At 39.5% G+C, this 287,571-nt stretch overlaps 1 protein-coding gene and 2 long non-coding RNA genes across 5 annotated transcripts; 2 read left to right on the top strand and 1 right to left on the bottom strand.

The window, feature by feature from the left end:
- The first annotated feature begins 53,374 nt into the window (after positions 1-53,374).
- On the top strand, positions 53,375-71,680 carry LOC135175631 (uncharacterized). The gene is made up of 2 exons (XR_010302408.1): positions 53,375-53,439; positions 70,311-71,680. It is a non-coding gene; the product is annotated as an uncharacterized LOC135175631 (long non-coding RNA).
- Positions 71,681-160,963: 89,283 nt separating this feature from the next.
- NLGN4X (neuroligin 4 X-linked) lies at positions 160,964-283,501 on the top strand. 3 transcript variants are annotated; one of them, XM_064143025.1, is made up of 8 exons: positions 160,964-161,344; positions 190,337-190,415; positions 205,119-205,964; positions 233,502-233,561; positions 236,919-237,071; positions 270,272-270,457; positions 272,349-273,138; positions 279,632-283,501. In XM_064143025.1, exons 3-8 carry the CDS (start codon positions 205,493-205,495, stop codon positions 280,479-280,481), a joined length of 2,511 nt encoding a protein of 836 aa, XP_063999095.1. In that variant the 5' UTR covers positions 160,964-161,344; positions 190,337-190,415; positions 205,119-205,492; the 3' UTR covers positions 280,482-283,501. The 3 variants fall into 3 exon arrangements, with proteins under 3 accessions (XP_063999095.1, XP_063999094.1, XP_063999096.1); XM_064143024.1 differs by having other exon boundaries at positions 190,337-190,428; XM_064143026.1 differs by lacking the exon at positions 233,502-233,561 and having other exon boundaries at positions 190,337-190,428.
- LOC135175215 (uncharacterized) lies at positions 237,378-248,838 on the bottom strand. The gene is made up of 3 exons (XR_010302293.1): positions 248,775-248,838; positions 242,857-242,962; positions 237,378-237,795 (listed from the first exon to the last, which is right to left on the bottom strand). It is a non-coding gene; the product is annotated as an uncharacterized LOC135175215 (long non-coding RNA).
- Positions 283,502-287,571: the final 4,070 nt, after the last annotated feature.

Below are 287,571 nucleotides of genomic sequence, written 5' to 3'. Positions count from 1 at the left end.
GGGTAACTGTAAAATATAGTAGGGATCATTACATAAATAGACTCAGTTCAGCATTGGTTCCACCTTGTTATGTTTAATGTGGGCTATTCAGTAGTGAATGTTTTCTTAGATAAACTACTTATTTTGTAACCTACCCATTTTCACATAACTTTGTCATATGTGGATTGTGTATTTTATTGGATAACTGTGGAGAGATTTTTGCTAACAGGACATGAAATGATAAACATGAGCAACCCATTCTGGGAAGTGTCCTTGAGTCCATCTCAGGCTGTGCCAGGGGAAATTTAGGCTGGAGGTGAGGAGAAAGTTCTTCCCTGAGAGAGTCATTGGACACTGGAATGGGCTGCCCGGGGAGGTGGTGGAGTCGCCGTCCCTGGAGCTGTTCAAGGCAGGATTGGACGTGGCACTTGGTGCCATGGTCTAGCCTTGAGCTCTGTGGTAAAGGGTTGGACTTGATGATCTGTGAGGTCTCTTCCAACCCTAATGATACTGTGATACTGTGATCTTGGACTTAAGATACCAGGTGCTGGGTGGCACCCCCCACATGCAGCTGCAGGGGGTGGAGTGCCAGCTGCATGTGGGCAGAGTTAGCCAGCCCAAGGGGGCTGGGTTGCCCATGAACCATCATGAGAATCACTTCAGTAGATCCACATTGCTCACAGGGTCAATGATCTAAGCCATAAGTTTATGTATATTAATACACATCAGTTTGCTTAATACCCACAAGCATTCAAACAGCAGTTAAATATTAAAACATTTTGAAATATGATCTGCTCTTTCCTGTAAGTAGGAGAATAATATAGATGCCAACTGTCAAAGGACAATTCACACATCCTCTTCCTTTTATGCCATAATTTGTCAGAATCATTTTTTTGTTGTATGTAAAGTGTTTTAGATCAATACCTGGAAATCAGCTTGCATTGTATTGATTTACTGAGCAGGTTAGGCATGAAGATGAAAAGGAGTTGTGCTTGACACAGACCAGTTTCTATTTGCCTAATGGATTTATCACTTTTCAGTCAGTACTGGGAATACAAGTAGAGCATCAGAAGTATTTTCAATATTTTTACTGTGCCTTCATTTGCAATAGAAGTACAACCTGGAGATCTTAAACTAGAACCATGGCACGAGTTGGCATGAGAACATGATTTTTATTCTTTAATCACCACTTAGTAAACAATTAGTAAGCCAAATAGATGCAGAAATTGAACTTGTGACTTGCTGTTTTATTTTTGGAAGTGTGTGGCTAAAGACCAGATATAGCAATCAATCAGCAAAAAAAGAATACTATGGCAAGTGTAAGTTAAATAATGGGGAAATGAGGAGAGGCTGAGGAAGCTGGGGGTGTGCAGCCTGGAGAAGAGGAGGCTCAGGGCAGACCTCATTGCTGTCTACAACTACCTGAAGGGAGGTTGTAGCCAAGTGGGGTTGGGCTCTTCTGCCAGGCAAGCAGCAACAGAACAAGGGGACACAGTCTCAAGTTGTGCTGGGGGAAGTCTAGGCTGGATGAGGAAGAAGTTCTTCACAGAGAGAGTGATTGGCATTGGAATGGGCTGCGCAGGGAGGTGGTGAAATCACCATCCCTGGAGGTGTTGAAGCAAAGCCTGGCTGAGGCACTTAGTGCCATGGTCTGGTTGACTGGCTAGGGCTGGGTGCTAGGTTGGCCTGGATGATCTTGGAGGTCTCTTCCAACCTGATTGATTCTATGATTAGATTTAAAAATGCTTACAAGAATGTTTATAAGAATGAATTAGAAGAGACACAGGATGTCAAATCTTCTTTTCAGAATGTTCCATGGTTTCATTTTGATGGAAAATAATTTTGTTTTTCTTTTTTTGTTATTTCACAGATTTCCATTTTAATTTGTTCTATTTTTTGTTCTTACACAAAATTATCAGATAATTCAAATGTAAACGTGGAAATACTTCATGAAATTATACTCCTCTTTTATGGTTTAGTATATAAGATACATATTAAAGACAATAAAAAGGAAAAATTTACATCTGAGGAACAGAAAAATATTCTGAATATATTGTGTAATTTCTATTTATGCAGTTGGATTATCACATGGAGAGATTTTCCCAATAGCTGGGGAGAGCATCAACATCTAACTACATACACAGGGGACCAAAGGACTAAAGTAATTTATTTGCATTATGATTTCAACTTCTTTTAGGCTAATAGTGCTACTGATATCAATATTATTTATCAAAAAGAAGCTGGTTATTGTGACTAAAAATTATTTTAAAAGCCATGAGCAAGTTTTTAGTTTATTATCTAGGAGAACCAACTCCCCATCTTCCAAAACATGGATTTCATTGATGACTTTTGGCTTGTCTATCTGTAAACTAAATTACCACAGAATTGTATTGCCACAACCCTAACACTTCTTTGCTCCAATTTCCAACTTATATCTATTTGCTCAATCACATCTATGATTAGTAGACAACCCTCTACCAAGGAATGTGTCTTTTGAATTTCTTTGTGTACCATCTTAAGGATACATGATCATTGTATAATGTATACTTAAGCTAAAATAATATTAGCTTAAATAATAAAGAGTATTAGCTAAAATAATCATAGAATCAACCAGGTTGGAAGAGAGCTCCAAGATCATCCAGTCCAACCTAGCACCCAGCCCTAGCCAGTCAACTAGACCATGGCACTAAGTGCCTCAGCCAGGCTTTGCTTGAACACCTCCAGGCACAGTGACTCCACCACCTCCCTGGGCAGCCCATTCCAATGGCAACAAGAATGATTAATGTCACTGAGTTGTAGACACTCAAGGTAAGCCAGATGCCTGAGAATGAGAATCTGGCTAAGAAAGATGGAAAAAAGAAAAAATATATGTTGAACAAATTGTCCTAGAAGTTGTCGCATGTGGACAAAGTAGCAAACAGAAAAGAATTCTATCTGGGTGCTTCTGCATGAATGTTTTCATCCAGTGAACCTCTTCACGCTCCTCTTTTATGGCACTTCAGCTTCTACAACACATATTCCTGGGGAATGACAAAGGACTCCCTTTCAGATTAATCTGAACAAAGAAATCTCCTCCAGGCATGTGCCTAAACCCTAACTGCTAATGTGTAGTAACTCTACTGGATTAGCCTAAAGACAGTCTGAAGGGAAGCCTTAAAAATGCATGCAAGGTCTATGGTGAGTCTGCCACATAGACCATTATACAATGTCCTAATTTTGTTGTACAGATCTGCTATCAATATAATGTCCAAATTGTTGCACTGTGACTATAACCCTTAAGATCTAGGTCTCATAACGAAACAAACAGGCAGCTGGTGTACAGAGATGAAAGTCATAGAATTAATTTTCCATTTGTTATATTCATTGAAGGAATTTTCCCTCTTCAGTTTTTCTTCTCCTAATTTTTCTGCTCTAATTTCTTGTCAGAGAAGAATGATCACACACAAAAGCACATACAGGTATTTATAGAATCATAGAATCAAACAGGTTGGAAGAGACCTCCAAGATCATCCAGTCCAACCTAGCACCATGTATTTAACTAATTCATAGGTGGTTACTTTCTGTCTCTTAATGCAAAACAGTGTTTTAGTTCTCTATTATAAAAGCATGCATTATTGAAAGGAACTACTCTACAATGGAATGGTTGAAGATGCAGCAGGAATTGCCCATCAACATTTTGCTTCATATGGAAAAGGGATGAGTACTATGGCTAATGGCAGATTCAATTCACAATTTCTGGTGACAAATATTGGGAAAAACAGAAATAATCTCTCCTAGCAGTTTCAGTGGGAACATTTTCCCCATGTTTCCATTCATTTTAGTCTCACCCTGTATTTTCTCCCTACATCTCTCTTCCCAGCCAAGCACCTCTTGTATTACTGTGCCTGGAGATGGACAACCAGTGAGATAAAACAGCAAAGAGGGTGAATATGGCATCATTAGCATGCAAGTATTCTTAACACTTATACAGCAGACAAACTTAAAATTAAGATATAGGAGTAAGGTTTTCTGAGGTGTGGATATCATTCTCAGATCATACACACATAATTGAACAAAAAATCCTATCAGATGTTGTGATTGTTGTAAGAGTAGGATTTAATAACAGCTGTGAAGTAACTTATGGTTACAGTCCTCTTATTTCTGGAATAGATGGAATTTGCTGGTTAGTTTACTCCAATCTCTCTCATTTCAATTTTGGGTTGCTTAGGAGATTGCTTTAGTTTGATTTTTTTTCTCATTTCCTTTTTCTTTATTTGTTTTCCTTTTTTTTTTTTTTTCAGTGAGGGACTTAATTCCTTTCATGTAGCAACAAAAGTGAGATACATGTCATGAAAGGAAATTTTGCAAATCTAAAAGCAAAATTAATGGGGCAGTAAGAGTAACTAATAAAACTTATGAGACTGGAGACAGATTGAAAGATCTTGTTAGGAGTACCTAATGAAGCAAGATAGACCAATCTACAAATCCACTTAATGGAAGATGGGGGTGAATAAGCAAAGAGAAGTTACAGTATCACAGTATCACCAAGGTTGGAAGAGACCTCATAGATCATCAAGTCCAACCCTTTACCACAGAGCTCAAGGCCAGACCATGGCACCAAGTGCCACGTCCAATCCTGCCTTGAACAGCTCCAGGGACGGCGACTCCACCACCTCCCCGGGCAGCCCATTCCAGTGTCCAATGACTCTCTCAGGGAAGAACTTTCTCCTCACCTCAAGCCTAAATTTCCCCTGGCACAGCCTGAGGCTGTATCCTCTTGTTCTGGTGCTGGCCACCTGAGAGAAGAGAGCAACCTCCTCCTGGCTACAACCTCCCCTTAGGTAGGGTTCTGCTAAACAAGAGGCTCGTTAAGAAAAGGTGGAGAGAGGGGAGGGGGTAGAGATTTGTATGTGGACCAGAATCCTAAAAGAAATATTTTAACCTCGTTATTTATGCCAACAGAAGTAAAGATCAAGTTTTCTATGATGTTGGTATTGAAAAGAAATGGCAGAAATATTAAAATCTATGAAAAATGCCAGCACAGTGTAATTCTAGTTTAGAACATTTAAAGACAAAGATAAAAGTTCTATACAGATTAAACTGTGAAGACTCTTACTAAGAGTCTGAAAAGCAGAGACCTAAATATACAAGAAAGGCTTACAAGATGTAATGAAAAGGGTAAATGAAAGGGTGTAGAGTTAAGACCATAATTGCCTCACTCAGCTGAGTAATTTGCCTCTTTATGAGGCTAAAAATTCTACAATGAATAAAAGGCAAATCGTAATAATTGAGGAGGAAGAGTGAAGCACACACACACAAATAACCCATTACCAGCATAGAGTATTGAGCTTTTATTTTGATTAAAGGTGAAGTATAATGAAAGAAGTTTACCAATGCCAATGTTTTTTTCTTCCAAAAGCATTCTGGAAAATTTGGAGACAGAAGAATATATTTCTAAGGCTGAAAATATAATAACTTTTGGGGAAACCAAAGAAATAATTTTATCAAGTGCATTTTGAGATTCAATTTTAAGATTAGGCAAAATAATGCAAAGGGATATCTCTGGAACATCTGTGGAAACTCCATTATTACATGGGACAAGATTTGTAACAAATCATTCTTGTACTGGAGGTGGACTCAGTAGAGTCATACACCTATTTTCTGTTATTTCACACAGCTTTGGATAGCATTAAGATGTGGGCTTATTTTTCCTTGAGACAAGGAAACCCATTCCCTACTATAAAAGGATATATATAAAGATATATGTATGTTTGCATGTGTCATAGAATCATAGAATCAACCAGGTTGGAAGAGACCTCCAAGATCATCCAGGCCAACCTAGCACCCAGCCCTAGCCAGTCAACCAGACCATGGCACTAAGTGCCTCAGCCAGGCTTTGCTTGAACACCTCCAGGGATGGTGACTCCACCACCTCCCTGGGCAGCCCATTCCAATGCCAATCACTCTCTCTGCCAACAACTTCCTCCAGACATCCAGGCTAGACTTCCCCCTGGCACAGCTTGAGACTGTGTCCCTTTGTTCTGCTGCTGGTTGCCTGGGAGAAGAGACCAACCCCCACCGGGCTACAGCCTCCCTTCAGGTAGTTGTAGACAGCAATGAGGTCACTCCTGAGCCTCCTTTTCTCCAGGCTGCACACCCCCAGCTCCCTCAGCCTCTCCTCATAGGGTTTGTGTTCCAGGCCCCTCACCAGCTTCGTTGCCCTTCTCTGGACACCTTCCAGCACCTCAACATCTTTTTTTAATTGAGGAGCCCAGAACTGGACACAGTACTCCAGGTGTGGCCTGACCAGTGCTGAGTACTGGGGAAGAACAACCTTCCTTGTCCTCCTGACCACTCAGTATGTATGGATGGATGGATTGATGGATGTGTGTTTGTGTGCATACCTGTTTTTGTTTTCACTACACTGGCATAACCTCTATCTCTATTCTATTTTCTATTTAAGGGATATACCCATTTTTAGCCAGTGTAATGTTTCATTTCTGTCTTGAGACACAAATAAGGAACATTGATAGTACTTATTCTTACTTATTCTTCCCTTTCAAACCTTCAGTCAGTCAAGAGAACAATATTACAATTAACTATGAAGCCCTTTTCTTTAATAGCAGTGATAACCATCATGAGTTCAGTGCCTACGGGCCTCAAGGCGCCTAACCGAACACAACTAAAACAACCACAAGACAAATGATGTCATGGTTCAGTAAATTACAGAGCCCTTAAGAAAAAATGAAGGAAAAAAACCCAGAACCACCACTCTGGAGTGGCATAATCTAATTACTCAGTGAGAAAAAAAAATGTGTTTTAATCACTGGCAGTGTGTTATGATCAGTGAATTTGTTATGCTATAAATACGTTTAGAGATGGAACCTCCACTGCACCCTGAACCTACAGATTTATAACAAAGAGTCATTAATATCAACAATCCTTTTTTTCTGTGTGAGATGCTTGGACTGTGATGTGTTTTCTGAGATGTTTGATTTTGCATATGCATGGTAGCACATTTTATTTCTAATCACAACAGAAAAAAGCTCCTGTAAGAGCTGGGAATATTGTGCCACTTATTTGTTTTCCTTTCTAGGAGAACCCAGATAATTGAACTAGAATCTGGATTGCTTCTGTGTGTCTTGACCAAGATTTTTTTTGTTCCCTAAGCTTCAATTTATGACCACTTCATGCACATGATAGTGCTCCTAAAACATGCTACTTTTTTTTTATAGGTTCCTGTTGCCTTTGGATGCCCTTTCCTCCCTTCTGAATGTCAGAGAATGTTGTGCTTGAAATATCTCAGGGAAACAAGCCTAGAGTGTTTCAGAGATACAGAGGAAGTTGCTGCCTTCTGCTCTGTCCTGAACACATCTTATTACGGGGCAAATCCTAAGCTTTCACTAAAATAGATATAGATGCAGTGTAAATCCACCAAAATATTAGCTGACAGAGCTATCTTTTTCCCATTCCCCCCCTTTCCCTCTATTTTTCTTTCCCCTAGCTGCTTCTCCCACCCCTCCCCCTACTTTATTTTAAACATAGAATCAGCCCTTTCTAGTTTACTGGCTTGTGCAAAGCAGGTTATACCTAGTAGTAACAACCTACTATTCTGAGATTAATGCTGTTATTCTTGTGACACGGGGGCATCAAAAGCAGTACAAAAACATTCAGAATGACAGGTGGCATTTGCTTTGTTGCTCTGCTTTTGCACATGGCTGTGACATCTCTTCACAGAGACAGTAAGGCTTTGATTCCTCAGTGTTTTGTATTCATGTACTTTCCACAGTGCTGCTATGGATCTACAGTACGCTAGGAATTGCAGAAATTCAAAGCATGCATGTAAAGAGATAAATGATAAATTGTTGATGGGGAAAAATGGCTGTGGTCAAGCATGGGAAATAATCTATGAGATGTTTGTATTCCAGAAAGAGCATAAACTCTCATGGGAACATAAATGATCATTATTGTTTGTCCTACAATTTTCAACCATTCCAGAGAGGTTCCCTACTAATACTAATCTTAAAAATAGATGATAGCTAGCAGAGGGCACAAATGCACCCTCTCATAGCTGGGTAGTGTATTTTAATCCTGCAAGTGTCATTGTGCCACTCTCTGGTTCAGTGTTGGTTTCCCAGTTTAGTATTCAGAGAGCTAATTCATTTTGTTGCTGGCAGCAGTGCATTAATGATCAAGCTACGACAATGAACACTGTCTGCATAACAAATGCGTCTTTCTCCAACTGCAGTAAATACAAAGTGATTAACATGGAATAACTGCTCCAGCAAACTGCTTTTCTGCTTTTAAATAGATACTAATGTTTTTATTTAACCCTGAATTTTTCAAATGTGTCTTGAGTGGGCTTGTTGCATTTGTATTTTGGCTGGCTTAAAAGCGAGGCGGGGGCTTTCTACCTTGGAGCTTTATTTTAACGAGTACATTCTCCTGGAGATCTGCTGCTAGCATATTGGATGCAAATGATTATTAATTCTCTGTTCCCTGCTTCTGACATTTGCTAAGGTAGAAACATCAAATAGAACTAAATCACATCGTGCTCCTATCAGCTATCTTAATCCGATCGTCCTGTCCAAGCTAATGAAAACAAGGTCTGGGTAGGTTAATGTTGCTGTTGTTAATAACCTTTACATCTGAAAAAGAAGAAGGTGGAGTTGGTTTGCCTCCCAAGTGAGATGAGAATGTACAAAGAAGGAAGGTAGGAAATAAGAACCATGCTGAGATTGCCCTGTCCTTATAGCCCCACTCCCATTTTACCATCTTAATTTTGGCATGAGAGAAGATCTGTTTTATGGAAAGGTGGGATTCTGTTCTTGGAAGGAACAAGGCAGAGACTGCTGATTTGACAGTCAGTGTGCCTTATCCTTATTGCCACTCAGTCCCTGTTGGGGGAGCCCGTACATATAACGTAACAGTAACAAGTCAAAAGTAAAGCACCCCCCAAAAAACTCTGAGATACCCTTCTCTTGTCACCCAGACAATCCTCTAAAGCTATGCAGTTCACATTCTCACTGTCATCTCACTATAACGTGCCAGAAGTGTAGGCTTTCTACACTGCAACAGTCTTTTAGAGGCAGTTTTACTGGAAGATGTTATGTAAGGGAGCCCAAGTACTCCTTTTTTCCTCCTTTTTTGGTTTATGTAATGATTTTGTTTAATGCAATGATGTATTGTTTGTATGCATTTTTACTGGGCTAGACATTTTCCTCATGTCAATCATATGTGATGAACTTTTACAAGCAGGTTATAGAATTGGGATACTCGTATCTGTTGTGGAAGTATGCCTTTTTACTCTTCTATGAAGCTCACTTTAAAAATGTATCTCAGTGGAAAACTAGATGGCGTCACCTCAATGTGAAGCGTAGTCAAGAGGAAGAGAAAATGCCAATCTTTAAATGAGAGGTCAGTGATGAAAATACTTCAGATAATGAAAAAAAATGTTTTGATGAAATATAACACCATATCATGAAAGCAAAGCAAGAATATTGGCTCAGACTCACATCTCTTAAGTTACTTCAGCCAGTTTAAATAGATTGAGCAATTCAACAATATAAATGACTCCCTGACAGAATGAACAAACCAAAATACATATTAAATAATAGAAGAGGAGGCTCAAGGGTGACCTCGTTGCTGTCTACAATTACCTGAAGGGAGGTTGTAGCCAGGTGGGGGTTGGTCTCTTCTCCCAGAGAGATGCTGAGGTGCTGGAACATGTCCAGAGAAGGGCAATGAAGATGGTGAGAGGCCTGGAACACAGACCTTATGAGGAGAGGCTAAGAGAGCTGGGGGTGTTTAGCCTGGAGAAGAGGAGGCTCAGGGGGGACCTCATTGATGTCTACAACTACCTGAAGGGAGGTTGTAGCCAGATGGGTGTTGGCCTCTTCTCCCAGACCACCAGCAATAGAACAAGGGGACACAGCCTCAAGTTGTGCTGGGGAAGTCTAGGCTGGATGTTAGGAGGAAGTTGTTGGCAGAGAGAGTGATTGGCATTGGAATGGGCTGCCCAGGGAGGTGGTGGAGGCACCATCACTGGAGATGTTCAAGCAAACCCTGGCTGAGGCACTTAGTGCTATGGTCTCATTGACTGGCTAGGGCTGGGTGCTAGGTTGGCCTGGCTGATGTTGGAGGTCTCTTCCAACCTGGTTGATTCTATGATTGCCACACACTGATGGTAAGATGAACATAACAAGCCAATGCCAGCTTTTACAAAAAGTTATTTAACTGACAATAAATTATTATGGGACCAACAATCATGGTTTCTGGTGCTTTTTATTGCAAAAACTCCAGAAGTTCCCATCAAATCAGTGTCCTTTCTTGAACATCATGGATGAAACCATAAGTAATAGAAAGTATCTAACAGCTTTATGCAGTCTAGTTAAATTGTATGTTGATAAGGTAACCTTTATTCTTTGCCTCAACTATTTTGGCAGTTTGGTGTATGATTGAAAATAAATAGCCTGTGATGTCTCTTGCACTGAGAAATAACTTTGAAACCCTATGTAAAACTACATGTAGGTTCTGCCACCAGGGCTGTATCCTACAAGCTTGTTCATAAGATCATGAACAAAATGATCACATTGATGGTATTTTTTAAGAGAATTTTTTTTGACAAGTATCCATTTCAAATGTTTTCTCTGCTCTGGCTTTTCACTGGATCAATGTTAACCCATAAAAGCCTTGCTCATCATATGTTTTATGGCTTTTTTAGCAGGGAAAACAGCTGTGTACTGGAGCTGAGGTAAAGACTTCACTTAGAATTTTACTTCTGGGTTCTGATCTCTTTCTTTTCTAACTTACTCTATTTATGTAGTTCTTTCTTTACTCATTTTCCCTTCTTTTTCACTTGTTCACAGAAGACATTCAGTGCAAAGAAAAAACCCTCAAATAGATCAGTTTAGTAAATAGTGTTGGCAGTAATAACATACTTTCACCAACCACTTCATCTTACAGTTTAATGTAAACATTTTTCTAATCCATGTTCTGCCTTCTGCAGCAACCCTCCTACGTTATTTACGTTATTAGCTCAAATCTTCCCACTTTTGATCCATCAATACATGTTTTGTGGTTTTGTTCACCTTTACTGTCTGTCTGTTGCTAGTTAACCTGCTGTTTACATTATTTGCCACTGAAAAGTGGTTTAGGTTAAGACCTAAATTGTATGATGTGTAAAATTACATTGTGTTCTCTTAAAGAATTATGCTGACTGAATGCCAAATTATGCTTTACTTTACACAGTCTCCACTGGAGTTCTGCAGTGGAGACCCACGATATGCAAGTGGAACAGATTTTTTGAACAGCTTTTGGCAACTGCTCTGAAACATTGATAAGAGGCATTAAGAAAGAAAAGAGGAATAGAACACCACATGGCGTTTGCATTAGGAGAGTTGTGATAAATCGACAGTTTACTGCTTGCTCTTTTATTCATGCGCTGTCACTAGGGAGCATCAGGCTGCTGAAGTAAACATCATGGGTAGGAGAAGCACACTGCACTGCTGCAAGAAAGGAAGGAGTTGGGAATTTATCAGCATAATCTTAGAGATGATTCTATACCATCCCTGGAGGTGTTCAAGAAAAGCCTGGCTGAGGCGCTTGGTGCCGTGGTCTAGTTGATTGGCTAGGGCTGGGTGCTAGGTTGGACTGGATGATCTTGGAGGTCTCTTCCAACCTGGTTGATTCTATGATTCTATGATTTTGTCTTCCTCAATGCCAGGCAAAAATTTCTGCCCAAACACTGTTGTGAGTTAATTATCTTGCTTATATTTCTGAAGAGTTCCTACACTAAAAATGAGGAAACTCACACTAATGTTATATCATTGCTAGTATGGAGCTACAGTGTTAAGAAAGGTTATCATACCACATGAGGCATCAATTACAGAGCATCTTATGGCAAAAGATTCATTCAGTCTAGTAGTTCATAGAAATGTTAAGGACTGAAGTTATACAGATGAGAATGTATGAAGATTGTGTTCCAAATGTCCATATTTTACCATCTTCTATGCTAAATTGTATATAGATAAAGGTATCTATTTATTAGAAATAGAAATTTTAAGGACAGAAGTTATACAGATGAGAATGTATGAAGATGGTTGTGTTCTAAATGTCCATATTTTGCCATCTTCTATGCTAAATTGTATATAGATAAAGGTATCTATTTATTAGAAATAGAAATTTTAAGGACAGAAGTTATACAGATGAGAATGTATGAAGATGATTGTCTTCTAAATGTCCATATTTTGCCATCTTCTATGCTAAATTGTACATAGATAAAGGTATCTACTTATTAGAAATAGAAATTTTAAGGACAGAAGTTATTCAGGTGAGAATGTATGAAGATAATTATGTTCTAAATGTCCATATTTTGCCATCTTCTATAGTAAAGTGTGTATAGATAAAGGTATCTATTTATTAGAAATAGAAATGTTAAGGACAGAAGTTATTCAGATGAGAATGTATGAAGATGGTTGTGTTCTAAATGTCCATATTTTGCCATCTTCTATGGTAAATTGTACATAGATAAAGGTATCTACTTATTAGAAATAGAAATTTTAAGGACAGAAGTTATTCAGGTGAGAATGTATGAAGATAATTATGTTCTAAATGTCCATATTTTGCCATCTTCTATAGTAAATTGTATATAGATAAAGGTATCTACTTATTAGAAAGAGAAATGTTAAGGACAGAAGTTATACAGATGAGAATGTATGAAGATGGTTGTGTTCTAAATGTCCATATTTTGCCATCTTCTATGGTAAATTGTACATAGATAAAGGTATCTATTTATTTCAGTAGCCAAAGACACATTTATAGGAAATTCTGAACAGAAAAAAAAAGTTTACAGTTGGCCTATAAAAGTGGTCTTTGAGCAGTAAATCTATGCTGAAATTGTCTAATTTTCTGGTTTTCTAGTTTTCTCCTAGATAGAGTATAAAAGTGAGTAATGTTACTGACAGTCATAAGCAGAAAGAATATGTAGGAGATAAATTCCCTCTCTCTAGTAAAACCTTCCCTGGTTGTTTTTGAGTTTACTTTGTTGGAATTTTACTCTTCCTTTCTATTCATAGAAGATGGAAGGAAAAGAGATGCCTGACAACCTGTTTTGATGCTGCTTAATACTGAAGTGATGAAGAGCTGTTGGATTCCCACTGGTTACCTCTGTGGATTAATGAAGGGTGAAGCAGAAATCTGCAGAGCTGCCATGCAGAATGACCTTACAAGATCAGACTGTTCTGCCTTCACTGGAGTAGGTGAGAAGGGCAGGCTGTATGTATCAAGCTGTTTTTTCTGTGCTTTAATGAGAAAAATTGACCTGTTTATCCACCAGCTGTCTTCTTCGGGTTTGATTCAGGCTATTTTTTGGAAAACCTTTTCTGTTCTGAAAACCTGAATTCAAATAGAATCCTTGAGAGCAAGGTTCGTTGTCAGCAAAATCTAATGAATTGTCACAAACTATGGAAAACCACCTGCCAATAGGTGCATTTGTAAGACAATGATGTTCACAGACTGCCTCAAGACTCATATTGTTACTGTCTCAAATTAAATAAGACACAAAGCAGCATATGAATGAACTTCTTTCTTCCACCCATTCAACCGTTTCCATTGTCTTCTATGCTCCTTTTCTATAGCTCTTCTAGTGTGGGTTTTTTGGGGGAGTTGTTGTTTGGTTGGTTTTTTTCTCTCTTTTTTTTTTTTTCCTATTGTATCTTCAGGACATATTTTGGTGAAAAAGTGAATTATGACAATCTCTGAATTACAGCTTTTTTTTCGTGTAGAAATGGGACACTGATAGCATCATTTTCCTTGGCTTTGATTTCATGATAACAAAAAAAGTATTTTCTAACACATGCAAAAGGAAACAATCTCTGCCGCCTGACAGACTGCATGAAACAAAGAAAGTATCTTTTAACATTACTGAATCAAACACTGAAAAAAAAGGAAATGCAAAAGCAAAAGTGGAATAAGCAATGAAGTTAGAATTAAGGTAGAATGAACAATTTCATAGTATTTTTCCAGTTTTTACACTCCCTGAATCTAGCTTCTTTGTACAGCTCAAGTTTCTTCCTGGATGCTCATCTGACTGATTTAAGTAACTCTGCTTCTACCCATAGGTTGCTTATTGATTGTACTCTGAGCATATTGCTTTTAGTAGTAGCTTATGATTCACTGATCTTCATGTAGCAGCACGTAACTCCCATCTAGTCTGGTGTTCTAGTACTTGGCAGAAATCAATCTTGACAGCTCACTCAGACTTGGACAGTATGCAGCCATCAGCATTCACAAGACAATTACACTGAGTTAGCAGATAGAAATATGTATTAGTGTCACCATACTTGCACCCAGCCTCCCTGGAGGTGTTCAAGCAAAGCCTGGATGAGGCACTTGGTGCCATGGTCTAGTTGACTAGACAGGGCTGGGTGCTAGGTTGGACTGGATGATCTTGGAGGTCTCTTCCAACCTGCTTGATTCTATGATTCTGACAGAATTTCACTTAACCTTTCTGTTTGCACTATAGCTTGTCAACAAGTAGGAGGTTTTCCCTTATTCAGTAGACACTACAATAAATTACTGTTTTTCTCTTTGTCTTATGGATGTGAAACCTAGAAACGTGGCTTATTTTTGCAGAGATGAATACAGAGATAATTACCTACTAATTTCCTATGAATCAGTTATTAGGTAGAGGTCCTTAGCAATGTGAAAAGGAATTTCACATAAAAGAAGATGTTTTACCATGTCCTTTTATTACTCAAATAGAGAAAATACATTTTTCTCCTTTTGTGCTGTCATTAGTATAAAAACCAGCTCCTTGTTTTTTTCCAGCCTGTGGCATTACAAAATTCCATATTAAGGTTTTTTTTCTTTATTATCTAAAATGATTTATTTCAGTTAAATCTTTGTAACACTTTTGTAAGGTATTTAAGTGTGATACTTTCACTGGTAATTTAACACAGAGTGGGTGTCATGCTGTTATCCAGCACAATAAAAAGTACCATCTTCCACATGTAATTTAATATTGTCCTGTGGCTTCATTAAGAAGAAAGTAAGTCTACAAAAATGCTCTGTCTTTTCCAGCTGGCTTTATATGCAACATTTGTAGTGCTGCTAATGAAGTAAATAAAAGGAAAACAAATCCCTGATGCACCTAGTCTGCTCACTGATATGAAAGGTCTCATTAAAGAAATGGCTGTTTTATACAAGTATTCCACAACATTTTGGATATTAACATTAAAATAAAGAGTGCAGTTGTGTGCATATACATTTCCCAGCCTCACTCTACTGCCAGAATTATCTTGCTCTGAAACGAAATTGGAAACATTTAATTAAATACAATCTAAATTAAATACACTTTAATTAAATATTATTTCATTAAATACAATTCCTGCCTTTCCATAGCAGATTTGTATTTAATAATTAAACATTTGTTTCAAGTAAACAATGAAATCGTTGTTATTTAATATCTGATCAGAAATTGTTTTGCAAACCATTTAATTGGTTTTGTTTTTTTTTCCTCTCAGCAATTATGTACTCTGGGCACCTTGCATATCATCTAAAAGCTTCTGAAAATCTTATTTTCTTATTTTAAAACCAAGAGGAACATAGATAGCAACTCAGAATCATAATCAATCAGGTTGGAAGAGACCTCCAAGATCATCCAGGCCAACCTAGCACCCAGCCCTGTCCAATCAACCAGACCATGGCACTGAGTGCCTCACCAGCCCTCTTTTGAACACCTCCAGGGACAGTGCCTCCACCACCTCCCTGGGCAGCCCATTCCAATGCCAATCACTCTCTCTGCCAACAACCTCCTCCTAACATCCAGCCTAGACTTCCCCCGGCACAGCTTGAGGCTGTGTCCCCTTGTATTGCTGGCTGCCTGGCAGAAGAGACCAACCCCCTCCTGGCTACAACCTCCCTTCAGGTAGTTGTAGACAGCAATGAGCTCTGCCCTGAGCCTCCTCTTCTCCAGGCTAAACACCCCCAGCTCCCTCAGCCTCTCCTCTTAGGGTTTGTGTTCCAGACCTTTCACCAGCTTCTCCTACCAAGTGTAAATATATATACTGCAGAAATATCCTTTCTATTAAAGGACTAAAAATACAAATAAAGTAATGATATTTGTACATTTATCAATGTTATTAAAATATAGATGCTCACCAGCACAGCAGGGAATCATTATGACTTTTTCTAGATCATTTTTTCCAAGAAGTTGCATAATGGTTAGGAACCAATTTTTATACAGTAGTCATTGAGTGTATTAACTCTTTAATTTCAAAGTGAGGAAGATGAAAACAGATAATATTTGACTTTTATAAAACAACAACTGGTCCTACATAGGTAGCCTTTATCTATAGAAGAATGACTTGGAAAGTTCTAAAATGGGGAAAAAATTGGAGTGAGAACCCATGCAAGTAATTATCCTTGAGAAGCACTATAACTGCAGCAGGCAGTTGTCCTTCCTAAAGCTAGCATACACTCTAGCAGTGCCTTTCAGCACAGTCTTTCAGCCCTACCTCCCTTCTGCAGAACAGAATTACTTTCCCCTTTGAAACAAACTTCAATCCAGCAGCCAATATTCTGTGCAGACCAACTATATCTGCACTGTCAGGGAAAAAGGACTTCAAACTGAGAAGTAAAACTACCCTTCCCCTTACATGGGTGATGAATTTTACAGCCTGATGTTGTGCTGAGCCTGTAGCAGGTCCTACTCTTCCTGTTCATGATTTATGTAGTGTAAACCAGACTGACTGTGAGATATACAGCTCTGATTTATCCATTTGTTCTACTTCTGATCAAGATCCTGTGAGTTTTAGTTTTGTTTCTTTGCAGTCATGGCTTTACTTCAATGCCTTCAACTTCTCAAATTAAACTGTAGTGAGCATTTGGAAAAGATCTTTAGGTCATATAATTGCAAATTAATTCCACATAGCTAATCTGCCATTAAAATTAAGCTCCAAAATTCTCAGTCTATTAAAAGTAGCTTCTTCTGCCAAAGGTTGTTTAGTTCAGACTACTTGTGGATTAATCTTACCCCTCATGTGAGGACTCTGCTCTTGTCCCTGTTTGTTGACTGGCTAGGGCTGGGTGCTAGGTTGGACTGGATGATCTTGGAGGTCTCTTCCAACCTGATTGATTCTATGATTCTATGATTTGCTGCATGAGAAAGGTAACATGCTCAAATTCTGATCTCTGGACAGGATCCTGAAGAAGCTTGGAAAATTAGCTGTGCAAAAAGAAATGATGTCATCAGCTTAGTGTGAATTATTTTTTTCCAGGGAATTTTAATCAGGCAGGTAGAGAGGACATACTGACATTCTCCGGCGACTTGCTTGTATTAGCAAGAAAGTTAAATGCCAAAAATTGTGGAAATGGTGTGCAGACACTTGCACATTCTATTATTCCAGGGAAAAAAATCAGGTATCTGATCCATCTAAGACTATTAAATGCAGATTAATCTGTGCAAGCAAACCCCTACCTATGTACACAGATGCAAAGTAGTCTATGTCTGCTTACTTCTGTCTGCTCGCTTGCATAATGTGTGTACCAGTTAACATGTGGTAATCTTTCTGGTGACATGTTGCAGGCCACGCTGCTGCTATCTCTGCTTGCTGCAGGCTGCAGCAAACAAGCTCATAGGCCAGTGTGGTGTTGGGCCAGCCACGAGGGTCTCCAGATGATTCAGTGTGAATTATGCAGAAGCCAATTTTATTGATGTACAGCCCAAATATACACACCCAGCCAGTAGAGCACACACCTACACATTGGCATAATTAGTCAGGGACAACCCACCACATCTGCATGCATACATGCCTTGTTACTCTCGTTAGCGATGTCCATTACCTACCCCTTCTGAGATACGGTGGCCAGCTGCATGTGAGACCCAAGCTCTCTTATTACAAGGATCTGCCTGTTGTCACTTCTCTTCACTCTGTTCCCACAGCTCTCACAGTATCACAGTATCACCAAGGTTGGAAGAGACCTCACAGATCATCAAGTCCAACCCTTTAGCACAGAGCTCAAGGCTAGACCATGGCACCAATCCTGCCTTGAACAGCTCCAGGGACGGTGACTCCACCACCTCCCCGGGCAGCCCATTCCAGTGTCCAATGACTCTCTCAGTGAAGAACTTTCTCCTCACCTCCAGCCTAAATTTCCCCTGGCACAGTTTGAGGCTCTGGTGCTGGCCATCTGAGAGAAGAGAGCAACCTCCTCCTGGCTACAACCTCCCCTCAGATAGTTGTAGACAGCAATGAGGTCTCCCCTGAGCCTCCTCTTCTCCAGGCTAACCAATCCCAGCTCCCTCAGCCTCTCCTCGTAGGGCTGTGCTCAAGGCCTCTCCCCAGCCTCGTCGCCCTTCTCTGGACACGCTCAAGCATCTCAATGTCCCTCCTAAACTGGGGGGCCCAGAACTGAACACAGTACTCAAGGTATGGTCTGACCAGTGCAGAGTACAGGGGCAGAATGACCTCCCTGCTCCTGCTGACCACACCATTCCTGATGCAGGCCAGGATGCCTGCACCTGCACCCAACAACTCTTCTGCATTCTGCATTTCCACAGACATGTGCATGATACAAAGCAAAGGAAGGTGAAGAAAGGAAAACTGCTAATGATTTGCATTGGCTTTAACCTTCCTAAGCGACACAAAGACATCTATCCGTGCAACAGAATTTTTGCCACATGTTCTCCTCTATGTAAAGATTTTTTAATTTTATTTTTAATTAAATTAATTACATTTAACTAATAAAAATCATAAGGCTGCGTGTTGGAACATGTTGGGGTCACCATTTGCCACAGGCTGAATACATAGCTTTTCTTAACCGAGCTATATTATCTAGTGCTTCAAAGAATATCTCCACTTAATCCTAAGGAGACAGCTATGGTGTCTAGGTAAGAAAACACAGGCATCGAGCTGTAAAACCATAAAGCAATTAGATAAAGCTTGAGGCCTCCTTCTTTTACACATTGCACATTCCTTTCAGAGGCACTTTGACCCTACACTTTCACCCAGCTCAGTGGTCTGCTTACAGGCCCATGGCTTGTGTTTCAGCATACCAAATTCAGACATTTCCACAGAATCACTGCATCCAACATTATCCAACAGTTGAAGAGCAAGCTGCTTCCTGAATAAATTCATAACTAACACAAGGCAGAGCTTGAGGAGATAATTACAAAAACATGACCAGAGACAGAATATTTTCTCAATCTCGTGATACATTTATTTAGAAGAAGAAGAAGAAGAAGAAGAAGAAGAAGAAAATGACAAAGAAGACGATGATGAAGAAGACGACGATGATGAAGAAGAGGAAGAAGAGGAAGAAGAGGAAGAGGAGGAAGAGGAAGAAGAAGAAGAAGAAGAGGAAGAAGAAGATGGAGAAGAAGGAGAAGAAGGAGAAGAAGGAGAAGAAGGAGGAGAAGGAGGAGAAGGAGGAGAAGGAGGAGAAGGAGGAGAAGGAGGAGAAGGAGAAGGAGAAGGAGAAGGAGAAGGAGAAGGAGAAGGAGAAGGAGAAGGAGAAGGAGAAGGAGAAGGAGAAGGAGAAGAAGATCTTTAAAAGCAAGAAGAATTACAATGAGTTTCTGGTGGCATTTGGGGGTTTTTTGATGAATCAAATTAGTTATGGCTGTGTAAAGACCTAAGAAATGCTGAAGAATGATTTTCCAGGAAATGCAGAAGAAAATACCAAATCAGATACTGCATTTGAGGAGTGAGGAATATGCAAGAATTGCAAAACATGCCATGATACTTTATGTGCTATGACTGTATCCATAAAACTGTAAAATTCTCTAACAGTCAAGAATTTAAGCCTCAGGCAGTGTATGAACAGTAAACATTTAACAAAAGCAACTCCCATCTCATTTTTCCTCCTCTTGCTGTGTGCAGTTTAATTCATTTTATTGTTTCATATTTCAGCTGATCTCACACTACCTTTTTCCCTCCCCACAGCACTAGTCAAGAAAGTGTATGATAATTAGATAGCATGCCTCTGGCACATGTTATTCACTGCAGAGGAGTCAGAAAGAATTTCTTCCAGTGCAGAGTTTGGAGTTGCATTACAGGATAATTTAATTTCAAACTCTTATGCCTTCTCAGTGGTGAAAGAGAGAAAAAAAAGGAAAAAAAAAAAAAAGAAACACATTAAATGAGTAAATATGAAACAGAAGAAAAGAAGGAAATCAAGGGTTTGGTGTTTTTTCACTTAAAATATCCAGAATTAGGTATGGCTGAAGACACATTTGACCAAATGAGGCTCTCTCCTGCCTTTGCTGCTGGATTTAGAGTAAACCCTCCATTTTATTTCCACTGCATACAGGTTTTTATCTGCCCACTTAAATTCTTACAGCTCTAGCACTCTTTCCCAGATGAATACATCTGTTTTTCCAAGCAAAGTCCCACAACTAATCTTCACAGATTCTTCCCATTGGAGCGAATGTCTGGATTTTCTCCTACACATCTTTTAAAATAGGCAGCACATGTTGCTCAGGAGCCTTTGGGCAACAGTGCTAACTAACTGTTCAGGACAGTGGTCTTAAAAATACTTAGCATAAAGAAAGATTCTTCTGGAAGGTTTGCAAATGTGTTCATGTAGAGAAAGGCAGCAGGAATAAAAGAGAAGATTGGGTAAATACCAGCTCTGTGTCTGTACAAAACAATCTGAGTCACAAAAGAAAATGAAGTTCTATCCTACCTACCTCAAGCCCCAACAGGGAATACAGCAAAATCTTTACTTTGTCCTTACAAAGTGTAGATAGCCTCCCAGCAGGTCCAGCAGATATTTTTAGTGTCTGAGTTTCTTATTTCTCAGCATGTTTGCTGGAGAGGGTGTTGGTGATGCCCTATGGAAAACTGGTAAGCTTCAGGTTTTCAGGAGCAACTCCGGTGCATAAATTAGTCACTTTAGCACAAAGATACAATTAAACCAACTGCAGGGCAAAATGAACTTTGGAGTATATTTTTTTGTTGGTATTTTTTAGAAATGTAAGCTAACTTTTGCTTTTCTTCCTCGATGGTGGACTTCTTATGTAAGCCAGGCTGCATACTGCTCTGCAGAGTTGGGTGGCCAGAGTTGATACATGAGCAGCTCTTGGCAAAGAAGGACTAAATTTACCTACAAGTGGCATGTGTCATCCACAGTATGTGCATGACATGTCCAGATTAGGTCTGCTGTGTGTGCCCATAAATTCACTAAATCGTGGCTTTGATATGATACAGTTCCATAAAGGTTTCATTGATCTGTTCCTACCTCTTTGCGTTACTCTAAGGTTGTGCAACTATTTAGATTAGAAAGGACCTCTTGAAGTCAAGGTTAATTCAATTCCAACAAGTTTTAAATATCTGAGGAGGTAGATTCCATAACCTCTTGAGACAGTCCACTGCAGTGCTTAAAAACTTATTGCTGGTTAGAATTTCTAGTTTTGCAACCTGATTTTCATTTCCATCTGAAAATAGTTTTGTTCTGTAATCACCCATTAGACAATGGAAAACAGAAATTAAGTTTCATTTTACCCACCCCCCCTTTTTTTTTCCTCAAGGCTGAGCTCTCCACCAGGTCTCTCCAGTTAGTCCAAATCTTTCTTGCATCAGGGATCCCATAAGTGGTGTAATATTCAAGATGAAGAGGACTAACAAGTGGTAAGAAAGAAAAATAATTTCCTCCAACCTGCTGGCTGCAATCCTAATAGTGCAGTCCAGTAGTCAATTAGTCTTTATCTCTGCAAAATGTGCTGCTGATGCAGCCAGTGGAGTCTTTTCCTGCAGAGCTCCATAGCTAGCCAATCCTCAGGCTGTGTAGAGCTATACTGTAAGTAGGCATGTGTCCAGCTGCGTCCAGCTGTTTCTGAACTGTCATTTTTCTTTCCTAGCATGACTTTGGACCCAGCTCACTACCTCAACTTCTGTGATGATGTCTGGTGGTCCTTGAAAGACCCTGTACAATTATTATCTCTGTTCTGCCCACCCTGCTCAGGCTGTGCCCCGTTGTAGCAATGCAGCATCCTTCTTTTGTCAGGCTGACCCAGTGTTGGGTCAACTGTTGGGAATGGGAGGACTTTTAGTGCTGTGCAGCTGCTTGATCTTGACACACTGGAACATAAGCCATGGGTCGGAATGTCTAAGTGGAAAAGTACTGAGTTAAGTAAAATAGAGGGTCGAAATGACCTTAGAGGATGTTGCCACAGATGAAACAATGTAAAGCAGGAACTTGTGGGTTTTGTTAATCCCTGCTTATCTAGTTGCTAAGGTATGAGGTCTGTCTTGAGGTCTGTCTTGATGATCAATTAGGATCTGACACGATCTTCAGCTTATATGTTAAGAGTATATAACCAAGTGCTGGAAGTACAATAAAAGGAACTTAGCTTGCATCAAGCTGCTCCCCATCTATTCACTGTGGCAGTCAACCACAGCTCCTGACTCAGTTTCACTGTTGAGAAGGTCTGCTCTAGCTGCTCCTTTAAATGGAGTCTCAGGACAGGACTTCCTTCCACTTGAGCAAGTCATATTCTGTTCTGCTAAAGTCTGGGATCTTCAGTCTGCCACTGCTCTTCCTCAATTTCCTCAGGCTCTTAAATTTTACTATCTCATGGTCACTTCAATCAAGGCTGCCATCAGCCGATCAGTTCTTCATTATTGCTGTATCCATAGGGGATCCTCCAAAGCACTTCCTGTTGCTGCCCTTTTCATTATCAGCATTTAAAAACTGTGCCCAGAATACTCCAGAAATCTCTCTGTCAGCAGGGGGTGAAATTTCATCGTCTCCCACAGTAAAAAAGCCATGTGATCATGAGGCTTTCCTTAGCATTTTTGCTCGGGGAGGCACAGGGCACACAGGAGACGGGAAGCATGGGCAGCTGTGCCAGAAGGTCTCAGTGTGATGGTGTGCAGCAGAGAGAATATGTATATCCAGCTCAGGATGTTTTTCCTAGAGTTTTTTTGTCTGCACTGTGTACTGCTATACTGCCTACAGTTACACATCAAAATAGCAGCTACCAAGACTTCAGAAATGCATCGTTTTGGCACTACACTGTTCTTCAAAGTGTAATATGACTGTGATATTCTGCTGTAACTCCTCACTAGGAAAATCTGCATGGGTGGGCAGCCTGGGTTTCACACAATGCTGGTAATGGGGTGAGATTTGCAAGGGAAGTGAGACATCCTATCTCTCTAAGCCACCACATCAGTGGTAGGCAGGCCCCATTATAGCAGGCAAACATCTAAACTCTGGTTATTAATTTATGTGCATAAGGAAAGCTCTGGTTCTGTTAATCATTTGAGTTAACTCAAATTATGACTGAAGACTAAAAGGTAATACAGAGGAACAGAAAAAAACAATGCAAATGGCAGCATATTAGTATATTCTACTATTAATTTCTTACACAATAAGCTGAATAATGCATCAATTCTTGCCTTTATTTCCTTTCATGTTTCTGAAACTTCTTTTATGTTCCTGAATCTTCATTTCTGCATTCTGTTTTCATCCTGTGTTTCAATACTTGTGAATGAAACTACAAGCCTTCTGACAAGAAAACTAAGATGGATATGATATATATTCCTGATAAAAATATTGAAGGAAAATGCAGCAAAGTAGAATTTAAGCAACACTTTTTAAATTAAATGAAATCTATCAGGCAGCTTTTCATTTTCTTGATTAGTTTAGGTAGCTTATGAGGGGAAGTCCTATTTTCAGAGCTTCATGTCACAACGCTGAATTTTGCTGTTCTTAACACAAATACTGCAGTGCGGTAGAACGAACCAGAAAGCCCTGAGAGTATCATTGTCCTTTTCTGATAGCTCAAAAAAGGATGTATACATGGAATGTAGGCTGTTGTTGTGTGATACCTCAGGCAAGATACTGGCATGGAGGAAAAGTGTGAGTTCAAATCACCTAACTTCCTTATCTACCAAAACACCTACCTAAGCTACTTTTATAGGCAATGGGAGGTATGTTGAAAATACTAGAATATGATTCATTCATCCCATTTTAGAGTCTTATTTGAGGATGATATGAACCACAATCTATAAACAACTATTTTTTTTCTGCTAGTTTAAAAGGGAGAATACCTTAGAATAAGGGGGGACAGTCTCAAGTTGTGCCAGGGTAGGTATAGGCTGGATATTAGGAAGAAGTTCTTCACAGAGAGAGTGATTGCCCATTGGAATGGGCTGCCCAGGGAGGTGGTGGAGGCACCGTCCCTGGAGGTCTTCAAGCAAAGCCTGGATAAGGCACTTAGTGCCATGGTCTAGTTGATTGGATAGGGCAGGGTGATAGGTTGGACTGGATGATCTTGGAGGTCTCTTCCAACCTGGTTGATTCTATGATTCTATGATTCTATGATTCTATGTCTTTCAATCAAATGAGGTACAATCAAAACCTTAGTTTCTTATTCTATTAACTTTGACAGAATATGTAACAGTAAAAGTGCTACTGATTTCTTTTGTGTTTTTCTATGAATATTTCTGCATAACTTGACCTGAGTTTCGTTATATTGTACTAAACAGGATGAGACATGGCCCTGGTCTCTCTGTGTTGATGTGACTGGTTTTGAGAGACAAGACACAAATCATTCACGTTTCCACAAAGGAAAGCACTGTAGTCAAATTTCCCATAGCTACACAAAAGATTGCAGAGCTTCTCATGAGTTGTACTTATTGATTATGCTATACTAGTTGTACAGGGTTAACACTCCAGGGGGAGTAACCTTGAACCTGACCCTAGGTGGTCTTGACCCCTCCCCAGGGGTGGGTCTGAACACTACCAGGTGACGGGTAGCTCACTCCCCCTTCCTGTCCAAAGACCCATAAAAGCAGGGGGACTGCCTGTGTCACTCTTTCTGTGCTCCCTGCCTCCCTGCTTACCAGCATCACCATCTTGTTTCTGGTTCTGTTTTTACCACGTGGCCATCACCCACGAGGTGGACAAAGCCATCACAATCAGGTTGTATCTACACATTTTGTATTTGTTTTCTCTTCCCTATGCCTTAGTAACTACCCTACCTCAGATACCTTTTTAATTTGTTGTTAAACTTTTCCTTTTTAACTTCCAAATCGAGTGAGATTTATTTATTTGGGTGTTCTTAGCTTTTCTTCTCTCCACATCTAATTCCTTTCTTTTGGGAAAGAAAGAGGAAGAGGGAAGGGTACTCTATCAATTGTTATTTGGATCTATCAAATATATTTGAGTCTCTGGAAATTTAAATTAGAAGTGAGACACTAGTAAACTGAATATTGTCAGGGAATGTTCCTGTGTGCTGAAACACAACCATGCTCTTATGTTGTTAGATTTCTCTCTGGCATGATTTGTGCCATGGACCACAAAAAAAGAAAGGATTCTCACAGGATCCATCCTCTGGGCTAATTGTAGGAGGCAGCTGAGACAAAGGATAATGCTCGGTATAGAATCTGAATACAAGTGTACTTTTTGGGGACTGAAGAAACTTTAGCCATTCAGATGCAGGCCACTACCTGCCAATGAATCCTAATGAGATACAATTGTAATCTGGAAATTTGTTTTTCTATTACAGAATAAATTTAGCACCCTAGCCACCTAAGTGGAGGAGTTAATTTCTCTCATTAGTGCCATGGTCTAGTTGATTGGATAGGGGTGGGGGATAGGTTGGACTGGATGATCTTGGAGGTCTCTTCCAACCTGATTGATTCTATGATTCTATCTTGGAGGTCACTTCCAACCTGGTTGATTCTATGATTCTATCTTGGAGGTCACTTCCAACCTGGTTGATTCTATGATTCTATCTTGGATGTCCCTTCCAACCTGATTGACTCTATGATTCTATCTTGGAGGCCTCTTCCAACCTGGTTGATTCTATTATTCTATGATTTCTGCCCAATTTTAACTGGATAGAATCTTCCTCTGTATTCTCCTCTTCCTCCACAGTTCCCAAGTACTTTACATTGCAGCAAGATGACTGATCATAATGGAGGAGGCTGTAATGTCAAAACCACTTGATTTTATTATCACTGAATAAAACAACTGGGAAAATATAGTATGTGTTAACACTCCAGCTTCAAAACTGTCAATAGAGACAGAACCTTTAGTAAATCTTTCAAGTGAATGCTACAGTTGCTGTCTATTTCCACATTAAATCACTGAAAAATAATATTGTAGGCACAGATTATTGGGATTTAGGCATGCTTAACCTTAAAGTTAGAAGTTCAAAATAATCTTCTGTACTAGTGGCATGGCATTTTGGGGACATTTTTCCATTCTTTTATGCTCATTTTTCTTTCATTCAGATTGAATTGCTTGTGTAAAATAACTCCTGGCAAATGTGTGATGCGTTCTTAAAGAAAAAGATTTATCAGATATTATATGAGATATATATATTATATATATAAAAAATAAAATTCTATGACAAATACACCTGAGATTAATAAAATGGTATTCTACTTCAGGCTACAGCTGCACTTTAAGCCAATATTGTCTACAATTAAAGGAGTAACAACACTAAATAAAAAAGCATGGTCTAGTTGAGGTGCTAGGTAGGACTGGATGACCTTGGAGGTCTCTTCCCACCTGGTTGAGATATTGCTTAAAAATTCTGCCTTCATATTTAGTAAGGTCATTTATAACACTTTTAATAAGATTTATTGAAACAACATTGACCTGATTTTGTATGCAATGTTTTGGAAAATTCTAAGTATTTCTATAGCACAACATAATTATTAAATATTTAACCATTTGATGATGTGTTCATAAGAGCTATCTTGAGCCTCAGAAGGAGGAATCATAGAATCAACCAGGTTGGTAGAGACCTCCATGATCATCCAGGCCAACCTATGTAAACCCAGAAATGGCCCTTTGTGGTCACCATCCAGTTAGAGTTTTCACTGACGAAATGCATACATGTGGTATATTTAGACCAAGTAAGAATTACCTTCTAAAATCTTTTGGATACACATCATGGCATTCCTTAGTCCTAAAAGATTGGGTTGCCCAGGGAGGTGGTGGAGTCACCATCCCTGGAGGTGTTCAGGAAAAGCCTGGCTGAGGCACTTAGTGCCATGGTCTAGTTGACTGGCTAGGGCTGGGTGCTAGGTTGGCCTGGATGATCTCAGAGGTCTCTTCCAACCTGGTTGGTTCTATATTGTAGGGAATTCTATATTCTAACACTTTCTGTTCTGTGCTTAGAAACTGGCATGGCTGAGAGAGGTAATGCAGCTTTCATCTATGTTTTATTTTCACTATTATCTCTCTATAGCTACCTAAAAAGAGGTAGGAATGAGGTTAGTATTGGCCTCTTTTCCCAAGTAATTAACAACAGGACAAGAGGAAATGGAGGTGTTTAAGAGGGGGCTGGATGAGGCACTTAGTGCCAAGGATTTGTTAATTAGAAGGGTTAGGTGATAGGTTGGACTTGATGATCATAGAGGTCTTTTCCAACCTGGTTAATTCTGTGATTCTGTGATCAATCTCCAATTCAGCTTTACTGGGTCTTTGAGAAACTAGCAGCAAAGCAATTTTTTTTTAACTCAAGATATATGTGTAAAATGCAACTGAGAACTCACTGCTTGTGTTGAAAATGGTTTAGTCTAAAGTTACATACTGAGATTTAATTTGCTCTGCAGCACTTTCAGAAAACAGTCTCATCAAACTGTGCACTCTATGGTCAAGCTAAATTCTAGGGGAATGCCCCTAGCCAGATTGTTCTTGTTCATAGAGAGGCAGAAGAGATTGGAGTGTCCTTTTCCCAAGAGCCTTCCCTACAGAATGAAGAGTATTGGAAATATCTTAACAGATATTCTTTGTACCTTAATTTCCAATTAAGGATTGTTTCTTTTGCATGCTCAGTTTCTTGGCTTTCTGTTTTGTAAAAGGTTAACTATAATATAGCTACACAATTAGATGCTCACACAAGACCTTAATAATGTGCAAGACTCAAAAAAAGATTATTTCAGGAACTCATGGGAATAAAAATTGTCCTTCCAAAAATATTTAATCAGGATTTCCTCAGATATTTAATACAACATATTCATCTCTTAAGCATAGGGCAGGTGCTTTTTGCATATATTTATCTCTCATTTCTTGGATGAAGACCTTCATAAACTGACTTGATATATTTCTCTTTCTCTGGATGTGTGGCCATAGTAGCAGTTTATTGTCCTTTTCTTTCCTTACTTTGTTTTTTAATATCTACCTTCAAAGGCTAGCAATATGTATCTTAAAAGCCAGCTTTATTTGTCTGGGTTTGTGATTTTACTTTATACTTTCCTTTCTCATCAGTATTTCCTGGCAATCTGCTTATTAAATCAACACAGAATGTGTAGCATCCTCACTAAAAAAATGAAGTTAATGAATTTTCCTATAAAAGGTTTTTCTAGAGCCCTTTTTTATTTTATCCTATTATTTCATCCCAAGGTCTAAATCATTTCGTTTTCTCCCTTGTCTTTCTGTTAAAAAGTAAATGTATTTTTCTTTCCCTTTCCCATGTTCTGCCCAGGGAGGTGGTGGAGTGACTGTCCCTGGAGGTGTTCAAGAAAACACTGGATGAGGCATTTAGTGCCGTGGTCTAGCTGATTGGATAGGGCTGGGTGCTAGGTTGGCCTGGATGATCTTGGAGGTCTCTTCCAACCCGCTTGATTCTGTGATTCGCAGTTCATTTTCAGTGTGAATAAAAACCATCTAAAGAGTTTTTAATAGCCTGAACATGTCTTTTGGTAATTGCTACAACTAGTTAAAATTTATTCTGATGTCTTTACTTAAAAATTATGGTTAGAATATTCAAGTACAATCATAGAATTGTTTAGGTTCTTATATATTATATATTTAGGTACTTATATATTAAAAATAGCTTACAAATTTAATTCTTAGTATAAAACTTCAGCCAGTGAAATGCTCACAGGAAGAGGAGAAAAGATGTATTTTATACTCCACTAGAAAGCTGCAGGGTTCACTTCATTGCACTTCCAGAGACAGCAGTCAATAAAGGCACTCTTGTTTAGGGGTAATAGTGTTAACTATTACTTTCAGATGTAAATATTCTCTCTAAACATAATTTCTGGGTAAGATCAGTTGTTTACTTAGTGTCTTTATACCAGGATTGCTTGTGGTGACCATATCTCAGCTAACAAATTTGGAACAGAGTGCCGCCTTCTCATTAAGGTAAAACTGAAATTCGTTGCCATTGCAGTGAATGCAAAAGGTCTGCATAGCTGAGAGGCTGTATCATCACACAACTCTCTATCTACAGGCATCATTAGGAGATTGTGTTCATCATAAAGATTACCATCCAAAGACACTATGGAATTCAAAGAACATTACCCATGAGATTTTGGGGTTGGCAGCAATCCCTCAAAAGCCATGATTCTGTCATGGTTGCTCTATTGCCTAGAACCTGGATTTTCAAGGCTACAGACTACTGAAGTTTGACCTTTGGTGAACTGACATACTCTAATTTCTATAGGAGGAGTTTGAAGAGACGACCAAACACTCCTACCTGTGTCTCTCACATAGTTAACTTCAATAAATACAACATTCTTTAATCCTACACATTTTTCTCTGTGATCAAACTCTGTTCAGCCAGGCGGAAAAGTATTTTCTGCAATCTTCCCAACCATTTCTAAAGTTTCTGTAGAGTTTAGCAAACCAAATCATTCCTTTCTAAGTAGGTAAATTAGTGCCAACAGTTAGATCTGCAGGGTTCTAGTGTCTAAAGTTGTGATCTACTGACTAATTTGATTAATACTGCACAGTATTTTTTTCTGTGATAGTTGATGTAGGACATCTACGTTTTCATTCACAAAGTTTCTCTTTTTTTCTGACATATAATCCTGCATCACCATAAATCTTTTCAATTTATCAGAGGCTATCCTCAAAATGGTCTCAGTAAAGCCCTAAGCCTTTTCAGTTTTGGATTATAGAATTTACACATGATCTAAATTCTTCTTATCTTTCCAAGCAGTTCCATAGAACAGCTTAGCACATGTCCAAACATCTGTAGTGCTGAGTATCTTTTCCTCTTTCTTTCATTTCTGTCTTGAAAAGTAATATTCTGTATGTACAGGTTACACTTCTTTTAATATGGCTTGGAAAAAAAGAAAGTGGATAAATTAATATGAAGCATTTGCTTGAACAGTTGCCTTGGAAGGTAAGCATAACAGGTGGCATGATTTTGAATTGATAAAGTTTAGCTAATAATGAAGGCTGACATTAAGGAGTATCATTAAGCTAATGTCAAATTAAAACACAAACAGACAAAACCAAACGAAAACAAAACAAAACACTTTGTTCTTCTTGCAAAAAACAATGAACACCTTAATAATGTTTCCAGATACAACTTATATGTTGGAACATAAAGAATTAGTTCCATTTTCATTGCAGTTGCTTTACTAGTCACGTAGAGCAAATACCACAGTTGTGTTTAGTTCACACTGTCTTTCATCTCTGCCAGAGTACAGTTTTTAAGCTGTGATGATGAAGAAGTTCTTCACAGAGAGAGTGATTGGCATTGGAACGGGCTGCTCAGGGAGGTGGTGGAGGCACTGTCCTTGGAGGTGTTCAAGCAAAGCCTGGCTGAGGCACTTAGTGCCATGGTCTAGTTGACTGTCTAGGGCTGGGTGCTAGGCTGGACTGGATGAGCTTGGAGGTCTCTTCCAACCTGCTTGATTCTATGAAAATACTCCTGCAGTCACAACCCTCCTCTACAGATCTCACGATGGTATCATGCCTGCAGTCTTGTAGTGCACAAGCTCCACTTTTATCTTCCTCTTCTATCTGCTTATAATACTTAAGTCAGATGGTTGTGTCAAATTAGTAAGTTGTGTTTGTGATGTTACATGCTAATGATCAGGCCTTTGAGCAGAAGGTGCATTATACATTGTTGTTTCCAGAGACAAAAGCACTTCCATAGTTTTATTCCTCTCAGACCTACAGACCACACTGGCCTTTTCAGACTCCTTAGATCTGCCTCTGCCACAAACTACTTCTTATCTGACCAAGCCAGAAGCAGCTGCTATTAGAAAGCTCACATATTTTCTCATCTTGACAAATCCCACTATTCTCTCAGGTGCCAAAGTTGCTCACTGCATTTACCAGTAGTATTGAGCTTGAGCTTTTGGCCATATGGCCAATTTTGAACTACTTCTGCACGCAGAAAGACTTCATGCTTCACAAAAACACGTTAGAGTGTGACTTCTTTTCACATTCTGGAATGGGAAATTAAATTGGTATCTTAGGTTTTAATAAACACATTACAAATTAGAAGAGTTGATCAAGGCAGCTGAAATTTTTCAAGTTTGAAATACTTAAGTTTTGACCTTTCTTAGTAGCCACCTGGGCACACTGCTTCCTCATCTTCAGCTACTATCTATCAGTACCCCCAGGTCCCTTTCTTCCTGGCTGCTCTCCAGCCACTCTGTCCCCAGCCTGTAGTGCTGCTTGGGGTTGTTGTGGCCAAAGTGCAGAACCCTACACTTGGCCTTGTTCAATCTCACCCCACTGGCCTCTGCCCACCCATCCAGCTTTGTTTCATTTAGTTCTATGACATTTATTAGTAAAAGCTAGGGTCCTAGCTGATGTCAGTTGCCATAAGTTTCTGTTAGCAGATCTAAAAAGATGAATAAATAATAAATGCATATAGGTGTTAAAGGAAACTTGATGCAATTGATTTACAGGGAAGTAACAATGCACCTCTTTGATTTTACTGCATCTTTTGTCAAGTACAATCAGTTTGCTTATTTTAATATGACTTTTCCATGTGCTGTTAGTCAAAGCAAAGCCAGCATCTAGAAAGCTGAAAATTCCTAAATGGTTTCTTGCCTATATTTTCTATCTAAAAATTCATATTTATCTTTCTCTGTTGTGTCTATAAGGTTAGCTTATAATTGTTAAAGTTCCTTTGCTGCCATGAGAACTTCATTGCATGGCTTGTTTTGGCTTTTTATTTTCCTTCTTCTGTTACAGGTTTGTCAGTTGGTTTTCTTTCTAATTAAGACTTTTCTAATCCTAATATACATTTAAATGCACACAAGTATTTAAAACTACCTTTCAGATCTCATGAACTCTATAGATTCTCTGCAAATATAGAAACACTGTTTTTTCCCCCCCTGTGATCTTACGTGGAGAGAATGAATGAGTGTCTGAAGGAGAATCCATTGAATTACTTCTTTGGTATCTCTGCCAATTCAATCTGCAAAGATACAGCTGTGCTTCTGCAGAGAGGAGTTTAAAATGTCCATGTGTGGAAAATTCTAAGGTTTTGGAAAAGCTTTCATTTCTGACTAATGAAAATAGAAAACTTAAAATACAGAAGAGGGAGGGGGGAAGAAATAAAAAGCAAACTACAGCCAGAATACCTAACCCACATCAAATGTGTGATTTCAAGTACAGAGAAAGTATCAGTGTCAGGCACTTGTTGTCCTCCTTTAAAAAGCACTTTGAAAATCTATATGCTTTCTTTAACTAGAAGACTCTGGAGAACTAAACCCATCAAATGTCATGGAAACATGTCTGAAGGAAACACTTTGAGCCGTGTCGTATCTGGGAGCACCTAGACAAATGGAACTGAAGTCTCTGGCACTCAGAGCAAAGACATCAACATCGACATCTCCCAGGGCAAGCTGACAGCTCCACTACCCCAGGCTCTGTCTCAATTCAGTCTTGTCATGTAGTAGAATTTCTCCAAAATGTCACAGAATGGCAAAGATTAGAAAGAACCATTTTTTTGTTGTTGTTTTGCCAAGACTGTGTTTTGCACCAAAAATGTGCTGGGCTTTGTATGTTTGCTTGCTTGCTTTGACTGATTCTGTTTCCCAGAATATTTCCCCAGGAGATAAGTACTGAGAGGCAGGGATTTCCCTGGGCCTAAACATCCTCTATCCTAGTCTGAAGGTCATTCTGATCAACCTTCTCTCTCATGTGTGAGTAAGCAAATTAATTACAACAACTCTGTAACTCATTAGCAATAATTAAAGCACAATGTTCCTCAAGGTAAGAATTGTGTCATCTTTGAAACATTCTTTTACAGCATAAAAGGAGATTCTAGTCATGATGGAAATAACTTAAGGAGAAAACACTCTTGTGCTGATCATTGCAATAAATCCAACTGCTCACACCCAAATAAAGAGAGAGGGAGAGGGAGAATGACCTCCTTTGATTAGCTAGCCACACTTCTTTTGATTTGGCCCAAGATACAGCTGGATTTCCAGGCTGTGGGTGCACAGTGCTGGCTCATGTCCAGCTTTTCATCCACCGCACATCCTTCTTCAAAAGACTGCTTTCAATCCTTTGATCCCCCCACCTGCATTGATATTGATGCCTGACCTCACCTGCATGCAGGATCTTAGACTTCTGATATTCACACAGGTTCACTTCCCAAGTTTGTCTAGGTCTCCTAGAATGGCAGCCTCTTCATTAGACATGTCAGCTGCACCAATCAGCTTGATATCAGCTACAAGCTTGTTGAGGGTGCACTTGACCACATCATCTTGATGAAGATGTTTAAGATTACTGGTCCCATTATGGACCACTGAGATATATCACTCTCCACCTGGGCATCAAGCCATTGACCATTACTTTTGGGATGAGGCCATCCTACTAGTCATCAAATCCACATCTCTTTAGTTTAGAGAGAAGGATGTGCTGGGGTATCATGTCAAAGGCTTTGGAGATGTCCAGATAGATGATGTACATAGCTCTTCCTTTGTCTCGTAAAGGCTCATTAAAGACAGAACACTTGGACAAATGAAGACTATTTATAAGTCAAGTGACTTGTAGCATTTTAGCTTTCTGTTCAAAGAAATTAAAACCTCCAGCCTTGCTGCACAGTAAAAAGGAGACAGACAAAACAAATAGCCATGAAAGACTGCTGAACTGTACAAATTCACAGCACCTACAGTGGCTGGCTTGCTGTGCATGAGGGGCAAACAATCAAAAGCAGAGTTCTCAGTCAAGGTGCAATCAAGTGTTCACTATAAACTAATTGAACTAAATACCATGACATTTTTTAAATGCCTCCTTTCTGTTTTGTACCACAGCTCTGCTCAGGAAAACTGGCTAAAGAGCAGTGCAACAAATCTGACATTCACTGTCTACTTCAAGGTGAACTGTGCCATTTTTTGACCTCTCTGACTAGGTTTGTATGAACTGTGAAAGAACTTTAAAGACTTAGTTCACATGTGACCCCTAAATAGATGAGTTGGAATGAGCTAAATCCTATTCACAGCAGAGATAAAGAAATACAATGGCTCAAAAAGGGGAATATTCAGTATTTTTAACACATTGGGTAAGTGCATAAAGATAAGTGTAATCCAAGGTTTTATGAAGGCTGAATTTGTTGTTAAATATATTGTGCTATGACATGCTAATTATTGGAATAATTGGACTTATTTCTTTAATCTTAAATGCATACATAAAACAAGCATAAAATGTATGCATGTATATACATACATGGATGTGCACACACATAGATATATTATTCCTGGCATAAATGTCCATGTCTTTGGGTTAAAATAGGTTACCTATCTGCAGCAAAAAGTGCAAACATATTTACTCACATTTCAAAATGGTGTTCCCTTCCAGCATGTTTTATTTCTACCCTGAGTCATTGTCACTTTGCTACTCTGAGCAACTCCAATAGCGTCTGGCGCTAAAACATGTCCTTTAGCACCTTGTCTATGCATCTTTCAAGCAGCTCCAGAGACAGTGACAGCTTCCTGGAAGTCTATTTAGGAGGAAGTTCTTCACAGAGAGGGTGATTTGCCATTGGAATGGGCTGCCCAGGGAGGTGGTGTCACTGTCCTGGAGGTGTTCAAGCAAAGCCTGGCTGAGGCACTTGGTGCCATGGTCTGGTTGACTGGCTAGGGCTGGGTGCTAGGTTGGCCTGGATGATCTTGGAGGTCTCTTCCAACCTGGTTGATTCTATGACTCTATGATCCTATGAAAGTTATGTTTTCTTGTACTAGTTGTTATCTAAAAAAACCCCACCCTGTTACTCTAAATTTTCTTTTCCCTCTCCCATAACCATTCTAAAACTCTCTTTTTGTCTACAAAACTGTGGTGGTCTGTTCCCTCTCATCTTTCATTAATAACTGCACACATTCTGCCTTACAGATACTTTACATACATGGAAGGGATTAACCCAGAAATGCAGTGTAATTGAAGGCACTTCATTTAGCTCATTGGGAGTTTTGTTTTTGCTTTGGGGTTTTTTTTTCATTGTTTGGGTTTTGGGGGGGTTTTGTTTGTTTGTTTGTTTGTTTTGGTTGGGTTTTGTGTGTGTGTTTGCTTGTTTGGGGTTTTTTTCCCCAGACCAAATGCTTTATCTTTGAGTACTGTGTCCAGTTCTGGGCCCCTCAATTCAAGAAAGATGTTGAGGTGCTGGAACATGTCCAGAGAAGGACAACAAAGCTGGTGAGGGGCCTGGAGCACAAATCCTATGAGGAGAGGCTGAGGGAGCTGGGCCTGTTTAGCCTGGAGAAGAGGAGGCTCAGGAGTGATCTTATTACTGTCTACAACTACCTGAGGGGGCATTGTAGCCAGGTGGGGGGTGGCCTCTTCTCCCAGGCAACCAGCAATAGAACAAGGGGACACAGTCTCAAGTTGTGCCAGGGTAGGTATAGGCTGGATATTAGGAAGAAGTTCTTCACAGAGAGAGTGATTTCCCATTGGAATGGGCTGCCCAGGGAGGTGGTGGAGGCACCGTCCCTGGGGGTCTTCAAGAAAAGACTGGATGAGGCACTTAGTGCCATGGTCTAGTTCATTGGTTAGGGCTGGGTGCTAGGTTGGCCTGGATGATCTTGGAGGTCTCTTCCAACCTGGTTGATTCTATGATTCTATGATCTTTTGGAGCACAAAAGTATATATACAAAAAATCGAGGGCTCACACATCTTCATCTTGGCTTCTATTTCTAACTTAATAATCTTGGGAGTTAAAAAGAAAAAAAAAGGAAAAGGCAAAAAAGGAGAGAGAAATAACACATCTAGAAATACTTGTCTATCTTCTGAGACTGTGGACACAGCTAGACTGTGTCCTCTGACTGCCAATTTTTCATTCTATAAGGCATGCAATGCTCTTGCTTAGAAGTGTGCTCTTGTCAGCCTAGCTGCCCTTTTTTTTTCGTTTGTCAATAACTTGCCAATGGCTTAGTGTGCACCTGCTAAATGAGTTTCCTTTCAGAGAACTTTGAAGAGCAGTGAAGTTGCCAGATGGCTATTTAACTTAAAATCTGTCTCTGACTGAGGCAAAAAAACAACTGGCAAAACAAAGAGGGGAATTGGCAACACTGAATACACAAGCAGATGCAGGACAAGCACAAGAGCTCCTTCCAAAAGAAAAATACATAGGTCAGATATGAAAAAAACAGGGACTAGAACAATTAGTGAGATATAACAATGAGACTTATTACGATGGCTCTATTAGAAGTGGCAGTTTCTAATTCCTGTCCTGCCTGCCTGTTGTATTATCTGCAGTTCTTACCTAAATTATAGCTTACTGGATATTGGCATTTGATAGATTTCTCTTTTTTTCCCCCTTAGCTAGTGGCTCAATGATATTAAACCAAACAGGACTATAAACTTGGGTGGTCATTGTTCTTGAACTGTACCACTGCATACAGTAGTAAGAAGATGAGAATCGTGGCAGCATAGTAGAGTTAGAACTGCTTATTCCCCAGGTTAGTCAACAGTCCTGTTTCAGTGAGAATGACACACAGAGGGGCTTGTCAGCTCTTGTGTGTCCACTAGTTGGATGACATGTAAATGCTTGAGGTACTTTTCAAGATTTCTTTTAGTGGAGAATGAAGAAACATTTTAAAACATAAAGTTCCAGCCTGTTCAAGTATCTTATGGGCACTCAGCCTAACCTCCACTCCAATAAAGAGGTATTATTTTTATTTCAAAGAAGTGCATGTTCTCTCCCTCTGTTTTTTTATCTATTAATGAATTAAAATGCCTAAAATCTTAAAACTCTACTAAGATAAATTTTCTTAGCTCTGGTTCCAGATCAGTCATGCCCTTCCTAAGCTGTTGGCAGCTGTTTTAAAGTTACATGGTATTCAAGATTGCAGCACATACTACATGTTTCCCATATAAATATCTTCAGCCCTATTAGTAATAACAAGTATCAGGAACAGTACAAGTTATATGCTTAGATGGTAATCATAGAATCATAGAATCAACCAGGTTGCAAGAGACCTCCAAGATCATCCAGGCCAACCTAGCACCCAGCCCTAGCCACTCAACTAGACCATGGCACTAAGTGCCTCAGCCAGGCTTTTCTTCAACACCTCCAGGGATGGTGACTCCACCACTTCCTGGGCAGCCCATTCCAATGCCAATCACTCTCTCTGCCAACAGACGAGGCTGGGGAGAGGCCTTGAGCACAGCCCTACGAGGAGAGGCTGAGGGAGCTGGGATTGGTTAGCCTGGAGAAGAGGAGGCTCAGGGGAGACCTCATTGCTGTCTACAACTACCTAAGGGGAGGTTGTGGCCAGGAGGAGGTTGCTCTCTTCTCTCAGGTGGCCAGCACCAGAACAAGAGGACACAGCCTCAAGCTACACTGGGGGAAATTTAGGCTGGAGGTGAGGAGAAAGTTCTTCACTGAGAGAGTCATTGGACACTGGAATGGGCTGCCCGGGGAGGTGGTGGAGTCGCCGTCCCTGGAGCTGTTCAAGGCAGGACTGGACGTGGCACTTGGTGCCATGGTCTAGCCTTGAGCTCTGTGGTAAAGGGTTGGACTTGATGATCTGTGAGGTGATACTGTGATAACTACTTGCCACAGAAATCAATGGGAAACAAAGCAGACCTCTACATGATGAAAAGGGCCTCCAGTCAGACATTTTTGGAACCTCTCTCTCTTGGTCCACAGCAAATTATGCAGAGATAATCCCTTTCCTTTCCCTACAGCAGAGACATCTCATCCTGCAGCTGCGTGTAGATCTGCACTTTAAAGTCTACAAGAGAAAACAGGAGATAAACAAAAGGGGCTGGGGGTGGAGGGAGCAGTGAGGAAGAGAGATTTTAACAAATCAGGATGTATCTATGTGGAAAAGAAATCACAGACTGTCTCTTTCTTTGTCAAGTCCACAACTGAAGACTCAGTGAGGTGACAACTGTGCATTTTATACCTACAGGATATCTCATTTGTGAAGGGTGATTATTACTACTTTTTTTTGTGAACTTTTGAGTCACTAAAGTCTTTCTTTGAAGTGAAAAAGAAATAATCATCACCCTTCACTGAATATTTCGTTTGTTCTGCAGGAAACCTGTCTGTGTCTTCATAAAAGCTCACATTTTCACATTGCATTTGTAAGGACAACAGCTTCAGTCAGTCAACTTTTATTTCTACCTGCTAGCTCTCTAGAGGTATGCCAAGGAGGGCAAGCAATCTGGCAGAAGAAGATGTTCTATGGACCGTAAGGAATGTACATATCACAGTGAAAGGCAACCCACGAGCTCTGTGGAGCTCAAACTTTTCAATTAACTGGGAGCATCTGAAATGTTGAGTGGTCCTTCAGATTGAAAGCAGCAATGACTTTTGGACACACTGGCCTTTCCCCATGGCTTGGAGACACAAGTTTCTATTTAAAATGGACACATCTAAGTTGTTTGATTCCTGAGGTGATCTGGACAACATTTTTGTTTGGTTGGTTCTTTTTTTAACACATAGTTTTCAATACTATGGGTACTTTTCTTTATAACTGGCCTGGGAAGAGGCAGTGTGCAGCTATCATTTCACTCCTTGACATGCCCTTAAGTAGATGCTAATATTCTGGGCTATAATTCTGAGGACACAGTCCATATATATATATATATATATATATATATATGTATATTCTCAATTCCTGGATTTTTTTTTAATCACTTCTTTTTTTTTCCATGAAAAGCTAAGAAACTTTTACAGTTGTGTTCAGAAAAGTCTACAAAACCTTCAAATGGGTAGCACAGATGCAACTCCTTCAGAGATCTCAAAAGAGCCAACGAAGCTCAAAAGCTCCTAACTAGCAGCTGCTCTTTAGAAAGTCTAGAAATTTCACTTCTTAGAGACCATAAGGATCACAAGCTTCAAAATTTTTACCTCTAGTTTAAGGAATTTCGTAGTCTATAGGCAGTCTGGGCACAGCAAGCATACTTTGTAGGCTAAATATCTGTGATTTAAAGGACTGTCACATTTTAACTACACTTGGCTGACAACTTCTGTAAAATACATGCTCTAACTAGCTTAAAGATCTTTGGGAAATTTCAGAGCCCAAACACATTTATTTTCCAGGAGCTACAGGTGATGAATGGGAACCATAATTTCACCACTTTAAGCATTTGGTGGCAACAATTTTGTCACAGTGCTTACCACTTGGCTTCTCACTCCCACGCTGTTGTGCGACACCTCCCCGTTGTGCCACAGCAACTGCTTCTGGGTTCAGTTTGGAAGACAGTCAGGGGCTGCTACATGTTTTTAAAGACTTTCCACTTCTATCTCTCTTTTAGAACTTATTTCTTTTTCCTTTTTCACATAGTGCAGTTGCTTCATCCCACAAATAGTGGGGTGAGAATGACTGAGAAATGGCAGACTGTTACGAGCAAAAAGGAGGTAAGACTTTATGGGTGGGAGGGAATTCTTTGCAGTGGGACTATCACAGGTATCACTTGTTGCAGATTCATGATACGAGACTGAAAGTCCAAGGCCATGCACACACCACTCTCTGCTGGGACTCCAAAAACTGGCTAGAAGACATAGCCAACAATTCTTTCAAATTGCAAACTGATCCACAAAAGCTTCTGAAAGTTGTAATTCAGATTGTCAAGGCACTCAGAAATGACACTTCTTTTTCTCTGATACTTTGTACTTTTAAAATTAATCTTAGACTGGTATAATCTACTTATGAGAGGTTCATAGGCTAAAATTGCATAAAAATTACCTTCCCCTGGCACTTGTAGGTGTACTTAGCTTGGTGAGGAGCAAAACACAGAAGATTAAGATCCAGGAACTTCAAAAGATTCCTTTGGAGCAGCTGCTGACTGCATCATCCTTTGGATCTCTCATTTTTTTTTTCCATAGTCTGTATTTACAAATAACCTACCCATTCCTTCAGCAGCGAGAAAGTGTACTAAATAAATTCTCCAGCCCTCCATTCATGTGAACTATTTGTGTGAACTGCATTTGTTTGCAGTTCTCACCAAAAAAAAGCCGATCAGAAAATCCATATTAGAAAACAACAGCAATCAGACAACAAACAATGACAACACAAGCAAAAAAAGACCCCAAACGGCAACTCAGAGAACTGAAATGGTAGTGCAAGATGAGTTTGGATGACAGGAGATATAGATTCTATTTAAACGCTATGAAAACATCCAGGGAGATGTTGCCTAAGCTGACATCTTTCATGCTTTCCTACAGAAGAGTAGTAGGACAAAGCAGAAGATTAAATACTCTTCTGCTGACTGGTAGTCTGGATGTACTGTCAACTGTGTACATATGTATGGAAATATATATCTGTATATTGCTTTGTTGATTTTAATCTTTCCAGAAATTAGTAAATAAATTGTTAAGCAAATAACACAATCTTTTTTTTTTTTTTAATTAAAAAGAATAATCTCCCAATAGATTGGTCTTTCTCTTCTGATTTTAGAATCATTGAATCAAACAGGTTGGAAGAGACCTCCAACATCAGCCAGGCCAACCTATCACCCAGCCCTAGCCAGTCAACCAGACCATGGCACTAAGTGCCTCAGCCAGGCTTTGCTTGAACACCTCCAGGGATGGTGACTCCACCACCTCCCTGGGCAGCCCATTCCAATGCTAATCACTCTCTCTGCCAACAACTTCCTCCTAACATCCAGCCTAGACTTCCCCCAACACAACTTGAGACTGTGTCCTCTTGTTCTGTTGCTGGTTGCCTGGCAGAAGACACCAACCCCACCTGGCTACAACCTTTCTTCAGGTAGTTGGAGACAGCAATGAGGTCCCCCCTGAGCCTCCTCTTCTCCAGGCTGCACACCCCCAGCTCCCTCAGCCTCTCCTCATAAGGTTTGTGTTCCAGGCCCCTCACCAGCCTTGCTCCCCTTCCCTGGACACATTCCAGCACCTCAACATCTCTCTTGAATTGAGGGGCCCAGAACTGGACACAGTACTCAAGTTGTGACCTGAGCAGTGCTGAGTACAGAGGCAGAATAACCTCCCTCGTCCCACTGGCCACACTGTTCCTGATGCAGGCCAGGCTGCCATTGGCTCTCTTGGCTACCTGGGCACACTGCTGGCTCATCTTCAGCCTACTATCTACCAGTACCCCCAGGTACACTGTTGTAAAACAACTCTTGTAAAACAAGAGAATTTTTTTCAGCCTCAAATCAGAGAGTAGTTTTTTTGTTGCTGTTCTGCTTTTAATATCGATTTCTAGCACTCTATGCAAAACCCCATTTCTTAATTTTCTTTTCAATCAGTTTTCCCTAAACTTTCCTGTCTGTATTCTAACCAATATCAAATTAATTACTGTTTCCAAGGAAAGTTCTAGCCTTCTGAAATGATTCTCTTATCTTTGATCAGACTTTTAATGCACTTCTGTTAACTGAAACCTTGTAGGAATAAAATCGCTTGAATAAATTAATTTTCCGCTAGCAGAGAGTAAGTAGCTTAAATTCTTACTATTGTTATAACAAATAGATTCTCTCCATAACAAACTTTATTCTTACTAAACAAAGAGAAATGTAATCACTTACTGCATAGGTAAAATGCAGCTGGTTTTCAGAGCAGTTAAAATACACAGAGAACAGGAAACGCGCTGGGAAAAAACAAACAAATTGGCAGCAAATGGAATTTTAAGACACAATAAGAGGAAAGTGCAAATCTAACATCTTGGTGGGCAGCAAACAGCAAGCAGTAAAGTAACTGCTTGACAAGCCCACAGCACATAGATCTTGGTGCAGAAGAGGCAAGATAGATCCAAGCTGCAGGGTAAAATATTCATTTTGTAGAGCCACAAACTGTTTCAAATACCCACATGTAAAGAGGAAAAACAAAACAAAACCAACCAACCAAAAAAACAAGTGACTGGTTACTTTTGGTCAGAGAAGAGCAGCACTCTGACAGCTCCAGACAGAGCCACTAGCTGGGATAGTGAGCTTCTGCTGCCAGAGCCAGCCTGTCCTCAAGCAGGGTGAGAATTGCTTACAATTGAGTCAAGATATTTGACAAATCATAGAATCACAAAATGTCAGGGGCTGGAAGGGACCTCGAAAGATCATCCAGTCCTACATCTCTGCCAGAGCAGGATCACCTCTACCAGATCACACAGGAAGGTGTTCAGGTGGGTTTTGAATATCTCCAGAGAGGGAGACTCCACAACTCCCCTGGGAAGCCTGGTCCAATGTTCTGTCACCCTAACAGTGAAAAAATTCCTCCTCATGTTCACATGAAACTTCCTATGCCTCAGCTTCCACCCATCGTCTCTTGTCCTGTCATTGGGTATCTTCAAGAAGAGGCTGGCTCCATCCTCCTGGCACTCATCCTATACATATTTGTAAACATTGATGATGACACCTCAGTCTCCTCCAAGCTAAAGAGCTCCAGCTCCCTCAGTCTCTCCTTGTAAGAGAGATGCTCCGTTCCCTAAACTATCTTTGTGGCTTTGCGCTGGACACTCTCAAGCAGCTCCATGTCCCTCTTGAACTGGGGGACCCAGAACTGAACACAGTACTCCAGATGTGGCCTCACCAGGCAGGGCCACACAGAGTGGAGGGGCAGGAGAACCTCTCTCAAGCTACTAGCCACACCCTTTCTAATGCATCCCAGAATGGCATTGCCCCTCCTGGCCACAAGTGCACATTGCTGGCTCATGGTAATCTCCCATCAACTAGCATGCCCAAATCCTTTTCCCCTTTGCTACCTTCCAACAGTTCAGTCCCCAATCTATACTGATACTTGGGATTGTTCTTTCCCAGGTGCAAGACTCCACACACTTGTCCTTGTTGATTTTCATTACATTTCACCCTGCCCAACCCTCCAGCCTGTCCAAGTCTCCCTGATAGCCAGCACAGCCTTCTGGCATGGCAGCCACTAAACCTAGTTTAGTGTCACCAGCAAACTTGCTGACAGCACACTCTGTGCAAATGTATGGAATAAAGCATCAAATATCAGTCTTCTGCTCAGGAAGATGGGTGCAATGGATTGCAGGAGGTAGCCATCACAAATGAGACCCATAGAAAACCTGTCAGCACAGCAATATTTCAGGAAAACACTTAAATTTCATTTTGGCCCTTACTAAGCTCAGTCATTAATGGCAAATATAATTCAGTGAAACACACGTCTCACAAGAAGGATCAATAGTAATCCAGTATAGATTCATTTACCAGTGAAGAAGTTATTAGAAGCAATTCACTGCATGAAATTAGGAATGAGGAGGAGTGATCTGGCTAGAAAGAGTTGACAGGAATTTATGATAAAATACGAGGGTTAGGTTTCTTTTCATTAACATTCCTTAGGTTGCTCAAATAAATTGCTGCTGCAGTCAACAGAGAAGATAAAATATAAGGTTGTTCTTTACATTTCTATAGACATTTCAGCTGTCTGTGTGGACAGGATTCCTGGGTCTGGCTGAGGTGGAGTTCATTTTTGTCATAGAAGCCTATGTTTTAGGTTGATGATCAAAACCATTACTGGTTACACACTTGTGTTTAGCTATTTCTCAGCAGTGCATGCAAGCACCAAAGCCTTCCCCTTCTGCCTTTCTGATAGGCTCTGTTTGACCAGGCAGCCTCCAGAGGATTCCAACCACAATGCTTCCCTATTTTGTCCTGGTCTCCAATACCTACCCATAAGCTTCCTCTCCTGTCCCTTCTGCACAGCTTGTAGCCATCAACAGCCACACTCCATTCACAGGATTCATCCCACCAAATTCCAATAGTTGCCACTATGTCATAGCTTTCCTGTAGCAGGGTAGCTTCCAATTCCTCCTGTTTTTGCATGCATTGATGTAGATGCACTTCAGCTGGGCTACCAGCCATGTCACCTTCTTAGAGGGACACCCTTTTATTCCCCTAAGGCATTTCATGGGAGCTACCCTCCTATCTCCTACTGCCTCGGGAGCCCCTGGCTCACCTCTGTAACACCGTGCCTGCCTTTGCTGCAGTGTTCACATCATGCCTTAGGGCAACAGGTTGACGGCCCTTGCTATCACCCCATCCTTCCAACACTGGTGTGTCTTCCTGCCACTTGTCACAGACAATTTGTATATTGTTGTCACCAACTCCCATCTCAAGTGAAACGGCAGACTGAAGGCTGTCCTCAGGCTCATCTCTAGTGAGCCTGATTCTATCCCACTCCTGCTCCAAGCCTAGTTTACAGCTCTTTCAACGAGCCCCAACAATTCATGTGCAAGGATCCTTTTCCCCCTTTGAGGCATCAGTAGTGTAATACATTTAGCTCTAGATTGTGCTAGCTACAAAGCATTATAACATGTTCTTCCTGCTTAACATATCTTCATTTGCAATCTAATCCACTCCAGGAAAAAATAGAGTATCTCAACATTTCTGATTAAGCATTAAAGAGAAGAACCAGCAAGTGTTTTTAGAATGTAGAGGCTTTTTCTTTTTAAAGAGGAATATATTTAGTAGCAGAGTAAAGAACAATGCCCTAGCTACTAAAAAAGGTTAAGTACTTGCATAATGTTTCCATCTCTTCATTTTCTGAAAGAAGTCTAATAATAATAATTACACTTTATAATAGAATCTAGTGGCTGCCTAACTGTGTTTTGATTTCTTAGGATTAGCAGTTGCTGCTATAATTGTTATTTCTTCTGATTGCAAGAGGCACAGCATTTAGCCAGTCAGTTCTCATTTAGCATTCTACATGCAGCATCCTTTCTGAGACTGATTTATAGGTAATGAAGTAATCTATATTTAGATGTTTTTCAGGGGATGTTTTTTGTTGGTTTTTGGGTTGTTCTTTAATTTTATTTTTAGTTGGAGGTTAAATATGCACTTTGCAGGTACTAAATGAATAATATTGTTAATATGCATAAAGTTATAGGATTTTTTTTTTTAAGCTGGTATTTAAAGTGTTACTTTTAACTGTGTTAGATCAGAGAACAGAAAATAGACTGACATCTGTGTGTTTTATTCAGCTGGAAAATTCACCTTTCTGATACACAGTATGCAAGAACAGATCAACTATCAGATTCACAGTATGGAATATTTGAATAGTGATTAGATGCTGAATTGTTACTTAATTATGTCAGATAAATCTACTAACTTGTATCTCTTAGATTGCAGAGCACCTGGGACTTACTGAGCTATGACTGAGAAAGGAAAGATAGTCAATGTTAAGATTTCCAGTTTTCCTCTGAGTTTACCGTTGCCTTTAATGTAAGTTGAAGCAAAATGTTACTCTTCCTCAATAACAAATAACTTTGCCTCTGAGTTCCACAACAACCAAGGACAAAATGCCACTGCTCTGCTACATAAGGCCTGTATTTCACCATTAAGATTGAACACAAAATATAAATTAATATATTTTTTCAGGTTATCCAACATTAATATGTGCTGATTTAAACCACAGAGTTATGGAAATGCTGGTGGAGAGGATCTCTGGATCTCACTATCCCAATTCTCTAATTAAAGAATGATTATCACCAAGAGTAAAACAACTCATTCAGCATGGCTTGGCTAATCCGATCTTGAAGGCTTCTGAGGAGAGAGATTCCATAGTCCCTTTGAGCAAGCCACTGCAGAGCTGAACAATGTGTACTGAGTTTTCTTTCCTGATGTTCATCTGACCCCCAAAGATGCATCACACAGCCATTGCTGCTTCCATTAATGCCCTTTGCACTAACCAGAAAAGTTTAGTCCTGTAACACTGCAACTGCCCTTCATGCAACTGCAGGTCTGTGCTAGACCACAGTTTAGCCTCCTCTTTGTCAAACTAAACAGGTTTAGCTTTCTTGGCCTGCAGTCATAGGTGGTGCCAGCTAGACAATGGACACCCTAGTAAATTCCTCTGGGCAATCTCCAATTTATCAACGTCTTTATTGAACAAGACAGCCCACAACTGAACCATCTACCAGTGTAGTCTCACCAGCACCCAGCAGAGGGAGGAAACAACTTCTCTTGATCTAGTGGCCATGATCTCATAATATCAAAGTATGTGGTTTAAAATTTTATCAGCCAAAGTCAGGTATCGATAACATTGGTATCCAAATGTGAGCCTATTTTATGCTCTTTTGCTTTAATAAATAGCAAAATGAGTTGCTTAAAATTCCATCCACTCTCTTTGATATAGTGCTATACCTTAGAAGAATGGCAACAAAGAATATAAGTCTGGGGTGATAACTAATCAGATGTTTCTATCTCTTTGAATCAACACTGAAATAGTGATCCTGGAAGAGATACTGTGCAGAAGATTCTGAATCTGCTGGCAGTACATATCCTTTGCACAACCTCTATGCAGACAGTATGTGATCTTTTCTCATAGACAGATATGCTGAATTTCCAGCTGCATTTAGATTGAGTAAACCCATTCTACATGTATAAATTCGCTGTATTATTCTTACCTTCATTTCCTGTCATACTGCATTACAGTGAAATAAATTTGATCTGCTAGATTCTATTTACATTTCAGGGCAGAGCTAGTTGCATTTGATTTCCCTTATGGTGCTTCAAATAGTATGAGATCTGGAGAGCAACAAAGGAAAAAGCTTTTGTTCTCTGAAATAAAAGTCAAAGGACTCAAGTATTAGTAACAAAGGTGAATGGGGTCAGACGGAGCCTTCATGCCCTCTGCTTTCATATTATGCCTCCAGGAATAAGGAGTTATGTCTCTGAAGTGCTTATATTTCCAAATAATTATATCTACCAAACTTTTGATTCCATATTACTTGCAGACTGCTACTGTCTGTGGAAGTTGGTACATTTACCAAGGTCTACCCAGACAGAACAAAATGCAGGAAGGGAGAACTACTTTTGCTGTTAACCCTGTGTATTTTAGGATGTGACATTTTCTAATATGAGAGCAACTAAAGCTACATTAGCTGACATAAACAGTTTCACACTAACCTGTAATGCATCACAACTCTTCTGCTATAGCTACACAAACAAATCACCCTATGTAATGGTTTCAGGAAGAAAATCTTCTCATACTAGAGGGTTGTTTAATGGGCATCTTCATTTCTTGCTGGCAGTGAATTCATTCTTTTCAAAAAGCAAGTATTATCCTCTAGATAAACAAAGTCTATGGACATTTAGGTCCCATTTGAGTGCTCAGAGTAGAACCAAATGGGAAGTAAATGGTTTTGTTATGGAGTCAAGGTAAATTCTACACTGATTAAACAGGCCATAGTATCTTGACGAGAGACAATGGTTAAGAGCAGTAAGGGTGGGAAAATGCTGTTCAAGTGATAATGTATTCTTAAAACTATCCTCTTTGGCAGTTCAGAAATGCAAAAAAATTGAGCCTGATGAGTTCAGAACCTTGATTCTAATCTCCACCATGAAGAATCTGCAGAAATGCTATGAGGTAAATTGGCATTTCAGTGCTATCATTTAATTTCACATATTTACCCTAGCTCTTTCCAAACCTTTCTGCTGCTCTGGGTTTGTATATACTGTGCCTTTCTCTGTCATCTTTTAATCTGCTTGAGAGACTAATTTCTCTGTTGCCTCACATAGCTTGAGTATCATACTCCTGAGAATTTACACTAACAGCTTTAATTATCAGTGTTCCAATTATAATTATGAAATAAAAGGTTAAAAAATCGCATTTTAATAAAATATGAAATAAAATAATCCTCTAGATAAACAAAACAGCTGAAACATCTGTATCACCTATATATATATATATATATCTATATCTATATATATCACACCAGGTCAGAACACATTTGTAGTGTATGGCATACATTTTCCAGACATTTGAACAGGTGATGAATGAACCATAGAAGAGACTCCAAATTCTCACTCTGAAAGACTCATCTATTCATTATAATTTTTGTTTCTCATCTATTCATTATAATTTTTGTTTCTCATCTATTCATTATAATTTTTGTGTCTTTAGTTGTATATTGATTATCCATACCGCCTAGCTGATCTTTATAGATGGTCTGTTTTGATACTTAATTCATGAGGTTGGTCACAAGATGTGGAGGGATTTCTTGCTAACAGGACATGAACTGATAAGCAAAGAGCAACCAGTGCTGCAGAGTGTCCTTGAATCCATCTTGGAGGCAAGAAACCAGGCAGTGGATAACACCCCCCACGTGTAGCTGCAGGAGGCAGAGCCAGCCAGCCACAGGGGGCTGACTCCACAGGTTGCTATTGTAAAGTTAACCTATCTGTACCACACACATAACCCTGAGCCAATCTGTACTTTCCACATGCACCAATCTGTACCACACACATAACCCTGAGCCAATCTGTACTTTCCACATGCACCAATCTGTACCACACACATAACCCTGAGCCAATCTGTACTTTGCACATGCACCAATCTGTACCACACACATAACCCTGAGCCAATCTGTACTTTCCACATGCACCAATCTGTACCACACACATAACCCTGAGCCAATCTGTACTTTGCACATGCACCAATCTGTACCACACACATAACCCTGAGCCAATCTGTACTTTCCACATGCACCAATCTGTACCACACACATAACCCTGAGCCAATCTGTACTTTGTACATGCACCAATCTGTACCACACACATAACCCTGAGCCAATCTGTACTTTCCACATGCACCAATCTGTACCACACACATAACCTTGAGCCAATCTGTACCACATACATATCACAGTATCACAGTATCACCATGGTTGGAAGAGACCTCCTAGATCATCAAGGGTTCTTTCCAGTGAGGGTGATGAGACACTGGCACAGGTTGCCCAGCGAGGTTGTGCATGCTCTCTTCCTGGAGGTGTTCAAGGCCAGGTTGGATGAGGCATTGAGAGACCTGTTCTAGTGGGAGGTGTCCCTGCCTAAGGCAGGGTGTTGGAACTGGATGATCTTTGAGGTGTCTTCCAACACAAACCTTTCTCTGATGTTTTGTTATTACAAAACATCATTACAAATGCAGCTGTACAGTTGCAGAAGCATATTGGTTTGATAGTATCCTAATCAGGAAGCTTTCTCAGACCCAGGACAGAAGGGACAAGCAAAATAACATCCAAAGATGAAATTGTCTAATAGTTAAAGTGAAATCCAATAATGCAGGCTATGGCTATAAGGATAGAAAAAGCTGGAGTACTGCATCCAGGTTTGGTGCCCCCAGGGTAAGAAGGACATCAAACTGCTGGAGCAGATTCACAAAGATGATCAGAAGGCTGGAACACCTCTGCTATGGGGACAGGCTGCAAGAGTTGGGGATCTTCAGCCTGGAGAAAAGAAGGCTCTGAGGAGACCTTATAGCAGTATTTAGGTACCTGAAAGGGGCCTACAAGAAAGCAGGAAGAGACTTTTTATAAGGACTTGTAGTGATAGGACCAGAGGAAAGGGATTGAAACTTGAAGAGAGTAGGTTTAGACTGGATAGTCAAGAGAAATTCTTTACAGTGAGAGTGGAATGGGTTGCCCAGGGAGGCTGTGGACACCCCTTCCCTGGAGGTGTTCAAGGCTAAGCCAGGTGAGGTCTTGAGCAACCCGGTGTAGCAGAAAGTGTCCCTGCCCACATCAGGAGGGTTGGAACTAGACTTTCTTCAAGCTCCCTTCTGACTCAAATCACTCTATGAATCTATAATCTCTTTTCCACCAACCCTCTCCCTCAAGAAATAAATTAGAATGAGCATAATTCCCAGCCAGAGAGACAAGCGCCTGAATATTGCATGCCAATTCTCTCCAGCCACAGAATTATAACTATTTTGGGTGAGATCCATTCTTTTTTAATTTTCTTGTCTATTTTCTCCAAAGGAAAGAAGAAGGAAAGGCATCAAAATCTCATCCCAGTAAATTATTTAACCTGGGTCAGTAGAGAATATTTCACAAGTGTCATCATCTGTGTAAGGCAATGTGGTGGGACATCCAAAACCCCTCAAAACTTCCCTCCCTCCCCCACTTGTCCCCCGTGCCCTCACCCACTGTGAAGAAGGGATGGGGGAAAGAAGTGAGCCGGGAGAGACACCTCCCTATCCCAGAGCTGTGACTCAGTGAATCCACAGGGGCCCTTCCCTGCAAGACAAGCATCCTGCCAGGCACAGACCCCACACAAGGTCAAGTCTGGTCATGTTCTGGGTGTGTTTGGGCATGTTTAAGCAGAGAACTGATGGTTATAATTTCTGATCTTCTGGCAATGTGTGACAGAAAAATTATCTGTCTGGGTAAAGCAAGTGAGCTGCATAGAGCACAAGGCTCTTCTCTCCTGGGTGGGTTATAAGCAGCAGCAGCAGTTCAGGGGGATTTTGTGATAAAAAGAGACAAAAGAGGAATTCCTGCAATCAGCAGGCAGCATTGTGAGTAACCATTATATTCCAAAAGTCTCCAGGAACTTCCTATCCTTTGTTAGTGAGGTAACATACTGCTTTTGGACTTAACCTTTTGCCAAATACTGTTCTCAAACCATTTGCAACTGTTCTTAGCATGGTGAAGATAATTCCTCAACAGAATTCCAAACCTTTATACATTTATATCTAATTGCTTGGGAGGCAGGAGCCAAATTAACAAATGGGGTTTATTTTTATTATTAATTTATCACCTTATTACCCTTTCTTCATAACAGGCAATTAAACTAACTGTGAAAAGCCTGAGTCTGAAATGAGGGAGAATTGGCACACCAACAGGTGTGCTTCCTGACTTGGAAGTCTTAACAGTTAACTGATTAAGATTCATTACTCATGAGCAACACGGATTTGTTAATGGTTGGTGGAGGTACTGACTTGCTGGGTGACATGGCTGCAGGCACTCCAGCAACAGTGTCATGGAATCAAGCAGGTTGGAAGAGACCTCCAAGATCATCCAGTCCAACCTAGCACCCAGCCCTAGCCAGTCAACCAGACCATGGCACTAAGTGCCTCAGCCAGGCTTGGCTTGAACACCTCCAGGGACGGTGACTCCACCACCTCCCTGGGCAGCCCATTCCAATGCCAATCACTCTCTCTGCCAACAACTTCCTTCTTACATCCAGCCTAGACCTCCCCTGGCACAACTTGAGACAAGATCACAATAATTGCTGTGTATGCTGGAAATCATAAACATGGCCTTAACAACTGCTCTTAACTGGAGTTTAAATTGTACAAACACAGACAGAAATACTATCACTTAAAAACTACCTATAAAAGTAGCAGTACTTAAATTGCCCAAATATTTTCTGATTTCCATCAGCAAAAGATGTATCATACTGAATTTATTTACAGTTCAGAGAGTTCTACTGAACTGGTAATTGCAACATAGTAATTGCTGTGGTTTGTGTGATACATAGAAGCTTTCAATATACTCAATGCCAATTAATACAGAATGTAAGAGGAGGCTCAGGGCTGACCTCACTGCTGTCTGCAACTAGCTGAAGGGAGGTTGTAGCCAGGTGGGGTTGGTCTCTTCTCCCAGGCAACCAGCAACAGAACAAGGGGACACAGTCTCAAATTGTGCCAGGGGAAGTCTAGCCTGGATATTAGGAGGAAGCTGTTGGCAGAGAGAGTGAATGGCATTGGAATGGGCTGCCCAGGGAGGTGGTGGAGTCACTGTCCCTGGAGGTGTTCAAGCAAAGCCTGGATGAGGCACTTACTGCCATGGTCTGGTTGACTGGCTAGGGCTGGGTGCTAGGTTGGACTGGATGATCTTGGAGGTCTCTTCCAACCTGGTTGATTCTGTGATTCTATGATTTTCCATGTAAATTCACAAGAGATGATGGATTTTATTTGTTTGTTTGTTTGATTGTTTTAAGAAAACAAAGAATTTATCACAGGCTCCGGAATGTAGACTACTTTTATATCTGCTGCAGAAAAGCAAGGTTTCATTTCATACATTAAGCAGTGTGAATCAGATTGCAGATGACACCTCTCCTGTGTGACAAATGGTTTTGTAAAGTATTACTTGCACAGTGTAATGGCAATTTGTCTACTCAGTGGCTGTAACAAATGCATTACATTTTTGTTTAACGGTTATAATTCATCATTTCAATACACAAGATACTTTATTTCTCAACAGGGGATAAATAGGATGTCAACATTAAAGTTACATTTGTTTCCCAAAAGAAGTATTACTAATTTGTTCTTGTGTCTCCCCATAAGTAGGAGACAGGATTTGACTCCAAGATTGCATTTTTAGAAGTGGTCAAAAATTATACTGATGAAAGTGTTGTGTTTTCATAGAATCGTAGAACCAACCAGGTTGGAAGAGAGCTCCAAGCTCATCCAGTCCAACCTAGCACCCAGCCCTAGCCAGTCAACCAGACCATGGCACTAAGTGCCTCAGCCAGGCTTTGCTTCAACACCTCCAGGGATGGTGACTCCACCACCTCCCTGGGCAGCCCATTCCAATGCCAATCACTCTCTCTGCCAACAACTTCCTCCTAACATCCAGCCTAAACTTCCCCTGGCACAACTTGAGACTGTGTCCCCTCATTCTGTAGCTGGTTGCCTGAGAGAAGAGGCCAACCCCCACCTGGCTACAGCCTCCCTTCAGGTAGTTGGAGACACCAATGAGATCACCCCTGAGCCTCCTCTTCTGCAGGCTGCACACCCCCAGCTCCCTCAGCCTCTCCTCATAGGGTTTGTGTCCCAGGCCCCTCACCAGCCTTGCTGCCCTTCTCTGGACACCTTCCAGCACCTCAACATCTCTCTTGAATTGAGGGCCAATGGAGGATGCTAATGAATTAATTCAGATGGTGAAAATACAAACCAATGAAATATTACCTGGAGAATCTAAGCTTCCTTAATAAACAAATTTAAAGAAAGAAGTCATTTGGTAGTTTGGAAAGGTAAAAATTAAGTTTATTTGATATTCCTTGCTTCAGATAATGTCAATAATGTGGAGCTATTTATCTACAAATGTAAAAAAAAAAATCTAAAATTTCTCTATAATTATCTTTTTTATTTATATATATATATATATATATTTATCTGTAGTTGTCTAAAATTATACTGAAATAGCTGCATCTCCCAGTGGATGTGGGGACAAACTTATGATAGGTGGGATTCTTTACCATAGCTAGGTGCTTATGATTATCATTCTAATAGAATAAATGGAATCCCTTTCAGTGGGACTCAGATTTCATTTTTACTACTTTTTAATCCCCCTTCTCCCCCATCTTTCTCCCTTCCTCTCCATCTTTTTCCTTTCCCCCCATTTTCTTCTTCTCATCTCCATCCTTTTCCTTTCCGTCTGCCTCCTTTCAGCACCACCTCTCCTTCTCCAACATATCTGCTCCTTTCCCATCCCACACAGCATTTTCCACTTTTTCCCCCCCAAATGAGAGCACCTGGGTTCTGCTGGAGTCTCCTCCCACCCCAGGTGTGACCCCTTTGCCCTCCCTGCCTGCTCCCCATTTTAATGGGCCCCCAGAAAGGCAGAAGCCCTACGCTGTGCCCGACTGGGTAGAGGGATCTTTCTTCTGTCATCACTGGTGAGTCCCCATGGTGTGCAATGGATGAATGGGGGGGTAGGACAAAGGCTGGGGGGTCAGGTGGCCCCTGGTTAGGCAGGATAGATGGTTAATGGTCACTCTAACATCACCCACAGCCCAATAACCTGAGCCAAACCTGGTGAGGGGAGTAGGTCATGCTAAGATTAAAAAAAACCCTTTGGAGTAAATTAAAGTGAATTTACACCAAACAGCTGATGAGAAGGGCTTATTAGAGCCAGTGAAAACTCTCAGTAGTGGACTGGAGCATAAGGAAAATGGGAAGAAAAAGGTGAGGAGAAAGAGAGTAAAAGTTAAGAAGTCAGAGGAAAAGAAAGGTATCACCACTCCCTGGATCTAGTGATGCTTTCACAGGCACAGTTGAAGTCCTTCAGTGGTAGGTGTGCATTCCACCAGGGTCATTTTTGGTAGATGAAACACATAGACACTGGATGTTGTGAGGCTTTTATACCCTTTGCTTGGGAGTGTGAGAAGGTGGTGGGAGGAGGTAGTCTATCCAGATCACAAAGAGAGGTGTGCATGGGTGAGGTGTGCACAGAGAGGTGATCTCTCCAGTGCAACGTCTGCCATTGGCCTTCCAGGGGAGCTGTGGCAGTGATTTTAAAGACAGAATTCCAACTGCTATAGAAATTATCTTTTCTCCTTGTTAAACCACTCTACCAGGCCAGCAGCTCGAAGGTCATTAAAACCACCACCCTGTCTATTCAGACCAAGTAATTGTCATTCCTTATCTGAGACAATGGAGTCATTACTGTCTATCAGCCTAGTCCTGCCATCTGCATTGATTTGAGACAGTAAAGGAGTAGGCTACAGTATTTTTATACCTGAGGTACTTGTACTCTGAGTGAAGTGAGAATCCCAGGCAACCAGCAATAGAACAAGGGGACACCGTCTCAAGTTGTGCTGGGGGAAGTCTAGGCTGGATGTTAGGAGGAAGTTGTTCCCAGAGGGAATGATTGGCATTGGAATGGGCTGCCCAGGGAGGTAGTGGAGTTACCATCCCTGGGGTGTTGAAGAAAAGACTTGGTGCCGTGGTCTAGTTGAGTGGCTAAGGCTGGGTGCTAGGTTGGACTTGGAGGTCTCTTCCAACCTGGTTGATTCTATGATACCTGACAGATAGTTGTGTGGGTGGTGGAAAAAAGTTCATCTTAATACCTTTTATCTGATGTTCAAAAAATTATAAGGAATAAAGAGAGGATTTATCTGTTTCAACAATATTAAAGCAATTTAGTATTGATTCTTTATATCTATAAAATACATATTTGTGCCCTGTTGAATCAAGCCCAAGGCAGTACCACATGGTTTATGCAAATAGCTTTGAAATAACTTCTGGAGAATGCAAGCAAAGAAATTATAAATCAGAATGAGTACAACAACTGCATGTTTAACAGTGATGTATTTTGGAGGAAACATCCCTCATGTAAATGTTATATAGCATATTGGTAAAGAAATGGAAAAATGTACAAATTCAAAGCCACTTGGAGGGAATATTTTTGCATATTTTATGTTAATACAGATTATATAGATGTACTGCCAGTTCTGGTTTAGATGAGAAAGGTTTAAATGCTTCAGGCAGAGAAGTATCTTCAATCCACTAAGCAGGGCCAGCGTTAGAGAAACCAGAAAACCAAAGCTCTGGCTGACAAAAACTAAAGCTATTTTACCTTCCTGAATCTGGGGAGTTGATGTTATCAAGGAACAGTCCCTGTATGAAACCAAATACCCTAATTAGTATCAGCAATTTGTAAATGGGAAAAAAACCCTGTAATCTCCAGTGAGACTGAGAGCATTTTGACAAAACATAAGTAATTCTTTCCTGGTTGTTTTACTCTCACTTCTGAATATAGAGGATATTCAAATCAGTTATATATGTGACAGTAATAATGCAGCATTTCTTCCTTTAACAACTAGATAAATCAAAACACCTCCTGGGGTTTTTTTAGTGCTGAGTTTTACTGTAGAGGACTTAAGCTTTCTGAATTAGCAAAAAATCCACAGTGTTTTTAAAAGCTTGACAGGATAAACTACACTGGATTAAGAGATAAAGGAATCTTACATTAACTGATTTTTTCACTTGATATTTGTGACACCTACAAGTTGTGTACCGTTGCTTTGAAAGTCTGTGTAGAAATTCAAGTGAGAGGTCACTTCCACAAGGACAGAAGACAGCCTTTAAGCTATTTAAAAATGAGATGAAGAGAAAAAAGAGATGGAAAGAGATTGAGGAAATTTTAGATGATTATCCATGAAAATGTATGTGGCAAACATTCACATGTTTTCTTCTTTTGTTAGATATGAAAAATCCATGCTTTCAATAACTTATTCTGTTTTCATTTCTTTATCAAATTTATGTCCTGCCAGGTGGGAGTTGGTGTCTTCTCCCAGGCAACCAGCAACAGAACAAGGGGACACAGTCTCAAGTTGTGCTGGGGGAAGTACAGGCTGGATGTTAGGAGGAAGTTGTTGGCAGAGAGAGTGATTGGCATTGGAATGGGCTGCCCAGGGAGGTGGTGGAGTCACCACCCCTGGAGGTGTTCAAGCAAAGCCTGGCTGAGTCACTTAGTGCCATGGTCTAGTTGACTGGATAGGGCTGGGTGCTAGGTTGGACTGGATGATCTTGGAGGTCTCTTCCAACCTGGTTGATTCTATGAAACTTGGAGTTTTAAGATGTTGAAAGTCATATGAAAGCCATAATGAAGTACTCTGAATGCTGTCAGATATGCAGGTGGTATTTCTTTATGCTCTCCCTAATATGTTGTGAAAGCTAATTATGTTAGTGGCAAAAGTCTGCCTTGCAGGGTTCACCAGTGAAGTCAGGGGCAGAATGCTTAATTTGCAGATTTCTTGGGGTTGTTTTCTTAGAATGAATGCAGAAATATATTGACTTTGCCAACAAAAAGTATAATTCATGTAAGCCACAAGTTCTTAAAACGCTGATGAGGTAGAACCTATTCCACATTTCCAATCTACTGCCAAATCTGACCGCATAGTGTTGATAAAAGGAGTGTATTACAAACAGGTCACGGTGACATGCTGGCCAACTGAAATGTATCATGTGTGTGTGTGGGGGGGGCTTTCTATTTCTTCCCAAATTATAAAGCTGAAAGCACAATGCACTGCTCCATTTCTACCAATTTTATCCTGCACAGTGCTTCTTCAGGCACAGCCTGTTAGATGAACTCACTCAAAGAAAACACTTTTCTAGAATGACTTACAAGAGAACTTCAATTTTAGTATCATAGAATCCACCAGGTTGGAAGAGACCTCCAAGATCATTCAGTCCAACCTAGCACCCAGCCCTAGCCAGTCAGCTAGACCATGGCACTAAGTGCCTCAGCCAGGCTTTGGTTTGACACCCCCAGGGACGGTGACTCCACCACCTCCCTGGGCAGCCCATTCCAATGCCAAATCATAGAATTTGTGTTTTTCAAGCCTTTAAGACATAATGCACTAGTTGGTAAAGACAGTGTTGAAATGATTCACATTGTGACTTGTTCCATTTACAACTAGTTTCCATCCTGCTACTCCTAGGATACTCATGCTTTTTTTGTTTTCCTTGTCAAGTCCTATATGATCATTACAAACAGATTTTGAGTCTTTGTAGCTTTCATCCACTCATGGCTGGATATTGAACATATGCAGGGCTTTTGAATTAGATAGTGAAATGCTGACTTTTCAGCTAATACTCTCCTCTAGTGCTCTGCACCCTGGTAATGAAGTACTGAATATATAAAATAATGCATTAAAATATGGGTACAAATGCTTGCCATATGTGAGCATTAGTGTCTTGTATTCAAACTACATCTTCACTGCAAATTCAGTATCACAGTATCACCAAGGTTGGAAGAGACCTCACAGATCATCAAGTCCAAACTGTTACCACAGAGCTCAAGGCTAGACCATGGCACCAAGTGCCACGTCCAGTCCTGCCTTGAACAGCTCCAGAAATGGTGACTCCACCACCTCCCCGGGCAGCCCATTCCAGTAGCCAGAAAAACATGAATGAAATGAGTTTGCAATGTATTATCACATACGCACTTTCTAGACCTAGAGTGATTTCACTACTCCAAGGTAGGCTCAAATAGGATGAACATTTCTTTAAACAGATCTCTTCTCCTTTAAAGAGGTACTGACAGACCTAGAAAAGCCCAGGCATCTGTAAAAATCATGTTTTAAAACCCTAAATTAGAATGAGCAGAGAAACTGCCTTCCTCTATGTGATGGTTTGGGTCTTCCCTGCCCTCCCCCCCTCCACTTTAGCAATCACCCAGACTAGACTCAGCCAGCTTTGGAAATATGAATGAAGCTTATATTTACAGCTAGCACAATATACAAACAGATATTTACAGTAGATATAGTCATAGACAGAAATAGACAAGGTAAAAGGTAATACAGAAACACAACAGCCCTCCCAGAAACCTGAGTCCCCAGGAGGGGCTCCCAACCACCCCTTCACCTTCCCCCTACCCCTCTCAACCTTACCCCAGTCCCAAGGAAAAATGGAGGTTTAGCCAGGGGGTTAGGAAGCAATGTGGGTTAGTCCAAACTGGAGGGTGAGGTTAGAGAGTAAGATGCAGCTCAGCCAGCAGCTCCAGTGAGAGTGGTTATCTATGTTTTTATATCTTGTTCCTATACATCTCAGCAAGCCTGGTTGAATCAGCCTGGTTGATTCTATGATTCTATGACTTATGAGAAGCACCTGAGGTTACTATGCTTGTTCAGTTTAGAGGAGATCTCATTGCTGTCTACAGTTTCATCATGAGAGAAAGCAGAGATGATAGCTTCTTTCCAGTGTCATGTGACAGCATAGAAGGGAATGGCTTAAAGCTGCATCAAGAATGGTTCAGATTGAATCTTAAGAAGTTCTTCACTGAGACAATGGTCTAGCACTGTAACAGGCTCCCCCACGAAGTGGTCATGGCCCTAAGTCTGTTGGCGTTCAAGAAGAGTTTGGACAACACTCTTAGATATATGGCTCAGCTTTCAGATTGCGCTGTGTGGAATTGAGATGTTCCTAAGTCCCTTTCAACTCAGGACATTCTGAGATTTCAGGAAAAAAATGAAAACTACTGGAATTGGGTTTGGAAGTGCATGTTCTTCCATTCTTGGAGTACAGGGAAGGATTTCCCTGTGTTTCATCCCTATAGAAGCATTCCTCATAAGAAGTGTAGTACTCTGCTAGGTCAAAACAGCAGTCCACCTAGGCCAATAAGCTACCTGCAGAAAGATCATTTAGAATGGCCCATCTAGAAACACCAACGTTTGCTTCCCATTTTTTCAGCTACCTGGGGATTGCTATCAATAGGTGGATGAAGTAGACAATACATTCCTACCTTCTCCCTTTTACTGTCTATTTACAGATCTCCTATTCAGAAATTTTGTGCCTTTTGAAGCTTCCCTTCCAGCCTCCACAATCTGCTGTAACAGGACATTTCAGAAGTTTAACACATGCTGTATTAAAAAGGCACTTTTATTTTAAAACCATAAAAATCTATTTTAGATGTATCTCCTGCTAGGCTCAGTGCACATCCTCCATTTCTAGCTCTTTGAAATCTGATGAATAGCAGTTCTGCATTAAGTTTACCCACTGACTTTCTTGTTTAATAATCCTCACTCATATCCTCTCTCAACCTTCTCTCTCTGCAGAGTCAAAATCTTTTCATTCCTTTGTTGAAAGGTAAATTCTTCATCCTCTCATTCATCTTAGTTGTTCTTTTCTGCATCTTCTTTAATTCTACCATGTCTTTCTTGAGAGGTGAGGACGAGAGCTCTGCACAGCAGAGATAAGGACTGATAAAACCCAAAGTTTTGCATAGGACTCTACCTTGTTCTCTGTCTCACTTCTGTGATACCTGGGATTTTGTTCATTCTTGGGTTACTGGTGATTTCAAAGCCATGTCAGTGACAGCTACAAATGTTCTGAGCTATGACTGCCATAATACTTTTCCCTCTCCAGTAGCACAGCCTTGACCTTTTAATGTAATAAACAGAATGTGAGCCTTTTTGGTGATATTTTTCCAGCTTTGCTTTCTGGTGGAGAATCTCTATATTTGGTTTGGCTGCAACAGAGACAGTTCTCCCAACAGCATCTTTCACAGTGCTGTCTTCTGCAGTGGTAGCTGGAAGGGTGTTGATAACTCACCAGTGTTTTGGCTACCTCTGAGCAGTGCTCACACAGAACCAAGGCTGTGCTCTTCCAACTTTGCCCCCGTACAGTAGGCTGAGAGGTGGGCAAAGATCTTGGGAGAGGACACAGGTGGGCAAGCTGACCCAAACTGATTGAAAGGGTATTCCATACCATATGTGGTCAGCTCAGATAGAAAATCTAAGAGAAAAAAGGCAGTGTGAGGGCATTTGTTGATGGTGTTTTTCTGCCAGAGCAATTGCTATGTGCATTGAAGCCCTGCTTCACCAGGAGCAGGCTGACATCATCTGCTGATCATAGAATCAACCAGGTTGGAAGAGACTTCCAAGATCAGCCAGTCCAACCTAGCACCCAGCCCTAGCCACTCAACCAGACCATGGCTGGTGGAAAGCAGAGAATGATATTTGTGTTTGCTCTTGCTTCCATGCATGGCCTTTGCTTTTGCTGTTTTCCTTATTAAGCTGCTTCTGTATTGACCCACAGGCCTCTTGTTATTTTTCCCTCTCCATGTCTGTCTGAGAAGGGGAATGATAGAGCAGCTGGAGTCCACTCAGGGCCAAACCACCACAATCTGTCAATTCAGTTAAAAGGTAAAGATACATTAATATACAAATGATTGCAGATGTTATTTGGTTTGTAAATTAGAAAACCTGCTGAGGAGCTAGAAAAATCAAAATCCTATAGAAAAGTCTGATATTTCACTCAATCTTTTACAACTATTTCTGACCTGGAATGAAAAATACAGATAATTAAATATTTGGGGATTTTTTTTCCCTCTAATAGAAATATTTTGAATGGATTTCTTTCCCCCCTGTGAAGTTACAAGGGCCTCCAACACATTACTAAATCCTTACATGATGTCCTATGTACCTTAAAAAAAGGAGAATAACCAAACATTTTATGGTGCATTTACTCTTTCTGCCAGCTTTAAGAGTGTAAACTTCCTGTTGAGTCCAAGGTGCAAGCTAGAAGATATGGTACTTGAAACATGCTCTGTCAGTAGAACTTGGTCAGAATTTGGTTAATCTGATACATTTCCACAAATCCTATTATTGTAGCTAATCAGTATTTGAGAATCTGTCATTCACAGCTCATGTTGACTTCACCCAAATGAAAATCTACTTTCCAGTTAAATGATTTTCTTAGCCTGGTTGTTGAATCTACTGGGATGTGTTCCAGTTTCTAACTTACTCTTATGCCTTCTCAGGTTTTCTTTTTTTTCCCCTTTTGCTTGATCTCCCACAAAGGCTTCCTAACAACACACATAATGCTCTGATTTTGCACACAAGAGATTTTTGCCATTTGTCAGTGACAATACTGGAATGTCACAGTGGAATCTGCTCACAAATAAGCATAGATGAGACGTTACCACCACAGGTTGTCAGTGAGCTTCTGTTTTTAGTGATGCCTGATTAGCACATAAATTGTTTCATACCATTAGTTGCCTAGGATTTAGTGATCATTAGTGAGTCTGAAAATGAAGCAGATAAAAGGAAGCTTTGTTTTCCTTTCAGAGAATGGTTTACTTTTTCCATGCAGGGTCATTTGCCACTAAAGAGGTATGTGGTGTTGATTAAAGTTTAGTTTTATGCATTGTTCTGTTATGAATATTAATGGCAGTTCCAAATTAGGCAGGATACTCTTTGCTTTCACCTCAAAACATTGTACATTTAGCGCTGTTATGCATCTGCATAAGTTGACTGTAGCTCACTTTACTGGTTCTATTCACATTCATTTCCACCATCAGCTGGTTTCAGTGCTATGCTCTGGGTACACTTATGCCCATGCAGAACATCTATCAACAAAACTCACACAAAATGAATGGCTTAGTTTCACACTGCTTGTATTACTGGTACTACAGTCTCTGAGCTAAGGTGTGGTGCACCCTGGATAGGACTGGATCATTGTGATGTTGAATATTGGAGGTTATTCTGCCCCTGTACTCAGCACTGCTCAGGTCACACCTTGAGTACTGTGTCCAGGTCTGGGGTCCTCAATTCAAGAGAGATATTGAGGTGCTGGAAGGTGTCCATAGAAGGGTGACAAAGCTGGTGAGGGGCCTGGAACACAAACCCTGTGAGGAGAGGCTGAGGGAGCTGGGAGTGTGTAGCCTGGAGAAGAGGAGGCTTGGGGGGACCTCATTGCTGTCTACAGCTATCTGAAGGGAGGTTGTAGCCAGGTGGGGTTGGTCTTTTCTCTCAGACAACCAGCAACAGAACAAGGGGACACAGTCTCAAGTTGTGCCAGGGCAGGTCTAGGCTGGATGTTAGGAGGAAGTTGTTGGCAGAGAGAGTGATTGGCATTGGAATGGGCTGCCCAGGGAGGTGGTGGAGTCACTGTGCCTGCACGTGTTGAAGCAAAGCCTGGCTGAGGCACTTAGTGCCATGGTCTGGTTGACTGGCTAGGGCTGGGTGCTAGGTTGGCCTGGATGATCTTGGAGGTCTCTTCCAACCTGGTTGATTCTATGATTCTATGCTCGTGTCTTCATTTATTATGTAAGATCATTTAAAAATGGTAGAACACAAGTCTTTTGTGCCCAGTGTAGCATTTTAAACTTAATCATTTCACAAACTAAAAAAAATATTGAAATAATAATTCCTAACAACCAAATCATGTAATTCTAGGGGGGTGGGGGAGAAATAAACTTTGTGATTAGACTGGAAATATTTCTCCAAATGACTTACACCTAAATTTAAGTGGACATTGATACAAACAATCAGCTAAGCATTGTATACTTTTAGCACAGGTATCACAAAGCTGTTTAGAGTTCCATTTTCCAATAAAGAAGCCTTGTACTGGAAGGAGTTATTGGGATTTTTTAATTTGGTTGGGTATTTTCTCACTGTTATTGAAAAGGAAGCACAGATCTATACTGGCAACAATAGGAAAAATTCTAAAGGTGAGCTTCTTCCTAAGTGTAGTTCCCACACCAAATAATTGTTATTATATGTTCCCTGTAAGGCTTTTTTTTACATCCACTTTGCCAGTCTCCATAGCAAAGGACAGTGTTTTTTGTCTGAATTTGCAGACAGGAAAGAATTAATTTGAAGACTTAAGAAAACAACAAAATTTCATAACAAAATTCCTCACGTAATTCCCAGTGCTGTCTGGCTGTGATGATTGTAAGCACCTATGGGCCAGACTCTGTTCAGTGGAGCCTTGCAACAGGACCAGGGGCAATGGCTACAAACTAGAGCACACCATCGTCCCTGGGGCAGTTCAAGGAAAGGTTGGACGTGGCACTTGGTGCCATGGTCTAGCCTTGAGCTCTGTGGTAAAGGGTTGGACTTGATGATCTGTGAGGTCTCTTCCAACCCTGATGATACTGTGAAGTTCCATTTGAACGTAAGGAAAAACTTTTGCACCTTAAGGTTTATGGTGTGTTGGAACAGGCTGTCCAGAGAGGTTGTGGAGTCTCCTCTGGAGACAGTCAAAGCCTACCTGGATGTAATCCTGAAAAGTGTGGCAGAGGCAAACCTGATTTAGCAGGTAGAACTGGACTAGGTGCTCTCCAGAGATTCCTTCCAAACCCTACCATTCTGTGAAAGGCATTCTGGTAAAACACCTCTTGCTGAGCTTCTGTAGGTTCTAACAGAGATTGAGTAAAACCAATTAAATACTCAGGTGATCACAGTATCACAGTATTATTAGGATTGGAAGAGACCTCATAGATCATCAAGTCCAACCCTTTACCACAGAGCTCAAGGCCAGACCATGGCACCAAGTGTCACGTCCAACCTTGCCTTGAACAGCCCCAGGGACGGCGACTCCACCACCTCCCCGGGCAGCCCATTCCAGTGTCCAATGACTCTCTGTGAAGAACTTTTCTCCTCACCTCCAGCCTAAATCTCCCCTGGTGCAGCCTGAGGCTGTGTCCTCTCGTTCTGGTGCTGGCCACCTGAGAGAAGAGAGCAACCTCCTCCTGGCTACAGCCTCCCCTCAGGTAGTTGTAGACAGCAATAAGATCTCCCCTGAGCCTCCTCTTCTCCAGGCTAAACAATCTTTATGGAAAGTTCTAAATGCAAATCTTTAGGGAAAAAAAAAAGCTTAAAAAATTATGATTGCAAACCTCCTGTAAAGGTCTAATGACTAAAATTGGGTTTGCATGCCTTTTACAGTTGTTGGTGTTCCTAAACCTGGCTGAAAGAAGCAGGTAATACCATGACTGTACCATAATGCTTGATGCATTTTCCAAGCTGCTACACTAAACTAATACTGTCATATTTCATGCTCTCACATGACAGACAAGGTTACTAAGACACTTTGCAAAGCTCAGAGTTGTCTAAAAGACTAACTGGATTATCCAGGAGGGAGAGCCTTTTGTTTGCTTGACTGGTTTGTCCATGTAAGTATTTACTACGGGAGATTCCTGCAGCTGCAAGCATTGGTTTACTGCTGTGTGAGAGAAAGAGAGAGGCTTGGGCAGCCAATTAAGAGATGCAGCGTAGTGATTGCTCCAGGCTGGAAAAATGTCAACATCAATTTCAGGTTCTTCACATTAAACCAATCAGCAACAGACTTTGTTTCAGCTTCTGCTCTCTTGCAGGTTTTTGGTTAAATTAAATTTTGTAAACAGCCAGATTGAACTGAGCCCTTCACCATGCTGAAGAAGGTTTTCTGCCTGCAAAACTGGAGGTTAATAGGAAGTGCAAATATCCTATGCACATCAATTATTCTTCTAGAATGTTTCACCTACTGCAACCCCCTTCAAGACAATTTCCTTCTAGGTAGAACCACTTCAAGCTGAGTTCCCAAGACATTTGCCCTTTAAAAATACATGGACATCATGAATACAAATCACATTAAATATTCCAGCTTTTAAGTGACACCCAAACAAGGTGTGTTGTCTAACAGCGATTTGATAGTTTCTGTAATTTAATCTTATTTTAGAACAAATTCTTCTCCAACACTTCCCAGACCTTCTAGTTAATTCATGGTTGCTACAGTGAAATATGCAAAGAAGTGTTCTGCTCCAATAGTGGTATAGAAATTCCCCTTTCCCCAATTCACACGTATAGGATTGATACAAATGTCAAGAGCAGCTTTCATTCTTTATAGACTAATATTAAGTCCTAAGTGCATCTATTTCAAGTGCTTCATGTGCCTTTTTTAACCCTAATGTGGGTTTCCTAAGGAAACAGTCATGTTCTGGTCCCTTCTAGCTGTGACTTCTTTGCAAGTGCAGCAAACTTTTCAGTGCAACAAAGCTGAGGAGAAGATAGTATATTCCTGCCACAACCCAGCCCTCAGATAAATTCTTCCTCTCTACTAAAGAGACAAGCCTTTCAGGCTGATCTGAGAAATAAATCATTTGGATGAATCTGATCCAGCCATGCAGCAAGGCTGTTCTATCCTTGGAGGGGGAGGGGGAAAGACAGATCTGTTATGTATTATGACAGTTTCAGGTCTCTGGACTATCGTCATCACAACTGCTCTGATCATCCATGGAAGGGTGTCCTCATGAGTTGTACCACTAGAATTACAGATATGATTGATGAGCATTTTTGCATGCTATGGATCTGTAGTGCAGACAACATCTTCCTTATCAGGCATTCCTTAAAGCCTGGCAAATCTTGATGCTATTGGAGAGAGACCATAGAGGTGAAATTTTTATTTGAATAAAGTTGGGCACAGACTACTTCTGATTTAGATACTTCTTTCTCATGGACATTTAAAAGCAATCTCTTTTTTGTTGGTTTTGGTTTTGGTTGGGGTTTAGTGTTTTTTTCCTCTCTGAAAACATTTGAGTGCTGTGTCCAGTTCTGGGCTCCTCAATTCAAGAGAGATGTTGAGGTGCTGGAAGGTGTCCAGAGAAGGGCAGCAAGGCTGGTGAGGGGCCTGGAACACAAACCCTGTGAGGAGAGGCTGAGGGAGCTGGGGGTGTGCAGCCTGCAGAAGAGGAGGCTCAGGGGGGACCTCATTGCTGTCTCCAACTACCTGAAGGGAGGTTGTAGCCAGGTGGGGTTGGTCTCTTCTCCCAGGCAACCAGCAACAGAACAAGGGGACACAGTCTCAAGTTGTGCCAGGGGGAAGTCTAGGCTGGATGTTAGGAAGTTGTTGGCAGAGAGAGTGATTGGCATTGGAATGGGCTGCCCAGGGAGGTGGTGGAGTCACCATCCCTGGAGGTGTTGAAGCAAAGCCTGGCTGAGGCACTTAGTGCCATGGTCTGGTTGACTGGCTAGGGCTGGGTGCTAGGTTGGACTGGCTGATCTTGGAGGTCTCTTCCAAAATGGTTGATTCTAAGATTTTAGTACTCAATTCTTGCCCTTTTCTTCCTCCTATAACTTTGCTGTGGACCCTAATGCTGGATGTAGATACCCTGTGCAAACAGGTAATTATATGATCCTTTCAAAAGTACAGCTTTTAAAGGTTTATTTAGATCCTTCATTGAGATATGTCAATAGATCACAAGATCATTTCTAGAAGAGACCCTGGACATGTATGTTCTTGAACTCTTCAGAGTTGGTCTGCTCAAGACTATCTGAAATTTACATCAGCAAAGCATTCTCAAGTGAATGATCACCTAAATTGTGTATGAATGTAGGTCACTTTCTCAAATCTCTGCTGTTTGCTGCTGCTTCTCATGAACTTTCTGATGCTATGACAGTCTGTATCTTCTTAATGCAAGCATGACACTGTTAACAGTGGCAAGGCTTGCACTAGGCTCTGTACAATTGCCACTGCATTAAGTAATTAGATTCACCAGGATCACACATTTGCTTGAGGAAAAAATGGCCTTGGTGATTATTTTGTTTTCTTGCTTGCAATATGAAAGTAGTTTTTTAAAATCCACTTGAAATGATATTTGAGATCAATTATTAGTCACACACCTTCTGCACTCTAAAGAACCTTGCCAAAGAATTATCTGATTTTTTTTCCCCATACTCTATTCAGTCTGTCTCCTCCATTTGTATTTTAACATCTCAGTATGAATGCAACGCAAATATTGCTTTCCTTGGGTTACCTTAACAATATCTGCAGTCTAAAGATGCTGCTTTGTTCCATACATGTTAGCTCCTGGTTGTAATGCCTATCTAAATTATCTTATAACTTTCTACCACCAGGATATATCGAGGCTTGGAGACACTTACTGAAAAGAGAGTTACCTGCTTCTGGGTATAGAGAAGATATTCCATTAGAAGATACAGAAATGCTTCTTATATTCTCTCTTTTCTGAGCTAAGTGTTTTTATAATTCCTTAAGAAAACAGAAAGAAAAAATGATGGGAGATCTGAAAACCAACCAAACCAAAGAAAACAACCCCCACAACTTTTCTCATCAGTTCAATGTTGTCTCATTCTGAGTTTCTTTTCCAGGGAAGGAGGCTGCATTCATTCCAACTAGTTAGAGCTACCTAAATTCATGGCAAATGGGATAAGTGCAAAACAGAAAAAATCAACTGGTTTGAATTCAGTGCTGATCATGCTCTAAGAAGGTTAGTCTCATGACTATCTTGAGTAGTTCTCACTCTTTCTGTACACTTTCTTGCTGGTTTGTAAACAGTGCAGGGACAGAAGGACACTTGACAAGGTACTCTTCTGGTGAGGAATGCCTCAGGTTCAGATGAAATTTGGAAGAAAGCATTTGTTCATGATATTTAAACACAGCAGCACAGCTAAATCTATGACTCTAGTAAATACAAAATGAATTCTTAATCTGTTCATTATGAATGCTTTGACTCTGCAAGGAATTAGTACAGCAATGAGGCAGGAGATGGGTGTATACAGCATCTCCCTCTTACAGAATCCTCTAATGCCTAATTTTCCAAAAGAGCTAGTGTGATTTTTCTTAACATATGCCTCCTTGGGGTCCTGCCTTCTCTTTCTCCATGCACTATACTTCAGATTAGGTACTGCTTGGAAGAGCTAGAGATACACCATCTTGCCTTTGAGGCTCTCCAGGGAGATCTTATTCTTCCACTGCAAGTTTAGTTTAACATTTTCACATCCAAGCTGTCTTCTGGTCATTCATCTTTACTTCCATGGCTCAAACACCTCTTTATGTCATCACACACATTACCAGAACACCTGTTTCAGTGAGGTGTACATCCCTCTCCTCTTTCCTCTAAGTCTGGTGGTGAGGTAGTGTATGTGTGCATTATGTGTTTTTCAGGGTAAAGTATTTCTCTCAATAGATTCTTCCTGCATCACTTTGCTCTTTAACAGTCATACTTTACATCATCATCTTGAAAGAATATATGCACTGATCTAAATGAGGCTTAATCATCTCATTCCTACACCTCAGGTAAACAGACTTTATGTGACTGAGCCTCAGCATCTTTTTCTAAGACCAGGAAATCCCATTAGGTTGTTTCCTTGTGCTCATTAGGTTTTAACTATAAGAAACATTTCTTGTAGCTGGTGTTTTGTATGCTGTTCACAGATGGCATTCACATTCTGGGAAATGTCTTCAGAGATCCATAACCATAACTTCTTGTTTGGATTGCTTATACAATGCAATCTCTCTCTCTCTCTTTTTATTTCTCTTTTTCTTATTTTGATTTTTGCATGCAAAAGCTCTAAAGCATCTTCTCTTTATGCATTGTTGCCATTACTAGACTGCTTTGGTTTGTAACATAACAAATAGAATGAGCTAGCTGAGACTTGAGACAATGCTTTGGTAAAAGACATTTTCTAAATCCTCGTTAAGAAGAGTAAATGAAGACCATAAGGAAGTGTTCAAGGCAATGAGATAAATCTTCCACTTTTCCTCAGTAACAAAAATGTATTTGCTACACTTCTCCATGAATTCAAGGAGTAGAGGATACTGGCTTACTAACACACGCTGGGAATTCATGCAGGTGACACAATCTTTGTTTTCATAGTTAAAAATGTCTTCTATAGTCCTTTTTGCTTAACAAGTGTTATTGAAATTAGGCTTTTAAGATATGCATATCTGCAAATCTTATATATTATTTATGATGTTATCATAAAAATCTGGAGCATGTCCAGAGAAGGGCCACAAGGATGCTCAGAGGACTGGAGCACCTCTCTTACAAGGACAAAGAGTTGAGGCTGTTCAATCTGAAGAAGAAGAGGTTCCAAGGTCACCTTATTGTGGCTTTCCAGTATCTGAAGAGGGCCTACAAAAAGGCTGAGGAGGAAATTCTTCAGCATGAGAGTGGTGAGAGCCTGGAATGGGTTACCCAGGGAGGTGGTTGAGGGCCCATCCCTGGAGGTGTTTAAGGCCAGGCTGCATGAGGCATTTCTTGCTGACAGAGGACATGATTTGATAAACATGAGCAACCCATGCTGTGAAGAGTGTCCTTATAGAATCATAGAATCAACCAGGTTGGAAGAGACCTCCAAGATCATCCAGTCCAACCTAGCACCCAGCCCTAGCCAGTCAACCAGACCATGGCACTAAGTGCCTCATCCAGGCTTTGCTTGAACACCTCCAGGGACGGTGCCTCCACCACCTCCCTGGGCAGCCCATTCCAATGCCAATCACTCTCTCTGCCAACAACTTCCTCCTAACATGCAGCCTATACTTTCCCCAGCACAATTTGAGACTGTATCCCCTTGTTCTTTGCTGGTAGGTAATAATATTCTGGAGGAAACGATTGCATAGTTGACCTACATACAGGATGAGACAAAGGTAGCGTTTATCATATCTTCTCAGTTTCCATCTAAGTAAAAGTTAGTATTGAATCCCACCTCAAACTAAGAGCTTTTCAGGAAAGCAGACATTAGATATATTCCAATCAGTCATCCAATTGCAAATTTGGATTGCCTCCATTGAACTCACCAGCCTAACTCTGGAATTACTGCAGCGTCATTTGGCACATGCAGTATAACAAGTAAACACCCCAGTGAGATGATGTAGAAAATATAGACATGCACATAAAAAACCCCATAATTCTTTCTACAATGCATTTAGTAGAATAGCACAGGAATGTGACAGAGAGGCAGGTTCAATGATAGGCTCAATGTTCCAAGCTACAACAGCTAATTTTTTCTAGTCTCGGTATCTGGTCACTGCAAGGTAGACAGAAGTATAGACAGTCCAAGAATCACTGCAGGTTATAATGGAAAAGTTTACATGCTGTAAACTTGAAATGGTTTAATTAGGTAAAACAACCCCAAAAGTGCCTTTTAATTTTATTTTTTTTTAATAGATCCCTTAGTGAACCTTAATATTTGGCTTTCTCATCACTTGAGCTGAAAATTACTGAGATTAACCCCAAAGACTCAATAGATAACATTTATCTTTCAAGAAATCAACTTTTCCTCTTTCATTCCTGTGTGTGCATATTCAAAACATATGCAATTGAGTGCTAAGATATAAAATATTGTTCACGTGAATTAGGATGTTTGCAGTTCAAGAGAAAGGTAAAATGGGAAGTGATTTAGACAGTTTCCCCTTAGACTGTGCCTGATAAAGTTTTTCATGTCACATCTTACCTCACTTTATTTTAGCACATGAAAGTCATGACTCAAAGCCCCACATTGTTACAATAGTTTTTCTAAGTAAAATGGTCCATTAACCCAAGTCTTCCTTTTCCTTTTAATCACTTATGTAAACAAAATAAAGCTACCTGAAAAGCAATCTCAAGTCAGAGCCTAAGACAGACCTCATCAAGAAGACAGCATTGACAAGAGACAAAAAAGACTCTCTTCTTTATGTATTGTCTGTAGTAGGTTTAAACTGGGCTGAGCTGGGGTTGATTCTCCTCAAAACACCCTTCTCTAATGCTGTGTTTTTGCAGTGCTGTAGCACAGACCTGTGCTGTGGTTCCTGCTGAGCTGAGCACCCAGGCTGGGTTTTTTCCAACATCTGCCTGCCCCAAGATGCTAAGAGGACACAGCCAAATTGGCTGATCCAGACTGGCCAAAGGGATATTCCATGCCCTGTGACATCAGTTCATATACAAGAATGAAATGAAAGAAGGAAGGTGGGGAAGACAGGTCCATGGTGTCTGCTCTCCCAAAGCAACGACGAAGCATGGAGAGTCCTGCTTCCTGAGACCAAACATCATTCTGCTGATGGGAAGTAGAGATTAACATCTCTCTCTCTGCTTCTGTTGCTTTGCTTGTTGTCATTATTAAATTGCTTCTATTTTGATAGCTGGCTTTTGTTATATTTTCCCCTCTCCCCTGTCTATTTAAGAGGGGGAGTGATAGAGCAGATTTGGTGGGCATTTGGCCCCCAACTGGGGCAAAACCACCACAAATGTCTCAGGATAGCATTTCCTCAAATCTTTGAGAACCCTGCCTTGTGGTCAAGGGAGAAGAAAAAACAGTAAATGTATTTACATATACATTCTGGCCAAAGAAATGCACAATTCTGATGAAATCAACTCAGTCTACAATGATAGAGAGGTTTTTGCTAATTCCCCAGTTATAAAAACACATGAACTTCACTGGCCAAAGCTACCCACTCCACCAATAACGATAAAACCCCAGAACATTTACAAACCATTACATTAAAAAAACATTCTCAGTCTTCAAATCTGCTCTTCATTACCTCCTGCCCCTGTGCCAAATGCAAATATGCACAATGTTCACTGGCTGGTTGCCAATATCCCAAACAGCTACCCACTTGTAAAATCATGTGTGGCATTTTGAAACGCAGCCTTGTCTCACCATTCTGCTTCTAGGAATCTGTCCAATAAAATATGTATTAAAAAAGAAAATATTGTATATTGTGTTCACAACACAGCACTCTTCAGAACAGTGAAGGGAGTATAAATGGAGGAAGTGTGAAAAAATAAGCTGCTGTGTTGTTCATAAAGCTGGTGGCACATTCCAATCAAGGGAGAAACAAGCAGCACCTTATTTCATGAGCTTTGTTTGAAATGACTCCCTCGGTTAACAGTGCATTTTTACATCCTGATTTGCACACATATTGCTCCCCTATCTTTATTAAATACTTCATATAAGCACTTAAGGATAAAAATTACCTTTATTACAAGGGTATATGGGCTTGGCCTTAGTTAATACTTACTTCAAACAGTGTGCTGATTAATAGGAACAGAAGGAATTGGCTCTTGCATTTTGAAGAGCTTTATTTTTGAGGAGGGGAAAAAAAAAGTCTATATACTAATATTTCTGATACTCTTGACTGGTTTCTCAGTTTTCTCTCGTTTGAAATTACAACAAGAGACAGAATTTAAACTTTTCTAAGCAAAAAAATTTAGGTTTTCCTGTGTTTTTCTTCCCCTCTCACTGGAAATATTTAAGATTTGGGAGCTGCTTAACTGTTTTAAGACCATTATAAATAAATGACTCTTTGAATTTTGTGGTGGGTTACAGAACTTCCTCCCCCTCTGTTGAAAATTTAGCAGACCAGCTCAGGTGGCTTGGAAGTAAGATAAAGCTATATTTACAGCAAAGCAAATTTTACAAGTACATATTAACAATATACTTACAAGTATTCACAATTATATATAGGTGAGAACTAACACAGACATCCCATATTCTCCTGTTGGACAAACAAAGAAACCCAGAAGGGTTTCAAAGCCACCATTTCTCTCTCCCAGACTACAAGCAATCAGCAAAGCTTACTTGTTATCTGTTAGTGGAAGATATTAGAGCAAAGAAGTGAAAGGAGCAAAGACTCTGAGGCAAATTGTTTACACTTTGGCTTTTTATCCCTTTTAGCAAACCAATGAATGATATAGACTTTATCATCATTTTCTTTTTACAACCAATAGTCTAATTTCTCTCATTAGAATATTCCACTTAGCCTCAAACCAGCACAAACTTACATTACACTTTTGAGCAAAATGTGAAGTTTTCAATACATCAAATAAATCAGGAGTAATTGGTTTGCTCAAGCATTCTGTCTCTGATCATCATGACTGCCTGGAAAAATAAGCTAATGAGAGAGTCAAAAACCCTCACTCTAATCACTGACAGATGTTGAAGTTTGCATCTGAACTTTGTGGATAAGGCTGCTTTTTCATTAATGAGCCTAAGCTTTGTTAAATTGAAAGATCTTTAAATATACTTCATGCATACCAAATTTGTATGAGAAAACTTTGCAGCTCCTGATGTTAAGTGTAAAGCGACTGATGCATCGTTAGAGATAGAAAGTTGGAAGTTAAATTAGTTATTGAACTATTTGCAGGAAGATACCATCTGTTTAACAGTGACTGGACAGTACAACTGACAATCACATAAATCCTCATATCAGACCAGAATTAGTTCAATATTTCAAGCATACAGATACTGTTGTCCTTGAAAACACTGTTAAGACAAAAAGGCTGGTTTAGGTGAGAAAGCCTTTTTTCTTTTTTGCTCAGGGCTGACCCCATTGCTGTCTACAACTACCTGAAGGGAGGCTGTAGCCAGGTGGGGTTGGGCTCTTCTGCCAAGCAAGCAGCAACAGAACAAGGGGACACAGTCTCAAGTTGTGCTGGGGAGGTCTAGGCTGGATGTTAGGAGGAAGTTGTTGGCAGAGAGAGTGATTGGCATTGGAATGGGCTGCCCAGGGAGGTGGTGGAGTCACCGTGCCTGGAGGTGTTCAAGAAAAGAATCTCCTCTGTGACAGATATTTGGGAGATAGCTTTATTAACACTTGAAAGCTGATTTATTTCAAATAAACTCTCTTGGGAAGACAAAAAAATAAAAATCAAAAGTTAAAAAAAAAAAAAATCAGATGCAAGAAAAGACCAAGTCTAGAAACTAACTCAAACAGACTCAAACAGATTGCAAACGTCAACTGCTACCATGAGCACTGGGATAGAGTGCAGTGAATCTCTGGCTTCTACTTTTTTTACATCTAAGTTTTTTTTTCAACATGACTACCTCTGAAAGAAAAAAGAGAAGAAAAAGTTGGCTTTGAGAATTCTGATCTTTTGCTCCTTTTAATCTATGTAATTCTCAGGAGACTACAAATAGTTCAGACTGGTTGAAAAATTGGGCAGGGAAACTAAATAATACCAAGTATAAAGTACAATGGTTTTGCTACTGATCAATGGAGCATGAATAGGTGAGTTTCTGCAAACAGCTGTGCTTGCAAAGAGACACACCATCACGGAGCTTTCTCTTCATCCTCCTCTTTATTGAAAGAGGAGGGATGGCAGGGAAGGGTGTCTCTTTTTTCTGTGCCTTTGTGTACTTTAGTGACTATTTTCTGCCTTAACAGTGTAAGATTTAATGAAAGACTATGTGTGTAGGTAGCTGCTGCTCAAAGAGAAACACATTCATTTCAAATTGTTACACAAAAATAGTTCAGTGACATGGCAGCCTGAAGTTTCACAACCAAATCTTTTTCATATTTAGCAGGGGTTGAATGTCATGAGCTGAACATTTTTGCCATCTAAACTAGTATTCAGTTCATTCAAACTTCAAATAGCTCCATGTAGAAGATTATACCATGGACATACCCATAACAGGATAAAGAGGAGGCTCAGGGGTGCTGTCTACAACTATCTGAAGGGAGGTTGTAGCCAGGTGGGGGTTGGTCTCTTCTCCCAGGCAACCAGCAACAGAACAAGGGGACACAGTCTCAAGTTGTGCCAGGGGAAGTCTAGGCTGGATGTTAGGAGGAAGTTGTTGTCAGAGAGAGTGATTGGCATTGGAATGGGCTGCCCAGGGAGGTGGTGGAGTCATTGTCCTTGGAGGTGTTGAAGAAAAGCCTGGATGAGGCACTCAGTGCCATGGTCTAGTTGAGTGGCTAGGGCTGGGTGCTAGGTTGGCCTGGATGATCTTGGAGGTCTCTTCCAACCTGGTTGATTCTGTGACTCCATGATTCTATGAACTTGGACAAATTTACAGACCAGCTAAGTGAAGGATGAAGAAGACATAAGAATTTGGAGAGCTTTGAAATCTGAATGGTAGGTAGAAATACTAGTGCATAGAATTATTCTATACACTTTTTTCCCCTCTTTGTTGTTCATTTCTGCTATGAGTAGTTCACTGGAAAAGTAAGATTAATATAAAAGAGAGTAGAATGTTCATAGCTTCTCTTGATAATACAGTTTCTGTTTGACAAATTGTTTATGTGAGTGTGTGGTCAAAGGGACGAGCTAAAAATGATAATATGGAAACTATAACTTAAATATTATTTTCTTTCATCTTATTAAGTTAAAAAATTGTTTAGTTCCAGTACAGATTAGATAGTTTCAAATTATAAATATGTTAATGTATGAAAAAAGTGTATGAAAACATTTATCTTTAATAAAATCATGTTATTTCCATCTTCTTCTTTTTTCATCTCATAGTTACTCAATGTTGTGAGTGAAATTATTGTTTTCTGACAGGTTTTGCATGAGTCATTTAAACTAGAGCATTAAATAACTACTTTAGCTTATTTTATTTGTTTTGTGCAGTATTAAAATTAAAACGGAACAGAGTGACCAGTCTTTGCTTGGGTGGTGTTTTCTTTCTCCTTATTGACAAGCTTTTCTTCCACTGGGCATCTTTTCTCTGATAAAATAGTAGCCAGTTTAATGAATGCTTGGTCTCCCTCAGCTAGAAATCTGTGGGTTTGGGTCTGGGCCAAAAAGAAATGAAATCAATGAAAATCTTTCCATTTGTTTCAGAGGGCTTTGAGTCAAGCTTTTAGCTAAGCAGCTGTTTGGTACTTCTGAGTGGTATAAATTGCTCTTTTGAATGATATGCATTTTTTTTTGTATTCTACAGTTTCTTTATGTAAATTTTGAGTCTAATAACACCATGTCTCTTTACAGGTGATGTTCTCTAATTTCATCCTGTGTACCTGATCTGAATAGAACTTGTAGTAGAGGTAATTGTTAAATGTGATAACTCATTTGACTGAAGTAAAAAACCCAAGGCTGTCAAACCAGAAATGTGAAATAATACAGTTTCCAGGAAACAACTAACACTGGTGACATTGTCATCTATTCTTGTAAAAAGCTATGATGAAAACGAAATATCTCAAATACAAATTCAGATGATTCATGTCAAATGCAGCCTTTAAAATACTGAGAGGATAAATGTTAAATGCAATGTCATTTGCAGCCCATTCCACATAGTTATCATAGAATCATAGAATCTACCAGGTTGGAAGAGACCTCCAAGATCATCCAGTCCAACCTAGCACCCAGCCCTAGCCAGTCAACCAGACCGTGGCACTAGGTGCCTCAGCCAGGCTTTTCTTGAACATCTCCAGGGACGGTGCCTCCACCACCTCCCTGGGCAGCCCATTCCAATGCCAATCACTCTCTCTGGCAACAACTTCCTCCTAACATCCAGCCCAGACTTTCCCCGGTACAACTTGAGACTGTGTCCCTTTGTTCTATTGCTGCTTGTTCTGCCATTAGAAACATGGTTGAGGTTATAAAGAGCTATTTTTACACAAAGCCAATACTATATATGAAACAGACACAATTTAAGTTTACTCCCCTCACAAATAGTTCTACCATGTGGTACACTAGGCAGAAATTTTAACATGCAACAGGAATACACTTGAAAGCATAACAATATCTCCATTCTTGAAAAGATATAGCAGGAGACCACGCTACCATTTGGCTAATAGCACTATTTTTGTGCTATCCTGAATTATCCTAAATGAGACAGCCTATTGGTCTCATGCTCCATGGGGTAATTAATAGCATTCAGCAGTACATTGGCTAGCACAGAAGTTCTGTCACATTAGCATATTGCTCTCCAGAAATAGGGGAATGGTTGTGTCATATGTTGTACATCATTCAGCTGTACTTCTGTACAGGCAGTGTATTTCTTCCCTTCTGCTCTCAAATATGGATCACTTTTCTCTTCCCATGCCCCATTTCTTTACTGTCCTCTCCAGAATTTTGGCATGCAATTTCATAGCTCTTAGAAATGCACTGCCTGTATTGCAAATTCTAATATCTTTTTTGGCCTGGCCAAAATACTTCAAGTATTATACACTATGCTCAGTATTAATCTCTTGAACCAAATCAGACAAAATACTTATGATATTCTTAACCAAAGTTTGTAGTTCACAAGGTATGCAAAGTATTCCTCCATCCCACATGTTAAAATTTCCCCTTAATTGCCTAGGAATTTAATTTGTGTGTGTTTTTTTTTTCAGTTAGAAATCAGTGACCAATGTAATTTTAACCAAAAACAGTTCTTAAATTCTGAGCTCTGTGCTTATTTTTAACTTATTCAATGGGAAACGAGATCATTTAATTCAACAGATCTAAGAGTGACTTTTGTTGTTTTACAAAGTGAGTGGGTGTTTGTGAAATGACTGTTTAAGCCCCTCCTGCAAAAGAAGGTTGAAATGTCATTTTACTATGAGGGTAGTGGAACACTGGAACAGGAGTTGAGGCTGCATCCTTGGAGATATTCAAGATCAGCCTTGACAAGGTTCTGAAAACCTGATCTATTGGAGTATGTCCCTGCTCACTGCAGGGGGGGTGGACTAAATGACCTTTGGAGGTCCTTTCCAACCCAAACCATTATATGATTCTGTGATTCTCTATTTCATAGCTTGAAGGCAGAAAGGAATACAGGATGGCAGGACCTCTAGATCTTCTTGGCCAACTTTATGTTCAGAGTAGGATCAAATAGGGCAGGTTGCTCACTATCAGCAAGGATGCAGCCTTTTCTGGGGTTTGTCCAGATTAGAAAACTGTTTTCTTACACTCAAGAGACAATTCCCTGCTTCAGTTTGTGCCCACAGCCCATGCTGAACATAGATGAGAAGAGCCTGACCGTCTTCCCTGCTCCTCCAACTGGGTATTTATACGTTTGCAAGATTCTCCTGAACCTTCTCCATGTTCCCAGCTCTCTCAGCATTGCCTTCTATGCCAGATGCTCCAGTTTCTTAGTCATCAACACACTACAGGAAGAGCTGCTGCTTGTGATATTCTATACAGTATCACCATAAATGCTAGCAGGCAAATGAGAAATTGTCAGACAGTGAAGTAATATATCAGCAATGTCAGAACCTGCCCTGACATGACAGAAGTATCTGTTTATGTTTATTGTTCAAAAATAGCATGTTTACAGACCCATATTAATTCCTGTATGACCTACTTTCAGCAGCAGCTCACTCTTCAGCAGCAAAAGATTCAAATCTGTGAGAAGCTCATACTGAAACTTACTTAGGTGCCAGCATCTCATAGTCACACAGAACACAAGCAGCAAAATTAAATGTGTGTGTTTGTGGTGTTCCAGTGTATCCATACCAATACACAACTAAGGCTTTGACTTTTCTGAGTCCCTAGGAAAACTGAAGCTAATAAGCATAATTATTGAAATACCTCCTACAGAAACAAAAACCAAACCAACACAAAACACAAAAACCCCAATCAAAAAAACATAACCCAAACACAAACCCAAGAAAAAGTAGAGCAGATATCCATTCCCCTGAAAAGAAAGTTACAAATAACTCAAGTACTGCAGCCTGTGTAACATAAATTAGGAAGCACTACAGCAAATTTGGGTGTGTTTAGGTGAATAGAAGTTATTAACTCACTTGGTGACAATTTTTAAGCTCAGCTTCATGAAGGCCTTTTGGGTTTGATTTTCTTTTCTGTTTGCTGTTTGTTTGAACAAGGTAAAAGAATTTAGGGCAGATGGGAACCTACTAGAAGCTGAATAAATGGTTTCTGAGAGTATTCCTCCATCTGTTTCTATTTTATTTTATACAGTAACTTTGTTCTCTCTCTTTAAAGGGTAGCCAAATAATTTTTGGATCTGTTCTTAGAAGGAGGGATGTTGTAGCCAGGTGGGGTTGGTCTCTTCTCCCAGGCAACCAGCAATAGAACAAGGGGACACAGTCTCAAGTTGCGCCGGGGTAGGTATAGGCTGGATGTTAGGAGGAAGTTGTTGCCATTGGAATGGGCTGCCCAGGGAGGTGGTGGAGTCACCATCCCTGGAGGTGTTCAAGAGCAGACTGGATGAGGCACTTAGTGCCATGGTCTAGTTGACTGGCTAGGGCTAGGTTGGGCTGGATGACCTTGGAGGTCTCTTCCAACCTGGTTAATTCTATGATTCTATGATTAGCTCAAATACTTTACATTAAATGACCCAATAACATCTCTAAGGGAAAAAAGCATAGATAACTTCAGAAAACTCATGCCTGCTATGGCTGCATGATGTGGAGATATCCTCTTCTAGAATGAACAGCTGCTATTCTGTTCTCACAATTTCATCACTATGTAGAGAAAAATGTGATTTATAGGAATAGTCAAATACTGTAAATGTGAGTATCAAGTTCTTCTCGTTTGCTTGTTTTAATGCACTTCATACATTTGCTGCTGCTTTTAATAAGTCTGCACAGGATAGTCTAAAAAAGTTAGAACCCAAGATATTTAATGAAATGTGTGAAATTACAGTTTTCCTGTAGGCAGTCAGGGACAGTGAAAGTAATAGTGTGTAGTAACCTAGCAAATATTCTAGACTGACCTCTTTTGTGTCTTATTGTAATATCTACCAATGCTAAATATAGTATACTAAAAACTCACAATCATTTGTAAACAGAAAGCAGGCAAAGTGTCTGAATATTCATGATCTTCTGTAAACTGTTAGAAGAAGAAGAGACTACATCATCTGGCACAATGTATTGTTACATAGCCCTCATTACCCTTTCATTATGCAACTATTGAAATGTACAATGTACTATAATACACATAAGTAAATACCTGCATTTTTTGAGAACATATTTACTGAACATTGGTTCTAGGAGTCTATGATTCTATTCTAAGAACACTGGAGCTACAATATTATAATCCATCTGTAACATAGAGAGATGTTTAGTTACAGAGCTACTGAATTATTCTTTGTTTTGATAGTGTTGGGGTAGGAAAACTGTAATTTGGTTACTCTAATTTGGTTATTTAATAGACTTGTTTTTAAAGAACAAATTATTGGAAAAGGGTATATTGGGTGTGTGTGGCAAGGTCCTAGTAATGTAGGTACTGCTAGGGTGGCTACTAGAAGCTTCCCATGGATGCAAAAGAGCCAAGGCTATCTGGCTCCAAAATGGACCCACCGCTGGCCCAGCACAAGCTCAAGACCATCACTGGCTGTGGTAGTGTCTCTGTGACAAAATATTTAAGAAGGTGAAAAAGTCAGAGTGCAGCAGTCAGCAAGAGCACTGATAACATGTGAAAGAAACAAACCTAACCACACCAAGATCAGAGAAGGAGGTGAAGGAGGTGCTCCAGGCACCACAGCAGAGATTCCTCTGCAGCCCATGTGAAGACCATGGTGAGTCCAGTTGTCTGCCTGTAGGCTAACAGTAGAGTAGATATTCACTTACAGCCTGTGGAGGGGCCCACAATGGACTAGGTTTACTGACAAAACTTGTGACCCTGTAGAGAACTCACTCTGGACTCTGAAGAACTGCAGCCTGTTGGAGTGTATAAATTGAAGTTCATAGAGGACTGTCTTTCATAGATGAGACCCCACCCTGAGGCAGGTGAGCAGAGTGAGGAGGAAGGACCACAAACAGTGTGTGAAGTGACCACAATTTCCATGATCCATCCACTTGTGCCATGTGCAAATGGAGAAGGTAGAGAAATCAAGAATAAAGTTGGGCAAAGAAAGAAGGGAGGGGGAAGGGGAAGGCATTCTAGGATTATTTATTTATTGCTAATTTATTAATTTATTTCTCATTGCCATGGAATAATAATGACATTCAGCCAAAAATCTGTATTTAGTAGTGCCACAAAGAATACAATAATTAGTCTTTCTTCCTTAGTTGTGAAGCTCTGTCACAGTGAAGTCAATTCACACGCAGAATAAGACCTACACTGACTTAAATGATAAAGTCATAAGAAGCAGTAATAAGAGTTGAGTGGAATTTCAATATATGCTGGACTTGGTGCAATTCCTAATCTACATATACAGTTTAATCTTCTGAATTCTGTCTGTCCTACTTTGGTCAAAAAGTGCCTTTAGTAACATGCTCTTTACATTCTGAATGTAACAAAAATATTACAGTGCTGGGTATTGACAATGGACATGCATCTATAAATGTGTTTAAGCAAAGCCTGGCTGAGGCACTTAGTGCCATGGTCTGGTTGACTGGCTAGGGCTGGGTGCTAGGTTGGCCTGGATGATCTTGGAGGTCTCTTCCAACCTGCTTGATTCTATGATTCTATGATATATTTTCCATATAAATATATGTGTGTGTGTGTGTGTGTATGTATGTAGATAATGCAACATTCACTCTGAACACCAGTTCACAAATTTGACACCTGTCCGGCATACCATTCCAGCTCTCCCTAGCAACACACCAACTCTTTGCAGTAACAATCCATCTGTCTGTGTTACCAATCCAACTGTTCACAAGAAAAGCCAAAATCTTTCCAGGATCAATCAATCTCAGTATTCTGCCAAGCTGTTTTCCCCTCCTTGTAAAAGCAATGCAGATTCTTATGCAATAATCTACTGGCTTTATAAAGGGCCAAATCTGTTGTGCTTCACTGATCTTCAGACACTCACATAAGCTCAAATTTCTGTTGCAAAAATTAGACAGCTAAAAAGGACAGAGGAAAAACAACTGAAGTTCAGCACCTGTGTCAGAGCATTTTAAATACCAACACGTGCTGTTGCAACACCTTCAACACTGGACACATCTCCAGATGGGTACAATGCATAAAGCTGAACTGCAGTTGAAAGGAATATAATTTTTTCAATCACACAGCACATTTTATGGTAGAAAATATGCTGCATTTCTTCATGTGAGTGCTGAATGCTTCATATGTATTGCAAAATTCTAAATGTAATTATCTGTATTCATTTCTCTCTGTCTCTAATGCTATGAAAATAAGCATCTATGCTTGTCATTTATCCAATTTCCAGTCCTATTTATTCTGTCTTTAAGCTCCAATGAGTCTGTGGTTCCCTGTGTAATTTTTCTTTATCTCACAATATAGGATCACAGAAAAAATCCAGTGCATATCTTTGTTTGCTGTGGTTCCAGCTGATAAATTAGGAGATACTCTAAGCCACTTCACAGCTCAAAGCAGTGCCAGCTCTGAGGTGAGACCAGGCTATTTCATGGCTTGGCCAACTTGTGACTTTAAATCCTCCAAGGTTAGAGAGAGCACAACTTTCAGAGCTGCCTGCTCCACTACTTCACTGTCCTCATAACTGTTGCTTTTCAAGCCCACCCAGCCTGCAATAAAGCACCATGCAGCCACTTGCTCATTCCTACTCCACTCCAGTGGGATCAAGAGAAAAATAATACCATGAAAGACTTGAGGTTTGAGACAAAGGACAGGGAGATTTTACATGTCAATTATGATCACAAGCGAAAGATCTCCTTGATGAAGCCTTGTGTTAGCTGTGTGCTCTGTTAGGTGTATTAAACCTGTCCCTTCTCAAGACTGACCACCCCAGCTCTCCTACTGTCTTCTCAGAGGGCAAGTGTTGCAGCCTCCAGCATGTCAGAGATCCACTGGGATCTCTTTAGCTTGTCCAAGTCTTTATGTAAGCAAACAAATGGGGAAAAATGGATGCAGCATCTAGATGTTATCTGATGGGTGCCATGTAGAGTTCCCTTGATCTCAAGCTATGCCACTGCTTATGCATTCCAGGAGCTTGTGGGCACCTTTACTACCAGCACACACCATGGGCTCATGTTCATCTTGCTGCCCAACTCCACCTCAAAGTCCATCTGCAGAGCTGCTTTATGGTCTCTCCATCTTGAGACACTGTTGTTGCATATTGCAAGCCCCCAGGTAAAGTATGATCTATTAACTGATTTCTGAGCTCCATTATCCAAACATATTTGACCTATCTGGTTGTTTAGCCATGCAGACTGTAACATCTCAACTTCATTGTCATGGACAACAGTATCAAAATCTTGCTGAAGACCATGAAATAGCATACACAACTCTTCCCATACAAATGTAGTCACTTTATCACAGAAGACAACCAAGTTGGTTGCACACAACTTACTCTTGATAAACCTATGCTGGTGACTTCTAATCACCTGTTTAACTTCATGTGTCCAGAAATGTCCTCCAAAAGCACTAATTTTGTCCTTTTCCCAGGAACTGAAACAAGTCTGCAGTTCCTAGTGTTAACTTTTTGACCTTTTTTTGAAGAAGGCTGTGACATTTGCCTTTCTCCAGTCAACAGAGACCTCCTTTTCCTTCAAAAGACAATGAAAAGAAACTAAAAGCAAACTGCTATTTCTGTGTTCTCAATGTGTGTACATTTGTTATTGAGTACATATTTTACTTTGTTGAATAACAACAGAAATATTGAGATCATGTATCTCTTCTGCAGATGGTTTAACATTGGATTTTAGCAGCAGTTGCAATCATTTTTATGATAAGTATATTCTTCTTTGTGTGAATTACTGATATAAAGTTTCTGGGTACAGAATACATCCTAGAAATCTTCAAGAAGATTATTGTATTGTCTCACTCTCAAGAGTTCTGTGGCTTGGTCAGCTGAGTAATTCTTGAATCGTTCTAAATTAGTCCTACTCTTCATTCAAAGGAAATTTGGGCAACATTTAAAGTGAAGAGTCAAAAGATTATTCACATGAGTTGATAATGTAGACCTGGGTATGCAAATTTCCTAATTGTAAGTAGAAAGCAGCAGTAACTAAATATGTTTTCTGAGAACTTAGGAACCATTTAGCAATTATTTCTATTGCTCTCATCACAGCAATTCATCTACAGTTGTTTTTTCCTGTTCTTTAGGTTATGGGTCTTTTCTTTAAAACAGATTGAGACTTTATTTACTGAATACAGTAAAAATTACAGAGGAAAAAAAGCCAACACAAAATGTACTAATAAGTCACTTCCCTGCCTAGTCTGTTGCACATAGTTTGTCTTTTTGAGATAAATTTAAGTAGATGTGTCTGAATGACTTCTAAATCCCATTTATCTGCACAGGAAGATGGTTTTGCACTGTTTTTTGTAAGCAGAAAAAACATGCTCCTGACTTTTGGTACTGTCAGCAGTCAATGACTAGAGTTCCTACCTTTTGGTTTCATGCTCTGAAACCTCAGTGCCTGACTCTAAGGTGAGAATGTTTTCATATCTTGTGCATGAATTTTTGAGGTGCCTGTGGAGAACACTGGCATCACAGAAAAGCTCTACTACAAGACTTTCCAATCCTTCTGCTGAACAGTGTCAATATGTGAATTTTCTGCTTTATTGTGCTATTTTCTATGTGCAAACCCCAGTTTTTAATAATGTTTATATATCACAAGTAGTACACCCCATTGGTCCTATTCTCAAGAAAAGCCTGGATGAGGACACAGTCTCAAGTTGTGCCAGGGGAGGTCTAGGCTGGATGTTAGGAGGAAGTTCTTCCCAGAGAGAGTGATTGGCATTGGAATGGGCTGCCCAGGGAGGTGGTGGAGTCACTGTCCCTGGAGGTGTTGAAGAAAAGACTGGCTGAGGCACTTAGTGCCATGGTCTAGTTGACTGGCTAGGGCTGGGTGCTAGGTTGGACTGGATGATCTCGGAAGTCTCTTCCAACCTGCTTGATTCTATGATTCTATGATCTCCATGTAAAACCTTCTGTGCAAATGAGGTCAACTTTATTTTTGATGTCCAAATCACCACTGAGATACTGAGAATAATGCACTTCTTATCCTCTGTGCAAGTTGTTCCAACATGCACATGCAGTCAATATTTTTATTTCCATGCTTTCTTTTTTCCTGTGTGCAACATATCCTTAAAAGGGATCATCATAAAGAATATGTAGTGGCTAAAATGTAATTTGAATGCAAAAAAAGAGGAACACTAAAGTTGGCTAAACTGATCAAATCAGTACTGATATTATCAGTAGGTCCCTAGATACTCTGAGCATTTTATTAGGTAGAAAAATTTCAATTCAGAGTGGTAATCTAATAGTCCTGGAGAGTAAAATACAGCTCTCAACAGACGTCCTTATTCAGATGAATTGCCTTGTACATCTTCAATAATTAGATTGTACATGGGTGGCTTGAACTTCATTGCTTGGTGCAAAGAGCTGCCTTGCATCTCTTCAGGTCATGTGAACTTAATTTGGGATCTGTAATGTAATGGAGGGTAGGCTTTGTGCACAATTCACATGCTAGACTAACAACAGGGGACACAGAGGGGTGAGAGGGTTGAACAGATGAAAGCACTTCTGTATTATAGACTCACACTTTAAACCTAATTTGGAGAGAGAATTCCACCTTTTCAACTCTTCCTTACATTCAGTCACAAAGTAAAATTGCTCTGGCTTTATGCATGCCATGACTTTGGCCCTGGAGTCATAAGCAGAAATGTCACAGTTAGTTGATCTAAAATGTGTATGAGCACTAGGCACTACTTAGGATAATGTTTGAAAACAAGTAAAACTAAGTGCTGAGTAGTGAGAAGTTGGCTACTGTGTGAAACTGGTGAGAGAAAATGTGTTACAGAGTCTGGTGGTAAGCAAATGGGAAACAGCTGTGAATCTAACACTGCAGACCTACTCCCCTCTCTAGAACACTACAGAAAGAACCAAAAAGCAGAGATGTTTCATTTTACAGGGTTTTCGTTGGGCTGGGGTTTTTGGTGGTGGTGGTTTGGTGGGGCTTTAAGGGTGTTGTTTAGTTGTTTGCTTGCTTGTTTTTGTTGCTATTGGGGAGTTTGGTTTTAATGAATCGAAGAAGGCAAACGGTACCATAGTTGCATTTCCCATTTCTTGCTTCCTTGAATTCCTCTTGTTAAGCAGGGGTTTGAATCTGGGTTAGGAGTGAATTGTAATGAGGCTGATATAAAAATGATTGAATAGTTTATTAAACATAGAAATAAAATTTCCCCAAACTTAGGTGCAACTCACACACACAGCTCCTATCTTGCCGTTGTTGGAACTCTTTTTGCTGAACGTGTCTGTACAGTCACATTGAACATAAATGATTTAGGAAAGGTTAAGAAAATATTTATAGCTGCCACTTAAAGGGTAAGCATAAACTTTCACAAACCTGAGTAGTAAAGAGAGATGGTTTACTCACCGGCTACAGTCTCGATGTTCGCGATCCAAAAGCAGGGCAAACACCGTCACAGCCGCATGGTGGACTTCAGCTGGTGATGGTGCGATGTGGCCTCGCTGCACGTTCAGTCCGGACTGAGCAGGTCGTGTGAGGAGGCCCACGGACACGAAGCAAGTCCTCCGTGGCTCTCAGAAGTCATCGGGTGGTCAGCAGCCACCTGGGCAAGGCAGGATCCAGGTTGGCAGGCTGGAGCAGTCCGACCGGGTGCTGTGCATGGTAACGAGTCGGCCGGCGCTCAGGTGTGCTGGCACGGCGGGACAGCGGCAGGGCCGGTGCCGCAACCGGTTGCTAGGCTGTTGCTGTGCTGTTACCCATACTCGGGCTCAGCTGAGCTCAGGCGGGCAGCTGTATCCCAGCCTAAGGACAAGCCAGTTTCAGCCCCTCGGCTCGGTCAGGCAGGGTCAGTGCTGCCGGTTGCAAGTCCGTCCCCAGTTAGGTGCGTTGCAAAGCGCCGCGGCACACAGAGGCACATGAGGCAAACGGGTAGCGAACAAAACAGCAGCAGCCGCAACTAACAAACAAGTTTGCTAGGTTTGAAGCGTTTGGACGAGCGTCTTTGACCAATAGCAGCAGATAAAACCAGCCCTGGAATCAATCCTGCATTACTTCTGCAAAAAAGGAGGATGCACAGCCCTAGGATCCTGACCTGTGCTTACCACAAAGCAAAGCTGCAACAGAGAGCCAAATGTGGGGTCTGTGATAGACTGAGGCCACACAGCTTTTGGCTGCTGTCCTGCTTCTTCCACCCGGGAAGAAGCAGTAAGGGGGTGCCAAGGCAAGTATTTAGGGCATGTGGTGGATATGTATTCTAGGTATAATTTGGACCTTCCACCACACTTGTACAATGACAGTGAATTAGTGTTTTGCATGCCCTTCTCAGTTATTGAACACTAAATAATCACATAGTCTTAGAAAATAGATAGTGACAGAGAATCACAGAATCAACCAGGTTGGAAGAGACCTCCAAGCTCAGCCAGTCCAACCTAGCACCCAGCCCTAGCCAGTCAACTAGACCATGGCACTAAGTGCCTCAGCCAGGCTTTGCTTCAACACCTCCAGGGATGGTGACTCCACCACCTCCCTGGGCAGCCCATTCCAATGCCAATCACTCTCTCTGGCATGAACTTCCTCCTCACATCCAGCCTAGACTTCCCCCTGGCACAACTTGAGACTGTGTCCCCTTGTTCTGTTGCTGGTTGCCTGGGAGAAAAGACCATGCCCCACTTGGCTACAGACTCCCTTCAGGTAGTTGGAGACAGCAATGAGGTCCCCCCTGAGCCTCCTCTTCTCCAGGCTGCACACCCCCAGCTCCCTCAGCCTCTCCTCACAGGGCTGTGCTCCAGGCCCCTCACCAGCTTTGTTGCCCTTCTCTGGACACGTTCCAGCACCTCAACATCTCTCTTGAATTGAGGAGCCCAGAACTGGACACAGCACTCAAGGTGTGGTCTGACCAGTGCTCAGAACAGGGCAAGAATAACCTCCCTCATCCTGCTGGCCACACTGTTCGTGATGCAGGCCAGGTTGCCATTGGCTCTCTTGGCCGCCTGGGCACACTTCTGGCTCATCTTTAGCTACTATCTACCTGTACCCTCAGGTCCCTTTCTTCCTGGCTGCTCAGCCACTCTGTCTCCAGCTTGTAGTGCTGCTTGGGGTTGTTGTGATGTAAGAAGGAAAAGAAAGGTACATCGAGGGAAATAAAATGGAGACAGTGACCCAGAAATGTAATTTGATTTTGTGTGTTGATGAAAACACAGACAAAATAAATTTCCTACCAAAGACAAATTCTATGTGGGAAAGTATTTTAAAAATCAAATCAAATCAAATCCCTGCCATTGCACTCCATTTTCTGTATGCAATCAGGCTATATCCTGTCCCTCTGATGAAACTACAAACAAATGCTAAAATAATGAGGTTTCCTGGTAATGAACACGTGTGATATTTATGTACTTAATTTTACAATAGAAAAGGTTCTGGATGAAGAGGGATTTTATATTTAAGGTCCATTTCACATCTCCTTATATTCAAACAACATTTTTCTTGTGACTGTGCTGGTTTGAAGCTGTCTGGAATGTTTTGGTGAGAAGAACTAGATTACAGACTGTGAGAGGAAAACAAGGGTGATGTCTACTGCACTCATAGGCTTGCTGAGATGTATAAAACCAAAAAGCAAAACATAGATAACACACTTGGCACTTCTGCTGCTGGGTGAGCTGCATCTCTAACCTCACCCTCTGTTTCCTTTCTAATTCACTTTGCTCCTTAACCCCCTGGCCAAACCTTGGGACTGGGGTAAGGTTGAGAGGGGTAGGGGGAAGGTGAAGGAGTGGTTGAGAGCCCCTCCTGGGGACTCAGGTTTCTGGGAGGGGAGTTGTGTTTCTGTATTATCTTTTAGCTTGTCTATTTCTGTCTATAACTGTACATACTGTAAATATCTGTTTGTATATTGTGCCAGCTGTAAATAATAAACTTCATTCAATTTCCAGAGGTGGCTGAGTCTAGTCTGGGTGATTTCTAAAGTGTGGGGGGGCAGGGAACACCCAAACCATCACAGTGACATTAGATGGAACACAAATGGATGCTGGAGGACAGAGAGAGGAGAAAACTGAGACAATTTCATAGGAAGGTCTTACAAAATTAGGTTTGAATGTTTTGTTTGAAAAGAGCCAATGGATTTTTTTTTTAAATCTTTGATTTCTGCTTGTCCTAATTACATATATCTTGTGAAAAGTTCAGCAAAGTAAATGTTTGGTATATATCTTTAAAGTTACCCAAAAATTCCTTGTTCTAATGAAAAGGAAGCATTTTGAGCTTGAAAGTATGATGCAAATTACTGCACTTAGCCTATAGCAAAACATTCTGCATCAAAGAGCTGTGCTAGCTGAAGCAATAGTTAATGTTTAAAAAGAAATAATGAATGCAGAAAGTACAGCTTGATTTTTAATTCTCACAGCATGTGGAAACAGAGAGTTTTATCTGTCTAGTTACATTCTATTCCTTAAACCCAGCCCGAACTTTAGCCTTTGATCATGATACAGCTCACAAACCTATAGTCCATAAGTCTGACAGATCAGGAAAAACAAAGCAGAAAAAATGAAGACTTGCCATTTTAATACATACAAATGGGTGGAAGGAGCTCACTTCAGAAATGAAGTTAGAAGATTTCCTAAAAGAACAGCAAAATCACAGACTGGTTGAGATTGCAGGGGACCTCTGGAGGTCATCTGTTCCATCACCCATGTGCAATCACTTTCACCTAGAACTGATTGCCCAAGACCTTGTCCAGATGACATTTGAATATCTCCATGGAGACTTCACAAGCTCTCATGTCAACCTGCACCAGCACTCGGTTGTCATTGCATTAAAAAGTGTGTTTTCTTATGTTTGGATGGAACAGATTTTCAGTGTGTGCCTTTTGTTTCTGGTCCTGTCATTGGGCACCATTGGAAAGAGCCAGATTCTGTCCCCCTTGCACTGTCTCTTCAGATATTTGTACATATTGATAACATCCACCCGAACTTTCTCTTGCCCAGACAGAAGAGTCCTAGTTGTTTGAGCCTTTCCTCATAAGAGAGATCCTCTAGTTCCTTAATCATCTTTGTGGCCCTTTGTTAGACTTTATCCAGTGTGTCTACATCTCTATTGTAATGAATACAGTACTCAAAGTGTAGCAACTCAGTATTGGATAGAGGGAAAAGATCATTTCCTTTGACCTACTGGCAATACTTTATCTAATGAAGACTAGAATACAATTCTCCTTCACACCACACGAGATGCTTAGGGGAGATCATTCAGGCAAAAGTACTGGACACTGGAATGGGCTGCCTGGGGATGTGGTGGAGTCGCTGTCCCTGGGGCACTTCAAGGCAAGGTTGGACGTGGTACTTGGTGCCATGGTCTAGCCTTGAGCTCTGTGGTAAAGGGTTGGACTTGATGATCTGTGAGGTCTCTTCCAACCCTGATGATACTGTGATACTTATTGATTATAAAATCATCTTGTTGCAATCCTGAAAGGTTGTTATATACCTAATGAATTATAACTCACAGACCTACTCTTAAAGCCTTTATCATAAACTGACTCCTTACTTAAATACAAAGAGTTTCTTTACTTAAAAGACAAAAAATGCAACAAAACTGTGGAGTCAGATACTAAAATGGTGCCCTAACTCTTTCAAAGAAGAAGTATAATATGATCTTCATGTACAGAATCAAATGCTTTTTCTCAAATAATGTCATATTTCTTAAAACTTTAAAAACTCTGGAGTTTGATATATTTGACACTTCTTTTCTATAGAAGAGCAATGTTTTTATTCAAGGAATGCTGTACTCTGATATGGATGATACTGTTTGCTCTTCTTGAATTAAACCTCCATATGTTTATGTGCTCAAGATCACAGGTAACTCTACACTTTAAAAAGTACTCTTCCTTGAAAAGGGAGTTTTAGATAAGTACTGTCTTCAGCTAGGCTTTCAAAAATAAGGGAAGAATAGCTATTCCCTGAGGTGAATTTTTTGCTTTACTACCACTCATGGACATAAATCTTATGATTGTTGAATTATAGATGATTTTAACAATAACTTACAAGTCATACACATGAAATATGCTGCAGTAAATTGTTTAAGTATACTCCTAGTAAAACAGTTGTCTAGTTAAGGTACAATATCTTCTCATTTATGGATACACAGAAGATTCATTCTTTTATTCAGGTGCTAGCTTTCCAAGCCATATAAATAATTATGTCCAATTCTTCACCCCTTAGGAAGGCAATGATCTCTTTAAGGTTATGTGTAAAGGCTGCAAAGCTAGGTCAGAAAGTCTTTAACAAAAGAAAACACCTAATACATTGTGGTGGTGGATTACACCTTCTTTAGTAACACTGTTTGCAACATGTAGCTCAAACTTGCCTGTAGTCTCAGACTGATATACACTGACCTGGTGATGCAAAGTGAATATAAACCTGCCTAGAGAGAAACATGAAGGCAAAGGGAAAAACATTTTGTTGCCTTTATCCATAGCGAGCAGTTGCCTTCTCCAGGACGATTTCCACTTAATTCAACAGACCACATACCAGTAATGTGTAGGTGCTTCCTGTTGGTGTACCTCTCATCCAAAGCACTCCCTATTTAGAATGACAGCAGTTGATACCTGCCTCACACAAGCAGATGCAAGTACGTGACAAGAGAATCAAGTCCTTAACAGACATGTGTAAACCAAAATGTCCAAAGTAGTTACCTGCAACAGCACATAACAGAGGTATTAGTTTCCCTCCCCTGAATTTTGGAAAGTAAAACAAACAAGCAACTGACCAAAACCACCCACCAAAACAAAACAAAAGCTAACCAACCCAAACAAAGAAACAAACAAAAAAACTAAAACCAACAACAGAACCAAATGTATTGGAGAGCAGCCAGGAGGAAAGGGACCTGGGGGTACTGGTAGATAGTAGGCTTGAAGATGAGGCAGCAGTGTGCCCAGGTGGCCAAGAAAGCCAATGGCATCCTGGCCTGCATCAGGAGCAGTGTGGCCAGTGGGACAAGGGAGGTTCTTCTGCCCCTGTACTCAGCACAGGTCAGGCCACACCTTGAGTGCTGTGTCCATTTCTGGGCTCCTCAATTCAAGAGAGATGTTGAGGTGCTGGAAGGTGTCCAGAGAAGGGCAGCAAAGCTGGTGAGGGGCCTGGAACACAAACCCCATGAGGAGAGGCTGAGGGAGCTGGGAATGTGTAGCCTGGAGAAGAGGAGGCTCAGGGGGGACCTCATTGCTGTCTACAACTGCCTGAAGGGAGGCTGTAGCCAGGTGGGAGTTGGTCTCTTCTCCCAGGCAACCAGCAGCAGAACAAGGTGACACAGTCTCAAGTTGTGCCAGGGGAAGTCTAGGCTGGATGTTAGGAAGAAGTTGTTGGCAGAGAGAGTGATTGGCATTGGAATGGGCTGCCCAGGGAGGTGGTGGAGTCACCATCCCTGGAGGTGTTCAAGCCAAGCCTGGCTGAGGCACTTAGTGCCATGGTCTGGTTGACTGGCTAGGGCTGGGTGCTAGGTTGGACTGGATGATCTTGGAGGTCTCTTCCAACCTGGTTGATTCTATGATTCTATGATTCTATCAGATATTTAGATGACATTTTTATGTGTATTCTCTAAGTAACACACTCAAGGCTACAGAATGGTAAATATTCCAAAAAGTGGCAGAAAACATATAACTGAAGCTACCAGAAAACTGATTCAAATTCAGGACTACTTGATAAAAGATTTCTCTCAAGCTTCTAGTGGGAAAACCCTAAAAATCAGTGTAAGCAGAGCTCTGTAATACTTCTGTCAAATTAATGTCTACGTTTCATGTTGTATAAATGTTGCAATAGTTTCTCTCTTCTGTTTCTTACTTTATATCATTTATTAATAGCATACTGCAAGTTTTACAAAACTAAATGCATCAAGGAACAGGAACAGAAGAGTCTGGCACAGCATCCCAAGGGGATTTTGAATTAAACTCTGATTGGCATTTCAATACTTCCACATTTCTCTCTAGGAATAACATTTCTAAAGCAGTACATTCAAAATGTGTTATACTTTTATTTTAAACTTGGTCTTGCAGTATTCATTTCAACAGAATTTCTTGTATTGCCACCCCTGGCAACCCTAGAAAATGACATCGTAAACAGCTTTGTTGAACCAATACATTTAAAAGGATGTCCCTTTCCTTGTTCCATATGAACAACTCAATGAACAGTATTTTCCTGTTCTCTGGAATGCAACATGACAGCATACTGGAGAAAATTACAAGGCATGGTTAAGAGTATTCTGTATGCTTGCCTCAGATCTGCTTGATATTCTTATTGAACACAAATGAATGATGAGTAGAGAAAATGAAAGTCATTTTAATCCTTCCTTCCAAAGCTATGAAACAACTGTAAAACCCTAGAAGCAGTGTACACAAATCTTTTACTGTTGTTTTAAAATGCATATTTAAATCCTTGCAGTTTGCTAATGTTGACATTTCAAAGTCAAAGTTCTTCTGAGTAGTGGCAGATCTTGTAAAACACAAACATAATAATTGAAATTGTAAACTTAGGAGTAAATTTCCAACAGATACAGACAAATACACATACAATGACAATAAACAGTGAGAAAAGTTGTTTGGGGTTTCTCAGCAGTTTAAGAACTGACTCCATATGTGATTTTCTTAAGGAGTGGTCACAAATATTCCCTTCCTTCTTTTTCAGGAATATTTGCAGCTTTACAAAGTTAAAGGTTATTTTTATGAGCTTAATGAAATGTGATGAAGTCTTACACATTCCCTCAAAATCACAGAATTAACCAGGTTGGAAAAGACCTCTAAGATCATCAAGTCCAACCTAACCCTTCTGATTAACTAACCCATGGCACTAAGTGCCTCATCCAGCCTCCTCTTAAACACCTCCATTTCCTCTTGTCCTGTTGTTAATTACTTGGGAAAAGAGGCCAATACTAACCTCATTACTACCTCTTTTTGGGTAGCTATAGAGAGATAATAGTGAAAATAAAACAGATGAAAGCTGCATTAACTCTCTCAGCCATGCCAGTTTCTAAGCACAAAATAGGAAGTGCTACAACATAGAATTCCCTAGAATACAGAATACAGAATAAATCAGGTTGGAAGAGACCTCCGAGATCATCCAATCCAACCCAGCACCCAGCCCTAGCCAGTCAATCAGACCATGGCACTAAGTGCCTCAGCCAGGCTCTTCTTGAACACCTCCAGGGTAAAATGGCACATGAAAGCTGGGAATGCCTAAATGGCATATCTAGTTCCAACCAACAATTTGATCTTGTAGCAGCTAAGATAAGTACTACCTTTCATGTTACATCCTGACATTCATTTTTTTTGACCTTTCATCAATTGTCATATAAAACTGCTTCTCTGGTCAGTGAAGAAGAGCAAATGAGATGAAAACCAGAAAGTATTGACTATCTTGAGAGGCATTTCTCTTTCTCTCTCTCCCTCTCTCTCTCCAGTACCTATAGAGGGAGCCTGGCCGCCGCATTCTGTAATGAGGTGAAATGGATCCCATCCTTTATATGGCACTATCACAAATTATACACTGCAAACAGCTAAGCAACTAACTTCAAATCTCTGCATCCTCACATGGGAAGTGTTACACAACCTAAAAATAGCCAGCTTATCATAAGAAACACTGCATGGAAAGCAATAACACAAAATGCTTATTTAGTAACATTCTACCATGATGTTAAATGATCCATGAGTTCAGGATGGATATTACTTATACTCTGCTTTGTGTTTGTCATTAGTTTTAGTTACAATTAACGTAAAATAATAGAACAGTGAGAGTGCTGTGATACCTGCCTTATCATATCATAGAATCATAGAATCAACCAGGTTGGAAGAGACCTCCAAGATCATCCAGTCCAACCTAGCACCCAGCCCTGTCTAGTCAACTAGACCATGGCACCAAGTGCCTCATCCAGGCTTTGCTTGAACACCTCCAGGGATGGTGACTCCACCACCTCCCTGGGCAGCCCATTCCAATGCCAATCACTCTCTCTGTGAAGTCTTCAAAATGGATCTTAACCCATGCCCTTAGCCCATTACACCAGAAAGCTTTTCAGAGAACTGGGAAAATTATTTTGAGTATATAGCAATAACAAGAAAATAAGAGATAGGAGCATGGTTTGTCAGAAAAAATTAGTCCCAGTTATAATAATTTCCTCTCATGACAAGGCAACAAATCTTTTAGGCAGGTGTCATGATTTTTTGAAGACAGCCAACAGAAATGTAACTCTCACGTGAAATTGGAGAAAAAAGACAGAATTATATTTAGAGAGAGATACAGAGAAGACATTACAAAGCAATTAACACATCCCTGGCAAACCCCCTTCAGTTTTCCCCCAACCCAAAAACTAAATCTAATACTCCCCAGTGCTCCAATCCCCCTCCCACCCCCAATGCCTCTGCCATCCAAGGCCCCCAAATAGGCCGCTATGTCTTGATAAAAAATGACTCCTTTTAGCCCACTCGAAGAAAACCACCTCCTTGATCACTAAGTAGATGATAGAGAACAGATTTTAAAGCTTCTTTGCTGATTCTGCTTCAGTTCCTTCCCTCTACTGTGCTGGAAAGTGAGCGAAAACAACACGTCTTTCTTCTTTGTGAAAATCATGACAGCTTCAGCAGTATGTAAAAACTGAGAAGATAGAGCATTGATTTCCTTTGGCTATGACAAGATCAGCAACCTGTTCATGTTTTGAGGGAAGAAAAGATGAAGAAAAATCAGAAAAACTTGAACTCAGTATCATCTGTTTGAGTATTTTTAGAAAAACACCCTGGGTTTTGTTCTTTTTTGGTTGGTTGGTTTGGGGTACTTTTAATTAGTGAGGATGTTATTACATTGGAATTTTAAAGCAGTTTATGGTAATGGCTTAAACTTTCCACAGTTTGGGGGTTTTTTTGCAGTTAAGTACACAAAACTCTGACTATGCTGAATGAGAAATTATTTCAGAGATGTGTTTGTGGAATTATGTATCTCTAGGGATCAAACACTTCTAATTACTGAGTTCTAGTTGTGAAACACAATGTATTTCTACATGAAAAGTCACAGCGTTGCCGTAGAGGAGTATGAAATCACCTCACTCTATCAAGGTCAAGTCTTCTATCTAATCAGATATTAACATATTCATTCAAATTGTCTTGAAATCTGTTCTCCCCCAGGGACTGCACAATAGGCTTAGTGACCCTTAATTATGGTTATGGAGAAAGAAAGTCATTAATGAGATAGTGCCCTTTGGCTTACGGTACAGAGCCACAACAGAAGGAAAAAACTTCAAACTAACAACAAAATGAGAACCACCAAAAAAAAAATACCATTGCCTCTGAGCCTCTCCAAATGCAATGAATCTGAAGCTAACATTTGGGAGCATATACATCAGTCTAATAAAGCACTTGTCCCTCCCAAGCTCAGTTCTGTTCTGGTTTTGGACTTTTGAAAAGCAACGGAACAGTGTGATTTAAGGTAACAGGGAAAAAGACACATTGTGAGGATCCCAGAGAAGTGCTGCAAAAACACTAAGCATAGAAGGGCAATAAATTTCTGCTGCACTCTAGCAGAAACTGGGAGAGCATCAAATAGCCTGTGGATGTATGATGACTAGGAGAATTTATATTGTTAAATATTATCCTTAGTGTAAGGGAAAAGGGAATGAAAAATATAACACATACGTTACTGTCGCTATAAAATAGACTAAGTGTTTGAGTTTGAGGCTTACACAGATTGCTCCTATGTCAAAGTATTCACAAGGTTTGCATTAGCAAATGAAAGGCACCACAGACTCTCACTAAGAGGCCATTTGCCATACTTCCAGAGCATTCTGCATCATCCAGTGATGAAACGACAGAATTCAGTTTGGACTGATATGTCTATATTAACTCTGTTACTGTTTGTTTTCAAGTGGTGGGATTGTTCTTAAACTCAGTATGCTGAAGAAGCAATTACATTAATGAAGGTATATTTTATACCCTCTACAGAGATATTTCCATATATATTTGTGTATATGTGCACACACAAGTGGGGACATACAAGGACACACAGAAAAGAATATAGTGCTCACACTACCAAGAGGTAACTTATATCTTCCTGCAAGTGAACCTGAACCCCAGGTAGGGCAATCAAAGTCATCCCAAACAGCACTAAATATTTAGATGTGGGAAAATAAATTAAACTTCCCCCCAGGTCTGCATAGTTAGATGCAGTCCAGAAATTGTCTCCACTGATCATGAAAGATTCTTAAACACATACTTCATATATAAGTATCCTTACAGATACACAGAGACTTCTAGATTTAAGCATCTGAATTTGAAATAAATCTCCCCCTAACACCATCTTAAGCATTTTTTCAATGTCTGTGTTTTTAACCAACCCTTGCATTACAGGAAAAGTCTATTTTCAATAATTCCCACTTTACCCCTGCAGAGCTGTTTATTTTAGCAGTGTATTCATCAGCCATTTCACATTCTTTCACGTTTTGGGTCTTGTAAGTTGTGACAATTAGCTATGAAAAGATACTCTTTGAGTACCATTCTGCACATTTTTTCAGCATTTTCTGCCCTGAATGTTAAGGTCCATATAAGTACAGCTTGACATATGCAGTATGTCAATTAATAACACTTAGTGTGTTCTAACATAATGTAAATCTGAGGAAAATAAGCATCTTCTTTAAACATCCAGCTGCTTTTGACTGATGAACAGTATTGAGAGGGCAACATACTGCAAGTAGTGCCACACTTGGTTCTTCTTGATGGCTTCAGTTTTAGCTGATGTTAAAGATTGTGTTAAGCAGTTTTAACTTCTCTTGCCTGTAAGCAGCTGTTTTTCAGCGGGCAGCGTGTTGCCTGTGGTCATTAAGTGAAGTCACTGACTGATGAAGGCAGATCTTAGGACTAGCAAAAATGAAAAACTAAAACTATCAAGAAAAAAATGTAATATTCTAAAACTCAGTGTTTTAATGAGTATGCCCAAAAGGAAATGGACTTTAGGCCATAGAGCAATTCATATAAATAATTAATCAAGAAGGTTTTCCACATCAGTGATAATTTTACTTCTGCTGGGTCAAGTGTACAAACAGTAGTGAAGTTTTCACTACTGTTGGTAAGCAATTCTCAGTGATGCAGTCTCATGAATTAAAATCCTTGACCTTGCAACATGCTTGAGGTGGATAATGGCATTAGTATGTACTGGGGTACACAACATTTTGGTGGCTACTTTACTTATGTTTTTTTATATTTGTACTTGCACTTATGCAGCCAGACAATAAGGAAGAACTTTAGTATTGTTTAGATAACTGCATAAGAACAGAATGAAAATGAAGAACACCTGAAAAAGAAAGAAGGCAGGATTTTTTTTTCTTATCAAGCATAGTTTTTACAAAACTTTATTCTATATAAAAAATCAACCAGATTAAGTACTAATTCGGTCACACTGGAGAAAATGACATATATAAGATCATAGAATCATAGAATCAGCCAGATTGGAAGAGACCTCCAAGATCATCCAGTCAAACCCAACACCCAGCCCTATCCAGTCAACTAGCCCATGGCACTAAGTGCCTCAGCCAGGCTTTGCTTGAACACCTCCAGGGACCCTGACTCCACCACCTCCCTGAGCAGCCCATTCCAATGCCAATCACTCTGTCTGGCAAGAACTTCCTCCTAACATCCAGCCTAGACTTCCCCCAGCACAACTTGAGACTGTGTCCCCTTGTTCTGTTGCTGGTTGCCTGAGAGAAGAGGCCACCCCCCACCTGCCTACAACCTCCCTTCAGGTAGTTGTAGACAGCAATGAGGTCCCCCCTGAGCCTCCTCTTCTCTAGGCTAAACACCCCCAGCTCCCTCAGCCTCTCCTTTTTGTTTTGGTTTATGTTTCTGGCCCCTTACCAGCCTTGTTGCCCTTCTCTGGACACGTTCCAGCATCTCAGCATCTCTCTTGTATAGATATGCACTGGATCTGATTAAGAATTCATTTAAAGGTCTGGAGAAGCTGTGGCACGTGGATAGTTTTAGAAATCCAGCCTGTCAAGAATGATCCTCTGTGTGTATTTGGGACTGAAACAACACATACTTTGGAATGATGATTTTGGCTTTCTCTCTTCCCATAAAGTTTTATGAATTGTAATACGAAATACGCTTATCTAACCAGGAGTAGGGATTGCCTCTGCACTTAAAACAATCATTTCATCACCTCATAAATGTTTGACCAAATGAATTCTGAGAGGAGTAGGAAAAGCAGTCGTCTAAGGCAATCGAACTATACAACCTTCTTCCTAGGACTGATATTTTCATTCCCGTGTTCTGACCATCAATACTGATGGACATCAAACCAAAATCCTCTTCTACAGTAAACCCAAAATACTATTTGCACAACAAACATCAAGTACTTTAAATGTTATAGGGCTTATTCACGAGTCTAGAATATTGACAAGTTGGATTCTGTAAAGAAATCCTGACTGGCTTTCTAATTTTCATCAGAAGTTGCTAGAATAACACTTCAGTCCATTTTCTGTTCTTTCTAATTAAGCAAACAAGCAGTAACACTCTCAAGATTAAAAAACACACACAGAGCTCAAGAGAAATTTAATTTAAAACAACTTTACAGGAGGGACATAAAAGTAGTTTACTGTCTTAGCTTAAATAAGATTGTATACAATGAAAAATATTACCAAGACTAGGGGAAGAGAAAATTACATCTACAAGACATTGATGTGTTCCTTGCTTTGTTTCTCTCAGAAGCTAGACACAGTTTTTAAGTGTATAACTAAACTAAACTACTGAAAAATATTCTCCTTTTTTTTTTTTACCATTTGCAGAAATGTTCTGTGGTGTCAAACCAAGCAGAAAGTCAAAATGAATGTTAGTGCTGCAGGTGAATGACAAGGGTTATCAGTAGGATCTGCCTCAGTTAAATATGACTAAATGGGACATTGTGAGGAGAGAGAGGGAAGAGGAGGGGAGGGGAGAGAAGAGATTACAAGTACACTTGTACTAGGTTCTTGGGTAGATTGCATGAATGAAATCTCATTCTGAATCTTCTTTAGTGAAAAGCGTGTTTAGAGTTCTGCTGTATTTCAATAATTTCCAGTTAACTGATGGCTCTTCATTATCATAGTTACATGATCACAGAATCACAGAATCACAGAATTAGCAAGGTTGGAAAAGATCTCTAAGATCATCTAGTCCAACTTATCACCTGGCACCTTCTAATTAACTAAATCATGGCACTAAGTGCCTCATCCACCCTCCTTTTACAGTATCACACAGTATCACAGTATCACAGTATCACAGTACAAACATCCTGACTGTTTAAGGTACTCATCTTCCAGCTGCAAGCAGCAGCAGTAAGTACCTATCTTATCCATTGCTTCCCTAAACTAGAGCTGCCATCATGCCTCACATTTAAGAAAATATTGGTACATATTTTGCCCATCACATTCAGATTTTACATGCAGTGCTATGACTGGGACAGACACTTAAACCCCAAAACACTATTTATTGTCCAACAAACTTTTAAGAATGTGTTCACTTTAATTTTTTTCCCTTGCTTCTCTGTATTGCCTTGATATGCTTTTGGAGGTGTTTTTTTGTTGTTGTTTGGTTGGTTGGTTGGGTTTTTTTTTCCATAGAATCATAGAATCAACCAGGTTGGAAGAGACCTTGAAGATCATCCAGTCCAGTCCAACCTAGCACCCAGCCCTGTCCAGTCAACTAGACCATGGCACTAAGTGTCTTGGTTTTAATGCTCTGCAATGTGAGCCCATTTGTTCAAACATTGAAAGAGCCACTAAAAAACATAGCTGTATGGACAACTCCTCACCCAACAAGATTGTAGCTGTGTACTGTAGCTGTCTACAACTAACTGAAGGAAGGTTGTAGCCAGGTGGGGGTTGGTCTCTTCTCCCAGGCAACCAGCAACAGAACAAGGAGACACAGTCTCAAGCTGTGCCAGAGGGAAGTACAGGCTGGATGTTAGGAGGAAGTTGTTGGCAGAGAGAGTGATTGGCATTGGAATGGGCTGCCCAGGGAGGTGGTGGAGTCATCATCCCTGGAGGTGTTGAAGCAAAGCCTGGCTGAGGCACTTAGTGCCATGGTCTAGTTGACTGGCTAGGGCTGGGTGCGAGGTTGGACTGCATAATCTTGGAGCTCTCTTCCAACATCTTGATTCTATGATATCTATGATATCTACTGTGGCTGTCAGTCCCCCTGGTTCTACAGAGATTGTAGCCAAATACATTTTATCTATTCATTTCAGCTTACAGAAGGTAGCTCCACTACAAAATGGAACACTGGGGATTATAGGTTTAGTTTTGGGCTGGGGGGAAATTCAAGGGGGTTTGCCATGACTGCTGTATCTGCTTCTGTGATTTCTTTTCTGTATCTCTCCAAATATAATTCTGTGTTTTTTCTCCAATTTGAGAGCTTAATTTCTGTCAGCTCTCTTTAAAAGCCTCGACACCTCTGATCATCCTCATGGCCCTCTGTAGCATCTTTACATTGTGTATTATCTGAGAAGTCATGTAGCTATTAGAATTCCCTATTTAGCATGTTTGCATTGCACTGCATGTTTAATTTAAGGGGCTGAAAGAAAGAAAGCTCCAAACAATAATTTGGAGAATATATTGATAGCTGAGGAAAGAGACAATGTTTCTAGTATTCAAGAAACCAAAGTGGAGAAGCTCACTTGAGAATCCTTACAGACCTGCATGCAAACTGTGGTCTTACTCATTTCCCGTGCTCCTGCTCTCTTCAAAGCTGAAGGGTGGTTGTGGCCAGGAGGAGGTTGCTCTCTTCTCTCAGGTGGCCAGCGCCAGAACGAGAGGACACAGCCTCAGGCTGCACCAGAGGCAATTTAGGCTGGAGGTGAGGAGAAAGTTCTTCACTGAGAGAGTCATTGGACACTGGAATGGGCTGCCCGGGGAGGTGGTGGAGTCGCCGTCCCTGGAGCTGTTCAAGGCAGGATTGGACGTGGCACTTGGTGCCATGGTCTAGCCTTGAGCTCTGTGGTAAAGGGTTGGACTTGATGATCTATGAGGTCTCTTCCAACATTGGTGATACTGTGATACTGTGATACTGTTACAGATCTTCAAAGTAAAGTAAGTGAGAGATTGCATAGTTTTTACTACAGGTTCTCTGTAAAACCAGAAAGGTATTAACTGTGCCTAGGCTGCCTTTCCAAGTCACTCTCTTTCCAAGAATGATAGTTACTGTGAAGTACATGTGAGATTGGAATTTCCTGCAGTGGAAGTAAGAATCACATTATCTGATGAACTGCCAAAGTGATGCTACAATTATAATAAGAAAAGTGTCTTCATTCTCTACGTGTCTTTGCTCCTGTTTTTCTTCCTATAAATTGCCATGATACTGCTTGCACGTGATTTTCCCCTTCATCTATTGTGTAGAGAAAAGATCTGCAACTGGATATTTTCTCCAGCCAGGTGTCAAAGGGAAAGGAGCTGCTGAATGTGAACTGTCAGTATGTAATTGGTGAAGGTGGCTGGAAGGAAACCTTATGAGGAGCTCATCTGTGAGAAAGGGTTACATAGCTTAGAGCAATATTGCACCAGAATGAGTTTGCAATTCTTTGGTTTTGCATTGTGCACCTGCTTCTACTAGAGAGGAAAGTCTCTAGTAATACTAAATCAGTTGAAGAGTAGGAAAAGAAAGAGAGCTACATCTTCCACTCCACACACAGCTTTTCAGGCCTTACTGATTGCTTGTTCAAAGGTTTAGTGGTAACACTTACCAGAATCAAAGGATGCTATTTTTTGGTCTCTGCACTGTGAGGTTGTCCTACTATAGTGTTTGTGTTTCAGAGAGTCTGTTTGCAACCTAAGACATGCTTTGTGATCACAGCTCACTTCCTGGAGGAGAGCATATATCACAGAAAGACTTGTGCCTGTCTCACAGTACATTTCAGAAAGATACTCAGATTAATCTGGTAACTACAGCAAAATTAGAACACTGTGGGGAGGAAGAAAGTAGTAAAGCAACTTGGTAAAGATCTCTCAAGATGGTCACGAAATTGCATTTTATAATCAATAGCAGTAGTAGATCAAAAAGGAGAAGTAATGCCTGGGTCACTTTGGCATAACATGAATGAATAAATACATGTGTATTTTACAAAGGTGATTAACCAATCTCATAGAATCACAGAATCAAGCAGGTTGGAAGAGACCTCCAAGATCATCCAGTCCAACCTAGCACCCAGCCCTAGCCAGTCAACTAGGCCATGGCACTAAGTGCCTCAGCCAGGCTTTGCTTGAACACCTCCAGGGACAGTGCCTCCACCACCTCCCTGGGCAGCCCATTCCAATGGCAAATCACTCTCTCTGGGAAGAACTTCCTCCCAATCTCCAAATATCTCTAAATGCTATTTCACAGCAAAAAAAGAAAAAATATTAAACAGAATCTGGAAAACAGACTTTTCCTTCTTAATTTCTTTTTAAAAGCATCTTAGATAACAATCTTTGTATACTGCTGAGGAAAGCATTAGTTGTAGAGATATGAAAAACAGTTTGCAGTCATGGGAATATCCATCTGAAGCCTTTGTAAACTCAAGCCCAGATTATTTTTATCACTCTTAAATATTGGATAAATCCCAAACATGAAAGGACTTGAATGCATTTTGATGTCCATTGATGCACTTATATCATTAAACATCAGTTTACTCACTGTTTCTGAGACAGAAACATCAAAATAAGGAAAAAAGAAAGAAACAGCTCTAACCCTACATGTGACTTCACCAACAGTTTCTACTTGTTGGTTTTCTTATGCCATCATTTGGACCTTATTTTTCCTGTCCTCTTATGCCATTGCTGGATTGCTTTCATGCTTTATGACTTTCAGAGTCCCTTCTGGAATGGGATAACTCCATTCCTAAGAAAACCAAGTAATTTTTCCTGCAGGCAGGAAGAACCAGATAATGTCAGCTCTCAGTTCCTCTACCTAACTCTGTCCTCTGGCTTTCTCCCAGCATTTCTTCTGTCCTAACATATAGTATTTATCGGTATTTGTCAGGTGCTAGGAGCATAATGTAAGTAGCCACAAAGACCTCCAGTTATGTACTCATCTAGAAACTGTTCCAAGCACTTTCCTATGTGAGCACAGTTCAACTTCACTTTTCTCCAAAGCAGTTTGAACGGTGAACCTCAGCCATATGCACACAAGATGGATCTTGCTACCTGGTCTTAGCAGTGCAGGAAAATCCCTGGGCTATTTGATTTACTTGTATTTATTATGCAGTCATAGTGACATTAGTGACAACTTAACAGAGATTATGGCAAATTATTATTTTTTAAACAAATACTTATTATTATTCCTCTTCATATTTTATTATGCTTTGGCAACAAATAGCAAACAAAAAAAAAAAAGAATATGGTGAAAGAGTAAACCTGTTCCAGTGCTGTAGGAAATAATGATGTAGCCATGAAAATAGAGCACTTCTTTAGCAAAGGAGAGGGGAATTACCATCCAGAGATGCCACTCTCCTCTATTACTCATCTTCACCTACCACCTTTACAAAGGTATCTTGAGCATGATTCTTTTTTTTTCTTCCCACAATGACATCAAGTTTGAATTTTTAGCTACTCGAATAGATGAGAAAAGGAGCAGGTCGTGAGTTGCTTTCAACTTACGTTGTTTAATGCAAGATCAGGGGACTATTTTTTTCAGTGTTATCTTCCATTATTCAGGAATGGCTAAGACTCTGAACTTGCTGTAGAGATATTGCTAAGGAATAATACAAGGCAGTAATGTCTGTAGCTTTCAGTATCATAAACAGCACAAGCCTCTCTATTCAAGAGCATACTAATTATGCAGACTTAAAGCCCATAATCACAGCAACGGGACTATCTGGAGCATATGCTTTCAGATCCGTAGGACCTTGTATAACCCTACATACTCAACATGGCAGGTAGCAAGCATTTTCAGACAGGAATTTTCAAGTAATCCACCCTCCATGACTAAATAGGCTTTTATAGCTCATAAGAAGAGAGCTGGAGCTGATGTATATCATTTTAATAACACGGTATGGTAATGTCTGTGCGTAAGTATCTTCTCACACATGATCTTAAGAGGTTTTAGCAGGAACTGTGACTGTGTTTCACCTATATGTAAATGAAATAACCCTCTTGCTCTGGAAAAAAAATGGAAAAGGATTTATGCTTGAATGTAGGATGTGGTTAAATACATTTTATATATATGCAAGAGCTACTCTGCAAAGTTCCTTGGCCAGTACTTTCCTAACTGCCTGTTAACATCTGTAAAAGCATTCTTCTGTGCCAGTTCCATTAACATCTTCCCAGTCAATGTTAAATAAGTGTTGGTGGTGACACTATTCCATGTCCTTTATATGTACTATGGACAAAAAACATGCATCAGCACAGTCAGTGAACTTGCAGAGTAAATGACAGCTTAATGCAATGTTCTTATAATACAGTGCAGAGCGTACCATAATTCTATAAGCACAGTGCAGGTAGCCCTGATCAATTAGAAGTTCACAGTCAGAGAATGGGATACAGAGTGACACATAATGTAGTTGTGTATTCATTATCACTGTCATATGAAAAAGTAGAGATCTGGCTTCACGTTTGTCAAGTGACCTCAGATGTTGCATGACAGCCACAGGGATGCTGAGAAGTAGCTCTCCGTGGCAGACTTAACCACTCCTGGGCCTGCATTGAACTGTCCAATGATTGAAGTTTCCTGACAAAAGTCTTTGCTGCAGATCTGCAAAAAACATTTTCCTATGTATTTTATTTTTTAAGAGCAAGTTACTTTGCCCAAATTATGCATTCCAGAATTACATTTTGTAACAAATTAAAAACGTCTTGGCCAGATTGCAGTGCAAATGCAATTCTGTAACTCAAGTTGTTTAAATAACTTGTTTGTTTTTTTCCATTGGGAGAATGAAAGAAACTACCTGGAAATTGCTTTACTTTGAATAAAATATATTACTTTATGCACAGAGAAGTTAAATTAACTCTTGAAATTTTATGGGTTTCTTAGGTTTCCTTTAGTTGTAAGTAAATTTCAGAGTGTAATTTACTCTACTACATCTGGAGAAAGTAAAATGTGTTCTCTTTTATTTTAACTTTTACAGATTTCTGCTCCCTCTGAGCCTTTTTGTTACACTCAGAAATAATTCAGGAAGCCATCATTCAGGTAATGTAACACTACACTATTTGATGAAAAAACCTCAGATCATAAATTGTATCCACTTGTAGTCATAATCTGAGGAACAATATAAAACTAGAGTGGCCAGATTCTGCTAAAATATGTTGAGGAGTGTGGTGTACAGAGTCCAACAATTCATACACAAAGAGATTATTTGTACCTGGGTACAGGATATCAAGCTTCTTACTTTGCTGGGCTATGTGGTAGCTACTTTGTACAGCGACGTGACTGACCACAGAATGGTCACTTTTAGGAAACTGCACATGTGAGAATTTTTGATCTTTAATCTGCAATTATTTTTTCATTCCCCTCTTCTTGCTGTTGTTGTTGTTGTCATCTTCTACACAATTCTAGTGGGTTAGTAGGAGGCTGTGAGTGTTTTTTTTTTTTTTTTGTAAATCTCAAATGGGATAACAAAGCTATGCTAAGCTGACCTCATCTGTATGATGTTACTTTGCTACTTGGAACTGGCTGGTGCTGATGGCCTTTGTCTTGACTGCCCTTCCACATTTCTCTGTAAATTGACTTAGAATCAGAATCATAAGATCAGTCAGGGTTGGAAGAGACCACAAAGATCGTCTAGTTCCAACCCCCCTGCCATGGGCAGGGACACCCTACCCTAGAGCAGGCTGGCCACAGCCCCATCCAGCCTGGCCTGAAACACCTCCAGGGATGGGTCCTCAACCACCTCCCTGGGCAACCCATTCCAGGCTCTCACCACTCTCATGCTGAACAACTTCCTCCTCACATCCAGCCTGAACCTCCCCATCTCCAGCCTTGCTCCATTCCCCCTAGTCCTGTCACTCCCTGATATCCTGGAAAGTCCCTCCCCAGCTTTTTTGTCACTTGGTGCTGCATAAGCTATTTTGCCTATTCTGTTTAAAATCTAAGCCTTTCCACTTTTTTTTTCTAAGCCAGTATTTTTTGATGATGCCAGTGCTTGTTAATACTGATTGTAGATGATACATAAATTTTCCTAGGAGGAACCACAGAATCACAGAAATGTGCAGGTTGGAAAAGATCCTTGGGATCACCCAGCACAATTGATAACCCTACTCTGCAAGGTTCACCCTTAAAAAATATTTCCAATTACGACATCCAAATGACTTTTAAACACATCCAGGGTTGGTGACTCAGCCACCTTCCTGGGCAGTCCATTCCAATGCCTGACCACCCTTTCTGTGAAAAAAGTGTTTCCTAATGTCCACTCTAAAGCTACCCAGTCACAGCTTGAGGGCATTCCCTATTGCTCTATCACCTGTGAGAAGAGACCAGCACTAAACTTTCCATAATGTCCTTTCAGGTCGTTGTAGACAGCAATGAGGTCTCCCCTCAGACTCCTCTTATTCAAACTGAACAGCCACAGCTCCTTCAGTTGATCCTCATAAGATTTATTCTCCAGATCCTTCACCAGCTTTGTTGCCCTCCTCTGCACTCACTCCAGCACCTCCACATCTCTCTTGTATTGAGGTGTCCAAAACTGAACATAACACTCGAAGTGTGGCCTCACCAGAGCTGAGTACAAGGGGACAATCACCTCCCTACTCCTGCTAGACACAGCATTTCTAATCCAAGCCAGGACACCATTGTATTTCTTTGCTACCTGGGTACACTGCTTGCTCATACTCAACTGCCTGTCAGTTAGAATTCCCAGGTCCCTTTCTGCCAGACAGCTTTCCAGTCACATTTCCCCAAGCCTGTAAGTGTGGCTTGGGGTTGTTGTGGCCCAAGTGCAGGATGTGGCATTTGGCTTTGTTAAAGCTCATGCCATTAATTTGGCCTATCAATTCAATCTATGCAAGTCCCACCGTAGACCCTCCCTACCCTTATGCAGATCAACACTGCTATCTAACTTGATGTCATCTGTGAACTTGCTGAACAAAACTAGGTAAATGCTTTAATAATGCTTGGAAGAGTTGCAGATAGTGATGTTTGTACTTGAAAATATCACTTTCCCATGTAATTTTATTTTCCTCATGCAAGAATCAATTAATATGCAAAGTTATTTGCTGGATATGATGGAGGAAAGATTGTAAAGAATATCTGCTTTGGTTTTTTAGATGCAAAAAGACATGAACTATAAATCCTAAGTCTTTTATTATCCATAAAATTTAAGTGTTTCTGACACAGATGTTTGTATTTATAATTGAAAATTTAATTTGGCTTCAGATTTCCCAGGAGGATGTACACAAAGCTTAAACACTTGGAAAATGAGAAATCATATTTGAAAGTGATTATAAAAGAGAAGAATAAGCAATTAAAATATCCAAAACTTTGTTAAATTGTTTATGATTCTTTTAGACTTCTAATTGATTGCTGCCTCTTATTTAGTGGTACAGCTTACTTATGAAGCAGAGAATTCCTTCTTTCATGTTGAGTAAAGATTCTAAAATGATATAGCAAATAGAATTTGACTACAGTGGATTCCATTGCTCATGTTGTGCTTTTACTTTATTAAATTAATCATTTTAATCCTGTTAGAGATTTCTAATCAATTCTATTTTGTTTTGTATGACATAAGCTTCTTTGATTTTATGGTGAGGCCAGTAACATTAGGTCTTCTGAACTAGAAACTACTCAGTCTAACTCCACTGGGATCCGTTCCACCATGATCTTTTGTTCTCAAATCAGACCATAACATAGAAAATATACACCTCAAAGGAGATGATTCTCCCCATTCCCTTTGGTCTCATGAGTCACCCATCTGGAGAATCACATTCAGAGAACAAAAGGTTCTGTGGAGACCTTCTTGGGGCCTTTCAATGTATCAAGGGTGTTCATAAGAAAGATGTGGATAAACTTTTTACTTTCACTAGCTCCTGGAGTGACAGGACAAGGGACAATGGTTTCAAATGGAAAGAGGGTAGGTTTACATTTGATATAAAGCTTGGTTTTGTTTTGGTGACAAGTGTCAAGAGACAATGCTGCAGATTGCCTTGAGAAATTGTAAATGCCTCCATTGGAAGTGTTAAAAGCTGGGTTGGATGGAGCTTTGAGCAACCTGATCTAGTGGAAGGTGACCTTGCCTATGGCAGGGGGGCTGAGTTAGATGATCTTAGAGGGTCACTTCCAGCTCAACTAATTCTATGACACAATACATTTTTTTCTCATTTTCCTGTGCATGAAATGGGAGAGAAACTTGGTGAGTTACACAGACCTGAAGTCATCTTCCACCTCTTCTTCAGATGTCCTGGTGACAAACTCATTAGACCTGAATCCCCAAAATTATATAGGCATTGCTACACTGATTAAATAACCATCTTTGTGGTTGTGGACTCCTTAGTTGAACAGCTACACAGTGCCAAGGAAGAACTAAAGTATCACATTTACAAAAGCTGCAAGTTCAGAAGACAACTTCTCATAGAAAATTCTGCCATAAGTTACCACTGAGAGAGAAAGGAGAGGGAAGAATAATTATGTTCTGTTCATAAATCTCAGCATTCTGTCCAACTACTGGATCAGGAATAAATTTTACCTATCTTTACCTCTGTTTGCCCTCCACTTGTACCAGTAAGGTACCTGTATAATTCTGGGATCTTTTCACTGATTGTTATGATACTGTTATGGAAAAGGAAGGGAAATGTATTTTCTCTTTTGTTGGGTTTTAGTTTAGAATTCATAATCAACTTACGAATTTAAGAAGTTATGAACCCAAGTTCTGTTTATGTAATATGCACCTAATTTGTTTCCTTTTTTTTTCCATTTCACACATTTTTTAAGTAGTTTTTAAGAAATCATTGACACAGCCCTTTAAATATAAGCAGCATTCACCCCCAATGGTTCAAGATGTGCTCAATTCATTACACAGAGAAACCTGTCTTCCATTAGAGTCTGAAGATATTTTGTCTCAAACTTTTCATTTGAAAGAAGGATCTGATAAATAAGACACGTTGGATATTTCCCTGAACTCAGATGCTGGCTGAATTTCTGTGTGAACCCTATTACCGCAGTGCCTCTTGGCAGTATGAGCCATTGACAGAGGGACTGAGAAATGATAGCATGTGTAATTTGCACTGAAGATAGTCCTTGGCTTTGAAGATTAATACTGAGATCATAAAGCACTTCTACAATTAAGTAAATCATCAAAAACTGAACAAAGCCTTATTCTGTATGTTCACAGAAGGCATTTTTGTTTAATAGAAGGCTGCTATGTGCAGTAAACCAAAGACTTACTTATTTATACTATTTATACAAACTAAAGGTAGGTGTTTGATTTGAGAGTGAAATAAGTTCCAATCATTCAGGAGGAGCAGATTGAAGTCATTAAGCAGTGGATCAATCACTCCCAAGCAAAATGGGTAAAGTCTCTAGGATAATCAAAGAGGGGAAAGGAAATCTTTGTTGCCTTTATTATTTCTATTCTTAAGATCATCACTATCCCAGGACCTTTATTCAGATGACAATCAGAGGAGATAAGATATTTGAAGATAATGCTCTTTTATCACCACTACTCAGTTAATGTTTAATCATGAAGACTTTTAGCTCAAAGATTCTTTCAGTTCTTTCAAAGGTGCTCCCCTTCAAAGATCTTTCAACTTAATCTTTGAATGATGAGATTTTTGAAGGTTTATAGGTGACACAGTGATTGAAATAAAATGCAGACCAGAGACCTTATTTTCCTTACTTCCCAAACATTATAATGCAGAAGAACCAACAAGCAAACAAGATATAAAGCTTCAGGAAACGAAGCACTATGGAAGTTCTTGTTGGACAAAAAGCAAATCCAAATATATTAGGTGGTGTGTTAATTGTGTCCACCCCCAAGTCTTGGGTTGCTAATTACAGACAATAAGTTTTTAATGATCTAGTTGTAATCATGAAGAGCATATGGACTTGGGATTGTTTAGCCTGGAGAAGAGGAGGCTCAGAGGTGACCTTATTGCTGTCTACAACTACCTGAGGGGAGGTTGTGGCCAGGGGGAGGTTGCTCTCTTCTTTCAGGTGGCCAGCACCAGAATGAGAGGACACAACCTCAAGCTACGCCAGGGGAAATTTAGGCTAGAGGTGAGGAGAAAGTTCTTCACTGAGAGAGTCATTGGACACTGGAATGGGCTGCCCGGGGAGGTGGTGGAGTCGCCGTCCCTGGAGCTGTTCAAGGCAGGATTGGACGTGGCACTTGGTGCCATGGTCTGGCCTTGAGAATTGTGGTAAAGGGTTGGACTTGATGATCTATGAGGTCTTTTCCAACCTTGTTGATACTGTGATACTGTGATACTGTGACTTAGGTTCTACTGAGAAATTTCAGTGAAGATGTAAGAGCGTTCTGGAAGATTCTGAGGATCTGAATAAGATTCCAATGGACAAGACTTGAGAAAAAATGGAGCATAATAGTGATGGTATTCTGCAGCATCTGGTAAATAACTATGTCACACACTTGTTGCTGTGAAGCCTACTAGATATTTAAACCAGAAAAAAATCTCTAGTACCCTCCCTTTCTGTGATAAATTTAAAATGCTGCATTTTTTCATTCATGGCATTGTCAAACTTCCATGTTTTCCTGTGATAGACCCATGACTGGGCAGACCAATCTACCAAGGCAAGCATGAATATTTCTGTACTTTTTATTCAGGAATTCTTAATCTTTCTATGCTGCTTTTAATGAGTCAGAGAGAACACTTTGTGCAGCCACCCAGAGAGTAGTGGAGAATGGAGCTCAATCCGTTTGGTAGCCTGTTGCTCGTGCCGTTCCCCAGCGCTCAGTTTGGGGGCCAGTCTCATTTAATGTCTTTAGTAATGACCTGGATGAGAGGATCAAGTTCACCTTCAGTAAGTTCTCAGATGAGACCCCAAAGTGGATGAGAGCATTGAGCTGAGTGAGGATAGGAAGGCTCTACAAAGAGCTGCACGGATTTGTGGTCTGACGTCAGTTGTATGAGATTTAACAAAGCTAAGTGCTGGGTCCTGAACTTGGGTCACAGCAACTCCATGCAGCACTAAAGGATTGGGGAAGAGTGGCTGGAAACTTGCCTGATAGAAAAGGACCTGGAGGTTTTGGTTGGCAAGTGGCTGGACACAGGCCAACAGCGTGCTCAGGTGGCCAAGAGGGTCAACAGAATCCTGGCCTGTATCAGGAATAATGTGGCCAGTAGGAGGAGGAAAGTGGTCATGCCCCTCTACTCGGCACTGGTGAGGCCACACCTTGAACACTGTGCTCAGCTTTGGCCTCCTAGCTACAAAAAAGACACTCAAGTGCTGGAGCATGTCCAGAGAAGTGCACCTAAGCTGGTGAAGGGACTAGAGAACAAGTCTTATGAGGAGTGGCTGAGGGAAGTGGACTTATTTAGATTGCAGAAATGAAAGCCAAGGGGACAATCATTTCTCTAGACCTGTTTTCCACACTGCTTCTAAGTCAGGATGCTATTTGCCTTGTTGGCCACCTGGGCACACTACTAGCTCATATTCAGCCAGCTGTGGACCAACACCTGAAGGTTCTTTTCCACTGGGCAATTTTCCACCCACTTTTCCCCAGGCCTGTATCATTACATGGGGACCCAGCACTTGGCTTTGTTGAACCTCATACAGTTGTCTTTAACTCATCAATTCAGATTTGTAGATCAATCAGGTCAATACACCTGCCCAAATCTGCATCATCTGCAAATTTACTAAGGGTGCTTTTAACCCTCTCAAACTGATCAGTGACAAAGGTACTAAAGAGAACAGGTCCAAATGCACTGAGGCTGCAGAACACCTCTTGTGACCCGCCAGCAACTGGAATTAATTCCACGTACCACAACACCCTGAGCTTGATCACCCAGCTAGTTTTTCACTCAGTGAAAAGTACACCTGTCCAAGCTATGAACCTTTTCTTGGAGAATCCTGAGGGAAACAGTGACTCAGGCTTTAAAAATCTAGCTAGACAACACCCACACAGGTTGCCTTTGTTCTCTGACTCATCCAGTCACAGAAGACCAAATTAGTCAAGCAGTATCTGCCTTACACTTTGACTGTGCCTCTTCATCTAGTTGTCCCATACATGCTATGTGTTGGCACTTAAGATTATCTGCTCCATAGACTTGCCCAGCATTGAGGTTACAATGACAGGCCAGTGGTTGCTCAGATCCTCCTTCCAGCCTGTGTTGTAGATAGGTGTCACTTTTACTAACCTCTAGTCAACTGAGATCTCCCCAGATAGCCAGGACTGTTGATAAATGGTGGAATGTGGCTTGGTGAACACTTTTACCATCCCCCTCAGTGGTGATGGGTGCATGCTGTATGTCCCCATAGACTTAGATTTGCCTAAGTAGTGCCACAAGTGGCTGACCATTTCATCTTGGATTATGAAGACTTCACTGTGCTCCACATCCCTGTATTCCAGCTCAGTGAGCTAACTCAAGAGCTATTAAGAGCTGAGGCAGAGAGGACATTAATTACCTCAGATTTTTTCTTATATTTGGCCAAGACCAGCCAGGCTGGTTTTATTCCTGTCCAGTTCATCTTGTGGCACACCAGGACGGCCTGCTCCTGTGCCTTAATGATTTCCTTCTTGAAGACTGTCAGGCTTGCTGCACTCATTTTCCCTTCAGCACCGCCTGCCGAACCAGACCCCTGAAGAGTCCCAAATCTGCCCTCCGGAATTCTAAAGCAGCAGTTCTGCTGAATGCCTTCCTTCTCTGAGAATCAACACTACCATTTCATGGTCACTATGCTCAAGACAAACTCAAACCATCACATCACAAGCAACAAGCCCAGTGAGGTGCCTTCCTTAGCTACTCACCTGTTAATCTTCCACATACTCCGGGAACCTCCTGGGTTGCTTTGTCTCTGTTGTATTGTATTTACTGCAAGCATCTGTTAAGCTGAAGCTCCTGGCAAGAAAAGGAGCTACAAATTGCGAGACTTCTCCCAGTTTCTTACAAAATATTTCAGCTTGGGTTGTCTATCACAAACTTCCATTGTGATATCTGCCTTGTTGGCCTTCCCGCTGATTCTCTCCTATAAATAGTCAATCATTGCATTAGCACTATGCTCTAGACAGTCAAAACACACAGGGCTACCTCACTGCCACTTCTTCCTCGCCTATCCATTTTGAAGAGTTTCCAATCATCCAGTGCAACACTCGAGTTGTGCATATCATCCCACCATGACTGCAACTATATCATAATTCTTCTGATGCATAATGGCACTTAGGCTGAATACATTGGTGTAAGGAAGGTGTAGAAGTCCATCACTATTAATTCCAGCATGTAGCTGAAAACTCAATAATAAAAGGAAAAAGAAAAAACAAAACACTGGATGAAGATTGAGGCTTTTTTATCATGTTATTGGTCTAAAAAAGTGGGTGTGTAAGTTCCTGTGCTCTGTCCCAGTCTTGCTGCCATTGCTGAGGGTGTTAAAGTCCTCACACTTGAAGAACCTGAAGTAAACTCAAGCTTTTAAAATGTCACTAGGATGTTTCTTGGCTGCAGAAAGAGGGGAAAGTATGTTGTTTTATTCATACTTTCAGGCATCACAAGCCTCACTTTCCATTTGCTGAACCTTTTTTAGTAGGCCTTTTTAAATAAAGAAAACAGTTGGTGTTATATATTGCTGTATGCCAGAAACTCCATTAGCAACAGGCTTATTGCTGAAATAGTGATTGGTGCACTATAGCACTTCTGGGTTGTAATAAAGCAGCTTTGCACTATTTGTCATTCAAACGTGCTCAGGAAGAAAGAAGTCAAATGTTGTAGCATTATCTTTTGTTTTCACTGCTCATATTGATACAATTATATGGAAATATCACCTCTTCAAAATACCACCTGATACTTCAGATTAATGCTCAACATTTTTAAAGGACCCTGGAGACTTAATGCACTTCATAAGGACTCCTGAAAAAAATCAAATGTCTCTATCAGATTAGGGGATTTAACAAAACACTAAACAAGCAAAATGACCCAGCAGGCATCAGAGGGACAACAATAGATTGCTGAACTCCAATAACTTTCTTAGCTAAACTTCATCAGTGAAAATTAGAGCACACTGTGTTAGCTGCCAAAGAGAACCAGTTATTTCTTTGTAACTCACCAGAAGTCAGGCTGAAGGGGGTCCCTGCTGTCAGGTACTAGATAGGCTGCATATTGAAGACCAGCTCCTGGACAAATGTGTACATATGTGTGTCAGAGTGGACTTCAGCCCTCAATAGCTGGAGAGGAAGAACAAGACTAGAACATCTGTGCCATTTCTGTTGATGTAGAAACCTGTAAAGGTTCTGTTCTCCACCTGGGTTAACTTTGTGATTGGCTGTGCTGTGGGTGTGCATGTGAGTGTGTGTGTTGAGACTGCACAACCTCATGGTTGAGTGGACATGGAACTGCAGCAGATGTGATAGAGACACATGAGCCTACCATTGGCCCCAGCCACATAACAGCTGACAAACTATAAGACTCTCCAACTCTATTACATCACTTACTCTCATTATTTTATGAGACTTCACTAACAAACAAACCATTCAATTAAAACATAAGTTGCTGCTTTAAAAGGTTAAATGCATACATAGTGTTGTTTAATATGTTGATTGAAGAAGAAGAAATGTCAAAAATCCTAACATTGTTCAGATTTTCAATATAATTTTGTTAAAATTGCAAGAATAGAGGTAACTGGTTACACTAACAATATAGTTACCTGTGGAGATTGGAAAAAAATATATGCAGGAGATAACAAAATGCCAAGAAAATGCAAAACAGTAGAAGAGAGATAACAAAAAGAGAGATATGCAAAAGCCAAGAAAGTCTAGAAAATTATCCAGTGATAGTGAAAAACACTGTAGCATACATATGCAAGCAGCTGCAGCAAAGTAGAAGACAACAACCAAAAAGAAACTCTGGCACTTTGGTTGCAAATGAGGAGTCACAACACTTGAAGCACTGCAAGGAAAAAAGGGTTTCTCTCTGTACTGAGCAAAACATGCAATGTTCAAGATTGGGCAGCTCAGTATAGAAAGTACTCCTAAGATTTTGAATTAAATTCAGAGGGCAGCAACCTAGAAACAAAATAAAATCTATGATATTGGCCTAATATAATGTTTATATTATCAGTTATTAAGAACATAAAATTTTCCTTTACTGTATTGTCTATTTCCTATCTACCTCGCTCTTCCCAAGACTATATTTTCATCATACATGGAGGAAATAAAGTAATTATTATAAAATTAGTTAATTTTGACTACAAAATGTATTCTCTTGTTTATAGGTCACATCAGACATAAAGAGGTAGTTTTCATGTCTCCCATTTCTAAACTAGTTTGATATAAATATATCAGCTGTGTTTTTTCTATATACTTCTACATGGGTAAGAATTTTACAATATACATAAAGGATAGAAATAAAGGGAAATAAAAGTGTCATAAAAGATAAGTAGAGACTATCTGTTTTTACCAAATCCTTTTAGTTTAAATGCACAAAAATTTAGTCCTTCCACTCCACCAATGCATTAATTTTTTTAATAAGGAGATTGAGAAATCACAGAATCATAGAATCAACCAGGTTGGAGGAGATCTCCAAGATCAGCCAGTCCAACCTAGCACCCAGCCCTAGCCAGTCAACTAGACCATGGCACTAAGTGCCTCAGCCAGGCTTTGCTTCAACACCTTCAGCCACAGCAACTCCACCACCTCCCTGGGCAGCCCATTCCAATGGGAAATCACTCTCTCTGCAGAGATCTTCCTCCTAACATCCAGCCTAGACCTCCCCCGGCACAACTCAAGACTGTGTCCCCTTGTTCTGTTGCTGGTTGCCTGGCAGAAAAGACCAACCCCCACCTGGCTACAACCTCCCTTCAGGTAGTTGTAGGCAGCAATGAGGTCTGCCCTGAGCCTCCTCTTCTCCAGGCTAAATAACCCCAGCTCCCTCAGCCTCTCCTCATAGGGTTTGTGTTCCAGGCCCCTCACCAGCCTTGTTGCCCTTCTCTGGACACGTTCCAGTACCTCAACATCTCTCTTGAATTGAGGAGCCCAGAAATGAACACAGTACTCAAGGTGTGGCCTGAGCAGTGCTGAGTACAGGGGAAGAATGACCTCCCTTGTCCTACTGGCCACACTGCTCCTGATGCAGGCCAGGATGCCATTGGCTCTCTTGGCCACCTGGGCACACTGCTGGCTCATCTTCAACCTACTATCATAATACATGATTATTACCATATTTTGTATGCATTTGAGTAGTGGCTAAAGGCCACATCCAAATCATAACATGTTCCAGCTTAGGCCATGAGCATGCTATGAAAAGTAGTATGCAGAGAACTAGTATAGTATCCCTCTTTTAATCAAAATCATGAACTCACATGTGTAAAACTTCCCTAAGGAACAATTACTAAAAATTCAGAAATACCCCAATTAAGTTCTGCTAGAATCTTCAACCTGGTCTTGAACACTTCCAGGGAGAGGCCATCCACAACTTCTCTAGGCAACCTGCTCAGGTGTCTCACCACTGTCATAGTAAAGAGTATCTAGTAAAATATCTATCTAAATCTACCCTCTTCCAGTTTAAAGCTCTTATGCCTCATTCTATCACTACCTTCCCTGATAGTCTCTACTCACTGAAGAGTAAATCAAGACTGTCAACATAATTTTATTTCCTTGGTAGTCAGCTAGTGCTAACTGAAAGGGGCATCATAACAACACAGAACTACAACATTTAAGTAAATTATAGGAGGAACAATCTGCTAAATGTTGTTTAATGAGAATTATAGCTTAGCAGGCTCTTCTGTGCTTCCCCATCTCAAGTAATAATAAAACAGAGTCATCTAATGAATTATCTCTATGGAAGTCTTACTATTTCATCAGATGAGTGTGTCTAAAGTGGCACCAGTTTTCAGCCCAGCATAGATTCCAAGACTAGAACTCAACAGATTTAATTCTTCCTTATGTTTCCTGTTCTGACATTTGTTTCTACAAAGAACCAAAACATATACATATCTCTGCATGATCTATTTTATTTGCTAGATGAAACAGACCTAGATGCTTATTATCCACCCTCTTTTTCTCCTAAATCTGTTCTTTCTTCAGCTGGCATAGATGTACTGTTCCAACAACATGTGTGTACATAAATAAGTATATAAGTATAAAGAATTTTTTTGTGCTTAAATATGATTATTTTTTGAGGTGTGTACATTTTGGGGGGAAAATTTGAAGGGTAAGAATGTAAGTTTTTTATCTAGATATGCCTGACATCTGAGATACAGGCAAGACTGTTATGTGCATTGATTTATCTATGCTTTCTTTATTTATCTCAGAAATTAATCAAGTTGAGTATAGAGATAATGTAAATGTGGAACAGGAGAGATAAATCAACTTCTTTTATGAGATGTATTTGTGTCAATAAAGTTGTTGAAAGCTTCTGAAATATTGGTACTGAAAAACAGGGAGAAATGAGGTATATAATTAGAACCATAAAACCATAGAATGGTTTAGGTTAGAAGGGACCTCAAAGATCTAGTTCCAATCCCCCCACACACATACTATAGGCAGGGACACCTCCCACTAGGAAAGGTTGCTCAGGGCCTCATCAAACCTGGGCTTGAACACCTCCAGGGGAGGGAGCAGCAACAACCTCCCTGGACAACCTGTTCCAGTGTTTCACCACCCTCACTGCAAAGAATCCTTTCCTAACATCTAGTTTAAAACTCCCCTCTTCCAGTTTAATCCCATCACTCCTCATCCTGTCATTACAAGACCTTGTAAATAGTCCTTTCCCAGCCTCCCTGTAGGCCCCCTTCAGGCACTGGAAGGCTACTATATGGTCTCCTTGAAACTTTCTGTTCTCCAGGCTGAAGATCCCCAACTCTTGTAGCCTGTCTTCATAGCAGAGCTGCTCCAGCCTTCTGATCATCTTTGTGGCTCTCCTCTGGATTCACTCCAACAGTTCAATGTTCTTCTTGTGTTGGGGGCTCCAGAACTGCACACAGGGCTCCAGGTGGGGTCTAATGAAAGCAGAGTAAAGGGGGAGAATCCCCTCCCTTGCCCTGCTGGCCACGCTGCTCTTGATGCAGCCCAAGTCACAATTGCTGTCTGGGCTGCACATGCACACTGCCTGCTCATGTTGAGCTTTTCATCAACCCAGACCCCCAGGTCCTTTTCCTCAGGGCTGCTCTCCAGCCATTCACCACCCAGCCTGTACATACGCTTGCAATTGCCCTGACCCAGGTGCAGGACCTTAATATAGCTATCTTTAAAAGCTTGTTTTTATTTGGGGTTTTGTGTCACTTTCTGTCAGAGCCTGTACTTCTATCTTTAGATTTCTGAAAATTAGATGATTACCTTAGACTTCCATTTCAGTCAATATGAGGAACTAAAGAGTTATTAAAGGAATTAATCTCCATGATTATATGCACGTATTTTAGGATGAGAATAGTCGCTTCCTGGAAGTGGTAATATCTTTCTAAGTATTAAGGGGGTCTATTATGATTAATATATATATATATCATGTTTAACCTCTCAGGTTAGAGGTAATGAATGTCATAATTATTTTTCTGTATATTTTCAAAGGAATTTGTGTGAGATTTTGCCCTTAGTATGTTATTAATTATAATATCTATATCTTCTATTGTCCACGTTCTTTATTGCCATGAACTCTGTAATTTTTCTTACAGTCCTCTTGTTCAAAAATCTTTATACAAAGGATATAATTTTTGCAGTTTGAAAAGATATTTAGCATTTTATATATATATAGGAGATGTTATATTTAGTGGACTCTATTCAGCAGAATTCTCTAAGTAAGATTTGTTCATTCAGCCCTCAAATAATAAATTTGGTACAACTCCTTCATTTTATATGAATCTAAAAGTAGGCAAAGTTCACAATATATATAAATTTAACTCTATTATTATAATTAAAATATGAACAAAGCAAAATAATGGTAGACTTAGTTGTATTCTTGCTTAAGAAAATCAGAAGATTTAGCTACTTATAGACAAAGTGTTTTGGACTTTCAATTACGTAATTGAAACAAATTTTTATTCACTAAAGCATATTTTTATTAATTAAACATGTCCAATAATTAATGATTAGTCTCTAGAGGCTAACCTTTGAGAATACTCATTACCCATTGCTACCAATCTTTGCTTTTAGCTGTCTTAGCTTTCACTATCACATGTTGTTCACTTTTAACTTCACTCTGTTTTCCCCAAGAGCCTTTCTGTATTTTTGTGCTGCTTTTCTTCAGCTCTTTTTGCCACCTGGCCTCAGTTCCTTCCCTCTTGTTCATTTAGCAAGTGATGGCTTTATAACAAAGTGCCAAATTTTCTGGAGAACTTGTTACACAGCTGTCTCCCTAAAAATACACAGTGTAAAAGGTGGGAGGTATTTTTGTCTGTGTTTTGAGGTCATGGGGTTTTGGGGAGGTTGGTTTGCTTTGGTTTTTTTTTTCCCCTCAGAACTAAACCTGTACCTTTCTTGAATTTTTTTTTTCACTCTCTCTCTCTCTAACACTGATTTTATTTTTTAAATTATTAATTAACCTGGAAAATCTGTCTCATATCTGTGTCCCTTAAACTCTTTAAATTGCTTCCAAATCTGTTCGTGCTTATGCTACTGGTTTTTTTTATTCCTGTCCTTGGTTATTACTCAAATTTATTATTTAACTTGGCTGTGAACTCACTCGCCTAGATGCCATTTCACATTTCCTCTATGTGGTTTAGCAAACATATCATTTTTACTTCACTTGCTCTGATGGTAAAAAAGAAGCCTTCAAATTACTAATGTTATATTATTATTCTTGGAAAAAAGAGATGTCATCACTGTCTGTTGGCACACCCCCCAGGAGACAGACTAACTTTTATGGCTCTCTTAAGGTCAGCAATATCATGGATCTGCAAGGATTACTAATAAACTTACAAGGGGCTTTAAACCTAAACAATGCTGTATATATCATAGCTCACTATCACTACTGATGGCAAGTGCTTGATGATCTGAAGAAAAAATAATCATCAGGGAAAAAAGAAAACTTTCTTCTTGAAATTCATGGAATCACTATTTTCTGAAAGTGATTTCTTTTGTCTGTTGCATATGACTGTAACAAGTGCTTATCTCAAATCCAAAAAGAACAAGCAAAACTTTGGAAGATAAAGGCTTGCAAGTAAATATGAATATTTATTTTACACTCTTCTTTCTACCAGATCATCGTGGACTGAGTTGGGCTGAAGCTGGATGATATAAACTGACCACTGTCTGGGAAGGACTTGCATTCAGGAGATGTTTTTATTTCATAAACCACTGAGAGACAGGAACTGGATGATTCTATGATTCTATGTAGTAAAGTGATTTGAAAAATCACTTAACAAGCTGTCCAGAGCTTCAAAAACTAATAAAAATCAAATCATTTTTCAAGAAAAGAAATAATAGAAAGTAATTGCTAATTTATCTGCTTTTTCCCTTCATTCTTGTGCTACACAACCCCTAAGAAAACGTCTGATTATGTAAGAGAAAGTGAAGAGCATTGGTGACACTGGATAATGATTTCATTTAAGTGAGCATCAGGAACAGGATATTAGTATTTCTGAAGTAGTCAAGACTAGTCAGTATCATGAGCAAATAACTCCATAGAAGTGGCAAGAGTTACTGCTTAATTAATGTGTTGAATGAATATCTCATCTGATTACTTTGTTTGTAATGACAGTAAAGCTGAGTGGCTTCTCCTCCAACATAATTTCTTCTCCTTACAGTGAAACTCTTCAGTTTCTGCTGTAACATATTCTCTTCACAAGGAAGTGACAGGCATTAAGTTGTTCTATATCTAGGATATCACTATCAGATGCTAATCTCCATGGTATGTTGAAAGAAGAGAAGGAATGAGAAAGTTTTAATCAAAAGCAGGGAACAACAGTGATTGATTTTTGTGGTAGGACAAAACTTGTAAGCTGTTGTTAATGACTCATTGTGGCAGTGCACCCCAAACCCTTCCCTTCCCTAGCTCCCTACCCCGTGAAGCAGAAATGGGAGGGAAACAGAGAAGCAAGGGAAAAAGGAACTGGGGAAGGCAGCTCCATTCTCCCAGGACTGTGGTTGGTGGACACATGGGCCCTTTCCCCCAAGCCACATGCCAGGCATAGAACTGTCATGCTGGGGCAAGGTTAGGCATGCTGTAGGCAGAGGGATAATGGTCATCAGTTTCCAGTTTTCCCTGGCTTTTGGATCATGCTTTCTGGTACATTGCAATAACAATTAGCTCAGAGGTATTAAAAAGGGTGAGCTGTAGAGCACACACTCTCTCTTGTTTGGGTTGATTATAAACAAAATCTTGTTTGTTGATTATAAACAGCAGCAATCCAGGAGGCATTTTCTAGGGAAATAGAGACTGTAAGAGGAGTACTCACAATTACCACCACAGAATGGTGAGTAAATTGGAATACCACTCCTAGGGTCTCTGGGAAATGCCAGTCTTTTGTTACTGGGTAATTTACTGTGTGTGGATCTATCTTTTCCAAATACTGTTTCTCAAAGTTTTTGTAACCACTCCTATAGTGTGAAGATTTTTTCAACTGAGCACCTGACAGGGATCTACTTGAGAAAGTCCGAAGGAGGGCTACAATGGTGATGAAGGGCATGGACCCCTATCTTATAAGGACAGGCTGAGAGACCTGGGGCTTTTTAGTCTGGAGAGAAGAAGACTGAGAGGGGATCTGTCCTGGTAGGGCTTAAATCCTGCCAAGATGGTTTAGCCCTTGCTCTTCTCCTCCTGTTGCGGGTCTAGGAAGTTGAGTCAGATGAGCAAAGCCTTGAGGACTAGGGACTTAGGTGTCTTGTGCTGCCCCTCAATGTGCCTGTGTGGTCAAAGAAGGCACAAAGCTTTGAATTCAGTGGCCAGAACAATGGTGCTAGTGCCTATTGGCCAGTTTGATTTTCAAACTGAAGTATTTAATGGGGGTGATTTAGAAACCATGCCTTTCTGCTTTCTGCCTTCCTGCCTTCCCTGAGTCACAGCTTGTTACCTGGGAATCAAGGTGGCTACATGTACGCAGCTTGCCCTAGTAGCTCAGCAGCAGCATCTCTTCTCTCCTCCCCTCTGCCTGGAATATATTGTATTTTACCTCGGGATTATTAGCATGAGTTTGAAAGTGTCTTTGGTACAAGAGGCTTACTCAGGGACCAAAAAGCATTGTGAGTACATATGCTGGAGTTAATGCCAATACTCCATCAGCATAGTTAGATTTTTCCTGTTTTCCTGTTCCTATTTTCCAAGTTCTGTTTAATTCTGTGCAACCACTTCCTGTCCACCAAAAATCTGAAGAATCTCAGGGAATTTTCCCAATTTTTTAAATATTATCAATAAAACAATATAAAAAAAATAATAGTCATAATTCATAACTGATTATTCATTCCAATACAGGATCTATCAAGTTTATATAAATACATGAGGGCTGAGTGTCAAGAAGTCAACCTGTTTTAACTTGTGCTCAGTGACAGAACAGAAAGCTCCAACTCAACACAAGGAAGAACTTCTTTAAGGTAAGGGTCACTGGAAAAGGCCCACCAGAGAGGCTATGAAGTCTCTCTCTCTGGAGACTTTCAAGACCCATCTGGATGCATTCCTGTGTGACCTGTTCTAGATTATATGATCCTGCTCTGGCAGAGAGGGTGGACCCAAAGATCTCTAGAGGTCTCTTCTAGCCTATAACATCCTATGATCCTGTGATCCTTTTGGTTTTTAATGAGTGTCAGCTCCTTAATAATTTCCTTGCTGAGCTTCTGTTAGTTTTCATACTTGATGTATGACTATAAAGTGTCTGTTAATTAGTGGCCCTGGTTTCTCTTGAAAGTTGCACTTTATGAAAATTGAAATAAAATTAACCATAGCATTTTAGTGAATGCAGAACATGTCACAGGCATCACAATCATTAGAACAAATTAAAAAATATACCTCTTTACACTTTTCAGAACAAAAGGAGGAGAAATAAAAACATATACTACATTAAGAGGAAAAAAAAAAGGCATAACCAAAAAGCAAATCTCAATAACATTTTGGAGAATAGGGATAAATACAGTTCTCTTGCTCGGCCACAACTTATACTGAAGTTCCTTTCCATAAGGCACTCAAACACTCGAGTGTTCTTCACTTCAATAGAACTCATGTAGACAGATCTGAACTTCTCCTGAAGTGGAAATGATTGATGATGTCTGCTGTTACATGAAGGATGGATAAGTGGCTGTGAATGCTGGTTTATTAACAGTGCTTGAACCTTGACTGATCTCAGAGGGAAAACAATGGATATATAATGTCACTTCAACACACAAGGAGCTTTCAAGACACTTTATAAATGATTTGTAAAAATGTTTTACTACAAAAACTTCAGGTACTGTTTTGGTAGTATTTATTCATTGCATTTAAATGCAGATAAATGTAGTTAAGTGTCCAGTTCTGGGCCCCTCAATTCAAGAGAGATGTTGAGGTGCTGGAAGGTGTCCAGAGAATGGCGACAAAGCTGTGAGGGCCTGGAACACAAACCCTATGAGGAGAGGCAGAGGGAGCTGGGGTTGTTTAGCCTAGAAAAGAGGAGGCTCAGGGGGGACCTCGTTGCTGTCTACAGCTACCTGAAGGGACATTGTAGCCAGGTGGGGGTTGGCCTCTTCTGCCAGACAACCAGCAACAGAACAAGGGGACACAGTCTCAAGTTGTGCTGGGGGAAGTCTAGGCTGGATGTTAGGAGGAAGTTGTTGGCAGAGAGAGTGATTGGCATTGGAATGGGCTGCCCAGGGAGGTGATGGAGGCACTGTCCCTGGAGGTGTTGAAGCAAAGCCTGGCTGAGGCACTTAGTGCCATGGTCTAGTTGACTGGCTAGGGCTGGGTGCTAGGTTGGACTGCTCCACCTTTGCTGTGCTGAGTGTAATTTTGTATATCTTGTATCAACATTGATATTGATTTGGCTATTTCTCTAAACATGTTTTAATTTTGACTTGGAGGTCTTCTCTCCTTTCCTGATTTCTCTGCTGGGGAGGCCTCACAGGGTGACAGACAAGCTGTTACAGTTTAGCCCCAGATACAGGCTAAATGCAGACAATTACATAAATATCTAAGTTATGTTTGGAAGTAGAAGATGAAAGTAGATAATCATCTGATGTGAGACAAGCTTCTGTTTTAATCTGTTACCTAACAATAAAGCCAACTGCTCTGATAATATTGTATATTCATAGAATCATAGAATCAACCAGGTTGGAAGAGACCTCCAAGATCATCCAGTCCAACCCATCCCCCAGTAGATACATAGTAAAATATATTGAAATAGGAATATATAAAATTATTTCATCAGTGAGAGAAAATTATTTAAACTAAGTTATGCAGCTAAAATACTTAGGTATATCTGAGCCAAAATGATCTGAATCTTCTATATCCCATACTGATCTGATCAAGAAATCTACAGCCTGCATCTTTCTCTCCCTCTCGTCTCTTTTTAGTTCTATCACTTAAACATCAGTGGAAGAAAATATTTCTGATTTCTCAAGGAGAAGTTCTGCTTTAGATTGATCCATACTTCTGCTTTTAAAGTTTAATGTTGGATAATTCCTAGCCATTTTTGTCTACAGGTTAAGGTAACCATCTCTTTGTTTTCTGTAGGAATATTTTTATTGTGCCTGTTTCTGGATAAAAAAAATGCATAGACAATGCAGGAAGAAAATACCTCTGCTTATAACAAATATCTCTAAATTATTTTTTCATCTTTAAAGACCTCTGAATTACTTTAAAAATGTCTTCAGTCTTGAAATTATTCATGTATTTCCTAAGCCTTGTAGTCTTTGTTTAATGAGACAAACCATATATGTAGGGCTAAAGCTTTATGTGTAATGATTTATGAAACTGAGATCTGCCTGTATGGTTTTATCTCTGGGGCTAAACCACTAAAAGTTCTTTAAGATTCTTTACTTGCATGACACTAATTTCAATGAAGAGGTTAATTTTCTTATCACTGCTTCCCCTAGAGTTTTACTTTAAGTCTCTTTGGAACACAAAATGTGCACTTGTAGACAACAAACACTTTTTTTTCTCACACATAATTTAACAGATGGAGTGCAAATATTGCAGATCATAATATGGTTATGACACTGCAAATGATAAAAGGTAAACATTGCCTCTTAAATGGTCAAAGGAAAAAATATGAACATAGTCTGCATGGGGTAAAGATGTTTCCATGATGAAATACAACAAGCATCAGAATTATCTGATGAGAAGATTTTTTAAGATCTCCAAGTCTCAAAAATCTGGGTTTTTTTTCAATCTGGATCACAGGATATTAGGGGTTGGAAGGGACCCAAGGAGATCATTGAGTCCAACTCCCCTGCCAGAGCAGGACAATACTATCTAACACAGATCACAGAGGAACACATCCAGACAAGCCTGGAAAGTCTCCAGAGAAGGAGACTCCATGACCTCTCTGGGGAGCCTGTGCGAGTGCTCTGGGACCCTTACACTAAAGAAGTTCCCCCTTGTGTTGAGGTGGAACCTCTTGTGCTGCAACTTACACACACTGCTCCTTGTCCTATCCTAATGAGCAAGTGAGGAGAGCCTGTCCCCTCCTCCTGGCAGCCTTCAGATACTAATAATAAATAATTTATAATTTGTGAAAAGAAACAATAATTTAATGGTATTTTGTAATAACACTTTTTTATAGGTGAACACCAAAATGTATAGTTACCATAACAGTGTAAACCTGTGGTGGGTTTACACCACTTAGAGTTTGGGGTTTATCCCCACAAAATCAAGTCACCACATTGCTCAGAATTTGGAAGCAAAATGGAATTATTATTTACAAATTCTGAGCAATGTGGTAATTTAACTTAAAGGGTAACAAAAATATACAAATACATGTATATGTAGGCAACTAGATGATGGAACTTTCACTCTCCTCTGTTGAAGACTGTTTCAGAGCTGTTGATGAATATCTTAATTTTTCTTCTGCAGAAGAAAAGCAGCAGCACATCCTTATCAAATATCCTTGAAATAATGTGAACACACTATTCACAGCTTTAATTTTCCACAGATAGGCTATTTCCAAAACGATGCATTTACTAACAGCACATTAGATATGCTTAATTTTCATGGCTACCTGTCTATAGGTATCCAATTACCCTTTGTAACATGACAGTTATACACCCTTAGTAATTGCTGCAAATAAATATCCTCTATTTTGAGGGTTAGGAATTTTATTAAACATGGCTTAGGTAAAGCTCAGAAAATTTATTTGGCAGTAATCCTTAAAATGAATTGACTTTTGCTGGTGGTTGACCAGTTACAGCTGTTTAACAAACCATTCATGATAAGTACAGGCATACATGCTCCATAAACATCAACCAAGCTATTTAAAATCTAAATTAATGTGATCATCTGCTTATAATATTTGGTTTAATACAATAATTATAGCTGCCCTTTACAAGAAAAAAAAACATGCCAGACTTATTTGGTTAGGTTTTATTCTGTATATATATTGCTTGTAGATCTGTGAAAAAATACTGAGATTATAACGAGGTCATGCAGTGAATTGGTAAGTCATAGGTTTGATAGGTGCATCTCCAGAAAGAGGAAGGCAGGTAAGAAAGCCAGGAGGCCTGCATGGATGAATAGAGAGCTTCTGGACACACACAGATGCAAGAAGAAAGCCTACAGAGAGTGAAAGCAAGGACAGGTCACTTGGGACGAATACAAATAAATTGTTTGTGCAGCCAGAGCTCAGGTTAGGAAAGCTAAGGCACAGCTAGAATTGAATCTGGCTAGGGACATGAAGGGGAACAAGAAGAACTTCTTCAGGTATATTAGCGAGAAAAGGAGGACTAGGGAGAATGTGGGACCCTTCCAGAAGGGAAATGGAGAGCTGGTGACAAAGGATGTGGGTAATCCTGAGGTGCTCAATGACATCTTTGCCTCAGTCTTCAATGGCAAGGGCTCCAACCACCATGTCCAAGTCCCAGAGGGCAAAAGTAAGGATTAGGAGAAGGAAGATCTGCCCACTGTAATCAAAGATCATGTTTGTGAGCCCATAAGGAATCTGAATGTGCACAAGTCCATGGGGCCTGATGAGATCCACCCATGGGTGCTGAGGGAACAGGCGGATGAAGCTGCTAAACCACTCTGCACCATATTTGAAAGGTCATGGCAGACTGGGGAAGTTCCTGCTGACTGGAAAGGGCAAACATAACACCTGTCTTCTAAAAGGGAAATAAGGATGGCCCTGGGAACTACAGGTTAGTCAGCCTCACCTCTGTGCCTGGCAAGATCATGGAGCAGATCCTCCTGAGGTAACCAGCTGTGGTGGAAGGTCCAAATGATACCTAAAAATACATAGCCTTAAAAATCTGCCTGATTACCCACCTCCCCTTCCCTCCCCTTCTTCTTGCTGGGTGGAAGAAGTGCGGCACAGTAGACAAAAGCCTCAGCACCTCTCAGTCTGTCACAGACACCAGATTCGGCCTTGTTTTGCAGCTTGCCTTGTTTGTGGTACCCAGGTCAGGGCTGCTAGGCATGTGCCTCTCCTTTACTAGGAGAAATAACTCAGGACAAGTTCTAGGGGTGGTTTTATCTGTTGCTATTGCTCAAAGACACTCGTCGAAATGCTTGAAAGCTTAGCAAACTTGTTTGCTGCTGCTGCTGCTTTTGCTCGGTTTGCTGCCCGCTTGCCTCATGCGCCTCTGTCACGACACTCGGCACCACGCCTAGCTAGGGACTTGCCGCCCCTACGACCCTGCCTGCCTCCCGCACTGAGCCCAGGGACTGAAACGACCTGCAGCTGCCCGCCTGAGCTCAGCCGAATCCCGGTCACTTTGGCTCTGGCCGAGTCTAGGCAACGACCTAGCAACGGCCTAGCAACGAGTTGAGACAAGGGGACCTGCCGGCCGCCGCTCCAGCCCGAGGGCCTACTTGCTACACACAGCACCCGGTCAGACCGCTCCAGCCTGCAGACCTGGATCCTGCCTTGCCCAGGTGGCTGCTGACCTCTCCAATGACTTCCTGAGAGCCACGGAGGACTTGCTTCGTGTCCGTGGGCCTCCTCTGGCAGCGTGCTCAGTCTGGACTAAGCAAGCAGCAAACCCCTGTCGCACCATCACGGTGTGGCTGCGACTGCGCTTTTCCCTGTTGATGCCTTTGGATCACAAATACTGAGACACCAGCGAGTGAGTAAACTACATCTCTTTGCTCAGCTCTGTGAACGTTCATGCTGAACCTTTAAGTGGCAGTTTGTGCTGCAGGACATTTTCTAAAAACCTTTCCTAAGTCATTTACATTTAATCTGACTGTATAGAATCATAGAATGGAGCAGGTTGGAAGAGACCTCCAAGATCATCCAGTCCAACCTAGCACCCAGCCCTAGCCAGTCAACCAGACCATGGCACTAAGTGCCTCAGCCAGGCTTTGCTTGAACACCTCCAGGGATGGTGACTCCACCACCTCCCTGGGCAGCCCATTCCAATGTCAATCACTCTCTCTGCCAACAACTTCCTCCTAACATCCAGCCTAGACCTCCCCTGGCACAACTTGAGACTGTGTCCCCTTGTTCTGTTGCTGCTTGCCTGGGAGAGGAGGCCAACCCCACCTGGCTACAATGTCCCTTCAGCCTACAAAAATTAGTTTTACCAACTGCAGAATAAGATCTCTGTGTGTTAATTCTAAATAAGTTTTGGGGGAAATTATTTATATATTTATATATTTAATAAACTATTCAATAATTTTTATATCTGCCTCATTACAATTCACTTCTAAGCCAGATTCAAACCCCTCCTTAACACCAGCAATGGCTTCACCAAGGGCAAATCTTGCCTGGTAAATTCAGTGGCTTTTATGATGAAGTCACAGCAACAGTGGACAAGGGAATCATAGAATCAGTCAGGGTTGGAAGGGACCACAAGGATCATCTAGCTCCAGCCCCCCTGTCATGGGCAGAGACACCCTGCCCTAGAGCAGGAAGGGCAACTGACATCATCTGGACCTGAGTAAGGCATTTGACTCTGTCCCATATGACATCCTGGTCACCAAAGTGGAAAAATATGGACTTGATGGGTGGAGCACTGCTGGATGAGGAGTTGGTTGGATGATTGCATGCAGAGAGTGGTGATCAATGGCAGAGTGTCCACCTGGAAAACAGTGACAAGTGGCGTCCCGCATGGGATGGTGCTAGAACCAGTGCTGTTTAACATCTTTGTCAGTGATAAGGACAGAGGAATTGAGTGCACCCTCAGCAAGTTTGCAATGACACCAAGCTGTGTGGCACACTAGACTTGCTACAGGGCAGGGATGCCATCTAGAGGGACCTGGACAGGCTGCAGAGGTGGGCCTGGGCCAACCTCATGACATTCAGCAAGGCCAAGTGTAAGGTCCTGCACCTGGGTCAGCACAATTGCAAGCATATATACAGGCTGGGTGATGAATGTCCAGAGAGCAGCCCTGAGGAAAAGGACCTGAGGGTCTTGTTGATGTAAAGCTCAACATGAGCTGGCAATGTGCGTGTGCAGCCTGGAGAGCAACCATGTCCTGGGCTGCATCAAGAGCAGCGTGGCCAGCAGGGCAAGGAAGGTGATTCTCCCCCTTTACTCTGCTTTCATTAGACCCCACCTGGAGTACTGTGTGCAGTTCTGGAGCCCCCAACACAAGAAGAGCATTGAACTGTTAAGTGAGTCCAGAGGAGGGCCATGAAGATGATCAGATTCTTTTTTTTCAAAGAAGAGACTATAAGAAGAGTCACTGGGGAAGAAAAGCAAATATAATTAATCCATTTTTACAAACAGGAGAAATTACAAAAGCACATTTCATTTAAAGAAAAAAAAAAAATAAAATCCTCAGATTTCTAATACAACTTGTGAATGGAGCAAAAGTTATGTGTTCCTGTCTTCTACCAAAAACAAAAAAGCCATCTTCTTTCTCAGGGGCAAAGTGTTCTGGTGTACATTTTTGGTTAGGACAAGGTACTCCTGACATGGAACAAATACTTTAAAGAACCATGGACTACATCAGTCAGGGTCAGTTGGAAAATAGAAGTCTAATCAATCTTCTTCAGTACATAGAAGATTTTGCAGTGGTAGGCTGTCAAAATACTTATTTGTTTCCTTTGCTGCTCTGGTTTTCCCTACTTTTTCCTGCTACATGATTAATAAAGGTATTGTTCTATAGATAATAGAGTTCATTTAATGCATAAGTTTGTAATGCAGATAAAAGAGAAAAAGATAATTAAAAACTCTTAAGACTTTCCAACTGAAAAAAATTATTATAAAAGCAAAAACCTCTTTAGTGATTTAGGTAAAAAGAAGACTGAGCATGGCCTTATGAAATAAGAAAGATAATGTAGATATAATTCCAAAATAAAAGTGAACAATGTTGTTGCCTTTGAGGACACAAGCACAGTAAGTAATGTGGAAAAAAATAGAGGGAAAAAGACCTCTGATGATTACATGTGCAGTAGAATGAAAAGAATGTCATATGCTCAAATGAGATGAAATGGACAGTAGCCTGTTAGGATTTGGAAAGGGCCAGCCCTCGAATACTCAGGTTATTCTGAGCTTCATAACACGAGTGACTTTAGAACTCTTTTTCTTTCCAGAAAGAATTACAGATATAAATGGACACATGCAAGTACCTTACTCATCCAAATATTTTACCAATGTTAATAAAATGGGGGATGGGAGAGAATATCTCCATTTTCTGTGATGATAGTGAATCAGGAAAATTCGGTGGAATACATAAGTTCACATGGAGGAAGGTCAGAGCTTACGGAGTCACCATCGCTGGGGGTGTTCAAGAAAAGCCTAGATGAGGCATTTGGTGCCATGGTCTAGTTGACTGGATAGGGCTGGGTGCTAGGTTGGACTGGATGATCTTGGAGGTCTCTTCCAACCTGGTTGATTCTATGATTCTATGTTGTAAATATCTGCTTGTATATTGTGCTAAGCTCTGGATATAAAGCTTCATTCCTTAACTTCCATCTGGCTGAATCTAGTCTGAGCGAATTAATTGTGTGTGTGGAGTGTGTAACTCCCAAACCATCACAAAACTTTATATAAAATACTGCACGGAAGTTAATTTACTCAACATTAACAGACCATCAAATTTAAGAGTGTGGGGGAAGCAGAGCTGGAAAAGAGCAAGATTAAATTTCGTTGGGTGCGGAACTGGATTAATGTAAATAATTGAGAAGAAATATTGTAACTTCAAATGAAAAAATAAATATGATCTTCCAAATTATTATAAATGTAAGTAATATATAATTGGTATGCTCTATTCATGCTTCAAAGACTGAAGGTATATAAAAGTAGCAGAAGCCTTCCTTGACACAGTTTCGGTGCCAACCACTCGAAGAGAATATATGATGAAACGATAAAGGATTTACACAGCTTTCATTTTGCAATGTTTTATTAAATACAGGTAATTCAGAATCCTGTATGTTAGCATGCAACATTAATTATACAGTGGCAACTGGACAAAGAAAGAAAAGAAGCATTTTTTCTGTGACATCGGTATTCACAGAAAATTACAGTAAGCAATTACTGTATTGCAGATTTCTTGCAAATTCCTCACAGCAGGGAGCTAGTTTCTGAAAGAATACCAAAGAGTATAATGGAATCAAGACTGTGGAGAAAGAGCCACGTTGTATATCTTTATAGTTATCAGGTTGAAATTTTTTTTTAACTTCTTTTCTTTCAGTGAACTAAATATAGATAGGTTTAGTTTGCAACAAACTTTTTGGTTTTTTTCCCTACAGTTACTGCCCTGGTTGATCAGAATGTTCCATTTTCTTCTCTGTAGAAAAATCTGTCATCTATCTGAGGTAAGAACTTTAACATGAAATGAGTCCTGCCACAGAAATTTCCTTTCTATACTTCTGCTTGAAATCTAGCATACTTAACTGCAGATAACTGTGAAATCCATCCTTCCTTCACTGAGGTTGGTATACCCGTCTTTTGTTCACTAAAAGTTTTCCCTGATGTTAATGATTGTTTCATCTTGTGTTCATTTGACTGTTGGTGAACAAAGATAGATCTCCCCATCTGTTGTGTTCAGAGAGTAATGAACTCTCCACATTTAGAGGGAAAATCACACTAAATGGGTGTCTTCACTGTAAACAGTCCTCCTGCAGTCAAAAGAGCAGGAAAATGCTCTCAAAATTCAGAGGGGTGGAAGCAGGAAGTATGGGGGAAAGACACCTTCAATTTACCCATGCTTTACAGTAAGTCCCTCTGCTATATAATATACCAGAGTACCAGACTCCACATATACCATTCCTAGAGTTTCTTCACATCCTGTCAAAAAGTCATGGGCTGCTTTTGCAATTTCCACCAGTGCTATTCATAAAACTCTACAAAGTGATGGGTTCATGTTTTATTTGCTTGAAGAACAAATTGTCAATGTGTTTAACTATCAGAAATCTCCAAAAGAGTTTTTGAAATATCTTGTTATGAGGACAGAAGTATGTTCACCTGTGATCCATGATTGCATCACTCACACTTTTCTAGCCCAGATTTCTCAGAAACATAACTCTAGGTTGTGAAATTAATTTAACTTCCTTCCCCCTATATTATATAGTAGTTTTGGTTCATATATCTATGTGCATTAAAAGTAAACCAAAATGTATATTACACTAGCATACAGTTCTTTATTTTCTTACTATATACATATAAACATAATAAGAAAGAAGATGTGTTTTCACTTTTGTGGCACTGTTGCCCATAATTGCTTATCTTGGTTCTCTGCCATGATTTAATTGCATTATTGGTTTCATATCTCAAAAGAGAATATTCCCTAGCTGCTTGATGTCAAATTTATGTTTGCATAAGATTTTAATTTAAGTTACTATTTAAGCACATAATAAGCTCTGTGTGTTTTAAGATAAAAAATGTAACATGCCTGCACATTAAATAGTATGCACAAGAAAGGTGGATATGTACTTTGACTTAATTTTCACAAGGTATACAGAGTATAGAACATTCTAAAATGATCCTTTTGATTCATATGAAAAAGCTACTGTTTTCTTGAAAGTGCAGTAACCTCAAGCACATCTCCAAACCTTTTAAAGGTCTCTTGTAGAGTGCAGCCATGAAATTGCACTTAAATTGCATGTTCAAAGTTATCTTTGCTACTGAGACAGTTGGAAATTACTGATTTGCTTTACTTCTATAATGAAAGAGTAATTTTAGTTTCTTTTATGCATTGAAACAACTGGAGACAATAACATAAAAAATTACTAGTGGCTACACCCATAGATTTGCACTGCTCAGCAAAGCCTGATCAGAGGACAAATTGTAAGGGCTGTGAGGTTTGCACTTTGCAGAAAATACAAGTTTGGAGCTGTTTGGTACACTGAGTGAAGAAGATGTACAGCAGAATTGCTTACATACAGAATATTCTAGAGACATAGACTCAAAAGTACAAATAAAGGAAATGCCTGCTTTTGGTTAAGGTGTATCTGGGGAAATGTGGATTATGTGTATGGTTTTTGCAGGAGGTATTTAGTTTATCCTATTAGAACAGTTTTGCTAGATAACAAATATTGCAAATCAGTTATGAACAAAGGCATCATCATGTGTAACGGGTAAGTTAAAAAGAGCATTGATAGTGGGTGCCTTTTACTGCCTGCTTTGCCATGCTAGCAGTGACATTAAACTGTTACAGTAACAAACACAACACATTTGTATTGTAATCCACCATTAGACAGAGATTGATTTCCTTATCCCTCTATGGATATAGCTTCTAGTGGAATAGAACCCTTACAAGCAGCATTAAGCATCTCTGTGAAAAGAATAACTATTGTCAATCTGTAGCTGACCTGAATAGCTGCTCACTATCCTGATCCAGAATTATTCTGTATGATGGAGGCTGACAGCTTCTCCTGCACCTGTGTGAATAAGAATTCCAAGGTTCTTCTCGCTTTTTCAACCTTTGATACAAGTAATAATCTAATGTTCTCAAATACTGGCTTTATCTGTTTGGTGCACTATGTAGGGGTGTATTTTCAAACACATTTTAGATAGTGTGTGTTAAGAAACAGGGAGATTTAAAGCCTCAAGCACAAATATAGGTTTGGTGGCGAATGTCTGGAGAGCAGCCCTGAGGAAAAGGACCTGGGAGTCTTGTTGATGAAAAGCTCAACATGAGCTGACAATGTGTGTGTGCAGCCTGGAGAGCAACCATGTCCTCGGCTGCATCAAGAGCAGCGTGGCCAGCAGGGCAAGGGAGGTGATTCTCCCCCTTTGCTCTCATCAGACCCCACCTAGAGACCTGTGTGCAGTTCTGGAGTTCCCAACACAAGAAGGACATGGAGCTGTTAGAGCAAGGCCAGAGAAGGGCCACGAAGATGATCAGAGGGCTGGAGCACCTCTCCTGTGAGGACAGACTGTGAGGGTTGGGGCTCTTCAGCCTGGAGAAGAGAAGGTTTCGAGGAGACCTTGTAGTGGTCTTCAGTATCTGAAGGGGGCCTACAAGAAGGCTGGAGAGGGACTGCTTACAAGGTCTTGTAATGATAGGATGAAGAGTAATGGGTTTAAACCAGCAGAGTGGAGATTCAAACTAGATGTTAGGAAACGGCTCTTTACAGTGAGGGTGGTGAGACACTGGAACAGGTTGTCCAGGAAAGTTGTGGCTGCTGCCTCCTTAGAGGCAAGGCTAAGTTGGATGAGGCTTTGTTCTACTGGCAGGTGTTCCTGCCTGTGGTGGAGGGTTGTAAGTAGATGATCTTTGAGGTCCCTTCCAACCTAAACCATTCTATGATTCTATATGTGCAGGCATAGTTGGAGCAATGTCTCCAAGCTCTCATTTTTAGGGGCCTTTAAAACTAGGGCTGCTAACATGTAAGACATTCAATCAGAGGAAATCCTCTTTGTGTGTCTGATCAAGAATATATTATATGGCATTAATTGTAAGCTTGTGTAGGTATGCTGTTTCTGGATTTCTGGTTATCTCCAGGAAAAAAAAAAACAGGAATATAAACTATTGCTTTCTTTAAGCATAGTTTTCTTCTGAGACTTAGGTCAGATAAACTGACTGATTTTTGCTGAAGAAAAAACAGTGGTTTATTTACTCTTTCTTTGGGGATTTTATATGATTTAATATTGCTCTTAGGATAAAAGGAAACTTGCAAGCTGTATCACAGTTTCAAAATCTCTGAGCAATGCTTAGTAACTTAAAAAATACTTTGTAATAAGTTATGAAGCTCATCCCAAAATAGTAATAGAGAAAGAATTAATAACTTTGCTTATCTCACTTTTCAAGAAAAAGAAGGAAAATGATTGTGGGTCATTGCCTAAGAGTTATTGTGGGTCATTGCCTAAGAGTTAATGTATGTGATATTATTAACAAGTATTCTGTTTGCTCTACATTACAGAAGCATAAAAAGGTTCAGAATTCATGGGGTGAGGGGGAGAGAAACTGGAAAGCAAATACCTGCAAAAAGCTTGAAGAGTGGGAATGAACTTTCAGAATAGGAATTAACTTTGAGAATAAGCTGACTGGTATGCAGACTTCCCTTTGGCAGGATTTGCACATGAGCACTGAACATGAAGACAAAATCAATCTGATTCCCAAAGAAAGCTGTATATAAAAATTATCTTTTGCTCAAAAAAAGCAAAATGGAGAGAGGGGAGGGGTGATGAGGGAAGCACTCTGCTATTTCTATCAGTATCTCAAAAATAGTCTTTTATTTCTTGATTGTACCTCACTCTGACGTGGGTAAAAGAAACAAAAAATCATCAGGGCAAAGATTTCAAGAAACAGTCTACATCATTCAGCCTTCCTGTGAACAGGAACATGGACTGAATATTAAGAAGAAAAAATGCTGTCATTAATAAGCTACAAGGAAGTACATGCATACAGAGTACTTCTACATTCACTCTTCAACCACGAGGATGTAAAGGCTTAAGTTACCATATTAAGATCCAAAGAATCTGTTCATAGATGTTGCTCAGGAAGCGTGACACTGAACAGAGGAGGGAAGAGAAGGGAGGGGTATTTCTCTTGGGCGGGTGTGCAGTGGTGGATGTGATAAGAGGGTGTAAGTTTTCAAAGCTGTTACAGCTAAGTGACTGTGCTCAGTGCTTTGAAAACATGCATTGTATGTGTACTGCTCAGATGGATCTGTGCTGTCGTTAAGTTAATTGGTATAAATAATATGCATTCTGAACCTGAAAGAGTGAAGAATTAGTGAAATGCCATAAATCTTACCATAGCAAGCCACTGAAACTGCCTACTGTGAGTACGCTTTGGAGTTTATTAATTTGAATTAATTTTATTCAGTCCCTGTGACTGCAAAGAATAAGAAGGAAAGGAAAGGGAAAGGGAAAGGGAAAGGGAAAGGGAAAGGGAAAGGGAAAGGGAAAGGGAAAGGGAAAGGGAAAGGGAAAGGAAAGGAAAGGAAAGGAAAGGAAAGGAAAGGAAAGGAAAGGAAAGGAAAGGAAAGGAAAGGAAAGGAAAGGAAAGGAAAGGAAAGGAAAGGAGAAAAAAGAAAAAAGTGAAAGAGAAAAGAGAAATGAAAATAAAAAGAGAAAGAAAAAGGAAAAAATGAGAAAAAGAAAGATTTTGGGTAGAGCTTGTCTGGAAGCACTCCATTTGACAGGCTTAGCACCAAGTAACAAGAGAAGATCTACTTGTAGCCATATGAAAACCTAAACAAAGCTTACAGCAGCATGGTCCTGAGAGAAAGAAAATGGAGTTGTTTTGTTTTTTCACCTGATTTTGTTTTCTTTCTGTTGAGGTCCATCTATTTAAATAACAGCTTAACTAAATGTTATCTGTCTTAAATAAAAGAATTTTTTGTGCAATGAGGACCATCATTGCAGTTTTAATAACATGGTCATCTGGAAAGAGAGCTTCAAAGATTGAAATAAGTTCTCGGATAAAGTCTCAGAAATGTTCTTTTCTTACTTTCTGAAAAATACAGCACTAGTGTTAAGCATCCTGAGCATTTTACATTTTGCAGTAAAAATTATAATGAGTTCCCTTAAATGGGTTCCCTCAGTGTATTAAAAAAGTGATTGCCTTTCCCCCAGGGACTTTTTCCATTCACATACATCACTTGTTTATGTTATAGACTTAAAATATTCACTGTGAAATCTGCATGAGCAAGCAAAATTCTGTATTAACTGAACTGACACTAGTAATTCCACACTGCTCGTAATATTGCCATGTCTGGCCAAAAATATTATGGCTGGCAGAACCAATTAGTACCATTTAGGCTAGACATAACTTAAGACTTTGCCATTGCTGTTGTACTTTCTAGCACAGAAATTCAGATCCATTGCTAAAGAAAAAAACTGATGCATTTTTAATGTTTCTTCAACAGAGACATTGTGATTAAGGCTAAGCACTGTTCCCTGCTCTGTGGTGCTGTGTCACTTATTTTTTATTGCACTGTTTTGATTCAGTTCTCCTAAGAGATAACTCTCCTGAAAGAGTTGAGTGAACTACCTTGGTATGTCTCTGCTGATGTTCACACATTAATAGACTAAAAGATACTTTCACTGCATTATCACAGATAGGCTGCCACCTGCCTCGCCTTTTGCTGCTTTCAACAGGAGTCTAAGGCTGTCTCCAAACTGTCTCTTTCATTTTCTTACATTTGTTACATTCCAGTAATAATGTGATTTATCTACTTATTTTTCTAGCCATGAATGGGAATAATCACCCCTACAATCAGGAGTCTTGCATCTTGCATTTGTACGGGGAGGGCTCAGCAGGGAGGAAGACAAAAGGAGCATTCCTTTTGGAAGTAAAAAAGGTTGTCCTTGAAGAATATTTCTCTCTTTCACATTTCTTGTACTCCTTGAATTAAGAGAAATAGATGCACAAAACACTAATGGTTGTTCTGGGGGCTTTGTTTCATCCCAGGCAAGATGGCAAAGGAGGACTTGAGGTGGGAACAGAGTTGTTATTTAGATGCTGAGTGTTCATATGTAAGGGAAATTAAGAGATAGGAGCTTAAGGACATGTCAAGTATTTGTTGATAAGTACAACTCTCACGGGAGAATATTTTATCCTAGTATAATAGATTTTATCCTAGTATAAGAAAAAAATAATGTGTTGGTGCTAAAGAGGAAATTTGGACATTGAAAGGAGACTGATGTATACATAAGATGCCATCTCATATGGGCTTGGTTTTGAGCTTCAGTTTTTCAGACTAAGCAACAGCAGAAGGCAAAAAAAAAAAGTGATAAATAGTGTTTATGTTATTCCTTCTAAACATTATGGGGATCACCTTTACTTGAAACCAAGGAAGGAGCAGCATATGGCAAAAACTATTGATTTCCTTTGGCACCACTGTACTGTGCATCTGTTTAAATGGCCACACTCCCTGTACCTGAATATCTGTTGGAAAGAAATTAAGTAATGATTTTTTGAGAGACAGTTCATTTTGCTAACTATAGGCCATGCAGGAAAGGCAAAGTGCTATAAACCCAGATGGAAAAAGGCAAGAAAGGTTTTGTTACTTATATATGAAAGATATCCCCATGGATTTAACTGATGCTTATACTATGATTTGTCCCAACTGCTGCTCCGCATTCTTCTGCCTTTTTTCCCCCCCTCAATTTCCCCCATGATTTATTGAGCAATTCTAGATAAGGTGAGACAGAAAGGAGTGTCTGGGGTGTATTGAAAGGAGTGTGGCTAGTAGTAAGAGAGAGGTTTGTCTGTCCCACTACTCTGCCCAGGTGAGGCTGCATCTGGCGTGCTGTGTCCAGTGCTGGGGCCCCAAGTTCAAGAGGGGCATAGAACTGCTCGAGACTCCAGTGCAGAGCCACAGAGATCATTAAGGGAATGGAACATCTCTCTTATGAGGAGAGACTGAGGGAGCTGGGGCTCTTTAGCATGGGGAAGAGAAGACTGAGGGGCGACCTCATTAACGTTTATAAATATGTAAAGGGTGAGTGCCAGCAGGATGGAGCCAGGCTCTTCTTGCTCTTGGCCAATGGTAGGACAAGGGGCAATGGGTGGAAGTTGAGGCATAGGAAGTTTCATGTAAACATGAGGAGGAATTTTTTCATTGTGGACACTGAAACAGACTGCCCAGGGGGGGTTGTGGAGTCTCCCTTTCTGGAGATATTCAAAACCCGCCTGGATGCATTTCTGTGTGATCTGGTAGAGGTGATCCTACTCTGGCAGGCAGGTTGGGCTGGATGGTCTTTCAAGGTCCCTTCCAGCCCCTGACATTTTGTGGTTCTGTGATCAACTTAATGCTGCAAATAAATTAAACACACCCAAAAAACCCCAATGTTGAGCATGCAAAAGGGATATCAGAAACTAATTGTATTGCAAATTGTTTGAAAGGAGGAAGGGTGAGTGGTGAATGACTTCAACCAGGAAGCCTGTCACTCAGACTAAACAACAACAAAACAAAAAAGACAAAACCTCACTTCCCAAAACAAGCAAACACAAATTGACACATCTTTTATTTTCCTATGCTTGAAATTGCTGACCAGGAGGCAGTGTGGTGACCTCTGCTCTCAGCTGTGATTGTGGCATTGAAAAGTGCCATTGCAAGAAATTGGAAAAGCAGAGAAATTCCATCAATGACTGAGTAGACACACACAATACAGGATGTGCTTGTTAAGGAAAAGAATTGGTGAATGCAACAGCAAGGCAGCCACCTGGTACCCTGCCTTTTTATGCATTTTTAGGGTTTTATTTGCCTTTTTCTTCTTCTCTTTCAACTCCTAGTGACAAAAATTTGGCCAGTTTTAAACACTGAAAAGAATCTAACTATCTATATCTAGATACAGATATACAAGCTGACAATTGTGAAGGAGCTAGTTATACGTGCACTGATAAGACAATGACTTGTGTGCTGCACTGGGGCTGTCTAGCACTGTTGCTCCTTTATTATTGGCTAGCATACTGCAACAACTGAATTTACAAAGAATAATGTGTTTGGGACAGCCAGTGGTAGTACTGATAATGGTGCACAAAGATTTCATTTACAGCATTAAGACACAGTATAATTTGCACATTCCAGGAAAAAGGGTTGGGCTCATTCTTGACTGGAACAGGTTGTGGAGTCTCCTTCTCTGGAGACGTTCAAAATCTGCCTGCATGCATTTCTGTGTGAACTGCCCTAAGTGATCTTGCCTTGGCAAGGGGATTGGACTTAATGATCTTTGGAAGTCTCTTCCAACCTCTAATATTTTGTGATTTTATGATTAGACCAACTTAAGAAAACCCAAATGTTTTGAAATAGCATTTTAAAGTACACTTTCTGCTAGTATTTGTATTTTCTTGTTGTTACACAATCACAGTCTTTTTAGGTATTACCTGATGCTGTATTCCTTTCATTAGTCTGTCTTAAAATGATAAATATGTTTGTGGTAGTGGTCTTTAATGATAATTACACAGACAGATGTTAAGATTTTGAGAGAAGACTGCAAAATAAATTTTTCTGAAGAGCAGAAGTATAACAAAACACTTAAAGCAACCCCTATTAGAAGTAGTCTTTACTGCATGCTTACCTCTTATGGTCTGACACTACTTTTCAGACATATAAGCTGTCTTTTTTACTGCTAGTGCTCCTGAGTTGTATATTAAAAACATATAAATCACAGAAAAGTTCCAGATGAGCTCACTTTTCACTCAGCACTGAAACTCTTGTTCCACAATTTAAGCCACTGCTAAGTAGCATTGCCAAGACTGTATAGACTTGAATCACAGAACCACAGAATACATTTGGTTGGAAGAGACCTCAGAGATCATCCAGTCCAACCCTTGAGCCATCACTGAAGGGTTAACACTAAAGCATGCCCCCAGGTGCCAGGTCCATGGCATTATTAAACACTTTCAGAGACAGTGACTCCACCACTGCCCTGGGCAGACCAATCCAATGTTTGATAACCCTTCAGTGAAGAAATATTTCCTAACAGCTAGCCTAAACCTCCCTTGGCACAGCTTGAAATCATTTCCTCTAGTCCTGAACTCAGGAAAAGGGAATACTGAGGACTACCTTTTACAGTTATACCTTAGGCTGCTATCACTCTGCTTACTTGAGAAAACGAAGTGATCACAGCAGATTGAATAACAGATTCAAAGTTGTTCAAATCCTTTTTCAGTTTATAAAAATGCATGAAATACATTTCTCAGTGTTTGTAAATTCCTTAAAGAAAGTGACAGAGGTGTAGATAAAATGGATAAACTTGATCCACTTTATTATACAGAAATACTTGGAAAGCAACATGCTACGTCACATGGAGGACGGATTTGGGTCCACAGCTGTATTTGTAGGTCATTTCAGGAGCACAGGATGTTAGGGGTTGGAAGAGACAAAAAGAAATCATTGAGTCAAACTCCTCTGCCAGAGCAGGACCATACAATCTAGCTCAGGTCACAGAGGAATGCATCCAGACAGGCCTTGAAAGTCTCTAGAGAAGGAGACTCCACAACCTCTCTGGGGAGCCTGCTCCAGTGCTCTGTGACACTTACAGTACAGAAGTTCCCCTTTGTGTTGAGGTGGTGCAGCTTGTATCCTTTGCTCCTTGTCCTGTCGCAACAGAAGTATTTCTTATGTTGGTTTAAAACAGGATTGATTAACACATGCTGTAGCTACAGTTACTGTGACCAGTTCCTAGGTGGCAGAGGAATTGGACAGGGTTTACTGTTATTATTCGGCTTACTACTATTTGGCATTGTTAGTGGTGTGACTAATAGAGAAACACCTAGAAAGGCACTATCCAGTATGAATAAGTGCATCATAACATCTCCTTTGCATTTGAATTTAGGATATCTTGTCCATAATAACTTCAAATATGAGTTTCATGTTCCTGTTCAATTTATTTCTACTTTCTATTTTCTTACTCACTTGGGAGCATCCTCAAATTCTCTTGTTGGACAAGATACAATTTAACCTGTCAGATATCTGATAGGACAGTAATTGGAGGAGCATCTCCAAGGAATGTTCTGATCTTCTTAACTGTGATTTTGCAGAAATATTATTTCATCTAAAGAGAGGAAAAGGTTTTGAGTGACTTGGTTGATATCTTATACTTCCATATTCAAGAGACTATGATTACTAAAGACTGCTTTCAGAGTAAAATACTACTCATTGTAAATTACAGCATCTGAGTTTAGCCTATATTCTTCATAAAATCATAGAATCAAGCAGGTTGGAAGAGACCTCCAAGAGCATCCATTCCAACCTAGCACCCAGCCCTATCCAGTCAACTAGACCATGGCACTAAGTGCCTCATCCAGTCTTTTCTTGAACATCTCCAGGGACAGCAACTCCACCACCTCCCTGGGCAGCCCATTCCAATAGCAAATCACTCTCTCTGTGAAGAACTTCCTTCTAATATCAAGCCTATACCTATATATTTCTTCATATGACTGGAGGAAAGGAAGGGCAGTAACAATAGCAAACCCAACCACATCACTTTGATATTTCTTATGAATAATATTTTCTACAGGTAGTAATATCTAAATGACAAAACTAAATGTTTTGTTTGTTTACAGTACTTGAGTGAGACATGATACTTTTGGCTATATTTTGGTGTATAATGTGAATTACTGCTCTCTTAAATAGCTACCTAATCTGCCTTCAGGGCTGTATTTCCCTCACATCAGGTGTTATGTCAGGTGATTCTGTAAGGTATGAAATGAAAAGTGCTAGAAAAGTGCAGAAAGCTGATCTGTTGCTCTGAGTTTCTTTATAATCATGCACCAAATCTTTTTGTAGTCAGATATACAAGAGCACTACTGCTTCCACAGAAAAGGAGTGGAAGCTGAGGAACATACTGGGAGAACTGAGTGCTAGTCATCACTCTTATCAGTCACTTGCTCTGTGACCTGAGGAAGCCCCGTTCCGTACTTTTAATCTGCTGAATGAAAACCCTTTCACAGCTGCTGACAGCTGTTGTGTGATTCATGGTTGCACTTAAACAGTGAGAACTGTGACACTTCTGTCATGGTTGTATGTTCCAGATATAAGTGTATTAAACAAAGAAAAGCAAAAAAACCCCAAAGCTTCCAAGTGAACTGCTAAGAACTTATTATATTGTAAAGATGTAGTTTTCCTGCAAAATAAAAGTAACTATGCTGGGAATTTCCACCAGAATAATAAGTGATCCCTGAAAAGATACATCTGGAATTAACCTGGGATGAGCTAGTCAGATGGTTAGGCAGTGGCTTAATAAAGTTGTCAAACTGATAGAGATCAACATGTGATATCACACTCAGAAATACAGCAGCATATGCACCATCCAAAACAGTAATTTATGACCAATTTCATTGACAATTGCCTTTAAATAACATTGGTTTTGAAGCTGGATAGCAGTTTCAGCACAGATGTAACTTATCTTCTTTCCTAGAGCTTTACATGCATAAATACTGCCCTGCACACCAGCCCAAGTGAACATTCATTTTCTTGTAACATTGATCTATTGCAACTGCAAGTTTCTGGAACGACTGGTGTTGAAACTCCTCAAAGCTGGGGATAAGGATATTCCCAAGAGTAAGCAAAGAAATACAGATACTGGCCTCTCTGGACTCGTGATGCTGACACTTGCCAGCATTGCCAGTGTAAACAGTTTGTTACAGGTATATCAAACACCTGACTAACAGATCTTAGCAGCAAACAAGCTAAGCTTTGAAACAGGAAGGTACAGGCATCTCAGATAGGATAGGTCAGCAGCGCCCTTCTAAGTGTGCAACTGCAATTCTCAACCTTTTCAAACTATGATTAGTCATCTAATTGTGCGTCAAAATTTAGCTGGTGCATTTTGCATGCATAATTAATTGATTTCCTGAAGATCTCCTAATTTTTAATTACTGCTGAAGCTAGTGTTAAATATGGAATGAACTAGTCTGCACACCAATTTCCTTTAGAAACGGGATGCAGACAGCTTGTGACAAGCATGAGTGTACATGGAATACAGAAACTGGATGCTGTTTAGGCTAGGACATATGGACTTGACCATGAGTTCAGGTTAATTCATGTACTGTCTAACTCAAGTGGTCTTAATCTGTTACTCAAATGCTGGCAGAGGGGAGCACTTCTCCCATTAAAAAAGTATCCTCTGAAGCTCTTGCCATTTACAACTGTAATTACACAAAAATGTAAGAGCATAACACAGAGTGACAGAAACTCTTATCTAATCTGATTTTCAATGCTGAAATCAGAAACTGGGTGACAGTGTAATCTGCTTTGTTCTGGTCTATATTTTCATACCTTGTTAATTAGATTAAAGTCTCCACATGCAACAGTTATTTGAGCAGTAATACCACTGGGACAAACAGGAGCTTTGTGCAAGTAAGGACTTAGTGATTTGGCCTACCTCTATCCTCTAATACCTGCTATTTTGTGATTATGAGAATTTCTTCCTTCAGGTATACAACTCAAAACTCCACATTTCAGCCAACATACAGTGAAAACAGTAGTATCACTAAACTGATGCTCTTTGTGAAAGAGCTTTTTCCTTTTTGCTAACAAAGAGCTCATAAATTTGCTAAATATGACACCATTAGCAACACCCTATTTAATTCTGCTTTCTCCATCATCTAACAACAAATGTGTTGCTGCTGTGTTCCATTTTTCACCTCAGTCTCTCTTCTGTTTCTGCAGTGCAAATATTAACAAACTAAAAATGGAGATCTTAGCTTCAATTTCCACTTGTTATTTCTTGCCTTGTTAAGTTAAGCTCTTAATGTGTAAATCACATTGAATATGCCACACTAGCATTTTCCAAAGAAGGGGGCTACTATTGGTCAAGCAATATATCACAAGAAATAGTATTTTTCACTTCTTCCCTAGCATTCAAAAGCTCTTCATAAAGTTTGTCTGTGTTGTAAGAAGTGAATGTTCAAATTTAAAAGAAGTAAAAATCATAGAATCAAGCAGGTTGGAAGAGACCTCCAAGATCATCCGGTCCAACCTAGCACCCAGCCCTAGCCAGTCAACTAGACCATGGCACTCAGTGCCTCAGCCAGGCTTTTCTTTGAACACCTCCAGGGACAGTGCCTCCACCACCTCCCTGGGCAGCCCATTCCAATGCCAATCACTCTCTCTGCCAACAACTTCCTCCTAACATCCAGCCTATACCTCCCCCGGCACAACTTGAGACTGTGTCCCCTTGTTTTGTTTCTGGCTGCCTGGGAGAAGAGATCAACTCCCACCTGGCTACAGCCTCCCTTCAGGTAGTTGTAGACAGCAATGAGGTCTGCCCTGAGCCACCTCTTCTCCAACCTAAACAACCCCAGCTCCCTCAGCCTCTCCTCATAGGGTTTATGTTCCAGGCCCTTTGTCGCCCTTTTCTGGACACTTTCCAGCACCTCAACATCTCTCTTGAATTGAGTAGCCCAGAACTGGACACAGTACCCAAGCTGTGGCCTGAGCAGTGCTGAGAACAGGGCAAGAATAACCTCCCTCGTCCTACTGGCCACACTGCTCCTCATCCAGGCCAGGATGCCATTGGCTCTCTTGGCCACCTGGGCACACTGCTGGCTCATCTTTAGCTGCTTTCTACCAGCACCCCCAGCTCCCTTTCTTCCTGGCTGCTCTCCAGCCACTCTATCCCCAGCCTGTAGTGCTGCTTGGGGTTGTTGTGGCCAAAGTGCAGAACCTTGCACTTGGCCTTGTTAAATCTCATCCCATTGGCCTCTGCCCTCCCATCCAGCCTGTGCACAACTGTTTATCAGACTTTGCTGAGAATCCTTCTGGAATGAGATCATGTCTAACTGATGGTTATGCTGCAATAAATACCATGCAATGTGAAAACTGTGGAACCGTGATGTGTTTCAGAGGCTTTTGGCAACTTAGTAATATTTTCAGTTACAATTTTTCTATGTGATGTCTCCTAATTTCTGTTTCTAGCATACAAATCCATTAGTGTAGCATCATGGAAATGTTACTGAAAGGAAGTTTCAGAAATGGATTGCAATAGTTTTTTTTTAACAGCTGCTGCTGGTTACACAACTCTGATTCTGCTAAATTTGGAGAGTATGGTATATCCTGCTAATAATAACACTCTCACACAGCAATCTCCATATAGACTGGACCACCAGTTGCACACTGTAATTGTAACAGGGTAAAAGCATGAGAATGGGTTCATTTTGATACATTCCATCTTGTATAGGAGTCTGTAATATATTTCAAAGATTTCTGAAGTCAGATTCTGAAGACCTTCTTAAAGTTTCTGAAATCAGATTACTTGTCCCCTTCACTCAAATGCATCTATGAACAGAGGTTTCATGTCCTTGAGACAAAATATTGTATTTTACAACTGGGATGGAACCTTCTGGAAACCTTGAAATTCCTACTAGGTATAAAATATTATTTCAGAATAAAAAACAAAGGATGTCATAGTCAAAACTAGTATTTGAAAGATAAGATATACAAAAAAGTAAAGGGAGAATTGCAGAATTAACCAGGTTGGAAATGACCTCTGAGATCACTGAGTCCAACCTATCACCCAACAGCTTCTAATTCACTAACAGTGATACTGGATGATCAGAAGCAAACAGTGCCTCACTTTATTTTTTTCAAGAACTATAGTACAGTCCTCTGACATGAGCAGGGCAGATAACTGGACTTTTATTTTGCCTCAGTGTTCTGTTGATATGCACTGTGATTTCATTTGGAAAGCCAGAGGTACTACAGAAATGGACATTCTCAATATCTACTCATCTAAAAAGGTCATTTATATTTGCTTCCAGACTAGGATTAGATTATGAAATATGTTTACTGGTTAAACCTGGACTCCAGGAGCATTTAGAGAAGGACATCACAAAATTTCCCTTGGGTATATTTTGGCAATGAAAACCTGCAGTATCATAAACATATGTTGAACACTAGTAACAATCATGAGCCTTTCTCTATAATTGCCTCAGCTTTAAGTATGATGGCCAATATCAAAGAAAGCATAAACAAACAAAATAAACACACACCCCCCAAAAAAAAAACCAAAACCACAACCAGCCACCCAAACCAACCAGCCAAACCCTAAACAAACCAAACTGTATTTTATTGTTTCTGATATTCAGTTCATTACAAAATCATTAGCTATACCTGGGACCTCCAGAATGGAAGTGAATGTGCAATTGTTTGGGTTTTTTCCCCCCCTTTTGTCATTACTTTATCTGATCTTTTGGAAACTTCTCGGAAAGGTGAAGAATATAGCTGAAAACTGAAAGATTAAACTTGCTTTACATGACCAATAATTCTAGGCTTACTTTAGCCTCCTTAGGCAGCATCCCAGAGAAAAGACCTGTGGATCTGGGATCCTTCAGTATCACTGAATCTCTATCAGTATTGTTTTTTGTTTTTATAAAATGAGTGATTCCCATAGTAAAAGTTTTTTTTCTCAAGGTATGAAAATATGCCTGGTAGAAAATAATGTATTAAATCCAGAATGACAGCATGAATGACAGTGCATTGCAGACACTCATTGGTATATTTTTTCACCCCCTCCCCACCTTGGGGGGTGTGTGTCCCTTTTTTTTTTGTGTGTATAAAGAACTATTCTGTTTTTCTGACAGTCACAACAAAAGAACAAGAGACAATATTTGAAGTGTTATAACTATTCATGACCTAGGAGGAAGAAAGCCTTCTTTCTCTTTCCACGTTCAAAAGCCTTCCAAAGCATGCACCATTAAATGATCAGACATTCCAGTCATACTTAGGGAACAATTTAACGTGTGCTAAAAGTCAATGGGCATCTTTCTACTGCTCTTTGAATTAGCATGTTAGATTGTGGAAGTTTTAGGGTAAAGGTTGTCTTTTCATTAGGAACAAATCATGCAAAGTAAATATGATCTCAATCTTGATTACTTAGCACAGATACAATTATCATGGAAAATGAAAGGAATTTTCAAGTCAATGTCTCAATGTGTGGACTATGTGAGGAAAAAAAAAAGTGATCCTTTAAAAATATGTCCCATTTTTTTCAGTGCTAAGTGAACACTCATCCTCCTTTACACTAACTTGACTTTGTTATTGGCTCTAATAATGTCAAGATTTTTTCCCAAAATATTAGTTTAACAGATAATCCTGCATGATTTCATTACAAGTAATTTGCTATCATAACATTCTTCATTCTTTGCTGACTGATTCTTGTTGACTACATTCTAACAAATATGACTAAACCACAATAAATGCTAAATATTGAAAGGTAAATGAAATTAGACAATACTTCATGCTTGTAAATAATCAACAGGATTCTCATAGGTTGGATCTTGTTTGCTATCTAGCACAAAATGCTTACCATAAGGTGTATCATCAGTATTCTCTTTTTCTTCTATAATCAGAAGTGTAACCTGTGAAAAGAAGCTGTCCTTTGCCTGAAAGTCTAAATACTTTTAGGTCAATTGATTCACATCTATTTCATACTGTGCATTATTAGGTTAGTCAGATACTGAAAAATGTAACACAGATTCTAAACAAGATTATTTTTAGATGACTGTTTACAAATCTGAGTTCTAAGATGGGATTAAAGAGATTAGAAAGCACAACCTATTAAAAAAAAAAACTCATGAAGATGTGTTAGCTTGTGGCAAACCAGCAAATCTGTTATCAACTTCAGTTATCTTGTCTGTGTTTTGAACAGAAAAGTTGCCTATGGCTGAAATTACTCAGTAGAGACAAACAGTAGATACACATGGCATGACCATACCATGCACAGTGTTCAACATACAAATTGGATTTTGGGTGCTAGCTGGATCCCGCTGGCCTCTAGCAGAGCCTTAGGGCTTATGTCATCTGCACTGACAGACAGAAATGCCCAAGGAGCTGCTCTGCCAGAAAGAATCACTCAGTGCCCACTGTTCACTCCCCTTCCAATTCTGACATACCATCACGACATCTGGACTTGGCAAAAAGTCAATGTTTTCTTGCATCAAGATATTACTGTCAGAAGACACTGTTCGATTCATTTACATTGCCAGCTTGACACAAAGCCTGAATTCCAAATTATTTAAGATGTGTCTGCATAGGAATGCGATGCTTCCACAACTAAAACTGAATCAAGTCCAAAGGCATCCATAGATGGGAACGATTTGGTTATCCACTCCCAGCCCAGTATAGAAAGGTAAACTAAGAACAAAATTTCTCACTTACAATGTGAATATTAGTCTTGGTAAACAGAAAAATGCTAAACTCTGACAACTGAGGAGGAGATGTGCTACCCATTGTGTTGACCTTGCTATGATATGGCAGCAGCAGGACAGAGGAGTATACGTAATAATATCCTGCCTAAATAGATTTTGTAAACCAGAACACTTATAAACCACCTTCTGAATAGCCCTAAACAGATGCTTCTGTTCAGGTGTATTAGCTACTATTTGAAAACATGCTTCCTCCAAACCAAACTTACAACAAAACACTTGGTTTCAACCTCAGGCTTTACTTCACATAAACCTTATTTCATTAATTGAGACTTTTGTAAATATCTAAAACCCCAGATAGGTTGACTTTATTCTGCAGGTTGAGTAACAACATAGCTAACAGAGAGCTAAGCCGTGGCTTGCTTTGGAATCCTCTCAGATTATTTGATGATAGTACTCATTGCTAACATAGAATGAATGACACTGCAGTATTAACATATTGACCATGATCTCACAAACTGCAAAGGTCAAATCACATGAAAACACAGCAGCAACAGTGTCAATACTAGCTGTTATTTTCATTTCAAGGAATTGAAGTTTAAGAAATCTTTTATGTAAGTTGTCATCTTTAAATACAGCCATCCAAAAACTCTATTAAAAAGTATTGAGCTAACAGTTATTCAAAATGTGTAGGAAAATAATATGCACACTGTTAACATTTGCCAGAGTACAGCATTTCTTTCCCAGCCTGCTAGCTTAAGTGACTAGAATACAGCATTTCTTTCCCAGTTGCTAGTTTAAGTGATTAGAGTACAGCATTTCTTTCCCAGCCTGCTAGCTTAAGTGACTAGAATGCAGCATTTCTTTTCCAGTTGCTAGCTTAAGTGACTAGAGTACAGCATTTCTTTCCCAGATTGCTAGCTTAAGTGACTAGAATACAGGATTCCTTTCCCAGTTTGCTAGCTTAAGTGACTAGAATACAGGATTCCTTTCCCAGCTTGCTAGCTTAAGTGACTAGAATACAGGATTCCTTTCCCAGCTTGCTAGCTTAAGTGACTAGAGTACAGCATTTCTTTCCCAGTTGATAGCTTAAGTGACTTAGTTGAAATAAAGAGGCAAACTGCTATTTTTTCTGCCATTTGGTCTTGACAAGTGCACTTCTAGAGGTGGGTTACGAAGTAGTTTTGAGATTCATGTCAAAGAGTGATGGAAATCCACTACCTTCACCTCAGTCTCTTGAGTCCAGTGTGTGATCAGGGGTGTTGAGAGAGAGTAACTGCATTTGATCATAGCAGATTTTTTCACTCACTCTGCTGGCTGCATGTAATGATTGACAACCACAAGAGGAAATAGTAAGTGCTAAAAGAGGCAATGATATGTTGGGAGAAAAGGAAAGAGGGAGTCATAAATTACCTTTTTGTGTTAAAAGTGAATGTATAGGGTATGGTTGTGATAGTTGTTTACCACTTTTTACAAAAGCTCTTACTGTAATCCTATGCAACTCTGCTTCTGCCTGCTGCATTTACCTGTTGCCTCCCATATTAAATACATGCAGTAGGAGTGGACACTGCCTTTTTAATGTGATTCTACTAAGCCTTGTGGGATGAAACTACCACAAATATATTTGTGAATGAAAATATGATATTAATATGACACATTTATTCAAACTATGAGGTCAGGAAGGGCAGGTGATGACCAGTTAAGAGTACCACAAGTGATGGCATTTTTGCACAGGTCAACATTTTTAACAAGATAATACAATGTGCCTTTCTTTTGCAGTGTTGTAGAGCACATTGTCTGTGTTGCTGTTTGGCAAAGAATTAGGAGATTACTTTTTTTAGATTGTCTAGTCTTGGATGTATTCTTCCCCCTCTCTGTCCCAGGCTGTCATATGCAGGCATTTTAGACAAAGAAAATAAGGAAGCTTGACTTTTCATTACTTGGAATGAATTTAACACAGCAAAGCAAGCAGCAGAGTCATAAAAGTAGTGCAATGTATGTTTAAAGAACCACAGATTCACAGAATGTCAGGGACCTCGAAGGATCATCCAGTCCAGCCCCTCTGCCAGAGCAGGATCACCTCTACCAGATCACACTGGAATGCATCCAGATGGGGTTTGAGTATCTCCAGAGAGGGAGACTCCACAAGCTCCCTGGGTGGACTGTTCCAGTGTCCTGTCATCCTCACAGTGAAAAAATCCCCCCTCATGTTTAAATGAAATTTCCTATGCCTCAGCTTCCACTCATTGACCCTTGTCCTGTCATTGGGCATCACCCAGCAGAGCCTGGCTCCAGCCTCTTGGCACTCACCCTTTACATATTTATACACATTGATGTGGTCACCCCTCAATCTCCTCTTCGCCATGCTAAAGAGCCGCAGCTCCCTCAGTCTCTCCTCTTAAGAGAGACATTCCATTTCCTTAGTGATCTTTGTGGCTCTGTGCTGGGCTCTCTCAAGCAGTTCTATGTCCCTCTTGAACTCAGGGACCCAGAATTAGAAGTATGCTTTTTTACATTTACTACACATAGTCATATTACTTTTAAACATCTACTTTGATGATGTTCAAAGACCCCTACCAAAGTTAGGACCTGAGTGAAGACAGATAAGAAAATATCTCTCCCTGAGAGTTTATATTCTAAATGTCACATAAGAAGATGAAGGCTGTGAAGTAGATGATCTATAAATAAATGAACATGATGATGACTGACATAGTTTTATTTATTAAATATGTTTTTTGTAACTGCTTTTCCCTAGATAACTCATCCTGAGGAATTATCTTACAAACTTGCTGAAAATAATTAGCAGAAAAAAATACCAATGACAGATGAGGCTTTGAAAGCTTTTGATAGATCCTGTCTAGGTCATTGGAATATTTTGCCAAAAAGGACTTTGATAGCACTAATGGAAGTCCACCTGAGCCCCTACTGATGATAATACTACCAGCAGACACACTGATAAATTATAATGGGCACAGCAGCAGCAGCAGCCACTCCAGAAACATCCTTAAAGTGAATTTCCTTTAATGACTAGGAAGACAAATGGCTCACATTTTATCATTGGATTCCTCCTCTTTCAGAAAATTGCCAATAAACTTCCTGTTCTTAGCTGAAGGTTTGGCAGTGACTCAGACGTAACAGATTTAACCCATGCAGTAGGTTTCCTCTGTTTACTTATGTTGGCTGTTCATTCAGACTGTTCTTCTTAAGCCAACCAGTCTCACATTTTTGCATACCTGAAATTAAGATAATCTAATTTTTAAATGCCTCACAAACTGTAGTGTTTCTGAGGAGGTCAGACTCCTATGAGGTGTTATGCAGAAGTGATTTGGTGTACTGTAAATACTTAAATTCATCACATACTTTGGGAGTTTCTTTCTTGTCTCCCCAGACCTGCTCAGTGTGAACAGCTTGCACCTAAGTCTTTCCCCAAACTGGCCAGAACCCCGTAGTGTTAACTGTGGGCACACAAATGTCACTAAATTTCTGTGGCTTGATGAGCTCTCTCACACTGGCTCAGCCTGTGTGCACTGTCAGCGCTCTGATTTTCTTTCCCTTAACAAACAGTTGCAACACCCACGGTTTTAGACATTATTCCCCCATCCAACTTGTTTGCTCTTGTTCTGCTGCTGAAGACCATCCTTGCAGACAGCGTGGTAGAACAAATATTCCTTTTCTCTTAGAGGCTAGTTTAAACTCCTCTTTAGTCTACTCTGTTGCTTTATACCAAGTCGTTAACACATATGCAAACTTTTGTTCTGCTGATTTAATTTCAGAGAATGATGGTCTCTGGCAGAGGCATGAAACTAAAGATGGAGCTGGTTTCACCAGCGCTTGTCTATAAATGTCTTTTAATTACAAATTAAAACATATAACTTGGAACCTATGTGAAGGAAATTGCCCACATTTGGGATGGACTAACAAAATGTTGATGAATAGGTGGCTGAGCTGACAGATATAATTTGACAGGATTCTCATAGCTTGGGAATATGTTGTGGTTTAACCACAGGTGGCAAGTAAGCACCACACATTTGCTCATTCACTCCCAGCCACCAAAGTGGGAAGGGGAAGAGAATCAGATAAAAAAATTCTAAAACTTGTGAGCTGAGATAAAGACAATTGAACAGGACTGAAAACTAAGGAGAAAAGATAATATAAAAAAATGTTATTTAAAAAAGAAGTTATCCACAGTACAGTTACTTACCACCTGCTAACTGATGCCCAGCCAATCCCCAAGCTGTGGTGCTCCTGGCCGCTGTATTCAGTTTATATGCTGGACATGACTTCATGTGGTGTGGAAAATCCTTTTGGCCAGTTGAGGTCAGTTGTTCTTGCTGTGCACCCTACCAGCTTCTTGTGCAGTCCCAGTCTCAGTATGAGAAGCTGAAAAGTCTCTGATTTACTATAAGCATTACTCAGCAACAACTAATAATCAGTATGTTATCAACACTATACTTATGCTAACTTCAGAACAACGCACATGTCAAGTAGCTTGATGTTGGAGACATTTCAAAGGAAACTTATGCATACTGTGACCTTCTTATGAAAGTCACTGTTAGAGACATTAATGTTTCCGGAATTGCTTGGTCACTATGTAATAGCTCTTTTCGCTTGAGCATTCAGTGAGAGAAGCAAGAGACTTGATTCAGTGCCTTCAATAGTCTGTGGAGGTTCAAAAACACATTGTCAGAAGACTGCAGTACCTTAGAGGTTAGTTTAGGGAGAAGGCACTCTTCACATTCATCCTGAAACTGCATTTTGGGTAGCAAAAGAAGCAGGATTATTTTGGCCAGGAAAAACATGAATGATATAATCCAGAGAGAAGGTTATTTGGAAATAGATATCACTACCTACTACCAAAATTGGAGTTTTATGCAATTATTTTGCAAAGAGGAAAATAATTCTAACACTTCAGATCTTCTAATTGTCTCTCTGTATAGTCCTAAAGCAGGAGATTTTCTAACAATTTCTAAGAATGATTTTTGCAGAAAACTTACCTGCTGTTTGAAGCTTGCAGCTACAGTGTTCTTTTGAAGTTCACTGGTCTGAGCAACATCTTACAGACCACCCAGTTGTCAAAGGAGTTACCTGCAGAGCTATTATACTTGGGTTTGAACATCAGGATCCTTAACATGGGGCTGTAGATGAAACCTAAACTGCTGAAAAAGGCTTACTTGCAAATGAATGTGACATTAACAGTAGGTATTTAGGGACAGCATTTCATTTCTCTTTGCTTTTATATATTTCTGTGAACCTTCCTGTGTTATTCAAGTGTAGTTAAATTTAAGAAGCACATGCATACTGGTAAAGTGTTCTTTATTTCTTGTACAGTGTTGCTCAAATGCCTTTCTGTAGTTCTTAAATTATGCTATAAATAATTCTTTCTAATATTACTGACTTGTCAGTCTGCATAGTGCTTTAAAACTACAAAGGTTACACAGAGCTTGTAAGGTCTGACTCCAAAGCATTTTGCACGTTACTAACCTAAACCAAAATGGAAACAGAGGTGGATAACGAGTCTTTAGTTAGCTAAGTCTTTTATATCAATGTGAGTTACAGACCACATTTGTCAAGATCAAATCAAGGTTTCTATAGGTATGTAGGGGCAATTGCACTTTCAGCACTTATGTGAATAGCAGATGGAATTCCTCCAGAAGTATTAACCTGAATCAAAATCTAGACATATAACCTTAAACAATAGTGTGATTATACAGCAAAGGGAATAATTAGGCTAATTATTGAAGAAGATACAGTTTTGCCTGCTTGCCTGTGGTAGGAGCATTTGTGATGATATTAATCTTACTAACTACCGTAGCACTCAAGATGCCTGATTGCACTGTACCTGCATAGTGTCTAATAAGGATATAAGAGTTCGTCCTTCAAAGGTACAGACCTAAGTGGCAATAGAGATGTAGGCTCTAAGTACCATGTAGAGATTGTCTTGACGTACTAGCGTTATAAATAATACCTCAAGCTTTGTACTGTGTTGATTAGATGCTGTCCTTTCTGGGCAAACTGCACGAATAGAGCAAGTATGCACCTCCCCACCACACACACTGCAGAGAAATACACTATATGCACACTTTTTGCATGCTTTCAAATCTACAGAATGAAAATAACACTTAAATTATTCTCTCATAGTTAACTTATTTGTGTCCGAGTGTTATTTTGAATGTGCTAAGCTAGAGAAATGCTGCTATTGTGGTGCTGTCAGATAGTGATCAGGTGTTTGACTCCTTAATTAGCATTTGAAGGATCACAAATGCAAAGAGAGGGTATGCAAGAACAGGTTTTCAGATAAGCATGTTGATATAAGAGAGAGAATCTTTGCACCACAAATATTTACTTCTCTGCATTATTCTTTTTTCTTGAGGAAAAACTTAAGGCTAAGTATGTTAGACCTTAGTAAGGCTTTTAATGAAAACATTAAATAACTGTAGGAAAAGTTTGTAAATTATCTCTACACTGAAAAATATTAAAGACAACCCATTTTCCATAGATATTAAGAAATATCTATGCATGATAAATAGATAGTGTTATAGAACAAGGTAGAATCATAGAATTGTTTGGGCTAGAAAAGACCTCTAAGATCAGTGAGTCCAAACATCAACCTAAGACTGCCATGGCCATTAAACCATGTCCCAGAATGCTATGTCCACATGTTTTTTGAACACTTCCAAGGATGGTAACTCCATTACCTCCCCGGGAAACCTATTCTGGTTCCTGACTACTCTTTCAGGAGTAATGAGGTGTCCCTTGAGCCTGCTCTTCAGACTAAATAATGCCAGTTCCCTCTGCTGTTCCTCATAAGACTTGTTCTCTAGTCCCTTCACCAGCTTAGTTGCTCTTCTCTGGACACGCTTCACCACTTCAGTGTCTTTCTTGTAGTGAGGAGCCCAAAACTGAGCATAGTATTCAAGGTGTGGCTGTACCAGTGCTGAGTAGAGTGGCACAATCACTTTCCTACTCCTATTGGCCACATTATTCCTGCTGCAAGCCAGGATGTTGTTGATCTTGGCCACCTGAGCACACTGCTGGCTTGTGTTCAGACACCTGCCAACCAGAACCTCCAAGTTCTTTTCCATCAGGCAACTTTTCCAGCCACTCTTCTTCAATCCTGCAGCATTACGTTGTTGTGACCTATGTGCAGGACCTGGCATGTGGGTTTGTTAAACCTCATACAAATGACCTCTGCCCCTCAATCCAGCCAGTCCAGATCCCTTCACAGAGCCTTCCACCCAATTTGGTGTTATCTGAGAACTTAGTGAGAGTGCACTCGTTCTCCTCATGCAGATCATTGATAAAGTTGTTAAGCAAAACTGGCTCAAAACCTGGGCTCTGGGGAATACTACTTGTGACTGAACACCAACTGTGTTTAACCATCACTCTTTGGGCCAGGCCATCCAGTCAGTTCTTAACCCAGAAAAATGTCCATCTATCTAAGACATGGAAGATGCTGTGGGAAACAGTGTCAAATGAAGTAAAAATAAACAGCATTCATAGTCTTTTCCCCCATCCACTAAGTGTGTCACCTTGTCATAGAATGAGATCAGCTGTGCTAAACAGGACCTGCCCTTCATGAACCCATGCCTGATCATCTGGTTGCCCTGCACGTGCTGTATTAAAACTGAGGACATATGTCACAGCTTAAGATGAGAAAGTACATTTTGTCAATCAGGAGGAAAAAAAGTTGAAATCATAATTAGTAAACAGGATCATGAGTTCTCAGCTCACATAAAGAACAAATCCAAATGGGATCCTTGCAAAAACAGAAATGGGAGTTTGGATTATTGAATTAATGTACATTAATACACATTCATTAAGGAATTATTGTGATTACAGTGACAATTCCACATCCTATTCCAGAGTTACAGTTTTAAAAGGGTATTGATAAATGCTGAAGGTTAGGAAAAGTCTTGCAAGGATGAATCATAATCTGGAAAGCCTGCCTTGTAGTAAGAGACTAACAAAACACAATCTAATTACCTCAACAATAAGAAGGTTAGAAGGTTGATAATCATGATCTGTAAAGTATGTAAGTGGAAAAAAAAGAATTTAATATTAAAAGGCTTTTTTATTTAATAGACAGAGTGAAAGTGAACCTCAGTTTTGTCAGACTATCAGTCAGAAATGTGGTTTTGACAGTGAGAGTAGTCATGTATTGATAAAAGTTACTCAAACATAGAATCTTTTCAGTGTGTAATTTTAGGGTTCTGGAGTTTTTCAAGAAATACTCACATACTTCAGTTCAACTATGCTAGATGATTTTATGAGAACACAAAACAAAAGGTGAAAATCCAAACCAAGCTAAAACCAAAACTGATGAAAAAAAGATTCCTTTAACTGCTTCCACTCTTCTGGGATCAAAATATTTGCTTTGTTAATGTCTGTACCCATTTCATGAAGTTTAAAGTTGCATCTCCAAAGCTGCATGAGTACAAATTACTATATTTTGCTCACCTCACCAGGCGAAGTGATCTTTCTGTGCTGTTACCTATGTCTACAGCATCTTGTGCTGTGACTTTTCTCAGAATGGAAAAATAATACTAAGAATATTTGTGAAAACTGTTAAGAGGATAATTAGAATATAGGTAAAAACTGAAGCATGTATCATGACAATTATAGTATCTTTGAGAAGCTTTACCGAGCATCACTTCTCACTAAACACAACTTGGACACCATCATACTGTTCATGCAGTGTATTTATCTGGCAGTTAGCATAAACAGCAGTAGAGTGAACATGCTGTTTTACTATAAATGAAAGATTTTAAAATCTAAAATATATATGTATTTGTGTGGTATGTACATATATATATATATATATATATATATGTAATATGTATGTATTTTGGGTTTTTTTTGTTACTCTGTGTAATTATCAGATCAAGAGAAGCCACATAGGAAACAATGTGACCCTTCTGAAATTCAGTAAACAGCATTTTGGAGCTACTCCCATAAGTAACATGTACTATTTCCCCCAAATCTTAATTTTCTGCATCTTCACGTCAAAATTACCTCTGGATTTTTCCTGTGTAGTTGGTAGACTCGTTCCCCTTAATTTCTTTCTATTATACAGTTAAGCATGAATTTCTTTTGCAGCATTTGAATTTACTTCATTTACTTGAAGTCTGATGAAGGACTATGCTTGATACGTATTATTGCCCTGCAAGTGAAGTCATCCTATGATCTGAGATTCATTGTGGATTTCAGTCCATTGAAGATAAGCCTTTTTTACCATGAAGCTAGTGAAATATTCCATTCCAACCCCACAAGGTGTCTTAGGACCGTACTGACTTATCCTTGTATAAAAGAGAATGAAGTCCATTGGCATTATGAATCTTTGAGTCTGAAGATCAAGCAGACAGCAGGGAGGAGTGAATAATCAGTTATTATTCATGTAATTGCAGAAAGTTTCTCACGTCCTGCTTCAAGTTTGCACTTTGAATATTAATTGTTTGGAATGAATAATCAAACAAAATTGAAGAGACACTTCTGAAATGATTTTTTATTTAAAAAGTTATACTTTCTTGCTATTAATTCCCATATCAGTATGCAACACAGTGTATCTGATTTAGAAATGCACTAGTGAAAATGTTACAGTCATTGGACATAGGACAAAATCATGCTTCAGTTTGACAGTCACAAAAAGGGGTTTCATGGGATGGAGGAACCCAGCAGAGTTTAGCCTGTCTTGAGTCAGACTGTCATGTTCTCTGATTTCTTTAGATTTCACTGCTTACAAGCCAAGTCAAGTTGGGTAAATACTAGAATACAATGCGTCCTTGTATGAAGGGATGGTGTTACTTAGCAAGTGGCATTCTTCTCTCTGATTGCTCCTGGACTCCTGTGTGCTGTTATAAACATGTGGTGGATGGCTGCAGATACCTTCTGAAATAAGCTGTACATTTGGCTTTTTGGAAGTTGTAAGAGGACAAAAGCCTATTCCATTGCTCTGACCAAACACCTTTTACTTAAATACTCATGCAGAGTCTGTGGAATGTGTTGCTATATTGCAACACAGCAGTGTTTGAGAATATTTGGGTCAAGACTGCAAACATTAGTTGCAAAATTAGAGATGATCCTTTGCTAATCTGTAGCAAATTGCCTCCTGATACTACGACACAGGTGGGAGAACATTATTCAGATTAACTAGTGCATACTTCAATATCTTCCAAATTTATCTTGTGAAATTCATGACATGTTCATCAAAATAAAGACTGTCCTGCAAAATTTGGGACAGATGGCAGTGCAAGATGACATCTTTTCTAAATGTATCAAAATGTTCACTCAGTCAAGCAATATGATTGGTTGCACATTCTGGGTGCATTATTAAAATAACAAAAGCAGTAACATTCACTTGCATGAACACCTGCTAGAGTCACTTAAGTGTGGCAAAGCATACAAGTAAGCAATATAAAAATTATTTAACTGACAAATAAGTTAACAGTTTAATGTAGCTATCACATTTCTTAAAATGTTTTAAGCCAGTGAATTACACCTGTACTTAACAACAATGAAAACCAAAACATGCCTTCCCAAGTGATACTGAAGGAAGTATACATCACACCATATAACAAAACACTATATAAGAACACAACAGGCCTACTGTTGTCTGCTAGTCAGTATCTTTCAACCAGAGAGTATATATTCCATTACCACTTAAAACATGAGGATAGAAGTGATTGATAAGTCCCATATCACAGCCAGAATTCAGAAAACATAGCATTATCTCCTGTCTTTTGAGTATCTGATGTTGGTGGTAGAAGACAAGCATCTAGATAGAAGAGCTGCTGATTGTTTTGTTTTGGTTTTTTTTTCAACATTTGAAAATGCAGAAGTTTCATCTAAGCCTTGTGCCAGGAAGTCTCATAAAGGCATGATTATACTTTTTGTTTGAAACTATAGAAAGATTTTCAAGATCCCTTTATTCTGTTCTCCGTTTTATCCTTGGAGCCCTCAGTCCTCACCCAGTCTCAGTACGGGATCTCACACTATTTTATTAAACTGATCAAAGGAGTATGCTGAGGAGCAAAATGAGGCAGACCTCTTGGAGGCCCAAGTACATATTTGCTACACCACCCTCAGAATGAAATTATACATAGGAAGTGAACTGAGACCTTGTATTTTTGTACTTAGCAATAACCACAGGGCCTCCTCTTCAGCCTTTACACTTGACCTTTCCATCAGTGGTTAGCTAACTAAAATGTGGATTTTAAATAACTGCTCTTCTTATAACAAAGAACAAAAAATCTTTTTAAAACAATTGAGCACTCTACAAACGTCTACTTCGTTATTTTTGTAGAGGAGGAAGGGGTAGAGGAGCAAACGTTTCAGTGGCTGATGTGCAATTGCAATGTTAGCTCCATGCGAATGCATATGGGCAAACGCGATAACAACAGCCTGCTACTGCAGCAGTTGCAGCTCTAAAGGGTTAAACAAAGGCTGCGCTTGCCGAATAGGATCACGGAGCAGGGAGGTGACACTGACTCGCGTGGTGCCCCGACAGGCACAGGCACAGGCACAGGCACAGAGGCAGGTTTTCTTCCCAGTGTGCGCTGCGCCCACCTGTTCAGCACCACCGGCCCCGGCCTGGCCCTGCCACCGCGGGCGCTGCGAAGGGTGATGCGCCGCTTCCCGTAGGAGCCTCTGGATGGAGATACGGTTTCTGTAGTGATGAGGCTGAAGGCGGGGAGCTATTGGCTGCCGGCTTTGTAAATTTCATTCAGTTTGGTCCAATAGCAGGAGGAGAGCGCCTGGTACAGCCTGGACCTCTCTCTCTTCCCCCCTCCCTTCGCTCTCTCTCCTCCGCCTCCCCCCCTCCCTCCCCCCCCCAGCTTTCAGCTCGCCTTGCCTTGCAGATCAGTCTCTCTTCGACTCGGTCTCTGCATAGGCAATCAGAGCTCCTACTTGCAGACCCAACTCTTCCTCTCACACTGATTGCAATGATTTTTCTGCCCGAATGTAGGTCGTTTAGAAGCGAGAATACGAGTTTTCTTCAAATCCAGTGTTACTGTCTTTCTTATTGTTATTTTTAATATTTCCACACACATACTTCGTGGTCTTTGCATTCCTTTGGAGAAGCGAATCGCATTGGATTCCAAAAAGGAGAGCAGGAACCGTGTGCGAATAATCCCGGCTGCATTATAGCCGGAGAGGATTTCCTGAAAGACTCTGGCTACGTAAAAAAGATCCCTATGCTTCTGCAGATACTCCAGTGCTAAGGTAGGAGTGCTAAAATTGCCATTTGAATGTTCATTTTAATGTTTTCCCGTCGCCTTCCCTCCCTCTTTATTTTTCGGAGAGGGTGGGGGAGAGGAAAGGTGTTGCAGTTGGTACTCTGGCAAAGGGCGAGCAGTTTGCTGCAGTCGGCTGTGCTTTTACTTTTCCCATCATGATAAAGCGATACTTTCTTTCTGCCACCTCCACCATCATACGCGATCTCGTTGTCACATATGCATATTTATGCAAATTACTTCTTTTTTATCCGCTCTGGTCTCGTCCGCTATATCCCCCTTGCACCATAATTTGTTTGGAGGCATTTTGCTGCAATCAGCTATTTGGAAAGACTCTGGGGTTCTGTGTGAGATGTTTACAAAGTAGCTCTGCCTTAGAGCCAAATAAACAGAAGAGTGTGGAGAGGAGGGAGAAATATCTGCAGTACCGGCAGAGAGAGAAAGAAGGAAGGAAGCCACAGTTTCTGCAAGCGCGGAGAGGGGCAGGAGCGGTACCTCATGCTCTGTGTGCGCCGCTGGTTCTCGGGGAAGCACAAAACCAACACGTAGGTTTTTGGTTAGCCACTTTCCTTGCCACCACCACAACCACAAAAAAGCCAAGAGGCATGGCGATGGGGGGGTGGGAGTGGGGGGGGAAGGAGAAAACAGGGAGGTGGCTTTTTCGGAGGTAAATCCTGAAATCATGGCTCTTTCGGTTCACTCGCTTCGGCTTTAGCTATCTGTGGTGGGGTTTTAATTTTTTTTCCTTGCTTGCTTGCTTGCTTTCTTTTTCTGGACGCGGGTAAAATGCCCGCTTTTGTGATGGACATGGGTTTCCGCTCGTGATGGAGTGGGGACTGGCACTGGGCAAAGCCAGCGTGCGGGGAGCGGTGGCGGGGGGCGGGAAGGCAAGAAAAGAAAAGATAGGGGAAAAAAAAGACGCACCAGCATAACTCCCTCCTCCCCCCCCTAAGCTTGACAGTAAATCGGCTTCTCTGCAAAGCTGGGGCGGGGGCGGGCGAGGCGGGGGCTGGCGGCGCGAGGCGCGGCGGTGGCTGCCGCGGTTTTACCCCTTGCTCAGCGGAGAGGCCGCCGCCAGCCTACCACCACCGCCCCGGGCAGCGGGGGCGGCTCCGCTGCAGCTGCCCTGATGGACGCCCGTGAGACAGAGACGGGAGCGTGGGGGGTGGGGGGAAAGGGGGAGCCGGCAGCCACCATTCAACCCGCCCACTCCCCCCCCCCCCCCCCGCAGTTTCCGCCGGCGCGCAGGGTCGAGGCGGGAAAGGCGCGCACCCGCGTAACCGCTGCGGAGGGGTGCGGGGGCTTGGGGAGCGGGGCGGGTGTCCCGCTGTCGTGCCTTGAGCGAGGCTAAGAATAGATGGCGTCGCGGCCGGGAAACTTAGCCGGTTCGGGCTCTCGGCGTGGTAGGGAGCGAAGTTTGCGGGGGGACGCTGCGCGGCAGTGGCGGAGCGCGGCCGCCAGGTGGCGGTGCGGACCCTTCCAACCGCTCCGCAGCGCCGCGCGCCCGCCGCGGGGCAGTCCCGCGCCCGGTGGCCGCGCGGAGCCCGGGAGCGGAGCCGCCCGCGCATCTGGGCCACAGCCCCGCGGGGGGCAGCGCCCGGGGAAGGGAAGTCCCGGGGGGGTAACCCGGCCCGGGCTGGGGCTGAGAGCGGCGAGGTGGGAAACGTGCGGACCTTGGAGGTACCGGCGCGGCACTCGCAGCGAAAGCAGCACTTCAGTGGTTGTTTGACAGCTCGGGCGTGACAGCCTGCGCTGAGCGCCGTGGTAGCGCAACAAGCTGGGGCACTGGCATTTCTAGTGTGCTGCCAGGTGCCTGTGTGCAGCTTTCCGCGGCGGTAGGCTTCCTACTGCTTGCTCTAGGGATGGCAGAAGCGCGTATGCAAGTTCAGATGTTTGGTGTATAAAACCAAACTACCGGCAGAAAACAAAAAGCTGTTTAGCCTGGTCTGGTCAATGTCGAATGCGAACACCTCTGCAGTGCTCCATCGATTTTTGCTTTTTCGGTGATTAATAGCGTTAAGGACATGCACATATACATGCACCCAGGTGATGAGAAAGCAAAGATTAACTGACTTTACAAGCGGTTATGTGAAAATGGGTGTGCATAAATCTTCTATTGGCACAACAGAGATAAACTAATTTATGTGTAACCCTAAGAAAAGGAGTAATTACTTCAACTAATTTAAAATAATTTTGGGGAACACAATTTTGCTTTGTAGGAGTGATCTAATTCCTTATATCAGATGAACCCTGCTTTTTATTTCCATTTCATTTGCAAATTGTGTATTTGATATTATATTTTTAATATCACCTATGAAGATAGCAAAGGGTTGCATGTATTGTCTTATGATTCATATTGCAATGAATCATTAAAGACTAGGAACATGAAAACATTCCTTGTAACTCGGACCAGAAAGATCTATGATGGCAGGTGCTTTTTGAAGAACAATATAAAATTAATTTTAATTCTGACTAGTTTTCATCATCTTAAAAATTACTGCCCTTTTGTGCATAAATACAGCTCTGCTGCTCTCTCTGTTCTCTAGTCACAACGTCTGTATGTCATATAGATGCACTTACTGTTAGCATGCTGTGTGTAAGTACAACCTATTAACTTGTACCACATACTAAAAGTGGAATTCTAAACCACCTTGATCCTCAAGAGGATTCTAATTCGAAGTTAATTCAATTTTCTTTGTTTTAAATTGAATTTAAGTGTCCTTTAGGTTTGGTCTCTACTGAAAAACATGGGTGTACACAAGAAAATACATTTTTTTTCCTTCGCCATTTCTAGAGGGACTGGTGACTTGCCCAGCATTGTTTTAAAATGCAGTGCTGCATTACAAACGTGTAGATAGTAAATTAAAAAATCCCCAGTGTTTTTTTCTTGATCAGCAAAGTGCAGTGATCAGCCATGAAGTGTCATTTCCTATAATGGCATCACAATGCAAGCAAGCAAAAGCAAGTGTCAGAGCATGAATGAAGCAGGCCAACTGGCTCCAATTAGGAGAAATGGCAAACCCGGTAGGTTTACTGGAGATGCTCTGCTATCCTGTGCATTTTTTTATTCTTATGAAGACTTAATTGTCTGAATTGATCCCATGTTCTTGTTCAGAACATTCACCTGATAATTTTTACATTTGATAAAAATGTCAATCAGCATCCCTCAGATGAAGACCTGACATAGAATCATAGAATCAAGCAGGTTGGAAGAGACCTCCATGATGATCTAGACCAACCTAGCAGCCAGCCCTAGCCAGTCAACTAGACCATGGCACTAAGTGCCTCATCCAGGCTTTTCTTGAACACCTCCCTAGGCAGCCCATTCCAATGCCAATCACTCTCTCTGCCAACAACTTCCTCCTCACATCCAGCCTAGACTTCCCCTGGCACAACTTGAGACTGTGTCCCCTTGTTCTATTGCTGGTTGCCTGGCAGAAGAGACCAATCCTCACCTGGCTACAACCTCCCTTCAGGTGGAGATGAAGGCAAGAGGCAGAAAGAAAAGCTGTTTAACTGAAGCTTTGTATTAAAGGTATCATAGAAACAAGGAGCTGCTTGATTTTATTTTTTTTTTAACAAAAGAGTGATTCAGGGAACATTTCCTGACTACTGGACAGATGTTTGCACATTTGTTTTTGACACGCTCTCAATACAACCTCCTCCTGGCCTTTCAAACAGGCATGCTGCTATTTGGTGACTGAATCACATGGTGTAAAGAACAACTCCACCTGGGTAGGACAGGAATAAGCATCATACTCTAACCAGCATATAATTTAGCCATTCTGTCACTTGAAGACTTGTCATCGAGATTTAAGATATCTTCTGCATGAGTAAGACTGGTTAGTTATGTGCACTGAATTGTAAGGCTAAGAGTCTTTAGAAAAAAAAAAAACTAATAAAACCAAAACATTGCACAAATCAATGTGTGTCTGTCATGTCTAACTGCAGCTGTCTGCTGTCACAGTTCAACTCAGGTGCTCTCAAGCAATCTTTGCAAAGCATTTATGCTGTGAGCCATTTCGATCCTCACACCTGACAGGGTTATGTACTCAACTCTCTCACCTTTTAATAGTTCTCTGCTTCTCATTGTATTGGTTTTAGTAGTTCTGAAATTGGTTTTGGAAGGAAAAAAAAAAGCACCAATAAAAAAAAAAACCCAAAATCAGAGTAAGAAACCACTTTGCTGCCTAGTGGAGGAAAACCAAGTTTTCTTGGCAATATTCTTGGAAAATAACTTGCAAAGAGATAAGGCACAATGCTAATCAGCTTTTCACAACTTGAATATAAGGGTAGAGAAAATTGAAAACCACAATTTATAGGCAGTGGCTGAATTTTAAAACTAGGAAATTATTCTGCAGATGTACAGGCAAGCTTCTCCCTCTTTAACCCATGTATACTAATGAGGATGAGTTTTAGCATTACAGATAGGCAGGGTTACTTTATGGCTTATGCATAGCTCACATGAGGATCTGAGTAGAAGCAGTCCTTGTAGAGCACTGGCTTTTCCAGTGGGGCTTTGCCAGCAGCGTGCCTAATTCAAACTGAATGCATGACCACATGCTGGAACAGGCTGTAGATAGGAATGCTCAGATTTGTACTGTAACAATCTAAAAATAAGTTGTAGTCACTGATGTCACAATGTATAATACTTCTGTCTGTCTGCTGTGCTGTGTCCACATAGCACTCAGTGTCATAGGCTGCATGTTGTGAAGTGTGTGCCACTGCCTAGCTTCAGTAGAGAATCATAGAATCATAGAATCAATCAGGTTGGAAGAGACCTCCGAGATCATCCAGTCCAACCCATCCCTCAGCCCCATCCAGTCAACTAGACCATGGCACTAAGTGCCTCATCCAGGCTTTGCTTGAGCACCTCCAGGGACAGTGACTCCACCACCTCCCTGGGCAGCCCATTCCAATGCCAGTCACTCTCTCTGGGAAGAACTTCCTCCTAACATCCAGCCTAGACCTCCTCTGGCACAACTTGAGACTGTGTCCCGTGGTCTAGTTGATTGGACAGGGCTGGGTGATGGTTCTTTCCACGTGTTGATCGATGTTATTGTGTGGCAATCTTGTGATGCTGTTGCTAGACATCTGGGTTGGCAATCAAGCTCTTTATGGTTTAAAGTCAAAAGTATGGAATATAATGCATTATTTGTTTAATGGAATAGGATAAATTGGTATTTGGAGCTATGCACTCCTCTAGCTTCAGAGCAAACTGAATCCTAACCCTCTACTGCAGCTAGTTTGGACCCTTACTACAAAAATAGTTTAATGGCAGCAAGTCTTCTCTCAAATAAACTATTTAGAAGTACTGTGAAGAGGCCTCAGATAAACAGTTATATTTTCTGCAACAGAATTTCTTCTAGGCTTTTGAGCTATGGTGGAAAATAAGTAGACAAACACCAATAATTCTGTTTGGTGGTGTTATGTGCCAAAACAGGCTGTGCAGTAATTAGCTCCAAATGCCTATTAATCCAATTCCAATAAACATCTAATGCCTTATATTCCATACTTTTGACTTCTGATGTATAGAAGTCCTACTTCATATCCATCCCACTACAGTAAACAAGGACAAAGCTAATAGCTCCATTTTGAAATAAAGAATTTGTAATGGAAGCAGATTCTTGGTGTTTTGTGTTTTCATTTCATACTGACTTTTGTAGACCTGATTTTTTACTTGATTTTTAAGATTTCCATAGTGCAAAGCTTTTCTTCTGTTAAATCATCTTTTTTTTTTTGCAGACATTGTGCAGAACTCTGCTATTAAAGAGATCAGGAAATTACTTAGAACCCACAACTAGTAGAACTACGCATCTGAAAATTCTTGCCCTGAAAATAAACCAACTTTTTTTTTTTTTTTTCCTTTCTCTCTACTGCTTTACTTCACCAATTTATATCACTTATTCATGAAATACCTTTCAGGCACCTGGACATGCAGAATGAATTAGTTGAAAATTACATGAGGAATATATTAATGCATTGAGATGTGATTTTACCTTTCCTGTTCCACTGTGAATGGTTTCCAGATCTGTCTTTCCAAATAAACAAAGGTAGTGTATTATTCATATGGGACTGTACAAGAGATAAGCCATATACTTTCCAAGGTACAATAATATTTTACTCATTTTTTTACTGGATGTAGCATAAACAATATTAACAGATGTGCATAATGGGTCTGGTACTAACAGGTCATTAAAAGATAAGTGTGATGGGACTACATCTTGTTGGATTTAGTGCAAAGATTCCTGTTCATTTCAATAGACTTCTGGTCATGTCTTTTTGAGTGAGTAGTATTTAGATAGCATGTTATGGAGTATTTACAGAAAACTGGCAATGTTGAAAAGCTTTCTTGCGACTTTGTGTGTAGTTCTGCCAATGAAATTGCCTTCATACCTGCATTTGAAAAGTAAACAAGGAAGTAGTAGGTGCTTAAAAATAATACACCTGCCTTCCTTCTTTGAAGAGCTCGTTAGAGGTATGGATGATTATACACACCAGCAAAGTATCCTAGATGATAGAGGAGGATGTACTACGTCTAAACTAAAGTTCTGATGGTGACAAGTAAAGAAAAATGGTTGTACCAACTCATTACTGTCAGTGATTTCTTCCTGAAGTTTCTTGGATTTGCTTTTCTACAGAAGCTGAGTACATCTTAGTAACTGAACTGTTAAGTACACACATCCAGTTTGTACACCTTTCCATGCAGCTGCCTTGTTAGCTGTGACTGTGCTGGAAAAACATATTTTGCCTTATCTCCAAACTAGTTTTGTAACACTGTTATTTCCCTGGTTGTTCAGTTGTGCAGCTTTTGGATCATAGATTTCAGAAGTGTTTTATAGGTGATTGTGACCTCTACTGGATTCCAGAGGCATTGTGGGAGAGATGAAGCCCATGTGAATATTTGGTACATCTGCCAGTACCAAAACTCTCCGATGGAATAGGAGTGTATGTATCTGTATTTTATGGTATTCCTCAGGCAAATAGGAAGGAAGATTCCAGCAACAGAGGAAGCATCTAGTGAGTTACTGCTTTGCAAGATGTACCCTTCACCCTAGCTTCAGAGCAGATGGCTCAGTGCATTACTTCAGGAGAACATTAATCAATCAGTGTTGCTCCTCAGTCAGGTACATAGTCACTGAGTTGTTGGCTGGAGTCTCCCAAGCCAAATAAATCCCTGTCACTAATGCAATTATTAGAATGTCTGCCTAATACATTTTGCATCATTTACATGAAAGATAAGTTCTCAGTACACAATGGTGTGAAGGTAAGTAGAACTTTCTGCAAATTATGCACAGTTGGACAAATGAGCTGTGGTGCCTGAGGCTGTGAATTTGTATTAACACAGCCAGCAGTAGGTCTGCTGCCCAAATTAGAAATTTTCAATGTGTGTAGTTTCCAGCATGCAGGTGGTGAACTGGGGGACAGATGATGTAGATTCACTGTTTTTTGACAGATTAAATAATAGCAATCAGCATAACTGGAAATTAATTGTGGAGCTGGAGGAAATCTCCTTAGGGAAGAGCTAGCATATTAATTTCATCCTAATTGTGGTGATGCTTTGCTTTAGTTCAGGTGCAGAAGTTGTAGGGCAGGCTAGGTGGACTTACAGCTTCAGGCTAAACAGGCTAACAGTTATTAACAAAACGCATTACCTTTTTTTAATCTTACATTTCTTATTTCTTAAGATTGTTTAGTTGAACTGTGCTTGAATAATGGTTTATGAAGACAAATGCTTAGTGTTCATATTGATTTGATGTCATCTTTACATATAGACAATGTTTGAGATACATTGCCTTAGTAATTTGATAAGGCAGGCCAACTACAACAGAGCAATTAGAAAGGCCAGTAAGATTTTTATACTACTGGACTGTAAAAGGCATTCTACATTGATTTGTCTGCTCTTATATGGTACAGAGATGTGACTTCATTGAAATGCAGTGGGTTAATAGTGCAGTTAGCATGTAGTGTTATCTTCCATTGAGTTGTCATGAAGTGGCATGCAAGCACAAGTGAAAGTAGCTCTCCATTGAAGATCTGGCCCATCTCTGTGCTACAGTGTAGCAAATAAGTATTTCTTCTCTGAATTACCAGTCTGTGTTTTCCTTTCCCTATTTCCTTTGGTAATAAGATGTTAGAGCAAACTGTCGCTGCCTTCCCACATTTTTCTTGTAGGAATTTTTAATTAGAACACGATGTTAGAATCTTTCTTTTTCCCTGTTTCTGCCATTCCTGTAAGTTGGTGGGCTTTTTTTGTTGGTTTGTTTTGGTGGGATTTTGGTTTTGTTGTGGTTTTTTTTTGTGTGTGTGTGGGTGTGTTTGTGGATTTTTGGTGGGGTTTTTTAATGTTTTTGTGTTTTCTCATGTTTCGTTGGTTTTGTTTGTGTTTTCTCATGTTTTGTTGGTTTTGTTTGGTTTTCTGTGTGTGTTTGTTTTTATAGGGTTTCTTTGTCTGTTTTTTTTTTTCTCCTTGTAACTTTGCAGTTTGTTTAGTATCCCAGATCCTGTGAAATGCTTTCTTCCATTCATGACTTATTGCAGATGTAATACTTATGATGATGGCTTCAATAGCTAAAGCAAAAAAAGCCCCAAAACCAAACCACATTGCCACTTGGATGATTTGCATTAGCAGTTCTGTTGTGCTGAATTTGAGTCCTTTTTGTGAAGGATTTCTTGTTCTGGCAATAGAAATTATATTAGCAATGTAGAAATTAGATTAGAAGGCTGTAGAAAAAGGCAGGAAATGGGAGTGGGTTTGGTAATGGTAGCACACTGAATTTTCTTAGCTATCTAGCTATATAATAATGGAAAGCTAAATAAATCTTGCATTTGGTGAATGAGCAAATGATCACTGGATCATAACACTTCACAGATAGATCCTTTTGTGGTAGATTTCATTTTCTGTTTGCCCCTGGAGGGTGGCAAATTGGTTAGGCTTAGTACTTTACTGCTTTTTGAAAACAGAGCTGGTTTATTCAAGAGAAACCAAAACGCACAGCATTTGAGAAGGTACTGTCTGGAGCCAGAGGCATCAATAAGGATGATGGAAAGATGGTCCAGTTTCACTTTGGAAGAAATTTCATAGATTTCCTAACAGCAGTGATGGCATTTGCAACACTACTTCTATTTCTTAAGGCCTGAAGGCTAAGCACTGAGGGTAATTATGTCTAAGGTGAGGAAACTGCTCATTCCTTTTCCTCCATGCAAGATAAGGAAATTTAAAGTGATCTGATCCCTCTTTCTCTTGTTCATCATTGCCTTATGATGATCATCAAGTCAGAGAGTGTTAGCAGGTGATGAGTTCCAGACAGAAGGAAGCTTAACATGATTAATTTTCACAGAGAAAGAGTAGTAGAGTAGAAGAGTGAGTGGGATGAGGTGAGAAGTTAGTTGTAGTCTTGGTAGAGTCTCAAAACAAGTACAGGGTGCTCACCAAAGAAACTATCAGAACATAAGAAAAGGATAGAAATGTGGGGTGACACATACAGATGCTAGACATACTAGAGCATAGAGTAGCAAGAGGAGTGATGGTTCAAATACTACTTTCTGGAGATCTTAAAATAGCAGTATATGAGTCAAGGCAGGCATACAAGAGGAGGTGATACTTTTGGAGATGGAAGTTTAGTTTAGTCTGGGGGTGCAATATGTTAGAAGTTCACTATGTGGGACAAGGTAAAAATACGATTCTTAGTGTCATCACTCTGTAAGGGTGAGCTATCCTACCATGTCTTAGTAATTGCAACGAGATCATGGCAATTACTACACAGATTTCTAGTTCTTACTATCTGTTCTGTCTACTGTGTGTTTGTGTATGGCCATTTCAGAGAGGTGGCCAAGCATGCAGGTATTGCTGAAGGAGAGTGGGAGGATATATCATAGTCACACACAGCAGCTTGCTACCAAAAATTCTCTGTGGTGGCTTTTATTTTCCCCCCAAGAATCACAGTCACTCATCTTTTGTGTTTCATCTGAAATACATGGCTTTCATTCTTTGCTTGCTTGCTTTCAGGTGTGCTGGGGGTTTGGTGTTTGGGGGTTTTTTATTGATTTCTTGTGTGTGTGTTTATTTATACTGTGTAGGGGTTTTGTGTGTTTGGTTGGTTGTGGGTTTGGGTTTTGTTTTCCCTTAGTGTGCCTTGGTTATTAACCTGGAGTTTCTCAGAGAGATTAATCTTGCAGACAAATGCAGGAAGAATGTGGACAGATTTACCTGGGATTATATAAAGGCACACTTCATAAACTACGTAGGTTTTGATGGTTCTGTTATTGGTACATGGAGGGGTGTGGGGAATTAGAGTAAAATGTATACTCATCCTACTGATATACATTAGTCAAAGATAGTAATGTAATAGGAATCTGCACAGGGACTGCTGTACTCTGATTTCACAAATGAGTTATGTTCCATAGTTACAAATATTTTTTTCTGATCTCTTTGTAATAAAATTCATGTACCTCTGCCTAGCCCAAAAAGTAATCTTTTAGAACAGTAGATCTTTAGTGGGAAATAAAACAGACAGAGAAAATGTTTTTGTCCTCAGAGTATGCAGAGTATGAGCCTTCCTTTCATGTCATTAATAAACAGGCCTTCCCTCTACAGATAAATGGACGTAATGCATCATCACGTTAAGAGTTATTTTCCTTTACTTGCTGTGAGCTGTATATTTAAAAGATTACAAGCATGACTAAGATCTCATTAACACTGTTTTTATGTTAGTTTATACCATTGTCCTTAGTGGCACTATGCCTAATATCTGAGTGTCTGGAGGTATTAATTTAGGGGAAAGAAAAAAATAGTCAGGCAGTTAACATCTCACCATTTAATATATTAATTTGGCAGAGGTATTTTTTCAGCTGAGAAGAACTTGTTCTCTATGGAGTAAACTGTTTACCAGCCAGACAGATATATTTGCCCTAGTGAATATGAGTGAAATGGTCCATCACAAATTCGTGTTACTGCATTAACCTTCTTGACACTGTGACTGAAAAGTTAAGACAAGGATAGAGGTGAATGACAGGAGATTGAGACAATTATATTCTTGAACATGATACTTATTTTATTATACAAAAATAGGCTTAGGACTTAAGTGCTATTTAGAGGCAAAATTATCTTTTAATTTTTTTGTCTCCTTTATATGGTTCTTGTTAAACATATGAGAGTTTAAAGACAGTTGGAAATGTTTTAGATTCCATGCTAACTTCTAGTGTGTACTCAGGCTTTGTGTTTAGACAGGTAGAAGTTACATGTATAGGAGGATGAAAAGTCAAATGGAGGAGGAAAAAAATCCTTGACAACCCACTTTATTGCCTTATACCAACTTCTTTTTTCTGCTCTGACACACACCAGGATTGATTATTTATACCACATGCTTTCTATGAATAAATAAGCACTAAATTTCTCGTAAGGAGGTATCTCAACGCAAAAGTACCCATCTAAAGAAGACTGAAAAAAGCTTGAAGAACTCAGTTTTCTGTAAAACAGTATTTTGTTTTTATTTGCAAAAACATAAACATCTTTTGCTCATGTGTACACACACACACACAGAGAAATAATTAGCAAATGACAGAATCTGAACTTTGTCTATACTGTTACATACTTTCCAGAATCTTTCGTTTATCTTTGAGACTTTTTTGGAGGAGAGGGAGGAGCAAAGGAACAATTTATTTGGTTGGTTGGTTTGCTTTTGCATTTGTTTGTTTGTTTGGGTTTTGTTAGTTTTGTTTTGTCTTTTGTTTGTTTGGTTTGGTTTGGTTTATGTCTTTTTAATTTGTTTCAGTTACATTTGATTTATGTCCTGTAGGAGGATAAATGTTTTTTAGGTACCCATAGAATCAACCAGGTTGGAAGAGACCTCCAAGATCATCCAGTCCAACCTAGCACCCAGACCTAGCCAATCAACTAGACCATGGCTGAAGTGTTAGCATACTGAAGGCAAGACATTCTAGTAACAGGAATCAAAAATTCCTGTTAGATTACTTAAGCTTAACATCAGGAAATACAAAAATAAAGATCCCATAGACATAATTTAGAATATACTCCTAAATACTGCCTTCTCAAATAGGGAGAGTAAAGAAAAATCCAAAGGTCTTTTTGTTTTTTTTTTTTTTTTTTTCAGTGTGCTATAGGCAAAAATATGCCACATCAATATGATACCTTTATTTTATAATTATAGTTATCTCTGAAGACCAAAAGAAGTAAACTTACCTTCTGTTTTCCTGTATTCATGTAACTAGAACCAGTACTTTTTGTACAGCTTCAAAGTATGAGGTGACTTTGTTTCCCCTTATATCACAGATCCTTTGGAATGAAGGGTGTCCTCTTTTCCTAAGACTGCATATTTATCAAGCAGTAATTGCCATGGTGCATTTCGGTGCTATGACTTTGTAAATCAGTACAAGAGTTGCCTGGTATTTGTGTTACTCAATGCCTCAAGGTATTGGAAATTACAAAATCTAGCCACAGGCATTAACAATACATGCAGTGACTGCTGTCGTAGCTTGGTTCTGTTCCCAGAAATGCCACATTCAGGAGGTTGTACTTTGAGGAATGATGTTGCAGGAAGAAATGGCTAAATTAATTAGAAGCTGAGGTACCTGTTTATTCAGTAAGGCTATATTTAAAAATGCTTGTCAAATACACAAACTAGGAGAGCTAGGAAGGAATGAATTATATTTTTAAGATATTTTAGATAATCAGTTAAACCAAAAAATTCACACTGATTTTATTTCTGCACCTGGTTCAGTGAAGCTGCCATTGAAATGGGCTGGCCAGGGAGGTGGTGGAGTTACTGTCCCTGGAGGTGTTGAAGCAAAGCCTGGCTGAGGCACTTAGTGCCATGGTCTGGTTGACTGGCTAGGGCTGGGTGCTAGGTTGGCCTGGATGATCTTGGAGATCTCTTCCAACCTCGCTGATTCTATGATTCTATGACTGCTGTGAAACACCAACAGCCTCTGGAATTCAGGGATTTTCCTACTGGAGAATGAGTATCTCTCTCAAAAATGTGTCTGTCCGATCAGTGGGAGAACTTTCTCTCTGCCAGTGCCCTTTAATTCCTAAGTCAGGCTTCTGTACTACTAATGTAGCTCAGATGCAAATACAGAAACTAGGAGAGCCAGGAAGGAATGAATTACATTTTTATGTATATATATTTTAGATAATCAGTTAAAACAAAAAAATCACACTGATTTTATTTCTGACCTGGTTCAGTGAAGCTGACTGCAGTGAAACACCAACAGCCTCTGGAATTCAGGGATTTTCCTACTGGAGAAGAAGCATCTCTCTCAAAAATGTGTCTGTCAGATCAGTGGGAGACCTTTCTCTCTGCCAGTGCCCTTTAATTCCTAAATCAGGCTTCTGTACTACTAATGTAGCTCAGATGCCACTGGAACCAGTATCATAGTTGACACTTTATCGGAAATACAGTTATTTGTTACTCTTCCTTCAGTCTAGATAATATCAGATGCTGGACAGACTGATTGCCTAGTAGGGTCATTAAAAGTATATGCATATGATTGATAAGATTTTCCTGAAGTTTCTAAGGAAATACTTTGCTCAAGACTCCTGTAAGATGCTTTCAAACTGTAGACTGTCGTGTGCAGACTATTCATTCCAAGCTCTCATTGCAGTTTCTTAGCAGACACAACTTCGGGATGCAATTTATGTTTGTTAAGGTTTTCTTTCGAATGAGATTAAGGGCTTGTGGTTATTCTTTCTAAGTAATAAATTCATTTGATCAAGTAAAACCTGGTCAATGAATGTGACTAGAATCTTGGTCAGTTTACACTGTCCTACAGACTGCATGCTGTTCTAAGGCCTCATCTGACAGCCATGTTATTTCTGGAGCAAAGGTCCCTTACAATTGTTCTTTACTGTTATTTCTGTCATACCAAGACAGAGGCATCATTCTAACATAAAGGACTGCTCTTTTCATGGCAATACAGTTCTTATGTTTGATCATTTGTGTCATTTCCTTATAGCAGTGTGTGGGATAGTTGCACATACGATACAGCTTGAATGCCATTAATAGTCTTGGCTTTAGCCTTAATTTGCAGTTGTTACTGCATGTACCAGAGGCCTGAATGATCAGACTCTTGTTCTTTTTGAAGTTTTGCCTGCTAGCAGTTTTTTTTCCCACATTTTGGTGTGAGTTACTGGCATCAGGGAACTTCATTCTTCCACCCAGCGGAGTCATTCAGTAGTTTTAATCATGTGAATAATAGAACCTAATCAGTTATGATAAATGTAGGTTGTTATGGATGAAAGAAAGAGTATTTTATACACTGATTATCTACAAGTACTTTCTGTGTGAGACATACTCTTGGAAAAAAGTGTGCTTCAGAGGATTTTTCAATTATTCAGAATTTAAAAGGGGTGGAAGAATTATAGTTGGCATAGACTCTACTGGAAATAATTATAATGGATATATTACTGTGGCTGAGGTTGAAGAACTCAGACTATGGTCTTTATTCATTTGAGAGTTTTGCTAAGCAGAAAACAGTGGAGATGGCTGAACTTTTTAAGGGTGGTGAAGTATAGAACGCTTAAAATTATAGGACTAAGTTTAAAATATAGTCTGGGAATTTCATAGGTGTTTCAGAAGGAAAATCCCCATGTGAGTTGCATGCCTGAATGTATTTAACTCAAGATATAAAATCCCAACCTCCAAAACCAGCAATGGAAACAACATTTTACATCTATCCAAGTCTGAGTGCTCTAACCCCCAAACTTTTCTTTGGCATTATGAATGAATTGCAGTATGAAAAATTTGAAGCAGAAGACAAGATTTAGTATTTATAATAGTCGATGAGTGTGTTACATAAATTTAATGAGTGACATATATATATTTGTGCTAGTTTGAAGCAGGGTAGAATGTTTTGGTGAGAAAAAAAGTAGATAATTGACTGTGAAAGGAAAACAATGGTTATGTCTCCTTCCCTCACAGTCTCACTGAGAGGTATGGGAATAAGAAAGTAAATATTAGATAACACTTTCTCCATTTTTTACTCTCTCTGCTTCTGGCTTTGGACTGAGCTACATCTCCCTAACCTCACTGCCACTAACCTTGCTTCTTAACCTCTTAGCTGAACCTCTTTTCTTCCATAAGACTGGGGTAAGGTTGAGAGGTGCAGGGGGAAGGTGCAGGGGTGGTTGAGAGCCCCTCCTGGGGACTCAGGTTTCTGGGAGTTGTGTTTCTGTATTACTTTTAATTTGTCTATTTCTGTCTATAACTGTATCTACTGTAAATATCTGCTTGTATATTGTGCCAGCTGTAAATAAATAGCTTCATTTATATTCCCAGAGTCCAGCTGAGTTAGCTGGGGTGTTTCTTAAAGTGTGGGGGGGCGGGGAACAGCCAAACCACCACAATATTACAGTTCTGTTTTAAGATTTTACCCAAGAGTACCAATCAAAAGAATAGGTAGCATTTTGGTGGCTGCAGTACAGGTCATTTGGTTCAGAGCAACAGTTAATCCTTTGCCACGTGAAAAGGCCTAAAGAGTTGGATGGGCTTGGACTGTTTTTTATTGCAACTTGTGTTAAACTGATCTATTAAAATAATAATATGCTTCTGTATACATACTTGTATTTTTCATGTGTTTCATGTTGCCAAAGAGTGTGTGTATGCACTTGGTAATTATGGATGGTGTTGATGAATAGCTTCTTTTTAAAACAACAAAAAACAAACAACCCCCCTCAAAAAACAAAACAAAACAACCCCACACATATGCAAACTCAAACTAAGAAAAAACCCAAACAAGCTATCTCTAGTGGTTCATTTACTGTGAACATCTGTCTTTTGAATGCCTTCTAGGAAGGACTTTCTGTTTGAGTGCACACTTTTCAGTTTGATTTGTGAGTGAAACAGTAGCATTTCCTTGTGCATAGATAATCCACTAGTGAAAATTTCTCTTTATGCATTTGGAGATGATTACATAAGAATCTCATTTTGAAAGAGTATGATCTGTCACTTCTATAAGGTAGCATTTTCCTTGATATCTCAAGTTCACTTTTGACTTCAGTTAGTTGGGAATATTGGTAACAAGATTGGAAGCCTTCCCTAAAATAATGCAAAGAGCTCCGCTGAAAAACAACAATCTTATGCCACAATATTCTGTTCACTGAAGGGATTTAGTAAGTGGCTTATTAGCTAAAAACAGCTAATGGCTCCAACAAAGGCAGGTTTAACAGAAGACAAAAAAAAAAAAAAAAAGGAATGAAGAACAACTGCACTAGTTTGAATAAGCTAGCATGTTTTGGTGAGAAGAACTAGATTCCAGGCTGTGAAAGGAAAACAAGGCTATGTCTACTTCACTCATAGGCTTGCTGAGATGTGTAAGAATAAGAGATAAAAACCGTAGATAACCACCTCTGCTGGGGAGCTGGCTGAGCTGCATCTCTCTCAAGCCTCTCTGACTAATCCACTTTGCTTCCTAACCCCCTGCCTGAACCTCCATTCTTCCTTGGGACTGGGGTAAGGTTGAGAGGAGTAGGGGAAAGGTGAAGGGGTGGTTAAGAGCCCCTCCTGGGGACTCAGGTTTCTGGGAGGGCTGTTGTGTTTCTGTATTACTTTTTACCTTGTCTATTTCTGTATCTGCTGTAAATATCTGCTTGTCTATTGTGCTAGCTGTAAATATAAGCTTCATTCATACTTCCAGAGCTGGCTGAGTCTAGTCTGGGTGATTTCTAAAGTGGGGGGGTGGGGAACACCCAAACCATCACAACAATTGTTAACTGCATTGCTTTTATGTGTAATAGGGATTATGTATTAATGGAAGCTCTGGTATATTTGTAAAAGGTTCAAATGGTTGCTAGCATGCAGAATGTCTTTGTTGGCATACTTACCTATGGTGAAAATATTTTATATCAACAGGTAATTATTTTTTGAAAAAACACTGGCTACAACATTTGCAGTGCTCATGCAAGACAAGGATTTTATTATTGCAGTGATTAGACACCAGAAGGGTCTTTTGAGGTATTATTTTTTTAAGCTTTTGAAAATCAGGCCACTTAAGCTGCTGATGTGAGCTTGCACTTTATCATTATCCTCCATATTGATATTGACTGTATCTGTGTTTCTAGAGGCTGTGTGCACTCACAATAGCACTTCCACAAATATTTTGCAGCAGTCTTTGCAACAGTCTTCAGTGTGGAACTCCTAGTTATTTGGAGAGTTAGATTTAGTACCTTTATCAACACAGACACGACAGTGTTGTTCATCTCCAGACGCTGGGTGCACTTTGCTCAGGCAGAAAGTCTTCTGATGTTCAACTTCTGGGACCTGAACTGTTGCCTTTGCACAGCACTGCAGTGTAGTATGTGATACACCAGTTTGGTCAGAATTAGCTTTGTCTGTATAACACAGGGTATATCACAGTATCACAGTATCATCAGGGATGGAAGAGACCTCACAGATCATCAAGTCCAACCCTTTACCACAGAGCTCAAGGCCAGACCATGGCACCAAGTGCCACGTCCAATCCTGCCTTGGACAGCCCCAGGGACGGCGACTCCACCACCTCCCCGGGCAGCCCATTCCAGTGTCCAATGACTCTCTCAGTGAAGAACTTTCTCCTCACCTCCAGCCTAAATTTCCCCTGGCACAGCCTGAGGCTGTGTCCTCTCGTTCTGGTGCTGGCCACCTGAGAGGAGAGAGCAACCTCCTCCTGGCCACAATCACCCCTCAGGTAGTTGTAGACAGCAATAAGGTCACCCCTGAGCCTCCTCTTCTCCAGGCTAACCAATCCCAGCTCCTCAGCCTCTCCTCGTAGGGCTGTGCTCAAGGCCTCTCCCCAGCCTCGTCGCCCTTCTCTGGACATGCTCAAGCATCTCAATGTCCCTCCTAAACTGGGGGGCCCAGAACTGGACACAGTACTCAAGGTGTGGTCTAACCAGTGCAGAGTACAGGGGCAGAATGACCTCCCTGCTCCTGCTGACCACACCATTCCTGATGCAGGCCAGGATGCCACTGGCTCTCTTGGCCACCTGGGCACACTGCTGCATGCCATAAGGGAATGGGATTGGTTAGGGGGTTACTGTTGAGACAGGATCCCTTTTCAGTTAGTTTTTCTTTGCCCTCTGAAGATGACACTAATGCTGGTAGCAGCTACTGTCATTGTTGTTATCTCACATTTTGACTGTGAAAAATGTTACACATTATAAAATACTTGCTTTCTTACATTTCTTAGATTTTGTAAGCTGCCAAAGCTTTCCTGAGAACAGCAAGAGAAGTACAACCCAGATAAGCCAGAACGAAATTTAATTAGAAGAAAGATTTCCAGCAAAATACTTTTATCCTCACTGAATTTGAGGGAAGAGACAAAGGAATATTAGCCATAAAATTTTCATTATTATCTTCTGTTGATTTTTGCACTGAAGTAAATTCTGACTGTATTCAGACTGCAAGCTGGGGTAGGGAATACCTGGGGCAGATTGGTCTATGGACAGGAGGAGCCATGACCTGGAGTCCCTTTTCATCCTTGCTTCTTGTTTACTCCTACTTAGAGTTATTATATCTATTGGAAGGAAATCTCACTTATGTACAAAGAAAAAGAACAGCAATTTCACTAGGAGGCCGAGTGATGTAGACAGCTGTTGGAATGATGTGTAGGGGAAGGGAGTACACCACCATTGAGCTGTAAACTTAGTGAGGCTCTCAGTCTTGCAGATTTCAAATGTGTATGCGTTTGTCATCTAGCTATGATTGCCAGATAGAGACTTAAGTGCCTTTATCTTCTTGGCAGGGCAGCTAAAAGGGGTATGAAGATGTCTGTTCTGTTTGATGTCACTGTGTTCTTTGTAGTGCTGGAAGAAGATGGAGCTATCTCTTTCCCATTTTGCTGACTGTGATTTTTCCATTAGTAGGCAAATGATCCTGTGTCATCATTTGTATCAAATGGGAGAAAGTTGAAGTAGGTTTCTTCTATTATCTCTCTTGAGGACATAACAACCACTGGAGATACAAGACTATAGCAATCCCAGTTCCACTTGACTTGAATCAGGGTTTTTCTCAGTTTTGCACAAAGGTATTCACCTGACATGTGGGAGGCTGTAGTTCAAGCTGGTCATCAGTTGCTAATATCAAGTAATACTGCTCCATAAGGAGAAATAATGGTCTGAGTAATCGATGAAGTGATTCACTGGCATGAATTAGACATAAACACTGAACATCTGCTCTAACCTTTACAACAGAAGCATGACTTCTTTGAGTCAGACAAGACTAATTTTGATAGCATATTCTGTTTTTTTTTTTTTTTTTTAAAGCTACATATATTTACAGATCACAGAAGCACAGAAAGCCTCATTGATTGAGGGTGTAAGTGACCTCTGGAGATCATCTTTTTCAGCCCCTCTGCTCAAGCAGGGATACCTACAGCTGCTTGCTCAGGACTACATCCAGTCAACATTTGAATATCTCCAAGGAAAGAGACTCTAACCACTCAGAGCTACCTGTGCCAGGGCTCAGTCACCTTCACAGTTTAAAAAAACTTCAGAGGGAAGGACCTTCCTGTGTTTGCTTGCACCCACTGACTCAGGTCATGTCACTGGGCATCATCCAGAAGAGCCTGGCCCTGTCCTCTTTGTACCCTCCTTTCACATGTTTAAAAACATTAAGAACCCTGAGCCTTTGTCTTCTCATCTATCACAGATGTCATCAGCTTCTCAAATGAGGATCTTAAGGGAAACTGTGGAGAGCCATACTGAAGTTCAAGAGGACAATATCCACTGCTGTCCTCTCATCTACTAGTCCATTTGCTTCATCATGGTTTATCAAGCATGATGTACTCTTCATGAATGCATTCTGACTGCTCATGATAACTGTCTCACCCTCCATGTGCCAGGAAGTGGATTCTGGGAATAGTTGCTTCATCACCTAAAGTTCTGAATTAAGGAAAGATGTCAGGAGAAACCTTTTAAATCAGTTGTGGCTGTTAGAGTTGTGATGGACAAAACAGCAACACAATTTTATGTGGATGTTGTTCATTACTATAGCAGCAGTCTTTTTATATGCCACTCTACAAATTGTGGTAACCCTACAAGTTATGGAATACAGTGATTGGGTAAAATAATGTTTTTAACATTCTTACTGGATAACAGTGAGGTGTTGGCTATCTTGGCACAGACTACTTGCAGCTCTTTGTTCTACATTTACTATGCTTCTCTACAAATGTTACTGAGGGCAAGCACACCACTTTATTATGTTTCTGTACAAGCATTACTCAAATGCAGGTATGTAAATTTACTATGTTTCTAGCTTTAATCTTCCTATGCCAAGTGTACACAGGGATGTGCTCCAGAGATACATCATGTATCACATTTAGCTGGCTCACTTCCTTGGTTCCCACAACCAGTAATTGAATGCTAGTTGGTTTTAGAGACTGCTAAGATGACCCTATCAGTTTTCTGTTGTGCTTTCAGCTTCTCAATCTGCTCAGAAATTGTTTTTGCGATCATACTGTTGTTCTTCATTCATTCTTCTGCACCAAGACAAGTAAGGAGACAGGAAAAAAACATTCCTTGTAGTTTAAATTATGTGAGTTTTAGCCCATAGATCTCTGTAGAACATGATTATGTCTTCCCTAGTTTGTAATGGTAGTCTCAACACAGGTAAAAGCTAGTTAGAAGAAAGGAACTATTAACTGCCTTTTGGAAAGAGAAGGGGCAAGTGATACAGAAAGGAAAGGGAACTATGTCTAAATAGCCTGAGGCTGCAGTCCAGTGATGAGCACTGCTATGTATTTACTGCAATTTGAGACATGATGATTTAATGCAAAACTCAAGATAGATGTAATCAGTAACCTCATTGCCACTTGTTCTTTATTTAATTGTTCAATTGTATGACAAGCTGATGTGTTAGAAGTTCAGTTAGGTAATCTCAGTTTAACAAAGCTTGTAAAGAGACTTAATAGGATGAGGGAGGTTACTCTTCCCCTGTACTCAGCACTGTTCAGGCCACACCTTGAGTGCTGTGTCCAGTTCTGGGATCCTCAATTCAAGAGAGATGTTGAGGTGCTGGAAGGTGTCCAGAAAAGGGCAACAAAGCTGGTGAGGGGCCTGGAACACAAAGCCTATGAGGAGAGGCTGAGGGAGCTGGGGGTGTTTAGCCTGGAGAAGAGGAGGCTCAGGGGGACCTGATTGCTGTCTACAACTACCTGAAGGGAGGTTGTAGCCAGGTGGGGGTTGTTCTTTTCTGCCAGGCAACCAGCAACAGAACAAGGTGACACAGTCTCAAGTTGTGCCGGGGGAGGTCTAGGCTGGATGTTAGGAGGAAGTTGTTGGCAGAGAGAGTGATTGGCATTGGAATGGGCTGCCCAGGGAGGTGGTGGAGGCACCATCCCTGGAGGTGTTCAAGCAAAGCCTGGCTGAGGCACTTAGTGCCATGGTCTGGTTGACTGGCTAGGGCTGGGTGCTAGGTTGGCCTGGATGATCTTGGAGATCTCTTCCAACCTGCTTGATTCTATGATTCTGTGATTTTACCAACATATATACTTGGAAAACAATAAGAGTTGCTGGATGCAGGCAGACATCTCCTAAAGGGTTGAAACAAAGCAGCAAACTTTACTGAACACTTGCTAATAACAAATGTTCTGAGCATTACCTCCTAAGGAAATATAGATATACAATTGCTTTCCTTTCACAACATGATTAATCAGTTAGACAATTTGAGATGCAACACCTCTGTGGCTGGTATAGATGCTGAGTAGATCAGTCATGTAAAAATGTGTGAAGATAGGCTGTAATGAAAATTAGAGCTTCTCCAAATAAACACAAAAGCAATAGCAAGATTCATGTCTTTGGAGTCTGTCATTCTCATCAAAGTTAAGAACTCATCAAAGTTAACTCATCAAAACTCATCAAAGTTAAGTATTTTAGTGCTTAGCTTTGTCTTGGATGTTTTGGTTTATTTTAGAATGTTCTAGAACAATTCAATGGTAACTAATTTCCATTCTTGGCTGATAACGTGACTTTTTTCAGCTTTGTTTTTTGGTGGAGTATTTAGTTTGCTTGTGTGTTTGTTTGCTTTTAATCCATGTAATTTACATGAAGGTTTTGGGCTTAGAATCTGTGGACTTTGGTGATTCTTTTACAGGTGAAATTATAACTGCTACAAGAAGGCTGTGGTCCTCATTTTCATTGTGAGTCTGGTTAATAATTTTTTTGCTGTGTGAACTGTTCACTTGCAGTTCTGAATCTGATAAGGTGTCACTAGGGCCAGGAATGTTAGGGATGCCCCATGAGGCTAGGGCCCATCCCACCCCCATCCAGGAGCCAGAGCAGCCAAGGAGCACTGGAGTAGCTTCAGCCCTGGGCATAAGCCACCTCCCTGGAAGGGATTTGGGACTAGTGATCAGGCTTGGTGATCCATACTGGACATGCTAAACTGAAAGGTGTTCTGTGAATATTTGTTATGGAAATACAATATAATTGGATTACATTGTGCAAGTTGGTTGATTAAAATTTTAATCTCATTCTGAAAAACACTGTAAAGGTGAAAATGAGTAAGAGCTCAGTTTTCAAGAGAAGGAAGTCTCAGAACTTGTGATGTTGTTGTCAGTCATGACTTCCCAGTTAAATCAACACTGAACTGGAATAGTCTTTCTGTAGGTGCCTTGTTTAGATGTTTAGAGAGTACATGAATGAAAATTTATGCAACTAGATCTGCAAAGTCTTAACTGTAGACAGTCTGATGGCTGGGATTGTAATTTCTCTCACTTTACACTGCCCTATTTTGGGAAGGCTATGAGAAAAATACTTTAGTGGCTTATATTTTCTCTGCATTAATCCACAATGACAGTATCAGACCTATTAGTTGTGTAAGATAAAAGATAAGTTTTTCAAACCATAAAAATACTCTTCAAAGGCCCTAGGAGACCTAACTGTATACCTGAAGTAAGAAATGAATAGATGATCTGAACTCCATGCCACTGGTTGGGTTATTCTATCTTGTGTTCATTTGATTCCCTATCCACGGTCTCGGAAAGCTGTATCTTGACAGGCTTGAGGGTTATATGAAGCTCTTGCTCTTCTAACTGATCTTTCATTTCGGTATGTTTCAGCATGGTCCTGAAGCACCCTTCTGGATTCTGTTCCTTTGACTTCAGTTTTGGCTTCTTTTTTTTTTTTTTTTTAATTGGTCTTTTGCCCTCCCTATTCTGCTGTGTTTCTCCTTTAGCTGTGTCTTGTCCTCCTCTTCCTCCTCCTCCTTAATCTCGGGCTTGGCCTTTCTCTTATCTCTGACTTGAGAATCAACCTTTTCTTTTGACACAGAACTGGCACTCTCTCCCCTTCTCTTTGACATTAGACTTATAGCCTTTCTCGTGTCATTCATTTTTGCTATGTCTTATTCTCCATGCTTTCCTGGCATTGCTGCTTTCTTGCCTGGAGTTCCCCTAAGGGGATTTATCGTTTCATTTAACATTCAGAATTTCTCCACATGGGAAATCACTCTCTTCTGCACCATCAGCATTTCTCTTGTGTTATTGCTGTTTAAGGGTCAGGCTTTATGAGTTTAATTCTTCCTGACTTCTCAGAGCAGTTTGCAAATTCTTCAAAGGTTTCTTTTGTCTTACTTTGGTTTGATTCAAACAAGAGTCTACTATCTGTTGTTTCCATCCTGCCTGTTGTGTTTTGAGTTGGTTCCATTGTGTTGGTTTTGTTTATGTCTTGGTTTTGTTTGGTTGGTTGGGTTTTTTTTTATTGTTTGGGGTTTTTTTCCCCTCTGTTGCTTTATTTTCTGTTGTGTTTCATTTATTCCCTCAGCATTTTTCTTGTTTTTCCCTGGAGCTTTTCAGGTTTTTGACCTGTAGTGTTAATTATTAAGTTTGTTTGGAACCTCGTTGTACTGAAGCTGTCATCCTTCAGATTTCTGTTTGTTGGTGTTGGAAAAAAAACTTCTAATTTTCTAATGAAATGTGTATTATATGCTATTCAAATATTTGCCCTCATTCATTCTTCTGATGAAATTGTAATCTAATTCTTCTGCTGTATCACATATGATTCCTTTTTTTTTTGTTTGCTAGGTAGTTCATAGTGATTCAGATGTAACCATCATGAGAAAACGACCCTGCATTTTCCAGTCTTATTAGCCAGAGATTCACATCTAATTACTTTTGAAGGCAAGAAGGGTCTTCAAGAAATATTAGTACTTTATGGAAAAAAATAGGGACCTCTGCAAGTTCATATAATTTGTTTATGGCTGCCACCATGCCTTTACTACTTCCTCCTCCCTGGTCTGTATCCCATGTATATAGCCTTAGCCTTTCTGTTTCTGTGTTACTATTTCTCTGCTGCTGCAGTCGTTTGCAGTCCATTTTCTCTGAAGAGCAGTCTCTGTCATCTGTGTTAGGCTGTTCCACCTATTTCTCAGTCTAGCACTTATCTCTTAGGATTTTTCTTAACCCTGTAGACCTTGCCAAAGATTCATACATTCCTGTTCTTTTTCTTGTTTCTGAAGCCACTCGCACTTTCCATGGGGTATTCTAGTTGGTTGTGGTTGAGGATACAGTCTCTCACCTCTGTCTTCAGAGGAATGTCGAATGTCAATCTCTTTTCCCTGTTTTCTTAGAGTATGCTACCAGAAAGAGATAAGTATGGCACAAAATGCAATCCTTATGTTTAACATTAAAACTGAGTTAAGTTTTGCTCTCTCCCTGTAGCTGGAGTTAAGCTATAACGGTTGTCAAAATAGAGAAATGCAAAATTTAAATGGATGGGAAACTGTTCACCTTAGTGGATTTTCACTGCCCAGACATTCCTTAAATCTTTCCTTATTCCTTATAATCCACATTTAATCACCTACTACAGTAGTTGGAGAATTGGAATGGCTGTCAAAGTCTGTGTGAGCAAGTGAAATCTCCAGTAGAAGTGCCACTGTCATGTGGAGAGATTTAAGACAGTAGCTTGGAAGAAAGAGTGTTCAAAGCTTCAACATCTGATTTCTCAATGGGTATGCATGAAAAAATGTAGATTTGCCAAGCTTCCACAGTAGCAAGTGTCCAGATGGACACTTTCACAGCTTAGCTAGAGTGTTTCACACGTTCTTTATTCGGCAGCAATTTTCCTTTGCTTCCATATTCCTGAACTGCTTCTTTTCAAACATACATTCAGATAGCCATTCACTGGTATTTATTTCCAATGTAAAAAGATAATCACCATCTTTACACATAATTGAGGGCTGTGTTTGCAGCTCTATAAATGATTTAATTGCACTTACAGGGAGTGATTTAGCTGGAGTGAGTCAAAACATTCATGAGAAAGTGTTATGCAGTGTGATTAAGACTGCAGAATCTGACAGTGGCGAGTAAGCGTTAAAGGCTGATTTCATTTACACTGTTCATTTTGGTTAAAAGTGAAGTCTAAAATCTGATTGTTTTTTCTTTAAATGATAGGAGAAAATTGTCTGAAATACAGCATGGAAGTTCAGTGTGGTGCTTTTGGCTTTATTGCCAAAAGCTGATTTGTTTCTTAAAATACACCTTAAATACTGAACCAAGTATTTGAAATGTGGGGCAATTAAATTAGTCTGATATTATATTAATAAATAAAGCTTTATTCTACTTTCTAGCTTAAGTGGAATGTTACTGCAACTTGTGAGTGTGTAATCTAGTAACTTTGCAAGTAGAGGATGGAATCCTGCTGAGCTGAGTGATGTTTAGGCTATACTAATATGTTCGATGTTTTGGTACTAATTCACAAGGCTATGGATGCCTCCAGAGACAGGATGACTCTTGAGACAGAAGCAAGACAGAACCAGAAGTGCTTTACTGGACATGAACAAGATAAGGCCATGGGAGCTTTTGCTGGATAAGAGGAAGATTTGACACTAAGTCTTGCCAAGTGAAAGACAAAGAGAAGCAGCTGCTACTGAACAGGAACAAGCAAGATTAAGCTACTGAGTCATGAAGGATGAAGCAGGGCTGCCCATCCAGATTTTCAGAGCAGCTGCCTTTATAGAGAACTGGCAATAGGTAGTAATAGAGACTATGGAATAGCAATAAGAAAATCACATCATCCTTGACCTTGGAATATTCTATATTAGGAGGACTTATTTTAGAGTATGTAGAAATCATGAATATGCATGTCTTGTTACTGTAAAAATTTTACTTTTTCAAGTGTGCAGTGGTACAGCCCTTAGGGAGAGATCCTTAGAAGGAAAAAAGGATGACCCTGGGAACTACAGACCAGACAGTCTCACCTGGAGCAGATCCTCCTGAAAGCTCTGCTAAGGCAAATGGAAAACAAAGCAGAGGTGACTGGTGGTAACCAGCAATGGCTTCACCAAGGGCTAATCATGACTGACAAATTTAGTGGCTTTTTATGGTGAAATCACAGCAACAGTGGACAAGAGAGGGGCAACTGACATCATCTACCTGGACCTGAGTGAGGCATTTAACTCTGTCCCACATGACATCCTGGTCACCAAACTGAAAAAACACAGACCTGATGGGTGGAGCACTGCTGGATGAGGAATTGGCTGGATGGTCACACACAGAGAGTGGGGATCAATGGCACAATGTCCACCTGGAGACCAGTGACAAGTGGCATCCCTCAGGGGGAGTCAGTGCTGGGACCACTGCTGTTTAACATCTTTGTCAGTGATATGGACAGAGGAATCGAGTGCACCCTCAGCAAGTTTGCAATGACACCAAGCTGTGTGACACAGTCTCCTTGCTAGAGGGCAGGGATGCCATCCAGAGAGACCTGGACAGGCTGCAGAGGTGGGCCCAGGCCAACCTCATGACATTCAGTAAGGCCAAGTGTATGGTCCTGCACCTGGATGGGCACAATCCCAAGCACAAATACAGGCTGGGTGGCAAATGTCTGGAGAGCAGCCCTGAGGAAAAGGACCTGGGGGTCTGGGCTGATGTAAAGCTCAACATGAGCAGGCAGTGTGCATGTGCAGCCCAGACAGCAATTGTGACCTGGGCTGCAGTAAGAGCAGCATGGCCAGCAGGGCAAGGGAGGGGATTCTCCCCCTTTACTCTGCTCTCATCAGACCCCACCTGGAGTACTGTGTGCAGTTCTGGAGCCCCCAGCACAAGGAGGACATTGAACTCTTGGAGTGAGTCCAGAGGAGGGCCACAAAGATCATTAGAGGGCTGGAGCAGCTCTGCTATGAGGACAGGCTACAAGAGTTGGGGCTCTTCAGCCTGGAGAAGAGAAGGCTTTGAGTAGACCTTGTAATGGCCTTCCAGTATCTGCAGGGGACCTACAGGGAGGCTGGGGAGGGACTATTTACAAGGTCCTGTGATGACAGGATGAGGGGCAGTGGGTTTGAACTGGCAGAGGAGAGATTCAAACTAGATGTTAGGAAAGGATTCTTTACAGTGAGGGTGGTGAAACAGTGGCACAGGTTGCCCAGGGAGGTTGTGGCTGCTCCCTCCTTGGAGGTGTTCAAGGCCAGGTTGGCTAAGGCCCTGAGCGAGCTGTTCTAGTGGGAGGTGTCACTGCCTATGGCAGGGGATTGGAACTGGATCATTCTTGAGGTCCCTTCCAACCTAAACCGTTCTATTATTCTATGATCCTTCTGTACCCCAGCACTGCAATAAAGAATGCCAACTTGACAAGTCACATCAGCTGTCAAGCATCAGTTCTTTGTTTCAGTGCATAAACTTGGTGCCATGGTCTGGTTGACTGGCTAGGGCTGGGTGCTAGGTTGGACTGGATGATCTTGGAGGTCTCTTCCAACCTGCTTGATTCTATCATTCTACATTTAGGGACACTGTTTTTGCATGCATGTATGTATATAGATAAATGGCTTATGATGACAATCCATGTCAGTTGTCTGGAATTCATGTCTGTCTGTTCTTACTGATTAATAGCATGCAGTTAAAACTCTGAAATCCATATGAGTTTGTGGAACATACTTGTTAGTTTGTTGTAGAAGTGACTCTCCAGTGTTAATAGGCACGATACTGTGGCTAAATGTGTGATTCTTCATAAAATCTTAATGTGTTAGCAAGCTGGTAGAAATACTTGCTGTCCTCACACTTTATCAAGTAATTTGTTTTGACTTGGTACTTTTCATGCAAAGTGCTTCTCTGCATTGATCAGCATAATGAAAATATAAATACAAAGTGCTTTAGTACTTTGAGATACAGGCAAAAAAAATGCAAACAATACATGAATTACCTCTGCAAAATATGTGCAGCTATAAATAGCATAAAATCAGCTTTGCTGTCCATTGAGGGGAAAAAAGTGTTTCGGGAAACAACTTTCTTAACACTGTTAAGGTTTTAGTTTTAAACTGCAGTGTCTCAAGATCACAGTATCACCAAGGTTGGAAGAGACCTCATAGATCATCAAGTCCAACCCTTTACCACAGAGCTCAAGGCTAGACCATGGCTCCAAGTGCCACGTCCAATCCTGCCTTGAACAGCTCCAGGGATGGCGACTCCACCACCTCCTCAGGCAGCCCATTCCAGTATCCTAACAGATAAGATAGTCCTAGCGGAAAAGACCTATTTAGTCTAAAGTGGACAGACTATTGGCACATAGTCTGTCCTTTGAAATGTCATTTGAAATACAAGCTATAGTTTTGAGTTACCTATAAAGGAAGAATGACAGCTAAATGGCTTTTAAAAATATTTGAATATTTATATGTTAATGTATTTGATCTTTTATATTTGAATATGTACAATACATTTTTACAGGATATTTAAAACCTGAGCCTCTTACAGTGACTTTTTTTCTTTCTTCTTTGATTTCAAAGTACTTGCCTTAGCTTTTTTTTCCCCCAAATCTATACTTTTATGGTATATAGTTCTATTTTTCCAGCAGTGATCAAAGAAAAAATACTTCTAATATTTTTTATGGTAGAAGTCAATACATTATGATAAATGCATTTACTTTCTGGGTATCAATATTACCATTTTTCTTCTTCTTAATCTTGAAAATCTGCATTATGAGCAACTCTTTTTTTGCATCATTTAAGACTCATAAATGTGCATTTTTTTTTTTAACTTACTGTATATTTCTTCCTCACAGGGTTTTTCTGTAACTACAATGACATCATGCAGCCTTCTGTGGGGGAATTCTGAAGCTTTGTCAAGAATACAACACAGTGGTAAGGACTAAAAGTATGTTCAAAACTATTCTGCATTCTGTAAAAAAAAAACAAACAAACCAAAAGAAGTAAGAAGAATCTTTGTTGTTGATGTTCTTAGATGTGTTTGAAATGCACCTTTGTAATATATACTTCCAGCTAAAATGCTCGTTTGCCATATTTTCATACAATGAGACATGGAAGACAATTTGTTCTAAACATTAGTGCTGTTTAGGTGCTTATTCATAAGCATCATTTTTTACTTGTTTATAGTTCTGTAAGTATTGACTGACACCAATCAGTTTGCACTTAAAAGCCATGGGATTAAACCTGGCTGTTGTGACAGCACTACTCAGTAAGGTTTGGGGTGTTCAGGTCATAATGCAGCAGTTAAAACTGACAGTTTCCAGTTTCATGAGCATAGCTGAACTGTTACTAGTCACTAGAGTGAGTATTGCATATGTGCACAGATGCCATGTATAGGATTCAGTTACTCTACTCAGAGAAATAATTACATTTTTTCAGGAAAAAGACAAGTAATTAATATAAAGAATGAAAGACTGATAAAAGAATATAAAATTGAAGTGAAAGTCAAAATAATTACTTAATTTCTTTACAACTAACAGTTTATGGCAGACTTACTGTGCCTTGCACTAGAATTGGCCACAGTTACGTTCCAAGAAGGGACATTTCAAGAGCTATCACTGTACACCAGGCTAAACCACAGAAGCTGGGGAGAGGAGTTTGAAGAGGAAGCTAAGTGATAGTGTGATTTTAGCTTTCACTGTTTTCTAAGCATTTTGTTTGGTCTTCATAATGCAGAGGGAAAGTCAGGGAGGAGAAGAAAGGGAAGCAAAGAACATTAAAGCAGGGAAGTGAGGTAGAGCCTCTTGATGTCTGGCTTCTAACTCCCACACCAAGTTAGTGGACATCAGAAGCCAGCTGTGCCTTTTGAAAATTTCCTTCTTCATGTGAAGTGATAATTGAACTACACATAACAAACCACAGGAGAGCAGAAAATGTAGTTATGCATCTGCATCAAATTGATTTCAGCTTCTCTGCTTGCTAATTTCCTGAACTATACATAGCCACAAGCATGTATGTTCAACTTCCAGCTCCAAGGTACTAAAAAATACATAACAGAAATAGGGCAGTTTATGTTAAGGAATTTAGTACTTTGCCTAGAAAAGGTTATATTCTTATGAGAACTTTTTTCAAGAGACAAATTGAAATAGGTCTGAAGGATTTGGGGAAAATACACAACCCAAGCCAAACTCACTGCAGAAGTATTTGCAGCAGACAATAGGGATCCATTCGGTAAACAGAAGAACAAGAGATTGGTGTACAAGAGATTGGTACAATTGTCAGTGTTGGATTAAAAAACCCAAACTAGATATGGTGGCTTCCCACACCTTGATCACTTCTACTTTTTTCTGGCTGTCATTGTCATCTACAACTCCAACTGAAAATTTTCAACTGATGGTCTTTCTCAAGGGGAGAAAACTGCAATTTGTATTTGCATTCTACAACAAGTGCTTGTAGTAATAAAAATGAGAACAAACAAATTACTCATGCTTTGTCCTCAGATTTTGATTTTACATCATACGATAGTTTTAATGTTGGAATTGCATTCTGAAATCTTGACCTGACAGATGACTGTACAGATGGAGCCCTGTGATAGTCCATGAGGTGCTGTGAATTTCTTTGATGTTGCCACATACTGTCAGATTCTTTATCATGTTCTCAGACTCTGATCAAGCTTTCTGTCTTGTATCATTTATGGTAACAACTGTGAAGGAGTAATAAAGCTTTCATATTAGAAGGAAGGAATAAATTGTTCCAGCTCTGGTCTTGGAAGTTTTAGGAAGTGGATCAGCTCTTAATTCTCTGAAGAAAATCAGGGCACAGTATAACTGATTCTTAGAGCTGTCAGCTCTCAGCCTACTTTTCAGCTCTTGGGATTCAGTGTTGTTGATCATAATCTTTGCTTTGTATCCTCGTCAGAGTTTCTAGTTATAAATGGAAATGCACTCATTTGAGCAGTCCAAGTTCTGGTTAAGAAGTGCCTTCAATTCCTATTTCCACTTTTGAGTTTCTCATTCTGTTTTTCACTTCTGGAGGGAAGAAACATACTCCCCACATTTTTTTCTTCCTTGTTAAAGTATTAACATAATTTTTAGGATGGAAATTCATCAGTTAAGAAGGCTCCTAAGTAAGACCTGTACTATGATACAGTGACTGTGGTGATATTGTCTATAACGTTCACCCTTCCTGCCAATTCTCTTGAAAACAGAAAGAAACAAAGTACTGGATTTTAATGATTTATTTTGTAAAGATAGTGGGAGTGTTTCCTATACTGAACCATAACTGATAAGCAGGAACAGCTAATGAAGTTATCAGCTGAACATCCCAGAACTGTTGGTCTGGTCTTGTTAATTAATTGAGGCTGATACGCAGCATTTCAGTAGTGTTCAGAATTGGAAGCTGCATCTTCAATAAATTTAAGCAGGGTAAATTTAAGTGGTCAGCCACTGTCTAGGAATTTAACCAGGATTTAACCAGTCTGTCTAGATGTAGTTCCAGGATGTTTTGCATCATTCTATGCATCTGTACATTTGGGAATGCTGGTGTTGCAGGGAAGGCTGAAGAAGAGAGTACAATAGTCTGGATGATGCTCTTTGGGAAACTGACTGGGTACTCATTTGATTAAGTATCTTCAAAACTTCTAGGATTGTATAACTTGAGGAAACAATGAAGCAATGTCCAAAGAGCAACAAAGGTGGTGAAAGGGTCTAGAAAGAAGTCTTAGAGGGTGAAGGAAACTGGGGTTGTTTAATCTGGAGAAGAGGAGGCTGAGGGGAGATCTTACTGCTTTCTACATCTACCTCACAGGATGTTGTAGCAAAGTGAGGGTCTAGGCTTATGGTTGGACTCAATGATCTTAAGGGTGTTTTCCATTCTAAGATTGTATAGCTCTTCAATGATGAAAAATGATGAATTATTTCTGTTCTGTGCCAAATGCAAGTAATCCATGGCAATTATGCTAATCACTGCCCTAAAACCAAATTGATACAGCTGTTGAGTAAGTAGGAAAGATGATGGCATATTTCTTTCTTTTTCAAAAGAATGAAATGAATTGCTTTTGCCAGCAGGAAGCCAAAGTACTTGTAAAAATGCCTTAGAACTGAAAACCACTATTTGATTCTGGAGGTAAATGTGTTTGTTTATATATGTGAACATGAAATACATTTAGCCTTAATTATATACTAATTTAGGCCCATATATCTGGTGTTGTGCATTCCAGAGCAGCATTTTGCTTTGGTTTTCTATTATCAATGTGTACAAAATACATATATCCAATGTTTTCCTATTGAATCTTCAATATGGAAGATGAAAGTATCCAAAATACTTCCTGCAAGGTTTCTTATAAATAAACACAAGCATTTTCTTTCCTATCTTTCACATATACTTCTTTGCATTCTGTTGTTCAATCCCAAGAAAAAAGCCAAAGAAAGGGAACATAACAGCAATAGAGTAATATTGTTTCCCATGATTCTGGCACTTTATTCTGCTCTGGTGAGACCTCACCTGGAGTATTGCGTCCAGCTCTGGAGCCCACAATATATAGGAAGGACATGGAGCTGATGGAGCGGGTCCAGAGGAAGGTCATGAAAATGATCAGGGGGTTGGAACAACTTTCCTATGAGGACAGGCTTGAGGGAGCTGAGGTAGTTCACCACGGAAAAGAGGAGGCTCCAGAGAGACCTAACAGCAGCCCTCCAGTACCTGAAGGGGGCCTTTAAGAAGGATGGAGAGAAGCTGTTTACAAAGGCCTGTAGTGATAGAACGAGGGGCAATGGCTTCAAGCTGGAGAAGAGCAGATTTAGATTGCATGCTAGAAACAGGTTCTTTACCATAAGGGTAGTGGAACACTAGAATGGGTTGCTCAGGGAGGTGGTTGAGGTGGGGATGAGGTTTGACTAGGTCTGAGTAACCTGATCTAGTTGAGGATGCCCCTGCTTACTGCAGAAGGTGGGGGTAGGACTAGGTGAGCTTTGGAGATCCCTTGCAACCCAGACTATTCTATGATTCTGTGATACTTGACAAAAAATCCCAAATATCCCAAATCATTTGCATGTAAGTGAAACAAGACAGATGAAGGAAAACTCAGATTCTGTCTGTTTCCAGGAATTGCAATCTTTACTTTTCCTGCAGAGGTAGGAACTATTACTCTTTCACTTGGTTGCAGCTGCATTGATAATGATGGGCATTTGCCCATCTGCACTCACTGTATTATCATGGATGCCTTTTCCAACCTCAACCAATCTATGATCCTGTGATCTTCATTTAAGAATAATTCAATTTTTCTTCTCATGGATTTAAAGTAGGAGTTTGTGCCTTTCACTTTCATTACCTGCAAGTATCAACAGGTGAGAAAAACAAGCAAACAAAAACTGTATTCAAAATTTATATGACAATGACCAGTCATTTGAAAAGTTAGAGGATGGATAATTAGATACTGAGAACTCTTGTTACTCAAGTTAAAAGAAGGTGATTGCAACAAGTGTACTTTATTTCCCTAAAGGAAATGGAAGCAAATATTTTAAGTGCTACTGAAAAAAAATCTTATTTCAGACTTTTTATTGATTAGTTGTGAAATGTAACAGTGGTGTGAGGCTACAATACAAAGTTCAAGTGATGACAGCACTAGAATCTGTTTTCCATACACTTAGAAGCCAGTATAAGTGTGTATAAGTGTAGAAGCTGAAAGTGTATATAATAAGGTACATAAGGGTACAAGAAATTCAGATCTGCCACTTTCAGCATAAACTAAATTAATTTGAAAGGAGAATTCATTAAAGAATCCATACCTGAAAGAGGATGACAGTAAGTAATCAAAGTTTATTAATTTACAAAACAAGAGTTCAATAGATGAGCTTGAGAGAATCCATACCTGAAAGAGGATGACAGTGCAAAAACTAAGTAATCCAAGTTTGTTAATACACAAGAGTTCAATAGATGAGCTTGAGAGAATCCGTACCTGAAAGAGGATGACAGTGCAAAAACTAAGTAATCCAAGTTTATTAATACACAAAACAAGAGTTCAATAGATGAGCTTGAGAGAATCCGTACCTGAAAGAGGATGAGAGTGCAAAAACTAAGTAATCCAAGTTTATTAATACACAAAACAAGAGTTCAATAGATGAGCTTGAGAGAATCCATACCTGAAAGAAGATGACAGTGCAAAAACTAAGTAATCAAAGTGTGTTAATTTATAAAACAAGAGTTCAATGGATGAGCTTGAGAGAATCCATACCTGAAAGAGGATGAGAGTGCAAAAACTAAGTAATCAAAGTGTGTTAATTTACAAAGCAAGAGTTCAATAGATGAGCTTGACAAAGGAAATTAATGTATTAGAGTTTGCACTGTGGACAATCAAGGTGGAACAGAACAATTACAGTAATTACACTAAGAGGTTACTGCCTTTGCAGCTTTGTTGCTTTTTAGAATGTGGACTTTGCAATGCTTTTAAATATTGGCACAGAATTAGTGCAGCAGCACTCTGAGCTTGTTAACTTTGAAAGATTATCACAGGATATGATGAGTTTGTTTGTTTTTTTTTTTTTTTCAGGACAGAGTTATCAACACTTTTGTGCTTGTTGTAATTGTGATGTTTTGAACTGAAACATCAGATTTGTTTGCCTCTAATTGACATGCAGTTCAAAAGAAATTGCTGTTCAGGTGATGCAGGGGATTTTTTCTGGGAAAAATTATCTCATGGTAAATTTAATTTAAAACCTAAGCTGACTTTTTTATTTTTTTGGCTATGGTTGTTTATGATTTAGCATTTGAACTGTATAGGCAGGAAATCAGCAAAATCAGGGGGAAAAAAGAGTTTATAGCAGTGCAGATCTTGTTTGAAATCCAAAAGACATAGTCAAGAATGCCAGAATATGACAGTGCCAATTAAAGCTCTTAGTGTTAGCACTCTAGATCTGATGTCCAGAAATGCAGAGAATGTCTGCAGTGGTGCAGAACTGTAAGAAAGATCATGGTTACAAGTGTACTGAGATTGTTGTATGATTTTAATATGCCAGGAGATCAGAGCCAGAGAAATAATGAACTAAGACCACTGGATGGTTATCTCCCATGCATATGGGTAACAATATTGATTCTATGATTCTATGATTTCAAAAATCAATTGATCAGAAACGTGCCACAGTGATAGTTCTGTCATCTTCTGTGGGCACAGACTTCAAGGAGAATAGCAGCTGTCTAAACAACACAAAAAAAGGGATATTTGGTTTTCTTGTTCATGTCGAGAAGGGCGACGAGGCTGGTGAAAGGCCTTGAGCACAGCCCTATGAGGAGAGGCTGAGGGAGCTGGGATTGGTTAGCCTGGAGAAGAGGAGGCTCAGGGGAGACCTCATTGCTGTCTACAACTACCTGAAGGGTGGCTGTGGCCAGGAGGAGGTTGCTCTCTTCTCTCAGGTGGCCAGCACCAGAACAAGAGGACACAGCCTCAAGCTATGCCAGTGGAAATTTAGGCTGGAGGTGAGGAGAAAGTTCTTCCCTGAGAGAGTCATTGGACACTGGAATGGGCTGCCCGGGGAGGTGGTGGAGTCGCCGTCCCTGGAGCTGTTCAAGGCAGGATTGGACGTGGCACTTGGTGCCATGGTCTGGCCTTGAGCTCTGTGGTAAAGGGTTGGACTTGATGATCTGTGAGGTCTCTTCCAACCTTGGTGATCCTGTGATCCTGTGATACTGTGAATCAGTGAAAATACTGCTGATAAAACATACGTGCACCTTCCTACCACTTAAAAAATAATTAATTATATGCAGCAGCAAGCAAGAGCTCTGGATGATGAATCTTTCTCTCTCATGCCAAAGAAGGCATTAGGAAAGAAATTATTTTGGAGCATAAAAGTGTAAGCGAGATCAGACAGGAATTACTGACATATCCCCAATATGAGGTAAAATAATCTTCTCCACTGTCAAAGGGATTTAATTGTCTGCCCTGACCTCCATCTGTTCTATTAATTGACTGCATTAGTTTGTGGTAGATATTTTTGGTTGGTATTAGGTTTTATTAGTGAGATTCCTTAAGATGATACAATAAAAGCACACAGGAAGCTGTAACTCCTGCCATGTGACAAGGTGTATTATTTTTTTCAATCTTGACCTAAATCAGTTAACCAAGGGCAGGAAAAAAAATAGATTACTTCTTCCTGGTTAACTCGACATCTGCAATTTGTCTCAGGTTTTTTCTTCTTCTTTTATTTTCCCCTTCTGTTTAATATCATTCTGTATGAATATGAGGAAAGAAAAACTTAAAAAGAGAATAAAAGAAAACCAGAAATCCCTTACAAAACAAATGAAATCAATTCTCTTTAGAAATCAGTTTGACCTTGACTGAATGGATGGGTATATATTTTGTATAAAGAGGTGAAGGGGAGCTACAAATTCCATAGGAAAGAATGATGATTTGGAGGAAATAATAAGCTAGTGATGTGCATTCTGTGAGGAACTTTGTGCAGTTAGGCAGCAGACTGAGAAGGCCATGTGCAGAAATGGAAAAAGGTGGAAGATACTTTTCTAAGATGCCACATTTTCAAAATAGAGGAAAGAAGAACAGGACAGATCTTGGAAAGGTACCAAGGCGTAATGTTTTGCTATGAAGTTTTACTGTTAAATATCATTTTTTTTGTCATTACAAAAAGTGCTAGTGTATTTGCTTACCTTCTCCAAATCTCTTTATTCAGCTGTGATCAGAAACTTATCACAGTATTACCAAGGTTGTAAGAGCCCTCACAGATCATCAAGTCCAACCCTTTACCACAGAGCTCAAGGCCAGACCATGGCACCAAGTGCCACGTCCAACCTTGCCTTGAACAGCTCCAGGGACGGCGACTCCACCACCTCCCCGGGCAGCCCATTCCAGTGTCCAATGACTCTCTCAGGGAAGAACTTTCTCCTCACCTCAAGCCTAAATTTCCCCTGGCACAGTCTGAGGCTGTGTCCTCTCGTTCTGGTGCTGGCCACCTGAGAGAAGAGAGCAACCTCCTCCTGGCCACAGCCACCCCTCAGGTAGTTGTAGACAGCAATGAGGTCTCCCCTGAGCCTCCTCTTCTCCAGGCTAACCAATCCCAGCTCCCTCAGCCTCTCCTCGTAGGGCTGTGCTCAAGGCCTCTCCCCAGCCTCGTCGCCCTTCTCTGGACACGCTCAAGCATCTCAATGTCCCTCCTAAACTGGGGGGCCCAGAACTGAACACAGTACTCAAGGTGTGGTCTAACCAGTGCAGAGTACAGGGGCAGAATGACCTCCCTGCTCCTGCTGACCACACCATTCCTGATGCAGGCCAGGATGCCACTGGCTCTCTTGGCCACCTGGGCACACTGCTGGCTCATGTTCAGGCGAGTATCAATCAGCACCCCCATGTATGAATCTATAGTGTAGTGCTCTATGTATGTGTTGCACAGTAAAAGATCTCAGTGAAAAAAAAAAACCCATGTTTCTCTGGTTTGAAAGTGTCCATGTAATTTCACAGTCCTGTGAAAATAGGTAGAGGGTACCTATTCTACACACTACAAAGCCAATACGATACATTAGAGTTCTGAAAGCCTTTTGATGCAAGAAAAAAATAATTAACTAAATGTGAGATGGCTTTGAAGTTATGCATGTAGTAGAATGGTAGGGGCTGACATGCAGATAATTTTGGGGATTTATGGTTTTTGGTACCTTAGAGAAAAGCATTCTCGTAGTGGTTCTGAGATTTCTATTGGTGTTGCTAAAAGTCTATGAAAAATGATCCAGTTTTTATTATGTGGGGAGGATGAGGTTGGAAATGGAGGATTTTTTTTAACTGATAAGAAAATTACCTAGAGAATATTTTACTTTTATACCCTTTTTGCATTCCTTTGTCATTTTCTGGGTTTGGGGTTTTTTTTTGCCTGTTGTCTTCTTGGCAACAAGTAAAGAAAGTTGGAAAAAAAAAAAAGAGTGATTAAAAATAAAAATACAGCATAGCTTGCATCTGTGTAGTGAAAATCTTCCTTCCCTTAAAAAACCACAGCACCCCAAATCTAAAATCTGTCTAGACAAGAGAACCTACAACCTGTCCTGTTTCTAGTTGTGCCTGTGCATTAGCTGGAATACTGCAGCCAGGCAGTGCTGGAGCCCATACCCTAGCCCTGTTTGAAATCTAATGTTTGTAGCTTGGAAGAGAGGAGGTGTGGGTTTAGACTTCCTCAAGTTAATGAAGGTGGCTACTCGAGTCTCCTATTTCCAGCATGAGTCCCTAATTGTGGCATTATCATATGAATGAAGGCAGTGTCACCACTTGGTAACTAAACTAGGTAATGCAATGAAAATGTCAAGCTTGTGACTACTGTGTAGTTCAGTTCTAGGAATTTGTATAATGGAACAGCAGCTGTATTTTTGAGTGTTTGGTGTATCTCAGTAGGAGAGCTGATTTAAATTGCTTTTCCCACCCTATTTCATTTATTGGAACATTTGTAGTGTTTTGTATTCTAATACTGGAATACCAACAGGCAGATATCAAATTCTAATCAATAAATAGCCTGAAGAGATCAAATTGCTTAAGAATCTGTCCCCTCAGTTTCTCAGTTCATTCAGATGAGTTTTAATCTTTGAGGAAAGCACACACATCAGCTTCCCTATGAAGAAAGAAAAAGAGGAATGATACCTGTGAGTTTTCTTGTTTAATATTTAGACAAACCTTACAGATGCTCTTAAGAATTTTGCTTTTCAATCTTTGACTTTTCTTACTGGAGAGAAGTTAGAGTCGTTCCATGTTAGAAATGTTTACTTATTATGTCTTGCAGTTGCAATAAGTAACAAACTTTGATGGTTTTGAAGATTTGCTCAAATTATAAGGGTCTGTCCTGCAAACCTACAAAGCTGTATAAAACAGCGATTTTTTGGTATACTTTTTTTTCCCTTATATCTTTAAATAGTATTTTTACTCTGGGCATAAGGAGTCTTAACTCTACAAGACCTGTTGCAGTACAGAAAGACAGGGCTGAATTTCATCTTCTGGATCCTAACCTTTTCTTTTGGAAAGAAAGGTTATGAATTTAAGAGAACAGAGGTGCAGAAAAGAAATTAAGAGAGGCCCAGGGAGTGTTACCCTTCTTTAACAAGGTCATGTCAGATGTAAAAGCTGCAATTGTGCTAGACTGCACTGATCCTATTTCTTGTGTATTGTACTTGAAGAGTAACATTTTCTCAAAACGTTGCAGCCACAGTTAGATTATCAAATCAGTGAATCACAGAATCATAGAATCAACCAGGTTGGAAGAGACCTCCAAGATCAGCCAGGCCAACCTAGCACCCAGCCCTAGCCAGTCAACTAGACCATGGTGCTTCATCCAGGCTTTTCTCGAACACCTCCAGGGATGGTGACTCCACCACCTCCCTGGGCAGCCCATTCCAATGCCAGTCACTCTCTCTATGAAGAACTTCCTCCTAACATTCAGCCTGTGATTATTGTGCATGGTCATACTTTAGGCACTGGATTGTCTGAACAAAAAAAGTCTTAGTACTGTGTCACACTACTTTGCAATCAAAGTTAATTGCTGCTTTATTATTTCATAGTGTGTCATAACCTCTCTTGCATTCTTGCTTCAGATATTTGAATAGTGTTTGTTCAGTTACAGGAAGCTTAAACTCATATAATATATGGTGAAATTTTAATGTGAGAACATAACTGGGATTTTGGGATAATTAGTATTTATGTTCATAAACAATTTATGCCCTCGTTTTTCCCACCTGCTACAAACACCTCACATTTATTTGCAGTCTTCATAAATGTATCTCAAAAAGCAGAAGTATCATAAAAACTGTTTAACCACTCAAGTCTCTATGCCTTTTCTGGGCAATAATAGTTGAAATTAGAGTTCTGTACTGAGATATGTGCAACTGTCTTAACTGAGCATTTCTGGTTAGTCTTGGGTCCTCCTGGCCGTGATGTTCTAAAAATCATTTTAAGTAGAAGAGAAAAAAATAAGGTAAAATATATCTCTGAATATTCAACAATAGCTGTTTATAATCAGATCCAAATGTGATTTTTCACAGAATACTTTTTACAAAGTGTATTCCTTTGTTGTTTTTTTTCCTGAAAATGAGTGATGTTTACACCTTTTTCTTCCCCTCTGCACGCTTTTCATAGAATCATAGAATCAACCAGGCTGGAAGAGACCTCCAAGATCCAACCTGGAACCCAGCCCTATCCAGTCAACTAGACCATGGCACTAAATGCCTCATCCAGTCTGAGCATAAATTGGAACTCAAGAAGTTCCACCTCAACATGAGGAAAATCTTCTTTACTGTTAGGCTTCAGGAGTTCTAGTTGGAGGTGTCCCTGCCTATGGCAAGGGGTTGGAGCTGGATGATACTTGGGGTCTCTTCCAACCTAGACCATTCTATGATTCTATGAGTTTTCTCTCCCACACTTGAAAATCACCAGACTAGCTCAGACAGCTGGAAGTTAAGGTGAAGCTGTATATTTACAGTACAGCACACACTTACAAGCATATATACAAGATATATAAAGCTATTTACAGTTACATACAAGTATATACAAGTTAGAAGTAATATAGAAACTCAAAATCCCTCCCAAACATCAGAACCACCCTGGAGGGCTCTGAACTAACTCCCCTCTTCCTGTCCACCTGAAGGTTTACATGCAGGGGTGAGATGCCAGATAAGGGGTTAGAAGGAGAATTACTAGATTGAGTTATACGGGTCCAGACAAAGAAGTTAATGAAGCAAGCTGCAGCCAGCCAGACTGAGAGACTTAGTTACTATTTCTTGCTTTTATATTGCTCAGCAATCCAATGGGTAATATAAACATTGCTATTATTTTCTTTTCACAGCCAATAATCTAATTTCTCTCATTAGAATATTCCAATTAGCCTTAAACCAGCACAACTATAAGGGTGATAGAGCACTGGAACAGGCTGCCCAGAGGGGCTATGGAGTTTCCTTCTCTAGAGGCATTCAGAACCCATCTGGATGCATTCCTGTGTGGCCTGTCCTAGATGATTCTGTTTTGGGAAGGGGTTTGGACTAGATGAGCTCTGGAGATCCTTTCCATCCTTTGGTGTTATATGATTCCCTGATTCTATGATATTCTGTGAAATGCATTAAATACTGTACAAGATGTCACTGTAAGGAGGATCTTTGGTGGCTAGACAGTGTCTTTCAGGGTTTTACAAATCAAGCCAACTGTATATGCTTTCAGAGCATATGTATAAAGAGGCGAACATGAGGATTCAACCCTGGTTCTGTATTGAGATAAGACCTATGTACACATCAAATACCTTGTCTCAAGGAATTAGAGCAGGAGGAAAGGACAGAGACTGAAGACAGTCAGTGACTGAAAGCTGAGGCATGCTCTAGTTTGTTTAAATAAAGCCTGAGAAGCTCTAGAAAAATCAGTGCAGTTCTCAGTTTCCTGTGCTATTATATTTGTGTCTGCCTTTCTTATAACTGCTCATGACCTGAACAAGGAGGTCAAAAAGCCTGAAATCACTTTGGAGTTTGCTATTCTACCCTGAAGCAAAGAGGAGTTCTAAACCATGTCTCTTATTTCCCCAGCAGGTATAGAATTAGCATAGAGCTATTGACATACTCATCTGCTCAAGTTGAAAAAGTGTTAACTGCAGATCCTGGAAACCATCAGGCCCTGAAGGCCTGATTCATAGTCTATTTAGGCATCACCAGTTGTGGCTTAGGGTACAGATTTATAATTGAGTACAAGCTGTTTTTCTAGTAAATGCATGTCCACGTTGGCTTCAATCTGCAATTATTTCAAATGCCTGAAATTATGCTCCTTTGCCAGTAAAAGAAGTCATGTATGTACATAGTTTCAGATCTTCTTTGACTTCTGTGGAAGTGTTGTGCTGCAAGAAGTTGCCATTTTAAATTGAATGCTATGATTTGGATTGTTTGAGTGGACGATGCTTCCAGCTAGTAAGCTTGAGGCACTCGGTGCCATGGTCTAGTTGACTGGCTAGGGCTGGGTGCTAGGTTAGACTGGATGATCTTGGAGGTCGCTTCCAACCTGCTTGATTCTATGATTCTATGATTCTTTTCCAATCTGGTTGACTCTATGATTCTATGATTCTAGTTTGTACACATTTTTCTGAGACCTGAAGCAGTGAAAGAGAAATAATGGAAGAAATACACCACTATTAGTGGTAACAAATAAAGACATGACAAGTACACTTCCTATAGACTATGTATGTGAAGATGTCTTACATAGCTGTCTGGAAACATTTGGTGTCCTAACTGTGCTTCTGTGACTCAGATTTTCTGGAAGTTTTGTTTCTTTTTTTTTAAATCTGCTATTTGCCCAGACAATTTTTTTTTCTCCAGCCATTTTTCGTTATCTGGATACTGTCTTCCCTTCCACCTTGTCAATTTCCTTAGTGCTTTATTCCACGTTTATTTTTCTTCAAAGATCCTCTGTGTGGGAGAAGCTGTTGCTCCTATGGGAGCACAGCTTAAATCCTTAGTTGGTTACAGCTGTAAAATCTGCTTTGTCATGCACAGTCAGAAAAGTGTACTGAAGTAGAATGGAAGAGAGCATGAGGGAGAACTACCTAGAATCAAATGTAAAATGGTCAAGATCCAGAAATCAGAAGGGAAGATTACGTTTGAGGGGAAATGTAGGGCAGCTGGCAGCCAGCTGACCATTCTGAGTGCCAGGGAGTCCTCCTAGGGACATGACACTTAACTGCTGTTACTGATTCATCCTCCAGAAATTAGCTTAAATTGCAAGTCCTTGGAGGCAGCCTCCTAGCCTATTATCTGCCAGTGAAAATGTCAACAGAAATTTTGGTTCACCCTTAATTATATGTATTAGAGATTTTTGTTGTTGTTGTTCTCTTGTGTTCAGGTGCTCCAACAATTTTGTGGTGCAAGTGCTAATGTGGAAGAGTTTTTGAGAGAAGCAAATATCTTTCTTTTCAAATATCTCTGCTTGTCAAAAAGAATCAGTATCACTGTCTCATGGGGGATTTTTTGGGCTGTTTGTAAGTTTTTTCTGAATCTAAATTTTGGTTTTGTTTTTTTTTTTTATATGGCTTTTGTTGGGGTTTTGTTTGTTTGTTGGTTGGTTTTGTAGTGGCTGTTTTCGTTGCAACTTGAAATCACTGTCAATAGCTATTGGACTGGATGATCTTGGAGGTCTCTTCCAACCTTGTTTATCCTATGAGTCTATGATTCTACTATAAAAATACTATGCAGAGGTCATATCGTAACAAAGAAAGATTATCCAGTGCAGCAAAACATTTAATTCATGTTTCCTGTGGGAGTGCAAATATGGTTAAAAAGGAGGTCCTGTTTATTTAGGGTAGAAAATCTCCTAGAGCTAGCATATAAATGTGATATCCTTCCTGAAAACAGCACAGTTTGGGTTGTGGTTTGGAGGCATATACGGAAGCAGCAGTATTTGGGTTGTGGTATAACCTCTGAGAAGTTTGTGGGTTCGATTTTCCTCTGTCTTGCCTTTTGTGTCTTTGGCACCACATAGCTAACCGTGGCACCTGAATTTCCTAACACATTTGTGAACCTTGTTGGGGAAGTAGTGTGCGAATGTAATGGTTTGGTTTGTTGTTCCACAATTTTTCTTGTCACAAGTTAGGCCAATATGAATGCATCTGTTAATCTGAACTGCTTGTTTTCTTTTGGCCACAGGCTGACTCGGTGGGCTGGACTTCACTGGAAGGAGCCATTTTGCTGGAAAAGTGGAATAACTGTGGATCTCTCTACATGCCACTTGCTGGAAAGTGCTGTGTGTTGCCAGGATTAAGCCAACACTGAAGTCTGGGATGGGCGTTAGGGGCAAACACTCCTTTGCTTCCTCTGATGTTGGGATTTGTCTACAGCAAGTCAACTGAGGCACGTTCCACATACCAGCTTTTGTTGTTTCACTGCCTGAACAGAGCTACATTTTCCCTCAAGTTATCTCATTTTGACTACTTTTTAATTTTATTGATTTTTATTTTCCTTGACTGATTAATTTTCTTCTGGCTGTGGAAAAAAGAGCCCTGCTGATGTTGATTTAGATAATGTCGAAACCAATGGGACTCCTATGGCTGCCTTTGATCTTCACCCCAGTGTGCGTCATGTTGAATTCTAGCTTCCTGCTGTGGATAACTGCGCTGGCTATAAGGTTTACTCTCATCGATGGCCAAGCACAATACCCAGTTGTGACGACAAATTACGGCAAGATACGTGGTTTAAGAACACCTTTGCCTAATGAGATCCTTGGTCCAGTGGAGCAGTACCTGGGTGTTCCTTATGCCTCTCCTCCAACTGGAGAAAGGCGATTTCAGCCCCCCGAACCACCGTCGTCTTGGACAGGCGTCCGTAATGCTACACAGTTTGCTGCTGTCTGCCCACAGTACCTGGATGAGAGGTCATTGCTTAATGACATGCTGCCAGTCTGGTTTACAGCCAATCTGGATACTGTGGTGACATATGTTCAAGATCAAAATGAAGACTGTCTGTATTTGAATATCTATGTGCCCACAGAGGATGGTAAGTACTCTTTATAACCTCACTGAAAATGCACCCACCAGTTCTGCACATGTGTAGCATCCAGGTCTTTAAAGCATTTTGCTGGTTCCTCCATATTTTTATCTGTGGAAATAAATCATGCCTCTGAACACACATTTTAAGTAATACTTTGTAGATTGAACATACTTGCATGGATTCTCTCTCATGTTTCAGGTAATAACAAACTACAGTTTCATTTGCAGGCAGTGAGAAGGTGTGTAAGCCAGACTTAATTTTACAGTGACCTAAGCTGAGCATCAGTCACAAGAGACAAAAGGGGGAAAAAGAGATTGACCAGAAGTAACACACCTAATTTTTTTATGAATGGTACAAATACTGCCACATAGTAATTTTTAAAGGAGAATATTCCCCTCTCTTTTTTTATTATAAACCCTCTGAAGCTACTGTTACCTCTGCTTGATTTTAATAGATCGTAGGAAATTGTTTTAGTGCCTGCAGCTTTTTTCCAGAATTTTTGCCTATGAAACTTTTCAATCCAACTTATTTTTCTTTATTCAGTAACTTGAAAATGAAGTAAACTTGATTTTATTATGCAGTGGTGAACGAGTGTCCTTAAACTTTCATCTGATTTCTGCAACCCCTTCCTGTGAGGGTAACTTTAAACTGCATTCTGTAGACAAAAAGGATGAACACAATTGGTAACAGAGCTCTTTGACTGTTTTCATGATCTCAGTCTTAAAAATGGTAGTGTTATGGCATGCTGGATATATCTTTTTATCATTCTGAATGGTATTGCTTCCTACAGGCACAAAAAGCTGGTTTTGTCAGGTGCCAAATGAGTTAAGTTTGTTCTGTATCACAAGGAAAGAAAAATTCTGCTGGCAATTATATTTAATATTCTGCTAAAAGCCAGTTCTTTCAGCTTCTTACAATGTAGTTACCGATGCATAACATGACAGATTCCTCCCAGATATGCAAATCCCCTCACTTTATCTGAGGGGTTTAATTTGCATAACCAAGGCATTGTGATTTCTCAGTAACCATAGTCTAAATATGCAAATTTTGTACTTTGATTATTATAATCCTTCTGCCTTGACTGGCTTCTTTACTCAGAACTTCCAAGCTGTTTGCCAGCAGTAAGCATACCACCTTCTTTTCCTGTTCTCATCAACTGAAGCAAAAACTTGAAAGCTAAAAAGAAGTGGGTAGGCTTTAGGAATACTGGAAGCTCTGCAAATACAAATACTACCAAGTTGCTTAAAGAAAAGTGCTCTGAAGGACAATCTGTGTATTTGAGGCTCTTGTGTGCGCATGCGTGTGTGTCTGCATGCGTGTACATAAAGGAGTGGGTCTTTCCTTTCAGTTCTTTCCCTCTGTGAGTCTCTTTGCCCTGCATTTCATTCCTTGGATAATGGCATAGATAATTCTTTCAGATTTTGGGTTTGCTTGCTTTTTTTTTTTTTTTTTTTTTTTTTTTAATGTTCCTGATTTTATCCTGCAGCTTTTAATTAGTCACTAGGGTTATCTGACCCTAAGAAAGTATTTCAGCTTAAGATTTTATTTGTTCTCACTGAAGGAATATCAGCTCTGATAACTCAGATCTTTTTCAAAGCCCAACATTAATAAATTAGTATGTTCCTCCAATCTAGTAACAGGAAGCTTTATCTATTAATAATGGAAGACAGGAAATTAGATAAACAAATGTTTAGAAAAAGAATATTTGATATCAAATGGATAATAATAAAATGCTAAGCACTCAATGATTACCAACTTACCACATCTCTCATTTTGCATGTAATGGCTCGTGTTAGATTTAACACAGAAAGGACTGATAAATTTTATTTTACCTCTCATGGCCCTTTTTGTCTGTTTAATTCCACAAAAAGTGTGTTTTACTCCTCTTCCTGATTTTACTTTTTTTTTTACACCACATAGCATGTCAATGGAAACTGTTTTATGTATCCTCTTCAAAATATAAACCTATGCATGAAAGAGTATATGGCTGAATCATAGAATCATAGAATCATAGAATCAACCATGTTGGAAGAGACCTCCAAGATCATCCAGTCCGACCTAACACCCAGCCCTAACCAATCAACTAGACCATGGCACTAAGTGCCTCAGCCAGTCTTTTCTTGAAGAGACAAACTTTAGTGTCAGTGAGGAACCAAAGGCAAAATTGTTGCTGTACAAAAATGACAAGCATTTTTAACAGGTTTCAGTGGGGAACAAGAGACTTAGAGAAATGGAGTACATCATGTTTTAACTGTATGCTATATATCTTATCACTAATTAAATATAACTCTGTGTGTCCTTTTTTGTTGAGGAAATGGTGCATCCCTCTGCTCATAAAGATGATTCCAGAGAGCCACATCTCCTGTTAGTGTGTCTCCTAATCATACTGTAACATAGATAGCCTTAAATTATATTCCATACAATTTGATTAAACATATTATACTTCATTATATGAGTCTCAGTTGGTAAAAATAAGCTACATTGTTAAAGAGACAGACCATGAAATTAGTTTTCTGACAGATTTCAAAGTGAGTGACTTTGAGTTAAATTCCTGGTTTCATTTTTTCTCAATTAAAGATCTGATGAAAAGAGCTCTGAAACTGTTCTGTGCTGTGAAGAGTCATCCAAACCTAATCAATATTCTGACTGAATCTAAATCATTTCATGCTATCTTTACCAAAAGAAAAAAGAAAACCAACAAACCCAAACAGAACCAAACACAAAACAAAAAAAAACAAACCAACCAAGCAAAACAAAACAAACAAATCCCAGCTTTCATAGAATCACAGAATCAACCAGGTTGGAAGAGACCTCCAAGATCATCCAGTCCAACCTAGCACCCAGCCCTAGCCAGTCAACTAGTTTGCTGACAAAAATTGCTGAGCAACTCTAATGAATTGAAACCATAGTCACATGCAGTGTTAATATCAGTGAGTAACTACTCAAAATGCAGCTTTTGGTGTTTTGGGCTTTATTTGTTATCATTGTTTGTGAGTTTTGGTTTGATTTGTTTTTTTTAATGGTTTCAGAGTTTTTTTGCAATATGTTGCATGACTTCTTACCACTTGCAAGATTTAATCAAAGGGAACCAAATAATAGTCGTGTACATTGAATGAGAAATTGAAGAAAAATCCACACATGTATTCATATGATTATGGAATTGCTTCTTTGTAATTTTCCCAGTATGAACTAATGGAAGAGTCCCTTTAACTGAATGGGTAGTTATTTATAATAAAAACAGTTTGCAATGTTTCTGCTTCATGCACACTGAAATTACATGGCATAGGATTCTATATTCCCTTAAAATAATTGGAACGTACAGATAAATAAGTTAAAATGCTCTGTTAAACAGTTTACATGTGTATTACCCATAGCCTTTATTTTCACTCTGGGTTTCTAATGCCAAACAGTGGCAGAATCCAATCCAAACTTTCCATGTTAAAATGTTTTACAAAGCAGAAAGTATCTTGGACACTGGAATGGGCTGCCTGGGGAGGTGGTGGAGTCGCTGTCCCTGGGGCTGTTCAAGGCAGGACTGGACGTGGCACTTGGTGCCATGATCTAGCCTTGAGCTCTGTGGTAAAGGGTTGGACTTGATGATCTGTGAGGTCTCTTCCAACCCTGATGATACTGTGATACTGTGATCTTTGTTGTAGGGCAGGCATTTTTGTTGTTGTCTGGGTGGTGTTTGTTTTGGTTTTGTTGGTTGGGGGTTTTTGTTTGTTTGTTTTCCATTTCAGGTGGAAATACTATTATAGAAAACAAAACATACACTTAACCAAATATTTTTGCAGTTCTTTTCCATGTGATTTTTCTCCTCTTTTGCTGGGTGAATGGTTTGTACTCACACTTTATTCTTAGAGTAACACATTTCAGAGAATCTAGGGTAGCTGGAGAATTTCAGTATTCCTTTACCTTTGAAAGGGAAGAATTGCAACTACTGCAATCCATCAAGATATTTTTTTTGTCATGCTAAGTATGAATAATAATAATGCAATCATTTTAAAGATACAGAGTACAAGCAAGAAAGATAAAATTTAGCAAACTACTTTTATATCTCAAATATAAAATTTATTGAGAACTGAACTGATTAAAATATTTCTAATAAAATTATCATCTACCCAAATTGTTTCCTAAACGTTTGGCTTGATCATCAGAGTAGTTTGTGTGTGTATATAATGGCTTGACTGCTTTTCCAGTTGCTGTTAACAGTAATTTTCCATGAGAATACTTGGATGTCAGTTTTGAGGAGGTCATCTAGGGAAATGATATTGAGGACAGTCTGTTTATTATAACTTCAGTCTGAATATGGGTTTATCTACAGTGGAAATGCTAGACTGAAGAGGACACAGGCTGCTAATCGGCTGTGCTTAATCCCTGGCCTTTATCATTTGAATCTCTGGATGCTGAAGAAGGTTCAGTGTAACTGGAGAAAAAACAAATATAACAAAAAAAAACCCCAAACAGAAAACACCCTTAATTTGGCTTTCTTTTATACTAACCTTCAAAGCTGTATTAGTATCAAGGAGGAAAAAAAAACCCCAAACTTGAACAAAAACCCCTCCCATGAAACAAAACAACCAAAAACCCCAGTAAACAACAGGAACAACTCTTTTTTTGCTTGATTTGTTTGTTTAAAACTTGCTCTGATCAGATCAAAACATAAAATAAAATGATTTTTTATTTTCTTTGCATGATCAATAATAACTGTTTACTTTATGTCTTTTGGTATATTGACAGAAGGTACGTTTTGCAGAAGTGGGTCACCACTCAACCACTGTGTATTTGTGAGGGATTAACTAATGAAGTATTCAGCATCTTCAGAGATTTACTTCCTAAAAGTGTGCTATAAACTCTTGTCTCATTTACACCATAATAAATACAGACAAAGTGACAAAAAAGGTGGCAGGCTTAAGGCTGAATGGGTACGTCATAATTTTTTATGAGATTAGGGAAACTGGAAATATTGTCCTGAATTAGTGGTATGAGCTACCAGGCAGCAAAATTCCTGGGCAACAGCACAGAGATCAACAGTGTTCCTTCTCTGATCAGTGATGCAAAGGAAAGGTACCTGCTTCTTTAGACACTTCTATTTAGCTAAGAAATAAAGACATGAACAATTTTAACAGAGCTGAAATAGAAGATGTGCCTTAGGTGATTTCTACAGCTTGCATACTGTGCCACTTTCTTCTTGTAGTCAAGTATCTGCTCAGTATATAATGAAATGCTTGCATCCTTCTCGTCTCCTTGCTGTTTGTTTTGCTTGGAAAAAAAGTCTTTTTATCAAAATTACAAACCCAACTTCTTTATTTCTTTAACATTTTTTATAAGGGAAGGGAGAAAAATGATAGTGGCAAGATGAGTCTCATGTTTACAATGATTTGTCAGCACAGAATAGAGCTAAGCTACTCAATGACTTTTTTATTAATATGGGAGTTAAGGATCCATAGATAGAAATTGCAACAGAGTGTACAGTATAGAATATTGTACAAAATTATTTTTGTAGAATTATTAGTAGGTGGTAATAATAACTTTTATTTTCCAAGCAAGCCTGAATTTCTGTACAGGAGATTCTCCTAACCTGTGGGCAGGTAGTTTGAAATTTCAGTAAATGTGTAGTTGACACCTACCACTTCATTTCAAAAGGACAACTCTTCCGTTACTTCCTCATTACATTTGTAAATCTGAGTAGCTACTTCAGAAATCAAATACATGATCAAGTATCCAATATTTCTTGGTTTTGTGGTTATGGTTTTGATCCTTCCTCAAAATCTTTATTACATGCTCCTTTTCAGTCAGTTATAAGAACATAGAAACTTCTGTTTTCAGAAGTATTTCTAAAAGCGAACAATTTAAATGTAATTATAACATTAAGAGAAAACAAATCTTCTAAAAGCCATATTTAGGTGTGCTGTTCTAATAGATGGTAGTGTTTGAACATGATAATTTAATACTGCAAATAATGTTTTTCTGAGACAAAACAATCTTAACAAATCCGTTCTCATCTTCAAGACTGCCATGGCTTTTGTCAGTGAATAGTTTATTTTATCTTCAAGCCTTTTAGTTGATTCTTTGTCTTCAGAAAAATTCAAATTACTAAAATGATCCTGTCATTGAAATGCATTTCAATTTATAGGGTGGGAAAGTTATACACAGTAACCTTTTTATAAACAATTTTGATCACTTTGCAGAGAAAACAATTACACTACAGAATGATCACTTTGGAATTATTGTATATAATCCCAGTTGAACATAAACTTTTTAGCATCAGAAGTATCCAGCGTGAAAGAGAAACTTCCCACTGTGTCAAGCACCTCAAGCCAATTCTTTCACTGTTAAGATCCAATGTATGTACCCCTTCTAATCCAGAAATATAGCAGCATCTGTGAGAAGAAAGAAGGCATATGTCTGACTATCCTCTGCTTACCAGGATAAAGCTGTGGGTAATCCAGGCCCTTATTTTACATTCTTGCTTTTAACAGCCACAAATACCTCCTGACACCAAAGGACAGGACTCTAATCTAGATGAAATAAAGTTCTTAAATTCTTAAAGCTAAATTCAGCTTTAGTGGCTGATATCAAAATGCTGTCCTTCCCCGCAGGAGTGGCCCATTCCACAGGCACTTTACAGGATTCCACCCAAATGGCCTTTTCTGGGCTTTTTATGCCGTGAAGCCTAGTGAGAAGGCTCAACATTCAATTTGGTGTTATCCAATCTGAACGGGATTTATGGCACATTTGCCCGGAGTCTCATCATTGCCTCATATTGAAAAACCTGTTCTAAAGTGAGGAGTGTTCTTTAAAACACAGCGAATTAATGTTCCTTCTGCAAAGACAAATTAATGTTCCTATCCTTTTAGTCAAAGAACAGTGCCTTTGGAGTTGTGAAGGCTGTGCCATTTGGTTCAGTGACGCAAAAGAAACAGTCTTTAGTCATGTGGATCACAAGGCAGATCAGATAGGCAATTTTACTTCATTCAGCCCATTGACTTCTTGTCTCTTCAGGGCGTTTTGGGGCTTATGTGTTTGTTGGTTTTTTTTCATGTAGCTTTCCTCTGCACTCCTGCAAAATATGTCTGTATGCTGGTGCTTTTCACCATCCTCACAAAATGCAAATCAGCATCATACCTACTAACACTATGGCAGTGACTGTGTTTTAGGGCAGTGCTGTGGGTCCTTTTGTAGTAGTGTTTTTTTATTTGTTTGGTTTTTTTTTGCATAAGTCAGAAAGTTTTGAAAGTTATTTGTGTCTTTTCATACAAATTTGTTTTAGTTTCCCTTGCTTAGCACATTAATAACAGCTTCACACAAAACTGCCACTTGCTGAGTAGCTCAGCTAACACACAAAGCTCATAAATTAGTCCACATCTGTGGAACTACTTAAAGCAATTGTCCCCACATCAGCGTGATAACTCATAGGTAGTGTGCGATCCAGGGAGATTCGTGGTTCAGGTGTAGAAACGTGGAGGTACTTGAAAAATAAACTATCACAATTGTGAAATACAGCAAATGCTCATCATTTGCTTCTCAGGATTCTTGGCAAAGTTATTGACAGTGGAAATGAAAATTTCTTCTGCACAGAACTGTTTTGTACAGTATTTTGGTTTGTTCTCCTTTTCAAAGTGAAACTATCTCCAGCATTCTTTACGTCAGTGCTCCTTGCTTATGACTCCAGATGAGACTCTCAGAATGGCATAATCAATTATGCATGCTCACTTTTTGTGATAACATTAGTTGAATGTATTAGTTGTTATCCAACTAGGAAAAAAGAAAATAATGTTGAAGATAATGGTAAAATAATGTTAAGGATAGCATATTTCATTTGTTCTTCTGATATTATCGTCATCTGAGGGAATAAGGATGGATTTATAGCCTTAGTATTTAAAGCTTTTCTAATCTGGACATTCCTCCTGGTACCCAAAGACACACACAAAAAGAGGAAATAATTATTGTACAACTGTGAAAATGAACTAATGCTTATAGCTGTCTGGTGCTGATGTATTAAAAAACCATTATGGAAATATTATAATAAAAGGAAAATTGAATTTGCCTTTTACAGTTCTTGCTGTAGGCAAACTTACAGTGAAGAAGAAATTTACTTGCAATGCTAAGCCAATTCCTACACTATATTTAGGGAGTTTCAGCCTTAAATAGAATTTCTGGTGCCTCGTTCCAAAGTGCTTGTTATTGCTGAGTTGGTGTTAAGTGGATTTTCAGTTGACAGGGTGTGACATATTCAACCTAATAGAGAGAAATTGCTTTGTGCTGACTCAAATGACTACCCGATTAATCACTGCTAATGTTTACAAGCCATCATAGCTGGAAATCATGGATACATTGTCTGATTTATTAAATATGCAGTAGGGCAAATTAAAATTCAATCCAAATATATACATTTCATCCTCTTTACAAATAAATGAGCATCAAGTTATCATTCACGTGCTATTTTTACTGTAGCTAGGAAATGTCAAGTAGGAATTGTGTGTTCGTAATGCTGCCCCAATGGTTTTGTTGTCACATGCTTCATGCAGCCAGCAGAGGGAGCGCAAGGTACCAGCAAACTAATTCCTTCACTCTCAGTATCGTTTTGCGTGCCCCAAATGGTGATACAGTAGTAAAATATGGAAACAGGTGGTGAGTTGTGGAAGGTAGGAAGGGTTCCCATGCACTTTTCCCAAGCTGAAAATTAGTGACATTCCCAGCACTGGTTCTACTTTTTGATGGTTTGTTTTTTGTTTCGGTTTGTTTGCTTGTTTTTTAATTGAGGAATTAAGGTATGGAATAAAACCTAAGTAAAACAAGCACTCGCACTTGACAAACTTACAGGAAACTATTTATTATTAGGAGATGCATATTAGGAATGCACACATTTCTAACTGAACAGCATATAATCCTGCTTTGAAATTCTTTCTAGGCATTCAATGGCAGAATTGATGTTAAAGTAGAGAATTTGATCTGTTTGGTTATGCTGAGTTAGTAAAAACGTTGCTAGGTAAAAAAGTAATAATTTTGTCGTGGTTTATAAACTCAACTTAAAGGCAGATTTTTTTTTCCCAATGAATGCTGCTGGCTTTCCATTGTCTATATTATACAGCTGAGTTGTGCAAAACGCCAAATGCAGTTTGCATCTTCTTAGCTCACTGAAACAAAAAGAAGTGGCAAGCATGCTGAAGTTTCGTCTTCATTGACAAGAGAGAGTGTTTAAAGTGTTTTTGCTGTCATCACATTGGAATCAACAGTACAACAAAGTTATATTAAGTCATCCAAAGTGCCAAACTGCGCATGTTTTAGAAGGCTTCCCCTCCAAAGGTATCTTCTTCAATACTTTTATGGTATTGCTGATTTAAGATGCTTTTATCTGCAGTACTCCCTCTATCTAAATAATAGATCGTGCACTGCCTCCAGGGGACATTGCACTCACAGGTGCGATAGGTTGATTTGCTACTGATGTTTAAGGTTTGTCCTTGGAAGTTGGATCAGATCTGATGTTTGCTATGATGATGTGTAAAACTGTGCATATGAAATAATTCTTAGCTTTGGCACTAGCATTTACCTCAAAATGTATTTAACGTCAAAGAAAATGACACAAACAGAAAAGAGCAGCATAGTATGTTTATGAGTAGGAATATTTTAATGGAAACAGACTGAAGAAAGGACTTAGTACAAATAAAAGCAGTAACATGAACTTTAAAAAAACGGAAAAGTTTCTAAGAATCAGGCTGGATGGTTCATTCTTTATTTGAAATCATTATCAAGGCATTGTATATAATGCTTTCAGTCTTATTCCTAGAACTAAACCAGAGTTGAGGGATAGAACAGCTGCATTTTTATTTGGACTGATAGATATTTTTAGAGTAAACCTCTGAGGGATGTTCAAGCCATATTTCTTTTCTTTTTACTCAGTTTCACCATTCCTTGCAACCACTTGCTGTTACCGAATGTATCAGCTTCTTTGCTCTTGTTGTAAGCAAGTACCTTTCCTCACTTTGCAAGTGAATATAATAATATATAATTGGTTTAGTTGGGGCAATTCACGAGGCAGGGATTATAAAATATGTACAATATCACCCCTTGGCCAACTTAAATGAGGGTAATTAATTACACCTCTGAGGATAGAGTATCTTGTGTGGAGTACCTTGGTTACAGGCACATTGCCTCTTTGGGCAGTGGATACCCCCTGGTAAGATTTATCACATATGGATTAGGTTGTCTTATAAAAACAAGTTACATATAAGTACAGTGAGTTATATACATGATATAAACAGTGTATACAACCATATAATCCATAATTACTCTGTGTGGAGTGTAACAGTGTAGAGTTTGATTGCTCTGAGCACAGTACCTAGTACTCTTTATTAGCCCACTCCCTTGCCTGGTGATGGTCAGGTTCTCCCTTGTGACACTAACTCCATGGAGCTCTTCAATTGCCCACGTCCCTGATGGAGATGTGTCTGTGTCATAGTATTGAGGAAAAGCTGTCATTGTGATGAGTTAATCTGGAACATCTGAGCTGCTGGTGAGGCTCAGAGCACTTCCATGGGTACTGCTGCTACTGAAGAGTCCAGTGTCATCCTTTTCAGTAGCTCTCTTGCATTTCCTGAAGGCATGAATGAATGCCAGCGCATCGGATTTAAGCAGCCATGGGCGCAGTAGCCTTAAGGGGTGCTCGGGCATGATTTCCAAGAGAAGGGCTACCTTGACCCAGTCCTCCTTTGACGAAAGATGCTGCTTACGCTTGCAGGGGAAAGCTCCAGGAAGGATCGTGTCCTCTAGGCTTTCTGGTGAAACGTCGGCTTCTTTCCAGGCTGGAACACGGGCTTGTAGATTCAAAGGTGTCTGGGGATGTGTTTCTGCGATGCACTTCGCTTTTGCCACGCAGTGCTGGCCAGCTGAGGCTGTTTAAAGTTCACGGCTTTTCCCCGGGATTTCCCTTTTGGGTTACATTAGGATGCTTCGCCTATACACTGCCTGCGGCTGGGGTTTGCGGCAGGGTGACGCGCGGTCGTCGGGCAGGGTCACGGCGCGGCTCGGCGGGCTGGGTTCACACGCTGCATCGGAGTCTGTGCCTTTGGAACTGCGGCTTGCCGTGTGGCGGTTCCCCGCGGCTCGGCGGGCTGGGTTCACACGCTGCATCGGAGTCTGTGCCTTTGGAACTGCGGCTTGCCGTGTGGCGGTTCCCCGCGGCTCGGCGGACAGGCTGAGCTGGTTGAGTCGGTGCGGGCGGTAGCATCAGTTTTGCTGAGCAGTTACACTTCATAAGTAAAGTTGTTTGGCACAGAAATAGGTAAGCAAAATGAAGTGTTCCTTTACTCTGTGAAGAGGGCTCTCAGTGTTGGAGCTCGAGGGAAGTTCCTTTAAGTAAGCTGGTAGACCTCTTAATTCTCTGAAAGGAAAACTTCTATTGGAGCACAGCCATTAGGATTTTAGGGAGGATTTGTTATGCTGTGTTAGTTTAATGGAAGCACTGCGTTTGTTTTCGTAAATTCAGCAGACAGCAGATTGAATCTTGCCCTGTCTGCTGTCAGAACACCCATTCAAGTGATATCTAATAGCAGCCAAATCAGCCAACATGCCTCAGTTAAATAATTGGGCTTAATGATGGAGAAAGCTGAGTACCTTTGGGGAGCAATCCAAAGCTCCAGCAAAACAGAGAACTGCTCACAGTTAAGAAGTGGTTACAACAATACCTTTCTCTGATTTGGCATCACTGGGCAAGACTGATTGGCTAGACAAGGTTACTGAAGGAACAAGCAGCCCCCAAAATGTCAGTAACTTCTGCATGCTTTGGAAAGCCTGGCCTGAGCTCCAAGCAGGACAAAGAGTACACAGAGAACATTCATTCCCTCTGCTGAGACTGGGCCATAGCAAAGCAGATCTCAGCCAGCAAAGAAAACAGTAGAGCTAGCAAAACAGAAAGGGTTAAAGTTGAGATGGGACACAGATTTTTTTTTGTCTTTTTTTTTTTTTTAAACTGAACAACATCTCTGTCTTGGGGTTGTTTAGTCTGGAGAAGAGAAGGCTAGGGACTTGGTGAGAGGTGCATTGGTCACCTCTCTGTGCTGAGGGCCAAAACCCCTTTGGATTTATTCTCCATAGACACCCTGCTGAAGTCTTTGGGCTCATAGGGCTGGATGATAGGTTGGACTGAATGATCTTGGAGGTCTCTTCCAATCTGGTTGATTCTATGATTCCAGTGTCTGAAGGGGGCCTACAAGAAAGCGGGTGAGGAACTTTTTAGGGTGTTGTGTAATGATAGGACTAGGGGAAATGGATCCAAGACAGAAGAGGGCAGATTTAGATTAGATGTTAGAAAGAAGTTCTTCATCGTAAGGATGGTGAGACCCTGGACCAGGTTTCCCAGGGAGGCAGTAGAAGCCCCATCCCTGGAAATTTTTAAGGCCAAGCTGGATGTGGCACTGGACAGCCTACCTAGTGGAAAGTGTCCCTGCCCATGACAGGGGTGTTGGAATGAGATGATCTTTGAGATCTCGTCTAACCCTGACAATTCTATCATTCACTACTTCTTAGCTATGCTCTCTTTAGCAATCCTATGTTCTGTTTGCTCCCTTAGCTTCTTGTTTTCTCCTTTTTGGACTTTGATTCACAGGTCTGACCAAGCATATTTGGCAGTTCTTTTTACATCTTGTACTGTAGGCCAAAAGTAGTGGTTTGTTTAATTGTAAGTGTACCTGTGGGGTTTTTGAAAAGTCTTGATCTGTGCTATGGTGATGCTGAGATGTCTTTTTCAGGGTTTTATATGTACAGAGACTAGCTCTGGAGCACGCTGTGTGATAGCACTACATTGACTTGTAAAGTACTTGTACCACATATTAGAAGTTTAATTATGTTGCAATAAGTGAAAATGAGGTCCAGGCAGGTTTTGGTATTAACTTAAATGTATTAATTTCAAGAGCAGTTAAAATAGTTTTTTTCCTAAAGCAAACTCTTAGTGTCTTAATGTATACCAGGTGTGACTATTTACACATGTGTGTTTGTGTATATATAGTCACACATATATATATAAATGCAGATAAAATACACTACTTTTGCTATGTTTCTTTTTTTACCTAATCCACTCATTAATAATCTGAGATTAAATGTTTTAGGTGAAAGTGCAACTTGATCCCTTTTAAGGGATAATGAGAGATTTCTATCTCAGAGGAGATTATAATTACTCCTATTTGTGAAATCTGAGTAGTTCAAGGGAGTCATTTCCATTTGAATATATTAATTTTGCAGTTATTAAAGAGAATTTATGGCTCTGATAATTTGAAACTTAACATGTTTTGCAATCTAAAGCATCTTACAAATTCTGTCTCTTGATTTTTTTCATTCTTACTCTTCTCCAGCTATGATATTACCCAGGATGTACTCCATTGCTCTCTTGTTTTGTTTGATTGTTTTGCTTCATTGATAAACTGTTTGAAATTTATTATAGAAACATTACTAGTTTCTGGGGTTTCAAAAAACGTTTTTTTACATCCTTGCTATCTTGTGTACTTGTATTTTCAATTCATTACTTCTAATTGAAGCCTTTGAAAATGATAGTGCAGTGCTTTGTCGTACACAATAGCTGCCTGCCTATCTCTGCACATCAGCAGCCAACTATGTATCATTTTCTTTACCATTTCTAACAGTCCAGATAGATGTTTGTGTCAAAAAAAGAAAGAAGACTGCAAGTTTTCTTATCCTTACTTGTAGTTTCTTTCTTACAACACGGCATTCACTGGAAGCTTTGATATCAGCCAGAGTGTTTGAGATTTCAGTGGACTGCTGAAGACACACATACTTCTGTCCTTACAAAATAGGTAACTTCTTTGTTTAACGTTAGTTAGATTAGTTATTCTTTTTTTCTTCTATCTCAGTTTCTTCAAGCATGGACATCTAAGTAACTGGAAGTATTTGGAATAAAATGATAGTATCATTTTACTTGCCTATCTTCACTATATGAAATGAACTCCAGTACTTGATCTGAGTCAGTACAGTCATAGCTATGTTCCTATTCATCGTGTGGATGAATAGACTGTTTCTGTTTTGAGAACTGTCAGCATAGCACACTCGTTAACAATATATAGGTTTAAACCTTTTAACTTAGCAGACTAACAGCCTTCAAACTTCTGTGTATTGCCTGGTTTGTATGTTTGCTGCTGTGACTTTCTTTATTTTACCAATAACTTACTCTTCTGAAAGCTCTCCAAAGCTTTTTTAGTTTTGTGTCTAGTCAAAGCTTTACCACTTTGTGTTGTCATCTGAAGGGTTGCTGTTTTTTCTTGAATAGATTGGGCAGTAGCAGCTGTGTTTGCAAGAGAATTGTAGATACACGTTTTAGAACTAAACTACTTAGTGAGTGCTTTTAAATCCTGCCTGTCACTAATGGCATCGTTTGCTTCCTGGAGAGACTTCCTCTCTCTGGCACCCACTGAGGCTCAGATTGACTTTTTTTTAGGGTCCTAAATTATGTTTTGAAAATCAAAATGTTTACAGCCTCCCAAGTATATGTGACAAAGAGGGCTTTGTCCTCTGCTCTTTGATTCTCTTCAGGTTTTCTAATATTGCACAAGTACTCTTTGCTTCTGTAATTGCACTGACTTCACATAATCCCTAGTAATTTGACAGTGGTGAGTAGTATATGGAAAGTGAGGAGAAATCTTCCTTTAGGGATTAAGTCATCCTCAAAAAGACAGTAATCAATGTAGGAAAAATACCACAAAAAAGTTAGGGAGCCTAGACTGGCAGCTGCTCCTAGTTATCATATTTGTTACATTAGCTATGAACTGGAGATAACAAACATAACTTTCTTGATGGGGAATTGATATGCACTGCAGGATCTACAAGATATGCAATTTACCTTTTCTAAGAAAATTTAAACCTCAGGTCTATATTGGTCAGAAGTGATATAGTTGTTCAGGATGCTTTTAAAAAGAAGAATGAAAGTGTAATTATGTATGCTCTATTTGTTATTTTAATTAGTCTATTTCTTTACTGATATTCTTCACTTCTCATTAATATTTTGCAGGTTTCTAGTTCATTTAAATGAGTAGTTTGTGTATTCATATGTGGATTTCTGTCTTTGTTTCTGTGTGACTCTAGTGCCTTTGAACATAGTATAAAGCATGAAAGTACTTCACTATGACCATTTATTGTGGTTTGCTTGCATGGTTACCTTTCTTGTTCTTCTAGTATTTCTTATATCTTACTGTTTTCCTGCTCAATTCCTATGCCTCCAGGCTGTAAAACTACTTTATATGGTATTGGGTCTCACTATGTTACTCAATTGTGTGTACCACATTATGGACCTCAGTTAAGATGTTCTGTATTGTCAGAAGTAAATTTGACAGCAGCTTTTGGCCCATTGCCATTATACTGCTTCCAGAATGAATTCCCATCAGACCAGCATTGAAGTTATCATCTTACAGTGTGGTCTGAGGCAACTAGGCAATAAAGGAAGGTAGTCAAGAAGAACAAACATTTCTTTCTTTGTACACCACATCAAGGAGCAATAAAGGTCTTGTCAGAGGTTTCACATAAATGCAATCCATTGTTTCATTACTCAAACTGTTAAATAGGTACCCGTTGATGGGTCTTGCTACATGTTCTCTTCCAGTCATGTATGACAACTTTGGAAATGGAATGGTTAAGGGTAACATATATGAACAGCGTGATGTAGCTTGTGAGAGATTTTTGGGACCATGTTCTACTGGTAAAACAGCTTCTTCAAAATTCAGTCCCCAGAAAAGAATTTGTTTCTTTCTAGGTATCAAGTGTATTTAGATGGACTACCACAAGTTAACAGCACAAGCTGTTCAGTTGCTTCTAGTAGAAATTTAATCTTTTTATTTCACTTCTAAATTACAGGTGGGCCTAAAACTATAGTTCTCTGTTAAACTCATGCTTTCATTTGTATTCATAGAATCAACCAGACTTCCAAGGTCATCCAGTCCAACCTAGCACCCAGCCCTGTCCAATCGACTAGACCATGGCACTAAGTGCTTCATCCAGTCTACTCTTGAACACCTCCAGGGATGGTGACTCCACCACCTCCCTGGGCAGCCCATTCCAATGCCAATCACTCTCTCTCTGGGAAGAACTTCCTCCTAACATCCAGCCTAGACTTCCCCCAGCACAACTTGAGACTGAGTCCGCTTGTTCTGTTGCTGGTTGTCTGGCAGAAGAGACCAGTCCCCACCTGGCTACATGGCATATACCTTTTGCAGGTAGGCAGAATGGGAGAAATATTAAGTGAAAATGAAAAACAATAGTGACAATACTTTTTTCCCAGTAGATTAGATGTAATTTATGCTCTAATCTGGCAGCAGAAAAAGCAAGAGTATACTGACCCATGACATCAGACTCTCCTTGCCAGTTCTTATGAATTTCTTCATCTAAAGTTGAATACTAAGGAGTATGAGATTGATAAAAAAGTTTAAAGGTTTGTGAGTGTGGGTAATGGCAGGTATTTAGAATACATCTTAGTTCTGCTTACCTTCTTTCTTTGTCCTAAACCAAGGAAAATTCAATTTACAAACAACAAGAAATACCATGCAAATACAGTAATAGTAATTAACAGAACCTATCCTCTCTTGGCCACCATGGTCATGTGGACAAGCTGAAAGAGTGCTGACTGAATGCGATGTGTGCATTGCATTGCGACGGGTTACATCACTAGTCCTAACATGATGTAACCCAACGCAGCATGATGTAAGCGTCGTGATACATTGGAGATATACAGAAATATCAGCATTCCCCTGTGTCCCTCTGCCCTTTTCCAGGAATATGGTGTCATTCTTCATCCAAGAATTAATAATCTCTTCCCATGTCTAGTCTGTGAAAGCTCATGTCTTAGTCTCACTTGTATTGTCTCCCTTACAATTGCAGGCAATGCAGACTCAGTCCTTAAAAGATAGCTGTTATATTTTTCTGTGTACACACAGGTGCAGTTGTGCTCTGTCAATTATTCTGATTTTTTTTTTTTTAAATAAAACCATGCTATGTGTCTACATTTAGCCTAATTCTCAGGCTGAACTGTTCCACTTGTTTGTCACCCTGTGATGCCTCCCCAGCCAGGAAGGCCGACTGGGAGAAGGAGAGAACACTCATGGTTTCAGATGAAAAGAGTTTTAATGAAACAGCAAAACTAATACCAATAGAATCATAGAATCAAGCAGGTTGGAAGAGACCTCCAAGATCATCCAGTCCAACCTAGCACCCAGCCCTAGCCAGTCAACCAGACCATGGCACTAATATACAAAATTATGCTCAGCCCAGTAAATGTATGGAGGTCACAATAGGCAGGAAAGTAGTCCCCAGGAGCAGAATCATAAGCAAGTCCCTTCAGGAATGGAGAGAATCAACAGAAGTAAAATGAGGAGTAGGATCAGGAGAATCCCCTTCTTGATGACTGTAATGTTTATGGTGTAAGGTACAGCTATTAACCAGGTCAGGTAGATGCCCTGACTGACTCCAGACTGCTAAATGTCCTGCAGACCATAGCTGGCCTATCATTCTTCCCCAGCACAACCAGGACACTGGGAATGCTAATAAATAGTTGGTATTTCTGTGTGTTATGACTTCATTGCTGTTTAAAAAGCTATCATCCTTGTAGAGATGTTGAAGTTTAATAACTTTTAAATATTCAATTATTTAGAGGAATTCAACATTCTTTCTGTTCATAGAAAACAAATCTCCATTTTTACATGCTAGCAATGGACAATACCTTTTATTTTTCTCATTTCTAAGTGTATTTGGGAGTTCTTACAGAATTTCCTTTTACACAAAACCTGTTTTGTCTTCCAGCAGTAGAGAGCTAATGGATAAATTTATGTATTTCCCCATGTTCTGTGTGAAAATGAATATGAATGTATAATTGCTAACAAGATTATTGATAGCTAATAGCTGCTTATGAGACACTAATGTACCAAATTGTCTTATTTTTAGAATTACTTCCTGCCATTCTTTGATACTTTGAGTCCTGTATTTGACTAATGTTTTTTCCAAGCTTCTCATTGCTATGATTAGAGTAATTGTGCAGCCTTTTTCTCTGGAAGTTATGGATGATTTGAAATCTAACAGTTGTCTGTATGGCTCAAGTTGTTTCCACTGTGCATGACTGTTATTTTCAAAGCATGCTATGGCATAGGTATATCCATCTCTGTGCTAAGCTTCCTTCTATTCAGAGAGAAAACAAAACACACCTTCTTTGTAGTTCATCTTAACCTGGGGCAAACATTAATTCCATTGACCACAGAGTGAGCAGGTCATGAACCATAAGCATTTAGAAGTATGTCTGACTTATGTTGAAAGAGTAACACCCTAAGTGTCATCTGTGATTTGAGTTTTAAAACTCTCTGAAGATGCTCATATTCTCTCTGGCTCATATAGTTACTGTTACTAGAAAATTGTACAGTATCATAGAATCAACCAGGTTGGAAGAGACCTCCAAGATCATCCAGTCCAACCTAGCACCCAGCCCTAGCCAGTCAACTAGACCATGACATCCAGTCTTGAACACCTCCAGGGACGGTGACTCCACCACCTCCCTGAGCAGCCCATTCCAATGCCAATCACTCTCTCTGGGAAGAACTTCCTCCTAACATCCAGCCTAGACCTCCCCCGGCACAACTTGAGACTGTGTCAACATATGTGAATATTTCTGTGATGCTTTTATTTTTTTTCCTTAGGAGATACTATATTTTTCTTCATTTTAATATACACACTCTCTATTCCTAATAATTTTCTATTATATTAGCTTATTTAGACACTGAAGTTTCTCACTGGCAGGTCAAGACTTTATCCTCAAAAGCTTTCTGAGATTTAATATTGTTTTATCTTTAATACATCTAAGGATGCAGGTGCTCGAGTTTACTCTTCTGAAACTTCAGTTTCTTAAAATACAAAAAGTTCTTTTTTTAACTTTTATGTATCTTTGCATCTGTGTATTCTAAGAGAAACATATTGTTGCTGCTTGTAAATCTCTACTTAAGAAAAAGACTAAATGTAGAAAAAAGATTGATAAATATGAAATCAGAGAAGCAGAAATAACATTTCATTATTACAGAATGCTCAAGATGGGCAATAACTGAAGACTAAGGTGAAGTTGATTGAAATAGAAGAATAAGGCAACAAAAGAATCAAAGTCTTGTAAGAAAAAAAATTTTTAGGAATCTAGCAACCAGTGTTAAGAAAAGACTGGTACTAGAGGATGCAGTAACATGTAGAGGAATGAAGGAAAAGATGGAATAAAATGTCAAGACAGTGTAATTTTCTTGATGTGAAAATCTGTAAGCTACTCTTGAGGTAGGGAGCGTTATCAATTACTGTAATGGTCTGGTTTGCACCATACTGCTGGTATTAATGGATTTGGAATGTACTTTCAAAGGCGAGAGCCTGAATCACAAATTAAAGGTTGTTACTGGAATTGCAGCTTTTTCCAACAGAAATTCATAAAGGGAAAAGTGAAGTCACAGTGATCTGTGAAATGATACATACAAAAATGAGATGTGGTGAAGTTAATGTGTGACAGAGTAGGGCAATACTCTTAGATCACTTGTGAAATTAGATCACTGGAGTTAAAACCTGTGTGGTATCAAAGTGTTGTTTAAGTGCCAATATTTCCACTTATGGAGACAGGCTACAAGAGCTGGGGCTGTTCAGCCTGCGAAACAGGCTATGAGGAGAGGCTGAGGGAGCTGGGGTTGTTTAGCCTGGAGAAGAGGAGGCTCAGGGGGGACCTCATTGCTGTCTACAACTACCTGAAAGGAGGTTGTAGCCAGGTGGGGGTTGGTCTCTTCTCCCAGACAACCAGCAATAGAACAAGGAGACACAGTCTCAAGTTGTGCCAGGGGAAGTCTAGGCTGGATGTTAGGAGGAAGTTGTTGGCAGAGAGAGTGATTGGCATTGGAATGGGCTGCCCAGGGAGGTGGTGGAGTCACCGTCCCTGGAGGTGTTCAAGCAAAGGCTGGATGAGGCACTTAGTGCTATGGTCTGGTTGACTGGCTAGGGCTGGGTGCTAGGTTGGGCTGGATGATGTTGGAGGTCTCTTCCAACCTGCTTGATTCTATGATTCTTGGCCACCAGTACCCCGAAGTCTTTTTCAGCAGAGCCACTCTCAATTTTATCATTCCCCAGTTTATACTGAGATCTCATATTTAAATTAGCTGCCATTTCCATGATTCCTAAATGAAAACTAACATATCAGAGAAGCAGAAAACATCAACCTTAGAAGTGAATATGTTGGAAACTATTATAATATCCATTACAGTGGAATAAAATTACATTCTCCAAGGATCTACTGAAAGAACAAATACAATAACTTCCTGAATTCTCCAAAGGCAACTGCAAATTAAGCTTGTGTTCAAAATGAAGAATTAAAATAGCTGCATCAAATAATGAGAGGTATTCTTAAGAGTTGAATATTCAGCTCACGGTTTCCACTGGTGCCTACGAATGTCTGAAGGGAGAGTTTGTGGAGTATGTCTCACCGTCCCTGGGGGTGTTCAAGAAAAGACTGGATGAGGCACTCGGTGCCATGGTCTAGTTGACTGGCTAGGGCTGGGTGCTAGGTTGGACTGGATGATCTTGGAGGTCTCTTCCAACCTGCTTGATTCTATGATTCTATGTGCTTGCATTGTTCAGCTGTCTCACCTCACACTCACAAATAGGGTGTAAAAGTTACCTTTAGTTATTCCTACTGACTGTTAGTCACCCTTTTTTTTACCCTACATGTTCATTCATATCCATTTTAAGTGGGATTAAAGTACTTGCTCCTTACTTATAGATAATGTGAGGTTGATGCTACTGAACTCTTCCTCCAAGCCCTGTTACCTAGAGTCTGATTACATCTAGGCTTGGGAATTACAAACATTGATTTGTGCCTTCTACTTTAAAAGTCCTGTATATTCTTGGGAAGTTAATTGTGTTGTCATCATGCTAACAACCATATGCCCCTTTGCAACTAATTGTACTCTACCAATACCTTGCACCCTTGGCCTTGCTACTGCAGTGCATTACATATACTTCTGAACAAACCTTGCCGTGGGATTTATATATCCTGCAAGTGCTGTCATGTTTTTCCTGTAGTGGTTACCATAGACTTAATGGTGATCTTGGTCTTAAGACTGGGCTGAGGCCAGCTTCCTCACAGTGTTGAAGTTTATGCATAATGGTATGTTCTCTTTGAAGTCAGCAGGGCTTCTGATACGCTTAAAACTACAGCTGTGCCTGTGAGCTTTGCAGGCACGGAGCCAGCGTATGTAACAGAAAGGGAAAGGGTGTGTTTTGAACATTTCAGTGTATCAAAAAATGCTTATTTTCAATACTGTAATGCAGGAAAGTGACATGGAGGTTTCTGAATTTTAGAATGACTGACGAGGAAGGTGAGCTAGCTGAAAGCAAATGCTGTACACTACGTAGCAGTAGCATGCACTTGCATGTGTTGGCATTTTTGCGTTCACACCTCATCAAGTGCACCAATTTAGCAGAGAAATGGAAGCTATTTGAGGTCACTGCCACACTTTCATACTGGCAGGGTTCCTCCTGATACTAGTACAGAAAAAATATGTGCTTCTCTTTGGATTAATTTAAATAACTATATGGTAGACTTACGCTTTTAATTAGGATTTCATTATTCAATCACTAAGTATTGCAGGCTCAGTCCAGTCCTTCATCAAGCGGAGCAGATTCAATTAGGATGGAAGTGCAAGAAACACTCCCCTGATATGTTGGAGGTCACTGAAAGAATCTTTGCTTTCTTTTGAGTCATTATAGGTAGTTACAGGAAAGAGATGTACTATATTTAGAAGACTTTTAAGTTCTAGATGTGGTGTAACTTGCTTAATGAATACCCTAATTTAAAAAAAAAAATAGTACTGAGTACTGTGGTCAGGCCACACCTTGGGTGCTGTGTCCAGTTCTGGGCTCTTCAATTCAGGAGAGATGTTGAGGTGCTGGAAGGTGTCCAGAGAAGGGCAACAAGGCTGGTGAAGGGCCTGGAACACAAACCCTATGAGGAGAGGCTGAGGGAGCTGGGGGTGTTTAGCCTGGAGAAGAGGAGGCTCAGGGCAGATCTCATTGCTGTCTACAACTACCTGAAGGGAGATTGTAGCCAGATGGAGGTTGGTCTCTTCTGCCAGGCAAGCAGCAACAGAATGAGGGGTCACAGTCTCAGGTTGTGTTGGGGGAAGTCTAGGCTGGATGTTAGGAGGAAGTTGTTGGCAGAGAGAGTGATTGGCATTGGAATGGGCTGCCCAGGGAGGTGGTGGAGTCACCATCCCTAGAGGTGCTCAAGAAAAGCCTGGATGAAGCACTTATTGCCATGGTCTATCTAGATGACTGGCTAGGGCTGGGTGCTAAGTTGGCCTGGATGATCTTTGAGGTCTCTTTCACCCTGGTTGATTCTGTGATTATGCAGCTAACATTTCTGTATTGGTTATTGATCTACTAAAATAATTATTATTCCTCTATTAGCAATTAACAACACAAGTAGTCTCTTAAACCTTAATTTAGTGGTTTTAAAAATTATAATGGTCAGTACTTTTTATTCAAAGCATTATTCTCTTTTTCTTAAACAGCACCAAAACAGATTAACACAGCATGAAAGAAAAAACTTCATAGATGTACATTTCCCCCCCCACAGGATGAATAAATACAACCTAAATAAATGAAAATATGTTCAGAGTAAGAAATGGTTTTCTGATAGTTTTCTTCTAGTAACTGTGACAGGTGCTCAGTGTGATTGTCAGACTATTTCACCACAGACTTAGCTTACTCTCTGAAAATAAAAGTATGGGAGGGGCTGAAAATTTTGACAGAAGAGAATCAATACTGTTTGCCCAAAGTTACGTAAGGTAAGGTTGTATCATTTGCATCTTGCTTTGAGTAAAAGTCAGTAGCATTTAGCTGTTAAATACAGAGTATATAGAATCATAGAATCAACCAGTTTGGAAGAGACCTCCAAGATCATCCAGTCCAACCTAGCACCCAGCCCTAGCCAGTCAACCAGACCATGGCACTAAGTGCCTCAGCCAGGCTTTTCTTGAACACCTCCAGGGACGCTGACTCCACCACCTCCCTGGGCAGAACATAAACATAGGATCAGAACATAAAGAGCCCAAAACTTCCTGCTCAGGGTCATGTAACATCTCTACAGATGGTTTGAAGATTTGCCCCCCCCTGGAATCTGTGTAAGTATTAGATTTTCTTCACTGAGATGAATCCATATTGATCTACTGGTGTGAAATAAACTTGCAAGGAAAGCAACTCCTGTATCAATCATAGAACTAATAACTCTCATTAAATGGCAACTCAATTATTTTTACAACATTCCTGGTTTAGGCAACTGCTGTGGAATGGTAAGAGGCCAACATACTCATTCAGTATGACAGTTAGTACATAACCTTGCCCTGTATTAACTTGTTGGAAGAGATAACCTCATTTAAACTGTGTGAAACTGAGTGATGGACTTACTGTTGCCCAGGAAAACAGCTTGTGGGAAGTGCATAATTGAGGGCATGGACAAGTCATTATTTCTGTCTTTTTTTTTGTTTGTTTGTTTCTCCTGGAGGGGGGAGGAGCATTACACAGTCTCCTGCCATCTGTGAGATAAGAATTTCAGCCAGCTTTCATTCTCTCTACATGGAATTGTTAGTGCAACAGATGAGAAAGACAGGTGTTTTTAGGGGGAAAAGGTATGTTTAATCATGTAAGTTAAAACTATAGACAAGGTCAAGTACAGAGATAAGGAAGTGTTAGAATTTAGTATTTTTAATGTAACAACTTTTTCTGCCCAGAAATTTTAGTTTTTGGTAGGAGTGTTTATGTAGAGCTGATTTCTTTTTAATTGAATGTCTATTTGAAAGAAGCCTGTGAAATGACATTTTCCTTTTGTTGTAATTCTCAATAATGCACGAAACACAAAATTCTCTAAGGGTTTTTGCTGTATTTTCTTATAGTACACCCAATTTCAGATAGGATACAGAATTGTTCACATTAATTCTCCTTCATTATCTCCTGGCTGTATGTCAGCATCTACACATTGGCTGTGGTCTGGAATTATAGCAATTTTTTTGTATGTGAGTGTTGCATCTGGAGTCATTAAGAACACAAATTCAATTATGTTGCATGCCCCTTGGTTAAATGTTGCTGCTATATGAGGAAAGCAGTTGCAGCCCAATTTTGTTGCTGTTGTTAATTGTATTAGAATCGTGATCTCTGTAATCCTATGTCTTCTTCTGTTTAGTGATAAAATAGGAATTGAACTAGAACAAATCTAATTCAGGCAGATTTAAGTAAAACTCTGACCTTTCGTTGTGTGACACATTAAAAACTACCTAGGACAGTAAAAAGGCGGAAGGCATCTAATTGATGTCTAAGGACTGCTTTGAATGTGGCTGTTTGCTGTAGTTGTGCACACTGTTAACAGATGATAATTTCATTTTAACACCATTATGGAAAGGGATTTCTGGAGAGTAAACCTGTGTTCTTTCTGGAAGGCTATTAACTTTATGGAACGTTTTTATGTACACACATATATACACTGGCACACAACTGCGAGTGTTCAGCACATCGTTAACAAATAATGGCTGTTTAAATCTTGACAGTCCACAGTCAGCTTCTAAGACACTTTGACAAACTCTAATTCTCAGTAATTGTTTCCTCTGCTTTTATCAGAAATTTCAAATGCCTCTCTTGATCTTTCTTAAGTTGTCAAATGAGAACTTCTTGGTACAGCTGTAAAGGTAGCTGAAGAGCCTTGTGCCATTGCCAGGAGCTGCAGACACTGCTAGGAATGCCAGATTGCCCCACCGAGAGAGACCCTTCCTTTTGGACATGAAATGACTTAAGGCTTGTGCATTAAATAAACCTAACCCACCAGTCATGGGAGAAATTCAGAAAGCACAGTTCTGCTTTCCTAATGCTCCCTTGAGGCTGTTGACTTGGGCTGATTGTAAAACTATAGTAACTCTCGTGCAATTGGAAACCAAGGAATGTAGAGATCTATTGAAATGGCTGTATAAATAAGACATATCACTGAGGGAATTACTATTAAATCCTGTAGTCACCTGGTTTGAAATGGAAGATTCCAGAAGGTTGAGTGGGCTCTGTGTGAAACTGGAAAGTCGTACAACTTAATGCGCTGACTTCTGAAAACAGCACGTTCCCAAATTTGAATGGGGTCAAAAGGTCTACTGTGTGACAGATGGAGCACTTGCATATGGATTGGAAAGAAATGGCATCAGCTTAAGCAGTAGTTGATAATTTCTTGCATGCATTAGAGGCTTCAGAATGGATACCTAAAATGCAAGCTTTGATAAAGTGTGTGCATAGGGCCTGACTACATTCCATATGTAACATGCATATTAGCTGAATGGAAGGCTAGAGCATAAATTATGGATGTGTCTGGGAAGATCTGAAACCCCAGAAAATGTATTTCTGAATGAAATTTTCATCCATTATCAAAGGAAAAGTGAGTCAGAGGATAAGCATACGGTAGGATGACTTTCACTCGTGATAGATAGATGCTCTGCATCAAGAATGAATCTAGGAAGGCAAGGTGAGCTTTCATCCATAGGTAAATTACATTATAGTTTGTTATTAGCACATGACTCAGTGTTTCAGAAAGAAAAATCTTCTAAAAAATAATGCTTATTGAATTAAAGTTTAAAACTGCATTGCACAGAGAGCTTCTTATGGAGGAAGACTTCTCTGGGATAGGGCTGGGTGCTAGGTTGGACTGGATGATCTTGGAGGTCTCTTCCAACCTGGTTGATTCCATGATTCTATGTAATCCTACATTATTCCCTGTCTGTACTATAACACTATATCCTAAAGATAAATGAACATTTCCTGTAAAGCAAAAATCCTTTACAAAAGAGGTTTGACACAGCTCAATGAAGGATTACACTGTGCCTTTTTCGCTCAGCAATGAGTGAAATTACAGGACAAATGAGAAGAGGTCAGCTGCTATTTAGTGTATACATTATGAAGTCACAAATGTAATCTTCAACAGAGCTATGATATCTACAGCATATTCATATATAATTAGATAATTTCTGCTTTGACCATTCAGGAGAAAAAACAAATCTCAATAATATTTTTCATTGGTAGTTTCCATCAGCATAAAAGTGAAATGCAAACAAAGCACTCCAGTCAAACCCTAAACTGGCCAATAAAGATACTCCTGGATTTCAGTACTGCATTGGACCACCCCTGCTATCTGCCTTTCTCTCCTCTCTACTGCTGTTTCAGGATTGTTGTTAAGATTTACCATTTATGTTTCTCATGCAATGACTAAACACTTCTTAGACTGCAGAAGGGCCAGGCCTTTAAAACAGTGATACTGTTTGCTTGATGTATGGGAACCGCAAGGCTAAAATTGCTACTTCTGTTAGTTTGATGTATATGGGGAAGAAAAGTGCCCTAACATTGAATACTTGCAAAAGAATGGAATAATTAAACTCTGGGAGCAAGGATAACTTGGAGGATATTTTTTTTAAGTCAGAAAACAGAAATATTAGCCAAGGAGAGGGCTGGGGGAAAGTGTGTTTATGTCCTCTTCTTCCCATAAGCATAGCCTGTGTGCATGTATGGACATGTGTGTGCATGTATGGACATGTGTGTGCATGTATGGACATGTGTGTGCATGTATGTATACACCTCAAAAGTGTTTTCAGAACGTATATTGAGCACAAATTGAAATGTGTGTTTACTAAATCTTCTAATGAATGTGTCAATTCTTTATTATGGTAAGTAATAACTTTCAGTTCATTTCTGGTTTTGTTTTATTAGGAGCATAATACAAACTTTTGGACCAATTTCGTGTCTGAGATTGACTCTGTTTTCACCTTTGGTTATAGTCTGTTGTTTAAAATATCTTTTTGCTCATATGGGAAGCAATATTTAATTTTAAGGAGGTCTTTATGGTTTGTCTTGGTCTATTCAGGTTGGTGCCATGGTCTAGCCTTGAGCTCTGTGGTAACAGGTTGGACTTGATGATCTATGAGGTCTCTTCCAACCTTGGTGATATTGCGATACTGTGTGATGATAATTCTGTGTGCATTGGTTCCATTTAAATGAAGGTTGTGTCTAATTCTGAGGATTAATAAAATGTTAAGTCACTGAAGACAGTGACTGAAGGCCTTATTCCTTCGAGGTTACAGAACACAATGAAATAAATTGCATTTCTTACCTAGAAACCATGATTTGGTACATTTTTAATCTACTTTTTTTTGTTTATCTTATTCTTTTTAATAGCACATTAATTTTGTTTTTGAAGAAATCAGGTTTAACCGAAGTAACTGCATTGTCACAGAATACAATACATATTTTTTCCAGATATTTTCAATTTGTTCTTCTTGACATTTTATGTTTATGTGCAATTTGCATCTTTTTTTGGTTTTCGATTTCAAATGTGACAGATTTTGACATTTTTTGTTGCATTTTTTTGTACTAGTTTTTGGGTTTTTTTAAATTGCTATTATTTTTGAGAACCTGCTGGTTTTGAATTCTCTTTTTTTTTTCCCTTTATTCTCCTCCTCACTATGATCCCAGGAGCCAACACAAAGAAAAGCGCAGATGATATAACCAGTAATGATCGTGGTGAAGATGAAGGTATTTTTTGGTGTTTTTTTAAAGCTCAACCCTGATGCATGAACATAAACTTTTTAATTTTTATAATGATAATAATAATGGTTATTGTTATTGCTTTTATTTCCACATGATTTTTAGTCCCTTATTTGCAGGAGCACACACCTCAGTGTGCCTTTTGGTTTCTTCCTTAGAAATTACTCTCATTGGTTTTCTTTTTTTTTAACTCCAAATTAGCATCTCTGTGGCATAGGAGTAAATGTTATTCTTAAATGCCTGAAGTGAGTAACTTAAATATGATTTTAAACTGTATACTTTCCCCTCTTTATTCTTTCTTAGGTTGAGAAAATGGACCTTAAAATCTTGCATGTGCTCTTTTCTTTCCCACACGTTTTGTAAATTCATCTGTTTGAAATTCATGAAAAGACTCACGTATATTCTTTCTTTAATTTCCACTGTTTTCCCAGTGCACAGGCTGTACATTGATACAGTTGAATTGTGCTTTGGTTTTGCTATTTTTATTTACTTTTTTTCAGATTTTTTTTTCCTTTTCTTTGATTTTTTTTTCTTTGTTTTTTGTGCTTTTTTTCCTCCCCTCACAGGCTGTGGTTTATTTCAGGACACAGAAATAAAGGAAGCTGTTGATGTTGCTTTATTGTTATTTTCCTCTGATAAGCTAGCTTTTGAGATACATTAATTCTGACTCTGACTACTTTCCCACTGAAATCAATGACATTCTTTTTAATTGACATCTTCCAGAATTGGATTTCCTTCTGTGAAGGGGAATATTAAAGTTCACAGTGAAGTAGCCAAAAAAATTGTACAAGTAAATACTTTTTTTCTTGTCTTGGCACAGCAGAGCAGTTTAGGATGCACCAACATAGACAAAAATATCTTCCTATATTCTCACCCTCCCATTTAATTAAAGCTTTATTAACAGTTTATTTTACTTTATTATTTTCCAAAGCACAAAGAATATTTTCAAATTAATTGAGACTATAATGACCTGGGGCAGTTTACTAGTCTGCTTTTGAAGCAGAGTGTTTCTTAGTCTTCTCTTACTTGGCCAATCTGAAGTTTTATTCCTTCTCCTCTTTCCCATTCTAACAATCTAACATTGGCTCAAGTAACTTCAAATCATTTCTCCTCTCTCTTCTCCTTACATATTGCATACAGACTGCAGTGAGGCCACTTAGCTCATACTCTTTACCTGGGCATTCATCTCACTTGTAGCTACTCTGTCCATATATAAAACACTGACATCAAAACCTCTTGTGTTTGATGCACAATGGTTGCCCTCTACTGTATCACTTTGATTGCTAATTACACTGTTTCTTGTAACACAGAAATGTTGAGCAGAGTACTCCAAACTCATTCTGTTATTTTCTGAGTATGAATTTCCTGTTTCTGTGCAACATACTGGTTTTAAAAATTATGTTCTCAATTGTTGTCTATACCAAATTCTGAACGTAAAGTAAAACCAAAATTGCTTTCAAAAGAAAGATACTGGATTATGAATACAGCAGTATTCAGACTTCTTAAAAGATGATGAGGTAATTAGCAAGGGCATCCACTTCAGGTCTGAGTACATAAATCATGGAGCTCATTTCCTTTATATTGAATCTAATCATTCCCTTTGAAAGGGGAAGAGGAAACCTGCTGTTGACTTAAGCAGTGAAAAATTCAACACTGAAGTAGTAATAATGTAATAAAATTAAATGTAAGATATCATGACATGACACTTTTGAGAGAGAAGGGAAAGGCAGTTTAGTAGCACAAATAATTGTGTTAAATAGTTGTTGCTTTCATGTTTTGAGCATTAGCTGTGCCTTCACAAAAGAAACACATCCGTGTGCTTTGCTGAAAATGCTGACGATGAAATGAAAAGCATCCCTTAGGATATAGATTGTATGATACATTTAATGTCTGCATTACTCTTAGTGGTCACAACAACTGAAAAGATGCTGCACAAAAGCTTTGTTCTGCTGCTCAAGTGCAACACATAAAATACAACATGTATTTTATGGTGTACATAAACATTGTATGTCATACACAACATTGGAGCCTGAGCATAGGTCCCTTGCACTCAGCTGATGATTTTTTTTTGTATTTAGAGTAGTGCATACACATAAGTAAAGGAGAAGTGGGCCATAGGAATGTGACCAGTCAAAATTTGCCTTGAAATACCCTCAAATTATTTCCACATGTACAACATCTTCTATGTTACTTCATTTCTGATCACGTTTTTAAAAACCTAATTCCTAAGAAGCCAGAGGAGAGGGAAGACTTTTGGGAGGCTAGCTCTAAGGATTTAGCTCACCTCTTTCTTCTTCCACATCTCTTTTCTACTGTTCAATAGATGCCTGTCTCTCCCAAAATAAACCACTTTTTTCCCCCTATCTTTTTAATCCTGATTGAATAGTCTGACATTCTGCCTTCCCTTGTGTTTTGTACTATATGATTGAAGGAAGTCCCCTATTTCACATGCAGATGCACCAAGTTATTTGTAAAAGGTGTGTATATCTGATGGCATCTCACTGAACTGCTCTCTGCTTTTTAAAGGACCCAGTTTACCTGTATGAAAGTAGTCAAGAGCCTTTTGTATATAGAAAAGATCAGCCATATCATTAAGGAGGATTCATTTAAGGCTGTTCTTTAAGGCTTATCTGCCACAACAAGGCAAAGTAAAAAAATAAAGAGACATCAGTTGATTTAAATACAGAAAATCTGAGCCAGGTGTTCATGTAAATTCTCTTTGTTTATTAACTTTCCAACTGTTTGAAAGAAGGAACAGTTTATTATGTTTACTTCTATCAGAATAATTTGATTTTCTGTTTGTATCTTTTACCAAACTATTAGAAATAGAATTTGTTTAAATTATGTCTTAGTGAGGAATGGGAAAGCATGGCTCATTATTGTAATTTTATTATTAGATATCCAGATGCTTATAAATTGGCAAATACTTGAATCAGAATATTTCTTTTAAAAAAAAAGACAAGATTATTCTCTAATTTAATTTTTCTTATTAGGCTTTTAGATGTTTAATTTTAATTCGATGTAATGTTTAATTTGATGTAACATTTAATTTGATGTAATGTTTAATTTCATGTAACATTTAATTTGCTGTAACATTTAATTTGTTGTAGTATTTCCAGTGTTCTGAGAACATTTGGGAGGGAAAATAGAAATTCAAGTAACCAAGAAAAATACTCAAACTATGAATATTACTCTTTCAGGATGATCTTGAACTGTGTAAGCTAGCTAATTAAAATAGTGGTGCTGACATTGAAAACATAGGAAATAAGAATATTTTTAGCACAAATGGGATATTTACTTATTTGTTATTACTTTATTATGTTTTCCTTACTCACATTTTTTCAGACATTCATGATCAGAACACCAAGAAACCCGTTATGGTTTACATCCATGGTGGATCTTACATGGAGGGTACTGGCAATATGATTGACGGCAGCATTCTTGCAAGCTATGGAAATGTCATTGTTGTCACTCTCAATTACAGGCTGGGGGTTTTAGGTAAGTGGATCTTTTCTTCATTATCAATTGCATAGAAACATTTAACTGTTTCGTTTGTCTACTGATCAGCCCTAGATCCTTGGGCCAGTTTTGGTTTTAGAACAGAACATCCTTGCTGGTGGATTTTGAATTGTGTTCAGTATTTTATGGAAACAGGGCTAGGCAGCTGCCTTCACCTTAGGCTGAGATGGACCAGATATTGATTATAATAATCCTAGTACTAGTTTCTGTCAAAGTTGTCATCAGACCAGATTTGCTCTTGGCTCAGTGTCAAAACAGTACTTAATCAAAAGAAGGAGGAAAATGTGACTGTTAATCAGTATTTATTATTTTTGTGTGCAAAGTGTTTTTTTTTTAGGGCAGAAGATGTAGTGGCAATACAGACAAAACAGGCTATCTGCACTGGTGGAATTTATGTTGCAGGTAATAGGAAGTGAAGGGATTTCAAGGAGTCACATAAAATTATCTCCCTGAATACAAGGAACTCTGTAATCATGAATTGTAATTCTGAAATACATGAATAATTCTGTCTTTAAAACAGAACAGGATCCACATCTTCTTGACATACTTCTCTGTCAGCATTAGACTGAGTAGCAAAATAACCTTATGTCTATGGCAACAAGCCAGAAATCTTTTCTACCTTCTCCTTGTTTCCGTCTCCTGGATGTTTGCATGTACCAGACATTTGCACACGTGAAGATTTCTTTATTGAAGTTCTAATTTTCTATAAAAAAAATAAATAGTTGATCACAATAGCAGACTTCAGAATTATTTTTTATCATGATGAAAAAAAAGACATAATATAAGAATAGGTATATAGCTATCAAGTATATATATAAGAATAGCATGTAGACTACTCAAATGCATGCTTTGTCCAGGATTTCAGGTACACCAGGTAAGGTGCAGTCATTTTGTTTGTGTGCTTTGTGATTTAGAATGGCTTTTACAAAGACTTTTAGTTTTGTTTTTCTTGAAAGTAAAGCTAATCTGTATTCCTGGCATGTACTGTTTTGGAACACAGGAAATTTCTTTTGCTGGGTTACATATTAATGTGGTTAATGCATACAGCAATGTTCTATCTCATTGGAGTACACAGAATTTTGTTTTTTTGGTCTCTCATTTTGAGTGGATTAAATACAAAAGAACTGTTCTTCTGCTGTGGAGTCAGACTTAAACATAATGCCAGGAATTATAGGAAAAAGGTATGTGATGGTTTGGGTGTTCCCTATGCCCCTACACTTTGGAAATCACCCTGACTAGACTCAGCTGGCTCTGGAAATATGACATTGTCTCCCACAGCATCCTCCTAGAGAAACTGTCTGCTCATGGCTTGGGTGGATGGGCTCTTCACTGGATAAAAAACAAGCTGGGTGGGCAAACTGAAAGATTGGTAGTGAATGGAGGGAAATCCAGTTGATGGCTGGTCACTATTTGTGCTCCCCAGGGCTCAGCACTGGGTCAGGTTCTATTTAATACCCTTATGGATGATCTAGATGAAGAGATTGAATGCATCCATAGTAAATTTTCAGATAAGACTAAGTTTGGAGGGAGTGTTGATCTGCTTGAGAGTAGAAAGGCTCAGAGGGTTCTTGACAGGCTGGATTGATGGGTCAAGCCCAACTATATGAGCCTCAGCAAGGACAAGAGCCAGGTCCTGCACTTTGGCTGCAATAAACCCATGCAACATTACAGGCTTGGGAAAGAGTGGCTGGAAAGCTGCCTGGCAGGAATGACCTGTGGGTGTTCAGAGAACTAAATATGAGTCAGCAGCATGCTCAGGTGGCTAACAAGGCCAATAGCCTCTTGGCCTGTATCAGGAATAGTGTGACAATCTGGACCAGGGAAGTGATTGTCTACCCGTGCTCAGCACTGGTTAAGCCACACCTTGAGTACTGTGTTCAGTTTGTCATAGGAGCTTAAAACTTTGTGACTATACTGTTGGGGTTTTTTTTGCTTCCATATACAACTACTACTCCTTTTTGCAGGGTTAGACTGACTAAAGACTGCAGTTTAAGGAACTCTGAAAGAGGTTGAAGGGCACAGCACAGGACAGAGTGGAGTGTATACTATAAGTCATGTAGACTTGAGTTTGCACTTGTGACAAGTTGCTCTTACCAGCTTGTATGAAAGCCCACGACAGCTACTCCATCTAACCATTCCTTTGAAATGAGCCTGCTAATAACAGCAGAATGTCAAAAACGTGCATGAGGTAGTGTCAGTCTGCTGCTGCTCATGAGGAGACAGGGCCACACTGTGAAATGGGGTGTAGAGTTTAAGTTGCACCAGCCAGTGAGATGTACTCTTGGAAGGACAGCACAAAACAAATGCATTTTTTCCTTGAATTATTTCAGACCTCCATGTCACTCCTTGCAGTCAGACAGTCTGGCACTGGTGGATCAAAGTATGTTTACTGCTTTTTCTGTCAAGTCTCAGCTCTTCTCTAATAGCCATTATATGGATATATGCCTAAAAATAGGCTCCCTGTGTGATTTTGATTCTTCCATCTCAGAACAGACAACTAATTTTTTGCTTTAATATCTATAAAAGCCTGTGTACAATATATGAATCTGAAAAAATAATGCTTTTCTGGTAATGACTGTTAAGTGCCTTCTTTAACAGATATCTGCAGCTAAAGTTTACAGCTGAGACCATCAATTTTCATCTTTTCAGTTCTGCTTTCTAGTTGAAGTAATTACTTCCATTCAGGGAATTAAAAGAATGTGTTCTTTTGTCATTTCTTGGTGCCAGGCCACCTTGTGACAGCAGTGGTTTACTTAGAGCATACTTCTATTGGGAGAATCTATAGCAATGTGAGATGTAACAAAATACCTGTTGAAGAGATTGGAAGGCAAAACTTTTCAAGAAACAAAAAATGGTTAGAGAAATTTCCATTGCTTTTTCCCCCCCCATATTTCTCACACCATCTGTGGATTTTACTACGTGTTAAGCCTAAAACTAAGTACCCCTTTTGAAAAGGGAAGGACTAAGATGTTTATACTTTAGCAGAACTTAAGAGAATCAAACAAGAACCACAGAATCATAGGATGATAGAAGCGTTTAGGTTGGAAAGGACCTCAAAGACCATCTAGTTCCAACCCCCTGCCTTAGGCAGGGACATCTCCCACTAGAGAAGGAGGAACATAGGTTTCCTCAGCAACACAATGGTCATTTGCATAAAATGAGATCCTAGAAAATCAAAACCAATCTCTGTAAGTGTTCTCTATAAGTTTGTGTTTTCATTTCTTCTAGAAATGTTAAACCAGTATTTAATGTGTACTCAGATAAGCAACTAGATTTTTAAAACAGTACATGTGTGCTTTTTTACATTTGATTTGTGTTGCATGTATGACAAAGAGTGTCTAACTGTATGTATTTGTGAAAATATTGTCACATTTGGATATCAAGTGGCTACTTAATGCCCTCATGTCTCTCCTACAATGTCAACATTAAAGATTTATGCTTTTGGTACAGGTGACTTTCATAGAATCCTAGAATCAACGAGGTTGGAAGAGACCTCCAAGATCATCCAGTCCAACCTAGCACCCAGCCCTAGCCAGTCAACCAGACCATGGCACTAAAATGCCTCATTCAGGCTTTTCTTGAACACCTCCAGGGACGGTGACTCCACCACCTCCCTGGGCAGCCCATTCCAATGCCAATCACTCTCTCTGGCAACAACTTCCTTCCAACATCCAGCCTATACTTCTCCCAGCACAACTTGAGACTGTGTCCCCTTGTTCTGTTGCTGGTTGTGTGGGAGAAGAGACCAACCCCACCTGGCTACAACCTCCCTTCAGGTAGTTGTAAACAGCAATGAGGTCTGCCCTGAGCCTCCTCTTCTCTAGGCTAAACCGTGAAGCTGTTTCTGTACCATTTTCCTTTTACCAAAGAAATATCACTATAATTCTTATTTCTGGAACAGATGGAGGAAAAAAACCAAAACCAAACCCCAGCAAGTCAATCAAAACACTCCAGGCTTACCTGTGTATTTTTTTTTTTAATTTTACTTGGATAAATAAGAAACCAAGCACAAATTCTGCCCTAGACTTCCAGTTGTTTTTCATCAAGGACTTGGATTAGTCCTTGACAAAAATACAAGGAATTCAGTTCTGAATATCCTTGAATAAAGGGTAGCTTACAGCTGTTGTGTTCCCAAAATAGAAGAGAGAACAAGGTATGACTCATGAGGTCCTAATTTCATCTCTACTTTTCCTTTGCTCTTGGGATGAATTACATTGCTTCATTTGATGACTTCTCAAACAAGTGAAATATTTCTCTTTTCTCCTAGCATGAATTACAGGTTGATAAATGAGGCAGACTTGTTAGTTCATAATAGTAGGGTGATCAAAGGGTAATAATTTTTCTCCATACAACCATAATCAGGACTTCTGAGCATGATTGTCCACAATTTATATCATAAAGTCTCTGAGGAAGAAACCATCTTTTTGGTGTTTGCTTTATCCAGTGATTTTATGTTACTTGTCAGAAGCACAGAGTTTAAATCTCATGGTGTTTTATCAGAAAAGAAAAATAGGGCCTTTGTGAAAAACCTGTGCACTCATTTATTTGATAGAACAGACCACACTAGATCAGGCCATTTCACTTGTAAGAGACCTGTAGAATCATTGAGTCCAACAGACCAGTTCAGGGCTGCCCAAAAGTTAAAGCATCTTATTAATGCTATTGTCCAAATGCATTTTAAATATTGACTGGCTTTAGGCAATGATCACCTCTCCAGGAAGGCTGTTCTAATGTTTGATCCCCCTTTCAGTAAAGTAATCCTCTGAATGTCCAGTCTTAGCCTCCTCTGGCACAGCTTTGAACCATTGCCAGGTGTCCTGTCACAGGATCCCAGAGAGATCAGCATCTCCCTCTGTATTTCCCCTTCTTAGGAAGCTGTAGAGAGCAATGAGGTCACACCTCAGCTTCTTATTCTTCAAACTGGACAAGCCCAAACTCCTTAGTCTTTTCTTATAGGACATCATTTCCAGCCCTTCAGCAGCTTTGTTGCCCTCCTCTGGATGCATTCAAGGACCTTCACAGCCGTCTTCAGTTGTGAGGCCCAGAACTGCAGGCAGTACTCAAGGTGAGACCTCACCTGCTGTATATAGCAGGACGATCACCTCATTTGACCAGCTGGTCACATTGTGTTTGATGCACCCCAGGTGTAGTTTGCCCACTTGGCTGTCAGGGCACACTGCTGACTGCTGTTGATCAACAACCCCAGATTTCTTCCTGCAGGGCTGATCTGCAGATGTTCCTCACATAATTTATGCTTGTGATTTTTCCTGTGATTTTAGCCAAGGTTCAAATAAGATGCAAGTTACTTTTACAGATGTCTCTGTAGTGCCTGCTGAGGCCAGCTAGACATGCCTGTGCCTGGTATAAGACAATCAAACCCGTCTAGCCTTCCACTTTCCTGTGAGTGTTGCTAATTTCTTCTCTCTCTCAGGCTTCTTTATGAAGTAATTTACTAAAAATCTATCTCCATAAAGTATATTTTTATTAAAACTCAATAATTTGCTCTCCATTGTGATCTGCGTAGAATATATGTACCTGGACAACACTTATGAGAATATATTCTAAAGATTTACTTCAAATACAGCCTTCTGAAAGAGAACATTAGAGAAGAGAAAATCCTTTGTGTGTGCCTGCAAAAAACCCCACAGAGTTTGAATTATTTCCTCTTCATAGCCACATTCAATATATTCAATAACCTGTGGGACAATTTTTTCTCACATTCATGATTAACTTCCCCTGCTATTTAGAACAATAGAACTTTTACCTTTCAGTTTGAGGTATCCAGTTTTCACCTTCAGATTGCTTTCCTTAAAAGGCAACAACTTTTCTTACTGCAGAGAAGGTCTTCCTTTTATTTTAATGGAATGACTCTGTCATTTGCAAAGATAATAACAGGAAGCAAATCACTCAAAGAAGTAGCTCCATCTGGTAATCAGTTACCTCTGTAGCTGACTCATCAAGGACAAATTGCTTGCATCTTTGTATCTGTAAGAAGATGGTACCTAAAAGGAGGTGGTATTAAAATTCCCATATCTGGAAACATCTTGAATGTCATGTCAATGAGGAAAAATTGCATTCAGAATCATAAAAGGATAAGCCACCACAGAAGTTCTAAACTGGCAATGTTTTACCCTTTCCACTTTTTGTTTGTTTGTTTTTTGCTTTTCTGAAGTCAGTTCTTACAATATATGATTTTGATATGTACTGCCCCAAGGAGAATTAAATTGCCAGCTTAGGGAGATAATATCTGAAGGCACACTGCTTTAGAAATGCTAATGAGTTGTCCACGCAATTTACTGTTTAGAAGTAGTAAATAGAGGACAAGATGAGAAAAATGTGAAATAACAATGTTGGTCAGGTATTACCTACATTAATAGGTGTAATATGTTGTACTTAGGAAACAACTGAACATCTCTTTATTGGTCAAATGAAACATGCTTGCTGTGTGCAGTTAAAGTAAGGCTACACAAAAGGTTTCTGATCCAGGTCTTTGGTTAGTCTCAGTGACCACTCCTACATGGCACTGGTTAACAATTTAGTAGGAGCAAGCTTGTTCAGAAGAGTACAGTAAGAGGAGTTAAATGCTACTCAGCATGATAGTATGCAAGTTGGGGGGTTCTGACTTTCTTTTTCCTTTGTCTGTAAGGACTACTGCAGAATCAGCTTGAACTCTACTAATAGTCAAAGAACTACCTCCCCTTCACTGGGCTGTGCTCTAAATAATTGTTTTCTAGATCTCCTGTTTTATTTCTCCTGAATACTTCCCAGAAATAGAACAAGCAATCAAAAGTGACTGACAATGATTATATCCTACAAGTGGCAAGGTTGCCCTGCAGGTGTCAAACATCTGTTAAGTTTCCTGTAAAAAATTGGGACATCTTACAAACTATTTAAAAATATAATGGTTTAAGGCAAGGGTTCTGAATCAATAAACTCTCCTAAAGGATAGGAAATAGTACAGCACCCTTCACGTCCAGGCATGCAAGATAGTATGTGGGCAGCGTAGTGGAATCATAGAATCAGCCAGGTTCAAAGAGACCTCCAAGATCATCAAGGCCAACCTAGCACCCAGCCCTAGCCAGTCAACTAGACCATGGCACTAAGTGCCCCATCCAGGCTTTGCTTGAACACCTCCAGGGATGGTGACTCCACCACCTCCCTGAGCAGCCCATTCCAATGTCAATCACTCTCTCTGACAACAACTTCCTCCTAACATCCAGTCTAGACCTCCCCTGGCACAACTTGAGACTGTGACCCCTCATTCTGTTGCTGGTTGCCTGGCAGAAGAGACCAACCTCCATCTGGCTACAACCTCCCTTCAGGTAGTTGTAGACAGCAATGAATCTGCCCTGAGCCTCCTCTACTCCAGGCTAAACACCCCCAGCTCCTTCAGCCTCTCCCCAAGGGATTTGTATTCCAGGCCCCTCACCAGCTTTGTCACCCTTCTCTGGACACCTTCCAGCACCTCAATATCTCTCTTGAATTGAGGAGCCCAGAACTGGACACAGCACTCAAGGTGTGGCCTGACCAGTGCTGAGTACAGAGGCAGAATAACCTCCCTTGTCCTACTGGCCACACTGTTCCTGATGCAGGCCAGGATGCCATTGGCTCTCTTGGCCACCTGGCCACACTGCTGGCTTAGCTTCAGCTACTATCTATCAGTACCCCCAGGTCCCTTTCTTCCTCTTTGCTCTCAGCCACTCTGTCCCCAGCCTGTAGCGCTGCTTGGGGTTGTTGTGGCCAACGTGCAGAACCCTGCCCTTGGCCTTGTTCAGTCTCATCTCACAGAGAGAGATAACAGAAGCAGTGCTTGCAGAGAAAAATGACTTTTTCTGTTTTCTTGAATGCCTTCTGAATTACAGTTTAGAGGGTAGCACAGAATTCTGACACTCTAGATGTTAATACATATTTACTTCTATTGTGTTATAGTTCCTGTGAGATGGAGTATTATTAAATAGCCTTACATAAAATTCAGTCTTCCAGGAAAAAAAATGCTTAATGAAGATTATTTAAATCAAACTCTGTGGAATTCTTACATCACTCAGGAGATTAGGAATCTGAGTCCATCAACTTGGATAATCCTGCTAATTTACTGAGATTTCTCATCGAGAAATGTACTCAAAATGAAAGTAGTGAGAAGCAGTGAGACTGAATCATAGAAGGGGTTAGGTTGGAAGGGATCTCAAAGATCATCCAGTTCTGACCTCCTGCCTTAGGCAGGGACACCTCCTGCTACAACAGGTCGCTCAAGGCCTCATCCAACCTGGCTTTGAACACCTCCAGGGAGGGAGCAGCCACAACCTCCCTGGGCAACCTGTGCCAGTGTCTCACCACCCTCACTGCAAAGAACCCTTTCCTAACACCTAGTTTGAATCTCCCCTCTGCCAGTTTAAACTGCCCCTCATCCTGTCACTACAAACCCTGTCAATAGTCCCTCCCCAGACATCCTGTAGGCTCCCTTCAGATACCGGCAAGGCCTTCTCAAAGCCTTCTCTTCTCCAGGCTGAAGAGCCCCAGATCCAAGGGGCTCCCAGGTAACCTTCTTGTGGCCTTCCAGTTTCTGAAGGGGGACAACAAAAAAGCTGGAGAGGGACTTTATAGGCAGCAGATAGTGACAGGACTAGGGGGAATGGAGCAAAGCTGGAGGTGGGTAGGTTCAGACTGGACATGAGGAGGAAGTTGAGCAGGAGAGTGGTGAGAGGCTGGAATGGGTTGTCCAGGGAGGTGGCAGAGGCCCCATGGCTGGAGGTGCTTAAGGCCAGGCTGGATGAGGCTCTGGGTAGGGTGTCCCTGCACAGGTCAGCAGGTTTGGAACTAGATGATCTTTGTGGTCCCTTTCAACCTTGACTGGTTCTATGTATGAGAAACTGTGGAATGCAGCTTTGTGAAACTGTAGCCTTTGATACAGAGATGGGCTGAAATGTGTTCATCAGACTAATATCACCTGCTCCTTCTATCACTCTTCTGAAAGATAGTCCTGTGTCATAGCCTTTATAATGCTCCACATCTCCTCATGCTGCAAAGGAGATTGTATATAACATCTGTACTAGTTTGAAGCTATCCAGAATGTTTTGGTGAGAAGAACTAGACTGCAGGCTGTGAAAGGAAAACAGTGGTGATGTCTGCTTCCCTCATAGGTTTGCTGAGATGGATAAGAATGAAAACATAGATAACACACTCAGCACTTCTGCTGGGGAACTGACTGAGCTGCATCTCTAACCTCAGCCCTCTCTGCCATTTCTTTGACTAATCCACTTTGCTTCCTAACCCCCTGGCCAAACCTGCATTCTTCCTCAGGACTGGGGTAAGGTTGAGAGGGGTAGGGGGAAGGTGAAGAGGTGGTTGAGAGCTCCTCCTGAGGACTCAGGTTTCTGGGAGGGCTGTTGTGCTTCTGTATTACCTTTTACCTTGTCTATTTCTGTATCTACTGTAAATATCTGCTTGTATATTCTACTAAGCTGTAAATATAAGCTTCAATTTCCAGAGCTGGCTGAGCCTACTCTGGGTGATTTCCAAAGTGTTGGGGGCACAGGGAACACCCAAACCATCACAAACATCTCCAAAATATATTACTCAGTTGTAGTCAAAATGATTGCCAATGTAAAGCTTGTAAAACATGAACAGAGACCTTTGAAACAGCATGATTGTTTTATATGTAAGTTTGACCATGCCTTGGTCAGTCTCATTGCATGTTATTGCTGTGCATATCGTAAAATGATGGATATACCAGTTGCAATGCAAAAAAAAAACCCCAAAAAAACCTCAGAAAAAATAATTTCTACTTCAAGGCACTAATACTTTTTTTTTTTTTTTAACTCTACTCAGTGTAATTTTTTTTTGCCTGTGCCACATAAAGCAGCAGTCTTTGACCCGTTGGTTTAGAGACATAAAATGTCATATTTCCTTCAGTTGATTGCTTTTCTGTATGCCTCCTATTCATAGTGTGTATCTTTGTTCTACCTTGTAACCTAGGAATCACACTCAAATCCTCGTAGTCAAGAGTAGACTGTTTTTCATATGTACAAAGATCAGACATTTCTTGAATACTGCCTAAGGAGGAGAGAGCTGAAGGCTACCTTTGACATAGTTTTAGTATCTGATTGCACATTGTGCCATAATAATTTTCTGGAGCATGCTATGCATTTTACACATGGACTGCCTGGACAGTCAAAAGGGCAAGGGCAAAGCTGAGTGCCAGGAGCAGAGAAAATACTCAGAAGCTAAGTGGAGAAAAAAAAAACAAAACAAGGCAGATACAACCAAAATGAGAGCAAGGTAATTATGCTATTGAATTCTGCCCTGATTTGATAATGAGGCTTCAAAAAAACAGGACCTCCAACTGTTAGAGTAGTTAAGTATTTTTATATTTTTTAATGTATTAATATCATCCCTTTGTAGTTACTATGCAGATTGCCTCCTACTGCATTTTTTTGGAAGTGAGTAAGTATCTAAAGCTTCATCAGTTTCATATGACAAAGGCTAAGTGACAAGAAGAACTGAATGAATGCTATATATGTGCACTGAAGTATTGTGTTCCATGGCTATGAACTTGCCTACTTAAAGCCTTGATAGTGTGATTGACAGACTTGTGTATTTAGAACACAGTCTGGTCAACCTAGTTTGATCCAAGAACAAAGAACCAGTTAAAATCACATAAATACTACTTGCATTGAAACCAGCTTCCTTAAAGGAAGACATAAATAACACCACATTATACAGAGCTATATGTTCATCTGTATTAACTGTTCTAAAATCATGTCTGCACTAGTGCACAACTATGTTTGAGGGCTTTGCTTATTTCTCACATTCCAATTATATTGTGTTAAAATTACATTTTTTTCTTTAACTAAGCTCTTTTTAAAGCACTTTTAACATTTTTTTTTATAAGGATATTCAAATTTAATTAGTGATAGTGAAAATCCAGGTTTTGTGCAAGCAAGTCTTAGGTTTGGTATGAGTGTGAAAAATAGAAGAGGTATTGTATTTTCATGTGTACTTCTCATCAGTCACATTTTGTGACTCTAATTCTCATCTAACCAGTTTCCTGAGCTCTAATTTCAGTTGTTTACTTCTCTATCTACCTTCCATACACACACAGATACGTGATATGTTACAAATGTCACGCTCATTAATGTGGAAGAGGTTGACGTATTGGACTAGATGATACCCAGAAGTCCTTTCCAACTCCTAACATACTGTGATCCTGTAAAACACTGACTTCAGACAGGCTGACACTTTGCCAGCAGCTCTGCAAGTTCTAGTATTGATTTACTGGGAATTTCAGGGGGGATTTTTCACTTAAAGGCACCAGTGGCACAAGTTGTGAGCTGCTAAATACACTGCCCACTTGGCAAATGAAGAGGTGGTTTGAGATGTAAATATTGGCACTTGAGCTCACCTTGCCTTGATGGAACTGACCCCTCATTGCCAGGCTTCCTCCATGCTGATTCAGTGCCTCTCATAAACATTGCACAGATTCATTCCTGTCAGCTTTACAAGCGAGCAGAAAGAAGCAGCAGAACATAGAGGAGCTCAGCCTCAGTGCAAAGACCCAGCCAGCACTTGTGAGTGATGCTGCAATCAGAATGAAGCCTACTCCTATGGAACCGGGGGGCCACCACCAGGCCCCCCGGCCTTTGAGTCCCCTTCACCAGCCACCCAGTGCGCACCATGGGTACTCACCAGAGATGACAGGATCAGGAGGATCCCTCTGCCCAGATGGGCAAGCTTAGGCACTGCCTTTCCTGGGGCCCATTAAATAGGGAGTGGGCAGGGAGAGCCAAGTGCTCACACCTGGGGTGGGAGGAGACTCCAATAGAACCCAGGTGCTCTGTGTTAGGGGGAGAAAAGGGAAAGGGGCAGATATGGTGGAAAATGGGACAGGGCTGGGTGCTAGGTTGGCCTGGCTGATCTTGGAGGTCTCTTCCAACCTGGTTGATTCTATGATTCTATTTCCTAGTCCTAACAGTATGTTAGACTCAATTTGTCTATTGTTTGGGGCTTTCAGGCATCATTCTTGTTTTGAGTGTTCCTTTTTCCCCCATGTAACAATCATGCTTTGATTTTAGAATATGAAAGCATAATTTCCCTAATGGAATATTTATTTTGAATATAATAGGAATTGAGTCAAGTCTTTACTTGGCACTGCACTTCATGTACAGGCTTAATTTCTTGTGTTAGATTTTTTGCTATGAGATAATCTTTTAAAATGGAGGATACCTTTTGCATTCTTTCTTTATACTGCATATTTATTTTCTAAGTGGAAGTGTTTAGGGACTTGAATAAAAAACCTGAGAAGTTAGTCTTTCTTAACATTTGAAGCTCTATAAAGAAGGATTTTGTTCAATCTCAGATCAGATAAGCATCTAACAACAAAATTAGAAGCAAAACTTATATTTACTTCTGATGCATTTAGAGGCAGTATCTGAAATGAGTTATTATTACCATGGTAGGTAATGTTTGTTCCTTGGAAATGATTTGTCATTTTCAAAATAAACCAAAACAACAAAATATGCAAACATAATAAAGAAAATGTCTAAGCTGTTTTAGATCAAAACAGTCCTTTCTCTGCCTGTCAGTATAGTATGCATCATTTAAATGGGTTTTCCAGTAAAATGGAGTCATGCTATATGACAGTTACTCAGTATCCTTAGCTAGCCTTCTCAGCTGTGCGTTCTTTCCTGAGCTGATGGAAGGGAGAGTGTTAACAAGATTGAAAATTTTGAGATAAATTGACATTATATGGATGAAACACCAAACAGAAGTGTCCTAATGACACACACTGGTGTTGCTTACAATGCAAGACGCACTGAATGAAAGGAATCTTAACACAATTCCCAGAAAGGACAGTGTATACAGTATATAATGGGAACACTGGACCTCTGTTCAGAAACATGGAGAAGACCTGACAGCACTAACATCTTTGACCAGCAGAAGATGTAGCTCCAGTGTATGGCATCTGACCTTTAAGAAAAAAATCTGTCTCTCTGGTTATTAAAAGAAAAGTATAAAAAGGATTTGTCAGAATGGGGTGACTGAGTCACCATTTCCTTTAGCATGACTAATTCCAGGACAGACAGGACACATTATGTGCATATGTTGGGTTTTCATTTTCTTCCTTCCCTAGTTGGTAGTTTCGATTATTACAAGACAAATAAACATTATACCAGAGGAACAGAGTATGGAAAAATACTCTTAAGTTTCATATGCTTTGAAAACACCACCAGATAGAGTTTACTTTTTACATGACCCCACTAGCAGCTATGTCTTATTCATATACTGGTCCTGTAGACAGTTGGATTCACTGCAGTAGAACCAGTGAATAAGAGAGCTCTTTGTATGACAGAGAAGAATCCCTTCTTTGTAACTGAAAAGATAGCTAAGGTCAGTAAGACAAATTAATAAAATTATGTACATAAGATATCATTTTTGGTTAAGATGTTGCACGCATGACTTTCAAATGACATTAGACAATTCTCCTGTAAGCCAACTCCAAAGCGTTTTTTGGTGTAAAAAGTAGTTCAGCTTCTCAGCTGCATTCAATTTATGCATAAGACATTGGAGCAGCTCAAGAAAGGAGAAAGGAAGAGATAATCAAAATGAAAAATGAAACATGGACTAAAAGGGAATTTGTTAAGCCCATTTATTACTGTGTCACATGACTTGTTCAAAATCCTGCATTCTCTATACAGGGGATTATACTTGCTGCTGTTGTTTCATTCATCTAGTGAGTAAATATATTCCCTAGAGAAACAAAGTCCTCTAGCTCGTTGCTTGCTTTGTAATAATCACATGAAGTTACTTTGACTGCCTAAATCTAGTTGTTAATTAGTGAAGCTACTGAAGCTCATTTTCCTAATGGCTCAGAAGGGAAAAAGATGGGGTTAATGATGAAAAGATCACTGTACTACCATGAAAAAGGGACTGATTTTTTCCCCCCCTTTTGTTCTTCAAATGCAAAATAGTATTTCAAATAAATAAAAGCAGAATCTGTAGGATATAACAGTACTGAAGTAATCTGAAATGTCTTTAGCAGACCTAATTTTCACAGATTTTTTTTTTCAGTTAACAAATACTTAGATACATAAAATCATTTCTTCCAGAAAAGCTACTGTGAAACTGTAATCAAATTTAATATGTTTCACTTTTGATGCTGTTCTCCTCAATTCTAACACACTTCACCTAGTACAGCTGAAGTCAGACTCTAACCATACATTGTCTACTTTCTCTAAGTGGAAAGTTATTTTGAATTCCAGCACATACACAGATCAAGACAACTAACCTTTGAAAGGGAATTGACACTGCAGACTACAGTAACATGAATTTGCTTTTTAAAACCCCTCATAAATAAAGTTTTGGCTGTAATTAACAAGCAAACTGGAGCTGGATTAATAACTCCATGCATTTTTATATATAAAGATGGATAACCATCTAGATGTATTGAAATACATACACAGTTGTAAGGCACTTATTTTTTACCCATAATATTCCTGCAGGAAAGTTACATAAGTGCCTCGTGCTCATGAAGAAAATAAGTGATGTTGTGCATTTCTGAAACAGTGAGATTCACAGCTTTGCTGCCATTTAATTTGTTCAAGCTATAAACAGCATTGCTGTGCAAAATATTTAATACACTAAGATACTCTTGAGAGAGTTAACAAATGGGAAAGGAATGAAAAAAGTATCAGTGTCCCCATCATCTACTTATGTGAAGGGCATATTAATGAGTTGTCAGATTTTCCTGATTTAGAAGACATCTTCATCTTTGTCTGCAAGTGCAGGACATATGGCAGAGACAGCCATCTGCACCATCAGTCCTTGTCTGCAGGAATAGTTTTTATCACCATTGTAAGCAGCCAACATGATTTACAGGAGCTCAACAACTGTTTATAAAGGGTATGAGCATGCTGAATGTGACTTGTTAATGAACAAAACTTTGAAAGCTGAACTCAGTCTCTGCTTTGCTTTATTATTATATTTCTTTATGTCTTCCACCTGATTATGACCTGCTCAATTTGCAGCAATGCTCTGAAAGTGCACCTCACTTAACCTCCTTTGTTTTCACACCAAAATGCCAGTAGGCATTCTTACTGTCCTTAATGACTTTCAGTCAATGCATGTACATGAAATGTCCCATACTGTTATTAACTTGGACTAGGGAAAATAATCTATATTACTACTACTTATACTCTTACCACTCTGCAATCCCCTTATCCCCTTGTTTTGCCTATCTAGAGGTGGCATGTCCACCTGGCTTTTATTCAGGGTCTGCAGCCTCAGTTGATAGTCCTGGTTTGGGCTAAAGCCCAGCATATATGGTGAGCTACGATCCTCTCCCTGTGCACTAGCAGGAATCCTGGAGAGCCAGAGTTTGACAACTGGAAAATTTCTAATGAGTGAGCCTTTCATTGCAAAGACAAACCATTTTAAGGTGCTTTGAGAATTTTGGCTGTGGCTGAGGTTGTGTCTATCTATGTAGCCAGTGTTTACATAGCACAATACTGAAAGAATTACTTGTGGTTGAAAGCTACATTTTTTGTGCACAACTGTTGTACAATTAGAGTATCTTCACAATACACCTGGGTTATACAATGTTTATTATGTATATTTTTAAGGTAATCTAGTTGGACAGGTTTTGAAGCTTTAATCTGTGTTTAAAAATACAGATTGTAAGGTCAAAAAGCTGTTACTTGTTTTCTGGGTTGTGTAAAACTATAGCAATATAGTAAGGGAAGTGTAGCATGTGTCTGTATGTATTTCTGGGATGCACAAGTTAATCTGTTAATACAAATAGTTGTGAACTGTCTTCTGTGCCTTCTTTGCATATTGTTGGTGGAAATTGCATAATGTTTCATTTTTTTATTTGAAAATTATATTCCAATTAGAAAGGAAAGAAGGATCTTAAAAGGAAAGAGAACAAAAATACAATATAGCTTCTTCATGTGTTGAATGAACTTACATTTTAAGCAATGACATATATATATATATATGTAATTTCTTAAGTTGAATTATTTTACCATGTTTGAAACTGTTTCACATTGGAAAACTTCTTTTACATGGGAAAAAAGCATATGAAAATAAGAATATTTAATAGTCTTTAATAAGGGGAAAGCTAGAAGTCATAGTGTTACTAGATTGAAAATGCAAAATGCAGATGTCTTTGGTGTGAGTTAGGCACAATCAGTGAAGATAAGGGAAATATTCAGCTGTCCTTGAAGTGGATACCTACCTTTGGTCAACCATTGCACTCAGTTCCTTTGGCTGCATTGTTCAGAACTCTGTTGCCTTCAGTGGGAATATCAGCAATTATCTTAGATGTTAATCTTGATCTCAAAGACATCTAAATTGACCTTTTATTTAATATTCAATTATTATAGTACTGAACATTTAAATACTCTGTGGTATTACTGGAGTGAACAGATGTGATTATCATTAATATCCAAGGATGGGATACTGACCGTTCTAAAGATAACATCACCTTAAAGAACAAATTTGGTCCTAGCAATGTCAGAGTAACTTAAATGAAAGATATGATAAAAACATTCAGTCTTAAACCTTACTTTCTGTGACTGGATCACTGTTTTTCTGCCAAAAGACAAAAAAATGCAGTAGAGAGAGCAAAAGGATCCAGGTGTAATAAAGGTTCAGATATCCTTCAGAGACATTTAGACATTGGGAAGATCTTAAATAATATTTGATTTCAAAATCATGCAGAACAGCTTAAAAAAAAAAATCACAAAATCAGCCTCTGCTGATAGTGTTGAGGGTGTTGACTTTATTTTCCTTTTGATCCTATGTGATTATTTTGTAGGGCTTCTGTTGATTAATCTACTTAGAGCCCAAATTTTATTCATGGGGAAATGTACCAGCCACAGTGATGTGAACAAATTTATGTCCTTCATAGCTAAAAAATATTTATCAGTGAGCTTTAAGTACTTGAATTCCTAGACAAAAATGTAATACAATGGATTAGACACTTGAGCTCTTTAGAACATTTTCTGTTCATTACCTTCTCTGGTTCTAGTGAATTTCTTTTGCTGCCTCCTGCTTCTTGAATTCCTGTTTGTTCAGTTTGGTGTCAGTAGAAGCATAAATTCTTTGTTGCATAGAATGCTCTTTGGCCACTCTTCTGGAGTGTAGGAAAGTGGTTGAGCAGAACAAAGAGAGACAGATACATTTTCTCAGCTTTGTTGATATGATAAAGATGACTAAGGAGGTTCCTCTAGTGGATTATTGGCTATGGATTAGAAAGATGGAATTCAGTTTGCCTGATAGAGATACTTGATAAAATACATTTTGCATGACTTGGCTCCAGAAAGGGAATCTATTTTAATGACTGTCATTGTCTTGGAAATACCAGGAAAATACTTAAATCCAATCCTTACAATGCATACATTTTTTGTGCTAGAGATGTCCGTGGCTGTCTCTCTTGACTTTAGTTGGGCTTTTGTTGGGCTTTTGTTGGTTTGTTTGTTTGTTTGTGAGTGGGGGTTTTATTTTGGGGCTTTTGGGGGGGGCAGGGTTTGTTGCTTGGGATTTTTTTTTTGTTTAGTTTGACTTTTTTTTTTTATTGTTTGGTCTGTTTTGTAAAGGATCATTTTAAACACAACTTTATGTGAATATAAAGGTCCCATAATGTCATTTCATGATCCATATATTATTTATTTTGCTTTGAAAAGGTCATTGACTTAACTATTACTATCAGACTCTACCCCAGTTGACCCCTGCACACTAGCTTTATTTTTTGCATTAGTACAGTATTACATTAGCACCAATATACTGGACTTTTGCATTTTGGTTTATGCTATTGTAAAAAGGATGGCATTCTCTGCCACTGTAAAATAAAGCAGCTACACTGATGTAGCTGAAGTACTGCTCATTCGCATCAGCAGACGATTTAGCCATTTGTATCAGAAGATTTAATAAGGGATAAAAGACTATAGCCTCTTTGATCAGAATTTTTCACTGGAGCCACAATATACTTAATATCTACATTAGTCATTAATTTAGCTAGACAGAGTGTTGGGCTTATCCCTTAAACCTGTGAAGAATATCTGCTGGATATGTTCAGCAAAATGGTGTATCCTATTAGGAGGGTTTCCCACAAGGGTAGTTTTTCAGTGCTACATTTCAACTTTATATACAGTCAGCTACTGTACTGCCTTCATCTTCTACACAAAAGGAAATGTTCCATGTGCCCCTTTGAGACAGCACTGCAGATTAGCAAAGTCCTTATGTCTTCTCTAAATTCTTTAAGATCATGTGTGCAATTGCCAACACTAGGAATTTTCTTATATAAAATGACATGAAATGCACCCACTGAAATAAGTCCTCATTTAAATTTTAAACTTGCTTTAAAAGTGAAATTGTACATATATTACATTGTAGACTAAACATTACTTTTCTTTCCTTAAAGGCATAAGCACTATTAAAAACTCCTCAACTTAACACCCCTGTTTTGGACTTCTATTCCATTTCTATTGCACAAAATATGCAACTTTCAAGCATGGCTTTAGAATTTGACTCTTGAGTATTATTCTGCTCAGCTTTTGGACAACCTATTCAGAACAGTTTTGAGTACTCTAATTTGTGATTAATGGAGGAGAAGAAATAACAATGTATTAAAATCATCAAGTCATTTGGAAACTGAAAATTTGCTTTTCCAATATAAAAGACTTCTTCTGCTGTGACATGAAAGAATTACAGCATTAGAGAAAATTGATGTTGCATTCTATTTTCTCCCCATTTCTGGAAGAATTCACATAAACAGATCTTCCTTTGAGTGGTCCAGTGCATAAAACACCTTCTTAATCTTGCAAAAATATTTTGAATGTCTAAATCAAATGAAGGATCCTGGTAACTGCTGACCTGTGAGTCTCACCTGCGTGCCTGGGAAGATCATGGAACAGATCCTCCTACATGCCATCCCGAGGTGCATAAAGGACAGGGATGTGATTCAAGACATCCAGCATGGCTTTACTAGGAGCAAATCCTGCCTGATGACCTGGTGGTTTTCCATGATAAAGAAACTATGTCAGTAGATAAGGGATGACCTATCTGGACTTCTGCAAGGCCTTTGCCATGGTCCCCCCAAACATCGTGCTGGCCAAGCTGTAGAGATACAGATTTGATGGGTGAACTGTTCAGTGGATAAGGAATTGTCTGGGTGGTGACGCTCAAAGGGTGGTGCTGAATAGCTTGAAGTCCAGATGAAAAGCAGTGAGAAGTGGTGTCCCTCAGAGGTTTGTACTGGGACCTGTGCTGTTTCATATTTTTATCAGTGCTAAAGACAGTGAATCCTTTGAGTATACTGTCTAGTACAGGATTATGTGAGAGCTGTCTAGGACCTATAGAAAGCCTGTCATAAATTCTGCATTTTGTAACTGTGCAGATGCTCGTATTGCATTCATGTGCATGTAGGTCCTGTTGAATTTACCATAAAATAAGAGACTATACCATGAATTTCAGAAATTCTGAGTGATAGTAATCCCTTACTACTGACTGCAGTACAGAAGGACTGAAACAATGGCTCATAACTTAGCTTTTCTTAGGAAAGTTACCATTGGACATTTTCCTTTGGCTGTCTAGAAGAAGAATCTAGATGATACGACTCAGTAAGGTCCTTAATCATGGTAAAGTTAAATGAAGAGGAATCCTACTGTTAGAAGCTTCCCTGAAGTCTCTAAGTTTGGTTAAACTTCTTCAATACCTTAATATTAGTAGTTGAGGTTAGGCATACATATAATTCTTATCACTACCATAGTGAGTATTTTGAGTCAGAGTGCAGGGAATAGAGTTTGCTCTGTACCCTCTTTGCTCTCTGCTAGGTATGTGTTCAGATTGTCTGTTCAGAAGCACAGCAAGTTGGTAAGAATCTGAGAGAATGACAACAATGTATGACGTAAACATCTCCAGTTTGATTTTCAGTTGCTTTATTAACAAATATTTGAACTAAGACAGAAAACAGACCTCCCAAAATGACTGAGAACACACCAAAAAATGTATGGACAGTTTGGAATGGCTCATGACTTGTGTTTGGTTTAATGTATAAAAATGGATTTTAGACATTAATACATTTGAATGTGTAAAGTTTAACTTTCCTTAATCCTGTGTCTTCTAATGGCTGAACAGACATTTAGCACACATAATGCTCTACATAATGCCATAGAACTGAGTCTGTTTATGCTGATTTCTTATTTCTAATGACCACTGCTGTGCATACTTTGGATTGCTGGTATTTATGATCCTTAATTTTGTAATTCAGAGTTTCAGATTAAATTCAAATTAAATTTATCCTGAATGAAATACTTATATTTTTTAATCCAAGTATTTTTGAGTCCTGTGAACCTGCATGGATTTGAGCTTTATGCTGCTGAAAATCAAAAGTACCCTCTTAATTAAACTTAAGAGACTGGGGCTTCCTTCAGGAATTTACAGACTTCATGCCTGATCTTAGATTTATTCTCAAAAGAGTACGAGCACCTAATGTTCAGTTTTGTTGAATGTGGTACAATTTTGCCTCATCACCCTTCCTGTAATAGAGAGATGATTACACTATCTCTCACCAGTTCTTCCATTTAGCTGTTTGAAGCTTAGAGATACAATTTAAAGCAGGTAAATAATGATGTTAATGGCTAACTGATATTTTTGAAACCTTTACTCAGATGCTATGTAATAGATGTAATAGGTCTAACATTTTGTGACTCTGTGACTCTTGGAAATATTCAGATTTTTTTTTCTCCTTTCCTTTTTCTCAACTCTTTAAGGAAACTTAGAAGACAGTGATGATATTGGCATAAACAAGGATTTTACTTCATTAATTTTCTTCTGCTTATTGCAAAATGTCTTATTTATGAAATAACAATCTTGCTTTTCTTTTTTCTTCCTTAATATCCTGGAAAAGTTTGCTCTGAAAGAGTTGTTTTGCTGTGGTGCTTCTCCTGAGCTCTGACAGGTTTGGTTACTGCTGGAGACACCATGCTGCTTAACTCTGCCTTTCAGTTTGAGAAGAATGCTGCCATTTGGGGGAGTTGTTCCTCCTGTAATACAGATGTGCTTGCAAGTGGAGAAAACAGTTTCACATCATTTGGCTTTAGACCAATTAGGGAAATAAGTAATAGAAAAACCTCTAGTGTAAAGTGCATCACAGTCTGGTATTTTTAGATAAAACCTAGTTTGCTGGCAGATGGGAAACATTAAAGTTACAGCTACTGAATTTTGCATGTGTGAAAAGGTTCTTACATGATATGCAGGCTGATTTTGCAAACAATTAAGAGTGTGAGTGAGTCCATTGATTTCAGAAGACCTAATCATGGATGCAGATCTATCCTCATCTGTATCTGTGGCTTGGTTTTAAGCACAGTTTCTGCATTAAAATAAGGAAAGAAAACAAAACAAAAACTCAAAAGAAAAACATGTTATCATATCTGTGTTAGAGTAGGCAGGTTAGGGTAATTCTTGATTTCAGCATGTTATTTTGCTTTACATACAAGGCCTGTTAAGTCATCAGTGAATCTGCTGTTTGTTTGGGCTGAGTTAGTTTCGTTTGTTTGCATTCTTATGGCTAGCTGGATGAGGCACTTGGTGCCATCGTCTAGTTGACTGGATAGGGCTGGGTGCTAGATTGGATTGGATGATCTTGGAGGTCTCTTCCAACCTGGTTGATTCTATGATTCTATACTTTTATTAAACATGTGTGCCTAAAACATAGTAGACATTTATTACCATTGACATTAAAGGAAGAACTAGAGTGTCAACAAGTTCCTGACCTGCTATATTTTTTTATCACTCATTCACACTGATAATCTTTTAAAATAAAAAACACAGAATAGATGAAAATGTTCTTAGTAGGGATGAAGTCATCCCCTCTTTTCTTAGAAACTGCATGCTCCTTGTATACCCAAATATTGCATCTATCTTATCACTCTGGAGTCTTCTCTTCAGTTGCTGTTAAAAGAAATCCCAAACCCCTAGGGCTTCTTGAGTAATTGATTTGTAGGATACTGCCCTTTGCTGCTCTTATGCACATGCATTCTGTAGCTGTGCCTTCCATTCCTTGTTCTTCTATAAATCCATGCTTTGCTTTGGAAAAGAAACAATGTTTGGAGAAAAAGGAACAGGATACTAAGTGGATTTGCATTGTGCTTCCTGAGTGCTTTATCCTCATTGGATCAGTCATCTGTAAGGTTTGCTATCAGTGATTTTCTATTTACTTTCAGATCATTGACAAAAGCATTCACTTCACAGCATGCTGAGCTCTAGTCTGTGAGATATGTACATTTTCATTCTATTATTAATTTTACAAGTCATTTTCTCCATGGCTTAGGTTCTCAGTTTGTCTGCTCCAGTTTCTTTATTTGTAAAGGAAGGATAATTACAACTCTCAGAGGCATGGTACCAGTAAGGACCTAAAGAAGCAAAAGTAAAATCCATTGCAAAGAGAGAAGAAAAGGCAGGAGGGTGTGAGATACAAGTAATCATACTACAGAAATTGCTATGTAGCCCTGTGGTTATGGTGTGGCTAGATAATATTTATACTCACTTGCATGTTTCTCCCACAGCCACCTTTTCTATCAGTCCCTTTCCCAGAATAGCATAGCAGTGTGGATTTGTGCACATATTGTACTTAGTGAGTGCTAATTATCTGGGTGATAACCAGAAGAAACACTTATGTAGACTTGTAGTAATTTCAGATTAAGTCCCTTGGTATTATTCTGTCAACAACAAAAAACCAACCATGCACACACCTTTTTTAACAATCAACTTGAAAAGGGTCTTAGGTTCTTCAAAATTCTGTGTAAGCAGGATAGTTTTTTAATTCAAGTTATGAAGTGAGTGAATTGGAAACCTGGACGTACAAGAGCACTGTGGAACTTGACACTTTCATGTTTTCATGTCTCTCTGTAGCTAAAAATATCTGCACAGTGGCATGGACGTGGCCTAAAGTTTAAGACTCTTGAAGCAATATGTATGGTATAGTGAAAATTCTCAGATGAACCACTTTAAAATCATTATATCCATCTCTCCTCTCACTGGAAAGGAGATTAGGTATATTTAGGTTTGTGTGGTTGCCTTTTTTTTCATGTGTGTGCCTGTATTTATTAACATGTGCTTGATTTTGTTATTTTTTTAACATCTAATTGAGTTCAAATCAAGCAAATTTATTAAAAATACACTGGACTTCTGTCCTTGAAGGAGAGGATTTTCTTACACATTTTAATTCTCTGGTGTTGGATAAATCTATCCATGCACTGATGATATGTCTCTGCAACTCTTTCTTGGGAGGCTGCTAATGCAATGAAAAATCTTGGATTAAAAAAAAGGGGGTGGGAGGGCTTTAAGGGGTGAGAACTGTGAATGGGCTCAATGACCCACTTACAAAAATATTTGGTGGCCTGCCATGAAATAGTTAGAGAATGAAAAAAAAGCACCAAAAAGGAAAGAAAAGGGGGAGGGGGGAATCTACATCCTGTTGGGAGCTCTGATATCTTCAGCGAGAAGATCGCTACAAAGACTTGTTGTCGCAAACAGACAAATAGTGCTTATGAGTCACTGCTTTGATCTCAAAGTAGCATGCAAGCAAAACTGTCTCTGCATAATGCAGCAAATTCAGCAAATGATGACAAACAGCTCACCAACTCACATGAAAGAACACTCACCACATCCAGGCTGCTTCAAAAGTTCCACTAATTGTTAGGTAAACACCAGTTGCCACTAGGTGTTTTACCCCTGCTCATATATCCTGTGTACGTTTGCAATGCAAAAGCAAAATTGCCTTACAGACATGAGGATTTAAAATGTAGAGCTTTATAAAAGTACTCAGCAAGTTCATTTTTTTTTTAATATGCTACAGTAAAGCTGTGCTGGAAACATTTCTGGAGACATCGTTTCATATGTCTGTAGAGATGAAATGTTTATTTGCAAGCCTTGACTCTCAACTTTTAGTTACTTGTAATTGCTTAGATGTTCAACTCAGACACTATCTTCATTGACCTTGAAGATGTCTCAACTCCTCATTTAGGATCTATTATAAAAAGATAATGTGTGCAAGTTAGTAGTGCAGTTAATGGGAAAAGATAAACAGTTATGCAGAGTTGAGAAAAAATGATTTTTCTAATACAGGTTTCTTCTAAGTTGAAATAAAGCAACCATACTGCAGAAAGGAGACACCACTGGTAGACTTCCCCTTAGGAACCAGCTTGGCTTGCATTCAGAAGTAGGTGGTTTAGAAACAGCTATTACTCATCTTACCCTGGCAGATGTGGGAAATCTGTTTTACAGATTTACTCAGCCCCAAAGGAGGCATTACCAATGACAACAGTGATTGGCATTGGAATGGGCTGCCCAGGGAGGTGATGGAGTCATCATCCCTGGAGGTGTTCAAGAAAAGCCTGGCTGAGGCACTTAGTGCCATGGTCTGGTTGACTGGCTAGGGCTGGGTGCTAGGTTGGCCTGGATGATCTTGGAGGTCTCTTCCAACCTGGTTGATTTTATGATTCTATGATTCTTGTCTTTCTGACAAATCAAACAAACAAAACCCAAACAAGACATCCACAAATCAAGGAGTTGGTTCTGTAACCTTCTACCAGTGTAGCAATTTGTTTTTTCTTACTTTTCATTTCCTAGCAAAAAAATACCAATCAGTGGGTCTCTGTGTTTGAAAAAGGACAGCTTATTGTTGTTAATTATTACTTAATGAACACTAAATACATACAAAGACCTAAATTTTGTGTATATACATATGTATTTAAAATATATGTGTATAAAATTCCACTGTAGACTGAAATGTGGGGAAAACATGCACAGGATAAGAAGTACAGCTCGGCTTAAAAATGAGTATCTGTATAATAACAGCAAGGAGCTAGGCAGTTCTGCAAACACATGTTCAAAATAAGTTATTATTCTATTACTTTCAATTTTATGGCCACCATTTTGAATTAAATTAGGCTTAGAGAAACACTGTTTCTTAAAAAACTTCCTGTGATGTAAGTTGGAAAATGCAATTTCAGGTAACCTAATGGCAAGAAAGACACTTTGCATCATATTTACATCCGAATAAAACTAGATCAGTAAGTAAAGCTAGGAATGGTGAGTGCCATAGTTTATACCTCTCTGTGCCAACGCTCCAGTGAATGGGCATAATGATCCACTTACAAAATTATCTGGTGAAAGGCTCTGAAAATAAAAGAAAGACCATAACATCCTGCTAGAGCTGCAGATATTTTGGTAATAGTGCTTTTTATTGTCACAATATATGCAATGGTAACAAAAAAGGACAAAGAAGGGTAAAGAAAGCAGTTGAATAAAGAATAATTTTCATCTGCAATTGCTTTGTTCATGCAGGTTAGTTTTTATAAAGAAATCCTCTGTATCTAGGCAGCAAAAAATTGCTCTACTTGAATAATAAAGTGTGAAAGTAAACAATTGTAATGGGCACTGCAAAAGAAATAAATGATTGGTTTGCAATTCTCTTAAGGGTAAGGAGAAGCAAAAATTGCATTTTTCAAGAAAAGGTCAACACTAATGAGTTTTACTAAGAAGTACAAGCTTAAATATGAAAAAGTCATGTAATTTTCTCTGTAATAGTGTAACATGAAGAGACTTTTGCTTAGTTACACTCATTTTTGCTTCTCTTCACTGGGAAGAATAATTTCTTTCCTACCCTACCAGTGCTGTGTAAGTAGACAAATCAGAAATAGCTTCTTCTAGGGGTGAAATGTGGAAAACAAAAATCATTACTCCCCCCCCCCCCCCCCCAAGATTATTTAATACTTAACACCTGGGATAGAGTGGAGGATGTTACTTCCAGTAACGCTGTTCTTGTCTATCCTAGATAGTCTTCCTTCTGTTGAGCAATAATCTAGGATCACATGCAGATAAAGTGATTTTAGAGCTGTTAATGTTAACTTTTTTGTTCAATTTCAGAGTACTGAGAGTCTCCTAATTTTAGGGTTGTGTTCTTTAATACATGATAATAGGGAGAAATCAATAGTGAAATGCTTTCATTTTGTACAAGCACTTTGACTTCCTTTTCTTCCAGCTTCTGAATTCTACAATGAAAGGATGTAACCAATCTTCTCTCACTTTCTGTAGAGAACAGGACAATGATCTTAGCCAGAACTGAAGAATGTGAATGCCACCTCTGTTTTGAACTGGTTTCTGAACAAAAAAAAATTATGTTACATTCTTTGGTTAAAAATAAATTTTAAAATATTATTTTCAGCATAGTTTTAAACGTTCAAAACAGGAACAGGGAACAGTTTCTAACCCTTATTTTTCCTCTCCAAACTAACATCTGTTTCATAATCAGAAGAATATAGGAGGAAACAACAAAGTGCATTTATTCAGCATTCGCAGTTCTTGAAATAAGATGGATATATGCAGATCCAGAAGCAATTCCTTCATCATTTATATCTGCTACTGTTGGGTGACAATTGTAATATTCTCACAACTATTTTGCTGGATTTTGAAGTCTACAACCTCTCAGCTTTGGTTGTTTTCCAGAAGATCTTCAACATGCAATAATTTGGAGTAGAAATTAGTAAGCTACAATCTTTTACAGGTGATACATTGAATGTGGGTGTATTGAGAATATTTGATGGTTCGCTGCATGTCACTTCATGCCACAAAATGGATTGAGGATTGTATTTATATATTAGATTTTTACAACCACATCTATTTGTGATTTCTTCATCTACACAGTATACTTGAGAAGAAGCCTGTGCAAAATCTTCAAACAAATCCTCAATTTAAAACTAAGAACTAAGCAGCATTCAAGGTATCTTCTAAATCATCAGATGAGAAATTAGCAACATTATTTCACCTGGTATAATATGATGGAGCAAATTTATTGAAAGCTTTATATAAAGCTTATGAAATAATGTGTTAAATCAAAGAAGGAACTCCATGTATTCATTAATCTGAGCATAACATGTTGTCTGCAAGTCTTTTTTTTTTCAGCTTGAAGAAATGTCTCAAATGATGACCAAAAAAGTCCATCTAATTTATTACTTCACTTTACAAAAGCATTTTTGGCAAACACTGTATTTGTGGATGACTATTTTGACTTTTTACTATGAATTGGATGTTAGAAAAAGTTTCTTCACAGTAAGGGATATCAGGCATCAGAGCAGGCTGCCCAGGGTGGTGATGGAGTCACTATCCCTATCAGTATTTAAAAGGTGTGTGGATGTGGTGCTTAGGGATGTGACTCTGTGGTAGTCAATAGTGGTGAGATTTTGAGCTTTAGGCAAGCAGTTGAACTTTATGATTTCAAAGGTCTCCTTTGCCTCTACAGTTACACAATTCTATGATTCTATGAATTGTCAGAGTATATTTACAATATTTAGGATCTCTCTGTGTAAATGATTGGATTACTAATGCTAAAGAAGTGATAGGAAGAGATTTATACTTCTGTCTTTCTTGTTAAGAAAACAGTTGTGGCACATCATAGTTCTACTGTTGCACTAAACTCCTCTGTATAAATACACATTCTATGTGTTCAAATGTGCAGAAGAATTGATTTTGGCCACTTTCTTTGAACTCTTGACTGCTGAGGCTCATTATTTAAATCCAGTTATTTCTCAAAAGGGATTCATGAAGTGCAAAGTCAATCTGAGACAATCTATTTTAATATATTCTGTGGACTTCAGTGTCAAAGACAGAGAAAGGATTTGATTTTATTTTAAACCTTCATTTTCAGTGAAAGAAAGTAAATTCTTATCTAGGACTTTTTCCTATCAGCAGAATTGGAAAGAAGAATAAGAAGTGTATGTTGTTAAGAGTTACAGAGATCTGTTCATGTAACTCTTGAAATACTGCCTTATCTTATTCCAGTCTTCTAAAGCTCCATTTTGAGTAGTGGATGAAGACAAGTGAATACTTTTATCTTTTAAAAAAATTCATTTTAGACATTTCTGAAGCTGCTTAGTCAAATGCTCAGCACAGGCAACAGGTACAAGACATGAGGGTTGTTAGACAGTGGCAGTGTTGCTTTTACCTGTGGCTTCTGGTGTTTGACTGCTTGAGTGTGTCCAGAGAAGGGCGACGAGGCTGGTGAGAGACCTCGAGCACAGCCCTATGAGGAGAGGCTGAGGGAGCTGGGATTGGTTAGCCTGGAGAAGAGGAGGCTCAGGGGAGACCTTATTGCTGTCTACAACTACCTGAGGGGAGGCTGTAGCCAGGAGGAGGTTGCTCTCTTTTCTCAGGTGGCCAGCACCAGAGCAAGAGGACACAGCCTCAGGCTGTGCCAGGGGAAATTTAGGCTCGAGGTGAGGAGAAAGTTCTTCCCTGAGAGAGTCATTGGACACTGGAATGGGCTGCCCGGGGAGGTGGTGGAGTCGCCGTCCCTGGAGCTGTTCAAGGCAAGGTTGGACATGGCACTTGGTGCCATGGTCTGGCCTTGAGCTCTGTGGTAAAGGGTTGGACTTGATGATCTATGAGGTCTCTTCCAACCTTGGTGATACTGTGATATATACAAGCAAAAGCTGTTACAAAATAGGAGAACCCTGCTGTATAGTTGCTGTTGCCTCTTTACTTTGAAAGTCCCCACTCTTGTATTTAGTAAATGAAAACAAACAAAAAAAAAAGAGACATGATTATGCTGGAAGCATAGTCTCTTGGGTCTTATTTATATTGCTTATGTCATATTTCTGATCAGATGCTGTGAGAATATTATTAGTGAGAATTTTGCATGACAGATTGCAGCAGGCTATGCATATCTGGGCAGGACTCATGAAGAAGTATGAAGACAAAAGGAATGTGAAGTCAGAGGCTTAAAAAGGAGGAGGCAAATAGATCAAAACGTACTAGCTTGTTGATTTTGTACAGATTTCCTGGTTGTTGATTTCAGATTGCTATTTAATATATCTTAGTAAGCTCGACACTGTGTTTTATGTAAGGGCTGTATCTCCAAAAGCAAATTATTTGTTTTTAAGACAACCTGTGAAGGGCAGAAGAGAAAGCAAAAGCAGTTCATTTGCAATGAGGAGGACTGTACCTCATTTCAAGATGTACTTTAAGAATTCATTGCAGGAGCTAGTAGCATCACACTAGAAATGTGTGAAAGAATGACAGTTAATCTTTCATTATTTCTATTTTCACTCCTTAGATGGGGAAAAAAAATGAAACTATTAAATGAAAATGTCTACTTTGTTTCCCCTGGGAGATTTATACTGTCCACTGCAGTATATCTTTAGAAGAACAAAAAAGTCATCCTAAGAGTTACTAGAGCTATACAAAATACTCTTTCTTGAGACAAAGAAATACTTTTTGGTTGGTTGTTACTATTGAAAAAAGTAACTGAAGTACCCCAGCTGCAAAAAAAAGTCTCATCAGGGAAATCTTTTGCATTTATATTCTTCTTAGCTTCCCCTTAAGCTTCTAATCATTTATAAACGAACAGCCTGACATGTACTACAGACAACAATGTTTGCACCCATGTGACTATGAATATCAAATGAGTAAGGATTAAATGAGACTACAGTAGCTTCTACTTAAACTGCAAAAGTAAAAGAAATTAAGTAAATATTGAACAATAGAATGTGGAACAAGTGATTTTATCATAGTTACTACTGTTCACTCTTCACATGGAGCATGCATCTTTGCTATATTCATGAATTTGTTATCCAAACTTTCTTTACACCTGGTCTTGATGCAGGAATTCAGATGTGATTGCTAACCGGTGTAGAAGGGCTAAAGGCTGTGTAGTTCAGTGTCTGGTCTCCTACTTTGACTGCTTTGAGAACGAACAAACTCAAAAAAGTGCAAGAAGAATCATAGAATTAAGCAGGTTGGAAGAGACCTCCAAGATCATCCAGGCCAACCTAGCACCCAGCCCTAGCCAGTCAACCAGACCATGGCACTAAGTGCCTCAGCCAGGCTTTTCTTGAACACCTCCAGGGATGGTGACTCCACCACCTCCCTGGGCAGCCCATTCCAATGCCAATCACTCTCTCTGCCAACAGCTTCCTCCTAACATCCAGCCTAGACCTCCCCAGCACAACTTGAGACTGTGTCCTCTTGTTCTATTGCTGGGTGCCTGGGAGAAGAGACCTACCCCCACCTGGCTACAGCCTCCCTTCAGGTAGTTGTAGACAGCAATGAAAAAGAAAAGGAAAGAAAATCCTTATTGCACAGATACTATTTTACTGCATTTACCTTACTAGTGGTTTGGATTCTTTTCTTTGTCTTATTTTTTTCCTTTTTTCTTTTTATTTACTTATTTTTAAAGTGGATTTCATATTCATGCCAATGCCTAGGTTAGTAATTCCTGAAACATGAGAGCTCCCTTTTTCTGCACAACTACTTGACAGCTACAATAAGCAATGAAGTATGAGTATGTCCTCAAGTGGAAGCAAATTCCTCTCAACTTTTGACCTTTTAAACTCAGAAAAACTGGAACGAAGTTAGGGAAGTCATCCAATATTTTCATCAGGTATCAGGTCTATGTTGATCATCTAGATTTGTGTGTTTTCTATAGAGAATGAAAATTACTTTGATGGGTATTAGTCAATCCAAAGCTAGATGTCCAAAAAGCTGAAGCTAATTTTGGAGGGAACTTTTTTGTCTCTCCACAGTAGTTGTCAGGTTAGTGCAAAAAACAAATGTTGGATTAGACACAGAGTTTTTATGTGGCTAAAATTAACAGTTTGTTCAGGATTTTACAGTGACACTTGTAGGCACTGTTCTGAAATCTTCACAGTGGTCATGTTAAAAAAAAGCAAAACTAAAATCTTCTTGCACAAACTTCTTAACGTGGCTTTGAACAAATATTTAGATCTGGTATTCAGAGCATGAAAGAAAACGTGTCCTTGTCAGGGAGAGACATATTTATGAATTCAGCTTATGTCGTGTGGGGATGACTCTTTGCCATGATAAATAGTTTTTAAATTAAGATTTTTTTTCCCCTCTGCAATTAGTGTGAATCAGCAGAGAACTGTGGAGACAAAAGAAAACAAACCTTCATTTGTCTAATGTCAGATATTCATTGACTACATTTTTACTCAGTCACCTTTAAGTACACTTGGAAAGAATTCAAAATCACAAAGATCAACCAACTTTAGCTTGATGCTGCTACAAGAGCTATAACGTGGTTAGGCTCTGAATATTAATTACCATGCTGCTGTAAAGGTTACAACAGTCACTTTCTCCCGGGGAGGTCATAGTTCTGATTGAATAAAGGCTTAATGACAGTGTATTATAGAACATTGCGGTGAGCTGCAGCAACAAAACCAGTGAGTGTTTCTCCTTTAATAGTAAAAAAAAGAGAGCAACACATCTGTTAAAAAGCTTGAGGTAATTATGGATTAATAGCTTGTTTGTTTTTTCCCCCATTGGTTTAGAAGAGAGTAAAGCTGTTGCTGCTCTTTGACTGCAGTGCTTGCTGTTATTAGAGATTTTTTAACAAGAAAACCATATCAGAAGTTATTTGGCAATAAAGCTATGATTTGTACTACTGCGACTGAACTATCTCCTTGCTGAGAAATAGAAGTATTCATTAGACACTTGCTGATATTAAATGCCTCTTCATAGTTAATAATTAAATATGGGAAAGATTCTTTTGTATGTGACATAGTATGCTCCGCTCAGTCATGCCTAACTTTGCATACAGAAATGTATGCCGCTGTGACATAGGTCATACATATATCATTCTGTATTTAGTTTAGTCCTTAGACCTTGCTTTTAACACTTCAGGCTACATTTTGCACCTCATTGGAGGAATTTTATGAATAAAAATACTATGGCAAAAGTCTGACATACACATATAATTTCTTCTCTTTTTCTCTTGTCTTTCCTTCTCGCCTGCTTCTTCCATATTGTGAATCCCTTCCTAGCACAGAGCAAATAACTGTAGCCAGGGCAAAGAGGGCCCTTTCCCTTTGCCAAAGCATGTGCAATGTACTACAGAGCCTTCCCTGCAGGCCTTCCTAGGAGCATAGAATCATAGAATCAACGAGATTGGAAGAGACCTCCAAGATCATCCACTCCAACCTATCCCCCAGCCCTGTTCAATCAACTAGACCCCGTGGTGCCTCATCCAGTCTTTGCATGAAATTCATCAAGCTGAGGTGGCTCCAGCCTCTTAGGGGCCCTCTTCTGCCAAATTTGCCTGAACTGATAATTAGCTGGGAAAGACCAGCTTGTTCTGTCTTGATAGACAGCTCTCCGTGGTGCCTAAATTTGTCATGTCTATCTGAAAACTTCCACATGCTGTTAAGACATTCCTAATAAACGTTTGACTTCCATTTGTCTGACAGAAAAGGTCTGCAGAAGGCAAAAGAGGGGAGTGAATATGTGCCTGGATATAGCTGTAGCGCAAGTTCTTGGCTGTGAATGCTAGGCAGTGCTGATAAGTGCCTTAGGTGCTTTCAGAACAACCCAAATTCATCTCAGGCGCAGTCTTTCAGTGGTTCCTTTTCCGTGGTGCAAGACGAGCACCAAATATGTCATACTTTGTTTCTAAAATCTGATAACTACAGTACAAGAGTAAAAAATAGCAGCACATCTTTCCCTGCAGTTTCCAAGGAAGGAGACAAAACCTGAATTGTTCACATGAAATTTACCTTAACAACAGCTGAAGTGCTGCAGATTTACCTGCTATCTTCCTAATAAATATCCTCTGTGAAATTGAACTGTGCTGCTTTTCCTTGGCTTTTCCCTGTTTCTTTTACTATCTTCTTCATCTTTCTATTTTCCTGAGTGTGTCTACCCATATAGCAAGTAATTTAAAGAGCTATGTAGTTCAGGACAATTTTGGTCCATGGGGGGAAGCTTTTGAATTAATGTGTTATGGAGTCTCGTTCTCAGTGGAAGATGATATCTCAGTTCCTTGCACAAAAATCTTGTGTGTTTTTGTACTTTACTCACATGTAGTTACCAAGTTATTCAGTCTGTATTGCATTGATATAGAATTACTTTAGAGGAAACAGTGATTTCTCACAAACATAACCTCTGCAGTAGGCAAAAGCAAACCAGAACTAAACAGCATAGAGAATGAGTTCTGCTGCCTGCATGGAAGACATTTAACTAGGACCATGACCTTTAAAAAAATAAGGGCATTAAGAAGAGAAAACACAAATAAAGCAGGAGATGGAAAGATGGGAAGATGTGTTCTGAATATGTGGATACCCTCTAGCTAACTATGTATCTGGTGAACTAAAATTATCTTTTTTGCCTTACAGGATTTTTAAGTACTGGAGACCAAGCTGCAAAAGGCAATTATGGGTTGCTTGACCAAATCCAAGCTTTACGTTGGATTGAAGAAAACATTGGATCGTTCGGAGGAGACCCAAAAAGAGTTACTATTTTTGGATCTGGGGCAGGAGCTTCCTGTGTCAGCCTCCTGACACTCTCTCACTATTCAGAAGGTAACAATCTCTTGATAAAAACATTTCTTAAAATACCCTTCACAGTGTAGTGTAACGACAATGACCATGAGTTAGAGTGGCATGAGGTCTGTACTTGTGAAATACCTACTAGCTGGTCTGGATTTCTGGCAGTCAGTGTAAATGTTTGTATATGAAAAACTAACTCCTATCATAGCAGGAATCTCCTGCAAAAAATGCCATGACCAATATACTTTCTTAGCTTTGGCAACAATGTCTACTGGTTCTCCTGTCAAACAATTGGCCCTAATTAAAAAAGGCAGTGACCTTTTTTGTGTAGAAACAAACTCTTGTCTGCACTTCCAACCTGCATTTAAATTCTTTCCTTACATAACATAATGTTATTAAAAAATTCTTTAATTTCCTACCAGTCCTGTGTGATACCACAGTGAGTTCTTGACATTTTGGTACATGTTTGAGCTGCAGGGTATCTACCTTCAACAGCTCTCCCCCTAAAAATACCATCCCAAGAATGTACAGCACCAGTACTGAACCATAAATATTCCTGGTAAGAAGATCAAATCTACAAAGAATGTGTAAAAGAAGACAAGACAAAATATCTTTTATATTTATAAGTCCATGCTGCTTTCTACCACATTAAACCAGAAATCTAAGAGAGAGAAGGCAGACAGAAGGCTAAGCTCTAGCAAGAAGATACAGCAGGGCAGTTGGTAAACACATCCAAACTGTATATATTAAGAGGTTTTCGGTCAAGTGATACAAGTGGAATCATAGAATTGTTTTGACTGGGAAAGACCTTTAAGATCAAGTCCAGCCATTAAACAAGGTTCAGTGAATAATCATTAAGTAATGGCCATGGCAAAATCAAGCAGATGGAAGCATGGAAATATTAACTAATTACATCACTGAAATTCTCTGGCATGTACAATAAGTAATTATCACAGAGGTATATTGACCATGACCAAATATTCCTATAAATGCATCAAAAGTCTTCAAATGTTTTTGTGTGTCTTGCTGTCTTTGATACTTCAACAGCTTGAGAGTAGAAACCATATGCAGAAAAGGCCCAGACATTGCAGTTTAAGTATAAAATAGGCCATTTTAGTGATCTTACCAGGGAAAACCAAATGGGGCAGATTCACTAGTAAGCTCAATTGCTTTCCAGTGATCTGACACAAAGAAGCTCTTCAGACCGAGTCTTTCATCTGTCTTTATATCAATATATATGCAAAGCAATAAGAAAGAACTGTTGAATCTCATCTTATCCTCCTCTGAAAAATGCAAATATATTTTAACTCAACATATAGGCAGTGCTAAAACACACACATAAAGTGCTAATAATTTCAGAGAAAGAAAGATGTTAAAGCAAAAATGGTGTCAGAGTAGAAAACTCAAGCCTATTACCTTTAGCAGAGCAGATTTTTTTCAAATTATATGATACATGGCTTCTGTGGAGAAAATGAGAGTCTGTAATTTTAATTTGACCCTTAAACTACTGTAGAGCACATTTATGAAAGTCATTTACATGGCAAAGAGCATATGATTGCTTGTAGATGCCTCTCCTTTGAAGAATTTTTTACAGGTCTGCCACTGTGATAAAGCCAGGGAACTTCTATTAAAGATGCAAGAAAACTGCAGTACAGGCATGAGTTTTATTCTTGAAACAGTACTCTGAAATCTTCATGCTTTATGTGTGTGAACATCAAGAACAAAAGAAGCCTTTTAGAGATACTGTAGAAAAGTGAGGAGTGAGTAGACTGTATGGAAATTGAATTGAAATGTAGGCATATACATCCTTTAGTTATGGTATAATTGAAGCCTTCTTTGCTTAGTGAAATCTACTTTGAATTGATTATTTTAAAAAAAGAATCTTCTATAATTGAGTTTTCACTGAAACAATTTGCACCTGCAGGTTTGTTCCAAAAGGCAATCATACAGAGTGGAACAGCCCTGTCCAGCTGGGCAGTGAACTATCAGCCTGCCAAGTACACTCGGATATTGGCAGATAAAGTGGGCTGCGACATGCTGGATACCACTGACTTGGTTGAATGTCTTCGTAATAAGAACTACAAAGAACTCATTCAACAGACCATCACTCCAGCCACGTACCACATTGCCTTTGGGCCTGTGATAGATGGAGACGTGATTCCAGACGACCCCCAGATTCTCATGGAGCAAGGGGAATTCCTTAACTATGATATAATGCTGGGTGTGAATCAAGGGGAAGGTTTAAAATTTGTGGATGGCATTGTAGACAATGAAGATGGTGTTTCCCCCAATGATTTTGACTTTTCTGTCTCAAATTTCGTGGACAATCTATATGGTTACCCAGAAGGGAAAGATACACTGCGAGAGACCATTAAATTCATGTACACTGATTGGGCAGACAAAGAAAACCCTGAAACAAGACGGAAGACCCTCGTTGCTCTTTTTACAGACCACCAGTGGGTGGCACCAGCTGTCGCTACTGCTGACCTGCATGCCCAGTATGGATCTCCAACCTATTTCTATGCATTTTACCACCATTGCCAAAGTGAAATGAAACCCAGCTGGGCTGATTCAGCTCATGGTGACGAAGTCCCTTACGTGTTTGGGATTCCCATGATTGGTCCCACAGAACTGTTTAACTGCAACTTTTCCAAGAATGATGTCATGCTCAGTGCAGTAGTTATGACATACTGGACTAACTTTGCCAAAACCGGGTAAGTTTGACCCCCAGCATCCCTTTTTGTTGATAACATACTTCTAGTCCCGTTGCAGTAGCTTCAAACTCTGATCTTGCAAGTAGTATTATAGCACTGTTTGCTCAAGACAGAAGGTAACTGGGGCTTATTCATATTTAATAGATTTTTAATTAGTGTGCTCCCTGAAACTGTTTTCTTCCAGCAGCTCAGTGAGAATAATAATACACTCCATTTTTGATTCAAAAAGTAGGGCAATTGTAAAGACAAAGAATATGTCAGAGAGAAAAGATGGTTCACTAAGATACTGAAAAATCAGAGGCAACATGTCTGCTGCTTGAAGGAAGGACTGTTAGGCAGATAGCATTAATTTGCTGCAAGAGAAAGGAAGTTCTCTTTATTTAAGCGACCTTCACATGAATGGGAACTCAGGGAGGAATTGGAACAGAAAGGCAGACAGTGGAAAGATTTTTTTTGTCCTCTGGGGGCTACAACAGCAATAATAATTATTTGACTGAAATGAAGAAAAGAGTCAGATATAAATTTTGCTTTGAGAAGGTTAAAATTGTAAATTAATTCTGTTTATGAAACAAAATAAAGACACCTTTTTTTTTTCTGAAATGGAGTTGTAAACATCAAGGAAACAATCCTCAAAGCAGCTTAATCCGTGAGTGCTATTAATAATTTCTGTCTCCTTCCTATAGCATTCCTTTAAAGACTATTGCAGTGTTTTACTTGAGCAGCAAGGGCTTTTTTGTTAACCTTGAGTCTTCGGTACTGAATTAAAGCAAAGATACTTGTGGCACAAAGGGGCTGTAAATCTTCCCAATGAATGCTTAATGGCAGGATTGGGCTCTGGAAACTGCAGCTTTACTGCACTGCAGTGAATGGTGTGCAGCTATAGAAGAAGAATTCAGAGGTGCCTAGTGTGAAACACTAAGGTTTCAGCAGCTCTTGCAGCCTTTAATGAATTCAAACGATGTTCAGGGGAGAGAGGTTTTGCAGTCTTAACAAGAACCTCGAGCATGAATTGAGTAAAAACCAAATGCTTCAGGTCAATTTACTAGGCAAAAAGAAAGCTTTTGTTGCACTGTATTTTTGTCAAGCTGGTACTTTTACATGCAGAAATCCCACAGTACTGCAACAATTGTGAATGAGCTGGGTAATATTCGGATGTATTTGGCAACCTGAAGTCATCAGTACTGAGATGGGCAAACTTCAAGATGAAAGTTAGGTTTATGGGCAGAGAATGCCGCATGCTGGCTGTATTGTACACTCAGATGATTATGCCATCAATCTGTCGTTACTTTTATAGATGAAGTGACACATACACATAGAGCACTTCAGGTCCTCACAGATATACATCACTGGAATTATTATGGAGCTGCAGTATCTCTGCAGGCTCATTGTTATTTACAATTACTTTATGACTATTCCCTGTAGAATAAAAAGTCATTCTGAAGCAATTTCTTGAGGCTGTCAGGAGCTTCTCACAGTCCCAGCTGCCACCATTACTCATAGTTGCAAGCACTTGCCAGCTGTTTCTTCTTCAAAGCTAATTTCAGCAGGCTGTATATATTATCTCCCAGTTCTTTGGTTATGAACTCATTGTCATACTGCAACTAAAGGCATAACAGGTGTTTTGGGAGAGCCTTTAGTCATTCCTGAATTTTTTCTGATGAGACAGGAGTGGAGTATATCCTTTATTACACACTTACCCTTTTATAGATGCTGAGAAAGACATGTCATTAAAAATGACCTCCAGCTGTAACATTTCAGTCTACACAAGGAAGGGAAAAGAGAAACACAAAATGAATTACCTTCCTGGTTTTTTTTTTCTATGTATGAACACTGATTAATTATTCTGGATGGTAGAAGAGAATATTTGAAAGACAATATTTTAAGATGTGTTTGCTCTGCACCTCTGACGCCTCCAGTAGAAAAGGGAAGGTTGTAGCACTTCAAGCCTAGAGCAAAAGAGGGTGTATCTGGGATGATCATTTTTCTCTCTACCATCCCACACACAATCTGGAATCCACTCGGGTCCTCCAGCTCTCAGAAAGATTGCTGTGGTTCAAGACTACATTGTTGGGGAATTGGTTTTGTGTGTTCTTCCATCTTCTTTTTTAACTGGTTGTTTCCCATCCTAGAAATCATTTTGGTTTGTTTTTTCACCCACGGCAACGCATATCTGTTAAATGAAAGATTTTATTGTTCTGTGTTTCTCTGTGCATTAGCCTTGAACATTAAATTGCAGATTTCATTAATTATAATGTCTCTGAAACACTTCCAGTCTTGATGACTCTCCTACAGAGGCTGCAGCCAGATACTTACTGAATAATTATGGCTCAGGTGATACATAGTTCTGATGGGCTGTGCTAATCTTTTAACTGACGTACTACCACCTGCTAAAAAAAGCATGCATCGTTTAATGGTCCTACTGCCAATGCTGAGTTTGGAGGGCAGGTGAATCTTGTATAATCCCTAGATGTCAAAAGCACAGCTCAAGGCATAGTTCTTTTATTGTGTTTTACTTTGAAGTCTGTTACTGCAGCTAGCAAACAGAGAATGACAATTAAAATATTTAATGGCAAGTAGGTCATGCCTGAAATGAAAACCTGGAAGCTGCATTTTGTTAATGTTACATTTTCTACCTGACTCTGAATGTTTGGGTGTGTTAATGTGGTTTCCTTTTTTGTTTGCTTGTTTGTGTTTGGTTTTGTTTGTTTGGTTTTTTGTTTTGTTTTCCTAGTAGCTTTTACAATGCCACGTTTTAGATTTAGTGTGAGAATAAAATTGATAGCATGCTGATTTTTTAGTTGTTGCTAAGTAGCACTTATGCTTGCATTAAGAATTGTTCAGTTTTGCATGCTCAGTGATGGGGTACATAAGAAGCTGGAAGGGAGCGTGGCCAGCACAGCTGACCTGAGCTAGCCAAGGGAGTATTCCCTCCATAAGCTGTCATGTTCAGTATATAAACTGGGAGGAATTGGCTGGGATGGATTGATCAGTGCTAAGGCATCAGTCACCAGATGGTGAGCAACTGCATTGTTCATCTCTTCTCCTTTCTGCTCTCTTTATATTATTTGTTTATTATTTAATAATTTTCATTACAATTATTATATATTAATATTCTTATTCTGGTATTTTAGTTATGAAGCTGTTCTGATCTCAACCCACAAGTTTGTTCTCCCTATCCCACTGATGGAGAAGGAGTGAGCAATCAGCTGCATAGTGCTTAGTGTCTGGCTGGAGTTAAACCACCATACGCATTAACGGTTGTTTTGGTCTTTTCCAAACTGCTTCTAACATACTTTAGAAATAGGAGAGCAATTTGTTACAGAGTAGGGGTGAGAAACCACATGTGGGATAGAGAAATGACACAAAAATACAGCTTTTGATTACACTATGCACAGAATCATAGTGCAAGAGCTTCATCAAGAGGTGCACTTAAAGCCTCAGTCTGCTGACAGTAGTGCTATCCTAACTGTAATGGTAGTTACTTATGCTCAGATCTTCTCTTAGGTAGGGCTGTGTTATATCCCTTACAGATAAATCTGCAGAGGAAGAGTGAACAATACAGAGGGATGTGTGCCAGTCCTTCACTGCTATGCTCTTGTGAGAAGGGATTTGTCAGAGTAGATACAAAGTCATGCTCTCTTTAGAAACGTCTATTTGCTTTCTAAAAATTACCCTCTTTGTTTTGGCTCCCATTCATCCACTTCTTCCTAGTGGTGAGGAAGATAAAGACCTAAGGGATATAGCATTATTTTCATTGTAAATCAGATAAATATTCCTGAATTATTTTCCTGGCAGTAAGAGCTACAAAAATTAACTTATTAAGGATGTCTGTGTTTTTTGTTGTTTCACTTTCTAGTGGAAACCACAGTTAATCTTACAATGATTAAATAGCATTTTCAAATCAGTTCTCTGTGAACTGCTTCTTTTAGGTGTTTTTGTCTGAAGAAATTACTATCTCTAATGGCCAATCTGTGTTAGTTGAACAAAAAAATCTTCTTACAGTAGCATGGCAACAGTGGGACCTAGTGGTGATTGAGGAAAAGAGGCAAAAGAAAATATGCTGTACCATTATTAATACAGTGACAACATGGGAAATCAGTGGAAGCATGAATAAATGTGACAGGATAAGAGGCAGTGGACATAAAGGAAAAGAGGAGGTTCCACGTAAAAGTAAAGAGAAAACTACTCACTTTGAGAGTGGCAGAGCACTGCAGCAGAATACACAGGGAGGTTGTGGAGTCTATCTTTAGAGAGTTTCAAAACTCACCTGAGTGTATTCCTGTGTGAAGTTTGACTAGATGATCCTGCTCCTGCAGGAAGATTGGGCTAGGTGATCTTCAGAGGTCGTTTCCAACCACTACCATTCTGTGATTCTGTTATTCTGTGAAATGCATATGGAGAAATCCACATGAAGAAAAGAGGGCTGCTGAAAGAAAAGAGATGATCAAGATGCCTTTCACTAAGTATGTGCCTGGTAGCAAATTTTGCTCTCCAGTAAAGTTAGAGAATGGCACAAAATACTGAAACACTTGAAATGCATTAACAGAACAGTTCCATTTCCCTGAGTGATAGTGCTGTTTTAGAAGTAGTTAAAAGATGAATGGTATTTCAATATGTTATGTGGAACTCAGGGTAAGAGAAAACTTCTCCAAATTCTCCATCGTTCTGCTCATGCCAATGTGAAATATTCAGTTCCCTGATTTATCCTCCAGGTCAGCTGCTAATTCACCTTGTGAGGAGGAATGTGTTTTGCTCTTCATTCAGCATCCATAGCAGAAACCTTTACTTAATATCACTTGAAGGGGGGGAAAAAAAAAGTAATAATATTTTGGATGTACTTGGAGATGTATATTTCATGTAGGCCCAGGAGATATGAATTACATTACAGGGAACAGCAACATGTTAAATTGAGCAATGGAGAGTGAAAGTGAGGAAAAGAAATGACAGGTTAAATCAGGTGATTATGCACATCAATTAAACATACCTTAGATAAAGGTCATCATGTGGTCTTCTGTAATATGAAAGGCAAGTTCAGGCATTTCATGTTGGGGATATTTTGATGGAGAAGTTTTATTAATTGATTTGTAAAGGTGGTGAAAGAAAATAATCAGCAATGTGAAGAATAATTTCTGTTTTAGTAATAGGATGAAGACAGAAAAGCCTCCCTGCCAACTAGCATGGCTGGGAAACAAGTTACCTAGTCCCTGTGAGAAATATTACTGGAAGAACAAAACTGAAAATCTATTATTCAGATTTTATTTTCATCACAATGATAAAGGAGAGTTTCAAAGAAAAGCTTCCTAGCAGCCTTTTGTTCTTATAATTACACATTTCAGCCTCAAAAATGTCCAGGAACACAAAGATTATGTGAGAGGCTTTATGCATTTTTGGATCCTCCATTTAGGGCTGGACTCAATTATTCCATTTTCTTGTAAAAAAGTTAAATTGTTTAGATGCTTAAGCTCCACGTTCAGGACTATTCACACCAGTTACTCAGTTAAGAAATGATCAACTCTAGAGTTGATGCCAAAGGTAGAGTTCTGTTACCATCATCAAAATGTGCCTTGCCTATAGGGCTGGCTAAAGAAAGAAGGGAAGAAAGGAAGGGAGGAAGAAAGAGAACAAAGGGAAAGAAAGGGGAAAAAAGGAAAGGGAAGGAAGGGAAAGAAAGGTAAGGGAAGGAAGGGAAGGAAGAAAGGAAGGGAAAGAAAGGTAAGGGAAGGAAGGGAAGGAAGAAAGGAAGGGAAGGAAGAAAGGAAGGGAGAGAAGAAGAAAGGAAAGGGAAGGAAGAAAGAAAGAAAGAAAGAAAGAAAGAAAGAAAGAAAGAAAGAAAGAAAGAAAGAAAGAAAGAAAGAAAGAAAGAAAGAAAGAAAGAAAGAAAGAAAGAAAGAAAGAAAGAAAGAAAGAAAGAAAGAAAGAAAGAAAGAAAGAAAGAGAGAAAGAGAGAAAGAAGGAAAGGACTATTTGTGTAATATGTGAGTCTCACGTAAGTTCTTTGGTCACAGGCCATCCAACATTGCCACAGATACAAGATTTCTACCTAGAGCAGTGCAAACTATGGTACTTTAAGTAAGAAAGCTAATGTCAAACCTTGGGAGAAGCAGAACCTACAGCTTCACTAAGGGGAAAAGTAGTTCATACATCTCTAAGAGAGTTTTGGCAGCTGGTACCGAACCACAGAACTTTGGCTGAGGTTTGGAGCGCTGAATCTCAAGCCTTTCTCTGGTGTGTAAAAAAGCACAATGTACTCTGCAGAAAATAATTTTTATTCATTTATTAATATCTGCTGCTGAGGAATTTTAGGATTTGTTTTCAGGTTGTGTTAGTGACCGGAGAAGCTGTTAACCTAAGGACGAAGGGTTGGGTTGTTTCGAGTTCAGTTTTGTTGTGAGCTTGAGGGTTCCTTTTCCCTTGGTGGGGGCTGTCTTTTTGTTTAATTACTATAATACTGCTTTTTCTTTTCTCTCTCTCTCTCTTTGTTTTACTCCCCCAGAGATCCAAACCAGCCTGTCCCACAGGACACCAAGTTCATCCACACAAAGCCCAACCGCTTTGAAGAAGTGGCCTGGTCCAAGTACAATCCCAAAGACCAGCTTTATCTGCACATTGGCCTGAAACCCCGAGTGCGTGATCACTACCGAGCAACAAAAGTTGCCTTCTGGTTGGAGCTCGTACCACATCTCCACAATCTGAATGAGATATTTCAGTATGTTTCCACAACAACTAAAGTCCCCCCTCCTGACATGACATCGTTTCCTTACGTGACGCGGCGGTCTCCTGGTAAATTGTGGCCGGCCACCAAGCGCCCGGCAATGACACCTGCCAACAACCCTAAGCACTCAAAAGACACCCATAAAACAGCTCCAGAGGACACAACAGTTCTGATAGAAAACAAACGAGATTACTCCACAGAGTTGAGCGTCACCATTGCTGTGGGGGCATCCTTGCTGTTCCTTAATATTTTAGCATTTGCTGCGTTATATTACAAGAAGGACAAACGGCGTCACGAGACTCACAGGCGCCCCAGCCCCCAGCGGAACACCACCAATGATATTGCACACATACAAAACGAAGAGATTATGTCCTTACAGATGAAACAGCTAGAACATGACCACGAGTGTGAATCACTGCAGGCCCACGACACACTGAGACTAACCTGTCCACCTGACTACACACTTACTTTGAGAAGGTCCCCGGATGACATCCCACTAATGACACCCAACACCATAACAATGATTCCAAATACATTAACAGGAATGCAGCCTTTGCATACTTTCAACACCTTCAGTGGAGGACAAAACAGTACAAATTTGCCCCATGGACATTCAACCACTAGGGTATAGCTCAGCCCTTTTCCCCTCTACCCTCACAAGCCACTTGGAAGAAAGGGAAAAACAAAAGAAGAAAAGGAAAAAAAAAAAAACAAACACAAAAAGAAACCCACAAAAAAAAAAACGAAGAGGAAAAAGTTATGATACCATCCATTGAAAGCCTTGTCAAAATCTAAAGTCAAAACAACTAAAAGAGAAGGACAGTCATTATTTTCTTACGGATCCTTCCCACAGAAACTCTCTGATGTTAAAGATCAACCTACAAACCCTATGAAATGTGAAAACTATACATTGCTGTTACAATACTGCTTTAAGGTCTCAGCCACTTTGATTCAAAGTTAAGGCCAGAAGAAGTCACTTAAAAATGGTGTTTTGAGTGTTACCAAGCAAAGCAGAGTCTTCTGGAACACAGAGCTGGTGACTGTACAGGTGTTTTGTTTGGGTTGGTTTGGTTTTTTTTTAAATAAATAAAATAATAATTAAAAAAAACAAATTCTTTATGTGCCATACCATGAATGGCCCTTGTTAAAACGAAGACATCGCCATGGGCTTTTACCCAGCAAACGAAGCTGTAATCCAGATGGGGGAAAATAGAATTTTATTATTAAAAACAAAAATGAAATTAAAAAAAAGAGAAAGAAAGAGGAGGACTGACTATGCAGTAAAACACGTATATAGTTCTGTGCAAAGAGATGACTTGCCAGCCTGAACTATATTTAAAGAAACTTTGTATAAATGTACATAGCTGTGAGTTTAAAAAACAAAACAAAACAAACAAAGGAGAGAGACACACACACAAAAAAAAAAGAAAAAGACAAAAAAAAATTGATGTTTTCAGTTTGAAAAGAGCTTTTAGAAAGATTGTGCATTCGGTTGTGACCTATATGTATATACATTAGTCATATCACCTCTGTTTCCTCCGTGTCCAAAGGAGGGATTTCTTCTTAATTACTAGTGGTAAACAGCAACAACGACGACAAAAAGCAATGAGTTTTTTCTAACATGTTTCATTTCTATGAGGCCATGGTGTCATGCAGAGGATACAGTTGTCTGTGTGACCTTTGTGTTTTCTCTTGCCAGGTTACACTAGTGCATGTTCAAAGTATTCATAGGAGAGTGTTGTTCTTTTCTGAAACTTTCTTTTCTATAATTTAATTTTGCATTAGCCTTTGTTAATTTGCAACACAGCAATGGATTGGAAAATGGAAGGGGGGGGGGGGAAGTCACAAAAGAAAATAATTGCAATTTCAAGCTTGTTAAAGTGAACCAAGAAACATCCAATAATATATACTCAGAGTCCAGTTTGTAGTTCTTGGTTGTTGTGCTACATTAGGAAGAAGTTTGTGTCCTGACAAAAGCAAGGGAAGCCTGTGTTTTGGTCAGCTTTTTCTGAGGAAAACTAACTCTATGTTCACCAGCAGTTGCAGCAGAATCTCAGTTGAGAGAGTACTTTCTTACCTTTGCTAAACAAAATAAAACCACGATTTCAAAGTGGGAAAATGGTGGGTTGGTTGGCTGGTTGTTTTTTAAAGTGTTCAGAAATGGTCAGTGTGTCTAGAACTTCTCTGCCCAGTATCCTGTTTAGTGCTTGAGAGCATACCTGTTAGAAAACACTTTTTTATTGATGTGTTACACAGCAGCCCCATAGCCAGTGAACATTGCAGAGAGAGAAACAGAGATGTTGTAACCTGTTCTGCATCTGAATAAAACCAAAAATCTCAGAGACCATAACTCTCAGGAAGGGCAAAATTCTTCCCTTCTGCCATTCCTTTATTAGGGAACCAGGCGCCAAGCAGAGCTATCAAGTAAAAGAACTTAGCAATTGGATTCAAACAACGGATTTGAGTGTGGAAAGCTAGAAATGAGTTCTCATAGATGAAGATGGCTTTCTATTTTGTCTTTGAAAGTTACTTCATCATTGAGAGATAGTAACCAAAGATACTTGAACAGTTTGGTCTGCACTTCAACATGATTATCCCAGATGTATTTCTGTTGTTAATTCACAGCTGAGCTGCATCTATACCCTACGTCCCCTAAGTATCTAACACAAGATGCCTCGTACCTCTTCTTGTTTTCCATGCTTTTTGCTTTCTTAACAACAACAAAAAAAGTTTGAAACAGTCACCCCTACAAATAGAATCAAAGACAAGGTGATTCATGGAGATCTGTTCAGCTGCTCAAATCCTTGTAGCAGGCAGTAAAACAGACTCTGAAGGAAAGTTAATGACATGGGAAAAATACAGCACGTGATGGATACAATAAATGTGATACAAACCCCACTTGGAGACTTGGGTTAAAATATGATGAAGCAACAGCCTTGAAGTACATCTTGTAGCAAACTGAAATCTTCTTATTTTTCTTTTCTTATTTTCACTGATCCATCACATGATATTGATTAATGCTGACTCAATACCAGACCATTTCCACCACTTATGTAATGCCTCAGCTGAGATGCAGCAGTTCATAACTTGGAAAAAAAGAAAAAAAAAGGGGAAGGGGGAAAAGGAAAAAGTGAAAAAAAAAACAAGTAATGGTGCTTGGCATCATAAGCATTGGTTATGTTTGTAGTGTGAATTACAGTATTTGTTTAGTACTTCCAATTGTCTTCTGCTAGCAATATGTACAGTACTGTTGTCAGGCTTGTGACATTTGAGTAAAAGAAAAAAAATCCTGTAAGTGAATGGTTTTAGCTTTTAAAAGTAATTACAATCAAGTTGATTTAATAATTTGATACATCTGGAACTGATGTATGATTTGTAGAGGGAAGAGATTTATAGGATCTTCATAGAATTCTATGATAATGATATCAAAATCTACTTTGCAAACTGTAAAAGAGAAACAAAAGTACTTTCCCAAGCTTATATTCTTGACCTTAAGAGGCACACAGGGTTCAATGGTTTCTTCTGTTATTGTTTTGCAATTTTTTTGGTTTTTTTTGCCTTAAGTAATGATAGAAGATATATATGGCTGGACACATATGTATAAACTTTTCAGCAGCATTTTTAATAATAAAATATCACAGTATTTTCTAATGCTTTGTGCAAAGAACTACGTGTTCATCCTTTTCTGTAGAAGGTCTTTCAGAGGTGTGTTTTCTGCCCCATCTCCATTTCATAATCCACTGCCTTGATACACAGGACAAAGATATTACATTAACAGTATTTGCACTTTTAAGTTAGGTTTGAGTTTTCATGGCTTTTGCAATTCTATGAGCCTGCCATTAAAAGGAAGGAAACTCAGCCACCGAAGACAGAAGAGAATAAGCTCCATATATTCATTACCTGTATGCACTGCAACCCCCCACTGAAGCAACGGTTTAATTGTTTTGTTGGTGTGTTCTGTAGCACTGAAAAAAAAAGGCTTAGGGAAGCAGCTTCCCATGGTAGTGTCTAGGTTAGCAGATGAAAAGTGTATCTTCCAAATTAGGAATCAAAGTGGTTCAGATAAATCTAATATATCCAGCCTCCACAAGTGAATACTTTGTGTTTAAAATTTAGATCATGAGTTTTGATAGAAAAAAATATGTAGGAGTAGCAATGTGAGTTACTCATATATATTTAAGGGGTTTGCATATGTTGCAGGTATGGTAGTATCTCCCTTCCTTCAAAAGCTGAGTAAGTAAATATAGTTTGGGTTTTTTCATGCTGTTAAGTTCCATTGGCCAACCAGTTTTCCTTTCACTGGAAAGGTACATAGACATTTTAGTTGTTTGAGTTGGGTGTTGTTTGCTTTCTGTAACTATCCTGCTGAATAGTGGTACTAATCTGAATGTGTGATGAGCTTTGAGCATATCATTGAAGAGTATTTGCAAAAAGCAAATTCTGAATGATTCATACCAGATTTTTGATATCTCAGAATCAAGCTTCTGAGATAGAAACACATCATGTGCCTACTGACCTAATCAAGCAGCTTGAATTTTGAGTCTTGAATTTGTATATAAAGCTTTTGCAAATAAACTGCAGATTTAGAATTGTTCAGCAAATATGTTTAATGACAGGTTCCCTTCAAAATTCCCCAGCTTGCTCTGAGAAAATTCATGCACAAGAGGCTACAATTGTGTCATTTCCTTGTTCACCTTAAAATACTGGGTGAACTCAATAAATTACCTTCTTTTCACTTAATCAGTTTCACATTAAAAGAAGAGGAAAAGCCTTCAACGTTTATTAATGCCAAGTATTGTGTTGTTTGATTTCTTTACTGTCTGAAATATACATCTGCAGATTAGTATGTTCCTATTTTGACTTTGCTAAGAGTATGTCAATTTAATGGTATTTAATATCACATAAAAATCCTATGAAATAATACCATTACGATGATGTGCTTGTCTCAAATTTGTAGCTTGACAATTGTATTCTTTAATTATTGTCAACTGTTTCTCATCTTTCCATCTACAGCTTTTTGACATCACAAACCTCATCAGCCTGAATCTCCCCAGAGGCCACTGGCAGCTGGTAGAATCTGGGATTTCCATCCTGCTAGAAATTATGATATTATGTATTTAATATCATAATACGTTAAAATGCTTCTCAGCACCTCGCATTAGCTTGAAAAGCAAGATATTAACCTTTTATTAATGCAAATGAAAACCAAGGAGAGGGTTTGGAAATGTCTTAAACATCTCATTTGAGCTGTAGCATAATAAATACTATTTCACTTTGGGATGAAGTTTTTGTTTGGTGTTCCACTGTGACCACCAAGGTCCTCACTGTGTCTTCTAAAATTTATGCTTTAAGGAAGTTACTCTTTCATAGCCTACCTAGACTACTTTATCCCAATTTTACTCTGGTAAAGAAACCCAGATGACTCAGGTATGACATAGATGCAATCTTAACACAAAGTCCAGATCAGAAGAATTAATTTTGTCATAGACCAAGTGGATGGCAGCTTCCCTGAGACCCAGTGGTAATTAAGAAGGATACACATTAATATTCCAACAATTTGGACCTAAAGTTAGGTAATAAATTAGGTGCATACCATTTTTTGTCAGTGTGAAGTTGACACATTTTTGTAATGTCTGCATTTTCCCAACTTGATTTTCCATGCCTTCCCCACAATGAACATTTGCAAACAGTCCTAGTCATTTCTGGAATATCTATTCAGGTAAATGAAAAATGAAATGGCATCCTTTTGTTTGCCCTTCTACATGAATACCCTCAAGTACTGAAAAGATAGAAAGTTCTTCCTCTACTGCCTTTTACTAGGGTTTATAGGTTGCCCAGATGCTTCGGAGTAGTCCCATTCCCAAGAGTCCGGGTTTAAATAAAGGGAGAAGACACAGAACTGGCATATATTGACTTAGATTTCTCTCCCAAGAGTCAAAGATATGGCACAAAAATGTAGTGAACTTTATATGTTTTATTTTAAGTCTGTTGCATTTGTAGCAAACATTCTTTTGTTCAGCTTTTGATGTCTGATGTGATGGGGTTTTTTTTTTGCCACACCTAATTCACAGTCCTCTCCCATTTCATGTCATCTTGTATCTTTCATCAGTGCTTCATCATATACCTCTCTGAGAGGCACAGTTGTCATATATTTGGGGTTTTTCTTTCCTGTCACATCTGTTAAGTTTGGCCCCAGATTTATTCTATACTGTGCAGTATGGCTGTTAACATTTTTCATCTCACATTTTCCTCGCTGCTTTTAGTGTTAATAAAGGAGTATTTACATGAGAATATTCAACATCCTTGAAATGCATCACTCTATATATGTCTTTCTGCCAGCCCAACATCTTTGTATAGTGTGTGTCTTAGTGGGAAGTATCGGCTTGGAGCCAGGCTTTCCTGCTACTGTGTAGTTTAAATTGTTATTGTTCACTGGTGGCATTTGTTTCTTTCCTATATTGATCAAAGATAAATCATCACAGTCTGACATTCTTTTCCATAGCAAGATTTCTCAAACCTTGAAAGGTCATTGTTCTAATTCTTGTTTGGATGCAGCTAATCACACTGTACCACCAAAATGTACAAACTTCCAAGTAATCCATATTTCCTTATTCTTCTCTCGGTGCTAACTAATGGGTGGCTGGCACAGTTCACCTTGTAAGACAAGAATTCATGTTATCTGCCTTCTGCTTGGTGGGGATTTCTTTCACATGTCTGGGAAAATAAACATATTTTCAGGCATCAAAATTTCATTACATCATGTCAAAGGTAAGCAAGACCTGAGGTAAAGTTCATAGAAATTGCTGGTACTGAAGATCATGCTCTAGTATCATGCACTGGTGGTTATGTCGTAAAGGCAGCAATTTGCAGGTTGGTAGAGAACAGCCACATTAGTGCTTAGTACACTTTGAGCACTAGATAGCTTACTTCACTTTTAGGGAGGTGGTGGAGTCACCATCCCTGGAGGTGTTCAAGCAAAGCCTGGCTGAGGCACTTAGTGCCATGGTCTAGTTGACTGGCTAGGGCTGGGTGCTAGGTTGGACTGGATGATCTTGGAGGTCTCTTCCAACCTGGTTGATTCTATGATTCTATGTTAACTTTCTTTTTTCCATTCATATGGTGAAAATAACTTCAAAGCTGCAATAGTTGTCTTGCAGGATCTAATCTTCCGTTGTTCTTCAGAATACAACAGAGTACATCTCAGTGATCTGTGAAAAATGAGGTTGTAGAAATGTAGGTAAAGCCAGGTGATACAGAAACTGCAGTGCAATTTGTGTCTTTCAGGAAATGATGATGATATTTTTAATGTGTTTTTAATGGAGTTTGTGCTTTCAAGAATGCCCATAAGTAACAGCAATGAAACTACAGGAGGACTGGCTTAAAACAACGAGGAACCAAATACAAAATGTTTCTAAATTAATTTGACATGAAGAAATATGATAGAATATGATATGATATGACCTTAAAACAATGTGATGGATTTCTTCTGCATGAATGGCCAATGCCAAAATAAAAAGGACAAGTATCTCACAGGATACTTTTTTACAGCAACTAGTCAAATGAAATCATTGCAGATAATGAGATTATAATGGGACTTTGAACAGAGATATTTGTGTCATAATGCTATACCATATAGATTTAGATATGCTGATCATAATCTACAGTTCTCATCTGGGTGCTGAGAAGTATAAAATTAAATCCTAACATGCCTTACTTTAGCC

The sequence above is a fragment of the Pogoniulus pusillus genome, chromosome 5 (genome assembly GCF_015220805.1).
Source record: "Pogoniulus pusillus isolate bPogPus1 chromosome 5, bPogPus1.pri, whole genome shotgun sequence".
NCBI lineage: Eukaryota > Metazoa > Chordata > Aves > Piciformes > Lybiidae > Pogoniulus > Pogoniulus pusillus.
The sequence above is the reverse complement of the archived record's forward strand: the minus strand, read 5'-3'. Positions and strand labels throughout refer to the sequence as shown.

What these genes read in the sequence shown, in the direction of transcription:
- NLGN4X (XM_064143025.1), top strand. Translation starts at nt 205,493, where the DNA reads ATGTCGAAACCAATGGGACTCCTATGGCTGCCTTTGATCTTCACCCCA. An exon ending in TGATCGTGGTGAAGATGAAG is followed by an intron (nt 233,562 to 236,918) that starts GTATTTTTTGGT and finishes ACATTTTTTCAG; the next exon opens with ACATTCATGATCAGAACACC. An exon ending in TTACAGGCTGGGGGTTTTAG is followed by an intron (nt 237,072 to 270,271) that starts GTAAGTGGATCT and finishes TTTGCCTTACAG; the next exon opens with GATTTTTAAGTACTGGAGAC.